The sequence below is a fragment of the Acomys minous genome, assembly GCF_964271855.1.
Source record: "Acomys minous genome assembly, chromosome: 18".
NCBI lineage: Eukaryota > Metazoa > Chordata > Mammalia > Rodentia > Muridae > Acomys > Acomys minous.
In genome coordinates, this window is record NC_140501.1 from 43,829,247 (window position 1) to 44,117,604 (window position 288,358).

General features: G+C 44.1%; 4 protein-coding genes and 2 long non-coding RNA genes across 8 annotated transcripts; 4 read left to right on the top strand and 2 right to left on the bottom strand.

The window, feature by feature from the left end:
• The first annotated feature begins 63,908 nt into the window (after positions 1 to 63,908).
• Positions 63,909 to 179,306, top strand: GTF2F2 (general transcription factor IIF subunit 2). The gene is made up of 8 exons (XM_084767111.1): positions 63,909 to 64,185; positions 66,301 to 66,374; positions 78,609 to 78,627; positions 79,786 to 79,930; positions 127,685 to 127,766; positions 156,956 to 157,055; positions 166,671 to 166,814; positions 178,444 to 179,306. Exons 1-8 carry the CDS (start codon positions 64,120 to 64,122, stop codon positions 178,561 to 178,563), a joined length of 750 nt encoding a protein of 249 aa, XP_084623237.1. The 5' UTR covers positions 63,909 to 64,119; the 3' UTR covers positions 178,564 to 179,306.
• Positions 79,947 to 86,718, top strand: LOC311588959. 2 transcript variants are annotated; one of them, XR_014776379.1, is made up of 2 exons: positions 79,947 to 82,821; positions 83,241 to 86,718. It is a non-coding gene; the product is annotated as an uncharacterized lncRNA (long non-coding RNA). The 2 variants fall into 2 exon arrangements; XR_014776380.1 differs by having other exon boundaries at positions 82,765 to 82,778.
• On the bottom strand, positions 111,310 to 123,209 carry KCTD4 (potassium channel tetramerization domain containing 4). Its single transcript, XM_084767110.1, has 2 exons — positions 122,609 to 123,209; positions 111,310 to 115,232 (listed from the first exon to the last, which is right to left on the bottom strand). Exon 2 carries the CDS (start codon positions 115,037 to 115,039, stop codon positions 114,260 to 114,262), a length of 780 nt encoding a protein of 259 aa, XP_084623236.1. The 5' UTR covers positions 115,040 to 115,232; positions 122,609 to 123,209; the 3' UTR covers positions 111,310 to 114,259.
• A 38,459-nt stretch (positions 179,307 to 217,765) lies between the features above and the next one.
• On the bottom strand, positions 217,766 to 221,139 carry TPT1 (tumor protein, translationally-controlled 1). The gene is made up of 6 exons (XM_084767440.1): positions 221,004 to 221,139; positions 220,771 to 220,844; positions 220,126 to 220,316; positions 219,378 to 219,483; positions 218,789 to 218,905; positions 217,766 to 217,958 (listed from the first exon to the last, which is right to left on the bottom strand). Exons 1-6 carry the CDS (start codon positions 221,029 to 221,031, stop codon positions 217,956 to 217,958), a joined length of 519 nt encoding a protein of 172 aa, XP_084623566.1. The 5' UTR covers positions 221,032 to 221,139; the 3' UTR covers positions 217,766 to 217,955.
• On the top strand, positions 221,024 to 221,881 carry LOC311589158 (uncharacterized protein; the record flags this gene model as incomplete). Of its 2 annotated transcripts, none has more annotated exons than XM_084767438.1 (2): positions 221,024 to 221,658; positions 221,779 to 221,881. In XM_084767438.1, 2 exons carry the CDS (start codon positions 221,024 to 221,026, stop codon positions 221,864 to 221,866), a joined length of 723 nt encoding a protein of 240 aa, XP_084623564.1. In that variant the 3' UTR covers positions 221,867 to 221,881. The 2 variants fall into 2 exon arrangements, with proteins under 2 accessions (XP_084623564.1, XP_084623565.1); XM_084767439.1 differs by having other exon boundaries at positions 221,024 to 221,632; positions 221,779 to 221,799.
• A 53,465-nt stretch (positions 221,882 to 275,346) lies between these two features.
• On the top strand, positions 275,347 to 285,462 carry LOC311589407. Its single transcript, XR_014776532.1, has 3 exons — positions 275,347 to 275,803; positions 276,226 to 276,368; positions 284,966 to 285,462. It is a non-coding gene; the product is annotated as an uncharacterized lncRNA (long non-coding RNA).
• Positions 285,463 to 288,358: the final 2,896 nt, after the last annotated feature.

Below are 288,358 nucleotides of genomic sequence, written 5' to 3' on the forward strand. Positions count from 1 at the left end.
GCTTCAGGGCATTTTTAAAAAAAAAAAAATCTATACTTCACTGGTATACATTGTCCCAGGTCCTGTTTCCTGAGCATGTTAGAGATGCTCACATGCAGAGCCTGCATCCCTGACAGCAGCTAGAGATGCTCACGTGCAGAGCCTGCATCCCTGACAGAGGCATGGCTGCCTGATCCTGGATTTGAACGGCCCCAACCTGGAGCTTATCTGGCCTTTCTGCTTTCTCCCACCCCAAATTTCCATCTCCACCAGCCAGGTGCATGCTTAGAGCCATCCAAGGTACAGGTTGTGTCCTTGAAGAAGCAAAGGAGAGGAGCACATTAAAATTTAAAACCGATTACCCAGATGCGGTGGGAAAGGGAGCGTGAGTGGGATAAAAAGACTTGATGAATTTTTCACACTCGGCTCTCCCAATTCTAGGACCTCAAGTGTGCTATGACTCACACACCAAGGCTCTCATGGGAGGTGAAATGATAAAGGAATGAGAATAGTTTTCATGTGTGTTACATGGGAACCAGGCTCCATAACTCAACAGTGACTGAGGCTCTCAGCTTCCACACTCCAGGGCAGGCCTATTACCTGATTGATTTTACTGGTCCGTCCTTTCAATGCAAAACAGCAAGCAGTTTTCAGAGCACCCATCTCAGTGTGCATGCAATGTAGGAAGCAACTATCAAAGTCACCCGTCTCAATATATTACAGGCAAAAAAAAAAAAAAAAAAAAAAAAAAAAAAAAAAAAAAAAAGTAACAGGGCTGTTTCCTCAAGTTTCTCTTACAATCATAAATGACACAAAGGGAACGCTCGGCGTTGCCAAATTCTCATTATGTGACACACACACACAAAGACTTATTCACCCAAGTCTTAGGCGAGGAATAATTAGGCCTTCCCAAACCAGGCTCAGCTTTCTCTGGGCTGCTAGATAAACCACAGTGGGATATTTCCAAGCTGTGAAAAATAATTGGTGTCTTTTAGAGTTAGTGCACACGGCGGAATGGATTTCATTAGCCAGCCCCAAGTCTTTGGAAAGATTATTGGCTTACATTTCTAACTTTTAAGAAGATTCCTCAGATCTGTCTTTGTTTCTCCCCTCTTGGGTACTTTGTGCATCGTTTATCTCCCTTTCAGATCTCTTGCCTTTGCTGCAGCTTGTCAGTTCCTTCTATTAAAAAACGGTCCCCTCAAGAAAAAGTTAATTCCGTGAACCTTGACTCCCACCCACCATAACCAGATTCTTGGTCCTTCCTTCATGCTCTGAGGGTTCATTCCATCATGCTTAGATTTAAAAGGACGTGGTTGTGGGCTTTGGTGACTAATGCCTACCTTTTCTCTTTTCTAACAAGGGATGTTGGAGCTGGGTACATGACCAATCAGAGATCACACTTCCCAGTGTCTCTTGCAGCTATGTGATCCAGTCGAGCCCCGACCCCATACCCGAAGGAAGATTCACCCTCCTAAAGTGGCCTTTTACCTTCTCTGACATTTTCTGTAACCTGTAGTGGTAGCTAAGGCTCACAGCGTTGAACAGCCATGGCTATGGTGGTTCAGAGCTGGGTACTGAAGAGATCCTGGGGTCTGATCTGCAGTCCTTTAACACTGGCTCCTTTGCTCAGGACAGATTCAGTGCGGCAGCTTAAACAAAAGTAGTATAATTCATTTTGTTTGTTTGTTTTTAAATTTTGTTTTATTTTATTTTTTAAAATTATATTAATTTACTCAGATTACAACTCAATTGTTATGTATAGTTCATTTTGAAATTCATAATCTGCATAATGAATGAGGGCTAGTTTGGTGGCTGGATGGTGTGGACACCTAAGCTCCCCAGGCCCCACGCGCCACCCCCGTTCAGCACCCCCCCCCCCCCCCCCGTTTCGGCACTGCCATTCCTTCCAGAGTTTCAACTTTACATTCACTTTCCCATATGGTGTGTGAGGGGTAGAAAGGGAGATTATTTTGTGTTCTTCTAAGGACAACCCTCAGGGGTTAAACGTACCCCATTGGCCAGATCCCATATGACATCATTTAGCTGCTAGGAAGGCTGGGAAGTGTGGTCTCTGATTGTCATGCACACATCTAAAAACTGTATTGTTAAGAAAAGAAAGACAGACTGGGAGGTGGTGGCACACGCCTTTAGTTCCAACACTCAGGAGGCAGGTGGATCTCTGAGTTTGAGGCCAGCCTGGTCTACAGAGCAAGTTCCAGGACATCCAAGGCTACACAGAGAAACCCTGTCTCAAACAACCAAAGGGGTGTGTGTCGGGGTGAGGGGGAGGCAGATAGACATTGATAGACCAAGAGACTTTATCCTTTTTGGAGATCAATATTGGTCAAAATTGTTCTAACCCACTCCTCTGCCAGGAATATGTCCAAGACAGTGCAAACAACAGAGCCTTGGTCTGAAGAAGCAAGCTGGGTTGTTTTGTTTTGTTTTGTTTTGTTTTTATTTTTAAAAGGCTTTTATTTTTATTTTAAGTTGTGAGTACGTGTACATGCATGTGGAATGTCTGTGCCAGTGGAGGCGAGACAAGGTCATTGAATGTTCTGGAGCTAATGCTACCTGACATCGGGTACAAGGAAACAAACTCTGGTCCTCTCTAAGAGCAGTATGCACTCTCAACTACAGAGCCATCTCTCCAGCCATTGGTTTTGTTTTTAACATTGTTTTCGGGGCTGTGTTGTAGTCCATTAGTAGATTTACATCTTTGTGCAAAGGTGGGGACAGAACCCAGGTCTTCAGGCGTGCTAGGCAATCACTCTACCAGCTGAGCCAACCCAGCCCTGGGGACATATCATTTTACACGGATGCATGCTATATTCACTTGCTGTCTGAGTGCAAGGCTTTCTTTCCTCTTCTTCTGCCAAAAGAAGCCATCTCCTCACTAACATCCAATGAATGGCACCACACTCACAAAATTATGTATGGAGGTATGAAAGGTTGTTTAGCAATTTTGGTTTTGGTGCGTTTTGGCCTTTACAAAAGTGGAACATCATACACATTTACACACACGTTCTCAAGTCTTGCTTTCCCCACTTAACAATACCTCCTGGAATTCTCTCCAAGTCAATTGGCTTCGATTTAATCTTTTCTTTTTAATGGATAGGTAATAATTCATGATGTTGCTATATCACAAAGTATTCGGCCAGGGGCTTTGTTTCATGGTGAACACTGCCTTAATAACCTCTATGCACATGTGCCTGTGAGAGCTAATGGCTTTATTTCCTTGGGACAGATTCCCAGGAGTGAGCTCGCTGGGACAAAAGCCACATGAATTTTTAATTTTAATAAATACTATCCCTGGAGCCATCCTTTTTTTTCTCTTTCTACTACATCTTTTCCCTATTCCATAATTAAAAGGCTAAAATGTCTTAGATCAAATTTTACAAGCTTGTGTTGATGTAAAAGTAGGATAAATTATTATATAAAGGCTCGACTGGAAGAAGCCCCCTTCTCCAAGTGACGAAAAGAAGTCTGTGACTGCAGGTGAGGCAGAGGATATCAACTTCTCCTGTTTCCGCATTTAATCAAGATGTGCACTCAAAAACGCCACAGCTCTATGGCAACTGAATATTATCAGCAACAAATTACATAACCTTCTGCTGATGTTTCCCAGGCAATCCATTACATGAGATCCTGTATTCTTCAGGCATGCTTTGTCCCAGTATCCCACTCAGAGGGCTTGGCATTCATTCTACACTGTCTAGAAAGACACTGCCATTGGTTGATCCTGGACTGGATGGAGGGCAAAAGGGCAGTGAGAAAGACCTACAAGGCCCAAGAGCTGGCCGCCTGGGCGAAGGGGAAAATATTAAACAGTTAATTTCACATGTGTTTGCATAATATTTGTTTGCTGTGTTGGAAATTCAACTCAGGGCTTTGGGCACATGTTCTTCCATTAAGGTGCACCTCCATCCACTAATCATATGTTTTTATTGGGCCAAACTATATGTAACATAACAGTTGCTTTCTTTGCTATTTTATGTAAGTAACACTGGTGAATCCTGTGAACATCATGCTAAGCCAAATAAGCTATTCATAACAGCAAATGCTGTAAAGTTCCATTTATATGTTACCAAGAGGTGTTGAATTCACAAAGATAGAAAGCAAAATGGCAGTTGCCAAGAGGTGATGGGGGAAAGCAGTGGAAAGCTGTATTAATGGGCACAGAAGTTCAGTTTTGAAGACAAGAAAAGTCTGAAGATGGAAAAATAGATGATGGTGATCATTTTACAATGTGCTAGGTTTTTACATCAACTTGGCATGAGCTAAAGTCATCAGAGAGGAGGGAACCTTAACTGAGAAAATGTCTCCATAAGATTAGACTGTAGCAGCTGGGCATGGTGGCACATGCCTTTAATCCCAGCACTTGGGAGGCAGAGGCAGGTGGATCTCTGTGAGTTCTAGGCCAGCCTGGTCTGCAAATCGAGTCTAGGACAGCCAGGGCTATTACACACAAAAACCCTGTCTCAAAAAAAAAAAAAAAGAAAAAGAAAAAGAAAAAGAAAAAAAAAAAAGGTTATACTGTAGGCAAACCTATAGGAGATTTTCTTAATTAACGAGTGACATGAGAGGGCCCAGCCTATTGTGGTGAGGTTCATCCATGGGCTGGTGTCCTGGATTCTATAAGGAAGCAGGCTGAGCAAGCCATGAGGAACAAGCCAGTTAGCAACACCCCTCTATGGCCTCCGCCTCAGCTTCTGCCTCCGGATTCCAGCCCTGCTTGAATTCCTGTCCACACTTCCTTTGATGATGAACAGTGATGTAGACGTGTTAGCCAAATAAACCCTTTCCTCCCCAGGTTGCTTTTGATTATGGTGTTTCGTCACAGCAATAGTGACCCTAAGACAATTTGGTACTAGGATCATGGGGACTTGCTGTGATGGAGCTGGCCATATTGTTTTGGGGAGGAAATGTGGAATGACTTTGGAACTTTGGTCTAGAAGAACCACTGAGTGGTCAAGGCTTAGTGAGCTTTTCTGTGACAGCTAGCAAGAGAAGAATGTTGAAACAACGCAGACAGGAGGCCTGGCCTGTAAAGTTCCAGATGGGAGTTGGCAAGACTTAAAGACGATCATGGATCTTTGCCGCTTTGAGTTGAGAATCTGTGGTTCTGGTTAGCCGGGCCTGAAGAATCAGCTGTGATTAACAAGAGACCAGAACCACTGAAGGAAAACCTTTGCCTTACTGGGACAATTGACGCTGGTCAACTGGAGCTAAGAAATTAACGGTGATTAACAAGAGACCAGCATGAGTGCGGTGAAATCTTCCGAGAAGTGTTTTCTGAGAGCATGCAGGAGCTGTGTTGCAGAGGTGGCCAACGTTGTGTGCATCATGTTGGCAGGCAGACTTGATAGTGTAAGGATTACCCATGTGGTACTGGATTTTGAAGGCTGGAAGAGGTCATGAAGAGCAGCTGAGGCTTGGCACTGTGAGAGGCCAGGAGAGACCATTGGTGAACTGCAGCCTCAGTGGCAGCTAAAGGCCCAGGACCAAAGGGGTCATGCAGAGAAAGAGGTTTGGCACTATGAAGAGAGGCTATGAGAGGCTAGGGGTGAAAGTGTAGCCCAGTTTCAGTAGAGACCTTAGAGTTTTGGAGAGGCCAGTACCATGGGGGTCCACCAAGGACAGTAGCCGTGGTGCAGTGGAGCCTTCCAGAACTTAGAAGACAAGCTGTGTGTGATGCAGAGGGAAGAGCCAGAGAAGTGACCCAAGCCCTTTGGAAGAGCCCAGAAGACCACGAGTGGATCCCAGACAGTGGACATCAAGTTAGTTATACAGTTTGGTTTTGCTTTGATTTTATTGTGACTGTGCCCAGGCCCTTCCTTCTTGAAGTGGGGACATACTTTAACTTATTTCTTATTTTACAAGAGCCCACAGTGGAGAGACTGAATTTTAAAAGAGATTTTTAGATTTTGTAAGAGATTTTGGATTCTTTTTTTTTCCCCAAAATTATTTATTTTATGTATACTAGTGCTCTATCTGTATGTGCACCTGCATGCCAGAAGGGGGCATCAGATCTCATTATAGATGGCTGTGAGCCATCATGTGGTTGCTGGGAAATGAGAGATTTTGGATTCTTAAAGAGACTGAATTTTAAAGTGTTTGAATTTGCAAAGACTTTGGGATTTCTTAAATTCACAAAATGATTTTCATCCTGATGTTGATATTAATGTATGATCTTGGGGATGAACAAGAAATAAAATGTTGTGGCTTAATAATGATGTTTGTATGTCAACTTGACAAGAGGTCAATTGTGCTGACATTAAAAATGTTTCCATGTCAACTTGACACAAGCTAAAGCCATCTAAGAGGAGACAACCTTAATTGAGAAAATGCATCCGTAAGATCGGGCTGTAGGCAAGCCTGTAGGGCATTTTCTTAAGTAGTGACTAATGTGGGAGGGCCTAGCCCATTGTGGTACCCCTGGGCTGGTGGCCCTGAGTTCTGTAAGAAAGCAGGCTGAGCAAGCCATGAGGAGCAAGCCAGTGGGCCGCACCCCTCCATGGCCTCTGCATCAGCTCCTGCCTCCAGGTTCCTGCCCTGTTTGAATTCCCGTCCTGACTTCCTTCAGTGATGAACAGTGATGCAGAAGTGTAAGACATAAACCCTTTCCTCCCCAACTTGCTTTTGGTCATGGTGTTTCATCACAGCAAATAGTAACTCTAAGTAAGGCACACAAAAACGTGAACATCCTGAATGCCACTGAACTATACACGTAAAAGTGGTACAGAAGAGGCTGGAGAGATGGCTCAGTGGTTAGAGCATGTGTTGCTCTTTCAGAGGATCTGGGTTCAATTCCTAGCACCCAAACAGCAGCTCACAACCATCTGTATGTAATTGCAGTTCCAGGATGTCTGACACCCTTTTTTGGCCTCCATGAGGACTTCCCAGATATACATGCATGCAGAACACTCACACATGTAAAATAAACATGAATACATCTTTTTAAAAATCTTATAAAAGCCATAAAGGAATGCAACAGCCACATCTCAGGTCAGCTCCTGACACTTTCTTGCCGTCTCCTTCCCAGAATGTTCTCACAATTGCTTCACCACTTGAAACACTTGCCCGTCCCCTTGCCAGAACCCTGCGGTCCCAATTATTGGCATTGCTCAGATGCCCAGGGGTCCTTGTGGACATCATTTTTTCTTGGTGTTTTTGTAGCGAGAGCTCTTGGAGTGCTTTGAGATGTCATGCTGACGTCTGCAGTGTGTCCGCTGATCCTCCGAACAGTTTTCATAGACGAGTCAACTCAGAAGCCTTTATCTTCGTAATGATCATGACCAGCCCTAACAGCCCATCTTTCTCCATAAAAATATATTGCGTTTTAGAGACAATACAGGGAAAATGTTCTCCCACATCACTGATTACCCCCATTTTTAAGGAGAATAAGCACTTTTCCTAGGTTTCCTTTGGGCCAGCAACTCTGGCTTCCAGATGGGGCTCCTAGTGGATTTAAGAGCATCTGTCACCAGAAGAGGCTTTGTTCTTTTACAAGAAAAATAAGTCTCCATTTAAGGCACACATTTCCCTTGGTTACAACAGGCAAGAACTTTAGTGACTAATTTTTCAATTTCCACTAATGGTGTTTTTTTCAGTTGTAAATATAGTAAATTTTTATTGAAGTATGAGTAAATTCTAATTTAGCTCTTTATTTGGCATCTGGTTTCTGAGTCTCAGATTCATGCTTCTGATTACCTACAGATCTTGCCTGAAAAATACAGCTTGCTGTGAGTGTTTCATAGTCGCCCAAAACTGAATTCTTGGTGTGTTTCTTCCAGGGAACTGACTCTCCTGGATTTGGAAGTTCTGGACCCAACCTGAATTCTATAGTTGCAGTTTGAGACAGGATCTCACTCTGTATCTCACAAGAACCTCAAATTCCCGGCAATCCTCTTGGTTCAGCCTCCCAAATACTGGGGTTATAGATGTGAGGCATCTTACCCGGCTCCAAAATGAAATTCATGATCTTTACCACCTCCAATATGCATAAATACCCACCCAAACACACACACACACACACACACACACACACACACACACACACACACATACACACACACACACATACACACACACATACACACACACATACACACACACACATACACACATACACACACACACATACACACACACACATACACACACACACATACACACACACACATACACACACACATACACACACACATACACACACACACACACACACACACACACACATACACACACACCACAGAAGAGGCAACCCCTGACCCTCTCATTTTCTTGGGTTGGCATTTGCAGGTAGTTGACTGCTCACCATCTCTCTCGTCATCATGGACAGAAAAATGAATAATTATTTAACATTGTCAAATACTCAATGTTCAGATTTTTATTGACAGAATCATAAAAGTTTAGGTTTAAAAGTGTTTAAAAAGATAGAGTCCCCATCACTCTCCTTTTTACTTAGTACCATTTATTTATTTAAAAACTGAATTATCTATCCTTTAAATTTTCCCACGTTATGGTTTGGGATGACTGTATTCCTTTCTTAAGAAGATGGCTTGCCCTGTTGAAATAGACAACATGATCCTCACAGTGTGGTTATTTACATGTTATTTTGAGACCTTGTGTCCGCAGATAACAAGAGCAAACTTAGACCAGCTGTCTTAGTCTGAGTTTCTATAAAAACAAATTACTATAGTCTAGATAGCTTAAATAAGACACATCTATTGTGGCAGTGTTTGGAGTCTTGGAAGTCCAGAATCATGAAGCTGGAAGATTATATCTAGTGAGGATACTTTTTGCCCTCACGATAACCCCCTAACACACACACTCACACACACACACACACACACACACACACACACGCACACGCACACGCACACAATCCTGCTAATACTGTCACATCTGCAATACCATCAACATGTGAATTGAAGGCACTGAAGTGCTCCCTGCACAGCATTAGCCTCCACAGGAAGATGGTCATTTTGAAGGTAGCCTGCTGGAAAGGAGTCACAGTAACATACACGGTAGAGTTTAGTCACCGGCAGTGCTCTCTCCATACTGAGAGTGTATAAAATTGAGATGTGTGAGACTGTAGCTGGCTGAATCATCTTACAGTAAACATTTTTATATGTAAGTGAAAGCGTGAACTCTGAAATAATGAGAAAAAATGTGACAGTGCAATGCTTAATATTCCCGACAACTTAACTGAATTTAGAAGTGCCATGAGGACACATCTCTGTGAGAAAGCGTTTCCAGAACTGTTTAATTAAGAGTGAAGACCTACCCTGAGTGTGACCAGCAGCATCCAGTAGAGCCCTGTGCTGAAAGAAAAGGAAGAAGCAAACTGAGTGCCATGATCCATCCCTCTCTGCTTTGTGATCCGTCTCTTGATCCACACCACACTGGACTGTCCGTGCCAATGTTCCCACAGACACATTCATAGTACAATGACACTTAAGGTGTGACTTGGTTATTAATTCTATTAGGACAGTTAAAATGTCACAAGGTTTTCCAGTTCCACTATACTTTTTATTCTTTGTTTTCTGAGACCGAGTCTTATGGAGCCCAGGCTGGCCTTGAACTCTCTATATAGCCAAAGATGACTTTGAGCTCCTGTCCTGCCTCCATCTTGTAACTGCTGGGGTGCAGGCACATGCCACCATATCTACTTTCAGTTTCAGTTTAGTCTAATGGAGCCATGGTATAGGCAGCCCTTGTGCAAAGGACAGAATTGCAGAAATATATGAGTCAACAAACACTTCTGGTGTGTGTGTGTGTGTGTGTGTGTGTGTGTGTGCGCGCGCGTGCGCGCATGCATGCACACACGCGCAGTAATTCAACCCAACGGCCCATGTGTGTCAAATGAGCACACTACCACTGAATGCCACTCTCGTTCCTATTTTTGGATATTTCAAAGACCTCTCTAGAAACTGAAACATCATATAAGCAAGAAATGAAAGAAAAGAGAAGAAAAGAAAAAGCGGAGGGCCTTATTTTCTGACTGTGTAGAGACAGAAGCAGATCTGTGTTTGCGTAAGATTGGAATATAACAGAAGTTAACTGTAACGAGGCATAGGAGATGTCTTGAGGGTGGTGAACATGTTCTAAACGTGATCCAAGTAGAACAACCCTACTCCTTTGCCAAAATTAAAAGAACGTTCACCTTAGTGTGTGTGGGGAGATAACAGGCAGTAAACATTGAAATGTATCCTGTGTTTGATGGCAGTAAATAGTGCTACAGAGGACACAGGTCAGGATGGAGACACAGAAGACAGCAGGACAGGCTTTAGTGTAGCCATCAAGGGGCGCTGGACAGAGTACGTGCCATATAAGAGACATCAGAAACTTCACAGTGACTCTTGTGAAGCTGTCATGAGGAGCCTGTTCCAAGCAGAAAAATAACAAAACAAACAAATAGGCTAACACCAAGCGCTGAAAACAAATGAGCATAGGAAATCTCAAAACAAACAGGCCACCCTCAGAGGACCCAGAAGAAAAAAGCCAATAAAAATAAAGGCAGAAATTAAACAGAACACTGACAATAATTACACATCGGGGACTATAAATGAAACCACAGCTTTTCTTTTTTTAATTTTCATTTTAAGGATCTAGCAAAACAAATCAAGAACACAACAGACCGAAAGGGACAAGGGGCAAGGAGCAAGGAAACTGCAGAAAAGGAAAGCAAAGGGACAGCCCACAGCAGGGCTGCAAATAATGAGCTAAGCAATGGTTTGACAACCTGCACACACACACACACACACACACACACACACACACACACACACACACACACACACTGGGAAAGTATAAAATAAAAAACAACACCCCCAAATAAAAACAAAGCTACTATAGGAAAGAAAAAACTTAAAACTGACAATCATTTTGTAACTAACAGGACTAGCAACTTTGACCCCAACAAAAATGGCTCTGATGGTCTTACTGTTCAGTTTCAACCATTTTCAGAGAATAACAAATAAGCAGTCATTCCAGAAAAAAAAGACAACATGTAGAATAGCCTCATTTTTTAAATCTTAATTTTTATGTTATGTATGTGTCTGTGCACCACATAAGTACAGCATCTGCTGAGGACAGAAGGGTGTTGGATTCCCTGGACCTGGCATTACAGATGGTTGTGAACCACCGTGTAGGTGCTGGGAGTTGACTCTGGGTCCTCTGGAAGAGCAGCCAGTACTCTTAAACATGGAGCCATCTCTCCAATTACACACACACACACACACACACACACACACACACACACACCTTTTTTTTTTTAAAGCTGGTACACCTTTGTTTTCAAATTCAGTATAAGGATATAGAAAGAAATTCATGGGCCCTTTGCACTTATGAGCATGGAAGCATAACCACCCCCCCCCCCAAATCAACCATCTGTTAATGTCTGGTTATGAAATGCACCCCACAAGCTCACTTGTTGGGGACTTGGTTGCCAGCTGATGGGCTGTCAGAAAGAGAATGGATCCTAAGGGTTCTGGCTTAACAAACAGATTAATCCCTTGCTGGATTCATAATATGATGGTCTCACTGGGAAGGGTGGGAAGTAGGAGCTTGGGGCCTAGTTGGAGAAGCAGGATGCTGGGGGCATCCTCAGGAGCTGTGTCTTGTCTTGGTTCCTTCCCGTATTGTCTTTAATCTGATTCCTGCCATCATGAAGTAACCTGTGCCACATGCCATGACGCTTTGCCCCGATGAAGGCTCAGAACCATAGAGTTATCATAGAGCCACAGACTGTGGACAAAGACCTCTGAAATCATGAGCTAACTAGCACCCACCCTTCCTCACTTTAACTTGGTTTTCTCAGATGTTTTTACGCACAGAAATGACACCAATACTCATCTGACTCCAAAAACACATTACAAATAAATAGCATCTCGATCAAGTAGTGTTCTCCTTAGAAATCCAAGGAACTGCCTACATAAAGACTCTACCAGTGGGTAACTGTCTGGCTTGTGGAAGGTGCTCAATAAACACTGATTCTTATCATTGATTACTAATGATGGTAAAACACTGACAACTTTCACAAATAATTTCACAATAATTTGATCCTATCTCATTGATTGAGCTGTAACTTGCATGACCTCGAAATCATCTCTTCTCCTACAGATGTGCCCTAAAATTATTCACTTATATGTAATAATTATAGACATGGACAAAGATGTCTACAGCAGCTTTCTTTGAAAGATTAAAACAAAGGAATACGTCCAAGCATCCACCCACAACAATGTGGATGGATGACTTGTGTTAGAGCCATGTGATCAGATGCTATGCAGTAGGGTTACAGGTAAGAAAACTAAGGTCAAAGAGCAAAGAAGAAAAACCATTAAGACCAAGAGGTAATTTGTATGACCATGTGAACACAGTGCTCTTTATACTGCAAACAAAGTAGAAGGCAAAGACTTGTCGAAAGGGTGCATTATTGTGTAGGCTCCAGGGATAGAAATGTAACCTAGGAGTTGAAGTGAAGGCCTGGAAACCCCATCTCCCACCTTGGTTCTGCAGGGCATTTCTCACTTGTCTTCTCTTCTCTGAATCTCCTAAAGGTTCACAATGAAAGTGGATGCTTCACAGTTTTGTTTGGTTGTTTGGTTGGTTAGTTGGTTGGGTTTTATTCCTTTTCTTTTCTTTTTTTTCTTCCAAGTCAGGGTTTATCTGTGTAGCCCTTGCTGTCCTAGACTCACTTTGTAGACCAGGCTGGCCTCGGAACTCACAAAGATCCACCTGCCTCTGCCTCTGCCTCCCAAGTACTGGGGGATTAAAGGTGTGCGCCACCACACCCAGCTGCTTTGGAAGTGTCACATATTTAAATTTGAGTTCTAGCCATTTAATGAGTATGAACCTCGTCTTTTCCTAATTCCTAATAAAATGCTCAAAAGGGGACAACCCAGCCAAGTGACAGCCTCCAGAACTGCATGTCATCTGATGGAAAGACGGCAGGCAAACGGCTAACCTTCGGACCGAAATCCCGCATGGAAAGGGCATCCCTGTAGTTGGGCAGGTGTTGAGCTTCGTGTGACCAATGAAAGTGTCAGGCTGACACGCATGGAGAGGCACCACAATCCTCTCATAATCTATGTTTCTAAGAACAGTCGTTTTGTTACACCTCCAACAAACTACTGGAAAGAGACTCTTCAAAGATTCTGCACTGGTCAGGGAGGATAGCTGCTCAAGAGTGAGGAACTGAGTTCCGTCCTGCAGAACGTGCACACACACACACACACACACACACACACACACACACACACACACCATAATATGTGCACTATACTATATATTAATAGCTATCCCTGGGAAAGCAGAGACTGTAGGATCCAGCCTCGTCCAATGAGGTCAATAAAGACCCGGTCTCAAAACGCAAAATGGATGACATCTAAGCTAAGTCGTCTAAACAATGACAGCTGAGGCTGCCCTACAGCCTCCACACACATTTGCAGACACATCCACACACACATATTGTGCCTGCACACATACACAGGAACACACACACGTTCACACACAAAGACTCCCTGGTTATCCAGGTGCGTTGACAGGGAAGTCTAGATGGGAGAAGCGACAGAGCTAGAACAAGGAATAAAAATAGGCATCATGAACAAGGAGGCGGCTGTGGCCTTGGGGGTAGCCACTGCACTCACTGTGTGTGAATACTGAGATCCCAAATGGAGGACAGAAAAGGCATATGAGGGGGCCTGGAGAGATGGCTCAGTGGTTAAGAGCATTGGCTGCTCTTCCAGAGGTCCTGAGTTCAATTCCCAGCAACCACATGGTGGCTCACAGCCATCTATAACGGGGTTTGGTGCCCTCTTCTGTCAAATATGCAAATAGAACACTCAAATAAATAAAAATCAATTAATATTTAAAAGAAAGAAAAGGCATATGAGGTTGACAGGGTCAGAGTGAGGGAAAGCTTTGTATGCCAGGCTTGTGAATGGACTTCATTTTTAAAATAAGGTTTGAAAACTGAGCATTCTGGAGCCAGGAAATGTCACGAAACCATGTCCAATTTAGAAAACTCAACCCTGTAGCACTGTGGAGAAAGCTTCGGTGCCATCATCAAGTTAAACACCCCAACCAGTGGCCGTCGGTGACGGAGACTGCTTTTGAGTTTATTGTGGTCTCCAGCTTCGTTTGCATTTCTTGGCAGACATCTCTTGGAAAAAACGAGAGAACCTGGTGAGCAGCCGTTGCCCTTGGCTGGCACATGTGCCATTGACTCACAGGCTCCTCACCACCTGCAGTACGGAAGGCAGATATTGCCCTGCACAATGCCCAGCACACTGAGGGCATCATAAACGGGGTGTACAGAGAGAGCTCACTGCACGTTTCTGAGGAAGCATGCACATCGCCAGACCAATGCAATGGGTGTGAACAAGCCAAGCCAAGCTCTAAGCAAGAAGGTCTAAGTAAGCTGTACTCACCTGTAAATGCCAGGCTTTCATGCTGGTCGGCTTATTGAAGTTTCTCACTAACTCATCTCTGCGCTCTTACGTAACCCACCAACACCCACTTTCAGGGTCTGACTTTTGATTGGCCAATAACACGCACTGAGGTGAGAGGACTTACTGTGCTTTTATGAACGCCTCTTCTACCCTGCTTCTACCTCAGCTAATGCAGCAGTTCACTGCAGACCTTTGTTGGACCAGACTTTTATTTAAGCAAAGGAAGCACAGTGAAATGAAGCTCATGAAGGGAGAGATAGCCAGAGCAAGAATAGCACGTTTGTGGTAGGTATTAAGAATTAAGGAATTCAGGGGGAAAGTCACAAGGCCTCAACCCTAGACGAAGGGCTGCAGGCAACTAAGGAATGCTGAGATCAGGAGAAACAGTCTTCCCTAGGCAAGAGCACACTGGTTATCCAACACAAATTGGTCAGACCGCAAAACATGCACACAAGTAACATTACAAAGACTGAGCAGGTTGTATTTAGGAATACACACACACAAATACATATATATAATTATATTATATTCCTATATATCTATTATTTATTAATTTATATAATATTTACGTAAAGTTATCATTACACCTATATATAATATATAGGAATTATATATGTGTGTGTATATGCATATATATGCATGTAACAACAATAATGAAAAAGGAAGCCACTTAAAGAGAGGTACATTGAAGATTTTGAGGGAGGAAAGGAAAGAGGTGAAAAAAAACCATTATTTTTAAAAAGAATTAGTGAAGATGTAGCTCACCAGCGCAATGCTTCCTAATGTGCAAGACTTCGGTCCCCAGTATCATCCTCCTCCCCAGATGATAATTAGCCAATTAAGATGCTGCCTGTTTGGCTCCGTCCTCCCGCACATGGAAGAAAGACCAGAGCACACCTCTTCTGTTCTCTGTCCTGTTTGTGTCCCTGTAGATAGTGAGAAAAGTAGAAGATTGAACAGTAGAATAACTTGTGGCTCCTCTGCTTTCTTTTTCAAGTTGCGGAGATCCAATGAGAAGCAATCGCCATCTACTTCCAAATTGTAAAGAGAGGGCGGAGTCTGCCACAGCCTTGCCTAAAGCCCCGCTGCTCTCCCTAGGGTCTCAGGATGGAGGCCAGAGTTTGTGTGCGCCTTACAGATGCTTCCTGCTGCAGCCCACCCTGCAGCTGTCTGTCTCTCAGCCACCTTTCCTTGGCCTTCAGCCTCCAGTGTTGTGGACTGTCCCCCGTGGCCAGCTTTCATACCTTCCTGCCTGTCCCTCTGCTTGCCCCTGCTCTTCCTGTCATCCTTCCCTGATACCTCCTCCTTGATGTGCCCCTCACCCCCTCGGCAGTTCACGCTTCACCTAGATCACTCTCTCTCTATAAGCGACATCATGGGCATTCTGGGAAGGGCAGCCAGCCTGTGATGAGTTGTTGGCGTCTGCGTCACCGGCCAAAATAACTTGAGAAGCTTTGACTTGGGCTGAGATTCTCAGAGGGACTTCCATCCATCTCGTCAGGACAGGCAGGCAGAGAAATTCCATCTGAGGCAGCAGGAAGTAAGGACTTGATGTGGCGGAGGGCCAGGACCAGGGCATGAGTACATTAACCTTAAAGCTTGCTCCTAGGGATCCAGTTCCGTTAACCAGGCCATACCTTCAAAATATGTGCCTTTGAAATAGTGCCACAACCTGAGCTCTCAACTTAAAGCAAGCCTGTGGGACATCTCTAAATAAAATCATAGGCAGTGCCCTGTACATTGTGTAGAGTCTACTGGGCATTAGTGGCCACTGAACACCAGATACCAGTAGACAGCATTAAGGTACCACTCAACAGTCAAAAATGTCATCAGCCATTATCCGATGTTCCCCTGGAATCGAAACTGCACCTTTTTTTTTTCCCTCTCGACACAGGGTTTCTCTGTGTAGCCCTGGCTGTCCTGGTCTCATTTTGTAGACCAGGATGGTCTTCAACTCATGGAAATACGCCTTCCTCTGCCTCCCTGAGCGCTGGGATTACAGGTGTGTGCCACCGCACCCAGCAGAACCGCACCATCTGAGAAGCACTATTGTAAGGTACCACTTACAGTGGGGCCAGTTGCAATTCCATCTGTGGTCAGGCGCTCACAAACCATAGACTAAAGCAAGGCACAGCTTTATTTGCTAATATTAGGGCTGATCTTGCCTTCAGCCTACCAATCACGTCACAAGGGAAAACTCTTCACCTAATTCCTTAGATGAGTTCCCCCCCACCCTCTGCCCCCAGCCCCACGCCCTCCACCCCTTCACTCCTGCCACTCCCTCCCCCACCCCACTTTCAAATCTTTCACTGTGTGAAATCTGAAGAATTGCCTCTCAGATTTGATGTCCTGCCCCTTCCTCACACCGGCTCTCGAATGTTCTCTCCTTTTGAGTAAGTACGGGCTTGCTTCTGAGCACATACCCATCCATGAGGCCTATTCTGCTTTGTGTCTCAGGGGAAACAGGGACCTAATAAGCTCTATGTTTATTAAGTTACCGATCCAAAGCCTGGGCAGTGGGCCAAGAGGAGGATATATTTCTTCTGCCAGCTCAACTCTTTTGCAGCTCACTGTCCAAGTAGGTTCAACCGCTGTGGGTGTTGTCTGTGTCTTGTTTTCCATTCAATACCTTTCAAAGAACACTTGAAAATTTCCCTGATATGTATCCAAAGAACCCGGGAACAATAACACTGGACAAGAGCTTCCCAAAACTTTTTCTGGCTTTCCTTTTGTATGTTTATTTGTTTAATTTTTTTGTTTTGTTTTGTTTTTAAGACAGGGTTTCTTTGGGTATCTTGGAACTAACTCTCTAGACCAGGTTGACCTTGAACTCACAGAGATCTGCTTGCCTTAAAGACGTGCACCACGGGCACCTGGCTCTTTTCTGGGTTTTCAAATCTCCTCTCTTTGCCCATATTTGGAGCTAAAAAGAGTTGGGGACACAAGCCCAGATGGGTTTCCCCCGACTTCCTTCTCTACCTGTTGTTAGACACTGCCCCCCCCCCCCACCACCACCATGGGCTTGGTTTCCTTGTTCTTGCTTTCCTGGCAGGCACTCCTTTGTACATGACCTCCAACGCCTCCAGAGGGCAGTCTCTGTTCCCCTTCCCAGCCGACAATGGAGCAGGCTTCAGGGAAGGAGCTAGGCTTGCTGATCCGATGTCATTTCTATCAGACAACATTTAGTCATTTGTGTCCCTTGTTTGTGTCCCTAGGACAGGACTGTGCTTGCCTTTTCGGTCCTCACATTCCCAGCACTTGGCATACTGAGGCATCCTAATTTAGCAGGAATGTGCCAGAATAACAATGAGGTTCTTTTCATGTTGTTGTTCTCATGGCTCTAGAGTCCAGGCATGACAACACAGGAGTCTCTGCTCAGGCCCCACTGGTCTGTAACCAAGGTGACAACCACCATGGAATGGGGGCTCATTTGAGGCCCAAGTTGCTAACATAGCTGTTGACAGAATTCTTTTTTTTTTTTTTACCTTCTCCAAATAAAAGGGCTTGCTCCAAGAGCAGCAGGAAAACTGATGTTTTCAAAACATGCATTGGACAGCCCTGTCCAACCCGCACTCCAGCATAGCTGTGATAATACATTTGTAGACCACAACAACACGTCACAATGTCAAAAGGCTGGACTCCTCTGAATTTCAACTCAGGCTTATGATTTCTTTGATTCACCCAAATTCAACTATTTAAAGATGCTGAGCCTTTGCTGTAATGTCCAACCTCATCACAGAAATGATGCCCACTATTTTATAGATCCTTCCTACAGCCAAAGGGTGGTAGGTGAGCATGTGAAGGTCAAGTCACACAGACACACACACATACACACACACACTCACACACACCACAGACACACACTCACATACACACACACTCACACACACATACTCACACTCACACACACTCACATACACACACTCACACACACATACTCACACACACTCACATACACACATTCTCTATCTCTCACTATCTCTTGCACACGCACACACGTGCACACACACACACACAATCTGTGACATCTATGTTATACTCTCTACTCCCAGACTCAGGAAACATTACAGAAAAGAGTGTACAAAAAAATGTCAGTGCCTGAGCTCAGGGAGGGTTGGATGGATCAGCATCTCCTGGACATGACAGGACATTGCCCTCATGAACTCATGGCAGCCGTAGTTGCCTGCACAGACCTGTACGAGTCCAAGCCAGGCAACATTCCAGCATGGGTTTGGAAGGAGCACATAAGCCTAAACCTGTAGTTAAGGAGCTATTAACAGTTGATGGTTCCTAGAGAAAGGACCATGGATTTTTCTCTAGGTATATGGTTTTTGGCTAGGTTGGCTATACCCAACACCCATGAGTATATGGTAGCACTGAATGGACTTGGTAGCTTACAAAAAAAAAAAAAAAGACACAAGATTGGGAAGAGATAGGATAGAATAGGGAGAAGTGGGGACTGAATATGATCAAAACAATACACTGTGTGTATATATAACATTATCAAAGAATAAATAAAAATATGAAATAATGTTTTCCAATGACTAAGTGGGAACCAGAACGGAGGTATGCATTTCATCTGTCTCCACCGGGTCTCTGAGGCAATGGTGGTATCACTTTAATTAACAGCGAAAGGCAGAACAGAAAATAATTTGCTATTGTTCAAAGATAGCAGGGTGGTGCTCCAGAGGAAACCTTAGCCCTTTAGCTGAGAGCATACTCCCTCTTAAAACTCAGTCGGCCACGCTGCCTGTGAGCGCCCTGATAGACAGCTTTAGTTCTGTTTCTCACAGCAGGCAAGTGTGAGATGGACAGGGAGCCCACAGCCTGCTCACTTGCCAGCCTTCCTCAGTAGAACCCCGGGGCGCTAGGACTCCGGGACCCATCCTGGATACATACCCCAGGCTCCTGAGCCCTGAGCGCTGAAGGAGAGCAAGGATCAGTGTGCTCCTGGCCTGGAGCTTTGCCTAAAGAGCAGGTCTCTCCAGGGATGGAGAACCAGAAACCATTCAACTGTTCCTTTCCTGTCTTGTAAGCTGGGCCTCCTGCTATGATTGGACTGTGCAGTAACAGTAATCCACAGATGTTGAAAAGTAAAAGCCCTGGCAATTCTTACATGAGGTTTCAGGGCCTGTTTAGACAGCAGTTTTACTTAGACCCCACACTGTCCGGAAGTCATTCTCCATTTTCAATGTGTCTGGCATGCAATGGTTGCATTGGCCTCTCTGCCTCTAAATCTCTCCTAGTCACTCCTAATCTTTAAAAAGCAACATTCTTATCATCTGCCTTTGTGTTGACACTTAGATTTTTATCACTCCAAATTACCTGTTAAAGTCCTCCCATTATAGCGTAGTATACATAATGACAGTCATATCCCCTACAACATCACAGCATGCCAGGCATAAATTCAAGGTGGGAGATATTTGTTTGTGTATGTTCATAATCTACTTTGGGCCTTAATTGCAATGAGGCAATAAGAGAAAAATATGAGTGCATTATTCTTGCATCTTTGTCATCTGCTCCACGTTGACTTTCCCCATTGAAGTGAAGGCATTTATCCTCATCCTCTGCTGCTCCTCTGTTTTCTGAGAGAATCCAAAACAAGTTATCTGGACCCTTATGAATAGGCAGCTCATTCTGTCCCAATTCCTTCTCCTGAGCCACGGGACAACAAAATAACAAAATCATTGGGCCAGTTTTGTGCCAAGAGACACAATTTATCATTTGCTTAGGATCAAGAGCAATTTCATAAGTAAAAATGACGTTAAATTTTTAGAGGAACTTTGGATACATGCTACAAAGAACGCTAACTGCTTCTAGCATAAAATCAGGTAGAATAGCAGAGTTCTCTAGGGTTATCTAAATTGCCCAAAAAAAGCCTTCACTAACTGGGAACATTTGGCCCACACAGCATGTTCTTTCAGACACCACCCTCCCCTCAGCAATCCAGGCATCCTAGGGAACCTCTCTTCCAGGACCTAACTTGATTGACACCAAAGTGGGGAGGAGCCAGCGAAATGACTCACTTTAAAGGTGCTTTCTGCCAGGCCAAAAATCTGAGTTAAATTCCTGGGACATACACGGTAGAAGGAGAGAACCAATCCCACAAGTTGGCCTCTGACCTCCACACTTGAGCCATTGTATGCATGTGTTCCATCTCTACATGAATAAATAAAATATGATAAAAAAATTGAAAAGATAACAAAACAAGAAGTATGACTAAAATCATAGAATTGGCCCTCACATTCAAGTCTCCTCCTGCCTCCTGGACACTTGCTTACATGGTTGTGATGCGAAGTAAAGACAGACTGACGTTTGTCCCCTGCAGAGGACGCAGAGCAGGACTTCCCATGTGCCTTCTTACTCACCGGGGCCAGCCCCTCCCTGCTTCCTCAGGCTCTCCTGGCGCATCCTCACCCTGTTGAAACAACTCACGGCTGCTGTACAGCTGCCTTCCTGGGAGGAAGGCCAGCATTCATAATCTCACTGAATCTCTAATAAGAGGGTGAATCAAATGCACACGTGAGGCGTTGGCTGAGGCAAGGAGAATTCAACCAGCCTTAGAAAATGGGGCATTCCCTTCCAGACCCTTTTCCTTCCACAGTGACTAGGGTCCCCTTAGGCTCAGTGGCATCAGCCCCTGGGAACTTGCCTCCCAGAGTCCCCACACCACCCTCCAGCTCCTACTCTGCTTTTCTGTCATTCTGTGCCAGGACTTACTCAGAAGTGTAAGCTCAGCGAAACACGGATCCTATCCTAGCTGGTTTGGTTATCATTGATCTCCCAAAAACCTGTGTGCTAAAGGTTTATCCCAACGTTTGCACTGTTAGGAGGTGTTGGGTCCTTTAGGAAATGAGGGCTGCTGCATGGAAAGTTCCTGAATCATTGGAAGGCAAGTTCTTGAAGGGAATAGTATGACTCTGGCCACTCCTTCCTCTTCATTTCCCGGGTAATATGAAGTGAGCATCTTCCTTCACCTCATGTCACACTGCTTCTGCCAAGAATAGGACAATGTTGATTCACTAGAGGCCCCAAGACAACAGACCAAACTGTCCAAAGACTGAAGCTTCTCAACTGTGACATGTCCTCCCCTGAGACCTTAGCACAACTGACTCCATGATGGAAGTACCATTCAGGCCGTAGAACTCAGCACATAGATAGCACCACCTGCCAAAACAAGAACAAAGACCTAGCCCATCAAAGCCCACAGTTCTGGAACAATCTCTAAATGTACTAGCCTTGCTTTTTGGCTCCTGTAGTTTCTCTTCTGGGTAACTGTTCTTGCTAACTGAGGTATGTCAACCCAGGATATGGTCTTTGTGCTTAAAAGCTCACCTCGAGAAAGGCTTGGGTTTACACTGGAATCTCTAACACCCAGTGTATTTGGAGGCTGGCTAATAAGGACTTGCTATTGATTCAAACCCACATCTGAATAGTTTTCTCTGGTGTATACTCCACAACAAAACTATAAACCAAAAGAAACCTTTCCTATTTTTATTTATGTATTTATATTTATTTTTTGGTTCTTTGAGACAGGGTTTCTCTGTGTAATAGCCCCGGCTGTCCTAGAACCTATTTTGTAGACCAGATTGGCCTTGGACTCATAGAGATCTGCCTATATCTGCCTCCAGAGTGCTGGGATTAAAGGCGTGCACCACTATGCCAAGCTTCTTTCCTGTTTTTAAGTTGGTTGGCTCAAGTACTTTGTTGCAGTAATGAAAGGCTAGCATCTCTAACCCTTTCCAGTTGGTAAATCACCTTTTATCCTAAGCAGTTCACCCATGCATTTCACCAAAACATGTTTTTTTGCCTTGTTAAGCTAAGGGAAAGCACTTTTGTCCATCACCTGAAATAAAATTTAAAAAGGTATTAGAATAAAAAAAATTTAGATAGGGTATTTTTATGTAGTTCTGGCTTGTCTGGGACTCACTATGTAGACCAGGCTGTCTTGTAACTCAGCAATCTGCCAGCTTCTGCCTCCCAAACGCTGGGACTAAACCTGTGTACCACCTTAACCCAATATAAACACTTTTTTAATCACAGAGAATTACATGAGACTGAGGTATTGCCTAACTGTTGATAGATATAGGTATCAGAACAATCTTTTAGGAAGGTGGTTTAAGAGGCTCTGTCAGCACTAATTGTTTCCTTTTAGATCTGGAAATCAGTCTAAGAAGACTGTTCCTAGAAAGATCTCTCCAAAATGCTCACAGATGCACATACAAGGTACTGGAGTGGTAGTAAAATACCAAGAGGACTGGCAATAAATCAGCAAATGGTTAGATTATAACACACACCGAGCGTTGCAAGCACTGCAAGGCACGCTCAGAGAACGCACCTCATGGCCAGACAAACACTTATAACAGGCTCCCGAGTGTCACCTGTGTCTGTTTATAAGTTCTGTCACTCTACATTCATATATGTAAGGAGCACGATGTTCTACTGGAAGCCACTGTAGACCCAACCTGATAGACTCCCATAACTTGAAATGCTAAGGGCAGAACTTTACCCCCCAAAACCACAATCCTGACAGAATCCAGCAATCTCAGGAACCATTTTAGTTACCAAGGTAGAATAAAAGAGCAAAGACCAATTATTAGATACTGATCTATTGATTTACTTAAAGCATGGACTGTACTGCTTGTTGCAAGCATGACTTCACCTTGCCACCTGGAACACAATGATCTGGAGAAATAGCTGAAACAATAAGTCGTTGCCCATAGCAACCTGACCACAAAAGCTTATACCTGTCAACTGTAACATATACCTTTGAAAAACAAAAGCCTCCAAGCTAACTGCCATGGATGCTTCTGGAAAAAGTCCCTCTTGTTTGCTTGTTGACCTTTAACAGCACGGTCCAGTGCTTTGTGTTTGATTGTTGACTATGTTGCTCCCCCGAGGTTGGCTTGCAGTCTTCTTACGTGCACATAATCCTGTACCCCTGTACCTCAAATATTGCTGTGTAACCTTGCCTCCCTGATTGGCTGACTAAAAGGCCTATGCCTGGGCAGGGCAGGCGTGAGGGGCGGAGCTAAGGTCTGTGAGCTTTGGGGATAGAAGGATCATGGGAAGGAGAACAGGTAGAGGAGAGGAGGGAGAAGGAAGCAGAGCCGCCAGGGGTTAGCGTGGAGAGAAGCATGTGGCCAGATCAGCATGGATGGAGGGAAGCAGCCCAGATGAGAAACATGAGCAAGTACTTATGGAGTATAAACAGGAAGCAGTAGCCAGGTAGGAGTGATTATAGCAACTGGCTTAGGATGTAAGAGGTTAATATCTGTCCAGCCCCAAGGAAAATAAGGCTTATTGCCAAATCCATCAGGTGTCTGTGTCTTTTGTTGACTAAGTAAAACTAGCACATAATTTATAGGCCTTTAATAATAAAAATTAATAAGCCTATATATTTTTTATGCAACATTCACCCCACTGTATGGTTTAAAGTGTAAACGTAGAATGAAAACTGGACCAGTCTTTTAGGAGTTGTCCTGGCTTCGGTCACCAGTGATGTTTCCTCTCTTCCACTCTCATTGGTGTCACATTCAGACCCAGAGGCACTACAGAGTCCCTGAGTGGAGCTCTGCAAGAGCTGTCACATCGATGCCCCCCTCCCTTTCCCTCCTGAGCCTGTGCCACCATAATGTACCTCCACAGGAGCTATCAAAATGGCAGCCTCTGTCAAAACAGTGACAACTCCTCAGCCTGCTACTGTCTCACCATACCACCGTGGGAGCTGTCCATGGTCACGGCGCCCTCTCTCCAGACTCCCCTAGCAGCGCTACAGAAATGGCACCTCAGGCAAAGCAGTCTGTAACGGAGAAGGTCCTCCCACCCTTACCCGTGGATTAGATGCAGGGAAAAGGGGTGCGAAAAAAGCCACCAATCCCTGAGCAGGAAAACCCACCAATCACTGAGCTCCCTGAGCTCAGGACTTGAAATCCCACCAATCCTCACTTTGGAAATCTCTGCCCTGAAAAGCCCCGCCCCCCCACACCCCCCTAAGAAATTCTATATAAGCCCTGTCCTTTGCTCAATTTCTTGCTGTCCTCTCCAAGAGCTGAGACAGCCAACCCTGGATTCATTTGTCCCTTCACATCCTGGACCCTCCCAATAAATCTCTTTTATTCTCTTTTATGAGATTTGCTGCCTGGTGTGACTCTCTCATCCGAAGAAGTCAAGAAGCAATGAAGAGAAGAAGCGAAAAAGTGGAGTAAGGCTGAGGCTTTTGAGCTCCTCAGCTTGGCTGGGGACACCCTCCCCTGGGCGCCGCAATGCCTCTGCTGAGAAGGCTTCCTCTCAGAGTCATGTGGCTCCTGGGCTTCCAAGCCCCAGGACACACTTCCATCAGAGCAGGAAGGCCAGCAATCCCCACAGTATTACTCTCAGGTTGGTAACTTGGGCAAATATTTTAATTTTTCTCCAAAGACGGGACTAAATTTATTTATGGGAAGGTATATGGTTTGGTGGTCTGGAGAAGAGCAGTTTGGCCTCTTGACTGGACCCTGTGTGCAGGCTAGGGTGTTCTAGAGTGTGGGGTGTACAGTCTGAATCTCTGAGCGCCTCTGTTGTTACCAAGCCCTAACCCACCTCATAAATGCTGTGTCTGAATGCAGCCCAGGTGATCTTTCCAGACTCTCTCCCCTGCCACACCCCGTACAGCTGCACTGCAGCCAGTGTGCGGTCCTTCTGAGTTCCTTGAGTGGTAAGGCTTTTAGACCTGACATATGCTGTGTGCTCTTCCCTTTATTAATGTCAACCTCCAGGGTTTTATCTCCTTGATGTTCCCAGTTCTTCCAGATGTGTGCCACAATACATGTCCCTGTAAAGCCCTTACTCAGGGCTGACAAGATGGCTCAGTAGGTAAGGATGTTTGATACCAAGTCTGACAACCTCAATATGAGCCTCAGGACTCACATGGTAGGAGAGAACCCATTCCTTTGTGTTATCCTTAGACATATGTGTTTCAGGGCACATATATGTGGGCGCACACACACATACTAAAAATAAATAAATGCATGTAAAAATAAAGCCATTGGAGCTTGAAAGATGACTCAGTAATTAAAAACACTTATTGGTATTGCAGAGAGCCCATATATACACAAAATAAGTAAATAATTTAAAAATACAGTTCTTATACAATCGTAGGTTTAAGCGTCTTTGTCACATGTACGATGGTGAAATAGATACTTGGAAAATATTAGTTTCTATCCTCCTTTTTTGCTTATTTAGGTTTATATATCAGGCTAGTGGCCCCTGAAGGAAAGCTTGTTGTCTTAACAGCTATTTCCCAAAATGCAGTAATAATTTTAAATTAAAGTTGATAAAGTAGTTGGAACACGTTGGCTAAAATGAGTCAGTTCCCCAAAGCCTAGTTGCGTGAGATTGCAGTGTTGTATTGGTTTCTGAAGGCTGCTAGAACAAATTGCCATAAACTTAGACGGCCAAAATAAATTATTCTCTTATGGCCACAGAGGCCAGAAACCCTAAATCAGTGTGGCAGCTGGGCCCACTTCCTTTGAAGTTTTAAAGAGAGGGTCCTTCTCTACCTCTTTCTAATATCTAAAGGGCTACTGAGCGTGTTTGGTGTTCCTCAGCTTGAAGACACAGTGTTACAGCCTACCTGGTCTCTATAGCTAAAGTTTTCTCTTCCAAAGACGTCAGTTTTGGGGCTAGAGAGGTGACTCAGCAGTTAAAAGCACTCGCTGTCTTCCAGCAGACCCAGGTTCAAATCCAAGCACCCACACAGCAACTCACCACCATCCATAAACCCAATTTGAGGGGATCCAATGCCTTCCTCCGGCCTCCTCAGGCAACAGACGCTACGTGTGGTACACAGACAGACAAGTAGGCAAAACACTCATGCACATACAATTTTTTAAAAATAATAATAAAAGACATTAGTCCTTGGCTGAGGGTCCATCTTATCCAGCACAACATTACTTTAGCCTAGCTAAAAGCTATTTCCAAAATCAGGCAATATTCTGAGGTTTCAAAGTGATAGGAATTCTTGAGGGACACTACCACACAGTCCAGCTATCCATTACTCACTATGAAATGGCTTCATTTCTAGGCTTTTAAAGATATCCATGCCCAAAGAAGAGACAAAGGGTTGAGGTAGGAAGCGATGGTAGTCATGGGGAGCAACCCCAAAACCATACAGAAGCACATGCATGTAACATGCACATGCATACACAATGCACACGCACATGCGCGCACACACAAACTCACACAGACACTACAACATAAGTAGAAAGAGCAACGCTGAAAGCATCTTAATATCTGACCTCAAATTATACTGTAGAGTCGTAGGAACTAATTGTAATTGACAACTTGAACTGGCACAAAAACAGATGTGTGGATCAATGGAATAGAATAGAAGTCCCAGATACAGCCACAGTCACCTATTTTTTTTCTGTGTTAATTTTCTTTTCTTTTCTTTTTATTTTATTACACATGTATAAGACAAACTACATATAGCAGGGAGAACCATGTGACAATCATGAGAATAATGAGTTCTATCCATGTTACATTCATAGTGGCTTGGCCATCTGCATTCGTCTCGTTTGAAGTAAGTGTCTTTCCTGTCTTGTTGGGTCTAAATTTCCGAATGAGATTCAATATCTATCCTATCTCAACTCTAATAGCTTAACTTCTTTATCTTGATCTAAAACGATCTGGTCCCCTAACCAAGCTTGGTTGTAAAACTATACTATCTTGTCTTCAATGCCCCTCGGAGACTTGAGAAGGAATAAAACTTAAATTCCTGAGTGAACCAGCAGTGTAGATTAGCAGATTCCAAAATGTACAAATTCAGTGGCCTAATTTTTGGCAAAGGTAAAAAGCATACACTGGAGAACAGACCCCCTTTCAGCAAATGGTGCCAGGGAAGCTGAATGTCCAAATGTGGTAGAATGAAGCTGGGTCCCATTGTTCACCAAATAGTAATTCAAAATGGATCAAAGACCTTAAAGTGAGACCTGGCACCCTGATAGTGTTTGAGGAAAACATGATATAGACAGAGGCAAGAACTTTCTGGAAAGGGAGGCAAGAACTTTCTGGAAAAGACTCCAAAGGCCTAAGAAATAATGCAAAGATTGACAAATGGATTATAGGAAATTACCAAGCGTCTGCACAGCACATGTATGTTGCACATGCACACACACACACACACACACACACACACACACACACACACACACACGATAAGACAGAAGAGGAACCTTTCTGGAACAGGCACCAGGAGCAGGAGGGAGGAGAAAGGGACAAATGAGAGTGGCGGGGAGTGAATATGGTCCAAGTGCATGCTATATTGATAAAGAAAATGTCATTATGAAGCCCACCACTTTGTACATTGAATAGAAAAGAAGAAAAAAGATTTAACATTTTCAAACTGAAGACTCCTTCTGTGACTAGAATATCCATCACCAGATTCCCTACACTTCAGTATTTCTCCTTGCAGCCTTGAATGTAATTTTTAAAATATTTGTATTCAACATTTCATATCCCATCAGTAAAGAAGTTTCACTTTTAACAAATTCCAGTAGTTAGGGACAGTCCTACTTGCGGCACAAAAGAGAAAGCTCTGATTTAGAGGCAGTGCTGAGGATGTGAGTCAATTAAACAGGCCCCTAGAGCCTCGCCCACACAGCATGATTGTGAGTCACCTCCAGTTCTGCCCTGTGCTGAGGGCTCTGGCTCCTGCCATGAGAATGACCTCTGACCCATTGGAATCTCCAGCAAATGTTTCTTCTTGACAGAATGTCAATGTCAGTGTCAGGCTGGTGGTACTAGTAGACCAATACACTGTTCCTTTCCATTCGTGACAATGACTCTTGGCAAGAAACAAGGTTTGCGGCACACAATGACCAGTTGCAAATTTCAGATTCCACATTAAGCCCTGGTTTGGAAAAATTAATTGTAAAAGAAAATATCTGGAGCAGTTAGGGAAACTGACTGTGAACAGAGTTTGAATCTGGTATGTCTTCTGAGGTCCATGTGTTAAAGGCTGGGTCTCTGTGAGATGGCTGGTCTTGGTTGTCAAGTTGACTGCGCCTGGAATGAACTGAACCCATTAGCTAAAATCATTTGAAGTGTGAAGACCCACTTTTGTTTTGTTTTGTTTTGTTTGTGACAGGGTTTTTCTGTGTAGCCCGTGCAGCCTTGGCTGTCCTAGACTCACTTTGTAGACCTGGCTGGCCTCGAACTCACAGAGATCCACCTGCCTCTGCCTCCCAAACTCTGGGACTAAAGGCGTGGGCCACCATGCCTGGCTTGTGAAGATCCATTTTTTAAAAATTTTATGTTATTAATTTATTCAGATTACATCTCAATTGTTATCCCATTACTTGTATCCTCCTGTTCCTCCCTCCCTCCTGCTTTCACCCTATTCCCCTCCCCTAGGTCTAAGACCGAGGGGGACCTCCTACCCCACTATATGGTCATAGGCTATCAAGTCTCATCTTGGTAGCCTGCTTATTCTTTCTCTGAGTGCCATCAGGGCTCCCCACCAAGGGGAAGTGGTCAAATAGTGGGCACCAGAGTTTATGTCAGAGTCAGTCCCCATGCTCCACATAACTGTGGAGAATGTCCTGTCTATTGGCCAGATCAGAGTAAGGGTTCGATGTTTATTGCTTGTATCGTCCTTGGTTAGTGCAGCAGTTTGAGCAGGCCCCCCTGGGCCCAGATCCACCTGTCACGATGTTCTTCTTGTAGGTTTCTAGGACCCTCTGGATCCTTCTATTTCCCCATTCTCCTATATTTCTCTTGCCTAAAGTCCCAATCTCCTGGTAAGTGAACTTTCATGGGACATGTCTTTTGGGCTAATGTCCAATTGTAAGTGAGTATATATCATGTGAGTCTTTCTGCTTCTGGGTTAACTCACTCAGTATGATCCTTTCTAGTTCCATCCATTTGTCCACAAATTTCAGGATTTCTTTGTTTTTAATAGCTGAGTAGTATTCCATAATGTAAATGTACCACTGTTTCTTTATCCATTCTTCAACTGAAGGACATTTAGGCTGTTTCCAGGTTCTGGCTATTATGAATAAGGCTGCTATGAATATAGTTGAGCATATGTCCTTGTTGTGTGCTGGAGCATCTTCTGTGTATAGTCCAAGGAGTGGAATAGCTGGGGGGCAGGGGATGACCCACTTTTAATCCATATCTTTTGAGATGGGAAGATCCACCTTTACTCTAGGCCACACCTTCTGGTGACAGGGTATATAAGGGGCATGGAAGAAGGAAGCTTTCTCTCTTTGCCTGTGTGCTCTCACTCTTGTTGGCAAGTCCATTCCTTCACTGGCATTAGAGCCTACTTCTTTGGAATTCTGGCTTGTAGTGAAGACCAGCTGAGACATCCAGCTTCATAAGTCGAACAACTACTGGGGTCTTGGTAGATAGCTATTGTCAGACTGCCTGGCCCATAGCCTGTAAGCCATCCTAATAAATGTCTATATCTATATACAGATTTGTTCTGCCAGTTCTGTTCTCCTAGAGACCCCGACCACTGCCAGTCCTTAAGGGTGGGCACTACTGTGAGGTGGAAAGACCTTTAGGAGATGGTGTTTACTGGGTGGTGTTCAGGTGCCTGGGGATGTGCACTTTACAGGGTTGTGAAACCCTGATCCTCTCCTGGCCTTGCAGAGAGTGACTTCGCTCCATCATGCACATCCACCACTGGCTCAAAGCAACACAACCAGCAACCACAGGCTGAAATATCTAAAACAATACACATAAATAAACCTTTTCTCTTTATAAATTGACTATCTGAGGTTATTTGTTATAGTGCCAGAAAACTAATGAATATAGCATTAGAGAATTATTAACTTTAAGGGGATTATTTTAACCATGTAGAAAAAAGTTTATAAATTTAACAGGCAAACTGAAGTAGGAACATTATTTTTGAACAGTTTTTTTGCAGTTTTAAAAATTCAATTTTTTTTGTTTTTGTTTTTGTGTTTCTCGAGACAGGGTTTCTCTGTTTAGCCTTGGCTATCCTGGAGTCGCATTGTAGACCAGGCTGGCCTCGAACTCACACAGAGATCCACCTGCCTTTGCCTCCCGAGTGCTGGGATTAAAGGCATGCACCACCACGCCTGGCTAAAAATTCAATTTTTTGATAACTGTTTATAGTGATGGAGTTAGAAGACACAATGGTTTACCTTTCAGTATGCCCTCTTCTCTATTGTTGGGACTCTGCAAAAGATGTGAAAGACAAGTATTTCTGTCTTTAATTTACCTTGATTTTACTTATGTGTATATGTGTGCACATGTGTATATATATGGATGTGTATACAGGTACCAATGGAGGCTAGAAGAGGGTGTCAGGTCTCCAAGAGCTGGAGTAATAGGCAGTTGTAAGCCACATGACATAGACACTGGAAATGAAACCTGGGTCCTCTGCAAGAGCTGGAAGTGCTTTCAAACCCATGCCATCCCTAGCTTGAAATATGTTTCTTTGGTAGTACCTGATCACTATTTGATTATCTATCAACCTATAAACATACTGCATATATGTATGATTAAATTACATATGCATATAGGCATATGTGTATGTATATTTACATAGGTGCTTAAATAGACTATTGTTAGATAGATTATAGATAGATGATAGATACAGAGGGAGATAATAGAGGAATAGATAAATAATATTTAGATAATAAAGCAAATGTGCTAAGATGTTAGTATTTGGAAGCTACTAGCGAATAGCACATAATAATAGCTTCTTGTATTTTCCATCTAAGAAGGAGTTTCCTCTGATCCCAAAGCCCTTCTCCATCTTCTGAAGAGAATATGAAATGGCTTCCTCAGTCTGTAAAATGGAAATGAGTAAAATGCTCGTTTCTGGGCCTCGTTGTGATTGAGCCAGAAAACTCAGGTAAAGGACTCACCATGTTACAAGATAAAACTATATTGCTCAGGTTGTAAACTATTGAAAGCAGAGTCTAGTAAAGTAGAAAGACATCTGTTAACGACCATCAAGATCTCACAGACATACAGAAAGTGTCAAAGGCAACAATGTTGGCTCTGTTTCTTAACGATTAAACTTTATTATACAACACAACTATCTTACACAAGAGGGAGAAAAAGTTAAAGGGAAACAAGAGTGAGCCTTCCGGTATCCGTTCCATGGGACGGGTCCCTAGGTGTCTCTGGCCTGCGCGATGTTCCGGCTTGTTCGCTCATCCTTTTCCCGATCCATGTGCGCTCCAGCTCACGCGCAAGGGCCAGTCTCCTCCTCACATCGAGGGTCCATTAGAAACACAATAATCCAGGTGGAGTCCCCCCACCCCACCCCACCCATAGTCCCCTTCCTGAATTCCAGGCCCAGGATGGCTCCACCCAGTCTATCTCAAGGTTAATCTCAGGGAGTATCCATGGTGTGTCCAAGGGCAAAGCCCACCAAGATTGCTTTCACCCGTGACAAAGCTTACAATCCTTCCCACATAACAAAATCTATGCTCCCAAAAAGCAAACCGCAGCAACTAAAGAAGTGGCCTGCAAAACAGCAAGCTGTCTCTGCCTCGGGCTGCTGTGGCCCCGCTGCCTGACCCTTTCTCTGCATCCTCTTTCCAGGGTCTTTCCAGGGTCAAATCAAAGATCGTCTGAGAAAGGGGGATGCTTAACGTGCCTCTCACCTCCAAGCAGAGTAGGCTTTGGCGAGGGGAAGCTGTGCCATTAGGTGCTTGGATGCGCATGGAGGGACTCTCTAGCCTCAACAGTCATCGCTCAGTCTCTAAGCTGCTCCAAACAGCAAAATCCCTACTTGATATAAGACAAACATCTTCCGTAGAAACAAAACCTGTCTCTCTATGTCCCAAAAAATGGAAAGCCAAAGCCATAGGAGTCCCCCTGCCCGTGCCTGTGGCTGGTGGATTTATTCCTCTTCTAGGTTAGTCATAGTTTATCTTGACATCTTGCAACCTTGTAGCTTAAATTAAAATCTAATCAAAACCACCACATAAAAAAGTGTGGGGGTGGAAGTGGGAGGAAAGGAGGGTTAAAGAGATGGGAGAAATATATACCCAACAGATGGAAGCCACAGATGAAGAGGCCGGTAGAATGTTTGTTGGCCAAGAGTTAAAACAAGACTTTGACAGAGGCGAGGCCAAAGCTAAACATTAGCAGCATAGATTTTTCTAGGCTATAACAACCTAGCACCAGAAACATTAGGTAAGGCTTCAGTAATCACCAGCTCTAGCTGTGTATTTAGCAATTACAGTTCTGAACAGCATTGGCCCCCGAAGTCACCCCTGTGGTCACCTTAACTGCATGTTGATTTTACTAGATTACTCAGTTGTCACGGTCCAATGCAAAAGAGCACCAGGGCTTTTTGGGTGGAGGGGCTGTCACCCCTGAGGCCCCGGGAGTCCCTTTTCCAGCTATAGCAGGCAGAAGTAAAGGCTTGCTTTCAGCTCCTGGTCTTGAAAGGCTCTAGATCGTGCTAATGCAGTTTCACCAGAGCAATCTCGCAAACGGAAGCATCGTGGACTGCTTGTGACTGCTCTCTGCATATTTCCAGAAGCCAACTCAAGGCTGTTACGGTGATTTGCGCTTCTCCATTCCTAACGCCTTCCTGTGAACTTGCAGCTTCACGTACTGCGTTGAATTTGGTCTTTAAATCTTGGAACCATAAATCCTGGGGCAGTACAATCAGTCCATTTGATTAGTAAGAGGGAAACATTTGGGGCATTTTTGGTTTTCCCTACCATGTTCTGTTCTTTGTATATTTCCTGTCCTTGACAACATGTGGGTCGTAAATGATGGCCATGTTCCATGTGGCTCGGGAGGGCTGCTTTTCTCCCTTTCATAAAGCTTTGAATATCCATGTGGGAAGCACACAGCCTTCTATGGGGGCCTGCTGTGGCTGGGCAAGGTGACCTTGTAGCAAAGACTGGAGAGAGAGAGCGAGAGCACCTGGTGAACTGGAGCTTGGTGGAGATGGGAAAGTCTTCATACAATAAACAGAAACAGAAGTCAGACCAAAGCTCCCCCAAACACCACATGCTCTTGGATTCTCCTCCCTAGCTGCCTTTCATCCTATCCCAAAATAAACCATTCTCTACAGACTCCAATGCCGTCATCATTCTCAGGCCTTCTTTCTTGTGTATGTTGGGGGAAAGGGGGCGCCTTGTTTCTTGATCTCATGTTTTCCCTTTGTCTGTGACTAGGCAATTTTGGAGCAAATGCTCCAAGACCTTCCTGAGGAAATGTGCATCTGAGGTCGATTCTGAGGACCCTATGTGGCTGAAACATAATTCAATCACTCAATCATTGATAATTCATCTGGGTCTAGATCTCCAGGTTGGAGCTTGTGCCTATAGAATGTTGAAAGCAGTGGTCCTTCCATCTCCTGCCTCCAACATGGTCGTTACGAACTGAAACAACAGTTTTTATTTCTCATCCTTTACTTGTAGCCTGTCCCTCAGCCCTAGCCCTTCCCCAGAGTCTTAGCATTTACTTATGGTAGATTTTTTTTCTGTATTTATTGTGCTATGTAAACTGAAAATAGTAATAAAGATGCCTGAAGACAGCTCTCTCTTGGCTCCCCACTGTTCTGTTTGTTTAGGTCTCTGTCTTCATGCTGGAAGCGTGAGTAAACTGCACAGCCATCCCTAGCTGTCCACGCAAATTACAGAGAGCATCACTAAAAGCCTCAGTGGCTTCTTCCACTGGCAAGACAGTGGTCAGATTTTTCCTTCTGCCGAAACAAACACAAGTCAAAGAAACAGAAAAGCAGATGCGACTAGGAAAGAGTGGTGTTCAGACCTTCAGCACAGGGCTCCAGGCCACAATCTCCGAGCACAGGGACAAATGAGAGCCGTACTAGCAACAGTCCAGCTTGCTGGGGTAAGCAGTGCGTGCTCAACGCTAAAATAAAACCATTTTATTCACATCAACCATAGTCAGACGAAGAAGAAAGTGTCAAAGTGTGTTCAAGACCCTTATATCAAAAACGGAAAGAGAAAGACAGAAATATGTGAAAGGATATATTCTGTTTACCGATTGGAAGGGTTAGTATTATCAGGAAAGCAACTCCTTAAGTATTATTTTGTAGAGTCAATGAAACTCTAATTTAGAATCTAAGCAGAGTGGGCCTTTTTGTTGTTGTTGTTTCTTTGTTTGTTTGTTTGCAGAAACTAACAAGCTGTTTCTAAAAGTCATATGAACTACAAAGAAGCTAATGCCACAGAACCAACAGAGGCTTCAGTGTGTGTGGCTTTGCTTCTGCTTGCAATAGAACACGTGCTGGCAGGAATTCAGATATGCACAAGTTCTGTTTTTCTACCTTCTTACACTTCATTAGTGCAGTAGCTCTCAGCCTGTGGGTCGCAATCCCTTTGGGGATCAAAAAAAAAAACCCCTTTCACAGGGGTTGCAGATCAGATATTTACCTTATGATTCATAACTAACAAAGTTATAGTTATGAAGTAGCCATGAAATAATGTTAAGGTCGACGGGGTCTGCACAACATGAGGAACTGTATTTAAAGGGTCGCAGCATCACGAAGGTTGAGAACTGCTGCAAAAGTGACTTCTGTTTGTCTTATGGTGCTGTGTGTGTGTGTGTGTGTGTGTGTGTGTGTGTGTGTATTGTATATTGCATCTGCATTGAAAAAGCAGCAGTACAAGGGGCACTGTCTGGCAGTCCTCTTTTTTGAGACAGGGTCTAATGTACTCTAAGCCAGGCATGAACTTGCTATTTAGCCAAGCAGAAGCTCGTCCTTAGCCATGTGATCCTCCTGTCTCCACTTCTCCCTTTTTTTTTTTCCTGGTTTTTCAAGACAGGGTTTCTCTGTGTATCCTTGGTTGTCCTGGACTCATTTTGTAGACCAGGCTGGCCTCGAACTCACAGCGATCTGCCTACCTCTGCCTCCCGACTGCTGGGATTAAAGGTGTGCCCCACCATGCCCAGCCCTGTCTCCACTTCCTAAGAACAAGGATTTCAAGCATGCACTACCGTGTCCAGTTCATGCAGCACTGGAGACCAAACCCTGCCCTGAGCATGCTAGGCAAGTATTCTACCAAGTGAGCTATGTCTCAGCTCACTACGTATATTCTTATTGGGGAAGTAAGCATGTGTCCAGGTGTCTCCAGCAGACTTCTGCTCACAAGTCAGGGGACTGGAGTAGCTATGTGATTTTTTGTGGCTGCGATGGTAGGTACTGTACTATCTTAAAGATACCAGCTTTCAGTGAACACGAAACAGAGCAGTTGATGTATGGGCATCTGACAGTGGTGGCCACAGAGCTCCCCAGAAGGTAAGGGATTTGCTAGAAAGGTATAAGTTACAGAAGAAGGTGGGGTGCAGAGGTAAGCAGTCTTAAATCTCTTGCAATTATGTGGGGGGGGGGCGAGTGTTTGCATGTTTGCGGAGTATGTATGTATGTACATGTGTTAACATGTATGTGGAGGCCAGTGGACAACCTTGTGTATCCCTTCTCTATATGCTGTCCATTCGACCCTTGTTCTTTTCTTTCTTTTCTTTTCTTTTCTTTTCTTTTTTTTTTTAAGACAGGGCTTTGCATTGAACCTGGAGCTTTCCAAGTAGGACACACTGGCTGGTCAGTGGGCCCGCAGCCCACCTGTGTCTGCCTTTACAAGCACACAACATTAGTCCTGTTTTCATTTTTGTTCTTTTTTAACATGGATTCTGGAAACTGAATTTTGATCCTTATGCTTTCAAAGTAAACACTTTACCAACACAGCCATTGCCACCGGCCTTCAATTAAAACAAAAACAACAAACCTGTCACCAAACCGCTGAGTGTCTCCCAATCCACCCTACCATCTCAGCCTTGTCTCCCTCGCTCCCTTAGTGGAGGAGGAGCTCTTCATCTGGGACATCAGATTCCACAAAAGACAGCAGTGAATATCCAGGTTGGAGTGAGGGGGGCGCTGTATATGAGACAGTGGTACCCCTGTGTAGATTGCTCTGTTCCCAGCACACCAGTAGTCATGAATACCATCCAGACAGGAGACTAACTCATGTCAGTCATTGTCACGTCTCCTTCTGCACACACTGAAACTGTCACAACCCTCCCCCACCACCACCTCACACCCATTTCCCACCCACCATGACAGCCGCTGTCACAGCCTCTTGTTGACATGGGGTATGGCTTCATCGTGGGCTCAGAGACTGTGAAACCACAGCACTGGACTCTGGGCTGAGACTTCTGAAACCATGAGCCAAGATAAACAACCCCTCTAAGCTGGCTATGTCAGGTATCCTGTTATGGCGATGAGAAAAGTCAGATAATACCCCAGGCAATCCAGTGAGACCGTGTTTCAAAAAAAAAGGCAACTCCAGAGAGAAAGCAGAAGGCATGCAAGTGGACTCTACCATTTCTGGTGCAAATTCAAAGGCCAGTAACCTTGGCCTTGACCCCAGTGACCTACCTCTAGTCAAGCCTCCTTTCCTGAAGTTGCCACCCCCCACCCCCCATGGCAACACCAATAGCCAGGGAGCACAGGTTCAACATGGTGCCTGTGGAGGACACCTTGTGTTCAAACCATAACACCAAGGGTGACCTCAGACTCACAGGCAAGACTCAGAGTCAGACACCCAAGTTCTGAGCACTCTGGACATGTGCCTCTCCCTGCAGCCAGGCTTGTCTTCCTCTGTTACCAGCTTGTAAAATGGCGCTGGACTTTTCCTTCACAGGCCGTTTCCTCTGCTATTGTCTTTGTGTTTATCTATGTGTGTGGAATCCTCCCAGTGGAAATTTGGAAGAAGAGGAAGTAAATATGCAACCAATCTGCCATGTTTAACTGGCAATCCTTTGATTGATGCCCTGTTTCCAGTCTTGGCTACTTAACCTAATTCCTATTTAAGTGTAGTGAGTGTTCACAAAACCCACATCCCACCATGATGCTCCTCTTCTTAAGTGTGATTTTTGTTGCATGAGGGGAGCAGTGAGGGCTCCTGAGGACTTGAAAGAGATCAACTTTCCATGGGATGGATGTGATCAAGAAAGGAGGCCATTACCTCACTACTCACCATTTCCCTGGGAACCCTCAGGGCTAATGCATATGTACCGTAGCTCTGTGTGTCTTGCATTGTTTGCAGCTGGAGAGATGGTCCCGTAGGACCCGAGTTCAGATCTCTAGCATCCATGTAAAAGCCATGGAGGCAGGATCTATGTCCCCAGAATTAGGCAGAGGGGCAGGGGCTATCCAGAGACAGAGGGATCCGAGGAGCTTGCTGGCGAGGCAGCTTAGACCAAAGGGGTTCAGTGAGAGGCTCTGTCTCAAAAAAAAAAAAAAAAAAAAAAGATGGTGAAGTTAATGATGTCCTGATGTCAACTCTGGCCTCTCATGCATCTGTACAAACACACACACACACACACACACACACAGAGAGAGAGAGAGAGAGAGAGAGAGAGAGAGACGGACGGACGGACGGACGGACAGACAGACAGACAGAGACAGAGAGGTTTGTGTAAAGAAGAGGGAAGAGTGGTGAAATAAGTCAATACTGAGTGGGTTACACAAGATGGAGAGTTTTGTTTATTTTGTTTTGGCTAGGAAGGATTCTGATCTACGCTGTGGTGTTACCCACCTATCGCCTTCAGTTTATCAGGACTTTCTAAGCTAAAGTTCATGCCCCTTCCTAGAGCAATGTACACCTGTTGTTGATGGGGGCGTATCTTAGATCAGGTGCTGTAATAAAATACCATTAGGCCAGATCTTTATACAATAGACACTTACTTTCTCACAATTCTGGAGCTGAATTCAGAGGTCAGCATGCCAATGTGCTCAGCTTCCTTTTTTCCCTCAATGTATATGAGTGTTTTTGCCTTCTTTTTTAAAATAATATTTATTAATTAATTATTATTACATTTTATTTATTATTTATACAGTGTTCTGCCCGCATGTATGTCTGCCCGCCAAATCTCATTACACATGGTTATGAGCCACCATGTAGTTAATGGGAGTTAAACTTGGGACCTTTGGAAGAGCAAACAGTGCTCTGAGCCATCCCTCCAGCCCCATTTCTGCCTTCTTGTATGTCTGTTCATCATGCATATGCCATGGAGAAGCCAGAAGAGGGCAATGGATATCCTAGAAGTGGAGTTAAAGATGTTTGTGAGCCACCATGTGGGTCCTGGGAACAAAAGCCAGGACCTCTGGAAGAGCAACTAGTGCCCTTAACCACGGAGCCATCGCTTCAGCTGATGGTCAGATTCTTGGCTCGGTCCTCTTCCTCACTTGCAGATAGCTGCCTTCTCAGCGTGTCTTCTTAGGAAAGACCTAAAGCAAGGCTCCTTCCTCTCCTGGCAGGATCACAAGTCTCGTCTCTCATCATGGCCTCACCGTCATGACCTCATCTAAATCTGCTTTCCAAAGTATCATCGCCAAACATACTCTGCCGGCATGGTGTATAGAGCCCCAACATATGAATTATGGGGTTGGTTGGACACTAACATTCAGTCAGAGAAAGTTCTGTATCACTCAAGAAAACAGAAGGGACACTCTTATTTCAGAGTTCACCAGGAGGCTGGCTGAGGCTCTTGTGTCCACTCATGGCTCCTTTTTGCCCCTTATTCACCCACCTTCCTTGGCTGTTCTTCCAGGAGGGCTGATTCTCGGTGACCAGTGTATGGGTTGCTGGGTTCTTCAAATCTGTCTGGCAGAGGGGCCATATCAGAAACAATGTAGAGCACCACCTTGCAATTTACAAGTTGCCCTTGACAGCTGTTTTCATTATCTTCTTTAATCCTCATGAACATCTGGGAGAGGTTGCTAGTTTTCTGCACTCGGGATAAGAAAAAACGAGGATTAGAGAGACTGTTTGCCCAGGGGCCATACAGCTTGTTAGATGTTGTGATGCATGAATACGAAAGGATCTCTTGCATCCAAAGAGGCTGGAACTTTTGCTGAACCTTACAGCCAGAGCTAATAAGACCTTGAGGTCTCTTGAGACTGTTAGCCTACTGTGTACTGTGCCTGTTTGTCTAATCTGCCTTTAAGCAAGCAATGTAACAGCTAACGATAACTTTCCTGGGTTTTCCCATGCAATCAACCTTTACAACCTAAGCTAGTGCACGTTGTGGGGTATCCTCCCGAGAAGACTACTCAGACGTGGGTTTAAGCCAACAGAAAATCCTTATTAGCCGGCCTCCAATTACACTAGGTGTTAGGGATCCCAATGTAAACCCAAGCCTTTCTCGGGGTGAGCTTTTAAGCACAAAGACCATTTCCTGGGGCGACATACCTCAGTTAGCAAAAACAGTTATCCAGAAGAGGAACTGCAGGAGCCAAAAAGCAAGGCTAGTACATTTAGAGACTGTTCCAGAACTGTGGGCTTTGATGGGCTAGGTCTTTGTTCTTGTTTTGGCAGGTGGTGCTATCTATGTGCTGAGTTCTACGGCCTGAATGGTACTTCCATCATGGAGTCGGTTGTGCTAAGGTCTGGGGGCCTGTTACAATGCGTTAATGTATTAAAGTCGCATACTATTCTATGCTCCTGATCCATGAGTAATGCATGTGTGTTTGTTTGTATGTTGTGATCATCATTTGCCAGAAACAGGAAATAGGGTAAAAGCAACCTTATGAGTAGCCTCTAGCTGGGAATGGTGGCACATGCCTTTAACCGCAGCACTCAGGAGGCAGAGGCAGGCAGATTTCTGAGTAAAGAAAGGGCCAGCCTGATCTACAGAGTTGTGTTCCAGGGCAGCCATGCATGCACATAGAAACCCTGTCTCAAAAAACCAAGAGAAAAGAAAAGAAAACGAAAAGAAGGAATATCTTTTATAAATGTTGGGTACAACACATGGATATTCTGGATAGCGTTATATTGTTTGTTATATTGGGGTCAGTTGGGGTTCAGGTGGAGTCAGTGATTTCATCCCTTGTAAAACTCTATGCTTGCCATTCCTTCCACCCTGTGATGCTTCCATGCTATTGAACAAAAGAGAGGCCAGAGCCCTTTGTTAGAGACAAACATGAACACAGAGAGACACAAACAGAGTTCCGGCAGCCACAGATTTAGACTCAAACAATAGGCACAGAAGACACAGCGAAGCAGAAGCAAAGAACTCAAACCCGAGATCGCTCCTGGTTAACAACACCAAGGGGAAGTGCTTTTTAATTTACTTTCCTTAGTGTGGCACGGGTCCGTTACTGATACTTCTGTCAGAAACAAGGTTGAGTCTTGGTCTGGATTCTGAATGTTGGAAGGCGGGGTTCTCTGCACAAAACAAAAGAGGGAAGCGAATGATACAACAGACCTGTGCTGAGCTCCAGGTCAGAGAAGCTGGTCCCCAGAGCTTGATCCCCTATGTTTTTCCCTTCCCTAACAAAGCTACGCTGTCAGTCCTGAAAGCATCCCCACTTGGATGTCAATATGCTCACAAGTTGCGCTCTAAGGCCAGCAGCACTCAGAACAATAAAGAGACCAGTGGAATCTCAAAACGCTGGCTGCCCTAACGAGTTTTCAGGTTTTTCTCTCTGGGAGAGTAACAGGCAAAGCTGCTGTAATTCTTTCCAAGCAATAGGGCACGCAGGACACAGAGATGCCAATAGTCTCCTTAGCAACCACCCGAAATCGAGTTGCTCTAAGATGAAATCCTGATCTCTATTCATGCAGCAGATCACATGGGGTCAGGTACTGTTTATCTCTCTGGCAGAAACCACCAGGCACTGGGATTTTAATTGCATCCTCGTGATCCGAAGGAAAAGAGAGAGAGGGAGGGAAGAAAAAAAAAGATATAAACAGGAGAAATGAGAGCAAATTACTAATGAGCATGTAGGGAACATGAAACATTTAGCTGGCTTCTTTGAAGCCTGTACTTTCATATTTGCATGCTCCAGAAACCATGCGTGCACGCACACACACACAAACACACACACCGGCTTCAGACGCTGCCTGCTCTTCATTATACTTCGAAACTCACTAACCGAGCTCATTATGTGAACTTTGATTTGGTTTGGGAAGACTTTTTTTCAGCCACACAGTCATTTGACAAATAAGGTTTCATGCCCTTAGCGTTGCTTGTGAATAGTCTTGACTGTAAGACTGTTCAATCCTGGAAGCAAACTGAAGCTAAGGGCTGTAAATCAATGCTCACCCTTTTTATTGAAAAAGCCTTGCTGAGAGAGCAGGTGGTGCCTGGTCACACAACCAACTGCTGAGTCCTCAGCAGATGGGGAAGGGGGGGTGTCTAGATGATGTTTTCTGAACGTTATTTCATTTATTAATTTGAAAAATATTTATTGATATGTTTGTGATATTTATTCCTGTCAGGAACTCATTAGGGCTTAAAAGCACTGATACACAGTGGTATAATTCAATAATAAGATGTCTCTACGAGCAAATAGTCTGACTGTATTGTTGAACCACATTTATATGTATTTATAACATTAGAGAGGTTACTGACAGAATAGTACCCCCCCTTTCTAAATGCATGAAGAGTAATACTGTTCTCAGTGGTCAGCAAAGGAACCATTTTTAAAAGTCAACAATGTATCTTGTCTTACAAACCAATTTGTCTTCCAGCCTTTGAAAAGAGTTGTTTAGGAAATCTGCCCTCTAAGAGTGAAAACATTTTGACATTTTTAAGTAATAGGTTGGGATGGGGAGAGATGACTCAGTGGGGGAAAAGTGCTTTCTGGGTAAGCATGAGTTTGAATCTTCAGCAACCAAATAAGAATAGACCATGCCCATGTGTGCCTGTAAGCCCAGCATTAGGAGGGTGCGGATCTCGCACTCCCCAGAGAGTCACCACCCGGCCAGCCAGCCTAGCCAAAATGGTGAGCTTCTGGTTCAGTGAGAAACCCTGTCTCAAGGGAATAAGGTCAAAAGCAATACAGGAACTCTGGATATCCTCTGCCGTTATCTCCACATTTACATGCACACACACTGGCATGCATACCTGCGCACTCATGGTCATGCATCGAACATGTACACCACACACACACACACAAACACAGACACACACTAATGAAAGCCTTAGCTTTCCTTTAGTGCTTGCTAAATGAGGCTCTCAACAGAGACAGGCATCCAGAGATAACTAGCCTCACCAACAAAGAGTGCGGTTAGTCATAATGGTGATGCCCTGTGCTCTCCCTGCCCTCTCGCCTTAGCCTCCTTCTGTTGTCGTTGTTGGGGTTTTTTTTTCCCGCCCTTTCTTTTCATTTTCTCTCTTCCTGCCCACTGGGCCTATTAGTGGAACTTAAAAGATTAAAAGATTCTAGCTCCATAGCTGGTGGCGAACGGCAGTGAGTTTTGACTTAATCATAACTGGTCCTCTGGCACTTTCCCCAGTGTGCCCCAAGGGTTACTGTCGGAGACATAACTGGAAAGATGCACAGTGGATGCTTGACATGCTGGCATGAGAGCTCGCTGTTTCTAAAACGATGTGAAATTTCCCAGTGATTCGCGGAGCAGCTCTGAAAGTCAAGTCAGGGAGCCGCAGAGCAGTGTGAAGCGGATGTGCAGCAGGCTGTCAGCGGCAGCAGTGGCTGTCTGAGTGTTTGATAAATGTGAACATCCTTTTACTTCAGTTTTAAGTATATAGGCTCCTGATCATGAGAGAATGTTTTCTCCGCTCTCTCTGGCATCCTTTGTATAGTCGCATGCCATGATGCAATGCCTGTGGTTGTGGGGAAGTAGGGACGTGGCCATGGGAAACAGGTCTATCTGTTGAGAAAGAAGATTAAAGAAATGTAAGCTGTTAGAGCAGAGGACTAAAAACATGGTTTGTTCGCTTCCCTAACCTACCATCTGTTCGATTAAAATGTAATAAAAGTTAACCAGGCAGGTGAATGTATGAACAGACTGTCCCACTCCCTCCCATGTCATAGATGGGAAAATGAACCTGCAGCTTCACAGGAAGTTGAGTGAGTTAGGAAAGAGACGGGGCTCCTCAGGCATCCACAGCCTTAGGATCCCACTGGTGATGTTGCTTAGATGCAGATTCTGACTCAGAAGCCAGGCTCGGCTCTAAACTCCTTGTTTTGAGCAAATCCCCAAGGTAACCTGGTATTCTTAGTCTAGGACTGTGCTTTGCTCTGGTTCAGTTTTGGCTTCTCTTATTAGTGCCATCCTTTGCTTCCTATCCCTGTGATAAACACCGTGACCAAATGCAGCTTGGGAGGAAAGGGTTTCTTTGGCTTCTATGTCTCAACGACAGTTACGCATTGAAAGAACTCAGAGCAGGAACTCAAGCAGGAACAGAGGCAGGACCCCCAGGAGAATGCTGCTTAGTGGCTTGCTCCCCATGACTTAAAAAAAAAAAAAGGATATATTTATTTATTATGTAACAGTGTTCTGCCTGCGTGCACACTTGCACAACAGAAGAGAGCGCCAGATCTCATTATAGATGGTTGTGAGCCACCATATGGTTGTTGGGAATTGAACTCAGGACCTTTGGAAGAGCAGCCAGTGGTCTTAAACGTTGAACCATCTCTCCAGTACTCCTCCCCCCTCCCCCCCACCCCCACCCCATGACTTTTAAAACACAAGTCTAGATCACCTGTCTATGGATGACACTGCCCAGTGTGCTGGGTGCTCCTGTTGTGGGTGGTGTAGCCTGCCTTCTGGTACTTGGGTGGAGGGATGTCCACAACTCTGTGGGTAAGTATCCCAGCCCTGAGGTGAGACAGTATCCCAAGGCTATCCTGAGGCAAAGGAGCCTCCTTCTCCGCTTCTTCTTTCTTCTCTTCGTCATTATTTCTTCCTGACAAGAGAGTCACAGCAGGCAGTAAATCTCTTCAAAGAAAGTTATTGGAGGACAAAGCCAGGAGTGGCTACCTCTGCTCCTGGGAGAAGACAGCAGGGAATTGGGCAGACACAGCCTTTATATAGGGTTTTCTAGGCACATTCCCCCCACCCCCGCAGCTTTCTGGGGCAATGTTGGCTCAGTTTATTAACAATTAAACTTTATTATACAACCCAACTAGCATATACAAGAAGGAAAAAAAGGTTAAAGGGACAGAAGATTAAAACCTCCTGGAATCCGTTCAGCAGGACGGGTCCTTTGGTGTCTCAGTCCCACAAGCTGGTCCGGTCCTTTCCTCTCTCACCGCGCCTTCTCCTTCTCTCCTCCTACCTCTTGTTTTTCTCTTCCCCCACCTTCCCAGTCATATGCAAAGGGCGGTCCCTTCTCCCTTCGAGGGTCAATTAGGAAAACAATAGCCAAGGTGGGGTTCCTAGGTAGGCTTCCTGAATTCCAAGCCCAGGAAGGCTCCAAACAGTCTCTCACAAGGTATTCATGGTGTGCCCCAAGGGTAAAGCCCGCCAAGACTGCTTCCACCTGCGACAAAGCTTAATCTATCCCACAGGGCAAGGATTCCCAGAGTATGGATTGGTGGGATTTCAAGTCCTGAGCTCAGGGATTGATGGGCTTTCTTGTTCAGTGATTGATTGGTGCTCCTGCTGAGGGATTGGTGGAGTTTTGTCTAGACTTTTCATCCCAAATTAGCATAATCTGGGATGAGTCCAGCTGAGGAGCTGGAGATGGCAATTACAGAGGTCTGGGGCAGAGGATCTGGGCCGCTGGAGCTTTCTCAGGCAGAGGTCTGTAGGCTCAATTTCCTTACAATCATACTTTATTATGAACTTGTTAAATGAGCCTACCTCCCTTACAACCCAACTAGCCTAAACAAGAGGGAAAGGAGATTAAGGAAAACAAGGATGAAATCTGAGTTTCAGATCCTAGGAATGATTCTCCTGGCATAGGCAGCAGGATTTTAGCAGACCAACAATTCCACCAAAGTTGCTGCTGGAACCTGGAGCCAACTGGAACCAGGATCCTCAGCCAGAGCCCAAAGCCTTGCAGCCTTCCCTGGAGTGGTTCTTTCTAGGAGAGTCTTGAAGTGGAGTGATAAACAGCCAAACAATACCAAGTCCCAAAAAAGCCCAGCCTCCTGTTTTATGCATATATATCTCCTCTCAGAGTCTGTCCTATGATGTTTTTCAGCTGGCAACAACCAAGCTCCCCCACGAAGTGCTTCTACTTCTAAGTGGATAAACATCACCTGCTCTCTCACGAGTCTCTTCCCCATCCCACACTTGGGATCAAAACAAAAACGTGTTTATTTCCCCTACAGAGGCCTGGACACTTTTCCCAGCCTTAAGGGGTAATAAAGTTTACAAGGTGTCCAAAATTTACAAAGTCCACTGGGAAGGCAGTAGGCTGAGGCAGGAAAGGCTGTCGTCACCATGGACACCTCCCACGGCAGGATGGGGGAGGAGGCAGAAGGCATTCTGAGGCAGGAAATATGTGCTGTTTTCATAGCAGTCAGCTGAGGCAGGAATAGTCACCATCGACAGCTCCCGCTGAAGTGCTGACAGGGGTAGCCATTTTGTTTTTTATCTCCATAGCCCCAGGGCAGGAAGGAGGTGCTGATTGCCCTGGGGTAGAAAGGAGAACTGGCAGGGAGCCATTTGAAATTTTAGTGGCCCGCTGCTCAAGGGCTAGTCATAGACATAGTAGGGGGCTCCCCCTGGACTTGGGGAAGGTAGCGTGTGTCGTGGGGCTGGTGTGTGTGTGTGTGTGTGTGTGTGAGAGAGAGAGAGAGAGAGAGAGAGAGAGAGAGAGAGAGAGAGAGAGAGAGAGAGAGAGAGAGAGAGAAGTGCCCCCAATGGCCAGTAGAGGGCATTAGATGGTTGTGAGCATCTAAACTCTGGACTTCATAGAGCATAGCAAGCACTGTTTACCAGCTCTCCAGCCATGTATGTTTTCATATGAAAACCTATGAAGAGTTTAGAACCTTGGAATTGAAAGTGTGGTCCCTGAAGAAGGAGCCCTTATTATACAGTTAATGGGAATGTAAATTATTCCAGCTACTATGGAAATCAGCACAAAGGCTCCTCAAAAACTGAAGCTATCAAGCATCTCTCTCCCCTGTACACACCTAGGAGAGTCTAGGAAGGCACGTAACAGAGACGCCTGCTCAGTGTGTTTGTCATGGCACTTTCCACAACGGCCGATTTCTAACATAGGCGTCTGATAGAAGATGTGGCTAATGTAGAGATTTACACAGCCGTAAAGATGAATGAAATTATATCATTTTCAGGAAATAGATGAAACGGGAGGTCATCAGATAAAATCTTGTACAGTATGTTTTCCTTCATGTATGGACTTTTGATTTAAGAAGAAGGCATCTAAGCGGTTAAAAGCATGTTCTTGTTCTTTCTCTTGCAGAGAACCCAAGTTCAGGTCCCACCACCACGTAACAAGCTGGGCGCTCTGCACGTGCACCCCTGTAACTTTAGCTTTGGGGTGGTGGGAGATAGGACAATCGCTGGCGATTATTGGCTCCTATCTTAAGGAGGAAAAACCTAGAAGGTCTAGGTTCAGGGAGAGAGCCTGTCATACAGGAGTAAGTGGGGTGGGGCAGAGGACACCTGATGTCCTTCTCTGGCCTCCACACAGATGTGTGCACCTGCTCATACATGAGCACATTGCCACACACACAAACAAGTTCTCAAACATCAGACACAGCTGAGGGCTCCTGTGGCAGTAACTATTTTGTTTTATTATAGTAGGGATTATTGCATTACAATGATTGAGGACTTTATACTAAACGATTTGGCTTATTTAGCTACTAAAAGGCATTGTTAAGAGGAGACTTAATCTGCTATTTATCAATGTGTCATTTTTTTTTTCCATGCTCAACCACGCTTTGGCTGATTCAGATCCCTCTGGCCAGATAGTCCTGGAGTGAGAACATTTATTTTCTTAGATGCAGCTGTTTTGTTTTATAGGGGCCCAGAATTTGAGAAGGAGGGGTGAATTTGTGGTGTTATATTTTAATAACAATAATAAATATACAACTTTTTAAAATAAATAATAAATTAAAACTTTTTAAAAATAGTTTATTCTTTGTGAATTTCACATCATGTACCCAAAACCCACTCATTTCCCAGTCCTTCCATGCCCACCCTTTACCCTTGTACCACCACCACCCACCCTGGAAAAAAAAATCTCGCTATGGAAGCTGTGCTGTGTTATGGTGTGTAAAAGTAAAACCTTTGTCCAAATAGCTCACTTGCAAATGTTCAGTGTAATGACTCATTGGTCTGGTTTGAGGCCTCCGGCTTCTGCTACACTATCCATACTGGGTCCTCACTGGGACTCCATGGATATCCTGTTGTTCTCCTGTGTCATGGAGAGCCTGCAGCTTTGGATCTGTAGGGCCCGGCCCCCTTCACACTCTCTAGCAGTTCATGGATGGGGTGGATGTTGGAATGCGCCAACTCAAAACCCTAAATCTGGGCCTGGGTGGTAGGTAAGTTGGTCAGCCTGCCAGTTCTCCCCAGCCCTGGCCACCAGGGCCAGCTCTCCTGCTCTCAGCCCCAGCAAAAGAAAACCATTTAAAAAGGAGACTTTCACAGTCAGCAGTGGCTAGGCAGAGGCAGGCTGATTTCTGAGCTGGAAGCCAGCCTGGTCTACAGTGTGAGAAGGAATCTAAGAGGCCGAGGAAGGTGCTGGAGGAGTGGGCTCCGTGAAAGGCTGGCTTCTCGGTGGGCGTATGTGGATGCTGTATTTCTGAGCTTACGTACCTAAGACTACCTGCACAAGATCTCCACAAGGTTGGGCTTGTCGAAACTCTGTTACAGATGTGGAAGGGGCTTCTAGGGCCCTCCCCTCCCCTCAGGCTTTATTTACAGTTAATGGCTGATGGAAGAGATGAGGGTGCAAATCAATTCAGAGTGACTTGGGGAGTCTGATGCCGGGTAGTTCGTTGCCTGCATATTTAAAACACAGGACAATTTAGGGAAAAGTTTCCAGGCAACAGTCATTCCCATTCCAGGTTTCCAGGCAACAAGCATTCCAGTTCCAGGTGCACAATAAAGCTTAATGATGAATTAGAAACCCCTTTACAAGCCAGACATGGTGGTATACGCCTGTAATCCCAGCAGACACAGGCAGATCACACTGTGAATGTGAGGCCAGCCTGGTCTACAAAGTGAGTCTAGGACAGCCAAGGCTATGCAGAGAAACCCTGTCTTGGGGGTGGGGAGGGGCGGAGAAAAAGAAGAAGAAGAAGAAAAGAAACTCCTTTACAAATGACATGTGACCATGGGGGTGGGTTCTATAGCTAAAAGGCTTAGAATCTAGTGTGGTCTCTGACTGGTAGCACAGAGGTCAACAAGCTATAAAGTATATGTGACACCACCCCCCCCCTCAAAAAAACACGTAGACTTCCATTAACTGGGAGCTAGAAATAATGGTCTAGGGAGGAAGAGTCTAGGACAAACATTCTGGGGAGTTAGGGTGACATCTGCCCCTACAGATAGCAAAAAGGTCACCCAGTCATCAACACTATCCCCTTCCAGCCTTCTGTGTGGAAAACATGGGCAGATTCCCGCACCAACATTCAAAGTCAACGCGTCCCTGTAAGCCTCAACCTGCTGCTTGGATCTGACCAATCTGAGCTGCCATCTGTAGTCATATCCAAATATCAACCACGCAGGGACCCGCATGACTGTATCTCACATTTGTGCAGGAGACAGATGGTAGGAACAGTCTCTATTACAGCTTTTAAAACTGTGGGCCATGATCCCATATGGGATCGTATAACTCAATGTTCAGGTCACAAAAAATTGGCAATAACAAAAGGTTTCTGCCAGGTGGTGGTGGTGGCGCACACCTTTAATCCTAGCACTTCGGTGGCAGAGGCAGGCGGATGTCTAAGAATTAGTTTAAGGCCAGACTACAGATGTAGTTCCAGGATAGCCAAGGTTACACAGAAAAACCATGTCTCAAAAAAAAAAAAAAGTTCTGAACTTGCAACTAAACATCAAAAATTCAAAAAAATATTGTTCTTAGCAAGGCTCAGCAGGGTTCAAGTTCGCTGAGCACACAATGTACACACACAGTGCAACTTTCATACCATACAATGCCGACAAATGCTGCTGAAACACTTTGGTTCAAACTCAAGACTTTTGCATGTTAAGAATTCCAGTGTCGGGCTAGAGAGAGGGCTCAAAGGTTAAGAGCACCATCTGCTCTTCCAAATGTCCTGAGTTCAATTCCTTGCAGCCACCTGGTGGCTCACAACCATCTATGGTGAGATGTGGTGCCCTCTGCTGGTGTATAGGTATACATTCAGGCAGAGCATTGTATACATAATAAATAAATCTCTAAAAGGGGGAGGGGAACTGGAAATGGCTCAGAGGTTAAGAGCACAGACTGCTCTTCCAGAGGTCCTGAGGTCAATTCCCAGCAACCACATGGTGGTTCATACCATAATGGGATCTGCTGCCCCCTTCTAGCCTGAAGTTGTACATGCAGGCAGAGTGCTGTAGACATAATAAAACTTTTTTTTTTTAATTCCAGTCTCTTTTACTGTCCATACAAAATTCTGTTCTTAGAGAAACATAATGGTTTAATTGCAAAAAACTAAAGTCTTAATATTTCTCTACCATTATTCCTCATGATGTAAATATCAAAATAGGGTTTCTTTGGATTGGATTGTGTTAGACTATCTGGTGAGAAATTTTCTGTTTGGATTGCTGACTTGAGTTTTATTTAAATCAATCATTTAATGAACTTTTTGAGGGATTGGGACAGCATTTCCATAAGCTTTGGAGGCGGCCCTCAACAGATACATGCCATTTCACATGATATACTTATATGAAGCTGTGTGTCCCCTGCATTGATGGTCATAAAGATCAAATATTGATCAACTCCAAAAAAAAAAAATTCAAGATACTCTACATCTTGCAGGATCAACTACTCTTGGAAGGTGTAATTCTTCATGTAAAACCAGGTTCACCTATCTCATTAGTTTGCGATTTCCCTTTCCTCTTTGGCACGTGGTAAAATCATTTGTATACCAAAGAGTTTTCTTAAAATTAATTTCCTTACAATTTATTACCAGTGAATGTTTGCTCTGTGTACCTGTCTTACATATCTATATATCTGGGATCACAGGGAAATTTCTTGGACCTAAGAAGGGCTGAGGAGATGGCTTGGCAGTGAAGAACACGCACTGCTCTTCTAATGGACCTCAGTCTGGTTCCCAGCAACCTTGTGAGTTGCTCACGATGGCCTGTAACTCCAGCTCCAGAGGATCCGACACCCTGTTCTAGCCTCCACAGGTCCCCAAACACAACACACGCTACACTTAGTACAAATAAAAACTCATCAAAACAAAAATATTGAGAGTGAGAAAAATTTAAAAAGTCATGTCTTAAGGAAAGAATAGCTCATACTTAAATTCTTGCACTTGGAGGGGTTTGGGGATGAGGTGGGGGTGTTGCTATGAATTCAAGGTCAGCCTGGTGTACATGGTCTAGGCTGCTCTGGGCTATAGAGTAAAACCCCGTTGGTGCACATTTTTAAAACCTACTTTTGTTTTGGGTTAACTTATATCTCTTTCTCCCTTTTCCACCCCAATCCCTGCCAACACCCCCGCAGCAGGTAGGGGAGAAAGGTTAGTGCGAAGAGGGTGCGTACTTTCCCTTTGCTTCTTCCTGTTCTTTAGGGTTTTCGGGTTCCATGGGGCAAGTCAAATCTTCGTTTCAGGATATTTCCAATTTCTTTTTCGTCAAACTGCATCAGCAGCAACCAGGAGCAGCAGCAGCAGGAGGAAGCACCAGCAGCCTTCTTCTTTCTCGGAGCCCCCAGTGTCTCTTTGGGTCTGGCTTTTATCCCCACTGACAAAGACCATGCCCCCGCACGAGGTCACAGCTGACAAACATCATGTACCCTCTCGGGAGGCAACTAGCAGCTGTGGACAAATTGGTGCAGCCCCCCTCCCCCTTAGGCCACACCTGGGATTAAAACAAAAGTATGTTGGCATATAAACCCAACCCAAAACTTCCACATGAAACCAAACCAAATCTCACAAAGCCTTGCATTAGCTTGAGCTAGCATTTCCCTTTGCTCCTGCAAAAGGCTATGCTTTCATTTAGTACCGAAGGCCGTGCCTGTGTCTTAAATAAAGGCTCTCTCTGCCAAACGTTTGTTGACGGTTGTGGATTGCTGCTGGTTTCTGCTCTGCCCCTCACCGGGAGGATCCCAAGGCTGACTGAAGATACAAGGGGCTCCTTGTTCGTAGGGCTGAGTCCTGAGAGGGGAGTAATAAGCAGGCTCCTTTTCACGGGGCGTTCGTTCACAAGAGTTTCACTGTGTGGCCCTGGCCATCCTGGAACTCAATCTGTAGACCAGGCTGGCCTCCACCTCAGAGATCGCCTGCTGAGATTAGAGGTATGCACCACCACAGCCCAGCTTTCCACTGGGTTTCTTAAACAAGTGTATCTCTGGTAAGGATGTGTCAGGCCTCCGTGAGTGGCACGTGTGTGTTTGAGGATAAACAGACCTTTCCCTTAGCTGAAGCTGCTACCGAGGCCGACCTCGCTGCCAAAGCCCTCCAACTCCTTAATTTTCATCCTGTGACTGATGTGTTACAAATCAGTCCTGTTTGTCCTCTTGGGATAAGCCAATCACAGCTCAGAGCCGACAAACACACTGCTTGAAAAAGCAAACCAACGCATAACCTCAACCTCTAGAACTGTAAACTTTGCCATCTGTAATTTGTTGATTCACCAAGTCCAAGGTCAGACCCACCCCACTGAGACACTCTTGTCTTCAGAGCTGGGGTCTTTTCCCGTTGCAACAGCCTGCAGGAAATGGCCTGAAGAGAATCTGATAGAAACCCACCCTCTTAGGAGCTACTCATGGAAGAAGTGACATGACATCCTTTTCGCTACGCTCTGTTTGAAGCGAATCACTAGGCCTGCTTCCCAGCCAGGTAGAGGGAACATTTCAAAGAAAGGGCTTGCGACATATTTAAAAATTACCGATAGGCTGCTGCTGAGGTGACTTAGTTGGCAAAAGGCTTGCCCGATTTAGCTCTCCAGCACCATGTGAAGCAGACGTCAGGGAGCATGCCCATAATTACACATCCTCAGCTACATACTAAGTTGGAGGCCAATTTGGGCTACGTAAGAAACTCTCTCAGCTAGGCGGTGGTGGCGCACACCTTTAATCCCAGCACGTGGGAGGCAGAAGCAGGTGGATCGCTGTGAGTTCGAGACCAGCCTGGTCTACAAAGTGAGTCCAGGACAGCCAAGATAACATAGAGAAACCCTGTTTCAAAAAAGAGAGAGAGAGAGAGAGAGAGAGAGAGAGAGAGAGAGAGAGAGAGAGAGAGAGAGAAATAGATACTCTCTCTCAAAAAGCAAAACTTCTATGACAATCAAGCTACCCAGAGCATCCGGAGTCCTCTAGAAAATGCATGGTAGAGCATCTAATTACGTATGTCTTCTCATTCTCCCAGCATACATAAACTTTAGTAGTCTTCAGTTTTTCTTGCTTGGTGGAATTAAAAGCAACGTCTAGGGAAATCCATCTCAATTCCAACAATGCGATAGCAACCTACGTAGTTGCTCCGTGTGCCCCCTCCCCCAAGAGGATCCTGTGTAAATCTGTCCGGATAGGGCAGGGAATTTTAATCTTCCCAGTGGTCTCTCCAGCACATGCCAACCTCAGCAGAGAAGTCAGGATCGTCAAGCTGCCCTGTAAAATCCTCAGGGTTTCACCCTTTAAGTTAAAAGGAGGGAGCGAGATGTGTTTTAGCTTCAGAGAGATCCTGGGAAGGGGAAGCTTCCAGGCCACAGTGATAATGAACAAGCTGAGCCTAAATGTTCACAGCAATTATTTCTTTCAGGACATGTTATGAGAAGAGGGAGAAAAATCGATTGAAAACAAATTTGCATTAGAGTTTAAATGTTTAAAAAGCTCAATTATACCTCTTGTAGGACTAACAGTCAATTAATTCTTCCTCTGGGTTTTGAGTGGCTACTGGATCAGTGATTTACAAAAAGGATGCTTGACCCCAGGGAAAGCAATTAGCATCACTTTCGCAGCTCTTGGTTGCTCAAGGTCTGGCAGGGCTGGGAAGAATTGTAATAGACGCACCAAAACAAAATCAATTTTCAACTGTGATGTGCGTGTGTGTGCTCTCCAGACTTATGAAACAGGCAACATCTGTGGCTTGTTAGGGAGGAGAACAGAGGAAAGAAAGAGTATAATGTGGTAACTGCTAAGGGGTTTTGGTCCTGCTGTAGTTGACTCTAAGCCTGGAAACCAGAAAAATTAATTGCAGCGAGGCAGAAATGTTACTAACTGCTGCCTCTTCTCAGGGGTCCTTGCATCCTGATCACGCTGGTCTCCCAAGAGCCTTGTCAATGTCCTGGTTCTAGGAGGTCACAGGGATGCGACCAGATGGGCAACACGTTACAGAGAAAGGCTTTAAACCCAGCCCAGTTCGTTACCGGTCCCCAGTGAGCTGTCTCTTGTCCACAGAATTAAATGTATTTTGTGGCTGCAAGGTTCTGGCACCTGATTGTCTCATTTTAACAATCCCTGAAGAAAGCTAATCCCTCTCCATCCAGAGGCTTGTCAGGCGAATGCCGCAGAAACCCATTGTCACTTGGCATCAAAACAATTTGGCAATCAACCAAATGAGGTTCCTGTGGCTACGACTTCACTGGGTTTTGGAGGCTTTTCCTGGTGGATGATCAAGGGGTGTTGTGGGGAAGAATAAAACAAAAAGACTCTCTGGTCTTGCGATGGAGGGATGAGAAAGTCCTAGGAGGTTGAGACAGGACGTCCTGTGGCACTCTCTGGCACTCAGCACGATGTGTGTATGTGTGTATGTGGTGTGGTGTGGTGTGGTGGTGGTATGTGGTTGGTGTATGCGGTGTGTGTGTTTGTGGTGTGGTGTGTGATGTGTGTATGTGTGCATATGTATGTGGTGTGGTGGTGGTGTGCATGGTGTAGTGTGTAGTTTGTGTGTCTGTGTGTTGTGATATATAGTTTGTATATGGTGTGTGTGTGTGTGTGTGTGTGTGTGTATGTGTGTGTGTGGTGCATTTTCTTTTCAAAGTGCTTAGCAGGCTGGAGAGATGGCTCATCCATTAAAGGCTAGGCTTACAACCAAAAGTATAAAAGCGTTTAGCATATATTAATCACTTATATTAATAGTTTTCATTATGCTATACTCAAAGGTATTTCAATCATATTTCCCTACCCTAATTCCCTCTCCTGTCCCTTTCCACTGACCAAGATGCAATTTTATAAAACTTTATTTAAAGATGGTTTATTTTCTATGTGTATAGATGCTTGCTTTATATGCACACATGGACCACATGTGCGCCTGGGTCTTGCAGGGGCCAGGGGCTTGGGACACTTTGGCTCTAGAATTACAAGTGGTTGTTAGCTGTTGTATGGGTGCTGGGTATTTAACCTGGGTCCTCAAGGTGTGTGTGTGTGTGTGTGTGTGTGTGTGTGTGTGTGTGTGTGTGTGTGTACATGAGGATACAACTTTCAAATCTAAGTGTCTACTGGCCAACCACCCCACTTTATGATCAAAAGGCTCTCATTGCCTCTACTCAGGTCCTTGTGCAGCATCTCACAAGAATGAGATGAAAATTTCTCCACAGAAATAATGACAAAATTAGGATACAGCACCTTGGCCATCTGTGGTGAGTTACTGGGTCTAGCCAATGCTCCTCAGTGGCTCTGATATTACTAATGGTTACTTTTGTGTTGCTGTGATCAAAACGCTTGACAGAAACAGATGGAGGAAAGATTTGTTTTTGCTCGTAGTTTCAGAGGTCTCAGCCCATCACAGTAAGGAAGGGATGCTGGAGTCACTGTGTCGGAAGTGTGTGGGAAGGCTGCTCATGTCACAACGGGCTGGGAAGCACAAAGAGTATTGGAATCAGTGGCCTCCCTCCACCAGCCAACTCCTAGTCCCAAGAGGTACCACAACCTCCCAAACAGCATCCAGAACATGAGCCTGTGGAGGGCATTTCTGACTCAAGCCATTACAACTGCCGACACTTAGGTCCGTCATGCTGGAAGTGCAGCAGACTACACGTGAAGCACATCGCCTTCCCCCTCCCAGCCTGGCAAAGTCAGAGCTGCACGCCCTCATGCTTGGAGAGTCTAATGATCATTTCAGAGAGTACAAAACACAGGACACACTAGAGACACAGCTGAAAAATCCACAAGACAGGTAAACCAGATAAGAGCAAGGGGTATGAAAAAGAGGGGGGATGGGGCAGAAAGAGGAAGAGAAAAAGAAAGAAATGAGGACGATGAGAAAAGAAGAGAGCCAACACCTGGACTCTGTTTAGATCACAGTCAAGCAGACTGTTACAGTAACTGGTTTCAGAGGTGGAGCTCAGTGGTTAGGCGCATTTGCTGCCCAATCATGAAGGCTGGAGTTCAGACCCTGGTGTCCCATAAACCTGATTTATCACACAAACCTGTGGCTCGAGTCCCCAGGAGCAGAAGGGAGGATTGCTGGGAGCATGCTAGCCTCCAGCCCAGCACAAGAAAACTACAGTCCAAGTTTAGGGAGAGATGCTGCCTCAAAGAACTAACCGAGAGTGTGGGAGAGGACACCTGATTCCCTCTTCTGGCTTCCCCATGCACATAGGCACGCACACGTGTGCTCATGTGAGGTGAGCAGGCATGCACACACACACACACACACACACACACACACACACACACACACACACACCCCAATATACAAATAGGTAAACATTTATTACACTATTAATTTCATATTTATTGCTTAATTTAATATAACTTTATTAAATATTAATAAAATGATTTAAAAGCTTTGATCAAAGTGATGAATGATATTTTTCTCCTTTACCTTTTCCTACTGGCTGGAAAATGCAGACATGGTGATCTAACCACGCAGCCACGTGGCACACTGGGACTGGTGTAGTGAGAAGCTGGAAGTTCCACAGGCCTTCCACAGCCTGTGGAGCAGAGTCACATGGCAGCTCAGTTGTTTGTAGCAGAGAGGTGTGAGCGTTATGCCTGGAGAGAGGCGCCCCAAGGGCTCTTCTGCAAAGAAGGGGCCAGGAACTGAACTGACGTCACTCACTGATCCCTGCCCAACACCTTCACTGGATGTGATGCTCTCCTGGCCCTGATGCTTGTGCATTTGGTAGGAATTTGTGTAGAAAGTCTGGGCTTTTGGGCACGGGGGGAAGACCTAGTTTTGCTTTTAGAGAAATATGGACATGATTCCTCATTGATATTCAGCCCGCGTGGCTTCCCTGGCTTGGAAAGCTGAACGCCACTCAGGATCCATCTGTCTAATATGGTATTTTAGGACTTACTGTTATTTGTAATTTTTATCTGGGCACTTTGATCAAGTGTTTCGGTACTGTCCCCTAGCCCTGATTTCGTTTTATATAGAAGGTATGATTTAAATGTTTTGATAAATTATATATAGAAATAAATCGTATTTTATTACAGCGATGACAAATTAAGTTTTCTCATGCTTTATTTAACACTGCATTCCCACAGTAATCCCTAACGGGCAATTAAACCGACTTGCTGAGAAAGAAGGCGTCTTGCAGGCCGCTGGTAGCCAGATGTTACATCAGAGGCAAAGCACTTACCAGGATTAATTCAACAGACTCTTCTCTCATTCATCAGGCAAAGTACATGCAGAGAGAGTCCTGCGTGAGCTTCCAGGAGGAGCATGGTTCAGTTTGTTTCCATACACTGAGTTGTCACTTGGTAGCCGGTCCTGTTGTGCTATGCAGCTAAGCGTCACAAAGGCTTAATCCGTTCACCCGCAGGTCTACCTCGGCTTTGTTTTGGGGTCATCTATTTCTCTCATTCTCCAACATTACTTTTCTTAATCCAAGTAATTCCCACTTATACCAGTACAGCGGTGTCCCTCGGGCTGGTCTGCTAGCGTAGTGGGTAAAGGCATTGGCTGTCAACCCTGACCTCAGTTCAGTTCCCAGAATCTGTGTGGCAGAAGGACAGAACCCTCCTACACGTTATCTTCTGACTTCCGCACACTTCTATGGCAAGAGTAATTAACACCCTCCCACCCCCTGCCCGGCCTCACCCCACCCACCCCACAAACACATCTATGGAACATAAACCCAGAACTAGGCATGATGGCTCATTCCTGTAATGCCAACACTGTGGAGGCTGAGGCAGGAAATCATGAGTTTGAGGTCAGCTTGGGCCACTACAGGAAGACCTTGTTCAAAAACTAAAACCAAAAGAAAAACAATAGTCTCATTTTTTTCCCCACAAGACAGGGTTTCTCTGTGTAGCCTTGGCTGTCCTGGACTCGCTTCATAGACCAGGCTGGCCTTGAACTCACAGCGATCCACCTGCCTCTGCCTCCTGAGTGCTGGGATTAAAGGCGTGCACCACCACACCTGGCCCTCATTATTTTATACTCAAGCTTTAAATTCCTCTTCTAGCTTACCTGTTCTTTGACCTCCAACAGTTTGCCTGTTTCGGCTTCCCCTTCTTCTCCTGCCAGTGGTCTGGCCTCCAGCTAATCACTCTCTGACAGCGGCATCTCCTGTGGACCAAAAACACTGACACCCCAAGGTTTGCATGATTCTCCTTTCCCCCCAGAACATTCACCGTCAATACGTTATGCTAAACACAAACTCAACACTTTAGCCCCTCGTTATTGGTCTCTATTTTACTATCACCCATGCTCTGGATATCTAAAAACATCTATGTATAAGAATACTATACTGTGTATTCCAATGTTGTGTAAAAGTATACAGTGTCTACACTGTATCATGCGCTGCACATCTGTCCCATCACTGCTCTTACCAATCTCTTCTGGGAGCCTGACGTCAAGTGTGCTAGAAGTATTAGCCTCATGAATATTTGCAAGCACTGCAAGTCAGTCTTCTGTTCTGGAGGGGATGAGGAAGAGCCATTTGCCTCACCAAAAACAAAAACCAAAACAAAACAAAACAAAAAAACAAACCAAAAACCAAATGTATTAAATACCAAAACACATCTGCCTATAATAATTAATATATCATTAATTAATTAAGTATCAATTAATATTTTCTCATTTAATCATGCAACCATAATAATGCCATTTTCTAAGCAAGGAATCAGATGCAAAGGAGGATGCAGCAAAGCCATCACTTGTGTGGTGGTTTGAATAAAAATGGCTGCCGAAGACCCACAGGGAGCAGCACTCTAAGTGTGGCCCTGTTGGAGTAGGTGTGGCTTTGTTAGAGGATGTGTGTCACTAGGGGGGTGGGCACTGAGGTCCCAGACGCTGAAGCCAGGCCTGGTGGCTCACTGTCTTTTCCTGCTGCCCGCTGATATAGAACTCTCAGCTCCTTCTCCAGCACCATGTCTGCCTGCATGCCGCCTTGTTTCCCACCATGATGGTAATGGACTAAACTTCTAAACCGTAAGCCAGGCCCAGTTAAATGCTTTCCCTTATAAGAGTTGCTGTGGCCATGGTGTCTCTTCACAGCGATGAGACAGCTTGAAAGTGTGCTTGCTCCTAAGTTGGTGCTGCATACTCAGCGATACAGAGCTGATGAAGAGAGTAGGCTCTTGTCAGTGCGCAACCGTAGAAACCAGGAACATGACTTCCAGGAAGGTGATCATTCTGTGAAAACAAACAAAACAAATAAACAAACAAACAAACAGGTAGACTTTGAGTGTGGCTAAGGGGCAGAGCCCTGGTCTAGTATCTGTAAATCTCTAGGCTTCATATAGGAGGGGGTGGGGAGGAGAGATGGGGGCACACTAGGCACACTAAGAGATGTTATGTGATATGGAAGCAAAATTATCTATGACTTCACTAATATTTGGAAAATAGAATATTATTATTATTATTATTATTATTATCATTATTATTATTATTATGACAGGGTCTTCAGCCAGGCTGGCCAGAACTTCCTATGCAGCTGAGGAGGGTTTTCAATTTCTGATCCTCTTGTCTCGACCTCCCAAATGCTGAGATAATAGGCGTGTGGCATATCCAGTTTTATGCAGAACTGGAGATCAAAACCAAGGCTCTGTGTATGCTGGGCCAGCCCTTCACCAGCTGAACTATATCCATACATTCATATTCATTTATAGTTTTTATTTTGAGACGCAATCTTGTTATATAGCCCTGGCTGGTCTAGTACTAGCTTTGTAGCCCAGGCTGGCCTTGAACTCAAGGAGATCCTCCTGTCTCAGATTCATAAATGAGGAGATTAGAAGTGTGTACCATGGGGGCTGGAGATGGCTCAGAGGTTAAGAGCACTGACTGCTCTTCCAGAGGTCATGAGTTCAATTCCCAGCAACCACATGGTGGCTCACAACCATCTATAATGTGATCTAATGCCCTCTACTTTCATGCAGGCAGAGCACTGTATATATAATAAATAAATACATAAATAAATCTTTAAAAAAAAAAAAAAGAAGTGTGTACCATGATAGCCAATTCTTTTTTCTTTTTTTCCTTTGAGACAGTGTTTCTCTGTGTAGCTTTAGCTGTCCTGGAACTTTCTTTGTAGACCAGGCTGGCCTCGAACTCACAGCAATCTACCTGCCTCTGCTTCCCTGAGTGCTGAGATTATACGTGCGTGCCACCGCACCCATTGATAGCCAGTTTTTAGTTGTAATTCTTGAATAGTATTTCTACTACTGGCTAATGAATAATCGATGTGCCTGTAAAAAATGATTTAGTAGGGTACGCCTTCAATCCCGGAATTCAGGAGGTAGAGGCGGCCAGATCTCTGCGAGTTCCAAGCAAACCTGAATTAGATAATAAGTTTCAGGCCAGCCAAGACCCTGTCTTTAAAATGTCTAAATTTTAAAGCACTTATAGAGGACTTTTGAAAGGAGGGAGGGAGGGAGGGGGAGAGAGGGAGGCAGAGATGCGAATTTTCCTCAAAGTGATGGTCCCTCTAGCTAGAATGTGCTTGATTGAGCGAGACCAAAGAACATTCCCTGCCTGGAGAGGCATCAGGACTGTGGGTGATAGTCAAGGACATAGTTTGAGAGTGGGCTCAGCCACCTGCTCATGCCATGCTGAGCCATTCTGACTCCCTCAACTCACTCGTAACATCTTTATTAGAGGCTTTGCCACATACGCTGTCCCGGCTACCTGACAAAGCTGTACTGCTCTGAATTTACAAGGCACAGGGGAATTCTAGCTGTACAGTCAAGCAAAAATGAGAAAAAGCCCTGGTAGCTTTCTGTCACGCCTCAGACCTTGCACCCTGCCCCAGCTCTAACGAATTCCTACAATGTAGGATTAGAAGAATTAATCTCAGTATTGCAAGCTTGCTAAACTTGTCAGTTTCCAGACTCTTGCCTGGAAATTCTGGCCTTTGCTCGCCTCAATTGTGGTCCAGCTGTCGTAATATTTAGAATGTTTATTGGGAGATCCTGCTGCAGTGTGTCCGGGCACTGGACATTGAGAGCCCTCATCTAGAATAAAGCATGCTCGGTAGTGGCTGTGATGGTTGGGACGTTCCCGCTCCAGCCACTCTAGAAGCACTGGGAAGATTATAATTCTCCTTTTTAAGCAGGTGGGATTGCCATAAGGTCTGAACCAGAATCTAAGCCCTATCAGATATGCTCAACACTTGGGCCTCATTCACCTTAGAAGCTATGAATCTGCTTCTAAGTATGATGAGGAGTGTGTGCATGTGTGCGTGCGTGCGTGTGTGTGTGTGTGTGTGTGTGTGTGTGTGTATGTGTGTGTTTATGAGACAGAGAGACAGAGAGACAGAGACAGAGACACAGAGACACAGAGACACAGAGACACAGAGAGACAGAGACAGAGAGATTTCTGTAAATTGGTTGTGAAATCCTGAAGTGTGAACTTTGTAGATGACAGTGTCATGTTGCAATGTCAAAGACTGGACATGCTTGACCGGAGGTCACAGTTTAGTCTCAACACATTCAGATTTCTCTCAAGAACTGCATGCAGGGTGAGTCATGAACCTTCCGTCCTGTGACCATATTTTCATCTTAAAATTTTTGATAGGAATTTCACTGCTCAGTTATGTGGAGAAATAAAAAATTTTAGAGCTACCCGTTTTTAATCACTGACTTTTGTATTCAAATAGAACCATTCCAAGCCGTTGTTTATTTCTTTCTTCTGTAGCCTTTTTCCTTAGCCATTTATTATCTCCTAGAATCTGTAAACCACACGAAATTTATCTTCCATGACCTACAAATCGAAGCTAAGTTCCTAATCTTTTTCTCCCCCCAAGTTTTAATTGCATCTATTCTATGATGAATTCATTCCCATGACGTAAGTGTTCGTTTCCTCGGCTTCTTTTTGGGGATGCCCTTTCCTTCTGTGCAGGCTTCTCTTCTGGCTTAGGAACGATTTGTTCCTTCACAGCCAGGATCATGTCAGTGTGACAGGGGTCTCCCACATACAGGTTGATCCAGGTTACTTTTCTGTTGCTGTGACAAACACCGTGGCCAAGGTGATTTGTAGAAGGAAGGGTTTATTTGGGGCTCCCAGAGGGATAAGACTCCATTACCATCACAGCGAAGAAGAGCGTGGTAATAGTCAGGCACCATAGCAGGAATGGCTGAGCGCTCACAACCTCAAGCAGGAAACAGAGAGAGGGTGACCCAGAAACAGCTGCTGTCTTTAAACTGTCTTCCAAGCTCATGTTCAGACAGTCCACTCAGCTCTGCTTATAGCATCCAACTGCTTTGCTAGTCCACAGTCCCAAAGCCTTCCACATGCCTCCAAAACCCAACATGCTGAGGGTTTTCAGAGTGACAACCCATTCCCTGGTGCCAACTCTGTGTTAGTTACTTTCCCATTGCTGTAATAAAACACCACGACCAGGGAAACTTATTGAAGAGAGAGTTTATTTTGGGCTTACTGTTCCCGAGGGTTAGATTCCATATTGGTGATGTCAGCGACAGCAGGTGGCAGAGCATGGTGAAAGGGACTGGAAGTTGAGAGCTGAGGGCTCGCACCTTAAACTGCAGGCAGGAGGTTGAAAGAGAGCACTTAAAAATGGTGTGAGTCGGGCTGGAGAGATGGCTCAGCGGTTAAGAGCACTGACTGTTCTTCCAGAGGTCATGGGTTCAATTCCCAGCAAGCACATGGTGGCTCACAACCATCTACTACGTGATCTGATGCCCTCCTCTGGCCTGCAGGTGTACATGTAGGCAGAGCTCTGTATACATAATAAATAAATAAATACTTTAAAAAAATGGTGTGAGTCCTTTGAAACCTCGAAGCCTGACCCAAGTGACATACTTACTATAACAATGCCAAATTTTCTAAGCTTCTCCGATCAGCCACCAAATGGGGACCAGGTATTCCAATGCATGGTCTACAAGGGGACATGCCATTCAAACCATCAAATAATTAATCATGAACTCTATAAGTTGGACAGTGCACCATAGGTGCTTTGCTCACCCGGATATGCTCAATGCAAATATCTCATTTTAAAATCCCACTCCTGGGGCATTCCGGGCTTCTTTGCTTTCCTTCTCTTACAGTCTCCTATTTTAATTTATTCCTTCTGCTTGAACCAAGCCCAAAGCAGCTCTCATTTGCTTGCCTTTTATACACTCTAAGCCCATTTCCTAGCCTTTATAGGAGAATGCAGCCTTCATGTTCAATGCGTGCCTGGCCTTTCCCATCACACTCGTTTTGCCAGCAGATCTCAAGAGACCTGACAGTTTTTACCAGATCTTATGCGGCACACATATAGACTTTCTGCAGTTTTGCGCATAGCTCTGGTGTGTGATTCAGTAAATCACTTGCCATTCTTCCAACACCTTACTGTTTGTTTCTCTTCGGCAAATGTTCATTCAACCAAAGCCTACTGACATCCCACAGTATGTCAGACACTGGGCTAGATGTTGTGCAAATAGAATGAATAAAGCATGATTTCGTATTCATCCATTATGTCTCAGTAAATCTGGGGCAAAAGCAGTATTATTGTCTAGGAGGAGTTCAGTTAGAAAGCAAAGGTAGCTATGTAAACGTGCATCTCATTGTACAGTGTTAAGTGTCACCCACTCTGATATGGAGAAGCAGAAGTTCCTCTGACAGAGTGGGAAAGTCTCTCTTCCCTGTAGTCTTTGTTGTTGTTATTGTTGTTGTTGTTATTATTATTATTATTATTATTATTATTATTATTATTATTTTGTTTTTCGAGACAGGGTTTCTCTGTGTAGCCTTGGCCATCCTGGACTCACTTTGTAGACTAGACTGGCCTTGAACTCACAGTGATCCACCTGCCTCCGCCACCCAAAGTGTTTGGATTAAAGGTGTGCACCACCACGCCTGGCTCAGATTTGTTTCTTACAAGTTAGGTCTTACTGACCCAATTAGATGGCTTTCTGGTTTTGGCATCCGAAAAAGTGCATTCTGCTTGTGCAATGTGAAGTTCTTGGTTTTCAGGTCTTGAAAAGGCATGTGTCCAGTATACTCTCTACTCTAGTGCCCACTTGTGTCAATGATGTTGGGCCAAGAATGTGATTTTTTTTTTTTAATCCCTGATTCTGCCCTTAAAATGCCTTATCTCTTCAAATAGGATCGGGTAAATCCACACAGGTTTTTTTTTCTGTCTAAACCCTTTTCCATTTTGGTACATTTTCTTTTAACTCGGTGCTTGGTTGCTTGAGATGTAGCTCTTTCTTTCCCTGCACACTTACCAAAGTCACACCCACCTAAGAAGTTGGCGAAGCAGGAAATTTGACCCTTACGGCGCACCGTTCTGACGTACTTGCGCAGGCGCAGTTCCCGACTGAGCGGCGTGTTCTTTCCTCAAGTTCCTGGTATCCCGGCCGCTGTACGACGCCGGCTTTTCTCGGACTTCTTACCCTAGCGGCTGGCTCTGGACCGTCGCTCTCTGTCTTTCAGCTCGGAGCCACTGCTTGTGCGCGCCTCACGCCGCCTCAACGGGACAAACTCATGGCGGAGCGCGGGGAACTCGATCTGACGGGCGCCAAACAGAACACCGGCGTGTGGCTGGTCAAGGTGAGACGCGAGCCCCCGCGGGGTACTTCCGAAAGTTCTGGGTCCGTCTGCCCCGGGCCACCGCTGTTCTTAGAAGCGGGTCGCTCTTGCGTCTGTTTACAGGTTAGAGAACTTACTTTAGGGACGCAGGCGGTCTCTCCACTCCCTCCGCCCAGCACTGAGCTCTCTTTACCACCAAGAAAGACCTGGCCTTACTGGGAGCCTGGGCTGATGTTCCCTGAGTCCGTTTTACCCCAGGCCTGAGAAGTTTTTGCGTTGTTGTTGTTGTTGTTGTTGTTTTTGTTTTTGGTAAAGTTGACTTCAGTCATCAATCTGTATAAGTTAGTTGAATAGCTATTTCGTACAGTTTTCTGGGCCACAAAGTGGAGCTGGTCCCTGTGTTCTTTATGCGGGGGCGGTGGTGGTGGGGGGCGGGGTTGGGGTGGAGGTTAGAATCTCTCTTTGTGACCCCCCATGGCCTGGAATTCGCGCTGTAGACTCCCGCCTCTGTACACTGCTAAAGTGTTCTTCCCTGGGTTGGTTATCCTGGTGGAGTTCTCAAAAGACCTGGAGCTTTTGGACTTAGTGTTTTTAAAGAGCAAGTTTAGGTCGTATGAAACTAGCCAGTAAATATTTTATAAGGTCATGGCAGGCTTTATTTACCCTAGTGGGCACCGTTTATCTGGATTACTTTTTCATCTTAAGGGGAGGCTGTTAGTCTTTGGGGACTTTTGTTTTTAAAAGCCATATTTAAATGGGGTCATGAAAGTTTCCCAAACTCAAAGGAACCTTTGGTTTATGAAGGCTCTATCTTTATGATGCATGTCAGCGTTTTACATACATGGCTGAGTTCTTATTAAGACACAGTGTTTCTTTCTGTTCATTTCTCTAAAACAGCTCTCATTTGCCAGGATACCAGGGTGTGTTAAGTTCTTCAAAGCACTTAAGACAGCTTCTTTCTTTCTTTCTTTCTTTCTTTCTTTCTTTCTTTCTTTCTTTTTGTTTATTTTTGTTGAGACAGGGTTTCTTTGTGTGTAGCCCCAGGTGTCCTGGAACTCACTTTGCAGAGCAGGCTGGCCTTGAACTCACAGAAATCTGCCTGCCTCTGTCTCCCAAGGGATTAAAGGCACGAGTCACCATGCCCTCCTTAACATAGTTTCTAGTGATTGTTTGTCCGATGTTGAGCTACCATTAGCAGCAGCAGCAGCAGCAGCCGCCGCCACTTTCTTTGCACTCTGATTAGTGTTTGGAACAAAACTACTTTTCCAGTATGTGATAAATATAAAAAATTTAAAAGGCTGTATGTCAGAAAAACACAAAGTGAGCAGGACTTAAGTCTTATCAGTGTCATTGGATTAAGAGCCTAAGACATTAGTGGAGCGCACTTCTAGGCGAGTTTGTGGTGCTGTTTCTGGAGACAAGGAGGTCATGATCTAATTAGTGGGTTAGTTACGCCTTGGGAGGATTTATAATTTGGCTTCTCTGGGAAGTGGAGGAAGGCAGTGGGTGGAGGCCTAGTTAGAAGAAGATCCTGTCTCTGTGTTCTTAGGGCTGTGTCTTGTCTTGGCCCCTGTCTCTATGTATCTTGGCTACCATGGTGGGAACTGCAGTGTTCTTCTTGCTCTTCCCACCATGACGGACAGAAACTTGATACCTGGTGCAAAATAAACCTTAAATTGTTTCTTTCAGGTATTTGGTCACAGTGACAAATATACAGCAAAGAGTTGTATTAGAAGGCAGAGTTTCTCTGGGTAGCCCTGGCTGCCCTAGACTTTGTTTGTAGACCAGGCTGGCCTCATACTCATGAAGATTGCCTGCCTCTGCCTCCCTAGTGCTGGGATTACAGGCATGTGCCACTGCACCCAGCCTAAACTACTTCTTTGAAGAACAGAGCCAAATTACCTATTAAAAATTAGTATATTATTCCATTTTTCCTTAGAATTTAACCCCTGGTGACTTCTGTATCTGGTTTTAGACACAATGTTTGTATGGTTAAGAGCAAAGTCCCTGGAGGTAGCTTGTCATTGAATCCTGGCTTTATCACTTTATCATTTACAAAATGTATAATCTTGGGGAAGCTATATGATCCTTGAGTACCCATATTCATAATCTCTGAAATGTTTTGCTTCATTTTAGGTTCCTAAATATTTGTCCCAACAATGGGCAAAAGCCCCCGGAAGAGGTGAAGTTGGGAAACTGAGGATTGCCAAGTAAGTTGTTTATATATGAATATAGTACATAAACTATAAACTTAAAAGCTGTTGTCTGAAAATGCTTATAATGGCTTCTGAATGTGATTAAATTCTTAGAGGATTAGTTTAGAGGGTGAAAGTTCCTGGGCATGTTACCAGGCCATGGGATATTTATTCTGTGAGGAGATAGGCTTGTGCATGTGTGACAGGTGGTATGAACATAAGCTTACTCACACAGTGAGGGAGCAGATGACACGGTCTCCCCATCCCTCCATGTCTTCTGGTGTGCAGAGGTGTGTGCTTAGGTTAGGCGTACCTAGAAAGTACTTTGATAGGAGGACTTTGCTACTGTCATTGCTTCTGGCTGCAGGCCATGGAAAGAGATAGGGGGCGTCTAGAAAAGACGCACAGAGAATCCTCAGAAGCGCAGTTGGTGTCCCCTGAGACTTTGTGCTCCATTCTTTCCATCCAGTCATATTTGTCGCCCTTCTTCTGTAAGGCGGGCTGAACCCAGGTCCTCCATGCTAGAAAACATTCTGTCACTGAGCTTCATCCCCAGCCTTATCCACTCGCTTTATTTATTTATTTGTTAGTTTGGGGTTTTTCTATGTAGCTCTGGATGTCCTGAAACTTGCTCTGTAAACCAGGCTGCCCCTGAACTCAGAGATCGGCCTGCCTCTGCCTCCTGATTACTGGGAATAAAGCTGTGCACCACCATGCCTGGCTTCATCCATTCATTTTAAAAAGATTTTATGTGTGTTTGCCTGTATGTATATCTATGTGCTTGCCTGGTACTTGAAGAGACCAGAAGAAGGCATCTCATCCCTTGGAATTGGAGTTATAGAGAGTTGTAACCCACTGTGAGGATGCTGAAAGTTGAGCTCAGGTCCTCTGGAAGAGCAGCCAGTGCTCTTGACTACTGAGGTGTCTCTCCAGCCCCTTGTCTGTTCACTTTTAATCTAATTCCAGTGAGTTCCCATGTTTGCGACTTCATTGAAATAGCTATCAATTGTTACTACTGTCCCCATCTTCATCAGTTAGCTTTTGTTTCATAACAACACTTTAAAATTTTTAGTGCCTTAGAACAGAAACCATTTTATTTGCTCACAATTCTCCCGGTGTGCTGTTTGGGGCTAACCTGGCAGGCCTTCCTGACTGGACCAGCCCTGTTAATATTGGGTGGCTTGGTATCAGGTAGGCAGTGGCCATCTTTTTCATCTCCAATGTATTCTTTCATGTGGTGGTGAGATTTCACAGTAGCAAAAGAAAAGGGGGCCTGTAAGTACAAGCAATTTGTAAGCCTGAGCTTGTGTCTGTTTGCCCAAGTCCTGTTGGTCAAAACCAAATCCAAGAGTTAGCAACAGATTCCAACACGAAAGAATTTATTGCTGTGAAAACTTATGTCCTTCATCTACATTCCCAACTCTGCAGAATCAAGTAGCAGCAGTCTTGATTGACCCTCATCAGAGTTTGATGTGGCTGATCATTTCTTCTTTCCTTAAAACTGCTACTCTACTGCATCAGGACAGCATTCTGCTGCCTTCTCCCTTCATGATGATCATCTTTATATCTTTTGCTAGGCTCCCCACTCCTCATCTCAGCATCTTACTTTACATGACTCCTCCTCTCAGCCTTCAGTGCTGTTCTCCTCTTTCCTTTCTTCTTCTTTTTTTTTTTTTTTTAAGTGGCCTCGTCTCTCTGCCCAGCTTTAAATGTCAAACACTCAAGTGTGGTCCTCCCCCAAACTCTAGGCTGGGTGACTCTGGCCATCTCTTCCATATTCCCACTTGGGTGTCTTGAGTGTATCTCAGGCTTAGTAATTGCTGCCTGCTTCTGTCCGGAGCAGCTTCCTTGAGCAGTGGGCCCCCACATTTCAGGTCCCTGTTGACATCAGCTCACTGAGGGCTTCCTGAGCACCCATTGAAACAGCATACGACATTCTCTGCTTCCTCCCTCTTTTCTTGTGTCTGTTCTTTCCCGTAGTTGATTGCTTTTCACTCTCTGCTCTACCCATCTGGCCTACTATATGTTTGTGTATTGCTCATCTTGTCTGGTATGTACACGCTACAAAGTCAGGGTTTTGTTGACTCAGTGAAACCTTCTAAAGCAAGTTTAGTAAAAATAGCTGTTTTACTCTATATATTTCTTTATACAGTAGTTCCAAAAATGACACCTAGTAAACAAGAGTGTGAACATTTTAGGGCTTAAAATGTTCCTGCTTGCTGAGTGGTAGTGGTGCATGCCTTTAATCCCAGTACTGGAGGCAGAGGCTGGTGGAGCTCTGTGAGTTCAAGGCCCACCTGGTCTATAAAGTGAGCCTAGGATAGCCAGGGCTGCACAGAGAAACCCTGTCTCAAAAAAACAAGACAAAACAAATTATTGCTTGCTCTCTAAAGTATGGAGTTTATGTCCCCTATCCCGAAATACCCAGTGTCTGTGAGAACTCAACTTTTCAGGGGCCATTTTAAAGCTGCCTAAAGAAAGACACCTCACTCTGGGATTAGACTTGTTAACTTTCTTCTGGGCTTTGCTCTTTGATACAAAACTTGAGACTTTGCTTTTTTTTTTTTTTTTAATTCCCTAAGTATTTAGATCTTTGTCTTACTTGTTTTATAGTTTAGTTCCTTGTTTCTTGTATGTGCTTGTGTGCACATGTGTATATATGCATGTTTAAGTGTTCCCCAGCAGCTGTCTACTTTGTTTTGTTTGTTTGTTGAGACAGGGTCTGTTACTAAGGCTCAGGGGTCACCAGTTCTTCTAGATTGGCTGGCCAGGGAACCCCAGGTATCCACCTGTGGCCCCCCACACTGGAATTATAAGCAAGCCACCATGCCTGGCTCTTTATGCAGTTGCTGGGGTCAGGTTCTCATGCTGCGGTGGCAGCACTTAACTGGTGTGCTAGTGCCGCAGGCCCAAGTTCCTCAAACCATAATCTAATTGGTTAAAAGTAGGGCAGCGGTCTAAAGCCAGGTAGGAGCCACACCTTTCTCAGGGAATGATCACATCAGGATATCACACATGCTAACAAGCTTTACCACCAACTCCCTTGCCACACGTATTTAAACAGTGAACCAGGCTTGAATTCAGGCCATTTGAGTGGTAAGAAAACTGTAGCTGGTTGCAGTTCCGTTTGGATTTCTAGGCTCTGTGCAGGCCACTGAATCTTCCTGAGTTTAGATCTCTTCTCTTTCTTTCTTTCTTTCTTTCTTTCTTTCTTTTTGTTTGGTTTTGTTTGTTTCTTTTTCAAGACTGTGTAGTCGTGACTCTCTGGAACTCACTCTGCAGACCAGGCTAGCCTCAAACTTGGAAATCCGCCTGCCTCTGCCTCCCTGGCAGTGTTGGGATTAAAGGTGTGCACCGCCCTGGCTCACTACCTGTAGTTCTTTTTGAAGGTCAAAGCTTTGTGAGATTTCCCATCCCTGTTTAACATGTCTGTTGGTTTCATTGTGGAAAGAGCCTGAGGGACTGGGGGTTTATTCTGAGATTGTGTTTCTTAGAAATGTCAGAAGGACTTAATAGTTTTTTCTTGGAGCCCACTACTAAGATAAGAGCTGGGACACGTATTTCACTGAAGAAGGCAAGGCAAAGGCTTCATTTATACACTGAAGCCCTTGTCATGTGGGGTGAGTGCTTGAGACCTGGCTTCTGGTGTGTAGTTGTTGGCTTTGGGACTTAGCTTTGTAAGCCGTCACTTCCTTGCTTGTGAAGTGTGGGTGTTAATATGAATGCCTCCCCAGCCCATAGGGCAGCTCTAAGACAATAAAAGCTTTGGGCTTGTTAAATGTAAACTCAGATGTGTCCTCATCTTGAATATTACATTCCTGTAAACCTATACAAAGACCATGCCTATTAGAGGAATGTCAGATCTCAGCATGACAGCCTGAGACTTACGGGAGTAAGGTTCAGGGAAGTCATGTGAGCTCCAAGTTCTGCATTGATCACTGAAGTGTGATATTAAAGGGGATCTTCAAATAAGCAGTGATGGCTGTGCTTCCATTCTTCATTTGTGTAAATGCCAGTGCTTGCTTACCCTCCAGGGTTACCTGATTTTAGTCAGAGAGGATGTCAATCAGGCCAGGACAGAGGGGTCTCAGCAAGACTGAGGCTGAGACAAGTTTATTTCAAGCAATCAGACTTCTTATACACTTAACAAAACAAAATATAATGGTGGTTGCCAGGATACAATGAGGGTTGCAAGCTAGACTGGGTACACAAGATTACTGTCTAAGACTAAAATCATTCAGCCATGCTTCTATATTAGCAGTTCGACCCTTTGTCGCCTAAGACCATCAGAAAACACAGATACTTACAATTCATAACAGTAGCAAAATCAATGAAAATAATTTTATGATCACAACATGTAGAACTTATTAAAAGGTCATAGCGTTAGGGAGGGTGAGAACCACTGGTTTATATGCTTCACTGACTTCTAGAAAGTGCAGAGATACATAGGTAGCGTGGAGGACTGCCTCAGTTTCTCAGGCACTGAGGCACACAGTGCCCCAGGAGCCACGAACCCTTAACTTGAAACACCCATGATGCATGCCTTTCAAGTCACCTAGACCAGGCCAGCTCCATGATTCCCTGCACATTGGTAGGGCATTTCAAGCTCTCTGTCCCCCTTATTTTAAAGCAGATGGCTTACATAGTGCGCCTGGTATTCATAGGGTGGCCATACCTATAGGTTGCTTGGATCAGTCGCAATTGATAAGTTTCCCTGGGTAGTTATTGAAATGTCCAGTTTCATTCCCCTGAGTATCCTAGTATTGATAATAAACTGTGGTTACTTAAATGCTACTGTATGTTTGTGTGTGTGTGTTTGTGTGTGTGTGAGAGATGTGATGTGTTACCAGGCCATGTTTTTGTTTTTTGAAAAAATTTTAAAAGATTTGTTTGTTTGCTTATTTATTTATGTACGATGTATGCAGTATTCTGGCTGCATGTATGCCTGCACACCAGAAGAGGGCACCAGCTCTCATTATAGATGGTTGTGAGCCACCATGTGGTTACTGGGAATTGAATTCAGGACCCCTGGAAGAACAACCAGTGCTCTTAACCTCTGAGCCATCGCTCCAGCCCCCAGGCCATATTTTTTGTATAAAATAGTATTGTTGGCCTTTGGACACCCAAAGTCCTATAGAAGTGCTGTGTATATGTGTTTTCTTACATTAAGAATATATCCCCTTCTTATATTAAAAAAAAATTACCTTAGTACAAAATACAAAGTCATCTGTATTTCCCATTCCCACTCCTTGGAGGTGGTGACAGTTGGGTGTGGAAGCCTCTCTATTGCATCCTGGTTATTGTGAATGTGTAGCATATGGATGTGGTTTTAAAGCATCTTTGTTTATCCCACTGATTCTCAGACTCCTTTAGACTCAGCGTTGCTAATTTCAGAAAACAGCACAGAACTGATTGTGTTCTCGCTGTCACTCACTGTTACAGTATGGAGGCTTAAGGCTTTGGTTTAGTATTGCTCCGTTTTCCTCTCTAGGGTACTCGGCTAGTACTCTGTCTACCCAAAATGACAGGTAGTCTTGCCTTACACAGCATCTGGCCTCTTTACTACTAGCACGCCTATAGTAAGGAGTTCCTGGGATTGCTGGAGAGAGGCTTGAAAACAGCTTGCTCCCAGCAGGTCTCTGGCTGCCTTCTGTGTGTCTTGTTGACATTGCTAGGTGACTGAGTTTTCACTGCTGTTGCTACAGGACTAAGTTTATAGTTGCCTGTGTGTGTGTGTTGGAGGATGTGTGGCATTGAGTTTTTAAAAAGAGTAAATGGTTTAGCAAGGCAGCGTGGTACACTAGTTAGATGTAAGGACCCAGAAGGCAGGTTGGAGGTTCAGTCCTAACCTTGTCACCAACTAGCTGTGCTTTTGGGATAAATTGCTTAAGGGAATGTATTAATTCCTCAAGTTCACCCTGTGACTTGGTAAGTCATAGCATACATCACATACAGACCGGACAGCAGGCACCATGAGGTGCAGGGGAACCTTTCTCTGTATAGCAGATCTCCCAAGGTCAAGGAGTGTGTGCTGAGCAGCATAGGCCAGAAGCTAGAAAGATCTGCACAATATCCTGGTTCATCTCTGCAGACAGGGCTGTGGGGTGGAGAGACAGAGAAGCAGAGGGAGGGAGAAATTTCGCCTTCCTTAAATTTAGTTCCTATTTAATACCTGAGAAACGAGAGCTCGGCTGTGCTTATGCTGAGAGTGACACCTTATTTAGACAGCTGGACATAGGGCCATTTACGTAAATCAGTTATGAGATACTCTGATCCTCTGTACTTGGGTTGTTTTGTGCTTTGGGGCATCCAACATCTTACTGAGCTTATAGTCTGCCTTAGCTTCTTTAATTTTACATTACCATCCTGCCTTAGAGCACTACAGTTTTCTATGTTTGTGCTGCATTTTACCTACAGTTTTGACTACTATACTTGCATGTCTTTTCAGAGACACTTGATTTCTAGCTTTATTTCTTATTAGATTTAACATCTCAGATTGTTTGGGGCCCATCAATAATAAATAAGAAATCAATGAGATAAAAATTGAATGAATTCTGAACGAATTCATACTTCTGATGAGCATTTAAATTGGTACAAACTGTTTTAAAGACACTGCTTATGTGTATCAACGCATAGAGCAACATATGCAGCACACGCCCTTCACAGTGTTGCTGCTCACAACAAAGCGGCGTGTAAATCACTATTCCCTGGTAGGTACTTTACAGCTCAGCATTGTTATTAGTTCTTATTGCTGCCATCACAGACACACACAGACAGACATTGGGACTCAGCTGAGAATTGGGATGATGAAAATGAAATCTTAGATTGCATTGTATATTTTTCAAATTTCCTTCATTCACTTTAGAACATCTTGAACTCTTTCCTGGACCTTTCTAATGTATAAACGTCAATATTGTTGATATTTACAAAGCAGTAATTTTACAGATGGCTCTTCGTGACTAGATTTAAGTCATGTATCCTTGGCAAGAGTATTAAAAAAGTACAGTCGGATATTTTCTGGCATCCCAGAGAGATTTGCATGTTTGTCGTTTGTCCTTTTTTGGGTGGTATTAACTTGATCACTTGCTTAAGGGGTATCTCCAAAGTTTCTTTGTTCTAAAGTTACTTTTTACTTTTTTCTAATTATATTTTTTGTGGGGTGATGCTGTATAAGTATGCTGTACTTCATCAACATTTTTGTTGATTCATTTATTTTAGTGTGAACTTAGAAATTCTGGCTTGTTTACTGAATCAGATGGTGTTCCAGAGGGATGCTTTCTTTAGCTGCTAGGAATCTTTTACTAGTATGTTTCAGAGGCCTTCCTCTGTAGATGCCAGTAAGCCGTTCCTTTATGGAGATAGCCTTTCTTTGCCCTTTCGCTTTGACAACTTGCCCAGACTGTCCCTCAACCTTCAGTGCATCATCTTTACTCCATTCTGACTATGACTTTACTATCCAGCCTACATCTCTTGCTCAGTTGTACCTCTAGTGTAGTTGACGATTTCATATTATTTGGTTGGTTTTCTTAACTAGGAAAAGATGGAACTTTATTGTGTATCAATGGTAGTAAGAACTTATGGCCTTTTTGGTGTCAGATCCAAGTAATACTTAAAAGTGAAGAACAAAGACATGGGTTTTGTTCTTTTTTTTTTTAAGCAAGAGGAATGAGTGGAGCTTGAAGTGTTGAGAAATGACTCAGAATGGTGAAGGAGGAAGAGGAAATACATAGAAATTTGATAAACATCTGAAGGATGGCCAGATGTTTACCTCATTGCTTTCTTTCATTGTTATTTGTACAACTAGTTGGTGTTGTGCATTTTGGCCACAGATCATTAGATAAAAGATATGTGGTAATTTTAATGTGGAACAATAAAATCTTGGGTACTTCATACACTGACACACCAAGGTAAAAAAGGCATATGTATCTACTTTTTTAAAAAGTTATAGTTTTTTCAAAGATGAGCTTTGTTTCCTATGAAGTTATCCTGTCAGAGCTCATTAATCTGTCCTCATTCCAGCTAAGTTGCTGCTATAATTATGTAAAAAGGAAATTACCCTCCCCTCCTGTGTTCCCTAATTGCATCTGGGTGATTTTCTAGTTATTCCGACTGAAAATGTCAGTGTGATCTTTAATTCATCCCTTCTCATTTGCTGCCCACTTCCAGCTGTTTCTTCTTGTGTCCGTTCTGACAGCTTAACCCTGTGAACTTCCTCCATTTAACCACCACCTGGTTCAAACCTTTGGGACTTTGTGTTCACCCCCATTCAGTCCAGTAGACATTATAGAGTGGTTGTTCTAGGGTTTTATTGCTGTGAGGAGACTCCATGACCACGACAACTCTTGTAATTGAGGCCAGCTTAAAGTTCAGAGGCTTAGTCGACTATTGTTATTGTGGGAAGCGTGGCTGCACACAGGCAGACATGGTGTTTGAGTGAGTGGTAGCTGGGAGCTCTACATCTGGATTAGCAGGCAGCAGGAAGAGCAGGGAGCCACTATGCCTTGCTTATGCTTTTGAGACCTTAAAGGCTGTCTCTGCGCCCCGTGCCCCGCGCCCCACTCCCGTGACACACTTTTTCCAACAAAGCCACACTTAACTCTAACAAGGCCATATCTTCTAATAGTATCACTCCCTATAGGCCTATCTATGCGGGCCATTTTTCAAACCACCACATTCCACTCCCTGACCCCTATAGCTTATAGCCATATCATAATGCAAAATGCATTTAGTGCAACTTTAAAGGTTCCTATAGTCTCAACCCTGTTGAAAATCCAAAGACTCTGAGACTCATAGCAATCTCTTAACTGGAATCCTCTATAAAATAAAAATAAAAATAAAAAAGCAGATCACATACTTCCAACATATAACGGGACAGGATATACATTACCATTCTAACTCCAAACTCTGCATCTGCATGTCTGATGTCAAAGTACTCTTCAAATCTCCGACTCCTTTTAGCTTTGTTGATGGCAGCACACCTCTTTCTCTTGGTCTGGTTCCACTACCCTTTTAGCAGCTTTCCTTGGCATGTATCCCATGGCTCTGGCATCTCCACATCTTGGGGTCTCCAACACAATCCAGGCTTCATCTTCACAGCTTCACCGCACGGTCTCTCAAGGCCTCCATGCAAAAACATTCCCACATATGCCTGGTGTCAGCACCTTTCCTTATTCCTTCATGCTAAAGCCACAACCACATGACTGAAGCTGCCAAGTTCTGCTGCTTGCTGGGGCTGAGACATGGCCCTCTTGTTCAAATACATTTTCAACCAACTTTCTGTTTTCAGTAGGTTTTTCCTTCACTGCCTAAGCTTGGTTGTCCTGGAACTTGCTTTGTAGACCAGGCTGGCCTTGAACTCTAAAATCTGCCTACCTCTGCCTCCCCAGTGCTGGGATTAGAGGTGTGCGCCACCTTCCTGGCCCTAAACTTTTCCATTGCTTAGCTGGGTAGGCTCTTTTCCTGAGCTCACCACTCCCTTTATTTCATTTAGTATCTTTAATCTCTCTATCTCCTTGAACACAGGATTTAGCCTCATTCTGCTTACTGGTACCCCTTTCCTCAAATTGTACATTTTTTAGCTTTCCTTGCTCAGCTTGCTCCTTTTCATTATAGACCTGCATAAGGGCGACCACTAATAACCACATGACACAGTCCACACTCGGCTGCTTTGAAATCTATGCAAAAGCAATTAATCCAAAACTCTCCAGTTTAGCCTTAGGCAGATTTCTTGGACAATGCAGAAAGCAGTCACACTCTTCTTTAAAATATCAAGAGCAGAACAAGCGCAGGCTCTAGGCCCCAGACTGACGTTCTTCTCCTCTGCTAGCTCCTGACTCAGGCCCCACAGTTTAAGTCACCCTCAGCACCATTGTCTCACGTGCTCCTATGGCATTAAGCCTCACTTAAAGTAGTCCACATTGCTCCAAACAAAAGCATGGCCAGGCCTCTCACAGCAATACTCCAGTCCTGGGACCAACTTCTGTCCTAGTTAGGGTTTCTAGTGCTCTAAAGAGACACCATCACCACAGCAGCTCTTATAAAGGGAAGCATCTAACTGGAGCTTACTTATAGCCTTCAGAGGATTAGTCCATTGTCATCATGGTTGGGAGCATGGCGGTTGGAGAAGTAGCTGAGAGTTCTACAGCCTAGAGGGACATACAGGCAGCTGGAGAGAGACTCTGGACTTGGAATGGGCTTTTTAAAACCTCAAAGCCTATCCCCAGTGACACACTTCCTCCAACAAGGCCACACCTACTAATCCTTTCAAATACTGCCACTCCCTGGCGACACAAGCATTCAATGTGCGAACCTACGAACCTATGTGGGGCATTCTCATTTAGACCACCAGGGAGGCTCTGTTGACCAAGAAGCATTATACCTCTCCTCTCTTGAAGGGACAGCCCTGGGTGTTCAACACTCCTGGGTTCCCAATGCTTATCTGTGAGCACAAGTATCCTGTGCCCCCTACACTGTGTGTACTTCTGTTGAATCAGTTTGACAAGATGCTTGTTTGTAAGTTTTTATGGATTTAACTATTTTCCTTAGCCTGTGTCTTTATACTTTTACTAAGTTAGTTCCCTTGATAACTTTACATATGTATAACATGCATTCTGGTTAAGAGAACCCACCTCTCTAATCTCCCACCCATAGGATTCCTCCCTTCCCCCAGTCATGATCTTGCTGTTTTGTGTTTTGTTCTTTGAGAGCTTCTGAGTGTAACCAAGACCATCTGTGTGACCATGTGTATAGAACTATCTGCTGGAGCCTGGTAGCTCTAGCAGTGAATACATAACTCGAGACCGCCCCTCCGCTTGAATGCATCAGTGGCCAGTAGTTCAGCGGGGGTGGGAGGTGGGGGGGAAGAGCCCCATAAACTTCCCCTTGATCCATGATTGACAAGTGATAGTCCAAGTCTTGTGTAGCTCACCACAGACAGCACAGCTGCTCTGAGGTCATGGCTGCTTTGGGCACAGACTTTGTGACATTTAAGGTCTTCTACAGTTGAGCCTTAACTTATTTATTTCCTTTTTATTTCTTTCCTCTCTTCCTCTTTCCCTCTTTTCCACCTCCCTCCCTCTTTTCTTTACTTCCCCTTTCCTTTTCTGGAGGGGGAGGTCCTAGGATTGAACTCAAGTGGCTTTACACTGAGCTATACCCTAGCCCGACTCTGCTTTACACTGAGCTGTACCCTAGCCCAATTCTGCTTTACACTGAGCTGTACCCTAGCCCGACTCTGCTTTACACTGAGCTGTACCCTAGCCCAATTCTGCTTTACACTGAGCTGTACCCTAGCCCGACTCTGCTTTACACTGAGCTGTACCCTAGCCCGACTCTGCTTTACACTGAGCTGTACCCTAGCCCGACTCTGCTTTACACTGAGCTGTACCCTAGCCCGACTCTGCTTTACACTGAGCTGTACCCTAGCCCGACTCTGCTTTACACTGAGCTGTACCCTAGCCCGACTCTGCTTTACACTGAGCTGTACCCTAGCCCGACTCTGCTTTACACTGAGCTGTACCCTAGCCCGACTCTGCTTTACACTGAGCTGTACCCTAGCCCAATTCTGCTTTACACTGAGCTGTACCCTAGCCCAATTCTGCTTTACACTGAGCTGTACCCTAGCCCGACTCTGCTTTACACTGAGCTGTACCCTAGCCCGACTCTGCTTTGCTTCATTCTTCCAGCCAGATCTGATCATTCATTTGTGATGACTTTAAATTTTTCTTAGGTAGGTGCTAGAGAGATGACTCAGTTCAGAGCACTTGACCCAAGTGCTTTTCAGCACTCATGGTGGTTCACAGTGTCTTTAATTCCATTTCTGAGGGATTTGACACCCTCTTCTGGCCTCTTTGGGTGCTAGGCATGTACGTAGTGCACATACATGCAAACAAGACACTCAACTATATAAATCTTCAAAAACCAAGACTTTTGTTAGGTAAATGAAATCTTTTCAGACAAAAGTAGTAGTAAGATATGCATTCATTTGCTGCTGAAGGCAAAAATTCCAAGAAATAATAAGAATTAGAAGATCATTAGTTAATATAATTAGGAGGGGTTTATAATAAGGTTATGATAAAGTTCATAAACTAAACATGTGGGGTTACTCTAGTAGGATTTCAAATAGGAGCAAAAGATAAACATTAGAATAAGTTTAATGTTTTATGCAACAAGAATGAGCATGTGTTTAAATTTTTACTTATATTTGAAAGAAATATGCAATCTAATTTTAAATACTCTTTTCTCTTTCAGGAATCAAGGAAGGACTGAGGTGAGATTATTTTTATGAAAAATATACTGAGATCATGAGCAGGGCCTGGTGGTGCATTCCTGTAATTCCAGCACTTGGGAGGAAGAGGTGGGCAGATCAGGAGTTCAAGAACATCCTTTGCTGCATGCATAGCAAGTTCCAGGCTAGCCGGGGCCACTTCAGGTCCTGCTTCACAAAGATCAACAACAACAGACCACTGAGAGAATATTCAGTCATTTGCATTCTGGACAACTCCAGTTGAAGTGAATGTCTGGTGGTCCAGAACACATAAAGGTGGAAATGGTACTTGGATGTGCAAGTGGACTCTTCTAAGTTCATTGTGAACACTTTTTCCTCTTTGACCTAAGCACTGTGAAACAGAATGTGGTTTTAGTAATATTTTAGCACTATTTCTGTGGGACAGAGACATTGATATAGAATTTTGAGGATGTTAGATTTTCTGCCATTGCGTCTAGTTCATACCATGTATGTGGTACCTTTCAGAGTGGTAGCCATATAGTTAATCTTTCTGTCTAGTTGGAAAACCAGCGATTTTATAAATATTTTTAATATAACATTTATCCTTTAGGGGAAAGATGACATATGGTATAGACCATTTGGAAAGAATGCTTTTTATTCTACACCATATTATTGAAGTTATCCTTCAAAATGGCATGTTTTAAAGTATTTAAAAATAAAATAGCACCCTATATTCATGCAATAGTTATTAAGCCTAAAAATGGATTTATTCTGTGCATAGAGGTTTTTAAACCTTTAAAGCTTTTTAGGCCTAGTTTGCTCCTTACCTCTTTCAAGTCAGTTGATTTCTCAGTATTAAAATCCTTACGCAGTGAGTGCTGCTTTTCTCCTGTGTGCTAAGCACATGTTGCATTTAGGGATGTCAGGGAAACGGTGACATCAGTGTTGTTCTGGAAAGACTTCTTCAGCCACAGACCAGAGACAAGCTTCATTGGTACACAAGCGTCATCGTTCTGACACATGAGCATAAATCTTCTGTTCATAACTGAGCATTAAGGATTTCATGGTGACGTCTAAGAAATAAATGTTTATGAGACTCACATCTTTAAAAAGATTTTTAAAATTCATAATCAAGATGTCTGTATAGATGCTTTGAATATAAATGTCTGTTTTAATAAGCTTTGCATAATTTGGCTTTAGGTATCATTTACTTTGAATGAGGATCTTGCAAATATTCATGATATCGGTGGGAAACCAGCTTCAGTCAGCGCTCCTAGAGAGCATCCGTTTGTCTTGCAGAGTGTTGGAGGACAGACATTAACAGTGTTTACTGAGAGCGCCTCAGGTAAGGGGGGCAGAACTGTGTGCTGTGGCTCCACTCTCTCAGCCCGCACACCTGTTCTCTTTGTTTACGGTTGTTACCGCCCACCATTTTGTCTACCTATATGTCTCATATCACGCAGTTCTTCTGCTCTTGTATTTTCCTTGTGATGGAGAATGAAATTTTGACCGTTACCTAGAAGAGCTTAATTCCACTTGCGTATGAACTTTACCAAGTGGAAGAGATGGAACGGCTGCTCTCTAAGAAGCCGAGTCTTGCCAACTAAGGCCGCCCTAACTGGCTTTGCTGAATTGATACAGGGCAAATATAAGTTATGCTTTGAAAAGTGCTTAGTCAGGATGTAAAGTGAATAGATTAATTAAGGGGGAAAAACAGTGCTCAGTGTTAGGGAATGGGTTAGTTTGTAATCTGTGCATGTGTGCTTTGTGTTTTGAAGGCCTTTGTAGTGTATAAAGATTAACTTCTATTTACATTAGCTTCTAAAAAGTTCCATGACATTTGAACAGTTCAATAAGCCAGGAACAACTGGTTCAGTTTGTGAATCAATTGTGGAGGAAAACTTTTGTTGGCTTGTTTTTGTTAGTTTTTTTTTTTTTAATCTTTCACTGAATTTTCGAAATTAAAGCAGCACCCCCCCTCCATTCATTAGAATTAATTTTCTCCTATCTAATTAAAAAAAGTTACTGGTTATGTAAAAGAAAAAAATTAATTTTATTGGGTCAAGCATTTTAAAGCAAGCTATAAGATATTATGTATGCTAAGAATGTTGTTTTTAAGAAGTCTCACATAGCATTTTTGTCATAGATTGAGTTTAGCTTTCCAGTAGTTACATAAACTGATCTAGTTCTTTTCTTTCTCCTCCCCTGAATAGAGACTCTAAAACAACGAGTATAACTTTAGGGATGTGAAGCCAGAGACAAAGGATTGATTTTACCCTTATTATTTTGATGTTATATTAATTCATTGTGTGAGATAGAAAATATACTTTTATGTTGGGGAAGGTTCGGCCAGTCAGTAGCTGTTTATTATATGTTGCATTGTTCAGGGCCCAGTGCATGTATACACAGGAAGTCTGAAGTCAGCCTTTGGAAGGGTGGGAGTGAAGATTGTTGATCCTCTGAGGCTTCTCTACTTGCACGGCTAAGCACAACAGAGGCAGAGTCCTGGGCAAGGCTCACACTTGCCTTGCACAAAAAGCATCCTGTTTCTATATTTTATAAGTATGTGACTTATTTTTCCATTGCATGCTTTAGCTCTGGTTATGATTTAGAAAACTAACGTGTTGTTCTGAAAAATTGTTCTTTAGTTTTCATCTTTTAAATTCTTCAGTGTACTTTTTGCAAACATGTCGCGTTCTGTTTCTGGTAACAAGCATGCTCCCAGGGATATGGTTTCAGGATTATCTTGGCACAGGCTATGGAAAAAGATGCACTTGTTTTCCTATTGTTTTGTCTACCTGTGTGTTTAATATAAGGCAGTCTTTCTGCTTTGTAGTTTCCTTGTGTTGAATGAAAATTTGACCATTTCCTGAGAAGGGCTTGATTTCCATTTGGGTGTAAACTTAGAGAGCAGAGCGGATGGAAGAGTGGTGGGACTAGCGTTTGCACAGGATGTTCTCGCTCTCTAGAACTCAGGGCACTTTTTGTAGAGCGGAAGCTTACTTTGTAGATGGGAATTTTTTGCTGGTTCTTTTGTAAGTCATTGTCCATGACTTTCTTTGTCCCTTTCTTGGTGAAATCAGGATAATTATTGACAATTAAATTATAAATATATTCAAAATGCTTAAAACAGTGCTTAGTATATAGCGAGTTCTCAGTACATGTGTCATTACAACTACTATTAATATTATTTCCTATTTTTGAGTATTTCCAAGTTATTTTCTAGGTATGTACATTCATTCAGCCCAGTGTAATCAAAATCATTTAATAGAGCCCAGTGAGGAAGTGGTCTTACATTTAGTGTTTCTCATTTGCATGGATGACCAAGAAACAAGGCTTTAGAGTTAGCAGCAGTTCATCCCCCTGGAGTCCTGCCCACTAGCTGTTGCTCACCATTAAGACAGCCCTCGAGAAATGACTTGTTTGTGTCTCTAGGGAGTTCCACTGTGACAAATGCAGAGGAACAGGTTTGTGTTCCACATATACCTTTGTTTGTTTGTTGTGTTTGCTTCTCATTTTTGTTTTGTTTTTTAAATAGTGCAGCACAATAACATTCAGTAGAGTCTCAGGTCTATGATTAAGAAAAACTACAGAGCTATGACATAGCAGTACCTTGATTGATCATTAATTTTGCCAAAGTATGAGTCCCTGATCCATTTTATACAGAGATTTTATATTGAAATGTATTAAATGAGGTAGGCATTATTTTGAATTATTTTGCATTTCCCCTCATGCATAGAACTGTACTTGCTTCTTTTAAAAATAGTTATTTTGGGAGCAGGGGCTAGCTCAGGCATGAAAACCTCAGATCCAGCAGATCCTCAGAACCAATACAGAAGTCAGCTTTGGCTGTGAGCCTGTAATCTCACGACTGGAAAGGCAGACACAGGTGGGTCTGTGGAGCTTGCTGGCAAGCTCTCTCAAAAAATAAGGTGAATAAGGAAGATGTCTCCATACATGCATGCATATACATGCCTGTGCATCTCCACATGGAACCACACACCATACAGACAAAAAGGTGGAAAGGTAATTGAGGGAAATAGCCCAGGTTGATCTCTGCCCTCCAAACACACACCTCCATATATGTATGCAAACACATACATAGATAATTTTTGAAAAATAAGTATTTTTAGCCACTATTTTAAGTAGTGTACTGGTCTATAAAATGTAGGCTTAACAAAAGACTTATTTAAGCTGGGCGTGGTGGCGCATGCCTTTAATCCCAGCACTCGGGAGGCAGAGGCAGGTAGATCACTGTGAGTTCAAGGCCAGCCTGGTCTGCAAAGTGACTCTAGGACAGCCAAGGCTGCACAGAGAAACCTTGTCTCGAAAGACCAAAAAAAAAAGGACTTATTTATTTATTTTATGTATGAGTGCTCTATCTGCATGTACACCGGCATGCCAGAAGAGGGCATCAGATTCCAGTATAAATGGTTGTGAGTCACCATGTGGTTGCTGGGAATTGAACTCAGGACCTCTGGAAGAGCAAACAGTGCTCTCAACTGCTGAGCGATCTCTCCAGCTTTAAATATAAACTTTTTTTTTTAAGCTTTAAATGTAAACTTTTTTGTTTTGTTTTGTTTTGTTTTTTTGTTTTTTCAAGACAGGGTCTCTCTGTGTAGCCTTGGCTGTCCTAGACTCACTTTGTAGACCAGGCTGGCTTCAAACTCACAGCAATCCACCTGCCTCTGCCAACTGCTAGGATTAAAGGTGTGCACCACCATGCACAGCCCAAATGTGAACTTTTATGAGAAAATGAAAATGAAAGTGTTAAGTTCAGTATGTTTAGAGTTTTAGTTGTAATAACCTTTTCCTTCTGTTACATAATTTTGCTGGCTTTTGAGAGACTTTCTTTAAGCCATGTTTGAGTTTTACATATTTGAGTGACTGAGGGATGGAATTTGAGGGGATTAATAGTGTACTTTATAATGCTTCCCCTTAGCAAAACTATCCTCATAGTATTAGCATTTTATTAAGCAAATTAATTTGTTCTTGATTGGATGTTCAGCTTGTCTTGGGTTGGTTCTTCTTCCACCTCTGCATTTCTGTGTAAACGTCTAAAAGGTTCATTTCAATATTTTGTGGGCATATCTAATGTCTTATTTATCTCTGAAAATGCCTTGTGTACTTTCCATTTATAGTGCCTCAGTTTGGGTGTTCTATTTAGTACTTTCCCCTAAATTTTAAATTATATTTGTTTTGTGTGTTTATGTGTGTAGGCATGCAACAATGTCTGTACCATAGTGTGTGTGTGTGGAGATCAGAGGACTGTTTATAGAAGTTGGTTCTCTGTTTCCACTGTGTGAATCCCAGATTTAGGCTCAGGTTGCCATGGTTAAGGCAAGCACCCTCACCCACTGAGCCATCTTTTTTTGCCCAAGTTTTCTCTTATAACTGCCAGTTTTTCTTTATAACTGCCAATTCTGGACAAGTCTTCATTTATCTGTTGCACAAATTTTCTAGTGCCAGGTTCTGTGCTATAACAGGACCAGATTTCTGTCCACTGAGGCAGCTAATCTTTAGAAACAATTGCTACAGTGAGTCCTTGAATGTGGCTCATACAAAAAGAAAGAGTGTGGCATGGTCTTTGCCTGAAGGTCCTGGAAAAGACTTTCAGAAATGCTGAGATTTGGGCCGGACTTTGAAGTATATGAGTACTTACATGAGTAGGAAAAAAAAGAAAGTATTCATTTTTTGAACGTTGAGTTATTGCTGACTGTTCTTTTGCTTGTTTACCGGTTTGCTCTGCCTGATCTATCCAAAAGAAAGTCCCAGCTGAAGTAAAGCAGAACTCAGTTGTAGACTTCAGAGATGAGGAAATAGTGAGCTGATGTTGTGGGACTAGAAAGGGGTCCGTGTTCTAGAGTTAGCAGAGGTCATCTGACAGCCTCCCGTGATGTGAGGGGTTGGAGGCTACGAGTTTGGAGTGGTTTCTAGAGGGTTGAGACATGAGCATCTGGATGGATAAGGCTGGCTTAGGAAATACTTAAAGTGACGGACATGGCTTCTCTGCTCGGATTTAATTTTTTTAAATCTCTTGGTAGCAGCTCATTAATTCAGGAGGTTGATGTTGCTGCCTACTTTGTCCTCTTTTAGGCTTATGGAACTTAAGTGAGCAAAGTCTCAACCTCTGTAGTGCTTGAGGAGAGGAGACAGCAGGGAATGGTAACAGGTAAACTGTATGTCTGACTACAGGTCATCTGGGGAAACAGGATGAGGGGTATACACCATGTGGTTTCTGTCATCTTGAGACAAACTGAGTCACCTGGCAAGAGGGAGCTTCGGTTGTGGAATTGTCTTCATAAGTTGGCCTCGGGGGCATGCTCGTGGGGCGTTTTCTTCATTAATGTTTGGTGCTTGTGGGCCCAGACTACTGGGGCAGTGCCCCGCTGGGCAAGTGGTCCTTGGTTGCAGAAAGAAGCAAGCTGAGCAGAACCAGGAAGAAATGCAGTAAGGAGTATGTCTCCATGGTTCCTTCCCTGACTTCTCCTTGTGATGGACTGGGGTTGTGAAGTCTAAGTCAAGTAAACCCTTCCTTCTCTAACTTAGTTTGGGGTCATTCTGTTTATCACAGAAACAGAAAGCAAACTAGAACCAGAGAGTGGGATATTGCTGTGATGCACAAGAGCATCCTTTTCTTTTTGGAGAATTGTGGAGGTGTTAGGAACTTTGGGAAAGCTGTTGAGTAGTTATAGAGTTTCATGAGCTACAAGGGGCCTTTGAAGGTAAGAAGATTGAGAGAAGTACACAAGATGGAGGCCTGGCTTGTGAGGGTTCAGATTATGTGATAGTTTGCATTAAGAATCTGCAAGTGTTCAGCTCAAGATAGAGAACTCTTGACTCCTTCTCTAGCACCGTGCTTAACTGCCTGCCACTACACTTCCTGACATGATGGTAAGGAACTGAACCTTGGAAACCGTAAGCCAGCCCCAATGACATGATTTTTGGTTTTGTTTTGTGTAAGATTTCTGTGGACATAGTGCCCCTTCTCAGCAGTAAAAACCTAACGAAGACAGAAGTTGGTACCAAGGACTGGGGACTGCAGTCATCGGCCTGACCGTGCTTTTGTTTGATGGAAGATGGACTTTGGATCAGAAAAGCAGTTGAAGGCTTTAGAAGGGGCTTAATGAGTATGGAAGACATTGGTTCTGAGGGTGATTTGAACAGAGGGGCCCTGGCTCAAGAGGTTTTAAAGAAGAATATTGGCCTAGAGACTATTCGGATATTTTGGTGAAGAGTGCAGCTGCTTGAGAATAGAGTGAAGAGTTTTAAATTAAAAAGAATCTGGAAGTGAAACCTTTGCTTCACTGGGGCTGAGGAATCAGCTGTGATTAAAGAGAGCCTAACGTCATTGTGTGAAATCTCCTGGGAAGTGTGTCCTCTGGGTCAGCACAGAGAAGCTGCCGTTTAGAACAGGCCGACGGTGCAGACCAAGCTGCCAGGTAAACTTGGTAGTGGGTGAGAGTCTCCCATGTGGTACTGGGTTTAGTGGTATGAATGCTGCTTGATGATATCTTGAGAGAAGCTGAAGGCAGCAACACCAGCCAGCTTGCTGTTAGCCAGCCCGATACTTTCAGGACAGACAGGGAACATGTCATCACAGAGGTACTAGGGTGAGAGCCAGTCTGTCGTGTTCAAGGAATAGCAGGAAGGTCAGCACTGGATGAGCCTAAGTAGATTCTTAGGCTGTCGAGCAGGAGTTAGTAGTACAGATGTGAAGGAATGTAGAAGCCCTTGTGAAGATTTTGGTATATACTTAGGGAAGCCATAAACAGGGGGTGCATCAAGAAAGTCAGTTTACATTGTAAAGGCTCATCCTGACTAATGGCCTGAGAAGAGACCTATGCGGACAAGGCTAGACTCAGGAGGCAATGACAGTGTGGCAGCAGTGACAGAGGTCTAGTCTTATACTCAATGACCATCATGCACTTGATATTTATTTATTTATTTATTTATTTATTTATTTATTTGGGCTTTTCGAGACAAGGTTTCTCTCTGTCACCCTGGCTGTCCTGGACGCACTTTGTAGACCAGGCTGGCCTCAATCTCACAGCAATCCACCTGTCTTTGTTCCACCTTCATGGACTCTAATCCTCTGAAACTGTAAGCCAAATTAAACACTTTCTTTTATAAGTTGTCTTGGTCACACTGTTTTGTCAGGACAGTAGAAAAGTAACGAAGACACTTACCTTACTTAGATTCTCTCGGCAGGAAGATTTCTATGACTTATTTTGTCCCTTATTAAACTTGCTGAGCTGAGGATGGATCTCAGGACTATTCCGATGGTGCCCAGTAGAGCAGAATTGAGCAGAGCGAATGGGGTGAAATCTTTGTTACCTGCTAAGACTTACATGCACTCTAGAGATACTTTTCAGTACTTTAAAAATGAAGTAGCTTATTAGTGACTTGCATGGACTGCCTTTCTCCTTTGGAAAGTTACAGCTTGTTTTAAGATACTGGAGGTTCAGGACTGAGTATGAAGTTCTCTTGTTCCACACTCTGCTTTTGCTTATTATATTTTTTGGATAGACGCCCGCCCCCCCTTCTCTTTGTTAATTAACCCAGTTCAGCATTGTGTGCAGTGAGGCTTGGTTAGCTCCTCTACACATCTTAAAAACCTAATCCCCAGATGAAAGTAGCAGCCAAGATAATTGGCCCTGACGTGCCTTGCATACTCTGAAACACTTTCTTTGGTACTGTGTTGCAGCCCAGGGTGCTGTAGACTATAGTATGCTTCAGAATGCCTAAGTTTGAAGAAAATGTTTAGCGTAGAGATTCTCCTTGAGGATGCTGAGTTATTAGTCTTGTGAAATCTGAGCTGGCACTGAGGAATTTTCAATCTGCTGCATATGGTTTGCCCTGCAAGGTGGTGAGTGAAGCTTGAAGTAAGGCTGGGCCTCCATTTTCAGCTGAAGTTTGGAGTGGCTATGGAGAGTGTAACTGCTGCATCTTACCACGTGTGTATGGAATGGAGTATATGGTATTTGATTTTTGAGAGATTGGAATTCCAGCTCTCAGTGTATGCATGTGAGCCTGTTAGCATTCAAAATACATTCTCATTAGATTTTTTCCCACTAGTTTGAAACGTGGCCTCCTCCACTGTTTCCTAAAGTTATCATAGATTTGTATTACTAATTGCCATAGGATGGGGCTCCTAGAGATTTTTACTTCGCCTTCCTAAAATGTTAGCAGAAGCGGGGTAACATGTTAAAATCCTTATTAAAGGACAGATGTGATGGTGCATGCCTATAGTCCCAGCAAAGGCAGGAGGAGCTCTGTGAGTTCAAGACCAGTCTGGTCTTCATAGCCAGTTTCAGGACAGCAAGGGCTACATAGAGAGACCATGTTGTGGCCCCCCACCCCAAAAAAACCCACCCACAAACCCACAAACCCCTGGAGTGATCTTTCACTCCAGACTAGGTTCTGGAACAGTGTATGTCCCTACACTTCAGCCATGACTTGAACAGTTCTTTGCACTGCCACCTGTTTCATTACGCTTATGAAGATGTTTGTGTTCACTAGTAGCTCCGTTGATTTTCTCAGAAAAGAATTTTAGTATTAGAAAGCTGCTGAGCTTAAAGCATTGGACACAAATTTTCAAAACTAAAATTCTACAAAAACTATACTTGTTAAGTATGATTGAGGTGTTTTCTTTGAAAAGATGAGTGTTTCTCATTCAAGTTTGAAAAAAATATTGTTCAGATACTTGAGTCCGAATAACTGGTTTATCTGCCAGTTGGTTTTTTTTTTTTTCAAGTTAGCAATGATTTTCACTGAAAAAAAGTAGTGAGACTGGCAGCTCACTCACCTTGGTCTGTCTGCTAAGGCAGCCACATTACCCAGTAGGAGCAGAAATGCTTCGTGTGTGCCTTGCATTTGACATGACAGAATGTTAAAGATTTATTTACTTGAGGGAAGAAGAGAGACGTGAAATGAAACTAACTTAAAAAACAAACCAGAAGCCAGTAGTAAGAGGTCCTGAAGAGCACCCTGGTGAGGTCTGTTGCCACTGCCTTGATTTGTAGTGACACCATCAGTTTTATCCACTGTGGCTTTCGTACCGTCATTGCAAGAATCAGAGCATCAAAAGGCAATTACATAATTTAATAAGAGCCATTCGGGCCTTGTGGATACCCAGTAGATGTTGAGGATTCCCTAGGGCTCTTTAGACCCAGTTCTGGGGAATGCTAATTTAGTGCGCTTTAACAATCAGGCCTTATGCGCTTATGAATAAACTGGACTTGATCCACAGTCAGTCAGTTTTCTTAAGAATTTGTTATACTTCTCTTACAAATGACTTATCTTTCCATGTACTGTCAGTTTAATTCTCCCCAAAACCCTGGGGCAAGGACCTCTGAGGGCTGCGCCATGCAGTTGAAAAGTTAAAGCTCTTGGTCACTCTCTGATTCGCCCCTCTTGTTTGCTTCTGCTGAAATATTGTTTTTAAAAGTCTCCCTGTGATGAAGAGATGGCTCTTTTGTAAAGTGCTTCCCGACCACGAGGGCCTGAGTTCAGGTCCCCAGTGCCCTTGGGAAAAACATGTCAGGCGTGATGTGTCTGTAACCCCAGCACTGGGGCGGCAGAGCCACATGGATGGCTCCCTGGAGCTTGATGGCTAACCAGCTTAGTCAGTTAGGTGAGCTCCTGGTGTGGTGAAAGACCCTAACAGAAAGTAAGGTGGATTCTTTTTCTAACAAATTAGGCAGTCTCCTTTTGAAGTAAAAGTAAGTAACAGAAACACTACAGTGGCCTGTGTCCATGCTTCTGGGCCTTGTTATGTGATCTAGTTTGTCTCTCTTTGCTCTGTCTTTGGACAGCCTAGGGAGGGACCTGACTAGGGCAATGAGAGAATGAAGAGAAGGTCCCACAGGAAAGCTGGGCTTGAGTAGTCTGGGCGTTTTGACAAAGAAACCCCAGCACCTAGGAAGCTCAGCATGCTTATTCTGCACACTTGGATAGAGACACAGGCTATTGCACGTAGCTATGTCAAGGAGACGGGGTTTATGGTGTACAGCTGAATGAGGGGTAGGCTTAGCTGATCTGGGATCGAGCAGTCTCCATAGAGAAGCAGCCCTCTGGCCGTAAGTATTGGGGGCACAGGGGGCTGTAGTGGACATTTTATGCACACAATAACAACATCTATGCATGAACCAGAGGAAGGCTTTGTCATCTCTCTGAATGTTTTCCTGGTGAAGGTGGGGGGCGGGGTTGGCGTTTTTCTGTGGCTGTGAGGGTATGGTCCTTAACGTGGCTGTGCCCACGTCAACAGCACACACCCTTCAGGCCTTCCTCCACTCCCCACATCCCTTCTTCCTGTGTGTCACTTCTCAGTCATCTCCACACCCTGTCTACCTTAGCAACTGTTTTGGGCTTTCTTGTTTCCCGGGTGATTTTAGAGGCTCCCATAGGAGGAGAGAAGCGCTGTTTCCCTACTTTCTTCTTCGTCTGCTGACTCCTTCCCGGTCACAACACTTAGGAGGAGAGCAGAGATGGAAATCACAGTTTAGTGTGGTGTAGAGTTCTCTGAGCTGCCTCCAAGGTTTGTGGTTGGCCTCAGTGTCTGCTGTGGATTCACTGCCAACTGCCTGAACTGTGTCTCTGGAACACTAGGTGGAATAGTAGAAATGTTCCTTTATTCAGTGGTTGGAAGAGAGTAAAAAGAGTGTTTGTGCAGTTCATATTCAAGTATGTGTGCAGAAACAGGGAGCTGGTTTATGTGGTAGCCTTAAACTGAGGACAGGGTGAGGGGGATTCAAAGAAAGGGAATGACAAAAATCACTGAAATTAAATGATTTACTCCTATTTTTATTTATTTATTGAAAATAGATTTTTTTTCATGTTGTATAATTTTAGGGATCCCCTCTCTCGTCTCCTCCCAGATCACACCTCCTTAACCATCAGCTCCATGCCGTCTTTCTCTTTTTTTTCTTTTAGCTTTTTGAGACAGGGTTTCTCTGTGTAACCTTGGCTGTCCTGGACTCATTTTGTAGACCAGTCTGGCCTGGAACTCACAGCGATCCACCTGCCTCTGCCTCCCTAGTACTGGGATTAAAGGCAGGCACCACCACCAGGCTTTTCTCTCTCACTTTTTAGAAAATAAACAGGCAAATAAGACAAACCAGAGTAGAACAAAGCAAACAGAAAAGGAAAATGACAAGAAGCACATACACAGGCACAGGGAAAACCCATAAAAACACAGATTGAAAAGCATCACACATACGCCAAAGACTGAGAAAGTTAAAAACAATGCCTAACAAAGCATGAAAAAACAAAAATATCTCCAAAAATACCATTGAGTTTGTTTTGCACTGGCCATCTATTACCAGCATGCGTATACAAAAGTCCTTGAGTAAGGTTTGTATACGTTTTCCTTTGTTGACCGATTGCCAATTGGAGATAGCTTCTGCGTTAGGGATGTGGACTTTGTGTCCACTTCCACTCAGCACTGGGACCTACGCATGCTGCCACTGTCTCTGAGAATTCATACATTTGTCAGTCTTGCTGTATCTGAAGACCTTGCTTCCTTGGTGCCCTCCATCTCCACTCAGGTTTCCTGAGGCCTGAGATGTGAGATTTGATGGAGGCATCCCCTGTAGGAATGGGTTTCCATGGTCTCTCCCTCTGCGTGTTGTCCAGTTGTGAGTCTCTATTTGTTGCCATTCACGGCAGGAGGAAGCTTCTCTGATGATGGCTGAGCAAACACTGATCTGCTTCCCAGGCCAACATAGCCAGCCCTCAGTTTTTATGACGCAATAGTTGAAATCTTTAGGAAAGTATAGAGACCAGTTTAGAACCTCTTCCAGTTGTCAGTTTTGTAAGTACTACAATTTCTGTTTTCAAGACTAGAGATGATTTTCGGTACAGCGATTCCCAGCCCACACCTGCCTCTCCAGAGGGAGCATGTGCTCTGGAGCTGCTGTGCGAGCGAGCGAGCGGGACTCACTGCACTTCTCTCCATGTCTTCACAGCTAGGGGAGAACCAGTACAGGCTTCAGAGCCGAATTAAGCAATGGCCTCTGTATTTCTGCAGCGATGGAAGCTCAATACGTAGATAATAGAGCTGTTTTTGAAAGTGAGAGTATATGGTCACAAGATTAGTTTTTTTCTTTTAGAGTTAAAAAAAATCCTGTAATTTTGGTAGACATTTGTGGTACAAGCTGCGCCAGTAAGAAGCTGAACAGGCCAGTGTTCCAGTGGAAGCATGAATACTCTGTAGAGTAGGATGGAAGATGCTTGCTTGCATTCTGCTCAGCTGTGACACTTAGGCGGTTTTGTAATTTCGTAACGTAGCCTCCTCTTCATCATCTGTGTTGTTGTAATCACACTGACAATGTTTTCCTCCTGAATCAGCTAACATTTTGGAGTATTGTTCCTCAGGAGGCTGTGTCTATCATTTTTGATCCATTTTTGTCTTCCTAGTTAGGTAAGAAGACTGGTTTATTTGTATTTTTATGTGATTGGATGTTTTGCCTTCATGTATGTCTTTACACCATATGTATGTGTGTTGCTGGAGGAAGCCAGAAGAGGACATTGGATCCTCTGGAACTAGAGTTAGCTGGGAACTTAAAACCTGGGTCTTCTGGAGAGCAGCCCATGCTCCTAATGACGGATCTGTCTTTCCAGCCCAGTTTTTCCTATTTCTCATCATTGCTGTACATTTTCTAGTGGACCTGACTGTCCAGTTCAAATAAAGTCAAAAAACATTAAAAAGTTTTACTTTAGTTTTATGTCATACTTACTTACTTACCTTTTTAAAAAAGATTTATTTTAGTATGTATAGGTGTGTGTTTGCATGCATGTGTACATGCATGCGTACTGGTGTTCATGGAGGCCAGAAACATTGAGTTCCCTAGAGCTGGAGTTAGATAGTTGTGAGCCCACCAACAGGGGTGTTGGGATTGGAGCTTGGGTCCTCTGTAAGACCAGCAGGTGCTCTTAACTGCCGAGTCATCTCTCCAGCCCCAAATTAACCTATTCTTGAGGTGCTTTGATACCTACCTTTGACCAAACCTGCCTGTTTCCAGGTTGGTAAAACAACTATGGAGAACTTAGAAGACTTGTCGTGCCTAGAGAGAGTGGCAGAGGATATGAAGCTGCTTTTGGGTTTGCTGTAGCTTCCAGTTCATGAAGTTGCTTCTTTGTTTAGTTAGACTCCTGTAGACCCAAGTTCTTAGGGAGAACTTAGCATCTTTACAAACTAAGTCAGTGCAGAAAAACTAGTTTCAATATGTAAGTTATATCTTTGAAGTTTGCCATTGACACAGTTTAATTTTAATATTAGTGTTTTTACAGTTCTCTTTTTACCATTTAGTTTTAATTTTCCTTTTGTGTTTAGGTGTTTTGCCTACTTGTATGTTTGTGTACAATGTATGTGCCCTGCTGAATGAGGAGACTTCAGATCCCCTGAGACTGGAATTACAGATGTTTGTGAGCTGCCATGTGGGTGCTGGGAATTAAACCCAGGCCTCTGGAAGAACGGCCAGTGCTTTAAGTGCTGAGCGTCTTTCCAGCCCCGGTCTCGCATTTCTGAAGCCTCCCTAAGAGCAGTCATGTCTTCATTTCCATCTAAGGAGACCAGGTGTAGCTAGTGTTGTTCAGGCGTAGCACAGCCTCTGCCCTTTCGCCTGTCACAGTTATGCTAATGATTTCAGCATATCATTCCACCCTTAAATTTCTCAGTACACAACTCTGTATGGTGTCCTTCTTCCAACACACACACACACACACACACACAATCACAAACCACTGTGATAGCCATAAAACTAACATAAATCCTTAAATGTCTCCATAGGTATAGTGAGAGCTGTTAATGCTCAGATGGCTTCTTTAATTTTTAATTTTCTCTTCTTTAAATACATTTTGTTTTCTGTATTTCATTTTTCCAAAGTAAGAAAGCGTGGTTTGTATTGCAGAGCATCACTGGGGAGATGCAGTCTGTCAGGGCATTCTCACTGCTGTGGGGGCATGCATGGGCATTCTGTGTGTGATGAAGATGTGTCCAAGTAGAAGATCACTTCTAGGGCATTTCCAAGCACTGGGGTCACATTGGAGGCCATCTGGGGGGATATGTTATTTTTAGTTTCTTAGTAAAATTAACAACGGACATGTTTGGAAATATGAAGTTTTGCCAATCCAACATGACCAAAAGCCAAGAAGCAGAAGACTTTAAAACTAAATCTTAACAAGATAAAGGCAAGCATCTGTGAGAATTTATACAATGAGTGGGATAAAAAATGTTACTGAAGTGCTTCAAAGGTGTCTCTCCCAGGAGCGACGTTACTTATAACTTGTGTGCAAACTTCAGGTTACAGAGTCAGTTTCTTACTTGGAATATGAACGATATTGATCAGAAGAGAAAGACCAGTTTCACTAAGTTTAACATAAAAATTTTCTTTCACTTTATATTCCATTATACAAAGTCACTCAATAAGCAAGTTAAGGTTCTGAAATGAAACCACAGTCTTGTATTTTCCTACCAACTGGTAGAAGTTAGGAGCTGTGGCTTGGCCAGGGAGAGGGGTGTTGCTGCTGAGCCAGCGTATTCTGAAAGACTGCTGTGTTTGAAGAGAACAGCAGCTGAGCTCCATCCTGGTTGGTGTTTTAAAAGCACTCTGTGTGTGTCAGTGCTCAGATTCTTTCATAGATGCATTATCACTAGCTGCTTCCGCAGATGCACGCTGCTTTGCTTCTCCTTACCCTTCCTTCTGAAGAGCCTTTCTTAAGAATAGTTGAGGGATGAAAGTATGGTTATATCCCTTAATAGAGAAAAAAAAAAATCCCCCACCAGGGTTGTTTACAGCTTCAGTATCTTACATACGACTGTAAATTTTTATGCCTGTGGTGATGTAATAGATTTTCTCCTTACTGTGTAACTTGTTACATACTATAATTTGGCCGGTTTAGAGCAGTTTCCATAGCTTTCTGTGCTGTGTCTTGTTGAACACTGATGTTTCTTGTATGCACAAATGGATAGGCTCCTGTGGCTTTGGACTGGCATAAAGGATGCCTGTGCCCACCCATGAATGCCCTTTGGTTCTAATATTTCTGTGTACCTGGACTAACTTCTACATTGTGGCGTCTCTGTGTCTGCCTGGCAGCTGTTTCTTCTGCTAGCTAGCCTGCTCACAGGGTGGCATGAACAGAGTGCCAGACTACTAATAACTCTTGACCCTATGGACAGCCTGCCAATCTAACCTGAGATTTAGTGGGAGTAAATGGTTATTTCCATTAATCAGTAGTTGGGAGGGACACTCTGAGCAAGTGTCCTGTGCTGCCTGTGGAGTTCTGTAGCTGGGTCAAGCAGCAGTCTACAAGGAGGGTTAGCTAGCACTGGTTTTCTAGTCTCCTCATTGACTTCTTTTGGTTCCTCTTCCCCAGTCCTCTCTCAGTGTGTCCTGACAGTTACCTCCCTTTCACACTGTGTCTCGCAGTTGGTTTCTGGAGGGATCAAGATAAAGATGAATGTAACCTTACCTCTTTATTCAGGAAGGTGAAGGGATGCTTTCAGTGATAGTCTTGGAGCATATGTATATGCATTGGCTAGTTCTCTTTCCTATCCCTCTCCTTCTCCCTTCCCTCCCTCTTGCTCTTCCGCTCTCTCCTTTCGTCCTTTCGTGTGTGTGTGTGTGTGTGTGTGTGTGTGTGTGTGTGTGTGTGTGTGTGTGTGTATGTATATTGGGGTGATCAGAAGACAATTTGTAAGACACATGTGGGTCCTTGGGAATGGAGCTTAGGGCGCAGGTGTTAAGTGCCTTCCGACTAAGCCATCTCACCAGCACTACTTTGATGATTTGTTTGTTTTCTCGAGACAGAATCGCATTATGTAGTCTTAATTGGCCTGGTACTTAGTATGGAGACTAGGTTTCAACCCCACAGGGATCTGCCTGCCTCTGCCTCCCAAGTGCTGGGATTAAAGGTGTGTGCCACCACACCCAACTCTTACTTTGATTTTTAATTCTTAGATCTGGATTAATACTCTCCCTTGTAATGCACATTCCTTTTGTACATGTTCCAGCATAGATTCTACATAGATAAGGTGTTGTTTAGTAATAGTACATTAATAAAACACCAAACTTGAGAGTTGTGCTAGCAACATATATTTTCCTTTTCTTTTTAAATAAAGAAGAGATGAGTTAGCTCATTGAGACACATGGGCTGGTAAATTTATCACTTAATTTGGGTCTCCAATTAATTTTTCTTTCTCTGACTTAACAGCTTTTTAATATTTTTCATCTGACATGACTTAGAAGCACGTTAAAGTATGTGTGGAAAGTGAATGTCAGTTGAATCAGTGATGCAGGTAATTTATTTGAATTACTTTTCATGGGTTTTTTTATTCTTGAAATAAAATCATTTCCACTAAGTGACATTTTTTTCTAAGCTAATGAGCTGCTTTGTACATGGAATGTCTCCCCCGGAAACCGCCTTTATGAGTGAATAAAACTCTAGTAGATTCTGTAGCTTTGAAGTTGATACTTCTGAAAGCTGGAGAATGTAGAGATGAAGTGCAGGAGAGCCCGGCACTTGGTATCTGGAACTCATCCAAGACGGCTTCGCAGAGACTCATTTTGACAGCTTAGGGGAGAAGAGTAAAAAGGGGTGAGGATAGAGATGTGGCTAGTCTGAAAACTGGGCATTTTGAGGAATCTTGGGTTCTGCTTTCCAAAGGATTCAGTGCAGACTGTGGATGGGAAGAGAAGGGCTTCAGTGGAAGCAAAAGAGGAAAAAACAAAACAAAACCCAAAACAAACAAAAACCCAGCAAAATTATATTGGAAGAGTAAGAAAAGTGTCCCTGAGCATCCAGAACCTCAGCTAGGTGCTTCACACCAGCAGGTAAAGCCTCTTGCACCCTGAAGTGGCATTTATAAGGGGGAGAACCCACTTAGAGGGCTCCAACCTTGACTTCCAGATGGAACAGTACATCTACAAAAGGAAGAGTGATGGCATCTACACCATAAATCTGAAGAGGACCTAGGAGAGGCTGTTGCCTGCAACCTAGGCTATGGTTTCCATGGAAAACCCTACTGATGTGCCATCTCCTCCAGGAGCACTAGCCAATGAGCTGTGCTGAAATTTGCTGCTGCCACTGGAGCCACTCCCATTGCTGCTTGCTTCTGCCTGGGACTTTCACTAACCAGATCCAAGCAGCCTTCAGGGAGCCATGGCTTCCAGTGGTGGCTGACCCCAGGGTGGAGCACCAGCCCCGAACAGAGGCCTCTTACGTCAACCCGCCCACCATCACTCTGTTCAACATGGATTCTCCTCTGCACTATGTGGACATTGCCATCCCATGCAACAACAGGGAGCGCACTCAGTGGGTCTAATGTGTTGGATGCTGGCCCAGAGAGTACTTCCCATGCGTGGCAATATCTCCCATGAGCAACCATGGGACATTTGGCCTGATCCCTACTTCTACAGAGACCCAAAGGAGGTTGAGGAAGAGGAGAAGGCTGCTGCTAAGAAGGCTGTGACCAAGGAGGAATTCCAGGACGAATGGACTGCGCTACTTCCTGAGTTCACCGCCGTTCAGCTGAGGCGGCAGACTGGTGTGTGGGTGTACAGGTGCCCTCCGTGCCCACCCAGCAGTTCCCTACTGAGGACTGGAGTGCCCAGCCAGCCACTGAGGACTGGACAGCAGCTTCCACAGCGCAGGCCACCGAGTGGGTTGGAGCCACCACTGAGTGGTCCTGAGCTGCTCTGCACAGACCTGAGCAAAGGGCAAAGGTGGAAGGAAAAAAAGGAAAAATGGTGCTCATGAAAAGACTGAATTCCCTGGAAATGTGTGGGGAGTGTAGAAGGTTGGTAGTCCTTCCAGATGTTTGCGCCATGGTGCTAACATCTCCAAATACTGAGAAGTAAAGGTTTGGGGAAAAGAGAGACGTTACATTTAGCACTTGATTCCACAGGTGCTCAGCGTGATTTAGGCCTACCACGTTCTTATGAAAGGCCAACCGGTGTTAGCTTCTGAAGGTAACTGTCATACAGCTACAGATATCATCCTGAAGAATGTACTCATCTTGTGTCTTCTGAAGATTGAAGAATGGTTGTGACATTTGTGGGCAAAGTGTACAAAAATCAACCATTGTCTGTTCATTCTAACGTATAGTCTGTTTTACAGGATTTTATCTTGCCTTTAATTCAGACAGTGCACAGTACCTCAGTTACACTAGCTGTACAATATTTGTGATTATAAAATTGCCTTAAATACCTCTGGAAAAATGTTTACATTTACAGTTATTATTCATAGTTACTCTTCAGTGGAAATAATAGCTTTAATTATTTATGATTCTTGCCAAATACAAATAGCCAAAACATTATGAATGTAACATATAATTTCTGATTGTTTCATGGTTCTTCTTGCTGCAGGTAATTTATCGTACATATGTATAATAATATAAATACATATGTAAAAAATTTTAAATTAAAAAAAAGAGAGAAAGTATTTATAATTCAGGTTAGGGTCTTACAGTTGTGGTACTTGCTTGCCTTCATTGGAACTAACTAATCAATTGGTATATTGATATATTGTCTGATTGACTAATGTTTAGTGTTACCTGTCTATAGTGACATTTTATAAGTAGTAAGAATCGCATTCTGTCAGCTATAAACTGAATTAGATCATATGTAAAATGAAATAACTTTGATTTTAAAGAGCTCTGCTTTGTTTTGGTGACTACTGCAGTGCTATGTAAAATGTTTAGCCAACCAGACTTATTTGAAAATAATTGGCTATATCATTTTTGTAGAAAGGCAAGTAACTTTGTAAAACTGATTTCATAATACTGTTAATATTTTGTAAGCTTGCTATGTATGGTTGTATTTTTCTTTTTACAGAGACTATTTATAAACTCTCCATATTCAGCCACTATCCAGCCTTCACACACTAATAATAAATGGCTAGTTGTTAATGATTTACCTCTGTCATATCTGCCTGATCTGGATTATGTGGAAGCAAATCTAGGTTTGCTCACCTCATAGTAATTACTTTAGTCTGGGTCCTTCTCCCTCTGGGATTTCTCCTCCCTGAGCTATCCCAAAGAGTAATATAAAGAGATAATTAGTTCTGGAGTGAAAGCTTCCTGGTTTTGAATTTCTCCAATTTTTATAACCTAATCTCATCTATAAATGAGTCTGACATTACTTGATAGTCTTTATAAAGAAAAAGTGTATTTGCATTTGGTCACTTTTTATATTGTAGGGTTTTTTGTTTGGTTTGTTTGTTTTTTCCGTTTTTCGAGGCAGGATTTTTCTGTGTAGCCTTGGCTGTCCTGGACTCACTTTGTAGACCAGGCTGGCCTCGAACTCACAGCTATCCGCCTGCCTCTGTCTCCCGAGTGCTGGGATTAAAGGCGTGCGCCACCACACCTGCCTATATTGTAGTTTTATTGAGGTATAATTCACATTTCACTGTATGACAGGCACAGTTTGCTAGTTGTATGTCTACAGTGCAGTGCTCCTATCACAACATTCATTTTGAACTGTTTTTATCAAGTAGCAGTCATCTATTGGTCCCACTCCAACCATTTTGGAAGCTTTGTATAGTAGATAGAGCATAAAGTATTTAGTATTTTGTGATTGACATTTGTATTAGTTACTCTTCCGTTGCTGTGATAAAATATGACCAAAAGCCACTTAAGAGTTTTCTTTTGGCATATAGTTCCAGAGGGATGGAGTCCTTCAGCAGCTCTCACCCATGGATGCTTCTTGACATAGGATGCATATTTTAAAAATATTTATTTATTGTGTATACAGTGCTCTGCCTGCATGTACACCTGCACACCAGAAGGGGCACCAGATCTCATTTTAGAGATCTGGGAATTGAATTCAGGACTTTTGGAAGCACAGCCTCTTAACCCCTGAGCCATCTCTCCAGCCCAGGATGCATTTTTTTTTTTTAATTTAAAGAAAGCGTTTGGGATTTCTTTTTGATACTTTACAGTCTCAGTAGGTTTTCTGTGAGGTTACTCCTTTAAACTGCCTAGGATTCATTGAGCTTCGTGCCTAGTGACTACAATTTCTTCAATTGTAGGACATTTTCACATATCCCTTTAAGTGTTGTCTCTGCTCTGTCCTTTTCTTCCTTCCTCTGAAATGCTGATGGAACAAATGCCTTGAACACATGCCTGGCTGCTTCATTATATGTCCTGCATCTCTACTCTTGCCTTGCCTTGCCTTTGGCTTTCCCTTCCATGCTATATACTCTGCATGTTCTAGCTCACTGAGGGATGTCTTGTGTCTACTGTGGTTTTTGAGTTTCTAGATGTCCTAGCTGGTTGTTGCTGTGTTCCTTACTGCACAGGTATTGCATAGTCTGTATTGAAGAATTCCCATCGCTGACATCAAAGTTCTTTCCTCCAGAGAGCACTTGCCTTGCTTCAGCCAGGCACTTAGGATCATTAGCAGTTCTCAGCACTGTTTAGCAGTTTATTTCTGGGTAAGAAAATACCCCAAAATGGAGCTTAAAATAGTGAGGCAACATTCCCATGGATGTGTGGGCATCAGTTAGGCTGGAAGGCCTTTTGCACAGCTGATGCCGGTGAGTGGTTCTCGCATCTGCACTTGGCTGGGAGTTGGCTCTGGCGCTGCTTCTGACTCGCTTCACTTAGAGTCGGCTTCCCTGGTCTCCATCGTGTGCTGCAGCACGTATCTAGCTACATCTAGTCACGGGGCAGGCAACTCAAGAAGGAAGAAATACCTACCCCCTGCTCCCCTTTTCTGTTTTCCCTCCCATTTTTATTATTCAAAACTCTGGGGAACTTAGCAACAAATTAGCCTATTTTCTTACTGCCTATGAATTTGGGAAGTTGAACCTAGCAGTGTACTTTGAGTTAGTAGGCATCTTCCTGGAAAGTTGTATCATTATGAGTAGAATGTGTTAAATTTAGTGCAGGTTTGGGACATATAAGTATTCATTATATTATTCTCAGTGTTTTTCTGAAGTTAAAAATGTTAAAGCTAAAAGGGGGAAATGTTCTAAGAGGACTCATTAAACTATTTTGTTTAGCAAATAATTATTTTCTAAATTCATACCAAATTGATTAAAAAAGTCTAGGCCCTTTAAGAAGCCAGGGATCCAGCAAGATGAGATTTATTGTGCAGAGATTTCTCATGAAAATGAGAAACATAAATGTCTTGCTTTATGTTTGGTTGTTTGTGGTGTGTGTGTATGTGTGTGTGTGTCCTCAAGGATAGCTTGCACAGTTTGAATTCTTTCACTGTGTGGCTTCCTGGGGCCACACTTGGGTCACATGCTTGGTGGCAAGTGCCTTTACCTGCTGGGCTGTCTTACCAACCTGACTTCTTGAGACCAGCATGTGCAAGGCCAGAGGCAAAGGGGATTCGTGTGTGTGTGTGTGTGTGTGTGTGTGTGTGTGTGTGTGTGTGTGTGTGTGTGTTTGTGCGCGAAGGCGCGCCATGGGGATGGAGCAGTGTATGTGTGCATGTAGAAAACAGAGATCAGCCCTGGGTATCTTCCTTATATCTGTCCTTAGATTGGGAAGAAGACAAGGCCTCTAAGTGCATCAGGAGCTAGTCAGTTCCACAGGAGGGCCTCTGCCTGCCATCCCTAGCTGTACAGATTTGTGCCTGTTCACGTGTATCTTGCAGTTTTGAACTTGGCTTCTAATGCTTTCTGTGCCTACTGAACTGTCTCTCCAGCCCTACAAGGGACTGTTATTATTGACCATAGTATTTAGAAACTGCCTACCACAGTTTATACGTTTCTTTGATAAGAACCATAACATTGAAGCTAGGTAGTCATTCATATTACTGTTTAACTTGACATCCAGTCTGGAGCACTGCAGTCTATACCTAGACCTGTTTCCACTTTGTGCCTGTATTAGATAAATAATTAGACAGACACACACACACACACACACACACACACACACACACACACACCTTTTGTTCTGCATGCAGAATTATAGCTGCTTGTCAGTGTTTACCCTCCAAGCTGTTTAGACATATTGAAGAGTTGATGGCTTACTGAGCCATTCTGATCTGTCTGTCCTCACACTTATTTTTTTACTTTCTTCAATGTTAAAATCCAGTTTTTAATATGTATATTTTTCTTAATTTTGAGCTCTGATCTAATTTGGTCTGTATTATTTAGAGCATGGAAAATTATTGTTTTTATTTTCTCAATTTTTGTTTCAGCATGAATTGTGCTGTTAATTATTTCTACAGGTTTGTTATACTTGGTAGCTGTCATAAAATTACCTTAATCTGTTGCACTAATTAATTTTGTCTTGGTGCTATCTTTAGGAGGTGATCTGAAGACATTACCATTTCTTTCTGTATATGAGAGAGAGAGAGAGAGAGAGAGAGAGAGAGAGAGAGAGAGAGAGGGAGAGATTGAGAGAAGAGAGAAGAGAGAGGGAGTGGATTAATGAGTGAGTGAATGAATAGATAAATTGCCAGACTCTTATCCTTGTCACAAGTAGCCATCAAAGTGAGAGTCATAGTCTGTGACATCAGTTCTTTTCACGCATCTCCTTCCCTTCTCACTGACTGCCCTAATACGGGAAGAGTTACTTATTTTAGCTAGAGGCAGCTTGAAATGTATTGGCCTATTCACAGTAGCTTTCTTAGTTTCTTTTCCTATTGATGTGACAAGATACTCTTAACAAGAAATCAACTTACAGGAGAAAGGGCTTGTGGTCATAGTTCACTGTGCATAGGCCATCATGGCGAGGAAGACAAGCCATCAAAAGCCTGAAGCAGCTGGTCACATGGAATCCACAGTCAGGAAGCAGAGAGGCTAAATGCATGCTGCTGCTCCATTACCTTTGTCCATTCACAGGGTCCCTGCCAGGGAATGGTGCCACCACAGAGGGCAGTGCTTCCCACCTCAATAGCAGGTGCAGCCAGAGGCCCATCCCCCAAGTTGACAATTAACACTAAGCATCAGACAATAAATCAAGAGTGAAAAAACTTAGTTAAGAATGACCCTTTGAGCCAGACTTAGTAGCGCACGCCTTTAATCCCAGCACTCAGGAAGCAGAGGCAGGAGGATCGCTGTGAGTTTGAGGCCAGCCTGGTCTGCAAAGTGAGTCCAGGACAGCCAGGACTACACAGAGAAACCTTGTCTCAAAAACAAACAAATAAACAAAAACAACAACAACAAGAAAGAAAGACCCTTTGGGGATTCTTTGAATGAATAATAAATGCTTCAAATGTATCCGTTACTCAGACATGGTCATTTTTTCCTAATGTTCTTAAAAACAATTTTCAGGTGGACTGCTTTTACTCTGAATTGTATTGCTGATAAACACTGTTTCAAAAATGGAGTTGGGGTGAGAAACTGCGTTCTGATTTTTAAAGGGAGGGAGACTATATTGTAGTAGAGAGGGGGCTTTGATCTGCAGTGGCTTACTCTTTGCTAAACTTCAGTGTCTCCATTTGTAAACTGAAGGTAGAATTAGCAAGCAGTTGTAAAGTGCATGGGGGTAGTTTGTGAAGAGTAGTTGTCAGTGGCATTTTCTTCTGCTTAAAAACATTTTTTTTTCAATCAGGCAGTGGTAGTGCACACCTTTAATCCCAGCACTCTGGGGACAGAGGCAGGTTACTCTCTGAGTTCAAGGCCAGCCTGGTCCACAGATTGAGTTCCTGGGCAGCCAGGGCTACACCAAACCAAAAAAAATGTTTTGTTTTCATCTTTATCACCTTATAGCCTTACATTACTCTTCTACATATGTAATAGTAGCCCATGGTGATATGAGCTAGAATTTTGGACAGGCAAGAGAATATTTCTAAATAAATGCCTATTGTAGGTAGGTGTCTTAAAAACATTCCCAGCACTCAGGAGTCAGAGGCAGACAGATCTCTGTGTGTTTCAGGACAGCCCGATCTACAAAGAGAGTCCAGGACAGCCAGAGCTGTTACACAGAGAAACCCTGTCTCAAAAAATCAACAAAACACCATGAGTCTAGAAAATGAATTTTTTTGGAATGTACTAAAGTCTGTCATTTTCTAGATTCCCTGATTTCAAGATGTTTTTGTTTCTGGTCGTCTCTGCATAGGTACTTGTCTTTTGGGTGGCTTTAAAATAACGCTTTTTAAAAATAATAGTAGTTTATATTTTATTTTATAAATAATTGTATATATTTAAGTAACTTAAAAGAGAATCTAGTAACCTGGAGATGAGTGAGTGCCTTTAGGTGCTCATCGTTTTGTAGCTAAGTCCTAAACACATTCTGACCATCATTTGTTTCAGACACTCATCCTCTGCCTTCCCCTTTGTCCCCCACCCTCTTAGCCTGCAGTCAAGTCAAATTCAGTTTCCATCCTTTCAATGGTGGGAGCTGGCCCAGATGGCTGCCACAGCAAGCTCTGCTGTTCATGGGCCCTGTGTCCCCTACATTGGGACTTAGGGATAAGTTTGGCTGCAGACAGTACAAACCAAACCAAACCCAAAACCAAACCATTGGCTGGAGCCAGCAAAATAGCTTAGTGGGTAAATGCACGAGCTGCCAAGGCTGAGGACCTGAGTTTAATCCCCAGGACCCACATGATAGGAGGCGAAAACTCTCTCTCTCTCTCTCTCTCTCTCTCTCTCTCTCTCTCTCTCTCTCTCTCTCTCTCTCCCCTCCCCCCACATGATAGGAGGCGAAAACTCTCTCTCTCTCTCTCTCTCTCTCTCACACACACACACACACACACACACACATAAATATAAATAAGTAAAATGTAATAATTAATTAGCTTATGTAGATTTTAGCATCAGTTTCCTTGTATTTTTTTATGTACAAAGTCTAAATGTCTCTGTTCTTGATGTTTCTGTTGACATGTTATTAGAAGGAAATTCTTAATTGCTTGAATCATTTACTATAGTTTACTGGTTTGTGAAACCTAGAGATAACCTGTGGGACTAGGAAACACATGGTGACCTGCTGACCAGGGTGTGTCCCTTCTCTTTCTCTGTGGAGGTGACCCTTAATGTAGCTTTCCTCCTCTAGCTCTGGCTTGTTCAGTTTCTTTTCTGGCTTTCTGTATTCTTTACCACGAGTTGTGAAACAGTACTTGAAGTGCTTTGTGGGTTTTGTTTTGTTTTTAATTCTTGATACTGTAAGGATGCAAAATTGTATCCCCTTCTCTTCACCTCAATGATCGTCTTCTACCACAAAATGGAGGCATTACATGAAATTTACTGTATCTCTAATCTGTGGCATTATTCCTCTGTTTACTTGACACAAATACCTTTCTTCCCCTTGTTTGCTTAAATACTCTACTCATGTTCCCTGAAAGACCTTTTAATTGGGTTTTGGAGGTGGGTTTCCTAATTATTCCCAGCTGTGGTTGTTTCTTCTCCACTCAATCCAGAGATCTGTGTATCAGTGGAAATCTTTGCTTGCCTTGCAATAGTTTTTTTCTGGCTAGATTTTTAAAAATTTATTATTTTGAAAGAGTTTTTTTGTTTGATTGTTTGTTTAGATGTATTTATTTTATGTGGGTTTTGTTTGTTTGTGTTTTGGTTTTTGTTTTTGCCTGCAAGTATGTCTGTCTGTCTGCATGTATCCATGGTGCCTGCAGAGTTCAGAAGAGGACATCAGATCCCTTGGAACTAGAATTAGAAATGATTGTGTGCTGCCATGTGGGTGCTGGGAATTGAACCCATATCCTCTGTAAGAGCAGTAAGTGCTCTTAACCACTTAGCCATCTCTTCTATCCCCTTAAGGTTATGTACGCACCATTGAGGTTAGAAGACAGGGTCAGATTCCCTGGAGCTGGAGTTACAGGTGGTTGTAAAATACCTGACATGGGTACTGGTCTATGCAAGAGTAGCAAGCACCCTTTATACTGCTGAACCATCTCTGCAGCCCCCAGACTAGACTTCTTAGCCCTGCCTATTCTCTTTTGTCTTCTGTAGTTGTGCCCCAGTAGGAAATGGATTCCTTGCCCTCTCATACTTATCAAGGCAAGCAGAATTTAGTTATGGTTAACTGTGGCTAAGGCCTGACCTAATCTAGTGAACGGAGGTCCTGACCTTCCTCCAGTGTTGTCTTGACATTTGCAAGCCTCATGTTGTTGGTCAGGTTTCCCACTGAGTTCTTTAGGTCTAATCTGGAGGCAGTATCTCTGAGTGACTAGGGGCTTTGGTACTTGAAGATTGCTTGCCAGCTGTGGCATTGGACACATTGTTCTTACTGTGAATCTCTGTTTCTTCTGTAAAATACGAGTGCTGAGACTCTGCAGCTGCTTCAGATTGACTATACTAGCCAGCATCTTGAGGCATCAGTGACTTGGATACATCCCCAGTCTGATGGGAGTTCTCAGATGACACATCCTCACTACTCTGATTCTGTGGTCATCAGCAACCCTCTGCTACTGTTAGCCTGTAGCTTCTGTTCATGGTCATCTAGCATGAGTGCTGTACTAGCCATCATGTCTACGTTTTGTTAGGGAAATAGAGGAAGAAGAAGAGGCAAAGGACTCAGGCAGCCATTCTGTTCTTCAAGGAGCATGTTACAAGTTACGTATATGTATATGCCATTGGCAACACAAGCGTCTGATTACACCCACCAACCCTAGAACACCAGGAAATATGGGTCTAACTGGTGCATGCCTCCTGCCCCCCCCCCCATAAATTAAAGGTTTTTAGCAAAGGAAGAGAGCTTATTCTGAGAAGTGATGAGCAGTCTGTTCCTTAGATGGTCACGTTCAGTGCTTTGAAAAAGACAATGCTTATATGGAAAAATGGAAAAGGGAAGTCTACTTATTTGTGCAATGTGATTCTTTGGGAAGTTGTTTTAATTTTTGACATTAGTATGCAATTTTAGGAAGAATGTTAACACATATTTTCATATTTGTCAGGCTTTCTTTTCTTTTCTTTCTTTTTAGTTTATTTTGCTTTTTGAGACAGGGTTTCTCTGTCCTAGAACTCACTTTGTAGGCCAGACTGGCCTCTAACTCAGAGATGCATTTCCTTCTGCCTCCCAAGTACTAGGATTAAAGATGTGAGCCACTATGACCAGCATATTGGTCAGTTTCTAAGGAATAAAAAGTTATGCTATTAAGTGATTATAAATATTTTGTCAAACTATTAAAGAAAAGTTACTATTTGCTATCTTGCTTTTATAAAGAATCAAATTATGATGACATGTTGCAAAAGGGTATATGAAAATTTTGATTTGAATATAATTGTGTTCCTTTGAATTAAAATTACTTTTATTATATATTTTAAATCAAAACATAAGCATAAATATTAACAATTTTGTGACATTAGAAGCTAAATATTTTCTGAAGTTGTTTTGTCTGCAAAATGGCTCTTCAGTGTCTTTGTTTTCTTTCTTTCATCTATCTTATTTCTTTTCTTTCTTTCTAAAAAGTTATTAAGTGCTGGCAAAAGTATAATTTAGCATATTACCCACTTGGCCAAAAAAAAAAAAAAAAAGCTTGGCTGGGGTTAAAGGCAGTGCTAATAAATATTTCCTGCTATGCCTAATGCTGCACCTCAGCACTTCAGTGCCCCTCTCTTAGGGAATCATATTCCCAGCACTTCTGCTTTTTCTACTTCCTTTAGATTAATTCATATGCTTTTCCCAGAAGAATGATCTTCTACAATGTAATATGCTTGGTACAATGTACTCTCAAAACTTGAAACAACCAGACATGACCCTCATGCAGGAGAAAGAAGTGATGAAGGTTCTCTTGTTGGGAAACCATTAGTTTCTGAGGGTTTTTAGCTTTTTACATTATTGGTACTTTCTACTTAGATTTTGAAATCCTCAACTCCGTTTCTACTACGTTAACTTGTCAACAGGGGGTGGGGGGGAGACTAGTTTGATATACCTACTCAAAAAAAAAAAAAAAGAAGAGGCTGGAGAAGTGATTTGAGAGTTGAGAACCCTTCCTAGGCCCAACACTCAAGGCAGAGGCAGGTGGATCTCTGAGAGTTCAAGGCCAGCCTGGTCTACAAAGGGAGTCCAGGACAGCCAGGGCTACAGAGAGAAGTTGTCTCCAAAAACCAAAACAAAACAGAAAGCTTCTTGCTCTTCCAGAGGATCCAAGTCAACTAACTGCCTATGACTGCAGCTCCAGAGGATTTGACATCCTCTTCTGCCTCTGTGGGCGTGTCCACACAATACACACCCACATAAGCCTTTTGGAGGCCCACAGAGAATGGCGAGTGAAATGTCAGCGACTGGTCCTGATCTGCTGTACACAGTGTTAATCTACTAGGGGCTCTTAGCACACTAATGAAGTCTCAAAATGGATCCAGGACTAGGGCAGTGACTGCTTCCCCCTTCTTTATGGAAGTCTCCTGAGGTGACCCTGCCACCACATTTCCTTATAGCTACACCAACCTGATTGATTGCTATTGGTACTTGAGGCTAGCTGGTATAGTCTGATTGGCACCTTTTAATATTTTAAAGGATTATACACTGAACAATAAAGTAAGATCTGCACCTTTGACTCTGGTCTCCCGAGTCTGGAGTCTGATTCCCTGGATTCTGTGTGGGCTCTGTCACCATTCATCCCCATGCCCCGGTTACACACACACGCGCACACACACACACACACACACACAGCATATACTCACTCTCACAGACACACATAAGTAAAAATATAATACAACTTTTAAAAATAAAGTAAATTAAAAGTAATTGAGCTTGAATTTTTAGTTAAGGGGACAGCCTTGGAGTGGTACCAAACAATTAGTTGGCATTGGTGTTATAGAAATGAACATGCCTTTCAGAATGAACATTAGGCATGGCTTTATTTAATACATAGATTGCTTCTGAATTCTCCAAACATCTCATTGTCAACTGCCAAAGTTGTACATAGAACAGTTTGCTATTTCAATATCCACTGTTAGTGACTTTCATTTTTCATATACACAGAAATGCTTCTACTAAACAAGAGATATAGTAGATCCCGTTTCCTTGCTCATTAAATACATTCTGCCAACACTTAGATCATCTTAGATTCCAAAACTTTCACTGAGACTCAAAAGGAGAAGGAAATACAACTGGGGACCAAAATAACATTTTGATGTGTCCCTCTAGTTTTCAATGTAACTGAATTTTATATGCTGATCTCGGTGTGGTGTTTTCTAGTTGCATTGTAACAGATACACATATGTCACGAGTTCCTATGATTGTGAGTTTGTTTGTTTGTTTTGCTGTTTGCTAAGCTGGCCCTACTACCTTTTAACTATTTTGAAAACTATTTTATAACATGTTAACTGTAACTAATAGTGTACACCTTAAAGCTGTTTTCATAACACAACGATATGTGATAATACATACATTAATTAGTTCTTTCAGCCATTCCACAGTGCTTACATCCTTTAAAACATCATGCCATATACCGTATACATTTTTGATTAACTAAACTATAAGACTGTTTTAAAATACTCACATGTATATGGAAAAATACACAAAAATAAGTGGCTTATCAAAGTGTAAAATCACAGTATCTTCAGTCATACTTAATTTTTAAAGACTTGTTAAATATATACCTAAAGTAAATGTGAAATCATTTGGTTATTTGTAAAGCTAAATTAAATGATGAAAGACTCAAACTCATGAAAGTATTCAAATTATAATTAGTTATTCGGCATTTTTTAAGAATTCTAAAAAAAGTTAATGAACATGTTACAAGGAAGCAAAATCAATGAGTGTAATTAAGACTAAATCAATAGGCTAGCTCAATTTCACACTCTAATGTAGAAGAATTTGTGCTTAGCGTCCTAAAAGATATTAATCAGAATTACTTGTATAAAGTTGAGCCTAGCCTCAAAAAGGCATTTCTAAAAATTAAGTAGATTTTTGTAGATCATTATTAAAAATTGTTTTGAGAAGTGAGTAGATGTACTGGGGTCCTGCAGTTGGAAAATCCTGCCGTGGTATTGTAAAGGAATGTGTTAGAGTTGCTTCATTTTTTGATACCTGATAGACTTTCTTTTTTGTTTTTATTAATTTTTAATGTCTAATTCAGTATTCCACATACATAATGGCCAAGTTATAGACACACACACACACACACACACACACACACACACTCTCTCTCTCTCTCTCTCTCTCTCTCTCTCTCTCTCTCTCTCTCTCTGCCACCAGTGCTGAAGATCAACCCCTGGAAGGCCTTGTTTGTGCTAGGCAAGCCCTCTTCCAGAGTCATCCTCAGACCAAGATGAGCACATTTAACAATGGTAGAGGATTTTGTTAAATGTAGAACTTAAATTAGCATGCAAGATACAGTTCAATGACTTGTTTTAACCAATTATGTGGGTTTTTTTTTCCCAAGAAAAGGTGAATATTGTCACTTCTTCACAAATTATTTCAGGTGAATTTAAATTTCATTTTAGATAGATCTCTGTGCCTAGCAAGTTCTTATTTAACACTTCCCTTTTTTTGTTGACAGAGCAAATGAGTTGTAATAGTAGCTTAAACAAACTACGACTAGGCAGCTGGCTTGTATGGTGTGTTGTGGAGGAGCTGTGCACACAGTTACAAGCTGTGTTGGATGGATGATTGATTGTGTCCCATCTCTACTTGCGAGCAGTGATCGTTGTGACTCATACACTAACTTTAAGCTCAGCCAACACCTTTGCATTGTGAGGTGTTTACTCATAACTCATTAATAAGCATAGCTTTTAGATTGCTCTACCATCTGCATTGTTCCCATTGATTTTAAAGTTGCTAATAAAATAATGCTAATTTATCTTGTACATTTTTACATAGGGCTAGAAAGTCAGTCTGAAGAAAATTGTGTTTTTTAAATAATACAGTGAAGTCTATTTTCCCTATGTTTTTGTCTATTTAAAAGTTTGGCTGTGTTTATGTCTAAATAGGAAGCCTGACTTATAGCCATGCATTTCACGTAGCCAATACTTGTGACTAGGAAGACAGATGCCCTTGGACTGGGGAGCATTGTTAATGCTTCTCCTGAAGGTCTGAGGTAGTTAGTGGCACTTTACACACAATTCAGTTTAAACTGCCCTCTGGGGAAGTTAACAGTTTGTGAGGATTAAGGAATGACTTAACTATCCTCTTAAACTAGTTTGTGGAAGTTAATAGACTCATTCCAAAACTCAGGAGACTTTCATTTGAGCATATTTTGCTCATAGCCTAACAAAAATATTTTTCATGATACAGTTAATTCAGGCTCTAAAAGACTAACCTTTTCAGCAAACTTGATATGTAAAAAAATGCAGATTCATAAATAGACACATTTTGGATATTCTTTAGTCTTATGAGAAGGATGATTCACCTCATGTTCTTGAAATGACATGACATGACATTAAAAATGTTATTTGCTAGTCCAAAATTCAGTTTTTCATTTAACATTTTTAGAATACTTGCATTGTATCAGGTGTTTTGTATTCACGTGAAGTTTGTCGGTGTCTGTTTTGTGCCAGGTTCTATGTTAAGCACTGGGGACCCAAGTGACCTAGTTCCCAGGAGTGTTCTTTGCTGCATCTGGAACTACTAAAGTCGGCTGTGGACCTTGGCCCTTGTTCATTGTGTGAAGTAGGGTGGGACTCTTAACCCTTCATTCTCTGTCATCTGTAGGAAGAAAGGAATGGCTGTCCATTTGCATGAGGATTAGCTGGCTAAGTAGTGTGATACTTGCATACAGTGAAGTACTTCAAGGCAGCCCTGGTCACTCACGCCTCTAACCCACTCTAGGAAGCTCGGGGCAGGAGGTCATGAGGAGTCTGCGGCCAGCCTAGGCTACAGAAAGAAGCCCTGCCACAGAACAAAAACCAGACAACAAGAACTTGATGAATGTTACCTTTTATTAGTAGTGCCTGAAAAGTAGCATTTAAACTACACGAGAAACACCAGAACAGGTTTATTTGGTATTTTCATCTTTAGACTGGGACAGAGTCATTTGCTTTGTATTACTTGAGGTCTTGTGTTTCATACATTCTTCATGCTGCACAGACACATTTTACAATGAGGCAGAAAGCCATAAGTACATTTTTGGTTTTTGTATTTTAAAGGTGGATGCAAGAATTACTGTGTGGCCAGTTGCAGATACAGGGGAATATATGTTTAGGTCCTGGCAAGTGTAGTGAATAAATAACCTTTATCACCTTTCTTTAAAAAGATAAAGAGCCACTGATGAGTTTTTTGTAACGTTTGCTTATGAGAAAGAATTACACACTCATTGAAACAAAACTGTCAGGGAAGGTTTGCTCTTGGAATCGTCATTTTGTTAGGTATCTTAAGTGGAAGAAGATCCATGTAAATATTTTTAGAAAACTATAAATTTTAAAACTAGATAGTTTCTGTATACCTACAGCACAACATTTAGGCACTTAAATCTGTAAATGCAGTTAATTTTGATTTTGCAAAGATGGATTTCTAAAGAAGTATAAAGTAAGTAGTGTAGTCATGTTTCCTGGAGACTATTACTAATGGTTGTAATAAGTATGCTGCCTTAAAGTTTTAGGACTTAACTTTAGGTGTGAGTATTCATTTAAAGAGCTACATAAACATGTGCCTGATTCCTTTAATGGTTCATAACAACAGCAATAACTTCATTATGAAAACTGAATTCCCTTGTGAAGTCATGGGAATTGCAGCTCTAAGATTTGTTCAGCTGCATGTCCTGTAACCGATTATGTCAGTGCGTCTTCATTGTCTAGAGTGAAATCTTGATAGAGAAAAAACTCGACTCTGACATTAAATCACTAGCAGTAAACTTCATTACCAAGTCCAAATGCCAAGAACAGTCAGCTCATAGTCTAGGAGGGGTATAAACAGTTGACTAGCAGCCACTGACATTGTACAAGTGTTTTAGTAGTCCCTTTAAGTCCTGGTTAAACTGTTTATAGTTTATTAAGAAAATTTAATACTTTAAGAAAGCATTTTTTTAATGTAACATCAGAAAATTGTGTAGTTGAGCATTGTTTTAGTGTGAATTTTTGAAGGACTTTGTTTGCTATTACCTTGTGAAGGGTTTTTTTTACCTTAGATCCTCTAAGAGAAAGTCAGCTGTAGTTAATAATTAATATTGAGCTTTATTGTAAATTTTACATGTAATCAAAATGTTGTAATATATGATTAGAACTATTTAAACTCAACTAAGATAATCAAGTTTTTGTTGGTTTATTATTATTAAACTTGGATTATAGTTATCAGTTTCAGTAATTGCTTCCCTGCCACTTTCTTTCTTTCTTTCCTTCCTTCCTTCCTTCCTTCCTTCCTTCCTTCCTTCCTCCTCCTCCTCCTCCTCCTCCTCCTCCTCCTCCTCCTCCTCCTCTTCTTCTTCTTCTTCTTCTTCTTCTTCTTCTTTTTTCCCCTTTGTCTTTTTTGAGATAAGCACTTCACCTAGTAACCCTAGGTGGCCTCAAACTTGTTGTAATCTTCCTGCCTCAGCTGGAGGGATTCAGCTACTGGTATTCACGCATAAATCACCACTTACAGCTGGTTTATTTTAAATTTAAGACAGTTTGTTCTTAGAAACCATAGGAGTGATGTAGATGCTCTTTGCAGAGTAAGTGGGCAAAGTATGCACTCACATTTAGAGTTTAGCTGGGAACTTAGTCCTTAAACAGTCATTCATAAAATTAGGTTTACATTTTCTGTAAATGTTAGCATGAAATAGAAAACAATCAGTACAATTCTGTGACTTTGAGATTTAGCATCATGATCAAGTATTTTTAGTATAGCATAACAAGGAAATTGAGTAGTTGGTGTTGACTTTGTTGGTTTTTAGTATGAATTTTTGAAATATTTTTTTAGATAATAGATTTTTAAAGGAACAGTAATGTTCTTTTCGTAAGAGTATTGTTGAATAATGTTCATTTAATACTTTGAGCTTGAAAAATGAGCAGATAGAGTGATTGTGAAAATAGACTCTTCCATCCTAACACCATGTACTCAGCTGGGACCAAGCTACCCAAGCCGTGCTAGAGCACAGTGTGCTGGGAAGTGCAGTTGTTCATTTCTGTCCCTTTAGGACCAGCCAGGTGCTGGAGTCCAACAATTGTTTGCATCAGTGCAGAATATCATGCACAATCATCAAGTGGCACTATTTGTTTTTAAAGTGACACATGTAACTTTTATTACAATCATTAATACAAACAAAGAAGCTAGCCGTGCTTTTTATTATCATCAAGCAGTTTCCTAGGAATTTTCAGCAAAATATCAATTTAGCCATAATTCTAGTATGTAATACATGAGCTGTAATAAAGCTTTTGGTGCCTGCTGTTTTAAAAGTCAAGTCAGTAGCTCGAATGTGTTTTACAATCCCATTTTGATTCATTGTCGCCCCTGTTTTAGGTAGCTCTGTACATTTATTTTGCTCTCCATGTTTGTTTATTTTACCAGTTCAGCTTTTTTAAAGATTTTTGCTCTAAGCAGAAAGGATTTTTGAACCATTTGTTGTTAGCATTTGCTACAGTGAATGATAGATGCAAGTACCCAAGACATTCTTGTTGAAAGACAGCTTAAGGGAAAAAAATAATAATTAGCAAAAGCATTGTCTTTATTTACCATGTAGAAGACCACAGCTTCACTGTGGGTGGAAGTGTGCTGGCAGAACACCCCAGAGAAGGACATCTCTAGCGACAGATTTACATACCGTCAGCTCACAGTACTGGATTAGCCGCCGGACTCTGAGACAAGCTAGCTGGGCACGTTGTTTGGGATGCCTTTGATTCTGTGGCTTCTGAAGCTTGCAGGCTGCATGCTTGTTGCCTTTGTTCACGAGACAGGTAATTACTTGATAAAATGAAGTGCATCGCTGTGAACAATTGACCCTTTGGAACAGTCCAGGCTTGTCAGCAGTCTAAAACCACACTTTAAAGCCATCATTATGGCCTCAAACTTAAGAGTTTCCAATGTGCAGACAAAGGTGTTGTCTTCCTTTAGGACGAGCCGAGTGCCATTCTCAGACTTGATGAAGTATTTAAATTGAATGATATTTGACGACACAGAAAACTCCTCCGGAAACCCATCCAGCCTGCTTTTGGACACCAGAACAATGCGAGATTTGATCTTTGATATGAAATCAGGAGCATTACAGAAGATTCTCAGTCCTTGTGAACGATCGTGATTATCTGTTATTTCCAAGAAAGTAGTCTCTCGGGGTGTTAGCTGTTCTTTTTCCCACCTGGATTTCACTTCCTCTGCCAGTCCCTTGAGCTGGAAGAATTCTGCTTCTTGAGCAAGAAGCTGATTTTCTCGAAACCCTTCGGGCAATAGAAGTTCACCATTTCGTAGGAAGTTTAGGACATGCCTGAAGAGGAGCCCGTCCCTGTCTATGAAGTAATGGCCATCGGCATCAAATGGACAGAGGATTTTCCCATTCACGATACCTTCAAGGAAAGTGTCTGGGTACTTGGTCAGTGTTTGCTTTTGAGTAATGTATAAATATCCACCAACGTTGAGGGTCATCAGTGTGGATTTGCAGTTCTTGCCTTGCTCAGCATCTTCCAGGCTGTTGTGCCTCCCTTCATACTCCCTTTCTTTTTCTCTTCTGATTATTTTACGCTCCATTTTCTGGATGCTATTTCAGCTTGTTCTTCTTGGCTTGGAGATTTTTTTTTTCTTTTAAAAAAGAAACACTACCACACAAGCACGCCTTTATTCCGTCCCAGCCTGGCGATGCAATGAAATGCTGGCAGCACCGCCTGCGCTGGCAGCTGGGTTTTGCAGTAGGTGGCGTGTCAGCTATGCATGCAGGAGCTTTCTGGAGTAAGACGGAAAAGAGAATTTGCATTTAACTGTATCAGGGAAGGGAATTGTTGCAAAAGGATTTCTGTGTCTGTTTTTGTTTTTTGAGGAAATGAGACTTACTCAGAGTAAATTGACTTTCCTTTATCAGATAAACTGCCACTCTGGTTTAATTTCCAGGTCAATGAGAATTTCTGTCCATTTCTAAAGGTCTGAGTTATTGCTTAATCAGGCAAGGCTAATACTGAGTTACACTGTCACCTTTTAAAAAGTAACATGTTGCACTGGTATTGTTTAAAAGTAAATCATAATAAGAAACCTAAAGTGAAAGAAACTAGCACATGGAATTTTCTCCTATATAAGTCCAGTGTTTGCAGTGATGTAAACCAAGACAAAAATATTTAGGCTTGCTGTTGTGACATTGCATTTGAATTTAGTTGAATTTGTGTGTGTGTTGGATTGGCCTGTTTAAATAAGAAGAAATTTGCATAACTTCACAACAGGTTGTTTATTTACATATTTTTTACTTCATCCTTTTAAAAAAAGAAGTCATGTAGGCTGCCTTAGTATTCGTTCACATTTTATTGGTTACAATTTCCTATGGGAAATCCATGAGCTTGTTTTACCCTGTTTCAGTACTGAACAGTCTTGAGCTACTATAGAGAACACTGTAGCCATGTTCATGCACATATGTTGGGGAGACAGAGAAAGGTAATTCTAAATGCGTGCTTGCTAGGAGTGCCCTGGACAAGTGAGGTTTTGTTTGTTGTTTTACAGAGAGTAATAGAACAGTGTGCTTGGAATGCTTCCCTGTTCCTTCATCCTTAAAATTATCTTCCAAAGCATCTTAGGATTCTGAACTTATACTTCTCCATTCAAGGGCCTGGTGATAAGAAATCAGAATGCGTTTGTCTGTACGTATCCCTTGAGCAGCCTGTCTACTCAGTGACTCGGAGGAACTCTGTTGTTCTTAGATTAAGATTTTGGCTTTTATGTGAAAGTCACTTGTATTTCTGTTGTGTTGTTATTTTTAAGTTATCTTTATGTTGTTTAAGGTATTAGAATAGGCTGTCCTTTTTATTTTTCTATAAATAGGATTGAATTTTCATTATATATTTTATACTATATATTCTTATAGTAGATAATGAATTTAACATTTAACACCAAGGTGATCAAAAACTAATTGAAATTGGACTGGAAACCTAAGGCATATACGTTTTTAGTGGAATGATGAAATCCAGCTTCTTTGCCCTGCCAAGGATGTCATCCCAGTGAGCCTTTAGTATTTTACCTGGAGCTTGGCAACTTGCTTTGGCAAAGCCATAAACTAATGAATGCATCCCTCTCAGTCAGCCCTGAAGCATTTAAGGAGAGTGTGTTCTTGTATTCAGAGAGGGGCGGGGGAGAGGGGGGAGGGAGGGAGAAAGAGAGAGAAGAGGGAATGTTTTCCTATGGGTGTGACTTAAGAATTGAAGAGTTGGGTGGAGGGTACCAGTTTAGAAATCATGGAGTTTTATTTCCTACAAGTGATTAACACGAGCAAGAACACAATAGTTTATAGATACATGCAGTACACATATGTATGTATGTATGTGTATATATATGTATGTATGTATATATAAATTAACAGGACGCCTGAGTCAATGCAGTTTGATCATAGTTTAGATCTGGATAGGTTTTGGTATGTCTGCTTCCTTGGCCTGTCCTTGATGTTGTTGCTAGAAAGCAGACTTCTGTGGAGGTGGTGAGCAGGTAAGAGCATAGACAACTCTGCTGTCTCTGCCTGAAGCCACTTACGGTCTCTGTTGCCAGAATTTTAGCACCATAATGAACACTCTTTCTTCAGTCTTGCCTTCTGTGTTGTGTTTTATCTGTTTGTTTTTCACAGGCTCTCACTCCAGCTTAGGCTGTCCTCAAAGTCTCAATAGTCTCCCTTCTACAGCCTCTGCAGTGCTGTGACTGCAGGTGTGAGACACCTACCTAGTTTCCCAGGGTTATTGTGATACAGTCTGAGGACTCATCCACCACTCACCTCTTAACCCCGAACCCTTTGTCACTCTCAACTTATCTCTGGTGTGCCATGCACAATTTGTTTGCCAGCTGTGGCTGCCACTAGCATTGTCACCAAAGCCGTCACGCAGTACCTTACAGAGGGTGTGAATCCACAGGATTTCCCTTTTGTGTCTTGTCTGCCATCTTGCATCTTTAAAAAAGGAAACTGACATCCATATTGCTGCTCTTTCAGCCAGATGATTGCATTCATGGAATTACAGGCTTCCTTTAACTATTGCTGCCTCTTGTGATACACTTGCCAGCTTGGCTTCAGGTAGACTCCTTTAGCTGTATTGATTTGTGATAGGTGCTTGTGATAGGTAGTCCAGTTAGCTCTAAAACTATAATGCAGTACTTGTATAACAATACCAGAGATGGTCCCTATTTATGTGACTGTGTTTCTCTGCCTCACTACAGGTATAAAGTAGAATTAGGCCGTCCAGGAATTCTATAACAAGAGCCTAAACCACACTAGAGTGCGGCTCCTAGGTGCCTTTGCCCACCAGTTTAGAGTATTTTATCTAACTTTGTAAACAGTAAAACATCAAGACATCACTGTCAAGAGTAGAGGCCCTGCTTTCCTTAACCTTAATCGAGTTGGACCACACTCCATATGGGTAGTACATGCCCTTATCCCCAGCTTTCAGAAGTTGAGGCTAGAAGATCCTGAGTTCAAGGCCAGCCTGGGCTACATAGTAATGTCCTATCTCAAAATATTTTTTAAGAGGAAGAAGAAAAGCACAGAGAGATAACCTCTTAAATACCTGAATCATGAATCTTACAAAAGAACCCTTCAGCAACTTTTAGAATTTTAAGTGGCACACACCTGTAATCCCAGCACTTGGGAGGCAGAGGCAGGCGGATCTCTGTGAGTTCGAGGCCAGCCTGGTTTACAAAGAAGGTCCAGGACATCCAGGCCTACACCCAGAAACCCTGTCTCAAAAAAGCCAAACTAAACAATAGAATTTAAGTGGGTCCCTAGTTTGAGCATTTCCTGTAATTAAATAGACCCAATGCCTAACCAGCTCTGACTTACCATTATGAGGTAATGTTCATGTGCTTTCAGTATAAGGGAGAATTCATTCCAGGCTAATAATAGAAGGGTTTCCCATCTTTTCTACCAACTCTAAATGGGAAGTAATTGACATAGGACATGACTATAATGTGTGCACACTCAATTTGTATGTTGTACTATGAGAGGAAGCTCCTTCCTGATTGACAGATACAAGGAGGGACCCCACACTCAGCAGCTCCCTCCTCTATGAGGTCCAGACACTGCATTTCAGGAAGCAGCAGTGGTCTAGGGAGCGTCCATTAATAGAAAGACGCCCTGTCTTCACACTGTGCGCTCCTGCCAGATATTTTGGGTTATTTTCACATGTTAGCTTGTATTTCTTATCCTTTGAAATGGTGACTTCCATGACCTTAGGAAGGAGAATGAAAACAACTCTAGCTGTCAGTTTGTACTTGATCTTCTCTGTTCCTCTCTACTGTGCTCCCGCTCTGGTTCCAGTTTATTGATCTGTGCTCTGACTTTACTGTGTGTTCACAAACCTTCTCTTTTTGACATGTGGCTTGTTTCTTCATAGCCTCCTGCTAAAACATTGGCTGTGAGAGGCATTCATACTGCCTATGAATATTTTATGTTAGCCTTTTTGTGTATTAAAAAGTAAAACACCATTGAATTAAGGTTTTTTCCATGTGAGTCTAGTTCCGTTTTCATGTCAAAGTTTAGTTGCATTGTGTGTTTCCCGGGACCAGACACGTACTGACACAAGTGCACAAGTGCAGTGTCAGCTAACTGGCCACCGCGTTGCACAAGCTGTGCAGAGGCCCTGAGCCTTCCTCAGACACACTGACACGGTCTCTGTCATTCCTGCCTCCTGAGCACTAACTTTGCATGGTTTTGCAGTGCTTCTCCACAGAAGCTGAGGGCATGTGGCTGTGCTGGCAATTTTTTAAGCTTCATTTTAAGAGTACAGAAAGCAGGAGTGTTCTGTCAAAAGAACAAATAAAAATGACAGACTAGCCGAGAAGTTCAGGTAAAATTCCATTCTACATTCTTGCTTTTTGCAACAGAGGCAATCTTGACAACTTGAAATTTTACTTATTCCTATTCTGTGTATAGTTTGTAGATGAATTGTTCAGTAATACTTGTAAGTAAAAGTTAAACTTTAAATTTGTTTTTTAATGAAGAGTTTGTTTTGTTCTATTTTGCATTTAGCTTTATTTATTTATTTAGTATGTGACGTGTGTAAGCATACAAGCTGTAGCCCACACATCACATACCAAATAAATAAATAGGACAACTGTGGGAATCATTCTTTCGTTCCATCTGTGGATGCTGGGAATTGAACCCAACTCATCAAACTTAGTGGCAAGCACCTTTACCTGCTGAGCCATCTCTCCAGCCCTTTGTTTGTTTGTTTCTTTGAAGTGTAGCTACTTGAAACTTTAATTTTACCCAGATTAGCAAAGCATCTGTCAACCATTGGGTCAGCTCTAGAGTTATAATATTGTACAAAACTCATTTTTTGGCTCTGTGTGGCAAAGCATAATTTGCTCTTTCTTTGGGAAGTAGACATTTTATGTTAATAGCCATGTCTACAATCTCTGAGTGAATGAATGATTGAATGAATGAATGAATACATGATGCGATTTTTGAGAACTTTCATAAGACTTGTGTGTAGTAGATTAGGGATGAAGAAGTCTCACTACCATTTTTTTTTCACATTTAACATTTCTAAAATTGTCTTACAGTCATTGGCTTGCCAGAGATTAATGCCGGCATTTGTTTCCTTAGTGGTAGGTTGTGTAATGATGACTATTGGAGTTGATGACATTTTCACGCAGCTTGGAGACACTCCTTTTCTATCTCAGGAAAATAAAGACAGAGGAGAATGCTTGGGGACTAGGAATGAGAAAGACAGAGAGGGGAGTGGTGCTGAAAGAAGGAAAGATAGCTGCTGAATGAGTAAGTGCTGTGGAAGTACCGCCTCCCCTCCACTCCTTGGGAGTGAGTCCAGCGTGTTTTCAAGGCTCTCCAGGGATGCTGATAGTCAGGTGTTCTCTGAGGAGGGGTCTTATCTTTGTTTTGTTTTCAGGTGGGGATTCTCTTTGTGGTCCTAGTTGTCCTTAGAACCAGGCTGCCTTGAACTCAGCAATTTTCTAGGATTGCAGGCATTTGTTGCCATGCCCTGTTAAGAAGGGGTCTTGACTTAAAGGAGCTTGGGTGCTATTACTTGTAGTTTGGTTGGTTGGTCGGTCAGAAAAGGAGAGTTCTTTTTGCTCACGGTTGCAGGGGTTTCAGTCTGTGCTTGGCCAGCTCTGCTGCTTTGGGCCAAGGTGAAGTGGAAAGCTTGTGCTGGCATGGTGCTTACTCATGGTAGCCAAGACTCAAGGCCAGGGCTCAAATTTGGTTTTTGGTTTTGATTTTGTTTTTTTGTTGGTTGGTTGGTTTTGTTTTGTTTTACTTTGTTTTGTTGAGACAGAATTTCTTTGTATATATAGCCCTGGTTGTTTTAGAACTCACTCTGTAGACCAGGCTGGCCTAAAAATTAGAAATCAGCCTGCCTCTGACTCCAGATTACAGGCATGTGCCACCACTGCCTGACTAGAAGAGCTCTCAGTAGTATCTTGAAAATCATAAAGAACTAACTCAACTACTGTTGCCAAATGCACATGGTAAGAAGAACAAGAGTTACTTGGGGATATCAAGATGGCCCAGCAGTTAAGAGCACTGGCTTCTCCAGTCCTGGGGGATCCAGTGCCTGCTTTCATCTGCTGAGGGGACTGTTTGCATGTGGTGCACATATCTAGGTACAGACAAAGCACTCATACATTTATAACCAAATACAGTTTTTAAAAAGAACAAGAATTATTAAAGGTGAGCTTAACAGAACATGAATCAGATTCACCTGAGGTAAAGTGTTTCATTTCTAAATTTCATTTGCCTTGTTCTGTATATGTGTCGAATGTGCACACAGTTATATGTATTTATATGTGTGGGTACACACATATGAATGAAGACCAGAGATTGGTGCTGGGTCTTTCTGTTGCTCTACTTTGTTTACTGAGGCACTGAACCTGCACTTACCAGTGGGCTAGGGAGCTAGATAGCTTGCCCTGCTTTCCCCTCTCTGTGATGATATTACAGACAGGTTGCTGTGCACATCTGACTTGGATATTCTCTCTCTCTCTCTCTCTCTCTCTCTCTCTCTCTCTCTCTCTCTCTCTCTGTGTGTGTGTGTGTGTGTGTGTCTGTCTGTCTGTCTGTCTGTCTGTCTGTCTGTCTGTCTGTCTGCGTATATGTACACATACACATTGGTGTATGTGTTTGGGCTCACATACCATACATCATGTGTGGAGCCCAGAGGACTACATCAGATGTCAGTCCTTGCTTCCTGCATTGCTCTAAACAGTCTCTTTTTGTTTTGGCTGCTCTGTACAGCAGTCTAGCTGGCCCCATGAGCTCCTGGGGATTCTCCTGTCGCTGCTCTGATCTTGCCTAGGATCGTTAGGATTGCAGGCATGCACTACTTCATCTAGCTCTACATGGGCTCTGGGGGTTTAAACTCAGCTCTTTATGCTCTCATGATAAGTGCTTTCACCGCTGAGCCATCTCCCCAGCCCCCATTTTATCTTCTTGAAAGCAGCTTTGGGAGTGAGAATTGTCCACATGTGTGTGACTTAATCATTTGTTGTCTGAGTCTAGTGAGACAGTGATTTGTGAATTTAACTTTCTAGAAGAAATTAAAACAATGCAAACGTGATAGTTTTACAACATTGGTTCACTATGTTATTCTTTGACAAAAAAAAAAAAATCTGCTTAATATCTATAGGATGACAGGACTGTCCAAACTTCTTCAGGCATTTGAGTTCTTCTTTCACACCCTTAACCAACCATTTTCCTTTCTGTTCCTAGATGCAACCTGTCAGCAGCACATACTCTTAGGCAGAGCCCCCGCCTCTGTGTGATTATCTGCACCTCCCATCCCCCTTTCTCCCCATCCACAAAGAGCAGTATGTATGAGGGTAGAAGCTGGCTTCTCCAGATCCTGAGCCTAGTTATCAGTTACAGTTGTAAGTTTTTATGTTGAATTGGTATTATAAGAAAGCATGTATTTTCGCAAATTCCTGAGGGTCACGTAAGATCAAAATATCAACTCACAAATTAATGATAATTACCTTTCACCTCTTATAGTGGGGGACACTGAATTCACTTAACCAGTTTATTAAAGTGCCAAGTGGCCCCACCCAGATATACAAAAACAAACAAGAAAACAAACTGCTAGGAAAATATATGAAATGAGATTACTGGGAATATTAGAAATTGTTTACCTTTAGATGCACGTGATTAGTAGACGTACTCTCTTCTCTTCAAAGGTCAAAGGTGCAGGGGTGATTGGTGAATAAGAGTCACTTCAAAACTTAGAAGATCAAAGTCTTAGAAACCAGCCTCCTGGTCTGTGCTGTAGCTGGAGTTGGAGGTGTCCTTATAGGTGTTTACACACAAATGGGTCCTGAGTAGTCTTGTGGGAATGAATGCCCAACTTCTGGATGCCTGAGCACTTCCTAGCCAGCTGATGTCATTGCTCACATGCCAACCTAGCACGCACCCTTCCTGCTTGCTTCTGATGTAACTAACACGCTGGAGTGAGAGCTCTCTCTTCTTCCTTCTCTTCTATTCCTCAGCAGAGTCGCTAGGAGCCTACTAATCTGTTTTTAGGGTATATTTTGTTTATTTACTCTTTTTCTCTCTGCTCCCATTATACCTTTTAAGAGACTTCTGGCTATAAAACAAGAGTAGAAATTCATAAAACAATCTGACCAAAGAGTTGAGCAAGTTAGAAAAGATCAAAGTGCTTGTTTGTTTGTTTTTTAAACCCCATCATTCACAGAAGAGTTGAACAAATCTCCAGGCCTAGTGAAAGAAAGGTAAAAATGGAGGCTCAAGGCCCTCAGTAAAATGAGCTTGTGTGTCCTCTTTGCTGATTGTAGACATGACCATGTGGTCCTTGGCGCTGGTGGTTTGAGTCTCTGAGCTGAAAATCCCAAGTACAAGAAAGTGGAGCCCTTCAAAAGCTCCTGCCAAGGCTGTTCCAGCCACCTTCAGTTCCCTCATCACCCCTAACCCCGCCTTCTCGAAATCCTTCCCAGTTGTCAGGGTTTCAAGCAAAGCTCTCTTTGATCCCCAGCTGGACCTAATTTCTCTCTGTGTTTAACTCAACACTCTTGTGTGTCAGCTTTGTAGCACTTACAGTCTTAGTATAAGTCACTTTGTCCAATAGAACCCATGGGTGATAGTGGAGGGCCAACTGTTCAGTTAAATTAGATGGTAGGAAATCATTTCATTAGCAAGTTTCAGGGCTACATAGTGAGTCCTTTCTCAAAGAAAAGAGAAGAAAACATCATTAATAAGTATTCTTTGTTTTACTTTAGGACTTTAAAATGTGTAGGCTCTTCTTTAGTAATGTAAGATAAAGCTTTGGTTTGAGTATAGGATGGGTGCTAATTGCCCATCTGCTTTCTATTTCTCATGGAAATTAAACCTGTAATTTAAAGAATCTATTTTGGTTTCTTCAAACACTGCAGTAACAGTAATCAAATCTTTATAGATGTGAGCTTGCCTTCGTTTCCAGGTTCATAAGAAGTCTGAAAGTATGTTTTAAAAGCAATTTACCTTTACAAGTGTTTAACAAAAGACTTTCATAGAAACAGACCCAAGCGCCACACCCCTTCTCTTAATTTAATAAGGTTATCTGATTGGCAATCAAATTACATAATTACTTAAGCTAGTATCAACAAGTTTGAGCAGAAGTATGTGGGAGTACGTGAGATTAACCTACTACCCACTAGTGGATGGCGAGCCACGGGCATCTGTCACTGTATTTAATAGTGGAGAAATGAGTGCCTGTGTTATCTGGAAATAGTTTAGTGAGCTATGTCCAGTGCTTCCATTGTATTGCGTTTGCTGGTGTACCTTTTCCCATCCTGCTAGACCTGAATATGGTCTGGGGAGCTGCTTGGAGAGAGTCCTGGTAGCTCAGCTCTTTTACCTTACACTCTTCAAAAACGTCACATTGGGGCCTGGAGTGATGGCCTGACCGGAAAGAGCACTTGCTGTTCTTCTAGAGGACCCGAGTTTGTATCCTGGCATCCACTTCTTGTGGTCACCTGGAGCTCCAACTTCAGGGAATTAAACTCCCTCTTTGGCCTCTGTGGGCACTTGCCACTTGTGGCATTTACATGCACAAACACATTTTTCAAGGTACATAGGCCTAAGGATGGCTCAGTGGTTAAGATCACTTGGTATTCTCTAAGAGAACCGACATTCTGTTCCTAGTACCAGTACTAGGTGGCCTACAATGACTTGTAGCTCCTGGCCCGGATGATCTAAGGTCCCTGACCTCCGTAGCTATCCATACACACAATCTCATGGTCACACAGGCCTGCACAGATGTACATCAATATGAATTAAGTTACGTTACATAATGGAAAATTATTTGGAGATTTCTGTATTTCTTTTTCACTTAAAACAAAGCATTGGTGTGGTGGTGCTGGCCTTTAATCCCAATTCTTGGGAGGCAGAAGCAAGAGGATCTCTGCAAAGTTCTAGGTCAGCCCTGTCTAGCTACCAAGAGAGAGACCTTGTCTCAAAAACAAAACAGCAGGGCATGGCAGTACATGCCTTTAATCCCAGCACTCTGGAGGCAGAGAGAAGCGGATCACTGTGAGTTCGAGACCAGCCTGGTCTACAAAACAAGTCCAGGACAGCTAAGGCAACACAGAAAAACCCTGTCTTGGGACAAAAAAAGAAAAAGAAAAGAAAAGAAAGAAAGAAACAAACAAACAAACTCCTTTACAAAAGACATGTGACCATGAGGGTGGGGTCTATATCTAAAAGGCTTAGAACAAAACAAAAGGCAATGTAAATATTGAATTTTGAGTTTTTTTGGTAAATTCACTGATTTGTTTGGGGTATGTTACGTGTTGTTTTGATACATGTATGTATCGTGGAATGGCAAAATCATTCTTCATCTATACATTCTGAGACTATATGGTACAGAACAAACATTGAGAATGGCTGCTCTCCCCTCTTCATTTCCTGACCACAGGAGGCACACTTCCTTTAGCTCTGCTCTTGCTCATCTGCTGACGGCCTCTCACACAATAGGCGCTTGATAAGTACACAGTAAGTGTACAAGAGTAAAAAGGGTTATTTTTCAAATATTCACATTCTTTCAAATTGGTCCAAAAGGTAGTTAGTCCCAAGTAAAGATTTCTATATCACTGTGTACAGTTTGTGATTATCAGCAATGGTGTGAATGCTTTAAACTAGAACTTCATGTTTTATACCTTTCCCTTGAACTATAAGCACTGGGCTGAAGAAAAGATGCATGGTTCAGTGGGGAAAATGCAAGAACGTGTCCCCACAAGGCTTTAAGAAGTGTTAGTTTAAGCAAAGAGCAAGCAAGTCATGTTTAGGGGGCCATGCCCAAAGTACATTGGCCTTTTACATTTAAGAGAGGAAATAAGGGAAGCAAACAGAGCTAACTAACACCAGCCAGTTCTTAGGGAAAATGTGTTGCTAATAATTAAAACGTTCTCTTTAACTTGAGTAGCATTTGAAAGCAAGTTTAGATTTGAAAAGATGATACAGTAAACAGATAAGTATGGTGTGGAGGAGTGGAGGCTACTGCTCTGTGTGAGGAGCCTTGACTGAAGAATAGAAAGTAGTAGTCAAGTTGAAGTGAGCAGGGGCCTTGGACTTGCTTTCCACCCTTGCAGGTGTCCTATGTGGAGAAAAGTGAAGGCAGAGCCCTTTAAGAATTAAACCCGGGGTGTCCTCTTGCACTGGGTACTACTAAATAGGTGGGGAACATTAACATATGGTATGGTAGGTAGCCATTTTAGCACTCAGCTTGGATTTGTGATTGAATTACTATCAGGGATGCTATCCTAGACTTACTTTGTTTTAGAAAAGATTCAATTTCCTGTCTGGCATTGGGCTTTTCCTCATTTACTTAGGATGTATGATCTGTCAGAATTTCTGAGACTTAGCTGTTATTGTGAGACTGAAGCATGTTCTTGTTTAAGGTTTTCGGTTTCATCAGAGACAGACTGGGACATAAGATTTGGGTTTGCTTTGAGAAAATTCAAAGTCCAGTCTTACTGTCTTCACTCATAGCAGGGACTTGTTTTTGGCTTGTGTCATATTTCTTTCCTGGCACAGTGTAGTGGGAAGTGGGCGTGGGTCCTGCCATTGTGTTTTCCAGGTCCTTCTTTCCAGGTGCCTCTGCTCTAGAGGTTTTGTATTGAGGTACTCTGAGAATATTTAATTCAGATGCTGTGTTTCATAATTAGTATTTAGGAACACAGGATGTAACTCCTTGAATTTTGGAGACAAAATCTAGGAAGGTCACTAGAGGATTTTCTAGTGAGTTACGCAGCTGTGGTTCCATATGAGTCTGCATTTTATTTGGTGTGTCACTGTTCGTATAGCAAGTGTGTGCTGCTTGATGATGATGCTGTATCGTAATCATCTTTGATTCTGCAGTGTTCACCTGGTGCCTTTGCATAGTAGTCATTTACAGTGAGTGGAATGAATGAAGTAAGTCACCCTGAAGAGATGAATCAAGTGCATTCCTGGTTAGATTTTCTTAGTCTCTTCTCAGAGTGCAGGTGAATTCTTACGGAAATGTGACCAGTAGCTGTTTCTAAGCAATCTTATGTTTTCAGGTTGTCAGAAAGCTGCTGGCTGTGAGAGGCACTCATGAGCCTCATATTCATAGTAGGCTCGCTGTTTGCTTAAGTCTTGCTATGTAGCCCAGGCTGGCCCAAATGTGTGAGCTTCCTTATCTTCCTCCCCAGTGCTAGGACTTCTGACACGTGTCATCCTCAGCTTGCAGATTCACGTTGACACACTCAGATTCATCATTTGTGATTCAGAGTACTCAGAGCAACCTAGATAATGACTGCCCAGTTTCATGGCTCCTAGTCAGCCATTTTTCCCACAGGGTGTTCTAGAACCTCATTTGTGTATGTGTGTGTGCGCGCGCCTTTGATTTGGCACTTTAGACTTTCTGTATTTCCAGAAGTTTCTTGTGTTACAGTTGGATTCCACCACTTTTTTATTATATTGAAATCCCTTTTAGATCTCTTTAGTCTTGCATGTGTAAGAGCTATTGTTGGCAAGGGGCATTGCGGCTCAAGGAACAATCTAGAAAGGCCCCAGTTTGCAGCTCGCTAAGAATGAGGCTCCTCTACTTAGATAAGTGATGTTGCTGTCAGCTTACTTCTGGTCTTTTTGTTTCCTTGAACTCTATGCATTATGTTTTAGTTTTGTATCAAAATGCCATCTTGGAAATGACGAATGTTATCTCTGAATGTATTTTTTTTCCCTTTCCATTCAAGATAAACTGTCGTTGGAAGGAATAGTGGTACAGAGAGCAGAATGCCGACCTGCTGCCAGTGAAAACTACATGAGATTAAAGAGGTTGGTGTTTTGTGACTTTAAACTGATAGTTGATGTTTTTCATGGGACTTACGTCACCTGTAGATTCCTTATTGGCTGCGTACAAGCCACAGTTTCTGTCTTAACTGTTTGCTTCCAACACTTTGGTTTCAAACCCAAGTGCTCAGCATAATGGCACTCACTTTTAATCCTACCAGTTCTCTGAGTGAGGCCAACCTTGCCTACATAGTGAGTTCCAGGCCGTCCAGGACTACACGGTGAGACCTGTCTCAAAACAAAACAGAAGCAAACAGTAAGAGTGACTTCGTTAGAGGACGTTCAGAACCAGCTGCTGGATTTACTTAACCTGCTGTATTGCATTCTGAAATCAGAGTAGATAGGCTGTTTCCCTAGCTGTACTTATGTGAGCTGTGTGCGTGCACTCCTGCTTCTGTGTGCACATTTGTTTATATGAGTATGATGTGTAGATCAGAGGTCATCCTTGAATGATGTTCTCAGGTGCCTTCCACCTGTCATTTTTGTTTGTTTGTTTGTTTGTTTGTGGGGTTTAGTTTGGTTTTGGAGTCCTTGTCTTTTGAGAAGGGGCTCTCACTTGGCATGGAGCTTACTGCTTTAAGTGGCCTGGCCGGCCAGCAGTTCAGGGATTTATGTACCTGGCTCCAGCTCCCAAGCACGGGCATAGTATTGCACCCTTGCATGGGCTCTGAAAAGCAAACTCAAGTCTTCATCCTTGGCAGATGCTTTCCAACGAAGCCACCTTCCCCACCATAAATCTTGATTCTCTGATGACACGTTTCAGAGGCCTTTGTACTATTTTATTTTCAAAGGCTGTAATTTTCCTATACTGAATATGTATCAAACTACTGTCTGAAGAAGCAAGTATGGTTGCCAGAGTATCATCTTGTTCTTTGTCTATTGAGGATTCTATAAAATTGTGTATTTTTAATGAGATTTCTGCTTCAGCCCTTCACCAACGTTTATATGTTATTAACATTTGGAATCTGCTTAAAGACAATGATTTGAATCAGCATTTTTTTAAATCCTGAAAGAATTTTATAACAGTCTCATGACTGATATCTGATAGATTTTAGCACCACAAGATTAGAATCACCCATCCATCCATCCATCCCTCTACTCATCCATTCATTCTGTACTATCTGCCAAGTGCATTTTAGGCACTAGAGAAACAGTTGAGCATGGGATAGACACTGTTGCTAAGCAACTTCCCCTATGGGCTGGTTGTAGCCATGCAGGGCTGCTCCTGGAAAAAGGGCTGCTTAGGCTTCCTGGCTTCCCAGCATTCTTACCTGGGAGACAGGTAGCTGAACTCTATATCTCTAAGGTCACATTATATTGTAAATTTCCCCTCTTTTCTTGTGTTAGATACTGTTTCCTGCAAGTGGCACAAAAAGGCTAGCTGTGGTTTTGTTCATTTGTCTAAGCTTTCCCCTAACTTAAATGCCTCCCTGGGGCACGTAAAAGAATGACAGTCAAAATGAAAATTAGTTTTGTAAAACTGTCAAAAGAATTTCATTCTTTGTTTGCAGCCTATAAAATTTATGCTATAATACAAGCCTTTTTAAAAATGATCTTCAAATAACAGCAAATGTTTTTTTTAAAAAGTACAAATTTGGGCTACTTTTCAGTCTCTTTTTGTTGTTTTGATTTTCCTTAAAAGACTTATGTGAGGATGAGAGCAGGCAGGCCACCTGCTGTGTTTGCAGAATGTCTACCTTCTACCAAAATGAAAATGAGAATTACATAGCTTTAAATATATGCTATATGGCCAAGAATTCATATTTTAGTCTTTAAGAGACTGAAGCAAAAAAAAAAACAAAACAAAACAAAACAAAAAACCGAAGTGATTCAGGAAGTGCTGATCATGTGTTTCATAGAGTAGATGACATCAGTCTTGAAGGCAGAGATTATTCTGACTTAAGTAGAAAAAGATGAGGGTGGGAAGAGCCTTCAGAATAGATGGGCTGTCGGACAGCCAAGGCTACACAGAGAAACCCTGTCTCGAAAAACAAAACAAAAACAAAAACAAAAACAGAATAGATGGGCTGTCATAAAGACATAAGGAGAACTGTAAGATTTATAAGCCTAATTGTGAAAGATGACAGGCGCCACTTCCATTATGAACTCTATGAACATGCATACATTACATATTATTTGTGTCTGCTTGAATATTCACTGCATTTCCAGTATGTCAGAAACAACTCCAGATCTTGCCCTCAGCACCCAGTCCCAGCAGTCTGTCAGCCCAGGTAACCCACACCCACCTCCTTGGCCCAAGAACCTTTCAACCCATAGCCAATATGTCAGGAAATCTTGCAGATTGTACCTCAAAATCCTTGTTTCTGTAGTCCGACCTTGCCTAAAACAAGCCACAGAAGCGGCCATGCACTTTTTATCTGAGTCCTGCTTCCCACCCTAGTCTCCTCAGCACAGTAGCTAGCAAAGTAGTAGATCCTTTAAACTCTGGTTAGGCCATTCGTTTCCTTCCAGCGTTTCCAGTATTTCCTGTCTTGCTCAGAATAAAATTCAAGTCTTTGTAATGGTCTATGGAGGCCTCCACCATTACCCTATACCCTATGTGCCTTTTCTGCATCCTTGTCTCTTCTCTCCCTCCCTACTCATCCTGCACCAACTACCCCAATCTCCCAGTCTCACAGCTAGAGTCTGAGAACTCCAGCCTTGCTCTCATCCTGGGCCCTCTGGGCTGGTTGTGGCTTTCAGCCTGCACCAGCCTTTTCTTTATTCAAGTGTCTTCTCAAATACACCTTTTCATTAAGGCCCACCGTGACCATCCTCCTCACTCTCTACTCTTACTTTCTTCACTGCATGTACCCCTCCTAAACTGAGCCATTTATGTAGCTTTGCTTCCAGCTTCTCCACCTGCACTTAAAGCTCTAATAAGAACAGAGGTTTTACTACTTTTGGCTTTAGTCTTGGTGTGTATCGGCTTAGTTCTTTCATGATGCACAATAAGCAGCCAGTAAATACTGATAAGTGAAAGAATGAGGAAAAGCAGGCTTGAAAGTTAAGAATATCACATGCCATTTAGGGAGGTACTGAATAATTTTTTTACTGGGTAGAATATGAAGAGATTTGTGTCATAACTGGATCATTCTGAGCATAGGCTACAGATTTGAAATAGGGAAGGAATCAAGAGGCTCAAGAGATAGCTCAGACATAGAGCACCTGAAAACCTCAGGAGCTGCTTCAGAAGGGGGATGAGAAGCTGTGTTTGGGGGATGTTCTGAGGAAGAGTCTGGATCCCGTGAACTCAGACTTGTGTGGTTATTAGATGACAGATCTCTCTAGCTGCAGCATGGGCCTTGTGGCCTGTGTGTGTGTTGCACTGTGACTATCAATTTAGCTCTATTCTGTCCTGTATATCACACAGGAAGGGTTATACTGATGAGAGAGGAAGGCCTGGAGGGTTTTTGTAATTTCCATGTCCATCTTAATGTAAATCTTAGTTGACAGTTTACCAAAAAGACTTAAAACAGGAAGTACTTAGAGTTGCAGGGCCATCCCAGTGATTAAACTATCAAAGTAGCAAAGGCGTATAAGTGGTAGGATGTGCCTCTTACACTTTGCTTATACTTACTTAGTGTTGGGTGCATGCTTTGACCGCTGAGGCAAAGCTCAGTATGTTCTTAAATCAGAGGGTGCAGTTCTTGCTCCAGAGAGCTTACAGCCTTTGAACCTGAAAACACACACATGCACTGCTATTAACATTGTAGCAGTGAGAGTAGAAGTGTGCTAGTGCCATTGAATGCAGAACAGAAAGGCAGAATTCTAGATGGAGGTGACATTATAGCAGAGTGTTGGGAGCTAACTCGGCAAGAGGACTATCCCACACCTCAGCGTTACACATGTGATTGATTTCTTCAGGCACTCTTATGAGTGCCATCTCCTTAGTGACATTCACATGTCTTGATAATCTGGTTCTTGTCTCACTTTCTGGCTTCATTTTCAGCTGCTCCTCTTTATATGCACATGGTTAGATCACACTTGAAGGCGACATTCCAGATATGCCTGCAGCTTTCCCCCTGTGTGCCTTTGTTCTCCATGCTGCACTATTCCACCTGCAGTGGCTTTGCCTTCCGCACCTTCAGCAAAGTCACTTCACAGTTCCGTTCCTCACCTGGCTAGGGATCTGCTGTTCTTACGGCTGTTGCCACATATCGATTCCTTAGTGGTGTGTGTGTCATGCTTTGTTTTCTATTGTCCTCAGGACAGTTATCTTTCATAACATTCTGATCACGACAGCAAGGACTGCATTATCTTTCCTTTTCTTCCTCTCTCTATTTTCTTTCCTATTTTTGTATTCTTGGTTTGTTTAATGGTAAATTATGACTAACAAATAGCCAAATGTATGTTGGAGTGAAGTAGATTAAAGTGGAAAAGAACTGTTGCCAAATGACATGCAGAAACATGGGACGCATTGACACCCAGTTTCTGTATTTCTTTTACTCAGTGGTAAATCCTGGACCTTTTCAGTTTTATACATTTGTATGTATACGTGTGTGCAAACATATATACACACATGTCCTTGTTTTTTAATTAACTAATTAAAGACAGAATTTATAAAGACAGTGTTAGAACACTTAGCATATGAGACCTTGTGTTCACTCCCTAGCCCTACAGTGTGCACACACATACACACACAGTAGAAAGTGACTAGTTTTCTGTAAGAAGACACCTGCGCCCCCACCCCCACCCCCACTCACATACCGGTGGTCTTTTGAGGCAGGATGTTGCTGTGTTTCTCAGGCCATCTTGGTTCTTTTACCTCCACCAGTGATGGGATTACAGGTATGTGTCAACACTATGGCTAGTGACTAGGCCTTTTTATAAAGACTTTACTAGGCCTTTTTATCAGAGCCCTTTCTTTCCTTGATGTAAGTCAGTAGTTTTACAATTTAATCAGTGAGTTTTTACGGTATTATATTTTAGTAAATGGCAGTTGAGCTACATGCTCTTTTACTAACTTAAGTGGCTATATTACAAATTGTAATGTTATAAATAATGTATTTATAAACAGTGTTCTTTAAGAATAATCAGTTGTATTTTAGGAGAATTTGATTTTAGTAATCAATTCTTATTATAGCTCTCTGTTATTGAATTTTGGATGATAAATTGTTCAGTTAGGAAAATTATATATTCATTAAGTGTAAGTTTGTAAGATCCTGTCATTTATTTAGATAAAGATAGAAGTTGAACATGGCACTAGTATTATAGTAAACCTCAGGAATATTGAAACCCTTTAACAAATGAAAGTCAGGCCAACAGAGAAAGGGTTCTGCTGCCCTTCCTTTCCTTTCATTGCAGCCCGACATGTTATGGTAGACTCGTGCATGAGTCCAGACTAGGCAGTGTAGAAAACAAACAGCAGACCTGTTAGTAAACCATTGGTTGCTGCTCTCAAAGTCTTAGACTCAGCTTGACAGAGGCTAGGGGGAGCCACGGTGTTTTCAGTGCTCTCCTTGTGGTGTTAATTTGGGTTGACCTCCATTTCTTTCGAAGAGACTTATTTTGAGTTGGTAAGTATATTTAACATCATTTCATAGTGATGCATTACTTAACGTTGACTTAATTTTGCTTCGTGGGGTGTAATTTTTATTTTTACCTGTTGAATTCCTCCGTCATCTTTGATCCAGTTAAAGAATTTGATCAGCATATTTGTAGTTCCTGTTTCACCTTGTTAGCTGCAGGTGATACCTGCCGTCCTAATGTGTATTCTTACAGGAAACTCATTGTAGGGCCTTTTACATGCTTATGTCACCAACTCATCTAAAAGTACTTGCCCCAAAAGTTTTTGCTTCAGAGGCTGACAAGATGTCTCAGCGAGTATAGGTACTGGCTGTAGACCCTGAGCTCAGTTCCCAAGAATCACATGGTCAAAGAAGAGAACAGACTTTTTAAAGTTTATTTATAATTCTGTGGATGTTTGAGGGTTTTCTTCAAAAAACCTAGAAAATCTTTCTATGGGGGAACCTGTGAAGGATGGAGAAGAAAAGAAATCTAAGCCTCTTCGTGTATTAAGACCCTAGATGGGAAAGTAAGTCGTGCTTTGCAGTGATTCTTGGGAGAGGTTTCCATGCTGTGCCCGCCCACATTCCTCTTAGTGCATATAAGATCCATCTTGCTGTAAAATAAATGTTAATATTTTATGTGTTACATTCTTTGGATTTTTTTTTTTACTAGAATGCTGATCATACATACTTACGTACAAGGTAGTTTAAAATAAGTTTGCCATATAATTTCTTATTCAAAACAATCCATGTATATGGATTAAAATGTATATCGTATGTGTGTGTGCAGTTGTCTCCATGTGTGGCACAGCACATGTGTGAAGGTCAGAACAGTGTGCAGTAGTCAGTTCTCTCCTACACTTGGTCTCAGGAATTGAACTCAGGTCATCAGGTTTCTTAGTAGGCATTCACTACAGAGTAATATCCTTGTCTCTCAAAACAAGATACCTTGGCTGTTTAGTTGTCTAGTGGCTAAGAGGACTTGCTGCTTGCAGAGGACCCAGGTTCCAGGCGCCCACATCAATCAGGTGGCTGAAACCGTATGCTACTCCACTTCTAGAGGATTTGATATTCTCCTTTGGCCTACAGAAGTGCCTACATGTATATACACTCAGGTATACACTTAAATAAAATAAACCTTAAGCTATTGATATACTTCTGATTTGATTTATGATAGCTTGTTTGTTTAGATTCCTTGAAGATGGGTCTCACATAGCCCAAGCTTTCCTTAAACTCCTGAGCTTCCTGTCTTTCTCCTAAATGCTAACAGTATAGGCATATTCTGCACGTCTAGGCTTATGTGGACTGGAGATTGAACTTAGACCTAGGCAAGAATTTTATCCACTGAGCAACTTCCAGGTCCCCTTTGCTTTTTGAAACAGTCTTGCTCTGTAGCCCAGCCTAGCCTCAAATAAGTATATTGACTGGCATAACAAATACAGAGTTATGGAGGACATCTGCATTGGCTCCAATTGCAGGCTCAGAGTATCATTAGCATGCCAGCTTCAGTTCTAATCTCATCTCAAAAGCCTTCCTCCAGGGAGAACTTTGGATCTGTCCTCACACTGTCTTTTCTTCCATAGTAAGATTGCTGCCAGTGTTCCTGCCTCTTTGTTCTTATAGGGCGCCTGGAGTTGAAATGATGTGTTTTATGTATAGCCGTGCATGTGTGGTGTCATGTGGCTGTGGAGGCTTAAAGTTGGCGCCCAGTGCATCCAAGAATCTTTACTTTATGTAAAGTAAATGAGACACAGGGTTTCATAGTAAACCCACAGCTCAATTGTTTAGCTCTGGGAATTCCTGTCTCAGCCTTCTGAGTGCTGCTGGAATCACAGGGAGTTATCACAGCTGCCTGGCATTTACTTGGGTTCTAGGGATCCAAACTCTGGTCCTCATGTTTACCCAGTAAATATTTTATCCACTGATTCATTTTCCTAGCCCTCTAAATGATATTATCTTTAGTTGGCTTTGAAACAAACTCATTTCCTTCAGTGGGCCAACTTAAATCCTGAGTTTGTCTTAACCAGTCAGTGACTGTGTCAAGGAAAGTGGGATTGCATGGAGTCCTTGGAGCCCACCTGTAGTGTAGGCTGTAAGCTCAGTCCTGTCCAAAGTGGGCATCAGCTGCAGCTGCTCTAGGGAAGAATGGAGTGGATGCTAAGGAGGTGGTCTGGTCAGAAGATCCAAGCTATGCCTGTGCACCTAAATGATAGGGAGCTGTTACTCTACTCTTGATTACTTCCCTTGAGGAAGGACCATTTATTCTAAATGTGATCAAGACTTTCATTAAAAAACAATTCTGGGGCTGGAGAAATAGTTTAGTGGTTAAGAACACTGGCTGCTCTTCCAGAGGTGCCAGGTTTGACTCCCAGCACCCACATGGTGGCTCACAGCCATCTCTAATTCCAGTCCCATGGAACCCAACACCCTCTTTTGGTCTCTGTGGGCACCGTATATGCACATGAAGCATATACATGCATACAGGCAAGAATGTTAAGAGGTCAAGCTCTAGAGTCAGACTGCATGGCCAGAGACCAGCTCTCCACCTACTGATCTCAGCACTGCACATGTCCTCTTTCCTTGTTTTTTTCATCTATAAAACGGGACAATGGCATTTTTCTCAGTGTGAATACTCAACAATTGCAAATGTTCCCTGTTAATCTTAACCATGCAAGAATGGCAGTCCTGGCTCTGAAAGTGTCCCTGACTCTGTCCAGTTTGTCTCATGATAGAGGATGCAGAGGGATGCTTTTTAAGCACTACCTTTTACATTTGTTTTATATGTATGGGTGTTTTCATGCATAAATATGTGTTCACTACATACATGTGTGCCTGGTGCCCATAAAGACCAGAAGAGGGCATCAGATCCCCTGGAATTTGGAGTTACAGAGGGTTGTGAACAACCATGTGGCTGCTGGGAATTGAACCCAGGTGTTTTGAAAAAGCAGACAGTGCTCTTAGCCACTGAGCTATCTCCCCAGCCCCAGCTTTCTAAATATTAAGTACACTAACGTGATCAAGTAGATAAGAGAGGAACTCTGAGGATTCAAAAGAGAGATTCTGCAGGGACAGAACTGCCTGGCTATTAGGCAGGGAGCTGAGTTAACTGTCATCTCATCGTCCTGCTCTCCCGGGACCACCTTGATGCTGTTACTGCTAGCTACATATGGGTGGGTAGCAGACAGCATGGATTTCCTGCAGTCCTGCTGATTGGTGCTTACGACCTCTCCTGAAAGGCTAAAGAAGCCTTAAGGTTTTTGCTGAGTCATGTTTGGAAATGGTCTTTGCATTCTCCAAGCAGTGATAAAGTGCCCGAATATGTAACTTTTTAATGTTGAGCTGTAAATCTCTATGATTAAATTTTTTTGAGGCTAGGAATTTGTGTTCTTCTGAAGCACCAACACTGTTCCTTCTTCCGGAAGACTGCCTCTGTTCCTGCATGCTCTTTCTCTAACTGCTGCGTTTTAACTGTCTGTGTGCAAGTGGAGAATGGTCAGCTTTTTAATTGTATTTTTTTATTTTTGAGATTATAATATAATTATAAAATATAATATAATTATAAAATAATTACATCATTTAGCCTGTTTAAAACACCAGAGCAGCCTGGTATAGGGGCACTCACTTTTAATCCAAGCATGAATAGCAGAGACAGGCTGATCTCTATGAGGTCCAGGACAGCCTGTCCGCATGGTCAGTTCCGGGCCAGCCAAGGCTACAGAGAAACCCTGCCTCATCTACCCCACCCCCCAGAAAAGACTAAAACAGATCCTCTCATGGCATGCTATTTAGGGCAAGGAAAACACCTTAGAGAGCCTTGGGCGGCAACTGCCCCTTCACACCTCAGAGAGCACACCATGGTGGTGTCCACCGACACACTACTGCACACTGCCCGAGGAGGTTTGCTTCTGCCCGGGAGGTGATGATTTCCAGGTGGGTGTAGATGCTATTGAAAAAATTTACTTAAAGTGAAGTCACACACACACACAACAGACCTGACCATCCCTGGTCTTTCAAGCTCCCATGCTCAGTTTGTTGTTGTTGTTATCGTCATCGCCCTCCTCCTCCTCCTCCTCTTCTTCTTCTTCTTTTCTTCTTCTTTGCTCTTAACCGCTGAGCCATCTCTCCAGGCCCCCAGCTTGTTCTTGTTCCTCTACTGGTACCAAATGTGACTCCTCTTTCTCTGGAAGCCAAATGGGTGGGATTTTATTGTTCTTTAATGTGAGAGTATGGGTTTTTTAAGTGCCTCTGTGTTTTGGCCCCTTCTTGCTGCCATTCTGGCTCAAGGGTGCGCTGGGTCAAGGCCAGTCACTTTCTGTCCCAAGTGCATCATGTGCTTTCTTGACTTACTCTCCGAGGTCTTGATTTGTTTTCTGCTTACCAGTCTTCATTCCTTTACATGCAGTACAGATGTCAAAGCTCCTTGACGGCTGCCCCACAGAGGAAACACTACCTCCCCAATTCTTGCTGCCTGTCTCCTAAGAAGCTGTTAACCACACTTTGCTTTTCATTTTACTTCTGTTACTGCTGTCTCTCTCTTAGATTGTGAGCTCCGTGAGTTCAGGGACTGTATCTCATTCATCCAGTGAACACTAGCAACGGTCAATATTTGAAAATGAAAGGCTTAGAGTTCTACATTGACCGACAAATAGACAGAATGATACGTTTTTATCTGCATTTATGGGTGAAAGTGTTGGGTCCTGAGCAGCAGTATTGGCATGTGGTGATGGTTTCCCAGAGCCTCACAGCTTTGCAGACTGGAAATAGCTCAGTATAAGTCTGTCTTTGTTCACTCACACCTGAGGCAAAACTGCATAGAATGGTATCCTTATTTTCTGGCCATCTCCTTTTTCACCTTCCTTCTTAGCAATGTCTATATTTAGACATTGATTTTTTTTTTTTTTAAATCTCATTCTGATCTTTTTATTCTGTCAATTCTGAATACATCCAGTCAAGCGGAGCACTTGATTTCTAACCCTCCTGTTAGTGAGTGTGAAATCCCTGCTTAAGATATTTGAGTGGGCAGTTTCACATGGAAGCAAGAGAAGTCACTGGAGTTAGGCCATTTTTAGTTTGGCCCTGGACAAACTGAATTGGTTTTAGTTTGCGGGAAGGTTTGTCACCAGGACAACCATCTCTGTCTCTGGGCCCATGAGCAGTGCTGGCCCTGATACATTTGTTGCAAATCTGTCTCTAAAACCTTCAGCCTGACTGTTGATGGTGGCAAGGACCACGTTCCCTTGGGTGGAACCAAGAACGTTTCTGACTAGTCCATCTGGAGACTTTACAAACCAGAGTAAGGAACTTAACCCTTAAATGTCTTTATTTTTATGTTTAAAAAAAAACCGTGTTAATTTACAGGTGTAGTTAAAGAAGACCTTATTATGATAAGCTAGGAAATAGTCACAGTAATTAGTGTGAGTCATTGCTGTCTTGGATGTAAATGTGGCTTCTGTGCACTGTCCACTGCAAAATGGACAAAGTTGGGAGGAGCTGCCCTCCCCAGAGCTCCAGACCTAAGTGTGTGTCCTGCTTTCTATATGGATTGCATAAAGTCTAGTGTGCTTTCCCTGATCCTCACAGGCACTAGGGCTTTCATCCTTTTGACTATGGTTTCTTGAAGCCTTTTAGACTAAGAAAAGATGTCATATGCTCCTTCGTTACTGAGTGAGGCTCCTATTCATTTCGTTGCATCATTAAGCTACTCAGTGCCTGGGACCACCTCATGCTGTCAGTCATGTCTATAACTTACTGGTGGGATGGCCGTAATTTATATACTCTGAGATGATCAGAACTCAGTCTTTGCACTTTGTTATCCCCAACATTCAAGCTGTGGTTCTTAAACATCATTGTCTGCATGTTGCTGGAGACTCGAATGTAGTTATCATGAGGTACTGTGAAAAAAATGTTAAGGCAATCAATAAGTTACGCGTATAGAGAAAAAGATTGTTTTTAAAAAAAAATGACTGGTTAGTGAAATGACTTTCTTGGAGAAGGTCAGCCTGCATGGCACATCACTCTTTTTTGTTGTTGTTGTTGTTGTTGTTGTTGGTGGTGGTGGTGGTGGTGGTGGTGGTGGTGGTGGTGGTGGTGGTTTTTCGAGACAGGGTTTCTCTGTGTAACAGCCCTGACTGTCCTGGACTCGCTTTGTAAACCAGGCTGGCCTCGAATTTAAATGGATTTTCTTAGCCTCAAAGCTGGAATTTGAACCAATATCAGGTGGAATCCAGGACACTGTTGACAGGTTACCTCTTTCAGGCCTACTGGTTTCAAAATAATGTCTAGTAGGTTAGAAAAAAAGAAGGAAGCTTGCTCTTCTCTTGCATAGTTCTTGCTCTAAAGTCCCCAGAACTTAAACCAGTGTTATTAGTACCATGATTCTGTCAGATTAACAAGTAAATATAGTAATATAAGATATATTATTTCCATTTGGAATTTTTACCTAGTTTCTGATCTTGCAACTTCAACTGAAGTTTAATATCAAATTAAATTAGAGCTACATATGTTGACAGGAGAAGAGTAAAAGAGCAAATCATTTTATCTATGTGATTGTTCTACTTTTATTAGTATCTGTAAACTCAGGAATGCTTCAGTAACTTTGAAATAGTAGTTCTGTCATTTTAAGATGTCATTGATGCATTTCTACTAAAGATAGTCAATAGAAACATGTCTGGCAGCTAATAGATAATAAAGTATTTGCTGAATAAATGAAGGAATAAAAGTTGTGTTGCTCGGGCTTAACGCAGTCTCAGGCTTCCCAGAGCTTTGGTTACTTCGAGTCCGAGTCGTTGCTTTTTCTGCTATTGCAGGTCACACTGACGTACGTGCTTCTCTGACTCCCCGTGGTTCAGGGCTCCCAAGCATCATTTATTACTCATTGGCCGACAGGTATCTGCTCAGTATCTTAGCATTAAAAAATAGCTAGAGACACTGCTTTTGGAAAATAGATTAAACTGGTGTAGGACGTTGGCATAGGCAGTGGAAAATTGTAGAGTTCATAAATCCACCAATACAGTGGGGGAGCTGGGGAGTCCAGGCAGGAGCAGCACACTGCAGTAGGTAGTAAATTATAGAGTTCATAAATCTACTGATACAGTTGGGGGCGGAGTCCAGGCAGGAGCAGCACAGTGCAGTGGTAAGGCAGTAGGAATGTGACTTACTCACTGTCCTGAGCAGATGAAGGAACACAGGGTTAGCCTCTGAGTACAGCTGGCTGTAGAGTGTATCAGTGCCAGGCTGAAGGCTAGACTCCATCTCATGGTTCATGTGTCCTTCACTGTACAGGAATTTCCTAGGTCTCCTCCAGGCTTTGTCCTTGACATACTTGCCTCGTTCAGTTACTAACTTGGGTCTTTTAAAATATATATTTGTGATGAGTGTTTGCCTGCATTATATATCATATATGTATGTGCACCATGTTTGTGCCTGATACCTGTGGAGACCAGCAAAGAGCATCGGATCTCCTGGAACCAGAGGTGGTTGTGAGCTACCATGGGTGCTGGGAGTTGAAACCAGGTCCTCTGAAAGAGCAACAACTGCTCTTAATCAAAACATTTTCTTTTTTTAATATTATTTTTATTTAATATGTGTGGGTGTTTGCCTGCATCTATATCACATGTGTGCAGTGTCCTTGGAGGCCAGAAGAAGGCATCAGATCCCTGGAACTGTAGTTACAGTTGTGACTTAGCATGTGGGTGCTGAGAATAGGACTCCAAGCCTCTAGAACAGCCAGTGCTCTTAAACAGTGAGCTGTTTCTCTAACCCTTTAAACTTCATTTAGGTGCCTACTTATATTTTAGTTCTTTGCACCCTACCTTTTATGCATTTAAAATACATGTGTGTAGTGTGTACATATGTGCAAGCTCCAACATTTGTGTGTCCTCCTGAGACTAGTCTTCTGAGTTTAATATTCGTACATGTAGCATTCCCCTTGACCACTGGTTCTCAGCCTGTAGGTTATGACCTCCGCAAGGGTCACATAGCAGATATCCTTCATAGCAGATATTTACATTACAATTTGTAACAGTAGCAAATTACAGTTACAGAGTAGCAACAAAATAATTTTATGTTTGGGGGTCACAACAACATGAATAACTGCATTTAAGTGTCATGGCCTTAGAAAGGTTGAGAGCCACAGCCCTTGACAGCCCCACGTTGATGCCTGTCATTTTAGCACACCTAAGCCCACTCTAGAATCCTACTGTAACACTAGCTAAACTACAGTCTACTTCTGAATATAGATTCAGGAACAGCTATGTAATTTATAGGGCTAGTTGTACAGTGGTAATATGTGAGCATTTGTTTATAAATTCACAATCTCAAAACTGGGATAATAGTGTATCAAATCAAGCACTGTGCTGTTGTATATAGAAGCTGATGTCGTACCCTGGAGGAGTGCCATGTTTATAAAGTCTGCCTGTGCTACATGGTGAGTTTGAGGCTAGCCTGCCTTACATATTAGTTTTTAAATTTTGCAAGGTCATATAATCTGGCCTTCAAAACTCTGGTCGATCATGAAGTTTCTACAAGCTCCTCTCATGCATTGGCAGCAGCCCAGGAGACCACCTTGTCTACCAAACAGAACAAGGGCATCTCCAGCTCCTTCTGTATGTGAGCAAGCCTTTTGCCAGGTCTTCAAGTGGCAGGCTCCTTCCTGTCATGCAGTTCTCAGTTCATATAGCCGTCCCTGGCGCCCTTGGGTAAAATAATACAGCCTTCCTCCCAGTGCAGCTTCCTAGTCACTACTGTCTTAGTCACTGTTCTACTGCTGTGAAGAGACATCATGGCCAAGGCAACTCCCTAGTAAAACAAAACAAAACAAAAAAAAATTAATTGGGGACTTTTTTTTACAGTGTAGAGGTTAATCCATTGTCAGCACGGAGGGAAATATGGCATTAAAACAGTAGCTGAGGGCTATATCCTGAGCCACCAGTACAGAGAGAAAAAGAGATGTTGGGGCTGGTGTGGATTTTTGAAAGCTCAAAGCCCACCCTAGTAACAGACTTCCTCTGACAAAGCCACACCTCCCAATCCTTCTCAAATAATGCTACTCCCATATGACTGCGGGGCCATCCTCATTCAGAGCACCATACTTGCCATGATATTACTCGTTTTATTCTTAAACACTTAAAACTACCTGCATTGATTGTAACTAATGCTTTGCACGTGTGCTTGCCTTGTATGAAGTATAACACCTGACTGCATACGGAATACTTGTTATATAAGTAAATATACTTATAATCTTTTTAAAATTATCAGTCTGTCTGTCTGTTTAGTATTATGTGCATATATATATACAGGTGCCCATTGGAGGCCAAAGGAATTCAATTCCTCAGAGCTGGAGTTACGTGTTTGTGAGCTACCTGAGGTGGGTGCTGGCAAGGGAACTCTAGTCCTCTGGAAGAGCAATGGGTGCTCTTAACCACTGACCCTCCACTGCAGCCCTTTAACTGATTTCTCTTAAGACTTTTTGTTGTTGTTGTTGTTGTTGTGTGTTGCGGGGTGTATGGTACATGGGTGCAAGCACTTGTGGAGGGTTAGATCCCCTCAAAGCTGGAGTTGGAGGTGGTTGTGAGCTGCCCATTGTAGAACTCAGACCCTCTAGAAGGGCAGCAAGCTCTGAGCGTGAGCTTTCTCTGCAGCCCTATATAAAAGTTTTCAGTCTTTGCTTTGCTTTTTAAGGTCTCTGCATGTCCCAGCCTGACTTAAACTCCAGATCCTCCTTCCTTGGCCACTTGCTCAGATTACAGGTGTGCACCAGTGTACCACCATGTCTAACTTAATCTTTGATTTGATGATCGAGTTAATAGGGCTTTCTTCATTATTAAACTCTAACAGTTTTACCTTGCCATCTCTCCATCCCCTCCCCTAAAGTTAATTTTTCAATCTCAATAAAAATATTTTATAGTAACATTTGGGAAAATATTACATGATGTATACATGTGCCCTCATGTTGTTTGTTCCCCCAATGGTCCAAATGTTTAAGGTTTCATTTCTCCAGAGTAATATATTTTAATGTAGTAGAAACTTAAGAAGTGCAGCCTAGCAAAAGGTAGGTAGTCTCTTGCCAAGGAAGGTGTGGCCTCAAAGGAGACAGTGGGATGGCAGCTGTTCTCCTCGTTTGTGCATTATAGCCATGAAGTGAGTGATTCTGCCCTCCACTCAGTCATTAGATGATATACAAGCTGAACTTGGGCTGAAACCTCTAGAATTATGACTCAGACCTTTGCTCTTTGTAGTAATGGAAAACTAGCACAGTTTGAAAAGAAAGTAAAGATATTTATACCTGTTAAAACTAAAGTTAGTACTATACAGAGCAGAATTTCTCCCTTAGTCAGTATTTTATGCTGTTAATAATATGGAGCAGAATTCCCTTACTAGTATCAGTATACCATAAAATCATTGGCTTTCACAGCCAAGCTCCACAAGTTTATGGAATGACCCTTTACGTAAACTTCAAACATCTATGTGTAGCAACAGTCAGAGATGTAAAGATGAGTAACACACTGATATAGTGGAGGTTTTTGTTTTAATCCCAAGTGTGGGATATGGGAATGCTTTTAGTGTGGCCACAGCTAATAACAGCAGCTCAGAGAGGGCCATGGTCTTTGCCAGCTGCAGTTGGTTTCATTTTGAGGACTCTGAGAGGATATAAATATCAGAGCCCAGAGAGAGAAGGGGGCTTGGGGAATATGCTCACAGAGAGAAAGACAAGGACCCTTCAAGGGAGCGCTTCAGAGAACACTGGGGATAGGGATGGGGTGGGGTGGGGTGGGAGGGCTTCAGGGAAATGATCAGAGGAAGAAGGCTGCTGGTTGACTGGACACTGGATATCCTGATGACTGAGATTGATAGTGCCCAAAGAACCCAATGACCCTAATCAGCCAGAAGTAGCTAAAGAGAACTCTACCCCTTTACCCTTCTATCCTTCTTTTTCTCCTACCTGGGGGAGGAGAACGGGGAGGGGGGCACTGAGGGGTTGGAAGGGAGGTAGAGGCTTTAGCACCTACGTCACAGGGCATGGTGGTTCATGCCTTTAATCCCACGACTTGGGAGGCAGAGGCAAGCAGATTGCTGTGAGTTCGAGGCCAGCCTAGTGTACAAAGCAAGTCCAGCACAGCCAAGACTACACAGAGAAACCCTGTCTTGGGGGCAGGGGTGGGGGGAGTAGCACCTACACACCCAGCTTTGAGTTGCTCACTGTAGATAATTATTTTGATATTCAGTATTCTATATGATAAAAAAAATACATTTGTGTATTCCATCTACTTCAGCTTAGTATACAGCTAAACCATTATACTTTAAGACTCCAGTTCATAGTCCATAATGATGCAGGTATATAGAGAAAGCGTACACATGTGTGCACACATACACGCCTCAGGAGGATAGCATGAGCAAGAAATACTTTCATTTGTGGGTCTGTTATTTTCTAGTATTGTCTGCTACACACATCAGTTTTGGAGGAGGTGGGTGTGGTACAGACAAATGCTATTGTTCACAGAATTTTCACTTCTTGTTATATAATTATATTGAGTGCCATATGGCGTTTTTCTGTAGCACGTTAATTACTAGTGGTTCTTCTGTTTCTGTTATTAGTGCACTTTGGCTTAACTGCCTTTTACATATAAAACTTTAGATGTTTGTTTTTTTACAAAATGTTATTCTTTGGAGTGAAAAACCATGGAATCCAGCCCATGTGCACTCTAAATAATGAATAAATGGAAGTGCAATTTCCTTAATCAGATACATGTAAAATAACTACTGGTGATCATGTTAAAGAAATCATTGACTTCGTGAATATTTTGTTTTGAAATTTATATTTTGGTTATTCTCTACTATATTTTCCTCCCCAAAATTTTTTAAAAGATTTATTTATTTATTATTTATACAGTATTCTGCCTGCATATGTGCCTGAAGGCCTGACGACGGTACCAGATTTCATTTTGGATGGTTGTAAGCCACCATATGGTTGCTGAGAATTGAACTCAGGACCTTTGGAAGAGCAGACAGTGCTCTTAACCTTTGAGCCATCTCTCCAGCCCCTCCTTCCTAAAATTTTAAAGGAATAAGTTGTTTATATTAGTTGATGTATGTTTTTTATTTAAACTTTGGAAGATTGAAGGTATTTGTGCATTTATGATATACAATCAAGTAAGCTCAAAGAGCTGGCAGGAAAAACACAAATAAGGATAATTTTGATTCTTTTGGGGTTTTTAAGAAAAGGTCTCATTGTAGACCTATTTGGCCTGAAACTTACTCTGTAGCCCATGCTGGCATCAAGTTCATGGCAATTCTCCTGCCAGCTGTTAGTTTTTTAAAGTGTCCAAACAAACCTGTGTAATTCTTAAGTTACTTAATGAGAATAGCTGTAATGGTACTTTCTAAACAGTGTCACATAGCTCACCTGTGCCCACTCCTTATATACTGACTTCACTGAGGAGAACCAAGCTTCGTGCACGTGGGTTTGAATTGTGCTCTGGGTATTTTCAAGTGCAGTCAAGAACAGGATATGGACTTTGCTGAGTATGACAGTAGGCGGGTTCTTTTCTTTGTCCTGTTTTTCTCTTGGAGTAGCTATTTTGTCATGCTGATGGTGTCTGTTGCAGCCCTCTCCTTTTCTGGTTGACAGTTTTTAATTCCTGTGAGCTAGGAATCCAGTGTATAGTAAAGAGGATGGCATAGGCTCTGGTTGAGTGCTCACAGCTGCCATACTTGCCCTTGTGGCATCTGTTTTGGTTGCTGAGATGGTTTCTGAAATTCTTTCTGGTTCTAGTGAATGCACATGCCATTCATAATATCTAATAAGTCACAAAATAAAAGGTTATCTCAGCTTCAGATCCTCCGTAGACTAACTTGGTCGTCTTTGTGAGAATACACTTGTGTTACCTTTCTGAAACTCCACTATATAATAAAGTTTTGCTAATTAAATTCCCTGATATATTTCCAAGTGCTTGCTGGGAAGCTGAACCATGCAAGCAAATGAGCTCTTAATATTAAGCTGCTGATTTCCAGAGTTGATTTTCTGCTGATCATTATCAAGGCCAAAGTAGGCAGCTTCAAAATCGGTTTTTGTTTTGTTTTGTCCTGGGTGCTGGTGCTCCAACCCTGTGTCTCCTTTATGGTATATGCAAATGCTCCACTGTTGCATCACTGCCTTCCCCATAACAGGGTCTTTTCTAGTCAGTCCAGGGCACTTTCTTATCCCTCCGCCTGCATTATGAGCCACCTTCTTTTGCAGGGACTGTCAGTGATTATATGTACAAAGCGTAAGAAAGATAAGCTTTCTCTTTTAGATGCTTTCATAGTACAGGCTTTTCAAGCTTTTGTGTGAGTATGCAAATCAGTTCAGGTCTTCACAGGAAAATGTAGATTCCAGAACTTGTGGCAGAGGCTGGAAGTACACAGAGTAGTTCACAGACAGTCTGAAGAGTTTGATTAAGAGTTACTGACAGATAATGTCTAAAATGTAAAGAACTCGTAACAAGGAGGTATGCTTTAAATAATATGCAGACAGGAATAAAACATTATTCTGTGTAACCCAAATTTCATTTGTAAGCTAAACTATAGTCATATGCTACAGTTTTGGGTTTTTGTTTTGTTTTGTTTTGTTTGTTTCCAACAGGAGACCATATCTGCAATGGTCATCCCTTAAAAGACAGGTATTAGACACTGAACATATTAGTGAAGTGTGACCCCATAACATGGTGGATCGTTAACATTTATGCTCACTTTCTAAGTAGCTGAGGACACTGGGTCCTCCAGTGGCTACTGCTACAGTAGAGAGGTGAGTAAAGTAGAGCAAGTAGGACATTGGGGCTCAATGGAACGCTTCCCTGAGGAGATGTGACCCAAGAAGGCATTGCCATGAAAGAGGAACACAAAGGACTAACAAAAGTTACCCAAGTGGACATCCTTACAAGCTCCCAAGGGTTTCCTTGGGGTGCTAATCTGCCTTGCCTTCCCTTCTGTGTTATATCAGTGCCTTTTTTGTTTGGTTTTTTGTGTTGTTTGTTTGTTTGTTTGTTCCTTTTTTGGTTTTTCAAGACAGGGTTTCTCTGTATAGCCTTGGCTATCCTGGACTCGTTTTGTATACCAGGCTCGCCTCGAACTCACAGTGATCCACCTGCCTCTGTCTCCCAAGCGCTGGGATTAAAGGCATGTGCCACCACCGCCCAGCCAAGGCCTTTTGTTGTTGCCTCCTTACAGTGGTTTCACCTGACAGTGCCCAGGGAATATTAGACCCAGCCCTCTTGAAATTAGTGTCACATGTCTGCTCACTGCACTCACGTCCCATTCTTCCCATAGCTTGCTTTTTTGTGTCTGTTGCTTGTTCTGCTTGTTCTAGCTCATTCTCCCTACTGCTTCCTGCTGGACATGACCTTCATTGGAAAACAAGCCCTTTGCTACAGATCTGCAATTTTAACAGCTGCCTCCCAGTCGCTAAGCTTGGCATTCAGTCCTTCTTCAGTCTCAATTCTATCCTTCTATCTGTCCCTCTGTTCGGCTTTTTCTTTCTTTGCCCTACTTTCTTGTTCTCTTTTTTCTTCCTTCTTTCTCTTTCTCACTTTCTCTTAAAACTTGTGAAATTTCCTCACCGTTCATGGAACTGGCCTCCTTCTCCTGTATCTATTCTCCCTCTCCCTTTTGCCCAGTAAATGCCTACTGAGGACACCCTCCTCTTCCTCCTCCTCCTCCCTCCTTCCTCCTCCTCCTCCCTCCTTCCTCCTCCCTCCTTCCTCCTCCTCCTCTCCTTCTCCTTCTCTTCCTCCTAAAACAAGCCTTTCCTTAGTCCTCCAGGCAAACACTCCACTTTCTATATGGGCTTTGTTCACGTCCTACTGCAGCTCTCCTACATGGTCTCGGCTGGCTCTCTGGACTTGCCTCTGATAAGTTTGTTGAGAGATGGTAGGTATGTAGAGTTAGTTTGGAAATAGGAGCTGTGGTGGTTTTAAAAAAAAATGGCCCCATGGGCTCATAGGGCGTGGCACTACTAGGCCTTGTTGGAGTAGGTGTGGAGGGAGTGTGTCACTGTTTCTTCCTGTTGCCTGCAGCTCAAGATACAGAACTCTCAGCCCCTGCCCAGCACCACGCCTGCCTCCACTCCACCGTGCTTCCCACCATGATGATAATGGACAAAACCTCTGAAACTCTAAGCCAGCCCCAATTAAATGTTTTCATTTGTAAGGGTTGCCACGGTCAATTTCATAGCAATAGAACAGTAACTAAGACAAGTTTTTGTTGGAAGAAAATGTGACTGATAAGAATAAAGCATAAATACCCATTTAAGAGAAGCTGTAGAGAGTATTAGAGAATCCATTGTGGCTCACCGGCTTGTGGACAGTGGGACAGCAGCCCCAGGTGTATGTCGTGCGCAGCGTGGATGGTTGATGACAGCCCTGCTCTGGAAAAGCGAGAGGTGGAGGGCAAGAGGAGAATTTCTCATGGGGGCAATGTGCACCACTCTGGGAAAAGTAGAAATAGGATTTAGAAGGTCCAGTAAGAGAAATTTAGAAGGATAAACTGAAGAACTAAATAAACAAAAGAGGGAGGGAAGGGCAACAGGAAGATACAAGTGAGGGGATAACAAGTGAGATGTAATCTGAATAAATTATTTAAATAAAAAAAAATTTAAAGAACTAAATAAACAAATTTTTATAGGCTGACACACTTACAAAAACAAGAATAACATTACCTTATGTTTGTGACATCAGAAAGCTTTCTTTATTTCCATTCTTCATAGTCCAAGTGGTTTGGGGGGGGGAATCCAACTAAAGCAAGTACTCAGGTGTGTCTGTCTGGTGTGAGGTGCTGTAATTGTTCTTAGCAATGTGTAATTAAGGGAACATCTCACTTTGAACTAGGACTTCGTGTTTGTGGTGTTATCAAAAGATGATAATACAACACTGGGTGAAGTAGAAGCTTTGTGGCTTATAAGGGGTCTGTGAAGAATGGCAATATAAAAATCATAAAGAAAAAGATAAGAAGGCTTGGGTTTTCTTAGTTTGAAGCTTTTATTTGTGATGAATTTCTCCTGGAAGTTGTTGAACAGTAGATAATGAATTTAACTACTTCAAGTTAAGTCCAAATCTAGCATTTGCCTTTAGAAATTGTTTATCGGGTGTTTATCTCCAGCCTTTACTTTCATTCTTTAAAGTTTACTTTCTTCTAATTTAAAAAAAACAAAAAAACCGAAAGTCCCCATTTTGCTTTCTGTGTGCCCCTTGATGAAGAGAGCACCAGAGACCATATGGCTGCAGCTCTAGCCGCGCAGCAGGGCGGGGGGGTGGGGAGGGGGAGCCTTTGCCTCTTTGCAGTCCTATTTGGCAGTCTTGGAGATTTTCCCTGTGTAATATCAGTATCAGTGCTTCAGCAGCTGGTCCTTAATGGAGCTCTCTCCCTTGAAAGCTCGGCTACCTCCTTCTCTCTAATTTTTTCTCCCTGACTTGATTAGGCTTTAGTTAGCACAAAAATCTCTTTTAATTTTTTAAACAGCATACTAAAATTGATATTTTCTTTTAGAAATTCTTTCTGAATCTTAGCCCCCATTAATGGCCATATACTGCTAGATATTTCCCATCTATTCCAGCATTAATATTTTCTTGGAGTCACTAATGAATTAGCCTCTTGCTATATTTGCTTAGTCACCATAGCAACAGTGTCTTGGTTAGTATACACCTGGGTAGCTCCCTGCAGTTTGACATGATGCACAGCCAATAATTCTGACTGCTACTTATAGGCAAATGGAATTTTGTAGATGGTGCATTTTAGTTTACTGACGAGAAGGTGTTTGATCCTACTGCTGTATTGTGTTGGTACCCATCACATAGTCATGGGGCTGTAGGAATTTTAATTTAGAAAAATGATTCAGACTTGTGGTTTGTATATATCTCAGTAGCTGCCTAGAGAAACACTATTTACTTCACTGTAAACACCTTATTTGACCTCTAGACCTAATACATTTAGGAGTCAAAGAAATTGGGGGTTACAAATTGAGACTGCTTAATAACCATAGGTACTTAAAATAATTCAACCTTCAGTGCCCTTGTGGTGTTTTTTGAGACAAAACCTCACTCTATAGCTCTGACAGTCCTCTCACACTACCATGTAATCCAGGCTAGCCTCGAACTCTCAGTCCTCTGCCTGAAGTGTATACCACCACACACAAAAATCCTTCAGGTTTTGTTTTATGTGTATGAGTATTTTTCCTGTGTGTGTGTGTGTGTGTGTGTGTGTGTGTGTGTGTGTGTGGTATTTTTTTAATACAAGTATGTACATGAATTGTAATTCCACATCATAAGCTATCAAATTTTATGTCTTTTGGAGCAAAGATAAATTATAATCAGTTCTACTTAACACTTAAATGAATATTACATACTTTATGTAAGTGGCATTTTAAAAGAATTTATGCCGAGCAGTGGTCACGCACACCTTTAATCCCAGCACTTGGGAGTCAGAGACAGGTGGATCTCTGTGAGTTTAAGGCCAGCCTGGTCTACAAAGTGACTTCAGGACAGCCAGGGCTACACAGAGAAACATTGTCTCTCGGAAAACCAAAAAAGAACCTCCTCTCGTGTGACCTGACCGAGGACACTGCGCTCTTGGCCACAGGCAGGCCCGGTGCTCTGCTGTTCTCCTGCTTCTCTCTACCAGGGGCCTCTCTCTCCTTGTGAACGCCAGCCTCCTTCTACCCCTTTCAAGTATTACATTGAAGTCTTAAGAAAATCCACAGGTTTTTTGGTGAAGCATGTCATTTTAAGAATAACATGAATTGGAATCAAATATATCTGTAGCACAAAAGATACTTGACCACTTCAATGGTATAAATTGATTCCTACATTGGCGGTTGTTGCTCTAAACACTTGTATTTGTTCAACTCTCATTGGTAGCCAGACTGAGACGGCAGCATTGCTTAGTCATGAAGACCATCTGCATGTACAGAATCATGTCTTATTGTGGTATTTGCTAGTGTGCATTTCTGCTGTTTCCTTTGTAACTTAATTGTCCAACAAATGTGTTATTTTAGCTAGGCACTGTGGCACATGCCTGTAATTCTAACAGAGGCAGGCAGAATACAGATCTCCGGAAATTTGAGGCCAGCCTGGTCTACAAAGGGAGTCCAGGACAGCCAAGGCTACACAGAGAAACCCTGTCTTAAAAAAACCAACAAAAAATAAAAAAAAAATTAAAAATCTATTTTCTCACTGCTTAACAAACATTTGTTGAGTTGCTGTTGTATAAAAAACACTGTATACTAACCAGTGAGTAATGGGGCAGGGGTTACCAGCTAAAATTTGTAGACAACAGCTTAAGTCAAGGTTGACATTTTGAATAGGTTTTAAAATGCTCACCCTTTAATTTGAAGAAGGTATATATTATTATTTTTAATGTGAACTTTACATTTTTAAAGTATAATTAGTAATTTAACCTGGAAATTTAATTTCTACCAAATAACTCTTAGTAAAAGCATAATAATGAGGTCTTTAAGTGATTTTAGTAAGAATAATTATGTCATGATTGAGACCTAATGACTAGTGATGCTGGCTTAATGGAAGTGATTTTGTGTTTTGGGGTCAGGGGTGTTATACAGAAGCCTGTACGCTACTCTGTGATGACACAGACCTGGATGAGCTATAGGTAGGCTGACAACTATCAAAAAGAAATTGCTGGAGTAGAGATGGCCCCGTTAGATCTGCAACACTGCAAAAACTGGTCATACCAGTCATCCTCAGCTTCAGAACAAGTTTAAGGCCAGTCGAGGCTGAATGAGACCTATGCCATTTTTTCACAGAGTTCTGTGGGGTTTTTTAATAGGCTCTGTTCTAATACATGACTTTGTGTTAGCCTTGTAGTGGGATGGTCTGAGTTACAGCTATAGTTTTACATATAAAAGTTTCCAGCATAGAGTAAGAACTCTTTAAATGTCTGTCATGTTGTTGTTTTTAGGTTTTATAAGCCCTTGAGAGTTTTCTTTATAGTCAGAAACATAGGAACTCATTAATATTAAGGACTCCTAATTTAGCAAGCTGATGGTTACTATGGCCATAAAGTAGTAGCAAGGTGAAATCATGACATGTATCCACAGCTTTGTGATGGTAGTAGTGTTAGCTACTGACCAGAGAAATAGGTCATTCCTGACAGTAGTTGCTCATTTTCTAAGAATTCACAAGTTTTGTTTGGTCTTTAAATTATTTTTCATTTTATGTGCATTGGTATTTTGTTTGTATGTATGTCTGTATAAGGACATCCAAACCTCTGGAACAGGAGTTACTGACAGTTGTGAGCTGGCATTTGGGTGCTAGGAATTAAGCCCAGGTCCCCTGGAAAAGCAGCCAGTGCTCCTAACTGCTGAGCCAACTCTCCAGCCCAAATTCACACAGATATTTACATTATGACTCATAACACTAGCAAACTCACAGTTATGCAGTAACAACAGAAAATTTATGGTTGGGGTCACCACAACATGAGGAACTGTATTAAAGGGTCACAGCATTAGGAAAGTTGAGAACCACTGTCACAATACAAACAATACTAGTACAGTAGCCTCCCAGTACCCCCCCACGCACACGCCCACTAACAGGGATCTTGGGTTTCAGGTTCCTTTAGGAAACTAAAGGGATTGAGGGTGGGCCGTGCACAGGGTCCCCATTTAGTCCCACCTGCCTACTCCTGACTTTTGTTTCATCTGCTCTATAAATTGGAATACTACTACAGGCAAAACAGACTGGCTGAGAATTTTTCTCTTCTTGCTTTGGCCAAAACTATGGCTAAAACGATTTTTCCATTTCAGCATGCATGAGTGAGGTTTTGAAACCAGAGAGCTAGGCCACAATGGGCCACAAGCTGGAGTGAAAACACTGTTGTGTAATGTGAATAGCATTCAGAGAAGCAGAGTGTGTGGTGGGGGTGGGGGTGGGGGATTGTTTTGAATTAGGGGTGTGTGTCTGTGGCCAGTGGTGGCTAGAGGGCTTCAGATTCCCTAGAGTTGGTGTTACAGGTGCTAATAACCAAAAATGGTTTCTCTGCAAGCTCAGTATGTGCTAAGCCAGATCTTCAGCCCCCCAGGGCACTGGCTTTTTTTTTTTTTTAATGTACATTAGAGTTCTGCCTGTGCGTATGTCTGTGTCAGGGTATTTGGTCCCTGGAACTGAAGTTACAGACAGTAGTGAGCTGGCATGTGTATGCTGGAAATTGAACCCAGTCCTCTGGAAGAGCAGTTGGTGCTCTTGACTGCTGAGCCATCTCTCAAGACACAAGAGTACTGTTTTCAAAGCACACATTTGTTTACTGCTTTGCTTTAAATTTCTGCTTTTTTGGGCTGGAGAGCTGGCTCAGCTTTAACAGCACATAATACTCTTCAAAAGACCAGAGGTCATTTCCCAGCATCCACTTGGGCAGCCCAGAATTGCCTATAACATCAGCTCCAGGGGATCTGACACCCTTCTCTGGCATCCATCAGGAACTGACCTCATATGCACATACCCACACAGATACACACATTACACAGATATAAATTTTAAAAATAAAATTAAAATATTTGACTGTATAAAAGTCATATACTTTGACAAACAAGTATAATTCGTGACTACCATAGCATTTATAAATATGTTTCCAAGCACTTTCTTTGTTATTAAATATTTTAAAAACAAAAACCAACTACGGTTTCTCCCTATCCTTCTATTGTACAGGACTTTTTTCTATATTATTTATTAGGAATTCATGCCAAGTATCTGTTAGCAGTTTATAAAACAAAGGTGATCAGCAATACTCTACTTCTTATGCCAAGCATAGTGACACACACTTTGAATCCCAGCTCTGGGGAGGCAGAATCAGGTGGATCTTGTGAGTTGAGTTCGAGGCCAGGCAGCTCTACATAAAAGACCTTGTCTCAAGAAACAAACAGGCAAGCAAAAGAATATTGTATTTCTGATTACAGTTTCTTGGAAACAACATTGTACTTTTTAATGTTCTAAAAAAGATAAGCGCTAGTCCTAGACATAGTCAAGACACACAGCATTTAACTTCTCATTCAGCCCCACTGCTCTGTGTGTAGCTGGCTGCTCTGCTTTGTGAACTGAGTATTTTCAAATTCTTTTATATTGGAAAACCCAGATAATCCTTGTGTTGATGTTGAAAGTGTGTTGAAGCCAGCAGTGTTTAATTTAGAGCATTGTTAATAATAAAATAGGGTTGCAAATTGTTCCAGCACATCATGAGATAATGTTAAATGAATTATTTAGTGTTAAATAAAAAGCCTGTTAAACTATTTTAAACTGTTCATGGGTAAGGAAAATATTTTAAAATTAAGTTCTTTTGAAATGTATTGTGTTTTCAGTCCATAGATTAACCTTTTGAATTTTGAGTCATAGGATGTCCTCTTTTAATTAAAACAAAACTCTAGGGTTGACTTTTAAAATGTATAATAGAAAGGTTAAGGTTTTGCATGGTTTGTTTAAAAGAAAACAACAACATTCCTTTATTTAAAAGAGTTGATGCCTTGAGAATAAACGTGGCACAGCTCTCTGGTGATGACATTGGCTTTTCCAATTGAAGGGCAGCATGCCCCATGAGTGTGAGTCGGGGTGTGGGCGCTGCAGATATGGCATGGCAAGAGTAAGCTGCTGTTTATAAAGAGAGCTTGCCTGCTGGGGACTTAGGGTGTGGAAGGAAGGAGCTGCTGCTGCCTCCTCCCTGATGTCTATGAAGAATGGGGGGGTGGGTGCTTGAAGCAGAGAAGGTAATCAATCGCTGGCATAGGGATTGCCATCTGGAGAGGGCTACGGTGAGAACACACCAGGTGTGTTCAGAAAATTAATTGTGTCTGTTTTATTTCACCAAGGAGTCACGTGTGCCTAGTTCCTACACTTGTGAGCATTTCTCATGGGTCTCTGCCATTCTTCTCTCCTGAGAGGTCTTTCCCTTAATCCCTTCAAGACTGCTTTGCTTTGCTTAGAAGGATGGCTTTATCTTCTTTGCCTTGCCCTGTGAGCCTGGCTGCGTTGTATCAGCTCACCATCAAAGCACACCTTGTGGTCTCCTTCCCCAGACTGCATGCTACCTCCCTTGTGCGCAAGACTGCTGTTAGCCGGCTACAGCGTTGGTTAGTGTGTGGATCAAGCCTTTGCCATTGTGTCCTCAACCCCTAACCAAATGGTGGTATGTTCTTTTAAGTATAATTTTTCTTTTGATTATAAAAATCGTAGGTGTTTATTGCACAAACTTTAGAAAACTCAGCAAAGATCTTAAAATGTGCTAATTCTCATTACTTCCTGTCTTTGATGTAGTTCCACGTTTTTAAAAATGCATAACAGGCTGGAGAAATGGTGCAGTGCTTATGAGCACAAACCGCTCTTCCGTAGCACCTGAGCTCAGTCCCCATCTTACCACCACTTAAAACTCCAGCCACGAGAGGCCCAGCTCCCTCTTTTGGCTGCCTTTGGCACCCACATACATGTTATATATATATATACACACACAGACAACATGCATAAACATAAATAAAAATAAGCATTTTTTTAAAACTACAGTGCATAAGCTGTTTTCTTTCTTTTTGCTTTCTTGGTTTTTTTGTTTTGTTTTGTTTTGTTTTTTCCGAGACAGGGTCTCTCTGTCTCCCTTGGCTGTCCTGGACTCACTTTGTAGACCAGGCTGGCCTTGAACTCACAGTGATCCACCTGCCTCTGCCTCCCAAGTGCCGGAATTAAAGGCGTATGCCACCACACCCATCTCACATAAGCCTGGGTTTTGGTCTTTGGCTGTATCCACGGCATCCATTAATTCCTTAGAGGCCTTACTGCCTTACATTCTTGAGTGGATCTCTCAGGGAGATTCATAAAGCATAAGCCCGGGTAGTTTTCCAAAAATACTTTTATTTCATGCTTATTCTTCAATTATAAGCTAGCCGCATATGATAGGCAATTTTCTTAAGTATGTTAAATTTTGTATTCTAATATCCTGCTGGTGGAAAGTCTAAAAGTACAATGATACCTTTTGTATCTTTAAAAATAGTCACCTTTGAGAGTTGCATTTTTCTCTCCCTCTTAAAGCAGATTTTTTTTTTTTTGGACTTACCTTGCTTATAAACCAAATGAATTAATTTTAAGGAGCAATTTTAGTTTACAAATTAGAACATAATAAAAATCCTAAAATCACTGCAAAAGTTATAGACGTTCCTGCAGCGGTGTCTTCATGGTATACATGGGATCATGTGTTTATGGTTTGTTTTTTTCTGAGACAGTATTTTGAGTTATGTTTAGCTCAGACAGTTCTGCGGTGTTTAGATCAGTAGAGCTTTCTGTGGTGACAAGAGTGTTTTGAGTGCCAATGTCTGATCAAGGAGCCACTAGTCACTGCACACTGAGTGTTCCCATGGTCTTTTCATTCACCTTAGTCTCTTGTCAGGATAGTGGTAGCTTTGCTCTGATGAACCGTAGACGGTAATCATTTAAGGCAGTTTGTTTATCTAAGCAACACAGTTTCAGAACTAACTGTTTAGGGCTGTAAAGACATAACTTGGACATTTAGCTTATGGGGCTAGCTTTTACATTCTTTTGTTTGTTTTTCAGTGTTCGATAAAGGACTGAGCTGGCTTGCTTGTGTGTGATTAGTAATTAGCATAACTACGGGGCCTACTCTACTAAGCAGTGTGTTAACAATGCCTCTGTTTTTCAGATTGCAAATAGAAGAATCTTCCAAACCCGTGAGGCTCTCCCAGCAGCTGGACAAAGTTGTAACAACCAATTACAAGCCTGTCGCTAACCATCAATACAATGTGAGTCTTCTGCTTGTCTTTCACCAGTGTCTGTCCCTTCCAGCATCACAGATCCTTAGACGCGGCATCTTAGCAACCCTGCAGTTTGCTATGCCTGTACCGGGAGCTGTTGTTTAGATGGCTCTTGGTTAGGATTTACAGAGAGATAATAGCAGTGTTCTCAATGTTTCTGATCACAACGTACTTCCTAAATACAAAGTTACTAATTTGTTTTCTGTATCTGTTTTAATATGCTGGAAATTTTCTGAAGATCATACATAAATATGTACAGTGTACAGCTATGTGTCACTTTTTAAAAACTTATTAGAAAGTTTTAAGGGTTCTGGAATAGTGGTAGTTGCCCTCACTGATTACTAAGGTCACTTTGCTTCATTCAGGCATCACAGGCATCTTTATGATCCTTCACTACTATGCAAAGTTAGGCACACCTGTGCTCTTAAAGCTTTCTGTTACGTATATGTATAGAGCAACACACGGTAGAGTGTACATTGTCTTCTTGTGTGTGTTAGCACATTGGATGTCGGTTACTTTTGTGAGTTCATCATAAACAATGATTGTCACCGTCATTCCTGCCTTTTGAAGTGTAATTACTGCTATTACACACATGAATAAAACTGACCGATGCAAATGTTTAACCCAAGCAGGCTGTCTTACTATGTGTGCTAACTAGTTTTATGTCAGCTTGATACAATCTAGAGGCAGTTGGGAAGCAGGAGCCTCATGTGAGAAAATGCCCCTACTAGATTGGCCTGTGACTGACTCTGCAGTGCATTTTTTTTTTTTTTTTGATTGATGATGAAGTGGGAGGGCTCAGCTCACTGTAGGTGGTGCTGTTCCTATGTTGGAGCTCCCAAGTGCTAGAAGGCATGAGGAGCAAGCCAGGAAGTACCATTCCTTCATGGTCTCCTCTGAATTCCTGCCTCGAGTTCCGAGCCTGAGTTCCTTGGATGATGCACTGCAAGCTTTAAAATGAATTAAACCCTTTCCTTCCCAAGTTGCTTAGGGCCATGGTGTTTTATCACAGCAGTAGAAACCCCAACTAAGGGAGGAGTCAATGCCTGACTACTGTGTGTGTTGCTGTAGAATGAGGCTAACCATGCTAAAGGAACCCAGGGAAGTGTGATGAATTCCTGTAAGCAAAAGGAATCTAATAACACTTAATAGGCATAATCTTGTTCTGTGCTGTTGGCTGATTTCCTTTTGGTCTAAGTTTAGGAAAAAATAAAACTTCTATAAGATGGGCCTTAAGCACTCAGACTTGAGTGCCACAGAATGGTATCTGAGTTCCTTGTGCTTAATAAGATATAAGATAACAAACGCCTCGAAGGTAAAACAAGCATCTTCAGTGGGCAGAAGACTGAAATCCATTCACATGTCAAAATTCACCACACTGATTGCATTAAAGGAAGCAGGTGGTGCTTCAGCTGGGTAGCCCCTGGTTGTGCTTTAGGCATGTAAACCAAAGAAGAGCAGGAAGCCAAGTGGAGTCAACCGTGTTAGGTAATCTAAGAGAGCCATCTTTCTGTTGTCGGTTGATTGAGACAAGTAGATGAAAGGCAATTTCTTTGTCCTCTTTTCTCCTTTTCTGTTTGTTTCTATTCTTAGCTCAGAATACTGTCATGTGTGGTATTAGAGTGAAATAAATTCTAAAAATATGTAAGTCAGTGGTTTTGTGCTAGCACCATAAAATATGCTTAAGAGTCCAAGATAATATGATGTGTACTGTCTATACATGTCCAAAACATGCTGTACAGGACTCCACACAACATTATGGGGCTCTGTGAGAAAGGGAAGTAACGTGACAGCATTGTGTTGGGTTTGCCTCTCTTTCTTCATTGGCATGATCTTTCTGTAGTTCCAGAATCTGCCCTTGTCCTCCTCTTAGGGACCAGGTATATATGTTGAGTTTCTACTCTGGTGTGTTTTTAATCACAATAAAGGTAAGATACTTCCTGGCACTCTTATGTCTAAAATTATAATAGTAAGACAAGATATATACAGTACACAGTAATTGTTCTCTCTGTTGCTTAAGACAGAAAAACACTGGATATGATTTTCAGAATTCAAGAGTTTAAGTTATTAATTTTAAACAGTAGGATCTAATATGAATTTACCTCAATTTTTCTTGACAAATCCTTTGGATTATTGGAATTGTGACAGTGAGGGTGTGTTATCTGAAATGCTATTGGGCGGTCAAGTTCTCCCTTTGAGGTAGGAAGGGGAGGAGAGCTAGCTAGGGAAGAATGTTCATAACCAGCCCATGTCAGAGATGTCTACTCTGAGTAGCAGATGTTTGCCTGTGCCTGAGAGTGTCCCCTGGTGACCTGCCTTCCTGAGCTGCCACCTCTTCCTGCTCTCTGCTTGTGCCTTCCTTAGATCCCAAGTTGGGGTGTAGTGAACATTTCCTTTGAAGTATCGAGCACAGCTTTATGTAGTATTAACACCATTTCCCCCTTAATTCCATCGCAAACACCCCCTGTGCTGCCACAGACCATTAGTCCCAAGATGAAAGGCAGATCGCCTCTAGGAAGATGGAAGTTGTGCTGCTTTGGAAGCAGGGTAGCTCAGACCTCTGCCTAGGTCATTTTCTTAGTGACATTAGCACTCAGCCTGGCGTGTAGAGCTGTGTGCTTAGAACACTTTGATTTTTGTGTTCTTTTTACTTCTAAAATTAGTACACACTCATTATATTCTTATTAAGGTATAAAGCTGTAAGACACCTGCTTTAGCAGTCTCTTGGCATCAAGTGACATTTCAGTTCAAGCCCCGTGCCTTTGTTAGGATTGTTACCATATAAATCAGTATAATGTGTTATCTAGTAATTTTTTAGTAAGACTTTGTTTATATAGAAGCAAAGCACTTGAGTGCCTAGTGATTGTTTTCTATGGGAACGAATCAGAATTGGCAGAGGAGCCTGCATAGCTTTAAAACCATGTGGTATCCTGGTATAATAGCAATTTTTATATGTGCTATTTATAATATACATTTATAATTTAATGAACCATTAATTTTAGGATATTGAGAGATCAACATGGTTTAAAATGAACAATTTAGAGGTCATAGTAAAACTTTAATAAAATTTAAATCAATAAAGTATGAAATACTTTCAAAGATTTGCAGAGTAGTGTGTCATGTAACTTGGTGATTCATTTTAATAGTTGAAGAAAGTGCACTTTTTTTCTTTGGTAGGCAAGGTAGTTACAACTGAGAACACCCCATCCCTGACACTGCTTAGCCTTTTGTATTTGCCACCAGAATTGTCTGCTGTATGCATGAGTTGTGTGCCTTCATGCCTTCCTTATGCTAGTCAAACTGGGTGTTGTTGCTATTGTTGTTAGCAAAAGAGTGGAAGTTGTAACCATGGAGCAGTTCACTATGGTCTCACAGTATCAGACTTTACTAGATTCACATAGTAGATATATATGAATAAGACAGTAGAAAAGCTGACAGTATTGCTGCTAAGATGATTTATCAGTCACTCTCTCAGGTAGCAATGATGATAAAGTAATCAAGTCTGACAAGAACGTGGCTCTTTTCAGAATAGAAATTATCAGTATCACTTTAAGTATCAAGAATCACTTTTGTCATTCTCCATCTTTATTGATGACTCAGTTGTATCTATTTTGAGACTTGAAACAACTCCAGATACTTAAAGCAAAATAAATAAGTAGAGAATTGGCTTTCAGATATTTTATGAATACAAAATGGAAGGCCATGGTCATGAAAGGGAAGGAGGTTGGCTGCCAGAGATCTGCTGATAGCTTTTCTTTTGGCAAAAGGGCAGCTGGAAATGAGCTAACAAATCTTGGTAATGTAACCAGTAGGTCCTGCCGCTGCCACCACCACAAAGACATAGAGCTAATGGCTTTGACTGAACTAACTGTCCCTTAACTTTTGTGGAGTCTGTGCCTTATTCTATTAGCTATTGCCAGTCTAAGCTTTCTAAGTTTGCAATGCTGTTGAAAACTAAGCGTCCTGAACATGAAGATAGGTCGCTGTTTTTTTTGTTTGTTTGTTTGTTTGTTTGTTGCTTTTCAGATCGTTGTATTTTGAAAGCAAAAAATAAGGTGGTTTGTTTGTTTTTCTGGTGGAGAGAAGTCATGTATGTGTACACATGTCAAAGCCAGAGGCCAGCACTGAGTGTCTCCCTGCCTCAGCCCCTCCCCCCACCCCCCCCCCTCTCTCTCTCCATTTATTTATCTTATGTGGGTCAGTGTTTTGCCTGTATGCATGTCTGTGTGTGGGTGTCAGATCCCCTGGGACTGGAGTTACAGACAGTTGTGAGCTGTCCTGTAGGTGCTAAGAATTGAGCCCAGGTCCCATGAAGAACAGCCAGTGCTCTTAACTGCTGGCCCAGCTCTCCAGCCCTGAGACAGGCTTTCTAGACTTGCAGGTCACTGATTCAGCTAGACTGGCTGGTGAATAAGCCCCAGACTTCTGAATTCAGTTCCTCATTTTCTAAAACAATACATGATTTTATTTCGTCTATTTTAATTTTTTTTATTTTATGGGTACCTCATAATACCAATATATTAATATAGGATAATTTATAACTTGTTAAGATATGCATGTATAATTTATTCATTAAATTTTTTGCTTGTAGAGATGTTCATTGAAAAGGTGTAATCAGGCCAGATAGGATGTCAACCCTTTTAATCCCAGAACTCACTTTTAAGGCAGATGAATCTCTGTGAGTTCAAGCCCAGCCAGTTATAATCAGTGAGTTCCAGGGCAGCCAATGTTAGGATTGTGCCTCAGTCTGCCTAGCAACCTATGATGTCATTGCCTACCTGCCCAGGACTATATAAAAGGACAAATTCGTCTACTACCGCTCTCTCGTTCTTCTCTTTTTCTCCTCCTCCTCCCTTTCTGTCTCTATCTCCCTATCTCTCTGGGGTACTCCTCTCACTTCCCTGCTCTCTCACAATCATGTAATAAACCTCTCCATATGATAGTATATTGAATATTTCATCTTATTTTTCATATTTAAAAGCCAGTATGTAAGATTCCTGCCAACCCTTCATCTCTGAGTCAGTCAAAAGTGCCACTGTCTGGTGGACTTGGATTGTCTCGCCATCCACATGTCCTCTGCCATCTGAATGGGTGGTCCTCAGTGTAGCTTGTATGCTAGAATCACCCAGAAGGATGCATTCCTGAAGAGAGGGAAATGCCTTCAGAAGTTAACTCAGTTGATCGAGTGTGGATTGTGTTTTAAGCTCCTGGGTTATTCTGGTTGCAGCCACCAATCCAAAGACAGGAACTTTTTATAGTTGTCTGCCATCTGTTGAGAAGGGAACAGGGTTCTGTAATGGCACCAGGAGACAGAATCTTGTAAGGTTACGATGTATCTAATTCTATTTGCTACCATCCCTGCCCTCTTGTTTTGAGTTTAACAAAAGACTTCTTCTCTAGCCTTTGGTGGTAGAGAAACTAAGAAAAGCTAACTGGAAAGCACTCATTGAAATCATAGGGTTGTTACATAAAACCTTCAGGTGACACCCTCCTCCCAGGAACTAGGAGGAGATGTTATGTTTATGCACAGCCCTTTCCCTTCTGGGAATCAACTGATGCTAGTCTCAAGAACTAAGGTTGTTGAGCTTTGGGTTTTTCAAAGTTAGGTGCATACATTTTTAACTTTGCTCATTAAAATAGATGCCCACAGAACTACATCATAAGGCCTTTTCAGCAATATTTTCCTGCTGTACTTTAATACAAGCATAATACTACATGCCTTGTCCTTTTGAATTTGCACACCGAGGACTGACCTGCTCTAAAGAATTAGTTTTCTCCCAAGAGATGATGACACACTAATCAGAAATAGAAGCATTGACAGAGGGTAGGGAGAAGTTATCTTTCAAAAGGATTTAAAATACAAAGCCGTGCTAGTCAAGGCTGTCACCGTCACTTCAGAAGCTGGAATAAAAGCCTCACAAAGACTGCCTTGACAAAGCAATCAGAGTATTTCTGCAAACAACCGCCTAGGAATTTACAGACATCTGAGTTACAATATTTTAATTGGTAGTGGGTGGCATTTATAATTTAAGTCAGTGATTAAGGTTTCAGTAATAACGATTGAGCATGTCTGTACTACATCCACAGTGGATTTTCAACATGCAGTTACATTTTAATCTTAAATAACTTGTTTTCTTGAGAAAATAAAATTAATTTTATCTGATAAATTTGGAGAATATAAACATTGTAACTGGAGACTAAGCTTAAAGTGCTTTCTGAGTTGACATTTATCTCTAAGAGTTGTTTGCTCTGCAGTGATCTGGTCAGTGGAGACAGATAAAAGATCAGTAAGTAAAATTCCCATGACATAAGAATTACTTCTGTTCTGGTAACTATCGTAGTAATGTATACATTATCCTGGCTGCTAATGAGCTGGCTGGTTGCTCTGCATAGCATTCCCTACAGTTCTCAAGTTCATCAATGAGAAGTCCAAAAGAAGAGAAGCAACACTACCTCTCAAAACAGTCTTCTCCTGGTACAGTGGCTCATAGTATTAATTAATAGTTTGTATAGCCTTATTTGTGATGTTAAATTGAGTAAAATACCAAGGGTACCATTCTTATACACTGTAGATTAAAAAGGAGCAATTACTTCAAGGCCTAAGTTTTGTCCTAACTTCAGCTCAAGGCATTAGTTACCCAGAGATCTTTGGGACTGACGTTTCTCCAGCAAATCACTCTGCCTTCCCATGAAAAGTTAAGCTTAACCAACTGAAATTTTAAAAAAAAACAAAACAAAACAGAAGGGACTGGAGAGATGGCTCAGCCGTTAAGAGCACTAACTGCTCTTCCAAAGGTCCTTAGTTCAACTCCGAGCAACCACATGGTAGCTCACAACCATATATGATCTAATGCTCACTGTATACATAATAAATCTTTTTTTTTTTCAATAGAAGCTGTATACTCTCTCTCCTTTTTCTTAAGTATACGTATGCATGCCTGCCCAGCACTGGAATTACAAGAACTTACAATTACGCCTAGCTTTTTACCTGGATTTTAGGAATGGGACGCATGCATTTACTAACTGAACTATCTTCCCTATTTTCAGTGCAAAGATAACTTTCTACAAAGATTAGTTGCCAGGATGGGACTAATGAGAGAGGATGACTTTTTTTTTAAGATTTATTTATTTATTATGTATACAATGTTCTGCCTGTACATGTGCTTGCACTCCAGAAGAAGGCACCAGATCTCATTACAGATGGTTGGGAGCTACTGTGTGGCTGCTGGGAATTGAACTCAGGACCTCTGGATGAGCAGCCAATGATCTTAACCTCTGAGACACCTCTCCAGGCCAAGAGAGGACGACTTTTAATAGTTCTACTAAATACAACTACTTTTAGTAGGTACACCCATAGTACCAGTGGGAGAGAACTACTTTTCAAATTGTATTGACATTTGTTAACGGTATAAAATGCTGAGTTTCATTACATTTCATATATGTCTATAATACACATTAATCATGTCAAGCCCCTGTTATCATAGCCTATTCTACCTCTGTAGTGAGATAGGTAGAAATTTGGTTTCTTAAAAAACACAGAAATAGAGCCAGGCATGGTGGCACATGCCTTTAATCCCAGCACTTGGGAGGCAGAAGCAGGCAGATCTCTGTGAGTTCAAGGCCAGCCTGGTCTACAAAGCAAGTCCAGGACAGCCAAGGGTACACTGAGAAACCCTGTTTCAAAAACAAAAAACAAAACAAAACAAAAAACCAGAAATACTATATGTTTTTGTTTTAATCCCAGACATGGAGATATGGGGCTGCTTCACAGCAGCTGACTGTGATTTGCCTGGTGCTCTAGCAGAGGTATGATTTTTGCCAGCTGCAGTTAGTTTCTGCAGTTGGGTGACGTTTTGAATTCTGGGGACTTTTAAAGGAGTATTTAAATGCTGGGACCCTGAGAGATGGATTGTTGGTTGGTTGTTAGCTGCTGTTGGTCATGGTTTGTTAACTAGTCATATGCAAAGAAGTTAGACATCCTGACAGCGAAGATCAGACTTGCACCGAGGAGCTCGATGCCTAGTCAGCAGGAAGTAGTCTGATACAGCACAGCTCCCTTTCCAGCCCTGACTTTATTCAGGGATCTCTTCCTTTCCTCTCTTTTCTTTTTTCTCTCATATCTAATGTTGAGAGATTAGAATGGTGGAAGCAAAAAGAACCCACAAAGTAACAAATGCCGGCTACACCCCTCTCTCTGCTCCCCCTCCTCTCTCTTCAGGCTCTCCTACTTTCATGTATTAGCACTAGTCTTTTTTTTCCTTTTTTTGTAGTTATTACTACATGTTGTCTTACTTAGGGTTTATATTGCTGTGATGAAACACCATGACCAAAGCAACTTTGGGAGGAAAGGGTTTATTTCTGTATCACTGCTCAGGACAGTCAAGACAGGAACCTGGAGGCAGGAGATAATGTAGAGGCCGCCTACTTGCTTTGCTCAGCCTCCTTCCTTTTAGAACTCAGCCACCAGCTCTGGGTTGGCCTCCCTGATGAGTGTCTAATTAAGAAAATGCCTTATAGCCAGATCTTATGGAGACATTTTCTCAATCTGAGTTCCCTTTCAGATAACTTTAGCTTATGTCAAGTTGACATAAACTAACCTCTGTGTGTCTGTGTGTGTCTCTGTGTGTGTCTGTGTCTGTGTGTGTGTACATACGTTCAGCCTGTTGGGTTAATTTAGTGCTGCTCATGTATATACACTGACCGCTTGGTATTGGGTAACCAGTTAGGAGATCATCCTTGGGGAAGGCTTGATTGTCCTTCTCTCAGCAGTCATCAGTTGCCTGTGGCTCTTCACTTAGAGGTAGAACTTTCTGAGATTTCCTCCATTCAAATTGGATGTCAACTGGTGTCACTATTCAGGTCTTGTTTAGGTGACCATAGAGTTGCAACTTCATGGGTGCAACTTCTCTGTCGCACACAGAAGATTCTTTCCCACATCAGATGTCTTGATCCTCTCTCTGACTTGTAACTATCTTTCTGCTCCTTCTTCTACCATGTTCCCTGGCATGTATCGTAAGTGTATGGGTGGTGAGCACTCCAAGGTCAGTTTTCTCTGCTTTTTACCATTTGTAGCTTCTGGGTATGGTCTCCATCTGCCTGAAAGAGAAGCTTCTTTGATGAGGGGTGAGAGCTGCTTCCAATGTTAGTGTGTGTGAAGAGGTGTAACTCTGTGAGATGCACAAACAAACAAGGCCCCAGTGTCTTTGTTTTTGTTTAGACAAGAGGTATTTTACTTTTATGTTAAAAATTGGCGTATAGTATAAATGTAAATTTCAAGGACACCTAATGTAAGATAAAATAAAAATTCAGAAAAATCGTTAACTGGTGTCAGCACTGAGTGTATGTACCTTTCTTGTTGTCAGACCTATGTCAGTGTGTAGCTGTAAAGCAGCAGCACAAAGTGAGCAGGGAGACTGGCACGACCACGCCTTTCTTCTTCACCAGCGCTTCCCAAATCTCTCAGTTGCTAGAGAACCTGCCCTGTGGCAAGTCTCTCCAGAGGCCTGATACCGTAGAACTTTAAATGTAGTTTTCAGGTAACTAAGACAGAAATGCCTGTTTCCAAATGTTGAGTTGATACCTTTCTTCCATTTTTGCCTGTAGATTGAATATGAAAGGAAGAAGAAAGAAGATGGAAAGCGAGCTCGGGCAGACAAGCAACATGTCCTAGACATGCTCTTTTCAGCCTTTGAGAAACATCAGTACTATAATCTTAAGGACTTGGTCGACATCACAAAGCAGCCTGTGGTACGTATGCAGTTATACTGACCCTTAAGTGTGCCCTGCTTAGCATGGTATTGGGGAGGAGAAGCCTGATTAAATTGCATCCACTCTTCTAATGACAGGGTTTATGTCAACACTCAGAAAACAAGACTTAATTAAAGCTGCTTTGTCTTTCAAACATCCACTTCATTACTTTAGATTGAAAATACATGTAAGAGCCATGGAAATGGCTCACTTTTTAAAGGTGCTCATTGCGAATGCCTGATGGTCCCCAGAACCCACTGTGAAAGGAGAGAACTCACTCCTGAAAGTTGTCTTCTGGCTGCCACACACAGCAAGGCACTGGTGTGTGCACATGTGTACACACAATAATGCAATGTTAGGACCTGGAGAGATGGCTTAGTGGTTAAGAGACTGGCTGCTGTTCTAGAAGACTCAGGTATGATTCCTTGGACCCACATGGTGGCTAGCAACCATCTATAACTTCAGACCAAGGAGCTCTGACACCATCTCTGGCCTCTGCAGGCACTAAGCATGCACATGGTGCACAGATAGATATACATGCAGGCAAAACACCCATCGCATAAAATTAATAATAAAACTATAGATACACTTAACAGAAGTAATTTTATATGAAGAAAAGGAATCAGCTCTCTTGCCAGACTCCAGTCCCATAAAAAAAAAAAAAAAAGAAAAAAAGAAAAGGAATCGGTATTCTTAATATTAGTCTGAGATGTTAGGCATTTCCTACTCTTTAATCTTTGTTCAAGCATTCCTGCTGTAGTGTCAGCGACTCAGCTAATGACTTCATTGTTTTTGCCATCACAGCCTGAAAAACACATTCACGCTAGATTAAAATATTTTTTAAAAAAATAATTTATTAGCAGGCCGTATTTCTTCTGGTTTTAATGCAGTTTATCTTTGTTACTTTTAGATGTAAATATGCCTGTATGCAAAGGCTATCCCAAACACTGATAGCAGATTAGGTATTCCTACAGAATAAACCATACACATTAGACATGGAAATAAGCCAAGTAGAAGGACATTACAATAATGCAGCGAAGGAAGTTCTTGTTCTTAATGTGCAGTGTTAGGGTTATTTGTTTTGCATCTAAGGAAAGGGATTATTAGAATGTCTATCTGGGGTAGACGTGGTGACATATCTCTATAATCTAGGTATTCAGAGGCTCCAATGGGAAGATGCCACGCTCAAGGCCAGTGTGGACTATATAATACATATGTACTCTGCCTCCAAAAACTCTGTTCTGTTCACTTTTTTATTTTTATTTTTGTGTTTTGTTTTCATTTCACTCTTTGTGTATGGGTGTTTTGCTTGCCATTGGATGCTGGGGATTGAACCCAGATCTTCTGAAATAGCATCCAGTATGCTTAACCACTGAGCCAGCTCTCCAGCCCATTCTTGTGGTAGTCCACTGTTGTGGAAGGGAAGTCGGCTGAACAGCTGAGTCATTGAGAGGCTGTACCACCTCAGCAGCCAGTTCCTTTTTTACAGAGGCAGTCTTGCCATGTACGTTACTTACCTTCTTCTCCAGCTAGCCTCAGCTCCTATTCTCCTCTGTTAGCCTCCTGAGGGCAGGCTTGTGCCGTCTCTGTCTCTTAACCTTCGAGTAATATCTAAGTCTCCAACCCAACACCAAAAAAAAAAAAAAAAAAATCATCAATACCAAGTCTGGCCTACAATAAAATCCTCTGCAGTATTGGCAGTACTGATGCTATTTGCACGCTGGCCTTTATAATGCCATTGTTTTCACACATATCTCCTGCCTTCCCCTCCCCCCTCTGCCTTCCCGCTCCATCTCTGACATCCCATCTTTTGGTGGTTTGAATAGGAATGTTCCCCATAGACGTGTGTGTGTGTGTGTGTGTGTGTGTGTGTGTGTGTGTGTGTGTGTGTGTGTACACTTGGCCCATAGGGAGCAACACTATTAAGGGTGGCCTTGTTAGAGGAAGTGTGTCACTGTGTGGGTAGGCTTTGAGATCTCCTATGCTCAAGCTAAGCTAGGCCCAGTGTGGTTCATAGTCTCCTGCTGCCTGTGGATCAGGGTACAGAGCTTGAGCTCTCCAGCTCCTTCTCCTTTCTGCCTGCATGATGCCAGGCTTCTTGCCATGACGATAATGGACTCGAGCTAGGAAACAGTAAGCCAGCCTCAGTTAAATGTCTTCCTACTTCTACTATTTTTATCTTCCAAAAAACGTTCATTTCTAAAAGCAAACTTACTCATCACAGAAACTACCCGAGGGTATCTTTCTGTCATACACTAATATTTAGCTTTTGTAGGCTGCCAGAACAGTAGAGGTTTCTCAAAGACAAGCCAGTTTGGAAAGGCTAAGCTTTGGTACCTGATACAAAGTCAAGATTATGGTATCTATATAAAGGAATGTTTGTATGTGCTTCAGCTTTTAACTCTCTCTGTGTGTCTTTCTCTCTATCTATCTATCTATCTATCTATCTATCTATATCTATTTCTATCTCTCTTTCTCTCTTGAGGCAGCAGCATTTAGCTTTTCTACTTTCTTTAAAACATAAAACATTGGGGGCTAGAGAGATAGCTTAGTGGTGAGAGTGCTGGCTGCTCTTCCATAGTGCTAGTATTTGAGCCCCAGCACCATATGACAACACATAACCGTCTAGCATCTAGTGCCCTTGTCTGGCTTTCATGCGCACCAGGGGTACATGCAGTGCACAGACATACAGACATACAGGCACAACATTCATACACATGAAATAAAATCAAAATAATTTAAAAGTAATCAAAACAAAATATGAAACATCAGGGGAAACCTGCTATTTCTCCCCAGCATTTGGTGATCTTTAATGTCTACTGCGTTTTGTTTAGTCTTCCTCCATATCTATAAAATAGAAGCACACATTACATTTTCTTTAGCAATATAAACCTATAGCTGGGTGTAGTGACATACGCCTTTAATCCCAGCACTCTGGAGGCAAAGGCATATGGATCTCTGTGAGTTCAAGGCTGGCCTGCTGTTCTACTAAGCTAGTCAAGGGCAACTAGGACTACAAGAGAAATTCTGTCTCCAAAACAAAAAACAAAAAAACAAGCCATTGAAAAATGTATAGATGCTGGGCAGTAGTGGCACACACCTTTAATCCCAGCACTTGGGAGGCAGAGGCAGGCAGATCTCTGTAAATTCAAGACCAGCCTGGTCTACAAAGTGAGTCCAGGACAGCCAATGCTACACAGAGAAACCCTGTCTCGAAAAACCAAAAAGAAAAGTTTATAGTACCCTTTGAAAAATGAAACTGCCAGCCAGGTGGTGGTGGCACATGCCTTTAATCCCAGCACTCGGGAGGCAGAGGCAGGGGGATCTCTGTGAGTTTGAGGCCAGCCTGGACTACAAAGCCAGTTCCAGGACAGCCAGAGCTGTTAAGACAGAGAAACCCTGTCTCGAAAAATGAAAAAAGAAAAAGAAAAATGAAATTGCCAAGGGAACTCTGAGACCTGACATACACTGTTCTAGCATCTCCCTTTTACCAATATACATTTGTATTAGTGTCATAGAAAGCCAGCTCTGGTTATAATTGAGCCCCGTCATTTCCTTGAACTTTATCCTCCCAGGTGTATTATTATTTTGTATGTGTGGGTGCACATGTAGAAGTTAAAAGATAGCTTGGGAGAATTAGTTCTGGCCACTGTGTAGGTTCCATGGGTCAAACTCAAGTCATCAGGCTTGGCTACAGAACCTCTCCTACTGCACCACCTCACTGGCCTCCAAGTGTGCCATCTTTTAATTCACAGTAGATGGTTGGATAATTGCCAGATATGCTTTTAATAGAGAGGTTTCAGACATAGGAAGACTAAGTGCAACCTAGTGCCCATACTTGCACAGTCCTGCCCAACAAAGAGTGTTTCTTTGCAAGGTAGGTGTTCCATCAACAAAGCAGTTACGGAGCTGTATTTGCCTAGGTAGAGTTAGCCAAGGACTCACAAGTTATTTCCAGAGAGGCTTGAGTAAAAATTTGAATAAATAATAAAGATCTTCATAAGTGGCTCAGCAGTTAAGAGCACTAGTTGTTTTTCCAGAGGACCCAGGTTCAGTTCCCAACACCTACCTGGCAGCTCACAACTTTAGATCTAGGGGATTCAACGCTCTCACCTAGCTTCCAAGGGCACCAGACATACATATGATGCGCATACATATATGCAGGCAAATACATGCCTAAAATGAAAATAAACAAAATTTGGGGCTGGAGAGATTGCCCCATGCTACGAGCACACGTGTTCTTCCAGGGGACCTAAATTTGATTCCTAGTATCCATATGGTAGTTCACAATGTCTGTCACTCCAATTCTAGAGTATCTGATGGGCACACATATAGGTCAAGTACCCATACACATAAAGTAAAAGAATCTTTTTTCCCCTCTTCTTTTTGGTTTTTCAAGACAGGGTTTCTCTGTGTAGCCTTGGTTTGCCTGGACTTACTTTGTAGATCAGGCTGGCCTCGAACTTACAGAGGTCCACCTGCCTCTGCCTCCCAAGTGCTGGGATTACAGGCGACTGCACCTGGCCAAAAGAATCTTTTCTTTCTAAGCATTTGAATAAAAGTAATTTATGTAAAATCTGGAATCAAAGACTATATACTATTTCTCCAAGGATAAAATAGCTAAAGGTCTGAAAATAATGTTCACCTTTACCACTAAACCTAAGAATTTTTCAGCTATCCTATTAGGAGTCAGTGAATTGGTGGTGATTTTCAATTACAAAAGACAAAAACAAACTAAAATTCACATTACCACCCCTCCCAAAAAAGGATGTATTGCCCCACATTGCTATAAAGTTCTATACCATGGCTTTCGAGCTAGCTTGAAGTAGCTACTAGTATTGTCTAGTTAGAACCATTCCTTCCCCTCACCTCTATCCTGGCCCTGTTTGGACAGTTGTTTTGAGGCTGGGTCATACTTGGCTGCCCAGACTGGCTTTGACCTGGAACTGTAGCTCAGACACCCTTGACCTTGATGCCGTCTTGTCTGCCCTCCCTGAGGTCAGGGCTTAAGAGCGTGCCCCAGCAGGCCCAGCTTATTATTTCTGGTTTTCAGTAATTTTTTGGTTCTTTTTTTTTTTTCTTCACCTCATCTATGAATGAGGTCATATTTTAAGATAAATTTAGTAACATTCCCAAACAACTCAAGCTGATATAGAAGATGCTACAGGGTGATAGTATAGGGGACAGATGTTCAGGAGACAAAAGTGGGTGTTATTTGTGTGCAAAATGTAGACAGAATTTTTCTGTGAGTGGTAACCCAGAAACTTTGAATTTAATGTTGATAAAGAACAAATGAGTAATGTGTGTGTGCCCATACCTGCAGAGGCCAGAAGAGAAGGTGTCTGACCCCTTGGGCCTGAAGTTCAGGTGCTTGTGAGCTGCCTGCAGTAGGTGCTGGGGACTGAACTTGGGTGCTTTGCCAGTGCTCTGACTACTGAGCCGCCTCTCCACTCAGTTTTTTTTTTTTTTAATATTTATTGATTACATATACAGTATTCTGCCTGAGAGCCAGAAGAGGTCACTATATCTCATTATAGATGGTTGTGAGCCATCATATGGTTGCTGGGAATTGAACTCAGGACCTTTGGAAGAGCAGGCAGTGCTCTTAACCTCTGAGCCATCTCTCCAGCCCTCTCCACTCAGTTTTAAGGAGAGGTAATGTAAAACTGAGATTACTAACTGCCCCTAACTAACTAAAACTGTTGTTTTAGTTCCTCAGCAAGCTGGAGAGGCATGATTTCAGGCTTGCCATCCATATGGAAAGGATTTTCTTCAACAGAGTATCTTGTTTATGTTGGACTCTCTGTTCAAGAAGCATTCCTAGCAAAAAGAAAAAGCAACTAGTACCTCTGCATCTGGGACCTCCCAGCCTCACGTTAGCTGCCTGAGCTGTCTTTTACAGCATCAGTCAATCAGTCAGCCCTATTCCCAGAATGCAACTCTCAGTAGTTGTAGTGTGAATAACATGCAGAGCCACACACTTCCTTTAACTGTTTGGCCAGAAAATTAATACTTTTCCGTGTGTAGCCCAGGCCAGCCTTGAACTCAGTGAGTAGTAGCTGGCCTCCTGCGCGCTGGGACTGTAGGTATTTGCCAGCACATGCAGTTTCATCTTAAGTCATTCTTCTTAGTTTAAGGTCTTTGTTTGCAGAATCAACTATATTGAACTGTCCAGCTCAGTAGACTTAAGTTTACTGAAAATCAAAAACTACCACAGGCAGCTTTAGAAAGCTTCGCATATACCCCAGAGCAGTCGCCCACCCCCAGTCCTAGACTAGTGCAGGTCTGCTTTCTGTCTCCACCGTACCCTGGGTAAGAAGTCATACTCAGTGATTTTGCAAAATAAGTGGTGTTTTCTCTTTTACTGAGACTTGGATATCTGTTTTCCAGTAGCTAATAATTTGTTCTTTTACTCCCAGTTTTAAACCATTATAGCCTAGTTTATAATAGCCAAAGTTCCACCAGTTCCATATAGAAATAACTGGCCCGGTATGGAAGCCTGCCTGCAACCAGAGTTAAAGGAGCCTGGCCTGGGGCGCACTTCTAATCCCAGCATGCGGGAGGCAGAGGCAGGCAGTGAGTTTGAGGCCAGCACAAACCAGTCAAGGCTACACACTGATTGATACATTGTTTTACAATTAACAGGAAAGTGAACTTCATCTGAGCCCTTCAGACCTATAAGAAGATACTTAACCACTGCCAGACAGATGAGGCTTTTTCAGCACAAAAAATATTAATGCAATAATTAGCTAGTTTTTCAAGGTTTGAATAAAATGTAGAGACAGGCGAGGTTTTTTACCCTTTGACAATTTTATTATCACCCATCTGTTGGCTGTTTTTCAAAGGAAGAAATACAAGCGGTGGGAACCAAGAAAAGATGCAGGATGGGGTGGGCAACTAGTGAGGAGCAGCGGAGAAGAATGCAGGCCCCTGCTCCACAGAAGCCCCCAGCACCACCTTCCCTCTCCTGTTCACAGTTTATTCTGTCTGAAGTAGTGGGAGCATCTGGTCCTTTCTTCACTGTTTACTCCTAATGTGTAGTTTGTTTCTTAATGAGCAATCTTGTGCCTTAGAGTCACTAACTGCCTCATCAGTAAGTCCTTTGTTCTGCTGACAACTTTGAAAGGAGTCACTTACTCACACAGAAAACCCTGTTTATGACCCCTTCCTCCTGTGGTACCCCATAATATGACACACATTCTGGAACATACAGACCTGCATATTGGGCACTTGGTCTAAACTTCTAGAGCCAGTTTTGTGACAGACCCAAGCAGGGTCTATGATTAACTTAGTGAATCTGCTTCCTGTCAGAGCTGTTCTTAATCAAGTTCCCTTGATTTATTATTATGTAAATAAAGCTTATTACTGAAATGTCTGATGAAATGAAATGCAGATTAGTTTTCTTATGTTGACAGGGCTGGAGAAGAAAAGAAGTAGGTAGGGTGGGGTGTTAGTAAACAGAGGAGGCTAAGTCACATGCTGCTTGCACCTTGTCCTAGGCTTGGGGGGCGGGGAGGACAGGAAGTCCACTGGCCAATTCTGACTTCTTAGTCACCACAGTTTTATTAAATACAAAACCTGACCCGATGCCCTGGCCCCTGTGTTCAGGTGTTTGCTGCCGCCTTCACAGTAGCTATGCCACTTCATCCCCCTCTGCTCAGCCTTCACTTGCCATCAGTTCCCTCCCACACACCCTTTTGATGAAGCCCTGAGGCTGAGCAAGTGTTTGAGTGATGTGCCCACACTAATGAGAAACATCCCAGTCCCGTGCGACACTAAGCTCTACCTGCGTCTGGCATCTTTCTGAAATACAGGCATTAAGGTAGGGAGAGTAAGATGGAAAGTCAAGGCTCTGTACCCATCCTCAGAGAACACCTATGCAGGCAGAGGCAGGAGCCCTTCCCAGAGCTCCTAGCACACACTGCGTATGTGGCTCACACTGTGCTTGCCTGTGTATATGTGTGTCTCTACCTGGTCCATTCTGCAGGAAGACTGAGGTTCTGTCCCACTTCAACGGCACGTGGTCAGTGTTGCAGTAACATTATTATGCGATTGGGTATGCTTTACTGCATACAGCTGCAACAAAATTCCCAAAGTACGAAGAAGTGGAGTTCATGACGCTCATGTCTGCACCTCTTAGCACCTCCCTGGCTCCCTGCTGCCTAATAAGCATCCTACTCACCTGAGTAGTGCACTTGGTGTCGGTGGTTACGGGGGGAGGCCTGGGGAGGCCTGCAGGAGCATGTGGCTTAAGATGAGAGACACGTAAACAAATAAGGCCTGAAGTCAGTTTAAGCACAGAAGGAACCAAAACTGGGTATTGCAGAAACTTTAGGGGGGCAGTGCTGTCTTGGAATGGTGGAGAGGCACTGTGGAATGAGATGACTGCTAAGAAAAATTGCAGAAGTGCCATTGAAGCCTAAACGTAAAGGATAAAAGGTTCAGATATGAGGAGTGGGGTAAGCATTACCGAGCAGGCAGCACCCAAAAGCACAGAGAGAGAGAATGGTGGGGTCGGGGTGGGAGGCATAGCCAGAATGAAGCCCCTGAAGGGATTTGAGATGAGACTTGCAGGCCAGGAGGGACATCTTTGAAACAGCTCACTATTGTCTATTGTGCTGGCTAATTTTTATGTCAACTTGACATAGGCTAGAGTCATCTGAAAGGAGAGGACCTCAATTGAGAATGTCTCCATAAAATCTGGCTGTAGGTCATTTTCTTAATTAATGATTGATAGGGAGGGTCTAACCCATGATGGGTAGTACCATCCCTAGGCTGATAGTGCTAGGTCTATTAAAAAAAAAAAAAAGGCTGAGCAAACCTTGGAGAACAAGCCAGCAGCATCCCTCCATGGTCTCTGTATCAGCTCCTGCCCTGTGGAGGTGTAAGCCGAATAAACCGCTTCCTCCCAGCTTGCCTTGTGGCTGTGCATTTCATCCCAGCAACAATAACTCCAGCTAGAATCTCTATACGTGCCTTTCTGAGCATGTTTTTCCCTCTTGCTACTTCCTGTCTAAACACTTTGCCTACTCCTTGCCAAATTGTTTCATTGGTTGGGTTAAAATGCCCTTCACTTATGGTTTGAAACATCCTAAAAATGAAGGAAGTTTGAAGACACCACCCTACAAAGTTGTGGCAGTTAAGTGTTGTGGCTCTGATTCTGTTTTGTTACTTGCCCAGGTCAGTAGGCTGTGACTCTCATCTCCATCTTACTGTTAAAACAAGTCTGTGCACGGCACTGCCGGATGAAGGGGAGTGTGTGGGAAAGAGCCAGCTGCAGAGTGAAGGCTGTCTTGGGTTGTGAGCCTAGCCCCTCACAGCTGAGTCCCGTTTCATGTTTAACACTTTCTTGTCTTCCCCTTTTCTTTTGGCCTGAATTATAGTTGTGAAGTCAAGAGAGCTGCTTTTCCCTGGGCTGCTGCAATGCTCCTGGTGATTGTTGTTTGCATGTGGACCCACTGCAGTGCATCCACAACTGTGTGGTTGTTTGTGCAACAGGATTTTAGCAGCCTCACAATAAACCATTCTTTGGAATTTTACAAAGATGTCATTCTTGGCACCTAAACTAAGAATCATTTCTGCCTAACCCATCATTTTCCATTTATGAATCCAGTTTAATTAGAAAGTAGTTTATGAACAGTGTCCCATTTTTCAAGTGCAATTTGAAATAGCAGATGGTAGACGTACATATTACCTGCATGCCCAAGCCTTTATGCTTACTCATTCACACTCATTCCCTCAGCAGAGCCAGCTATAGAAGGTGTGGGAGGCAGGCAAGCCGCCTGGGGAACCTAGGCCTCCCTTGGTTCGTTGCTGCCATCTGCTGGGGCCTGTGTGCTGTAAGGCTGTCCAGGAGACAGAGACACTAAGCCTTCCAAGGACCTCACAGAGCTGTTAAATTTCTAGATATTGGCTTGGCGGTGGCGGTACACGCCTTTAATCCCAGCAGTTAGGATATAGAGGCAAGCGGATCTCTCTGAGTTCAAGGCCAGCCTGGTCTACAAAGGGAGTCCATTATTCCAAATCAGCAAAGGTAGGAAGTGGACTATTTGGTAACATGCAGTGCCCTGCTCTGGTGAGGTTCAGAGAACAAAGGATATCAAGGGCTCAAAGGTCCTGGAGTGTCAGAGCTACACCAACCTCAGAGCAGATATGGTGGAACATCAGAGTAGTTGGTGGAAGCAGCTAGAGACTTGGACACAGGAACGAAGATCACAAATTTTAGATCAGCCTGAACAGCATAATGAGACCATGTCTCAAAAGCAAGTACAACTCTGAGTCTGGTGGCACTCTGGAGGCAGAGCCAGGGAGAGCTCAACTAGCTTAGGGCCAGCCTGGCCTACATAGAGAGTTGCAGGCCAGCCCAGACTATATAGTATGACCCTGTTTGAAAAGGGCCATTGTGGCAAACACCTTTAATCCCAGTGCTCTGAAAGCAGAGACAGGTAGATTTCTGAGTTCAAAACTAGCTGGTCTACATAAGAGAGTTCCTGGCCAGCCAGGGCTGCATGGTAAAACTGACTGCACGTGCACGCATACACGCATGCACACGCACACAGTGTGGTTTGGGTAGTAGTGCATGCAGTGCGTATATTACCTGCTCACTCTCCATGCCTCTCTTCTCAGTGAATTAGAGCCTCTGGCAGTCAGTGGAGCCATGTGAACACTGGTTCTTTGAAGCATATGTTCAGAAGTTAGCTTGGTTGAACACATAGCTTGTGACTAATTGGCTTTCCTTTCTCCTCTGGGGGCTACTGTCATTTGTATTTGTATCCGTTTATAGTGGGTGCTCCAGTGGCTTTGGCAAACAATGACCACAATTTCTATGACTCCAGTAGTCATTTTCTAAGCAGGTTCTCAGGGACAGAAGCTAGTGTGAGCCGAGCACAGGAAGCCTGCTCCTCCTACTTCCAATGCGTCTCATTAGTTCTTAGTTCTCTGCTTTGGCAGGCCCAGGGACCACAAAGACAATGCCTTTCCCTATTCCACAGGAAAGGGGTCTTCTGAAACCTGTCTTAGAGGTGGAATTTCTAGATATTTGTCACGTGGTTGCCTTGTGACTGTTACTTCCCATCCTACAGTGCGTGCTGTCTGTGTGTATGCTTCTGAAACTGCTGGTTGCAGTCTCTGGACTGAGTCTGTTACGACTAAAGTCAAGAGCAGATTGCCCTCCATGTAATTCAGTGAACATGGAGCCACCATTACTTAAAGTGTTTTTTCCTCTAAGCATTGTTTTTATTCAGGACTTTAAGACCTTTGCACGGGGGCTGGAGAGATGGCTCAGAGGTTAAGGGCACTGACTGTGCTTCCAGAGGTCCTGAGTTCAATTCCCAGCAACCATATGGTGGCTTATAACCATCTATAATGTGATCTGATGCATACTGTATACATAATAAATAAGTCTTTAAAAAAAAATAGACCTTTGCACACAGTTGTGTGTTTAGTGAGGTGTGCACTGTAGAATTTTAAAAAAAAAATAGTTTGCTGAGCCCCTTCATGGAAAGCCCCACTTGGGTTTTAAGAATGATAGTTTTTGTTATTTCTGAGTATTTGGTGTATTTCATTTTAAGTGTTATTTCCTGCCTTGATAATCTAATCTGTGGAGCTTTTTTTTGGTCTTGATTTTTAGGGATACCTGAAAGAAATCTTGAAAGAAATCGGCATTCAGAATGTGAAAGGGATTCACAAGAACACTTGGGAGCTGAAGCCAGAGTACAGGCATTACCAAGCAGATGAGAAGAGCGACTGAGACAGCCGTGTGCTCCAGCAGTTACAGGTGGCCTAGGCCAGCCCAGCGGCTCGCACCACATGCTGACAGCTAACAGGGCAGACAGCTAACGGGCTCTGCGTTCCTGTCAGTAAACTGTTAAAGCTGGGGTTCCATAAAGTTCCTTAAGTGTTTTTTGAAGAGAGAGATGTTATTTATAGACTAAACTTCTGTTAAGCCATAGCATTCAGCCGGGCATTCTGGCACGTGCGTGTGTCCTACAGTCAGGAGGCTGGAGCAGGAAGGCATGCGTGAGTTTGAGGCCAGCCTGGAATACACAGCAGGACCCTCCTCCATAAAAGAAAAAAGGTTCATGGTATGGGCAGGGGCCCGGGAATTAAAACTGCCTTTGTCTTAACTTTTTGACTGTAAATGGGATATTTCCTAAATGAAAATTGTATTAGCCAGGCATGGTGGCACACACCTGTAATCCAACACTTGGGGAGGCAGAGACAGGCAGATCGATGTGAATTCAAGGCCACCCTGGTCTACAAAACATGTCCAGGACAGCCAAGGCTACACAGAGGAACCTTTTCTTGAAAAAAAAAAAATTCTATCTCTGAGGAATTAAGATCCAAAGGGAGGGGCATCAGCTACAGAAACTATAAAGGGACATGGGGGCGACATCCCATTTTCTGAAACTGAGGAGAGAAGTTGTCTATTTCTATAGAGGTAATGTTTCACCTCCAAACACATTAATAAAGGAACCTGTTTGCTTTGTTCTACATGGCAACTTTTATCACTGTCTTATTTTACCTATGTGATATTAGTAAGAGAAACAGTCAAGACTGTGGACAGTTAATGCTCATTTTGTTTACTTTTAAAATAAGAAACGGGCTAGAGAGCTGACTCAGAGGTTATGGGCACACACTGTTGTTGCAGAGAATGTGGGTTTGCTTCCCGGCATCCAAGCGGCTGGCTCTCAACTTTCTGTAGCTCCAGCTTGAAGGGGTTCACGGCCTCCTCAGGTCTACACGGGCACCTACCTACACATATGTGTCCATACAGTTACACAGACACAGATGAAAAGAGTTTTAAGTTTTTCTTATAATAATTGAAAACTGAATGCCTTTTTAATTTCAAGATAAATCTCTCTAGCCAGCTCTTTGGAGGCTGGCTTTGCCTGAGAATTTACTTCCCATTCTGCGGGCAAGGGCTGACCCTTCACTGTCCGATTTCATTGCCACTAACTTAGGGCTCTTGGGTTGGTGCAGCTGAGGTAGAAAAGCATAGTGCTGTTTCCTGGAGCATCGACATGCCCTCGTCTCGCCCTCTTTAGTGACTGGATGGAAGCAGTGCATGAGCACCATGTGTTTCTTCAAGACAAAATGCCATGTGTTACGGCAGTCCAGAACCATGCCTGCGGAGCAAACGACGCTTCAAGTAAGCACAAGGGAAGATGCTTAGAGTATGCGCACATTTCATCCTCTGCCTCTGGATGTCTGCAACCAAGAGTTCAAATGCCGAAAATGTTGTACAGTTAAAGCAAGGAAATAATTTTTCATTAAGAGAAGGATCTTGCCACATTATTTGCTTTTAGTGGCATGTCACCAGATTTCTGAAATACAGGTCTGCCTAAGGAAGGTCATGTTGGTCCCCAGTCACCCTTGGCTGTCTCACCTCATTCTTGTGCAGGAGCCCGATGTGGTCCACCCCTGGTCTCTGCTTTTTAAAATTTTTTCTCACCTGACAATTTCATATGTTTATTCACTGGTTACATCCACTCCAGCTTTTGCTCCTCTCCACTTCTGCATGAGTGGAAGCCTCGTGTCCAGAAGCCTATGGTGATAGCAATGGTAACTGTAGAGCTGAGCGTGTAGTGCCTGCCTTGTCCTTGATAACCTACACAGATCTTGCTGGGTCTGTTCTGTGGCACTTTCCTGAAACACAAGGATACCTCCTCTGCTCAGAGTCTGCGCTGCAGGTGTCGGTTGTTATCATTTATCACCATCCCATCAGTGGAGCACCAAGCTGGGGGCCACACTGGGCTGCTCTCTTGACATTAGGTCTTACCTCTGCTTACCATTTGGTCTCTCTGTATCAGCCACAGCCTGTTAGCTACTCTGCCTTTCATCTAGTCAGTGAAAATATTGGAAGCCTCACTTGACTTCCCATGAGTACTCTAGAGCAGCTGGACTTCCCAAAGACAGCACAGCCTTTGTAGGGAACAGAGTCAGGATCACAGCAGACAGGAACAGGATGCGGAGAGCCCTTCCTTCTAGCACTGCTAAAGAGCCTCTGTTAACTGGGCAAGAAGAGGAAAGGCGGATTCAAGAGGACACGTACAGTGCAACAGCAGCAGGCTACCATACAGGTCCTTTAAGATGGTCTGCTGCCCACCTAGACATCCTCTAGGCCACCGTGCCCAGGACGCAGATGTGGCATTAGTATGCACTCACTCAGCTCAGTGTTGAAAGGCATCTGTCAGATGTGGACCTCCAAAGAGACAGCACTGTGGCACAAACTTCAAAAGTAAAGGCTGCTCTTTCCACAGTGATGCTGAAGAAAAGGCTGTGTTGGTGAAGTGTGCTTTACCAAAATGTTCTTCATACAAAAGGTTTGCATCAAAACTATAAAAGATCTCTCAGAACCAATAACAAAACAAACTACCTGGTTTAAAATGGGTTGGATCTGCACTTGAAAAGCTGTCCATTAGTGATAACTAGAGAAAAAATTAAGACCAAAAAATGCTACGTGCCTATTGGGATAGGTTAAAACCTTTCTATGGAAACTTAACTGTGTTGGATACTAGTGAGCAAGGAGGCCAACCAAAGCTCACAGATACTGTCCATGGTCCTGCAGAAGGACACAGCTCTTGAGCAAAATTTAGAAGATTCTTACAGAGCTAAATAGGCAACCCAGCAATCCTGCTACTAGGAGATGAAGATTCACACACTAAAAACCTATAGTTTTGCTAGGCATGATTATGCACTCCCAAGTAACAGACTGAGAACACTGAGCCACTGAACTAGGATTGGAGGGTTGAGAACACTGAGCCCCTAGCATGTAGAATAAAGGGAAGGGCTGGTTCTAAGCAGTAGACAGTAAAATAGTGTCTTGCCATGCATGGTGACATATGCCCTTAATCATAGCACCCAGGAGGCACAAGACGATGGATCTCTGAGTTGGAGGCCAACCTGGTCTGTGTAGCAAATTTCAGGCTAGCCAGAACTGCGTATTAAGATTTTGTCTGACACTCGGGAGGCAGAGGCAGGAGGATCACTGTGAGTTCGAGGCCAGCCTGGTCTACAAGGCGAGTCCAGGACAGCCAGGGATACACAGAGAAACCCTGTCTCAAAACAACAACAACAACAACAAAAAGATCTTGTCTGAAAATGGGTGGAGATGGGCAGCAAAGTCTTAATCATGAAACTGGAAGGCTACAGGTTGAACTCTAGTCAAAGCTTTAACTATTGCTGGCCCACATCATACCCACTCCTGGTTCTGGCCTGTGGAACCCAACAGTGTGAGGCTGATTCATACCCATTGGGTGCCATTGGTTTTGCCAGCAAAAACTCCATTATAGGACAGTGTGGTGGCTGTTCCCACACCGAAAGGCCCCAGAGTGGCTACAAGAGGGCTTTCCTGGTCCAGGGTAGCTGTGGAAGGAGGGAAGTCATTACTCACTAGGCTTTCTATCCTGTTTAAAGGAAAGCTTCCATACTCTCAGACAGCGTTGGCAGGTGGAGCCTTAGCGGCGTCAAACAGCCAGCTCTGAGATCACATTCTGTTACCACCTACGCAGATCCGTCGGAAAGCTGAGCAAGCCTTGGCTTGCAAGCTTAATAAGTTGAAATGAAACACTCCCACGTGTGAGTTCAAGTTGCACATGCTTGTCTTGCAAATGGATGCCAGGGAGTCCGGCTGGGCAAAGGACAGCCAAGGAAACCAGGATGTCTTTGCTTTCTGTGTGAGACAAAGTCTTTCTGTACTGCTCACGTAGCCCTAAACTCCCAGGCTCGTGCCTAACTCAGCCTCCCGAGTGGCCAGGACTACAAGGCACATGGCCGCCAAACTACAGGTAGGGGCTCTCGGGATTGAATCCAGGCCTTCACACATGGAAAGCGTGCACTCTACCACTGCCTACAGGATCGCTTTAATAGCTCTTCCCAGTTGCTTTCGGTTGAATCCTCCTGAGAGAAAGTGCGTGTGTTGATCACAAAGAGCAGCATGTACACCAGAAAAGAAGCCAAGACATTACAGCCAATGTTTCAAGTTGTTCTCCGTCTGCACCACAGGGATAAGGTGCCACTGCTGTCCGTCACGGGAAGGGGACAGGCTCTGGCTTGAGGGAAGTGGTCCGTGGAGGTTACATTTGTGCTCTGGGAGAGTGTCTTAGTCACTTCTATTGTTGGGAAGAGACTCCGTGACCAAGGCAACTCTTAGAGAAGAAAACATTTATTTGGGGGCTTGCTTACAGTTTGGGGGGCTTAGTCCATTGCCATGGCAACACTCATTGCGCTGGAGCAGTAACTGAGCCCCATTCTGATGTGATGGCCAACTGAGAGAGAACTGGGTCTAGTATAAGCTTTTGAAATCTCAATACTTCCTCCAACAAGGCTACACTTCCTAACCATTTTGCTCTTCTGGTGACTAAACATTCAAATATATGAGCCTATGGGGACCATTCTTACTCAAACCACCGCAGGGAGGTTGGTGAAGCTAATTTCTAATGCCCTCCTGTCTTTAGAAGGCTTTGCCCTGTGGTCTCACCCAAAGACGGCACATGGCAGGTGCTCTGCACTAACAATGGTGTCACCTGTCTGCACCCCACTGAGATCAGGAGGCAGAAACTGGACAGGCACATGAGTTGTAGAGAATGGCTGTCTCCTGTGTGACTTGGTAGCATCACTTGTGTCCTGCAAGTCCACCTGCTTCCACAATATTTTCTTGGTCCCATTTTGCTCCAGGCTCTTTCAGTGATTTTTTTTAATGGTCAGAGAAGAGAAAGAAAAATAATTTAAGTTGGCTTAAAAGTATTAAAATTGGACATGGTGGCACACACACCATTTAATTCCAGCATTTGGAAGGCAGATCTCTGAGTTCAAGGCTAACCTGGTCTACAAAGCAAGTTCCAGGACAGCCAGAAAAGCCCTGTCTCAAAAAACAAAACACCCACCACAACAACAAAACAAACAAAAACAAGACCCTTAAGTTACAGTTGAAACTGCAGTGACACAGTTGTTTAGAAGTTCCTGACCCCATTTCTGGCAGGTGACCCTTATACTCTCATAATGCTAGTGTGTACTAAGAAAGCATTGTCAGCATGTCAGAAATGTGACAACTCTTTGTGTCCCATTCCGCAAACACAGGAGTGGCAAAAGCATTTCATACCACATGTCTTTTTAGTAGTGGAATGCAGGCCTCCCGGCACCATGGCCCCTTTCACTCCATAGATTCGCTAATCCACTTGGACAACAGAATCTTGGTGCTTTTAACCCCTACTGAGGCTCATCCCTCTGTATTCCCACAAAATTCCATAATTACAGCTGGTGACAGTCAAGACTCAAAAACAACGGACTTTGCCATGCATTGTCAACTAGACAACTAAAAGTGTCATTTGGTGGAGGTCTTGCTGGTCGTGGGCAGCTTATAGGAAACATCAAGGCTTTCCTGAAGAAACTCAGTGACACTCCCCCTACTCCACGTGCCTGCACCCCCTGCCCGGGGATCCCACACTGTCTGAACCTTGACACCTTAGCAGGCCTTCCTACTCTCACCTGGAACCTAAGATGAAAGGACTTGCCTGTAGTCCCAGCTGTAGAGAGGAACAGGCAGGCAGATCTCTGAGTTCACAGCCAACATCTTCTACAACTTGAGTTCCAGGACAGCAAGAGCTACACAGAAAAGCCCTGTCTTTAGATCCAGAAAAAAAAGAAAAGGATGGACAAATGTTTCAGGGCTTCACCACAGAGTTGTGTCCTATGAGCGTGTCACAAATTGAAAATAGCTCCGATTCAGCCTAGCAACACTGTGTTCGCTACGGAGTATGTTGCTTGCTGTGTGCTGGCGTCACTGCCTGGATACCTCTAGTCCATATCAAATTGCATGCCGCTGGCCAGGGAAAAGATCCAAATTCAAAACAGTTTCCACAGAGTGTGAACCACTTTCACACCCTCCTAACATCAAAACATTTGAGTCGAGCCTGTTCTGAACAGTGCCAGAAGGCGAGAGAAGGATCTGGAGCTTGGCTCAGTGCTTGCTGCAAGGTGGACAGTCAGTAGATGTTCAGTATAGAGCCTGCTCCCCAAGTTGGGGCTGTTAACATTGTTAACCTGCAGGTCACAGTTCACTTTTAGCCACTTCACAGGAAATGGTTGAAAATCATTAACAGATGAAAAGCAAGACCAAGGAAGCCTGGTACTGGCTTACAGTGTTTATCTTTATCAGACAGACCAAATGGTAACTCCAGTTTGAGATGAAACAACTCCAAGGGTTCAAAGCCCCAGCTCACCGTTCTTGACCCCTGTGAGTTTAGGTGCCTCTGTGTTTGGGTCCCCCCACCCCCACATCCAAGGCCACATTTGTCAGACTCTACTAGCCAGCACTGATGTTCCCCTTTTAACTATCACTGAACCAGATTGTAGCTGTCTTTGAGGTGATCTCCCATGGAGAGAAAAAAAATGGGAGTGTTCCCCATTGTGTGTCACTGTAGGTGACTGCCACCTCTTGGGTGACAGATCTCAGGGTTCTTTCTCTGCCTGCTTGACTGCATCTACTCCAGTCAGCTCAACCTCAAAGGTCTAATGTCCATCTCTGAGGAGACGAAGAGCGCTGGAAGTAGATGACACAAGGGCCCCTTCTCACTCCTGAGAAGGCAAGAACTTCAGTCGTGGCCAGGCCTCCTGTGTAGAAGAGTGGGGCCAGTGAGATGGCTCAGTGGGTAAAAGAGCTTGCCTGGTGCCTGAGTTTCAACCTCAGGAGCCACATGGTGGAGGTAAAGAACGTAGGTGGTTCTGTGACTCAGGTATGAACACAACCACACACACACACTGCAATTTTTTAAAAAAATTAACTAGATGGGTGTTTAATACAGAGTCCTTACCAAGAATGTAATTTAGTATCACTGACAAACAAGGAGATGTCTCTGAACTGGTGAGACCCACAAGGAATTTGGGGACATTTTGTTTAGCTGCAACAGTTGGCATTCTGGTCCACACAACCTTTATGATAAAACACCATAGAATGAATGAACTATATGCAAGTGAAATCTGGGCTGGGAGCATGGCACAGCAGGTAAAGGTGCTAGCCACCATGCCTAAAAGCTTGAGTTCCATCTCAGATTCCCACATGGTAAAAGGAGAGAACCAACTCCCACCTCCTTGGCTTTTGACCTCCACATGTGCGTGCACACACACAGAGAGAGACAAAGACAGACACACACAGAGAGAGAGAGAGAGAGAGAGAGAGAGAGAGAGAGAGAGAGAGAGAAATGGACATAGAAAAAACAGAAATCTAGCCAGGCACAGTGGCCCATGCCTATAATCCCAGCACTTGGGAGGCAGAGGCAGGAAGATCTACATGAGTTCCAGGCCAGCCTGGTCTACAAAATGAATCCAGGACAGCCAAGGCTACACAGAGAAACCCTGTCTCAAAAAAACAAAAACAAAAACAAACAAACAAAAAAAAAAAGGCTTGGGTTCTGGAGGCCTAAAGTCCATGGCCAGGGTGCTCCTGTTGTAGTAGGTCCTGGTGAGGGACTTCAGGTCTGCAACTTGACCATCGCTATTGTTACTTAGTGGGGAGAGGGCAAGAACATTAGCCGCAGCTCAGGTGTCCCCTGGAGGGGGAGACCTGGTGGCACTCAGAGGAAGGACAGCAGGTTACCAAGAAGAGACTTGATACCCTATGAGCATATACAGGGGGAGGTAATCCCCCTCAGGAACAGTCATAGGGGAGGGGAATAAAGGGAAAATGGGAGGGAGGGAAGAATGGGAGGATACAAGGGATGGGATAACCATTGAGATGTAACAAGACTAAATTAATAAAAATAATAAAAAAAAGGACACCAATCCTGGTCCTGAGGGCCCCAGGCCATGACCTCACCTTCCAGAGCCCCTTGTCATGTCATCACTGTGCGGGAGAGAATGTGGATATGAATTCCAGGGTGCGTAGACACTTAGACGTTCACCCCATCAGCTGGTTGTTCACACCATGTAAGAGGCTTGACCTGTGACTCCATAAGTAGTTCTTGAAAGATGAATAAACCTTATTTTGAAAACAACTGTTTGCTGCCTCCCGTCCCTCAGCTGAAATGACTGCGAAGTAGAGGCTCCACCTACACAGGATCTACTTTTGGGAAGAGGGTGGTTAATGCCACAGCTCATGAAGGCTGACTTGCCAATCCAGTTTAAATTGGGTAGAATAGCAATTCTAGCATGAGAGCTAAAGTCACTTATGCTGACCTTGAGCTTAGGTGGTAAAATAATAGTGCCATGCAGGTGAGCAAGATGTAGGGTAAGCTGGGGTGGGGTGGGGCTCCTTTCTGAGGACCCCTGGAGGCTGGGTCTGCCTGGCCCATGCATGGCGGCTTCCTCTGCTTTTTCTGGCCCTTGACACTGCCCCTCACTTGGATTCAAGGAAGACTAGATGTGCAAAGACGGGGAAGGAGAGTATGCTGGCCCAGCCAAAGCCAATTTGAAACAGGCCAGTCCCCATTTAAGAGAAATTCAAAATACATCAAGCCAGGAATAACCAATTTAATGATTATTATTCCCCTAACTGGTATACTTCCGTATATCATATATAACTAATGCATTCTCGTATATAAATAAATAATGGCTCTGGGGCTGGAGAGATGGCTCATCAGTTAAGAACATATACTGCTCTTCCTGAGGACCAGAGCTTGGTTCCCAGCACCCACACCAGGTGACTCAATCTGCCTGTAACTTGACCTCCAGGAGCCCCAATGCCCTCTGAGAGTGCCTACACATGTGTATGCACACATACACATAAATTTAAGAGTAAAAATACAAATTTTTTTTTTAATGAATGCATTGAGGCTGGAGAGAGATCTCGGTGGTTAGGAGTGCCAGCCGTTCCTGTAGAGAACCTCGGTTCAGTTCCCAGAGAACACATGCTGTCTCACAACCATTTGTTACTCCAGCTGCATGGGATGTAGTGCTCCGGGGCAGCAGGCATGCAAGGGGTACACATACATTCGTGCATATGGACAAGTCACTAATACACAAAAACAAGTAATAAAAGTAGTATTTTTAAAACGCGTATCTGTGTGGGGCATGAATGGTGGCCCACACCTTTAAAACCAGCACTTGGGAGGCAGAAGCAGGTGGATCTCTGTGAGCTCATAGTCAGCCTTGTCGAGTTAAGTGAGTTCCAGGACAGCCAGCATTATAGAGCGAGGCCATCTCTCAAAGAGAGGGGAAAATAAAGAATGCACGTCTTGAAAATAGAAGGGATACTTTTGTGTGGAGAGACCACTGAGAGGAGAGAATTGATAGTGGGGGAGGGTAGCAGTGGACAAATATGTACAATGATGTGCATACCTTAAAATGCCATTGAAAGTGGTTTGAAAAAAGTAAGTTTTTAATCTCCCCCCTTCAGGAAGCTGAGTCTGAAAAGCCATGAGTTCAAACCGTTGTCTTGGGGGAGAAAGGGAGGACAGGGCTGGGGATGTGGTGCAGCTGATAGAGTGCTTGCCTAACATGTAAGAATTCAGCGTTTGATTCTCAGTACCACACAAAGCATGGTGATGCATGCCTGTAATCCTAGCACTTGGGAGGTGGGAGCTGGGGGGTCAGAAGTCCAAAGCCATCCTCTATAGAAGAAAGTTCAATAATAATACCAGTGGATCGCTGTGAGTTCGAGGCCAGCCTGGTCTACAAAGTGAGTCCAGGACAGCCGAGGCTACAGATAGAGACAGACAGAGAGAGAGAGAGAGATCAAGGTCAGGTTACACAGGACTCTCTCAAAGGAAGAGGGAGGGGATGTGTGTCTATTCCAGCCTGCTTTTATTTCCTTAACAAAGTACCTAGTGCCTAGTAAATTGTGAACAATAGAAATTTGCTTCTCGGGGTTGGAGGCTTGATGCCCAAGATCAAGCTGAGAGCCTTGCTCTCGCCTCAAGATGGCTCCTTGTTAGTGTCCTCACATGGGGCCAGACTAAACTGTCAGGAATAGTCTAAACTAGTTCCCTTCTGCCCTCTTCCCTTACAACAGTCACTCCCACAAGGCCCCACTTCTTCAGACACCAAAGTGGGAGCATGAATGGAAGAGCATGTTCAAACCAGAGCAGGGCTCATCGCAGGAAGCCAGGGAAGCAGAAAAGAGGCAGCAAAAATCACCCACTGCATCTTCTCATAGGAATGAGATGGCTCAGCAGTTAAGAGCACTAGATGCTCTTCCAGAGGACCCAGACTCCATTCTCAGCACCTACACAGTAACTAACCACCATCTATAACCCAGGAACCCTGACTCCCTCTTCTGGCCTGTGTGGGCACCCAAACTCACCAAGTGCACATACGAGCCCCATATACACGCATAACACAAACTGATAAAAACAAATACTAAAAAAAAAAAAAAAGAAAGAAAGAAAGAAAAAAGAAACCCAGTTTCTCCCAGAATTTCACAGCAGGCTTGTAAGCTGCTGAAAATAAAAAACAAAACAAGACCATAAAAAATGAGTACAATCAGGCTGGAGAGATGGCTCAGAGGGTAAGAGCACTGACTGCTCTTCCAAAGGTCATGAGTTCAATTCCCAGCAACCACATGTTAGCTCACAACCATCTATAACAAAATCTGTATACATAATAAATAAATAAATCTTTTTTAAAAAAATGAGTACAGTCAAGGTGGTATTTAGATCCACAAGCACTGTGATTGCAGCTATCACTGCAACACTGGCTGCTAATGTTGTGAAGGTTTCGGTTTATGTGTAAGCATGGTTTTGTTTTAATCCCAGGTGTGGGATGTGGGGGCTGCTCCAGTTTGCCCACAGCTGATAAACTGCCTCCTGAGAGGGCACGTGATGTTTGTCACTGGGAAGCACCTCATGCGGGGGAGGGGAGGGAAACTTTAATAGCACTTGCTGTTCTTGCAGAGGACTGGGTTCAATTCCCAGCAGCCACAAAGTGGCTCACAACCATTGATGACTTCAGTTCTGGGATATCTCATGCCTTATTCTGACCTCTGAGGGTACCAGGCACATGTGGTGTACAACATATATGCAGGCAAAACACATATACACATAAAATGAAATGAAAAAAATTTAAAGGACATGCTCCCAGCACATACCTCTTCAGGGAATTGCTTTCTAACCCACAGTCGGAGGCTTTGTCCTCATAAGAACTAAATCTCTGCTGTGTGTTTTTCTCTTTGTTTTGTTTGAGAATTCGCCATGTAGCCCAGGATGACCTCAGCTATTCTGCCTCGGTTTCCCAAATGCTGGGATTATCCCAGAAGTGGCTGCTCCAGCCAAGCCAGTCAGTGAAGTTGTCACTTCACCAAAACCTCCTGTAAGGGACATCGACATCCAAGCTGACACAAAGCTGACACCACCTTGGACCTATGAAAGTTTGAGATGATGTTTGTCGTTTTGAAACACTACGGTTAAGGGTTATTTTCTAACAGCAATGTATAATTAATACAGTGAGTCATGGTAAATAAGATGCAAGCAATTAGCATACATTTCAAAATAAAAGCTACCCACTTTGAATTCTTTTTACTTTATTGCTCATACAGATGTGTGTGTGTGTGTGTGTGTGTGTGTGTGCGTGTGTGCATGTGTGTGTGTGTGTGTGTCCATTGGGGGTGCAGGTGCCATGCATGGTCTATGTGTGTAGGTCAGAGACGACTTTCAGCTGTCTGAATCAGTTTTCTCCCTTTGGTTTCAGGATGTCGAATTAAAGCTGTCAGGCTTGGTGGCAAATATTTTTGCCTAAAGAGTGAGCTCACCAACCCCAGAGTTCTCCCGTTCTTTCTTTCTTGTGTGCACAGGCCCACAGGACATGGCACAGCTACGGAGGACAGCCCTCTAGAGTTAGTTCCCTCCTGTCATCCCCTGGGTCCAAGGAGAGAACTCAGGTAGTTGGATCTGTATGCTAGCCTCCACCCACTGGCGCTCTCTCTGCCTCCTTGCAGAATATTGTAGCTTGTAGCACATGGTTAGTTCACTCCCTGCTCTCCTCTGTAGATTTACACCCCACCCTCGTATTGCTCTGTTCAGTCATGACTCCACAGATTGTAACTGGCAATTGTTTAAGAACCCCCCCCCACCTCCCCCCACCCCCCACCCCCGCCCCAAGGATCAGGACAAAGAGGGTGGGCTGAGCTCTTCACAGCAAACTACAGCTAAAAACAAAGTAACTTGAACTCCAACAATGAGCACTGGGTCTGCCTTTCTCTGGCTCCTATCAGCAAGCCTCAGGTTCTCAGTCCCTTGTCTCAGATTCTTTTCAACCACCAGACCCCCAAGCCCTGAGAGCCACCAGTCCAAGCCCCTTTGTTCTTCAATTTTCCTTGAATTCTTCGGGCAGCAAACTCGAGCTCCCTCTGCCGGCCTTTCAAGGAAGCACATCGCCCAAACTGATGGCCCCGCCCTTTCAAAAAGGTGATGCATGTACAGAGTTCATTTGATGAAATGGTTTTCCTTACATACACAGTACATGCAGCAGCTGGAAGCATCGTATATCCAAAAAGGGAAAAACAGTCACCTATGCAATATTTTGCTCAGTTACATTTTTTCATTCCTTGCCACGTTTATCTAGATGTAGATCGAGTGCAAACAATAGATTACTATTATAAGATGTTCTAATTTTAACAAGATTACAGTCTCGTTGCCCAGTTTAATTCTCCTGGGAAGCCTCTGTAAAGAGACTGCGAGGTTTGTTGAATTTTGTGTGAGGGCTAGAGTACCAGAAACGACTCATCTCTTACATCGCTGTGTTTGCTCTTGGCAGAACCCCTGGGATGTGATTTCAGGTGATAAGTATGAATTTGTTCTCTCTCTCTCATCTAGAAACCCCACCACTTCATCGTGGCTGCCTTACCCCCTTCCTGTGGGGTAGGAAGGAAAAGTAATAGAAACAGTAAGACAGCCACAGGAGACACTATAGGGTGATTGCGGATGTGTATACAGGAGTTTTAGACAAAGGGGTTCTGGGGTGGTGCCTATATGGTTCACACATTGGGCTCTTATACACTCGTGAGAACCCGGTACTAACCACATTGACTATCTTGAATACCTCCACAATAAATTAGTAACAGGCTTGGACCAAACGGAAATGCCCCAACAGATCGCCTCTCTTTCCAGGGGAATGGTTGGTATCTTTCTGCTTATAGAGGCGAGACTTCCTTCCCTTCCACTTAGCAACCAAGCATTTCAATGAGATGCTGCAGAATCCATTCACTTTGTACGACCAACTGTGATTTTACGTTTTCACCTGGATGGCTTTTAGCAACATCGAATTACACTCCTAAACAACGGGCCAGGCCTGGCCTCCCCTAGAAGGAGTGGGTCAGGCTCCTGATTTACAAAGGAACGTCCCTGTACCGAGAAGAGGCTCTTCCCTACAGTCCCTTTCCCTCCTTCTCCAGGCCGCTCCCATTATGGACAATCGACACCTTCATCCTTCTCAGATACACATAGTGCAGCAGGCGCCCCCTGCAGGCGACTCTCCATCACTGAAGTCAGGGGATGCCAGAGGAAGGCTGAGCGCAGCCTGAGTGCTACGAACCAAGAACAGTCTTTTAGGATCCATTTCTCTCCAACAGGCTAAAGCCAGTTTGTTTATGAAATAGCTGCTCCCGCAATGGCCCACACTCTGTCATCAGACAGCACCGCTTCTTGTCGTCTCCGGAAAGACGGGGGTGGAGGAGGAGGAGATGGATAATGTCATGCTTGCCTCATCCGCCCACCCCTGGCTCCTGTGAGAGCCTCTTAGAGAAAGAAAGCTAGAAGGATGGAGGGGGCTCCGGGCGGCGTTGGCTTTTCAACTTTGTCTCTAGGACCAGGCAGGGCATCTGGGCCACCTGGGATGTGTCCCAGCCGCGGACCTGCCCCTCCGCTGTCCATGGCTGGGCAGAGTTCCTCAGAACCAGACACTTCCAGCCTGGGGCAGGGACCCCAAAACAATACCCTCCCTTCCTCCTTAGCCCTCTGGGCGTGACGCTCTATAGTGATCCACAAGTCACTTCCCAGCCCATGGTGTTCAGCGTGTTTCCCAGCAGATGTGACACAGGACTAAAAAGCAGACTGGGGACGTCTTAAGAATTGTCCCTACTCTGGTCCATTCCAAATATCTTTAACAATGCCAGATGTGGTGGCGCACACCTTTAACCCCAGCATGAGGGAGCCAGAGGCAGGAGGAACGCTGTGAGTTCAAGGCTAGCCTGGTCTACAAAGTGAGTCCAGAACAGCCAAGGCTACACAGAGAAACCCTGTCTCGGAAAAAAAAGGAAAAAAGAAAAGAAAAGAAAGAAAATTATCTTTAACAAATATTAAAACCAAAAGCAACTTGTGGGGAGAGGGTTTATGCCATGTATAACACTCAGGTGACACCATCACTTAAGGGAGCACCCACAGTGGGATGACCCTCATTAATCAAGAAAATGCCCCCCACGGACCAGCTTACAGGCCAGTCTGATGGAGGCATTTTTTTCAGTTGAGGTTCCCTCTTCCCAGATGACCCTAGCTTGGGTCACGATGACAAAAATGCTAATCAGCGTGGGACGTTAGAGGTGGACCTGTAGGAGGGCTGGACTAACCAGAGTGTCAATACTTGAGTAGGTGTCCTCGAAGGGGATGTTGGCACCCTAACTCCTCCTCTTCCCCCTTTTGCTCCCTGGCCACCATGAAATGGGCATCTTCTTCTGCCACATTGTCTGGCTAAAAGCCCCACAAACAGGCATGAACTAAAACCTCCAGCGTTGCGAGCCAAAATTAAACCTTTCTCCTTTATAAGGTGGTGCTTTCAGGTGTTTTGTCACAGTGACGGGAAACCAAGCAACACACGTTTCCTCTCGGTCTTTTTCTGTCCGACGACCCCTGTCCTGCTGCTGAGCTACCATCGTCGGCTCTATGTCTTGTCTGTGGAATTGGTACAATCCCTGCTCCACTGATGCAGCACCCGACTGTCGCAGTCGCTAGCTCAAGCCTGCCTTACTGTTTCAAGAAAGCGAGAAGGGTAAGCTTTTCCTGAGCACATCTCCCACACATTTCCTCCCTCCCTGTTGGCATCGAATGTTCAGCTTTCTCCCCCTCCCCCTGCCGGTCCCTCCCAGACTCTGTGCTTTCATTTGCTCTGCCCCTGGGTGTCTATGTGGCCACCTCCTCCCTTCCTTCTCAGTTCTGTTTGGACTTGAACACACAACACTTTGCTGCTGAGCCGCATGCCCTGTTTCTTATGAGAGGTCTTTCCCAACCACAGAAAATTGCAGCTCTCTTCTCTGCCTGACACTCAAGCCCCTGTGGAGAGTGTCGCTACCAACCTGTGGTTGCAATCCACAGTCTCTGTGCACACAAGTTGGGGGTGGAGCTTAGTGGTGAGGCGCTTGCTCATCACCTAAGAGATCCTGGCCTTGATCTCCAGCTCCCCAAACCAAAGCCGAAGCAAACAAAGGGTACAGGTAAGTTTCCGGCCAGTGTTAGCTTCTGCGCCTAGAATACAGTGGAAGGCATCTCCTTATAGGTACCTCATAAATAGCTGCTGAACACAACAAGAAAAGGCCCATGCTGCTAAGTTAACGGCTGCTGCGGTATCTCATTATTGACATGCCCAGTGGCTAAATTTGTCTCTGTAAAAAAGACACTGAACATCACAAATGTACACACTGTACACAGCAGTGACAGCAAGTCACTGCCTGTCACTTGGTCACTCAAGGATGTTCAGCTGCTTGGATACCTCTGGATTTAAAAAGCAATCTTCAGCCCTTCAATGTCTCGGTGGTTATTGGACATGCCACAGACCTTACTATTCAACACAACACACATTTGTATCTTTAATAATATAATTTTTTGTAAATCCTATTACCTCACTTTACACATCGTTGTTTGGGTGCTTATTTATTTGAGACAGTGTCTCTCTATGTAGTTCTAGCTGACCTGGAGCTTGCTATAGACCAGGCTGTCCTGGAACTCACAGAGATCCTCCTGCCTCTGCCTCCTGAGTGCCAGGATTAAGGCTTGCCCTGCCATGCCTGGCTATTACATAAATCTTAAAGAATCTCCTTGGGACTGGAGAGATGGTTCAGCAGTTTAAAACGCCAGTTGCAGAGTTCATGTCCAAACACCCGCATTGGGCATCTCATAACCACCTATATATAACTCTGGCTCCAGAGAGCCTGACCTCCTCCTCCTCTCCAGCCTCTGTGGGCACCAGCACTCATATAGTTCATAAACACTAAAAAGAAAATAGGGGATGTTCATGACTAAAAAAAAAAAAAAAAAAAAAAAAATGCCAGGCATGGTGATGCATGCTTGTAATCCCAGCACTCAAGGAGGCAGAGGCAGGTGGATCTCTGTGAGTTCAAGACCAGCCTGGTCTACAAATCGGGTCCAGAACAGCCAAGGATACACAGAGAAACCTTGTCTTTTTTTTTTTTTTTTTTTTTTTTTTATGTATACAGTGCCCTGCCTGCAGGCCAGAAGAGGGCACCAGATCACATTATAGATGGTTGTGACAACCATGTGGTTGCTGGGAATTGAACTCAGGACCTCTGGAAGAGCAGTCTTAACCTCGGAGCCATCTCTCCAGCTCAAAAACCTGTCTTTAAAAACAAAAACAAACAAAAAGCCTTAAAGCCAGTTGTTTTGTATCACACCTGTAATCCCAGCATTTGGGAGATTAAGGCAGGAGGATTGCCACAAATTCAAGTCCGGCCAATGTTTCAATGTGACATTCTGTCTTAGAAAACTAGACCATGGGCAGAGAGCAGAGTCAGCCAGGGACTAACCGTATGGGCGGCGGCCGGCAACATTTGCCCCAGATCCTAGCCGTGGAACTACAGGATCTAATGTTTGCCTTGCGGGGCATTTGTCATTTGTACTGGTTAGTTTTTTCTGTCAACTTGACACAGACCAGGATCATCTGGGAAGAGGAGCCACATGAGCTGCTTCTTCTTCTTCTTCTTCTTCTTCTTCTTCTTCTTCTTCTTCTTCTTCTTCTTCTTCCTTTTTTTTTTTTTTTTTTTTTGGTTTTTGGTTTTTGGTTTTTGGTTTTTTGAGACAGGGTCTCTCTGTGTAGTCTTGGCTGTCCTGGACTCACTTTGTAGACCAGGCTGGCCTTGAACTCACAGCGATCCTCCTGCCTCTGCCTCCTGAGTGCTGGGATTAAAGGCCTGCGCCACCACACCCAGCTGCCACATGAGCTTTAATTTGTCTTCTCACCACCATTTGTATGTGTCCTTCCCTGGGCACTGGAAGTCTGACCTTAAGTTACAAGTCAACAGTTCTAGCTGAATTCTTTTTGTTTGTTTTGCTTTTGTTTTTGTTTGTTTGTTTGTTTTTCGGGACAAGGTTTCTCTGTGTATCCTTGGCTGTCCTGGACTCTCCCTTTATAGACCAGACTGGCCTCGAACTCACAGCGATCTGCCTGCCTCTGCCTCTGCCTCCCGAGTGCTGAGACCACAGGCGTGGGCCACCATGCCCGGCTCTAGGTGAATTCTTAGAGTGGACAGGAGAATTTCTGGGAGTCATTCAACCAGTCATGCAAATACCTGCAAACAATGGCACTGAGTTCCATTAGACACACGCGCGCACGCGCGCGCGCGCACACACACACACACACACAAACAAAACACTGGGGAAATGGCGCAGCAGCTGAGAGGGCTTTTGAGAGGGAGCTGGGTTTCCAGCACCCATGTGGGGTGACTTGCGGCTCAGGCGACTTCTTTTGGCCTCCGAGGGCCCCTGCACACATGTGCACATACACACAGAGATACATAAATAAAAACGAAGTTAAACACAAACAAAATGTACCCCAACTCAACTGCCCTTTATGTGGATTGAAAGAGACGCCTGTAGCTACTTGGTGCCGCCCACTCCCAGATGGAGAGTGTCACTCTGTCAAGGAGGAAATCAAAGTAAAAGGATACAGCAATCACCGATGACAGATATAATGGTCTTTCTTCTGTAAAACACAAACATTTGGCCTAGGGATCACTGGGGAAGCTTCTTGGCTTTTCTGGAAAAGCCAGAAGAGCTGATGGTTTGGGGCCTCACTGTCGTGTGGACACAGTGCTGCAGGCTGCTGGCTTCTCTGGCCTACGGACAGAATTTGCCAGTGCTTTCAAATGACAGCTGTCCATCTCTTGTGGAGACTAGAGTGGAAAGAACTGTATCGAGACAATTAGTCCATCTGCCAGAATAGTCTGTCTTAATTGAAGCTGCAGAAGCCCCCAGATTACTCATTAAAATCCGACCCATCCAAGCGGAAGAACAGCTCACTATGCTTGCTTCAGGTCGGAGAGGGGAGGAGCGGCGCGGGAGGGGGAGGGCGGCGCTGGGGTGTTGACTGAGGAGGATGAGGGCGCCCTCTAGTGGGAGCTGCTATTTTTTCCGGCCCTTTCAAGACGAGCAGGTTTGGAGAGGGGCTGTGGCTCAAAGGTAAACCATCTATCTACCTGTCACTCAGAGGTAAAATAGCCAAGGGAGGGAGAAAGGAAAATATTCAGGAAAGCGTTGTGTGTGCTGGTGGCTGCATGGGGTTCATTGAAGGCATCTGCTGGTGCGATGAGGTGGTGAGAGGCTTCTCTCACGCTCCTGAAAACCAGCAAGAGTGGAAAGAAGTGTGCTAACAACGTGTAGTAACTCACTGGGAGTGCTAACAGGTTTTTTTTTAAAGGCTTCTTGGCACCTAGACGTGGGCCCAAAGGCAGTTGTCTTTATTTTATAATTATGGAGATTTTCAATACATAATGTGCCCCCCGCCTACTCAGCCTTCAGCTTTAACAGCTATGAGCACAAAGTCAGTCGTCCACCCACCAGCCACCTCTCTTTTCATACTGTTGGGAAATGATTCCCAGAGAAAACATTTTCTGAAAGACTGGCCCAAAACACCTCCTCTGATACTGTCTGGACCAGGAGTTTATTTTGTATAGTTTGCTTCCATCAGGAACGTGTATGTTTGCGTTCTTTTCTTTCTTTCTCTCCTCTTCTTTTTTTCCCCCCCCCAAAACAGAGTTTCTCTGTGTAGCCTTGGCTGTCCTGGACTTGCTTTGTAGACGAGGCTGGCCTTGAAGTCACAAAGATCTGCCTGCTTCTGCCTCCCGAGTGCTGGGACTAAAGGTGTGCACCACCACACCTGGCTTTTTTGTTTTGCTTTGTTTTTCAAGACAGTTTCTCTATGGAGCTCTGGCTGTCCTGGACTCACTTTGTAGACCAGGCTGGCCTTGAACTCACGAAGATCTGCTTGCCTCTGTCTCCCGAGTGCTGGGATTACAGGCATGCACCACCATGCCTGGCCCTTTTTAAAAATATTTATTTACTTAATGTATATGGGTGATTCGTCTACATACAAGAAGAAGACACTGGATCTCATTATAGATGGTTGTGAGCTGCCATGTAGATGCTGGGAATTAAACTCGAGATCCGTAGAAGACTGGCCAGTGCTCTTAGCCACTGAGCATGTCACCAGCCCCTGTCTCTTATGTTTCTTAGGATGTAGTTTTCCCTGCATCTTCCCCCCTCCCCCCCAAGTTTTCTTTTCAAATTCTCTAGCTCTTTAGTGATTGATTGGAGATTAGGTGACCCATCCTCCCTCAGGAGTTGCTGTAATCTGATACCTGGATGTTGCCTGGATTCCAGTTCCATTTTTTCTCTAGGTGACTCCACAATATGTCTGGAATTAAAGGCCACGTGGAATGTTTTGTGTGGAAATAACAAGAGAAGCTATAGCTTAATGCTCATGTTTTTTACATGTGTTAACTTGCAAACCTTCAAATCCAGTTCCTCTTATGAATTTCCTTTTGTTTGTTTTTTTCTTTTCTTTTCTTTTCTTTTCTGAGATAGAGTTTCTCCCTATGTACCCCTAGGCAGCCTGGAACTAACAAAAATCTGCCTGTCTCTGCCTCCCCAATGCCGAGATTAAAGTTGCCCCTAACACACACACACACACACACACACATACACACACACACACACACACAAACACACGACCTTCATCATTCCTAAATTGTCAGATCTGGTGCAGCATTTCGTTGCTAGTCAGAGACTGCTGTGGTGAGCAGTCTTTAGAATTGGTTGCCAGGGGGACTGAGGGAGGAATTTGGTGTCTTTGGTTCTATGTGTTCTTAAACCCAGGGGACTATGGTGGGGCCCAAGTCCCAGTGTGAATCCTGAGTTTGCTCAAAGCACAGTGTGCTCATGTGCAGTGTCCCCCAAACTATTCTTTAAAAAGCAAGTGGAACAGAAGGATTATAAAAACCAAGGAAACATTTTGCAAGGAAACCAAGGACAATTTTGAAGAGGGAGGTGAAATATTTGGGTCCAAGAGTCGAAAGTCAAAACAGAGTAAAGGTCAGGCCGGCGCTGACCTGCCAGTTCACGACTTCACATGTAGTCAGTCCACAGTCCCGGGCGGAGATGTAAACAGTGCTGAGAGCCTTGGAAGGCCATTTGACAGGCCTTGATTGAATTACCAAATACTGAATATTTCAAACTGTTTATTGTATGTTTTCACTTGCAAATAACATTTCCAAGGGTTTATGATGTAGGCCAACTGGTAGAGGGCTTGTCTGGAGGGCACAAAACTGTAAGTTTGATCCCCTGTGGGGCACAAACCTGGCATGGTGGCACATGCCTGAAATCCCAGCACCTGATGGCAGGTGAAGGCGGGAAAGTCAAAAGCTCCATGTCATCCAGGCGGTGGTGGTGCACGCCTTTAATCCCAGCACTCGGGAGACAGAGGCAGGTGGATCACTGTGAGTTCAAGGCCAGCCTGGTCTACAAGCGAGTCCAGGACAGCCAAGGCTACACAGAGAAACCCTGTCTCGAAAAACAAACAAACAAAAACAAACAACAACAGAAAGCTCCATGTCCTTCTTGGCCACGGTTAGAGGTAAGCCTGGAATACATGGAGCTGCTGCCTAAAAAACAAGCGGAATAAGTGCAACACTTGTAGGGCTGGAGAGATGGCTCAGAGGTTCAGAGCACTGCCTGCTCATCTCGAGGTCCTGAGTTCAGTTCCCAGCAACCATATGATGGCTCACAACCATCTATAATGAGATCTGGTGCCCTCTTCTGGCCTGCAAGTGTACATGAAGGCAGAATACTGTATACATAATAAATAAATTTTTTTTTTTTAAAGAACAACACTTGTAATAATGCATGCTTATTATAGTCACAGACGTCACTAGTCTGGGGCTGTGGAAATGGTCCAGTGTGTAAGAGAACTGCCGTGCAAGCACCAGGATGTGACTTTGAACCCCCAGCACTCAGGTAAAAAGCTAGGGGTGGCTACAGCCATGCCTGCCACCCCGGCAGGCTCCGTGAGGGGCAGGGATGCCTCCAGAGCTGCTGGCTGCCAGCCTAGCCCCAAATTCGGCAAGAGACTCTGTGTCAAGGGAACAGCAGTGACACCTGATGTGCTCTGCTTCTGCAGGCCGGTGTAAGGGACTGGGAGCCAGACAGATTCCCTGATAGGACAGATAGATGCAGAGAGAGAGGCTCTGACTAGGGAACCAAGGGGGTGAATTTCCAAGATGGCCGGCTTCTTCCTCGCCCTCCTGCCCTGAGACAAATGCCTGGCAGCTTCAACCGAAGGCCTTCCTGGGCCTTTTCTCCTGACAGTGGGGCTCCTGCTGATGGACTGGTTCAACAAGTTCAAGGCCAGATCAGGACAGCATTGCACAACAGATATGGGCCAGGCAGCCATTGAAGGAGAGAGACACATGTTTTAGCTTAAATCGCAGTGTGGAATGAGAAAAAGACTTGTGAGAGAGCAGGTGATGTTTACCCCCTTAGAAGTCGAACCACTGTGTGGGGGAGATTGGTTGTTAACCAGCGGGAAAACATCCTTGAACAAATTCTGAGAGGAGACATAAATGTGAGCCAAAACCAGGAGGTGGGGCCTTTGGAGGCTTGGGGTAGTTTTGGCTGTTCATCGCTCCGCTACAGGAAGCTCCTAGAGAGAACCGCTCTAGGGAAGGCTTTAGGGCTCCGGGCTCTGGCTGAGGCTCCAGGTTCTGCCCGCTGAGCGGGAATGTGGAGAGAGGGTCAGCAGCAGTCTAAGTGGCTTCACGTGCCAGCAGAATGACAGCCCAGCTGGCTTTGGACTCCTGCAGGGCTCCCAGAAGCTCGCCGCTGTTAGACAATGAGGAACAAGCGCTGCACGATGCACAGGGAGTGAAACTTTCCTCTTTCTGTAGAACCTGAAAGAAGAGCCACTTGCAGATCTTTTAACAGGAGCTATTTACCCGAGAAAGAAATACTCGGCATGTAAAAAGCAAGTCAAATGTCACAAACCAATTTGAGGAAATGTCACTGTGTGGGTGACAGGTGTTGTTGGGCTTGGTGCCTGATAAAGCATCATGTTGTTATATAACAACGAAAACCCATCCTGCGCCTCCTCGACACTTTACACAGCTCTTAAGATGGTGGAGCAGACACTGAGAAAAAGGGATGCAGGCAGATTCTCAAGGCGAAAAGATAGCTGGGAAGAAAACAGTGGCCGGGTGTGGTGGTGCACGCCTGTGATCCCAGCACTTGGGAGGCAGAGGCAGGTGGGTCGCTGTGAGTTTGAGGGTCTAACAAAGAGAGTCCAGGACAGCCAAGGCTACACTAAGAAATCTTGTCTCAAAAAACAAACAAAAGAAAAGAAAGAGGGAAGGAAGGAAGGACACAGTCTGTCAGTGTATCTTTTCTCAGCAGCTTGGGATGCTGTCTCTCTGGTTGCCTGGTCTAGACTCCCTGCTCTGTGATGCAACCATGGGTGCCATTTAGAGATTTTGACTGAAATGAAATGAACGATGCCAAGGCGTGGTTCAGTCTATGAGACATGGTACAACCATGAGGAACATTTTCTCGGTTTCTTTCATCCCAGAAGCTTTTCAGGGGTGAAAAGGTACAGTGAGTGGTGGGACTTCAGTATTTTTTTTTTAACATTTAAAAAAATATTATGTATATGTGTGCCTGCAAGAATATAAGTGCATCTGCTGCATGCAGGGGCCCCAGGATGCTCTAAGCCAACATGCAGGTTCTGGGAGCTGCACTGAGTGCTCTTAAATGGAGAGCCATCTCTCCGGCCCTGAGTGGTAGGGCTTTAACCAGAACCCAGACCCTGAAACCTCACCACTGCCTGGTACCTATTCCTCGTGTCTTCTTCCACAATCTGAAATTATAACTTTTTTTTTATTTTCTGAGACAGAGTTTCTCTGTGTAGCCTTGGCTGTTCTGAACTCGCTTTGTAGACCAGGCTGGCTTCAAACTTACAGATATCCGGCTGCCTCTGCTTCCCTGAGTGCTGGGATTACAGATGTGCATCACCATGTCTGACAAAATTGTGACTTCTTAAAAACCCTTGGGCTAGTGACACGGCTCACTAAGCTTACTGTCTTCTTCGATCTCTTGTTCCTGTATTGGTGGAAGGAGAGCAGCACCACCCGAAAGTTGTCCTATGACCTCCACACATATGTCACACCATGTCCAACTCAAATGAATGAATGAATGAATGAATGAATGAATGAAAGAGAAATTTAAAAAGTGGTATGTATGTGTGTGTGTATGTGCACATGTGTGTGTGTGTGTGTGTGTGTGTGTATGTGTGTGTGTTAAACGTGCTTGCTGCTCTTGCAGTGAACCAGAATTTGGTTCCCAGCACTCACATCACTTGGCTCACTACTGCCTGTAACTCCAGCTTTAGGAGATCTACCCGCTTCTAGCTTCTGGGACATGACATACACGCAACACACAGAGGTACACACACACGTGCACACACACACAGCAATAAGAATAAATCTTTAAAGAAACCTCCATGAATGTAACGCAAGAAGGTGTTCTCTTTTATTTTAGTGAATCTAAAATGGAATTTTTTTTTTAATGGAAGTGAATTTGAAAGGGAAATACCTATAGGGCAAATCTGATGCTGAACATCTGGTGTGCGAAGTGGGCAGGACACATCACAGCGTGAGTTCCCGAGTGAGCCCCCAAATCCAAGAGCCTCAGTGTGTGTACAGGGAAGACTACACACACACACACACCTACATTGCAGTCCCAGAAACGGGGAGAGCGAAGTGTGGGTAGAAAGCTCAATAACCTCAAAAAGTAAATCTATGCTTAGGCTGCTTGAAGCTAGGATTGCATTAAACTGGGTGTGTGGTCCTGTGCTGGGATCCTGGGACTTGCGGCCTGAGGCAGAAGGATTCATGGTCAGCCTGGGCTACAAAGTCAATTTGAGGATAGCCTGGACCTCATAACAAGATCTTGTCTCAAAACACCAGAGAAATTCAAATGAAAAATGAATATTGCTTTAAGACAACCTGTGTAGACCACTGCCAAGCCACACCTAGAGAAGTGACAGGCGTTCAAGGCTCCTTGGTCGGGAGGCTGTGTGGGTCAAGGGCGTGCGCATCAGTTGGGGGGGGTCACCGGTCCAGTTCATTGCTTTCCTGCTAATGGTCACGTTGTTTTCGGCATGAGGGAGGAAGTGGGAGGCCAGAATGTTGGCTGCTTTTCATAGGATGATTTGACAGTTCACTTCCTTCCCCCGCCAATATTGTGATTTCTTTAATCCTCACTGCAGCGCAGGCCTCAGAGGAGCTTTTAGGACACTGAGCACTCTGACTGACCCTGGTGTGATGATTGACATGGGTGGTCCAGCTGCCCTGGAGGCTGAGGCAGGAGGAGCCCCAGAGTTAGGGCCAGGCTGGGCATCATTACCAGACCTCTTTAAAAAGTACTGGCTATTTTGATTCAGGGTGCTTGTTAGTTAGGTTGGTTGGTTGGTTGGTTGGTTGGTTTTGGAGACAAGGTTTCTCTCTGTAGTCCTGGACTCTCTTTGTAAATCAGGATGGCTTTGAACTCACAGAGATCTGCCTGCCTCCTCCTCTCAAATGCTGGGATTAGTGTTTGTTACATTTTGTGTCATTATTGTTCCTGTGACCAAAATACATGATAAAAATTATTTAAAAAAAAAAAAAAAACAGGGTCTAGCTGGGCTGGAATTCACTCAGAACAGGCTGACACTGATTTTGAACTCAAAGTGATTTTATTATTTTTTAAAAATATTTATTTATTTATTTATTTATTTATTTATTTATTATGTACACAGTGCTCTGCCTGCATGTACACCTGCAGGCCAGAAGAGGACATCAGATCACATTATAGATGGTTGTGAGCCACCATGTGGGTGCTGGGAATTGAACTCAGGATCTCTGTATGAGTAGTCAGTGCTCTTAACATCTGAGCCATCTCTCCAGCCCTATTTTATTATATATATATGTATGAGTGTTTTCCTGCATATGTTCACCACAGGTGTGCCTGGTACCTTCGGAGGCCAGGAAAGGGTGCCCAGCCTCCTGGAACTGGAGTTAAAGACACTTGCAAGGCACCATGTGGGTGCTGGGGATCAAAGGCCGGCCCTCTGTAAGAGCAGCCAGTGCTCTCAAGCACTAAGATGCCTCTCCTTCTGCCAGGGGCTCAGCAGTTTTCTAATGAAGTTTATTTGACAAATTGTGATTAACAATTATACAAGGTTCAGAAGAGGGCCATCAGGCTGGCTCGGTTGGTACAAGGGCCAACTAGCAAGCCTGCCAGATGGAGCTCAATCCTCAGGACCCACATGGTCGGAGGAGAGAACCAGTTCCTGCAAGTTGTCCTCTGACCTCCACATACATGCAGTGGCAGGCATGGGGACATACACACACCTAAACATGATGATAGATAGATAGATTGATAGATTGATAGATAGATAGATAGATAGATAGATAGATAGATAGATAGACAGACAGATAGATAGATTTCTGGGACTCCCAGGTCTTTCCTGGAATTAACCTGTCCTGATGGGTCTTTCTATACACAGTGCATGCACAGTCTTGTGAGTGAGGTAGTGCTGGAAATCTATTTGGCTTTTAAAAAATATACCACTTTGCTCCTTGGTTTTTTTTTTCACAAAAGACATGTTTTGGTGACTATTTCATTAGGCACAAAGGAGTTGTTTATGCTATGGCCACATGTTTTAACATATAAAATATCTTACTATCATAATTTATTCATATAGCTCTCTGTTAATGAAAACTTACCCTCTAATCTTATGAATCATATATGTACACATATGTACAACATATACACATATACACACATAACCATGTATGTGCATATATATGGTACATCCAAGCATACATTTCTATACATCAAACCAACCACAGTGACTGCTGCAGTACAGACCACCAGGAGCAGGGGGCCGAAGGCTGTTTGCTTTTGTGATAGTTTTGTCTCCTGCAGGGACCCCTCTTCTCACAGCCTCGTGCTGTTCTCTGCAGCCTCTACAGCAGAAGGGGGTTTCGGGTTTCTCGGTTTGGTTGTTTATAACTTAGACTGGCCCTCAAACCAGTGCTTCTCTGCCTCAACCTTCCACACACGTACCTGGCATGCTACACTGTGATCAGGCTGGGTTCAGTGATCAACTTGACAGTCTAGGATCAACTGGGAAGTGGGTCTCAATGAGCAATTGTCTAGCCCAGGTTGTCCTTTGGGCATTGATTACTGTGAGTGTGAAGGCCTGCCCCCTGCAGGCGGCACCATCCCCTAGGCATGGGATCCTGAACTGGGTACGAATGGAGAAAACAGAAGGTGAGCATGCATGATGCATCCAATGCTCTTTGCTTCTTAAATACGACTGCAATGTCATCAGCCGTTCTGAGTTCCCACCTCTATGACTTCCCCCAAACGATGAACTCTACTGTGGAACTGTGAGGTAACAAGCCTCTCTGGAGCTCCGACTCTGTGGTTAACAGGGACACTGCTCTTGCAGAGAGTTCCCAGCACCCACCTTGAGTCACCCACAACACCCATCTGCTGCAAAATATATTATGATCTCTGCAATTTTATTTTGTGTCTTTTACTTTCTTTGGGCTTTTTTTCCCCCTCCTCCTCCCTCCTCCTTCCTCTCTGGCCTGTAGTGTTGGGTACTATTCTCTATTAATTTCTCATATCCCTGTTTCTCCTGTTGTGGTGACCCCCAACCATAAAATTATTGCTACAGGAGGCTTTTCTTCCTGTCCCTTAGCTTCTGGAATAACGACCCATGAGACTCACTAAATAGTATACAAATACCTAGACCATATAGCTATGCTCTTCTCCGACCAGTTCATAACTTAAAATAACCCATTTATTCTGAGCTACACTCTGCCATGTGGCCAATTACCTGAGCTCAGGCACCATGTGTCCATCTTCCTCATTTTGCCTTCTGAATCCCTCCTGCCTGCCGGATGTCCTTCCTGTTTCCTGCCCCAGCCATGGGTTTTTCTTTTTCTTTCTTTTTCTTTTTTCTTTTTTTAGACTTATTTTATTAATTTATTATTTATACAATGTTCTGCCTGCATGTATGCCTGCATTCCAAAAGAGGGCGTCAGGTCTCATTATAGATGGTTGTGAGCCACCATGTGGTTGCTGGGAATTGAACTCAGGACCTTTGGAAGAGCAGATGGTGCTCTTAACCTCTGTGCCATCTCTCCAGCCCAGCCATGGGTTTTTCAATTGACAGGTGCTACATCCATACAACACACAAGAGAGTCCATCTACAAATTATTTTCATTGCTACTTCATAACTGTGATCTTGCTACTGTTATGGATCATAATATAAATATCTGATATAGACGCCCCCCCCCAAAAAAAGAGTTGTGACCTTTAGGTTGAGAATCACTGTCGTGGAGTAACTAACAGTCCTGGAAGCTAGTGCATCCTCCTGACTAAGTCACCGTCCCCTTCCCCTCTCTCTTAGAGATAAGTCCCCCTTCATTCCAGAGTGATGAGTGATGTCTCTGTTGGGAGGAGGAGACGGGGTGCCAAGTGCCTTATAAATCTGTCTCCAGATTCGGGGGGATCTTCACTGTAATGCACCCCTTTGCATATACAGTAGCATCTGGCCTTCACAGCACCCTTGGGGCACAGGGTGTGGGAACTGCTGCAAGTTGCTGCTCCAGCTGCTATTTCTGCAACAGTGATAAGCTATATTTTTGACACATGACTTTGGTGTATCCTGTCAAAATATGTACGTGAGACCGTAGCTTGCAAACGGTGAAATCTCAGGCCGTTTACAGTCTGTGACAGAAACAGGCCAAGGGATTAGAATAGACAAATATTCAGCAAAATTATCAAAGAACTTGATGGGAAAGCGAAGCAATAATCTGACAGGTGTTTTGTACAGTTCACAAGTCCCGCAGAACTGACCTCCTCCGTGCTCTGGGGACATTAATGATGGGGTAAATGTCTGATAGCCTAAAAGATGCTACCTTGGCATTTAAGAAAAAGAGGTATCGCCGGGCGTGGTGGCGAACGCCTTTAATCCCAGCACTAAAGAGGCAGAGGCAAGTGGATCTCTGTGAGTTCAAGGCCAGCCTGGTCTACAAAGGGAGTCCAGAACAGACAAGGCTACAGAGAAACCCTGTCTCAAAAGAAGGAGGAGGAGGAGGAGGAGGAAGAGGAGGAGGAAAGAAAGAAAGAAAGAAAGAAAGAAAGAAAGAAAGAAAGAAAGAAAGAAAGAAAGAAAGAAAGAAAGAAAGAAAAAGAGGTAGCAAGGCCACTCATTTTCTCCTCACACACTTCCCCTGAAGCATATCACAGAGCTTTTATTTGAGAAGACCCCTCCCCCCAGCCCCCAAGCACAGAGGAAGGGAGCCTCTTCACCATTAGGACAGAGAAGAATCTGAATGAACTTGGCTTTGTAAGTTTCTCGTAGTTTGTTACCATTCTATCAAGACTCTTTGTGCAGACTAGTTTTATGTCAACTTCCCTGAAAGAAGAGAACCTTAATTGAGAAAATGCCTCAGTAGAATCAGGCTGTAGGCTGATGAGCCGGTAGAGCATTTTCTTAATTGGTGATCGGTGAGGGAGGGCCCAGCCCATTGTGGGTGATGCTATCCCTAAGAACCCAGTGGTCTTGGGTTCTATAAGAAAGCCGACTGAGCGAGCCACCGAGCGCGAGCCACCGAGCGCGAGCCACCGAGCGCGAGCCACCGAGCGCGAGCCACCGAGCGCGAGCCACCGAGCGCGAGCCACCGAGCGCGAGCCACCGAGCGCGAGCCACGAAGCAGTGTTCTTCCATGGCCTCTCCTTCAGCTCCTGCTCCCAGGTTCCTGCCTAATTTGAGTCCCTGCCCTGCCTCCCTCAAACCTTTCTCTCCCCAAGTTGCTTTGGTAATGTTGCTTTATCAAAGCAATAGGTCACCCCGACTAAGACACTTTTCATCATACTGTGTGCCTGTCCTCACTTCACCAAACCTAAGTATAAAAAGATTTACTTCTTTACCTGTTTCTTTGGGTCTTCACTTCCTTAGGAAAGTTCCTGTGTCCTGTAAGTTTTATATTAAGATATTTACACAGTGGGCTGGAGATATGGCTCAGTAGTTAAGAGTACTGGCTGCATTTCTAGAGGCCTGGGTTCAATTCCTTGCACTCACATGGTGGATAACACTTGTCTGTAACTCTAGTCCCAAGAGATCCCACACCCTCTTCCGGCCTCCGTGGGCACTGAGCACATTCTAAAATAAAATCCTCCAGTCTTTGCCTAGAGGATTAAGAATTTGAAACTGGGCTGGAGAGATGGCTCAGTGGTTAAGAGCGCCACCTGCTCCTCCAAAGGTCCTGAGTTCAATTCCCAGCACCCACATGGTGGCTCACAACCATCTATAATGTGATCTGATGCCCTCTTCTGCAGATAAAGCATTTATATACAATTTAAAAAAAAAAAAAAGATTTTGAGGCTGAGCCCAGTGTGGTGGCATACCACCTGTAATCCCAGCACTCAGGGAGGCAGAGGCCAGCAGATCTCTCTGAGTTCAAGGCCATCCTGGTCTACAGAGAAACCCTGTCTCAAGAAACAAAACAGCAACAAAAGAGTTTGAAGTTAGCCTGAGCTTCAGCATGAGGCCATGGGAAAGAGAAAGAGAAAGAAAATGGAAAAGAAGAAACAATGGAGGCACGGACACACACACATTTCTCTGGTGAACACATCTTTGCCAGCAGGGCCTCAGCAAGAAGCCTGTGACAGGGAGGAAAGCCATCTCTCCTCCAGAAAGCCCCGCTGCTCCCACGCTTACCCACGCTCCTCCCTGTCCGTGGAGCAGAGGGGAGCAGGCTGCACATTGCTTAGCCAGATTTCAGTGGCTTAGTCAGTTCTACTTTTAATAGACAGTGACTGTTGGCGTCACCATTGTGCTCGTATTACAGCAGGGCAGTCACCCAACACATGTCCCACCTGACTAAATCCATCACTTCCAATTCCCTTCAGTTTATACAGTGGGGGAGGAACTGAGAGGGTTGGTACACTGAGACGTAATGGAGCAAGATTAAACTGCGCCCACACCAAGGTTTGAACTGACTTGGCTTCTAACTTACGCCCATTAGCTACCACCACATGTTTCCCTCTCAGGGAGGTAAGAAAAAAAATATTCAATTCTTCTTTTTAATTTTATGTGCAGCAATTTTCCTCTTTAACAGGCCAGTTTTCACCTTAGGTAGAAAATTAGGTTAGATATTTTATTTACATGATAGACTGGGAGTTCTTAGGGGAAAACACTGAATTAATGTACTCAAATTAAGTGAAAGTACATGTGTAGCTGTTTTGAGTGGAGGTCCAGCAAATACTTGCTTTTTCTATGACTTTGCAGGTCCCCGATGGTTTACTGGAAGTTATGTCGACAGTTTTGTTCATTGCTGTATCCAAATAACTAAGAAAAATAATTTCAAAGGAGGAAAGATTTTGTTGTTATTGTTGTGTTGTTTGTTTGTTTGTTTTGTTTTTTCGAGACAGGGTTTCTCTGTGTAGCCTTGGCTGTCCTGGACTCGCTTTGTAGATCAGGCTGGCCTCGAACCCACAGAGATCCTCCTGCATCTGCCATCTGCGTGCTGGCATTAAAGGTATGTGCCATCATGCCCAGCCTGTTGTTATTCCTTTTTTAATTTTTTTTCTTTTTTTCTTTTATATAGACGAGTGTTTTATCTGCATGTATACCTGCATGCCAAAGGAGGGCACCATCTCATTATAGATGGTTGTGAGCCATCATGTGATTGCTGGGAATTGAACTCAGGATCTCTGGATGAGGAGACAGTGCTCTTATCCTCTGAGCCATCTCTCCAGGCCCTGTTCTTTCTTTCAAAAGATTTTATTTTATGTATGTGTGCTCTGTCTGCATATGCACTTGCAGGCCAGAAGAGGTCATCAGATCCCAGTATAGACGGTGGTGAGCCACCATGTGGTTGCTGGAAATTGAACTCAGGACCTCTGGAAGAATAGCCAATGCTCTTATCCACTGAGCCATCTCTCCAGGTCCCCTCTAGGTCTTTCTTAAGTCAGGGTTTCTCTGTGTAGCCCTTGCTGTCCTGGAACTCACTCTGTAGATCAGGCTGGCAGGAAGTCTGAGACCTGCCTGCCTCTGCCTCCCAGTGATGCGATTAAAGGCACTTGCCACTGCCCTGGTGGGGAAAGATTTCCTTTTGCTCAGTTCAGTCTTTGGTTCCTGGGCCTAATGAGAGGCTGAACATACATGTTTCTATCCTATTTTGTTAAGAATATGTTTTTATGCCAGGTGGTAGTGGCCCACGTCTTTAATCCCAGACTTGGGAGGCAGTGGCAGGTGGATTTCTGTGAGTTGGAGGCCAGCTTTGTCTACAAAGTGAGTTCCAGGACAGCCAAGGCTACACACAGAGAAACCTTGTCTCAAAAAACAAACAACAACAAACAAAAAAAAAAGAAAGAAAGAAAGAAAGAAAGAAAAAGAAACAAAAACCAAGAAAAGCAAAAAGCAAAACATGTTTGTGCAAATATATACACACACTGATATTTGTGTTTTATCTCTTCATCATGTAATATAACATCAATTGAAATATTATCAGTGGTTATTATAACACTTAAGTTATGAGACACTGAAGGACTAAGCCAATTCCTCAAGGAACATTGCCTATACCTATATGTCCTAAGACATAGAATGCATTTGGTGTTGTACACGTGGCAGTTATACCATGACAAGGGGAGTTGTGACCCAGCTGCTGTTTTCATTAATCGTGATTGATTAATTAGGGTGTGGTGTGTGTCAGGTTGACAAGCAGAGGACGTCTTGATGGCTAAACCTCCATTGTCAAGCTGGCTGAATCTGGAATCAACCAACATGCAAGTAGCTGGGTACACCTGTGGACTTTACTTGACTGTATCGTTTGAGGAAGGAAGACCCAACCTACATCTAGACCATCTGAGGTCAGAAGGCCCACCCTAAAGCTAGTGGCATGCTGGAAGGGACTTGGGACCAGGTATAACATCCAAAGGCACTTATCTCAGTAACCTGCTTCCTCCAGCTAGGCCCCAGATGCAAAATCTTGCACCACTCCTGAAATGGCACAGCCAACTGGAGACCATACCTTCAACACCTGAGCCTGTGGGAGCCACATCAGATTCAGATAACAGAATGCAGATAAACAGATAGTTTAATATCTTGGTTTTTTTATAATTATACCATGACTATGAAGTAAACTATTTTTGCTTTAAGAAGAACATACTAAGCCAGGTGTGGTGGCGCACGCCTATGATCCCAGCACTCTGGGAGGCAGAGGCAGGTGGATCTCTGTGAGTTCGAAGGCCAGCCTGATCTACAAAGTGAGTCCTGGACAGGGTCTCACAGGGACCAAATATCTTAGTTTTTATTTCACTCTGCCTCTTATGACTCATGAGCCAAAATTCTGCAGAGGACTCTCCTGTGCTCGCTGCTGTCTGTCCAGGATAACACAGAGAAACCCTGTCTGAGAAAACAAAAAATACAAAAACAAAAACCCCAACTGAATAAAACTGTCCTGGCTAGTTTTGTGTCAAGTTGACATAAGATAGAGTGACTGGAGAGGAGAAAGCCTCAAGAGAGAACGCCTCCACAAGACTGGGCTGTAGGGAAGCCTGCAGGTAATTTTCTTAATTAGTGACTGATGGGTGAGGGCCCCACCCATTGTGGTGGTTCCATCCCTAGCCTGGTGGTCCTGGGTTCTGTAAGAAAGCAGGCTGAACAAGCCATGGGGAGCAAGCTAGTAAGTAGCACCCCTCCATGGCCTCTGCATCACCTTCTGCCTCCAATTTCTGACCTGCCTGAGTTCCTGTCCTGACTTCCTTTAGTGATGGATTGTGATCTGGAAGTGTAAGCCAAATAAAAAATAAACCCTTTCCTCCCCAACTTGCTTTTGGCCACGGTGTTTCACCATGGCAATGAAACCCCTAAGACAGAAACTCAGAAGCCAGGCAGCGGTGGTATACCCCTTTAACCCAGCACTCAGGAGGCAGAGATAGGGGGATCTCTGAGTTTGAGTTCACTCTGGTCTACAGAGTGAGTTCCAGGACAGGCACGGCTACACAGAGGAGCTCTGCTTGTGAAACAATACGAAACAAAACAGCAACCCTACCCCTCATGCCCCCCCCCCCAAAAAAAGAAAAGACAGAAACTCAGGACTGAATGCCTAGTAGCTCAACAGTGTTACTAAAAATATTCCCAGAAAAGAACCCTTTCGCTTTAACCGGTGACTAACAGTTGTGCCTTCAGGGTCCCCTCTGGGCTGTGCCCTCCAGTGAGTCACCGAATATCTCAGTTTTCATTTCACTCTGCGTCTTGTGACTCATGAGCCAAAATTCTGCAGAGGACTCTCCTGTGCTCGCTGCTGTCTGTCCACTCAGAGAAGCACAACACACACAGAGAGAGGTCTCTCGAGCTTGAGAGGGTAATTGAGGAACCGTCAAGCCACTTGGAAAGAATTTTCCTCTAAGCCTCATAGTTGATGGTTTTTCTAACTGAAGCGTATTGATGCCCGGGCCCCTCCAACCCACATCTGCTCCAGAGGTTCTCATGGCCCAGCGAATAAGATTGTTAAATGTCACTCTCCCTTATTTGAAACCATGTGTAACAGCAGAAACCCACAATCTATACACTCTCTAAACAAATAAACAAGATGGAATATTCTAGAAGTTCAAAACATGCCCCGCCCCACCCTGAAAGGTGAAGGTGTGTTTTGAACTGCTGACAGGCACAGGGTTGCTGCTTATCACCGCTGCTGTGATGCTGTGATGTGACTAGAGGTGGGTTGGAGGGGTTCCGTGGATAAACTGCTAACATTAGGACACTACAAGCTGACGGAGATCAAAGGTGCCTGCAGCCACCAACGCCTGACGTCAGATTCTAAAGGATCTAGAATTACATACATTACAATGTTAACACTTCTCTGGGGGAGATAAAGCTGTTAGCTTTTACCCTAAGATGCAGGCTTAGACACATCTGCTAATCATAAGCTGCCAACCACTGCCGTGTGGTGGTCTTGTTAATCCAAATCCTCTGTGATTAGATCTGTTTCACTGGGAGTGTTCCGCCTGCCAGGCAGGGCCTCTCATTCCGTGTGCGCATGCGCGCAAGCACACATCCTCTTCAAGTTGCCTGAGATTCGTGGTTACCCTCCTTACAATGTTACCATCCTCCAGAGCGCCAGCTTAGTTTGAGATGTTACTGTCCAACTCTCGAGTTCAGAATTAGTTCCAACAACATAAATCAAGTTGGCTTGCCTAAACCTTCAGAATTCCTGATGGGCGGTGTTGTCCCGTGCCTTTAAACCCAGCGCTCAGGAGGCTGAGGCAGGAGGATCTCTTGAGTTTGAGGCTACCCTGGTCTACAGAGTGAGTTCCAGGACACTCAGGACTACATAGAGGAACCTTATCTCAGCGCGGGGGTGGGGGTGGGGGGGGTGGGAGTGGGGGTTGGGGGTTGGGGGTGGGTGGGTGTAATCTTATGAAACCAAAGGAAACATGCCACCTACAGGTAATGCCTGCACAAGACTGCTACGAGCTAGGAAAATGGAACGGCGGAATCCGAAGGAACACATCCCAGGACACCTCAATTTCTAACTCCCGGGACTCCAGAGCCTTGAATAACACATTTTTCTTCAGGGTGTGGTACTTGGCTTACAGCGTTTTAAAAACACTGAGCAACTGGCTTCTATGGACAGTACTCCAGTCCCCTGGATAAAAATGTCATCTCTAAAATGGTACAAAATACGAACCAATGGGAGTCATCCATAGAAACAGGACTGCAAGGTGTGGCTCGGAATGGGGCTCAAAATACTTAAGGGGGTTTTCTGTGCATTTTCCACTTGGAAAACTGAGTACCGAAAAGTTTAAAAAGAAAATATTTTTTCTTAGTATGACCCTGCATAGAAGTAAGTGGGCCGAGCTGGAGAGATGGCTCAGAGGTTAAGCATACTGCCTGCTCCTCTGGAGGTCCTGAGTTCAATTCCCAGCAACCACATGGTGGCTCACAACAATACTGGGATCTGATGCCCTCTTCTGGCCTGCAGGTGTGCATGCAGGCAGAGCACTGTATACATACTAATAAATAAATATATATATTTTTAAAAAAAGCAAAACTTAAAATTAAGAAGGAAGTGGGGCTGAAGAGAACCCGTCAACTCAAGAAGGACTACTCTACTCTGGAGGAGACATTTGAGCGGGAGAGGACACACACCTTTGATTGGGATCTTGAAGTGGGAAGACTCGACTTTGATGTGGGCCACACATGGAAGAAGGAAGCTTTTGTTGCTTGCCCACCTCGCCTTGCTAGCACATCCATTCCTTCACCGGCACTGGAGCCTACTTCTGCAGCATTCCAGCACAGACAGAAGACCAGCTGAGGCATCCAGCCTCGTGGACTGAGCAACATGCTGGGTTCTTGGACTTTCTGTTCACAGCTGGCCATTGCTGGATTAGCTGGACTACAGGCTGTAAGTCATTCCAATAAATCACACACACACACACACACACACACACACACACACGGAAGGGGGAGGGGAGAGAGATTCTGTAAGTTCTATGACTCCAAGAACCCTGACTGACTATTACACTGTGATGAACCACCATGGCTAAGAGTCACCCGGGGAGGAAAGGGTTACTTAGCTCACACCTCCACATCACAGTTTATCGAGGAGAGGAGAGGAGTTAGAGCTGCTGTGACTCAACACAGGAACCTGGTGTGAGTTAGGAGCTGAAGCAGACGCCATGGAGGAGTGCTTGCTCACTGCCTTGCTTGCTCCCCATGGTTTGCTCAGTTTGCTCGCTCTCTCTCTCTCTCTCTCTCACACACACACACACACCCCGGGACCACCTGCCCACAGGCAACACCACTCACAATGGGCTAGGCCTCCCACTCCAATTATTAATTAAGAAAATGCCCTAGAGGCTTGTTTACAGGCCAATCTTCCGGTGACATTTTCTCAACTGTGGTTGCCTCTTCCCAGATAACTCTAGGGTGTGTCAAGTTGGCACATGAGAAAAACCAACACGATGAGGCTGCCTATCTTGGCTACCAGCTGAGGGGAGGTAAAAGGAGCCTGTCTCATCCTTCAGGTCCTAACTCCAAAGACTAAGAGACAGGTTCAAGAGCTCCTGGGTGCAGCTGGAAATTGCTGCCTCTGGATGCCAAAGTTTTTGGAAATACAAAGGCCTCTGTACACCAGCACAAAGGGGGCACTGAGGCCCTCATCTGAACTGAGACTACACAAAAGGCTCTTGAGGCCTTTAAAAACAGCTGACTCAGCTCCAGCCTAGAACTTCCAGGTGTTTCAAAACCTTTTCATCCATTTGTCCAATGAAACAAAAGACAAAGGGTGTTTTAAGCCAAATTTTGGGGGCTTGGAAATGTCGGCGCTGTGATGTACCCGTCCAAAGCACTGGACCCTGGGTCTCTTTCGATGCTTTCCAAACTAACTTAGTCTGTTTAGGACCTAGTGGTATTAAATGTTTATTTCTGATTTAAAAGAAGTTAGATTCCCTTGGAGAAATGGTTCTACAAAACTGGAAAGGCTTAGCTTTACCTCTTATGAGATAGCCTTTAATTCTATTCTCATTCTGATTAAATTATCAGCAGGGCCCTGGATTTTAAACTCTATGGCCAATTATGCATCAGTTCAGTAAAATGTACTACCCCTCTTTAAAGCAGAGTGAGTCCATGATTTGCCTCATTCACTGAGACCAGTGGGCAATGTAACAGTGCATCAAACCCTAGAAGGCCTCAGACCTCAGAACTGCTGACTCCATTATACAAGGACCATTCAGGCCGCAGGCAGCGCCACGTGCCAAAACTAGAAAGATCTAACGCATCAAAGTCCACAGAGCTGGGAAAGCCTCTAACCTTGCCCTTTAGTTTCTGCAGTTCTGCTTGTGACACTGACCACCCTGCTTCTGCCTCCCTGAGTGCTGGGAGTACAAGCATGTGCCACCCCGCCTGGCATGGCCGTTCTTGTTAACTGAAGTTATGCCAGCTTAGACATTGTTTTTGTGGTTACAAGCTCACCCAGAGAAAGGCTCCGTGCTACACTAGTAGCATTGGTAGCACCCAGTGTAGTCGCCAGCTGGCTAATAAAGACTTTCTGTTGGCTTAAACCCATGTCCAAGCAGTCTTCTCGGGTGAATACCCAACACATTTTAGATGAAGGTATTTACTCTCTTGGCCTGAACGCTCTGCCCCACATGGCAAAGGCTTTCACAGATAACATTTAAGTCCTTTCTCCATCCCATTGTCCCACACATGCCCCCAATCCCAGGGCCACAGGTACCAAACTCAACATCAGAAAGATGGAACAGTACACACCCCTGATCGATACAGGAAGCATGGGTGCTTGTCTCAGTGGCTCTAGAAGTAACCAGAACATAAACAATAGTGAGCAGCCTGAAGCCAACTATCAGGACTGAATCCATGAAATAAATTACTAGCCTTCTGAAATAAAGCCACACCACCTAGAGCCGGGCGTGGTGGTGCACGTCTTTAATCCCAGTACTCAGAAGGCAGAGGCAGGTGGATCTCTGAGAGTTTGAGGCCAGCCTGGTCTACAAAGGGAGTCCAGGACAGCCAGGGCTACACAGAAAGACCCTGTCTTGAAAAACAAAGACCACACACTAGAACACCAGGCAAAAAGCAGGGCTGGACAATGATAAAGAATACTGTAGAGACATTTAGTAAAACATGACTTGAGAAAAGTTCTCTTCAAAAGTCAGGAGCCTTATTCTAGCACTAAAAGGTTGAGGAGTTCAAGGTCAATTCCTATAAAGGCTCAAGAAAAAAAAAAAAGCCCCAGGGTTTGATAGAGCAACGTTGGCAGGCAGGTGCCCTACATTCATCTCCAGGGTATCAACTACACAGAGGCACAGGCCTATATTCAGTGGCAATGGCAAGGTGTTTGAGGCCAGCCTCAATGTAAAAACAAACCTTGCCAGGCAGTTGTCTCAGGCTTAAATCCCAGCTCCTGGGAACCAGCCATTGCTGAGCACTTTGGGTTTTGTTTTATTACTCTTTCAAAACAGGCTTTCTCTGTATAGCTTTGGCTATCCCAGAACTTGCTGTGAAGACCAAGCTGACATCGAACTCAGATGACCCTGCTTCTGCCTCCCAAGTGCTGGAATTAAATATAAAGCCTTGGGACAACTGCCTGGCAGTTTGTTTTGCTTTTGAGGCAGCTAGTATGCTGCTGTAAGTCTGTCAAGCTCCATTTCACCCAGCTTTGCTTGTCATCTAATCACACGGGCTGCCGGCATTCCTCATGAAGTTACCATGTAGTTGCTTGGCTTCTGCAGTGGGAAGCCAACCAGCCATACTGAGCAGGCAGCACTCAAAACATGTACTCTACATGGCTTTTCTCTATTTAAAGAATGACCACTGCTTACAGTCTCTGCCACCACATTTGCACAACTCTAAAGAGTACAAGCCAGTTTGCCAAACGGTTCTGGTTCCCAAGGAACCTGGCATTCATTCCTGAGACTTGGATCTACTTCTGAAATAAAGTTGGTTGTTTGCAACCTGGTCTTTTTTTCCTTCAATACTTTGGTAAGCTCTTCCACTGGAGGAGTTGAAGTTAGGGGTCCCCTTCCCTTCTTTCCCTTCACTGTCCTGTAGTTGCCACTGCAGCCATTACTTTCGAGGCTTAGCTTTCCAGTGGTGCTCAGCCAGGCTCCAGCTCTCACCACCACCACAGGACTGAGGGGCACAGTCACATTAAAGAGACATTCATTAAGTCAATTTAAATGCACTTTATTTTTAGACAACCTACAAGACATGTTTTTTTTTCCTTATAAAAACAATGCCTCCACTCCGAATAAATCACGGTCAAAATAAAAGCTCAAGATGCCATCAGTCCCATTTGTCCCAGTCCTGGTATGGTACAGATGGTAAGCAGCAGCCAGTCATGGTGACGGGTCCAGTTTGTTACTGCAAAACAAGGAGACGGCATTACCAGCTGCCCCAGTGAGTGTGCAACCTTCCTAGGATACAAATAGGTGTACGCCCCAATTCAATCTGGTCTGCCACAGAGACAGGCAGGAAGCGCAGGGAGGTTTTCTTTTGCATCCTAGTGCAAACCAGAAGAACAACCACAAGTGTTCCAGGTCTATCAGTGGATGCAGACTACCCTCATCATGTCAGCAGCACCTGCCAAGCTCTGCAGACTCCATTTAGGACTCTAGCAAGTATCAAACACGGTCTGAACACCCCCACTTTCCCAACTGTCCTGGAATGCTCAGCCATTTTCTTCAGTATAGCTTCAGCTAGTTTACATGAAAGCCTCCAAAAGACCCCTTATAAAAGAGACATGCTTGTATTCCACGTATTAAAGTTAGTGAACTCTGAAAAGAAATCCTGCAGTGCGGCATGATCCGCAATGACTGGGACCACTGCGAGGCAGAGGCCATTACTTGCAGTGTCAAACTATTTACACAGATGACGTCCAGATCTTCCTGCTCTCCGTCTGAGCTCTCTATCAAGCAAGCTAATCTTATCTCCAGTTAAGATCTCCCACAAGATCTAAAGGAGCCTGAGCTAGGTGTGGTGGTACACACCTTTAATCCCAGCACTCAAAGAGGCAGGAGGATCTGAGGCCAGCCTGGTCTATACAGAGTCCCTGTCTCAAAAAACAAAAGGATAAAGGAGCCTAGCTCTCATCATGTACAAGACCAGCAGACGCAGCCCACCCTTTGCAGATGGCCAAGAACCACACTGTTGTTCTTCCTAGTCTCACAGTACCAATTTCAAAGTATACTTACACATTTTTCCATCTCTAAGCCATCCTTAAAGAAAATCATGTAGGGAGTCACACCATCTTCACGGTAGTCCAAGAGAGCAACCATGCCATCTGGGTTCATGTTCTCACCAATAAAAAACTGAAGAAACAAACACCTATAGTTAGACTGTTATACACACACAAATGTAAGGCAAAGTGTGCCTGTAATCCCAGCACTTGGGGAGGCAGGCAGATCTCTGAGTGTGAGGCCAGCCTGGTCTAAGTGATTCCAGGACAGCCAAAGACTGCATCAAGAAACCCTGTCTCTAAAACCAGAAGCAAACTATCAAAGGGAAATCCAGAACAAGTCAACATTTTGTCAAGAAAAAGCTCTGATACTCAAAAGCAATACATATGCTCGTCAAGTGTGGTTAAAAAAAACCCTTTAATCCCAGCACTTAGGAGGCAGAGGCAGGAGGATCTCTGGTTCAAGGCCTATCACTTTCCATACCAGCTCCTTGTGGGAAAGAGGTGGGTGGATCTTAGTGTGAGAGAGTTCCAGGACAGCCAGGGCCATGTACAGACAGAAAAAACAACCCAATCCCTTCTGTCCAGCCCTTTGATTTATTTACCTGGTAGTTATTGAAATTAGCAAGGATGTGCTTAATTTGCTCTGCAGCCCCAGTCATAAAAGGCTTTACTCTTTCTGGTTTCTGTTCTTCAAGTTTACCTTTGAGTCTAAAACAGTACATTTTAACAAGTTATTAAATATTGAAGCTTGAGCAAAATCAATTTCCTCCAGTAAGTAAAAGAATACAAGTCCCAACCTAAAAACCAAAAAGGGCTACTAGCTATAAGCAAAATGACATAGGTCACTACTAGGTGACAGAAACTGTCCAAACATACTTTTTTCTTAAAATTAATTTTTTACATATACATTTATTACACAGATATAATAAACTACATATAGCAAGAACCATTAAACAATCATGATTTATATTCATGTTATATACAATCATGTTATATTCATAGTGTTTTAGCTATTTGTATTTGACAACTTTGAAGGAAACATCTTTCCTATCTTGATGAGTCTAAAATTATGAATGTAAATCAATATCTATCATATCTCATCTCTATCAATGTAAAACATCTATCTAGACCTAAAAACATCTGGACATTTTAATTTTTAAAGCAATTTTCTATTTTCCAAAGTTAAATCTAGACTGCTCACTCCACTAGGTTCCACCTTACTGAAAAGCACCCTTCATTGTATAATAAAAGTCCTCCTTTCTCAAGGCCTCTACTACTAAGGAACCAACTATGCACCAGTTAAGTCTTCTAGGACCCTGGCCACCAAAACAGGGTGTTCACATCACTTACGATTTCATGTAATCTTTGATGTACTTCTTGTAGGCCTCTTTTGTGAAGCTGGTTTCTTGTAAATGATGGTTCATGACAATATCAACACCGGTGACTACTGTGCTTTCGGTACCTTCGCCCTCCGGGCCTTCGGCGGAAGCGTTTCCACCAATGAGCGCGTCATCGATGTTACCCTCTGTTCTACTGACCATCTACATTAAGAAAAAAAAATATCTGATCGAAAAACCCCACTCCCTACTTACCTTCTACACTCTGGCAACGATCTGTCAGTTCCCTGGAACACCTTAACCCATCCAGGGCGAAAAAATTAATCGTTGCCCTGATCAGAAACGGTGGCCATTCTAACCAAGCGGAAGCAAGAAGTTGTGGGCTTTCTCGGATCGCCAAGGGTTAAGCGCAGACGGCGCCAACACATCTTAAACAGAGACAATGTGTCCCCGGTCGCCCGGAAGGAGGATGGGCGCTGAGTTCGCGGACCTATTTCCAGGCTCGGCTCCGCCTCCACTTTTCTAGAAAAACCCAAGGCCGGAAAGAGCGTCTCCTCCGCCTGGAGGCGGCTGGGAGGATTGCACAAGCCCGGGCGGCCTCTCCGCAACCCCAGCCCGCCGCCCCGCACGCCCGGCTTCCCCGCGGCGCCCCGCTCACCTTGCCCTCCACCTCCAGGCACAGCCCGTCCGCGATCTCCCGGATCTTGTAGATGTCGGAGAACAGCTCGTCATCTAAAGGGGGACACGGAGCCGCCCGTCAGCGGGCGAAGGCCCGCCATTTCCCGCGCCCGCTGGGCGGCACGCGGCGGCTCCCGGCCCCAAGCTCCGCGCTCGCGCCCCGGCCTCCCGGAACCCACCCGCACCCAGACCCGCGGGGCGACCCGGACTCACGGCTGATGAGGTCCCGGTAGATGATCATGGTGGCGGCTGGGGACAGCGGCGCTAGCCTGACAGCGCGGAGCGAGCGCGGTGCAGCCGGAGCGGCGCTCGGGGGGAGGGGGGAGCGGGCGGAAAAGGCCGACTCCGGCTCTCCCCAACCTCATATAGAGGGCACGTTCCTCTACGTCATCGCCCGCTGCGCCCCCGGAACTGCCGCAAGCGGTGACGTGGCACGCAGAGCAGCGCGGGGGCGTGGCCGCGTCACGGCCGGACCAGGGAGGGCGGCGGGCCATCCGGGGACTTGGCGGGGGACACAATGCGGCGTTCCCATGGGTGCGCGCGGCCGGCGGGGGCGGGACGGGGCGGGGCGGGGAGCGGGCGCCCAGGGCATGCTGGGACGGGCAGGACTCCCGGCTGACCGTCGACCACTGCCTCCGCCTCCCGCCGCGCCCGGCAGCTCAAGTTCTCACTCCCTTTCTCGGAAAGAAAATGTCAGCAGAATTGGATTCCTGCTGCGGGGCGCGCGGCCTGGACTGCGGGACTGCGCCGGGCTGTCGTCCCGGATATCCGGCATCTACCCCACCGCTGCCCACGGACTTCGTGGGGCTTGCGTGGGGAAGGGAGGTGTCGCGGGTCCCCTGGTTAGTCTGTCCAGTGGGTTACGGATGTCAGTGTCTGTGTTGGGTCTGGCCCGACATCTTCGCTTGTCTGTTCTTACGTTTTGTCAGATGATGCCCTTTGTTAGAACGAAGTTCTGTATTGTCACTTTTTGTCCCTGGTGCTGCAGGACTAGACAGGACCAAAGTGAGCGTCCCGGGTCACCAGAGGGCATTTACATCCATTATGAAGTACAACAAACAACATACAACTTTTGAGTCCCGTCGTTCAGGTAAACATGTATGGCATGATAAAACCACAAATCTTCTTCCGTTCCAGATTTGGTTATAGTCAGTTGTATCTCTAGTGTTGTGCTTGAGAAAGACATAGCCAGTCCTGCCTGACCTAGAAAACTTCATACAAGTTAGTATGTCAAAGGAGCAGGCGCAATTATACATTAACAAATTATAAACACAGGAATAACACATTCAGAAATAAAACCCTTGCGCAAGATCAGGACTCAAGATAATACTGGAACTATGAAATCAAAGGGGTCACTTAAGAAATGGGATCCCCTCAAGAAGATGGGGTGATTAGCACTTTCCTTAGACACACTAAAGGACGAAGGATAATGAAGTTAAAAAAAAAATGGTGAAGGGCGTCGGAAAACATGGACACATAACCGACAGTCAATGAGTTTGTACTCTCAAAACACCCCCTTTGGTGTTTTCGAGACCCGGTTTCTCCGTGTAGCTTTGGATGTCCTGGACTCACTTTGTAGACCAGGCTGGCCTTGAACTCCCAGCCTCTGCCTCCCCAAGGGCTGGGATTAAAGTCGTGCACCACTAGACGCTGCTTGTGAATTTCTATATTAATTTGACATTATCCCAGGTATTCAACATTTTTCAAATTATTAAAAAAGCACTCATTTATATAGAACCTCAATCTCTATTGCTTTCTGTTATTTTCTCTAGTTTTATGCTCAAATGAAAGGTTTTTTTTTTTTCACATCATTAAAGAAACAAAAAAATCCAGGCATGGTGGCTCACCCTTTTAGTCCCAGGAGGATTGTTGTGAGTTCAAGGTCAGCCTGGTATACAAAGTGAGTCCAGGATAGCCAAGACTGCACAGAGAAACCCTGTTTCCAAAAAACAAAACAAAACAACAAACAAAAAAGTAGCCATGGTGGAAGAGAGCTGAAGGCTGGAAACTAAGCTGGAATCTTGTCTATATGTTAACAGTCCCTGTGATTTCTGGAAAGTTGCCCTCTGAGCTTCAGTATAAAATGGAATTTCTGTGAGTTAATCAGATGAGACCCCCCAGCTGGCATGCTTAACAGGTGATAAATACATGTGGGACATGTGTGTGTGGTTCCCAAAATTCATTTTTTCCAAAATATCCCTGAAGTTGTTACTGCCAGGCCTGAAAGCCATCTGTCCCGAGTTTCTTTGGCACCTGACAGTTAGCTCGACTGTCACTCATCTGCTTGTGTAGCGCAAGCTGCTCTTGAGCTGCCTTTGGAGCCAGACAGCCCTGGAAATCAGGATTCTCCTGCCTCAGCCTCAGTCAGCTAGGAGTCCAGGTGTGAGCCCATGGTTCTCACCTCAGTATCCCATTCGTGATGAGAAACGCCCACAGGCTGGAGGAGAAAGTAGTCGCTCAGGGTGCGCTCTAATGATTTGGAATGCTCCTTGCTAATTGGGTCAGAAAATGGATAAGGAACCAGCCAAGGTGGACTAGTCCTAGAAGTTTGAAAACATTTGCAATAATGTGAATAGGTTTTGTGTGTGTGTGTGTGTGTGTGTGTTTTGTTGTTTTGTTATTTTGTTATTTTGTTTTGTTTTTTTGGCAAGGTCTTACCACATACCCTGGCTGGCCTGGAGCTTGCTTCACAGACAAGGTTCACCTTGAATTAACAGAGATCTGCCTCTTGGGTCATGGGATTAAAGGCCATGGTACCCACCAGGCAGCACCTGGCACTTTTTATATTAAGGATTGGGAAAAGAAGTTTAGTGACTAGTGAATAATTCTTACTTGAACTAAATGAAATGGAGGACTCGGTGTAGAGGTGCCGTAACTTGGAAACCTGAGCAACTGAGCTGTGAAGATGATCAGGTGCTTGAGGTCATCTTCAGTTGCACAAGTTCTGGACCACAGGAGAACTGTGTCAAAACATCAAAAACAAGAAAATAGAATTCTGTGATCCCTTCCTCATTCTGAAAGGTGCCTGATGACTCTTCATTCAAAAAACCTCTTAAGGAAAAAAAAAAAAAGAATATAAAACACAGTGAATCAAGCTGGGCATAGTGGCACACGCCTTTAATCTCAGCACCGAACTCAGGAGGCAGAGGCCGGCAGAGTTTAAGACCAGCCTGGTCTACAAAAGTTTTAAAATAGCCCAAACTAACTTTTATTCACAGAGAAACCCTGTCCTGAAAATAGAAAAAGAAAATACAATGCATCATAGTAAAAGTGGAAGTGTAGGTAACTGTAGTCTAAAGGTCAGTGGAACTATAGTCTAGTGGCCAGTGGAATTTTAGTCTAATGGTCCGTGGAACTGTAGTCTAGTGGTCAGTGGAACTGTATAGTCTAATGATCAATGGAACTGTAGTCTAATTGCCAGTGGAATTTTAGTCTAATGGTCAATGGAACTGTAGTCTAGTGGCCAGTGAACTGTATAATCTAATGATCAGTGGAACTATAGTCTAGTGGTAAGTGGAACTGTAGTCTGGTGGTCAGTGGAACTGTAGTCTAGTGGTCAGTGGAACTGCAGTCTAGTGGTCAGTGGAACTGCAGTCTAGTGGTCAGTGGAACTGCAGTCTAGTGGTCAGTGGAACTGCAGTCTAGTGGTCAGTGGAACTGCAGTCTAGTGGTCAGTGGAACTGCAGTCTAGTGGTCAGTGGAACTGCAGTCTAGTGGTCAGTGGAACTGCAGTCTAGTGGTCAGTGGAACTGCAGTCTAGTGGTCAGTGGAACTGCAGTCTAGTGGTCAGTGGAACTGCAGTCTAGTGGTCAGTGGAACTGCAGTCTAGTGGTCAGTGGAACTGCAGTCTAGTGGTCAGTGGAACTGCAGTCTAGTGGTCAGTGGAACTGCAGTCTAGTGGTCAGTGGAACTGCAGTCTAGTGGTCAGTGAAACTGTATAGTCTAATGGTCAGCTGAGTCCTAACTTATTATTGAGGGCTGTTGAAGTACATGAACAGTGGTGAGTTGTAAAAGGAACTTTTATTCACCTGTTTTGATTGTTGTCTGAGACTTACTGCCTCTGTCTGCTAACCTAGGCCTAGACCTGGAAGCGGCTAGCCTCCATACAATCTAACCTAGGCCTAGAGTGTTTCCAGCCTCTGAGACTTGCTATTTAATAAGCTCACCCTTCTTGTCCTTACTGAGCTTTGTCTGCTGGCTGGTTCAACTCAGCTGTTCTGGCTCAGACTCCTCTCCCAGCTGACTTATTTAGCCTGGCTTCTCTCTGGGCCTCTGCGTTGCTCTGCTTGGCCTCAAACTAACTCCAGCAATCTGCTCTAATCTTCTGGTTCCTCCTCATTCTCTGGCTCGTTCTGTCTTCACCTGTGTCTCGCTTGTTCTCTCATTCAACCTCTGTAAAGCTGTCCCTGGAAAACGGCCTCCTCCATCCTCGTTCTCTGTATTGCCCGGGGAAGAAGTTTCCCTTCTCAATTAGACATCACTTTCAACCATGGGTGCTTCCTTCTACAAACTAATTTTACCTTTGACATTTGGGATTAAAGACATGTACAACCACACCTGTACCTAAACTTTTCTTTACCTGAAACTTGCTCTAGACCAGGCTGGCCTTGAACTTAGATCTGTTTCCCTCTGTCTCTTGGATTAAAGGTGTGCCTGCATTCTAGCCAGATCACACAGACTTAGACGATCTTTGGATGTGATCTCTTGCCAGAGCAGCCATGTTCTGAATTAACATTCCTCTACAGTGAGTAGTCTAGGGGTAAGTAGTCCTATAGCCTTCATGTCTGGCTGTAGGTACTTGAGGTGTAAAACATGCCAAGCCTGCACACAATATCAATATAAATTGCAATTCTAGGAGCCAGACCCAGGTATCTGAATTATTTAATCTTTGGACAATGCCAATGTGCAGCCAAGTCAAGAGACCACTAGAAAGAGGACTTTTCAAAATAGTCACCAAGAGAAGGAATGTGATACCTTTCCAAAGTGCAGGTCATACTGCCAAAGAAGTCATCAAGCCGGTATCTGCTCTTGTGTGTGGGGCTGCCGAATGTCCTGGTTTTCCCTGAGCAGGAAGTTGCTCCGTGGCCAGCTTTTGGCAAGTGAACCAGCTGAGAGAGTGTTTCCTGAGTCAGGAAGACCTGGCTGAAAATATCTTACTTTTCTCTCCCTTTAAGAAAGAAGTTTCTAGAGCCAGGCATGGTGGTGCATGCCTGTAATCCCAGCACTCAGGATTCAGAGGCAGGTGGATTGTTGTGAGTTCGAGGCCAGCCTGGTCTACAAAGCAAGTCCAGGACAGCCAAGGCTACACAGAGAACCCCTGTCTTAAAAAAAACCAAAAAAAAAAAGTTTTTAAACTGGATGTAGTGGTGCACACCTTTATCCCAGCACTTGAGATTTAGAGGCAGGAGGGTCTCTATGAGTTTAAGGTTAGCCTGATCTACATAGCAAGCCTCAGAACAACCAGCACTACACTGAGAAAAGGAGAAAAAAATTAAAAGCTTCTAATTGTCTATGAAAATAAACAGCAAAAAAAAAAAAAATGTGGGGTCCCTGCAAGTGCTGGCAGGTAATGACTCCTGTGAGGCAAGAAGGAAGTCTGGTTCGAGACAACTTAAATTAGATGGTGTTGGTGCATGCTTCAAATCTGCTGAGGAGCTGGGGGAGGGGTTGTGTGTTTGTTTGGGGGTTTTTGTTTTTGACATATTTATAGTACAACTTTGGAAAAAAGCTTCTCAAGACAATTATCACAATAAAGCTTAAGGTATGACTTCATTAAACATAGCACTGAGGCAGAGGCAGGGAGATCTCTGAGTTGAGGCCAGCCTGGTCTACAGAGGGAGTTGTGGGACAGCCAGAGCGACACAGAGAAACCCTTCTTGGATTTTAAAAGAAAAAGAAAAGTAAAAGAAATAAGGGCAGGCACAGTGGCACATGCCTGTAATTCCAACACTCAGGAAGCAGAGGCAGGCGTGTGGAGGAGTGCTAATTCTGAATTTGGCTGTTCTGGCAAGAGATCATATCTAAAGGTCATCTAGGTCTGTGTGATCCAGCTGGAATGCAAACACACCTTTAATCCTGGAGACAGAGGCAAATGGATCTGAGTTCAAGGCCAGCCTGGTTTAGAGCACATATCAGGTAAAGAAAAGCTTAGGTCCAGGAGTGGTGGTACACGCCTTTAATCCCAAACAAAGGTAAAGTCAGTTTGTAGAAGGAAGCACCCATGTTGGAAAATGATGTCTAATTGAGTGCCAGAAAAGGTGACGAATCAGAGATTTGACAGAATAGGATCTGCCCAACTCTCACGAGAAGAGACAGGAAAGGGAAGCTATTTCAGAGGCAGTTTTACCAGGACAGTAATGGAGAGATTGGATTGCAGAGAGAGAGCCAAGCTGAGAAGAAGCCAGAAGATTAAAGCAGACTGCTGAGTTAGTTTGAGGCCAAGCAGAGCAATTCCGGGCTGAGAGAGAGGCCAGACTGAGTAAATCAGCTGGGAGAACAGTTTGAGCCAGAACAGCTGAGTCAAATGAGCCAGCCCAGAGCTCAGCAGGAACGGACTAAGGGGGGCGTGTGAAGCAGTGAGTCTCATAGGCTCAAACATTCTAGGCCTAGGTTAGATGTACAGAGGCTAGAAGCTTCCAGGACCAGGCCTAGGTTAGCAGAAGGAGGCAGTTAGCCTCCCAGACAACAACTGAGCCAGGAGAATAAAAGTTACTTTTACACAGGCAGATCTCTGTGAGTTTGAGGCCAGCCTGGTCTACAAGATAGTTCCAGGACAGCCAAGGCTATACAGAGAACCCCTGTCTCCAAAAAAAAAAAATGCTCCTTTTCTCTCTCTCTCTCTCTCTCTCTCTCTCTCTCTCTCTCTCTCTCTCTCTCTCTCTCTCTCTCTCTCTCTCTCTCTCTCTCTCTCTGTCCCATTCTCTACCCATGCTTCTACAGTTAATCTTATACCATGTTTAAAAAAAAAAAAAAGAGAATCTCTTTTGCGAAGTACATAGGTTTTGTTTGTTTTGATTCCTCCCCCCCCCCCCCCACAAAGTACCTATGGCCTCTTCTATAAGGATGGGTTCTCCTGATTGAGAAACTGCTCAGGATAAAGGTATAAGGAGGAAGATGTTGACCTCTGGCCTCTACAACCATGTGCACCAGGGAGTGCATCCCAACACCACACCACACACATCTATCAATGAAAGATAAACTTGGACTTAAATTGTTATCTTCCCCACAGTCTATTTTTTAAATTTTATTAAATGTATTATTTATTCATTTTACATCTCATACATTTTACAGCCCTGTCCTCCTCTCTTCCTGTTCCCATCCTCTTCCCCATTTCCCCCTCCCCTTCTCAGAAAAGGGGAGCCCCCTTACAAACCTACCCCTGCACATTCAGTTGCGTCAGGACTAAGCTCATCCTCTTCCACTGAGGCCAGACAATGCATCTCAGCTGGGGGAAAGTGATCCAAAAGCAGGCAGCAGAGTCCATGTCAGATACAATGCCTGTTCCTCTTGCTGGGGGACCCACATGAAGACCAAGCTGCCTATCAGCTACATCTGTGTAGGGGGCCTAGGTCCAGTCCGTGCACGCTCTTTAGTTGACTCTGTTGGTCTTGAACTCTTGTTCCGGGTGGGCCCTTCTATCCCCCTTCCCACCCCCCCACCCCACCCCCCACCCCCCGCCACTTTTCCACAAGACTCCCTGCACTCTGCCTAATGTTTGGCCTCATTTGTTTTGATCTGCTGCTGAGTGGAGCCTCTCAGAGGACAGCAGAGTAGCCTTAGTAATGTCAGAGGACAGCAGAGTATCCTTAGTAATGTCAGGGGTTGGCTCCCTCCAAGGTCTATTTCTAAAATTTCATCCTCTGGTAAAAAACAAAACAAACTTAGGACCTCTGGCCTCTTCTCTTTGTCCTTTTTTCCTCTGTCCTCTTCTTGAGATCTCCTATTCAGGAGTCCCTAACTTTCCCTTGGAGCACGTCATCTGTTAACATCCTATTGTTTTATCTTGTTCCCCTTCAAGGCAGCATACAAGCCAGGGAGGGAGAGGTTGTCTGTTTTGCTCACAGCCCGTCCCCAGTGTACCTAGTTAGGTAGACAATAAGTGACCTGAAAGAACTTGCAACCCAAACTTAGAATAGCAAACTCCAGCCGGGTTCTAGCCCGGCATCCTGCGAGGTGATCCTACTGGCTGCAGGCTGTGTGTCCTAGTGGAGAATCAGATTTTTTTCTGGGTTCCTGTACAGTCAGAAACTTAGGTTTTGTAGTGCATAGTTACAGTGTAACTGGTACTAGAGAAGCCTATATGTGCATCCCTTCACTTAACACAGTTGTACCTAATGAAAGGCGACATGGTGGCTCACACATGTGATTCCAGCACTAAGGAAGCAGAGTCAGGCAGATCTGAGTCCCAGGCCAGCCTGGTCTACAACAGAGAGTTCTAGGCCAGCCAGGGCTACATGAGACCTTGTCCCAAAAGCAAGCACATGGCTACAAACATCAGTATATCTTTGCAGAAGTACACCCAAGAGTCTGGAAGTACCTGCATCAAGAAGGTAATAGTGGCTGGACTGAGGGAGGATGAAAGCAGGAACTTCAGTGCTGATTGTATTGTCCCAGGGCTGCTTCCGTACTCTGCACATTTATATTCTTTTCCCACGGATACCAAACAGTGATGCAAACAAAGAAGTGGGCACTGTGTCTATTGTGTGTAGACAATTTATTTTTAAAAACTCATTAAATAAGGGGCATATACCTGGGAGGGGTGAAAGGAGTTTCCTATCTGAACTGTGCATCTGTAGTGGGTTTTATGATGCCTTCCTAAGTGTGTGTATGTGTGTGTGTGTGTGTGTGAGAGAGAGAGAGACAGAGAGAGAGAGAATATGAGTGTGTTATAAGTATATGTACAAGTGAGAGAATGTGTGAGTGTATGTATGTATTGGTGTGTGCACATGTACCCACATATGGGAATAATCCAATGCTATTTTGATCTGGAGAATTAACTTATAAACTATTGTGTTAAAAATGTCAGCACATCTTTCTTGGGGAGTGGTGAAGAAGGGAAAGCTGAGTGTTGTCGCCTCACTGCAGGACAGAGATAAGTTATCTTCTGTGTTCCAGTATCCAATAGAGTGTACCAGGTGGGAATTAGAGGGCACATGATTTGGAGAGCTTATGGATGGCCTGCTTGGTCACAGCTCTTGTTTGTATACATCATAAGTTCCTTGAAAATGTATTGAGGTGGCTGAGCAGGCAGAAGCAGGTGGATCTTCTGAGTTGAAGGCCAGCCTCATCAACATAGTGAGATCCAGGACATCCAAGGCTAAACAGGGAAACCCTGTCTTGAGAAACCCTAGATAAAGTAAAATAATAATAATAATAATAATAATAATAATAATAATAATAATAATAATAATAATAATAATAATAATAATAATAAAGTAGGGGCTGGAGAGATGGCTCAGCAGTTAAGAGCAATGGCTGCTCATTCTCAGCAACCACATGGTGGCTCGCAAACACCTATAATGAGATTTACTGCCCTCTTTTGTTGGGCAAACACATATGCAGGCAGAATGTTGTATACATAACAAATAAATAAATCTTTTTTTTTTTTTGAGACAGGGTTTTCTCTGTGTATCCTTGACTGTCCTGGACTCACTCTGTAGACCAGGCTGGCTTCCAACTCACCATGCACCACCACTGCCTGGCATAAATCGTTAAAAAATAAAATAAACAGGAGCTGGAGAGGTGGCTCAGAGGTTAAGAGCACTGACTTGCTCTTCCAGATCCTGAGTTCAACTCCTAGCAACCGAATTGTGGCACACAACCATCTATAACATGATCATCTGATGCCCTTTTCTGGTATGCAGATGTACATGCAGGTAGAACACTATATATATATATAAAGAAATCTTTAAAAATAAAATAAATTAGGATCCTCAAGATGGTAGCGCCCAGCAAGCACTGTATCTGATCTACTGCACGGAGACCTGGGACTTGAATGGAGCCATAGAGTGTTAAATCCAGAGAACATTAGGTGAGTGGGGCCCCACACAGCACAGACTACCGGTGGGCCTGGCCATGGGTCAAGTATCACTCCACGGAGGTCCTGAACCCACTCTCTGGATGCTCGTATGGAACCCACCTGTGGGCTGCAGCTGGTAGATAAAGCCCGAATTCAGTGTGCAAGGCGGTACTGGAGCCCCTAGCCTGTGGAAGTTACAGGGAAACGGGAAGCTGCCCTTGGTCCCATCTACCTACCCCACACAAATCTGCCGAGGACCCCACACCTAGACACACAGGCAACTGGGTCCACCTAGCTCGGAGAGAGCAGTGCACAACCCGTGGCACCAGACCATGCCCACATTGGAACAGAGTGAAGGACACTGAGCTGCTTGGGTCCACCTAGCTCAGAGAGCAGTGCGCAGCCTGCTGGTCCCATTGAAACAGAGCGCGGAGGCAGAGCCTGCAGATCCCAGCAGTTTAGAACCCAGCGTGAGGCCAGGTGTGGTGGCGCACGCCTTTAATCCCAGCACTTGGGAGGCCAAGGCAGGCGGATCGCTGTGAGTTTGAGGCTAGCCTGGTCTACAGAGGGAGTCCAGGACAGCCAAGGCTACACAGAGAAACCCTGTCTCAAAAAACAAAAAACAAACAAAAAAACCTAGCATACACACAGCCCTGGCAGGATCTCCCACCCTCTCAGGAAAGGCTAGACACCCCAGAGGTGTCTATACACTAGTCTAAAAGGCGCATATAGCTCAGTGGGTCGGAGCCGGGCGAGATCTGGACTACAGAGAACATCTTGCCCAGCCAGAGCTGAGACCCCATAATACCTGGCCTGAATCACAACACTAACGTGAAAGGGACCAGTCAGAAGCCTACTTCTGCTGACCCAGCCCAGAGCCTAAGGTGTAGAGCAAAGTCTCCAGGAGTGGAAACTAGGTTACCTATCTGTGTCAGGGGAAAAACTCCCTGATCCCCACAGGCAAGAGGACACGAATGAAATCTGTGAATGAAATCTGTAAACAACTGCAGGAGGATGCAACCAAGCAGGTGGAGGACATAAAAGAGTCATATAGAAAGGCACTGGAAGAATTTCAGGAAAATACAAACAGACAGATGAAGGAAATCAATAAAACACTTCAAGATCTGAGGACAAATATGGAATCTATGATAAAGGAATACACAGAAGAAAAACTTGACTGAGAGACCATAGAGAAGAAAGCAACCAACAAAGAGATGGCCTTCTCAAACAGAATCCAGGAAATGGAGGAACAAATTTTGGGACTTGAAGATACAATTGTAGAACTTAAAACAACCATCAAAGAAAATGCTAAATCAGAAAGGTTCCTGACACAGAACATCCAAGAAATCAAGGACACCATGAAAAGAAGAACCCTGAGAATAACTGGCATTGAGGAAAGAGAAGATGCCCAACACCATGGCCAAGAAAATCTTCAACCAAATCATAGAAGAAAATTTTCCCAATCTGAAGAAGGAGATGCATATGAACATACAAGAGGCCTACAGAACACCAAATAGAATAGACCAGAAAAGAAAATCCTCCTGCCACATAGTAATAAAAACAAAGAAAAATATTAAAAGCTGCAAGGGAAAAAGGCAGAGTAACATACAATGGCAAACCTATCAGAATTACACCTGACTTCTCAGCTAAGACCATGAAAGCCAGAAGGGCCTGGACAGAGGTCCTGCAAACCCTAAGAGACCACAGATGCCAGGCTAGACTACTTTACCCAGCAAAACTATCAATAACCATTGATGGAGAAAACAAAATATTCTATGACAGGAACAAATTCAAATAGTACCTATCTAGAAATCCAGCATTACAGAAGGAAAACTCCACCACATTGGAATGAGGTACAACCAAAACTACACAGGAAATTGATAACTACTCCATCGCAAAATCACAACCTCACAAACTCTCGACTGTAACAAACATCAAAATGAAGGGACTTAACAGTCACTGGTCATTAATATCTCTCAACATCAATGGTCTCAATTCTCCAATAAAAAGACATAGACTAACAGAATGAATGCATAAACAAGACCCAACATTCTTCTGCATCCAAGAAACACGTCTCACCCACAAGGACAGACATTACTTCAGGGTAAAAGGGTGGGAAAAAATATTCCAAGCTAATGGTCACAAGAAGCAAGCTGGTGTAGCCATCCTAATATCTAATAAAATAGACTTTCAACCAAAATTAATCAAAAGGGACGAGGAAGGACACTTCATACTCATCAAGGGTAAGATCAACAAAGATGACATCACAATTCTGAACATCTATGCTCCAAATACAAGGGCACATACATTTGTAAAAGAACTATTAACAAAGCTTAAACCACTCATCAATCCCAACACATTAATAGTGGGAGACTTCAACACTCCACTTTCACTGAAGGATAGGTCATTGAAACAGAAACTAAGCTGAGAAATAACATCATTAACCAATGCCATGAATCAAATGGATCTAACAGATGTGTACAGAACTTTCCACTCAAACACAAAAGACTATACTTTCTTCTTAGCACCCCATGGAACCTTCTCCAAAATTGATCACATAGTAGGTCATAAAGCAAACCTCAATAGATACAAGAAGATTGAAATAATACCTTGTATCTTATCAGACCACCATGGTCTAAGGCTGGATTTCAACAACAACAGAAATAACAAAAAGCCTACTCACACATGGAAATTAAACAACTTTCTACTTAATGACACATGGGTCATGGAAGAAATAAAGGAAGAAATAAAAAACTTCCTGAAATCCAATGAAAATGATGAAACAACATACCAAATTTGTGGGACACATTGAAAGCAGTGCTAAAAGGAAAATTCATAGCACTAAGTGCCTTTAAAAAGAAATTGGAAACATCCCACACAAGCAACTTAACAACACATCTGGAAGCCCTAGAAAAAAAGAAGCAGAAACACCCAAGAGTAGATGTCTGGAAATAATCAAACTCAGGGCTGAAATCAATAAATTAGAAACAAAAAGAACAATTCAAAGAATCAACAAAATCAGGAGCTGGTTTTTTGAGAAAATCAACAAGATAGACAAACCGTTAGTCAAACTAACTAAAAGGCAGAGGTACACTATCCAAATCAACAAAATCAGAAATGAAAAGGGAGACATAACAACAGATACGGAAGAAATACAAAGAATCATAAGATCCTACTTCAAAGGCATATATGCCACAAAATTTGAAAATCTAAGGGAAATGGACAATTTTCTTGATCGATTCCACTTGCCAAAATTGAATCAAGATCAGATAAACAAATTAAATAGATCTATTTCTCCTATAGAAATAGAAGCAATCATTTATAGTCTCCCAACCAAAAAAAGCCCACGGCCAGCTGGTTTCAGTGCAGAATTCTATCAGACCTTCAAAGAGGAGCTAATACCGATACACTTCAAGCTACTCCGAAAGATAGAAATGGATAGAACATTACCTAATTCTTTCTCTGAGGCCACAGTCATGTTGATACCTAAACCTCACAAAAACCCAACAAAAAAAGAGAACTTCAGATCAATTTCTCTTATGAACATAGACGCAAAGATACTCAATAAAATACTTACAAAATGAATACAAGAACATATCAAAGATACCATTCTTCATGACCAGGCAGGCTTCATTCCAGGCATGCAGGGATAGTTTAATATACAGAAATCCATCAATGTAATCTACCATATAAACAAAAAAACCACATGATCATCTCCTTAGATGCAGAATAAACATTTGACAAAATCTAACACCCATTCATGTTTAAAGTGTTGGAGAGATCGGGGATACAAGGCACATTCCTAAACATAATAAAGGCTGTATACAGCAAGCCAATAGCCAACATCAAATTAAATGGAGAGATACTCAAGGAAATTCCTCTAAAATTGGGGACCAGACAAGGCTGCCCACTCTCTCTATATCTCTTCAATATAGTTTTTGAAGTTCTAGCCAGAGCAATAAGACAACACAAGGAGATCAAGGGGATCCAAATGGGGAAGGAAGAAGTCAAATTATCCCTATTTGCAGATGATATGATAGTGTACATAAGTGACCCCCCAAATTCCACCAGAGAACTCCTTCAGCTGATAAACATGTTCAGCAAACTGGCTGGATACAAAATTAACTCAAAAAAATCAGTAGCCTTCCTATATACAAATGACAATCATACAGAGGAAGAAATTAGGACATGTACACCCTTCATGTTAGCCACAAGCAATTTAAAATATCTAGGAGTAACTCTAACCAAGCAAGTGAAGGACTTGTTTGAAAAAAACTTTAAGTCCCTGAGGAAAGAGATTGAAGGTGACTTGAAAAGATGGAGGGATCTCCCTTGTTCGTGAATTGGGAGAATTAACATAGTAAAAATGGCTGTCTTACCAAAAGCAATTACAGATTCAATGCAATCCCTATGAAAATACCTACACAATTTTTTAAAGACATTGAAAGGTCAATGCTCAACTTTATATGGAAAGACAAAACACCCAGAATAGCTTAAGCAATCTTATACAATAAAAGATCCTCAGGATGAATCTCCATACCTGATCTCAAGCTGTACTATAGAGCAATAGTAATTAAAACAGCATGGTACTGGCACAGCAATAGGCTGGTGGATCAATGGAATTGAATTGAAGACCCAGATATGAATCCACACACATATAGTCACCTGGCTTCTGACAAAGAAGCCAAATCTATTCAATGGAAAAAGGATAGCATCTTCAAGAAATGGTGCTGGTCTAACTGGATTTCTACATGTAGAAAAATGCATTTAGACCCATACTTGTCACCATGCACAAAACTCAAGTCCAAGTGGATTAAAGACCTCAACATAAAACCAGAGACACTAAATCAGTTAGAAGAAAAAGTCGGGGGAAAGCCTGGAACACATTGGCACAGGAGACAACTTCCTGAACAGAACACCAATAGCCCAGGCCTTATGGTCAACAATTAATAAATGGGACCTCATGAGGCTGAGAAGCTTCTGTAAGGCAGGAGACACTGTCAAAAGAACAAAGCGACAGCCTACAGACTGGGAAATGATCTTCACCAACCCTGCATCTGACAAAGGTCTAATATCCAAACTTTATAAAGAACTCAAGAAATTAAACACCACCAAACCAAATAACCCAATTGAGAAATGGGGCTCAGAATTAAAAAGAGAATTCTCAACAGAGGAATATCAAATGGCTGAGAAACACTTAAAGAAATGCTCAACGTCTTTAGTCATCAGAGAAATACAAATCAAAACAGCTCTGAGATTCCATCTTACACCTATCAGATTGGCTAAGATAAAAAATTCAAGTGACACTACATGCTGGCGAGGATGTGGAAAAAGAGGAACACTCCTTCATTGCAGACTAGTGCAGCCACTTTGGAAATCTGTCTGGTGCTATCTCAGAAAACTGGGTATAAAGCTTCCTCAAGACCCAGCTATTCCACTCCTTGGAATATACCCAGAAGATGCTCCAGCATACAACAGGGGCATAAGTTCAACCATGTTCATAGCAGCCTTATTCATAATAGCCAGAACATGGAAACAGCCTAAGTGTCGCCCAGTAGAAGAATGGATAAAGAAACTGTGGTACATTTACACTATGGAATACTACTCAGCTATTAAAAACAAGGAATTTCCAAAATTTGTGGACAAATGGATTGAACTAGAAATGATCATAATGAGTGAGCTAACCCAGAAGCAGAGAGAGTCAAATGGTGTATACTCACTTATATCTGGACACTAGCCCAAGGGGCATGTCCCATGAAAGTCTTCACTTACCAGGAAAGTGGGATAGAGGTGAGGATATCCAATGGGACTGTAGGTAAGAAAAATATAGGAGATAGGGAAATAGATGGGTCCAGAGGGTCCTAGAAACCTACAAGAAGAACACCATGAAGGGCAGATCAGGGCCCAGGGGCTCTGCTCTATCTAAGGCACCAACCAAGGACAATACATGCAGTCATCATCAAACCCCTACCCAGATCTAGCCAAGGGACAGAACATTCTCCACAGTTAAGTGGAGACTGGGGACTGACTTTCACACGAACTCTGGTGCCCCTTATTTGACCATGTCCCCTTGATGGGGAGGCCCGATGGCACTCAGAGGAAGACAGCAGACTACCAAGCAGAGACTTGATACCCTAGCATCATATTCAGGGGGTAGGAGGGAGGAGGTCCCCCTCAGTCACAGTCATAGGGAAGGGGGATGGGGTGAAAGTGGGAGGGAGGGAGGAATGGGAGGATGCATGGGATGGGATAGCAAATGAGATGTAATATGAATTATTTTGTTTTTCAATAAAAAGGTAAAAAATAAAATAAATTAAAACAAATTAGGCAATTAGTGCAAATCAAAAATGCAAATAAGAGAAAGCCAGAAAAAAGCAAATTAGGTGACAGTCTTTTTAAAAATTTATTACTATGTTTATAGTACTCTGCTTGCATGTACACCTGCACACCAGGACACCAGATCTCATTATAGATGGTTGTGAGGCACCATGTGGTTGCTGGGAATTGAATTCAGGACCTCTGGAAGAGCAGCCAGTGCTCTTAACCTCTGAGCCATCTCTCCAGCCTCCAAAACAGTTCTTTCTAAAAGGAAAAAAAAAATGACCAATCCCGGAGCTTTTGAAAAGTATTGGATAAAATTGTGGCTGAAGGTGTAGTTCAGTACTTTAACCTACAATGTGCTGAGTTCAACCCCACCATCAAAAATTAATACATATTTCCATATTCTCTACCTACATGCTTATATCACAGGTAAGATTTTTTTTTATTAAATGACTTAGAAAGCATGAAGCCATGTTCTCTGTAACTTGCTGAATGTACAGCATGATCAAGATGACCTCTGCCAGCCAGGCGTGGGGGCGCACGCTTCTAATCCCAGCACTCGGGAGGCAGAGGCAGGTGGATCGCTGTGAGTTTGAGACCAGCCTGGTCTACAAAGCCAGTCTAGGACAGCCAAGGCTACACAGGGAAACCCTGTCTCAAAGGAAAAAAAAATGAGAGAGAGGGAGGGAGGGAGAGAGAGAGATGGCCTCTGCCTGAAGGAGAAGTGAAAAGGACATTGTTAAATATGCAATATAAGCCACACAACATATATGATATGTGGAAGTTTATTTATAGAAGTGTGGGAGAGCTGGAAGTGGGGAGCCCACCCCCCAAGGGGAAAGAGAGAGAGAATGAGAGAAACAGATGAGAGAGATAGAGAGGGAGGTAAGAGAGAGGGACAAGGTGGGTTTGTCCTTTTATATACTGGGCAGGGGGCACGCCTAATGGCAGGTAGGTAATGACATCATAGGTTGCTAGGCAGACTGGGACAGTATGCTAACAGACATGATGGCCCAGGATAAGTTGTGTGACAGAAGAAAGCGAGGATCCTGTCGACTGACCTCACCCAGACAAAAGCCAATTAGAACAGGATTTTGTTCATCCTCTAACGACCCCAGAAATGAGGGAGAGCCGTAAGATACCACTTCCTGAACTTTTTACCCTCCCAGATTATCTTATCTTCCAGCATCTTGTGTTCCGGAGCTCTTCGCTGAGGTCTCCTAACCTCCGCCCCCACCGCTGTGAACCTATGGTCTGCAGCCCTGACTTGGGCATGCAGGATATGGTGGTCGTCATAGACTGTCTTAAAGTCCTGCTCATAGGCCTGTTGTTGTTCTGCGTCGTGCATGGCTCTGCTCATAGGCCTGTCAGTGGTGCTGAACGTTTCTTGTCCAGGATTTTCTGGCTGCCAGGGGAAAGTCCTGATGGCATGTGTGCTCTCTCTTGCTCTCTCTCTCCCTCCCTCTCCCTCTGCCTCCTCCTCTCCTCTCTCTCACCTGCCCTTCCTCTCCTCTTTCCTCTCGCTTCCCTCCTTCTGCCTCCCCAAGTGCTGGCATCACAGGCGCATGCCACCATACCTGGCTCAGGGTCTCTCTTCTTTGCTCTTTTTCAGGTCAATGGCCAAGGTTTTCAGAAGACCTCCCTTGCTAAACTCTGAGCTTTATTAGTTTTGATGGTATTCCCAGCTTTTCATTGCCCATGGAAATATAAACACATCCACATCCCCAAAGCAAAACACTCACTGATTTTCATTCTAATAGTATTTTGGATGATTTAATCCCACAGTTTTTTCTATAACTCAGTGTCTCTCAAAACAAACATACAAGCCGGGCGTGGTAGCCCACACCTTTAACCCCAGCACTTGGGAGGCAGAGGCAGGCAGATTGCTGTGAGTTCGAGGCCAGCCTGATCTACAAAGTGAGTCCAGGACAGCCAAGGCTACATAGAGAAACTCTGTCTTGAAAAACAAAAACAAAAACAAAACAAAACAAACAAAAGTGAAATCACAGAATCAGCGTTTTCAGAGCTTAAAGCAGTTGCCCACTGAAACCCTGAGTATATATGAGCGTAAGCATGGTTTACAAACTTTGTTTTGTTTGAGACAGGGTTTCTTTGTGTATCCTTGGCTGTCCTGGACTCCCTTTGTGAACCAGGCTGGTCTTGAACTCAGAAAGATCCTCCTGCCTCTGCCTCCAGAGGGCTGGGGTTAAAGGCCTGTGCCACCACGCCCAGCACAAACTGTATTTCCAAAATCTTCTATTTCATTGTTATTCACTTACAACTTTAATTTTGGCCTCTGATCATTAACAATTGTTTGCAAAAATACACATTTAAAAAATTTTTATTTCCAAGCCCTCTTGGTCTTTCTATTGGAATGGTTTTGCCTTTGGTATAGGCAAACAGTCACAGCTGAACAATTTTTTTTAAACATAAAGCCATTATTTTAATTTCTCTTTTGAAATCTTCCTCTGTAAATCCTGGATGCACAGCGAATCCTTAGCAAGTCAACTGCTCCTTCCCAAGACCATCCCTACTGTCCCTGAGGGCAAAGGACCGCAATCTCCAGTAGTCATTTTATAACCCTGAATTTTGGGGGATAGTGTCAGATGTTTATCTATGGCCAAGTCTAGAGCAGCACTGCCTGCAGTAGCATGTATTAGATCTGCAGTATTTAGTTGAGATTTTTTCTCTGTGATAGTTATTTCAAGAGACAGATAGTTCATACGTTTTTCTGAGGCCTTGAGCTAGATCCCCTTATTTCATTTTCTCAAAGCAAGGAATTGCCTTGGCTATCTGTATTGGACCTATACGCACTGGTGCTGGGCTTGAGTCCCGCTTTGTCCAGGTACGGTCAGACGGCTGCACACTAGCCCAGTGCAGGGATGAGTGTGGCCTGAGCCGAAGGAGGATCCTGAGCAGTGGTGAGTGCGCGGGGAAAGAAGACTGGGGAGACTGTCAGAGGAGAACAGCTCATTTTTCAGGAGCGGGCAAGGGATATGTATACCATAGGGAGAATGGCTTCTTGGATCCATGTGATGATATGTTATTGTTGGCGTAAGAACATTGGGGTGCTTCATTTGCATACTTGGGAGCAGCAGGTCCCAGGGGGAAGGAACCTTATTTGGTCATATAGAAAAGAAAGGAAGTCCAGCCTGGGTTATTTCAGGGTTCAGCTAAACAGCACCCAGCCCTTGTAGCCTTGGAGACTTGGAGCTTAAAAGTTGCTACATACACCAGAGCACCTGGGGAAGCCAGTCTGCTGGGGCCTCTCTCTCTCTCTCTCTCTCTCTCTCTCTCTCTCTCTCTCTCTCTCTCTCTCTCAACATTTATTTATTTTTATTTTAAGTGCATTGGTGTTTTGCCTGCATGTATGCCTGTATGAGGGTGTTGGGTCTTGGAGTTATAGACAGTTGTGAGCTGCCATGTGGGTGCTGGGAATTGAATCCGGACCCTTTGGAGGAGCAGTCAGTGCTCTCAACCGCTGAGCCATCTCTCCAGCCTCCCTGCCACTCTCAATGTGAGAAAATCTGGGGTTTTAGGCATGCTTTTATCCCTTCTCAGCTTCGGGCCAGCCCTGAAAGAGGTCCAGTGGCAACACTTGCCTCACCTGCAGAGGATCCTTTAAAGGTCCAGACACATAAAATCAATCACAACTCATTACTTACTCTTTTACCTTGGCTTACTGTATACTTAAACCTCAATCACTCAAACCTGATACTGTGGATAATTGTAGATCATTCTCAGATGATACAAAACAGTGTCTGCCTGTATAGCCCAGACTGGCCTCGACTTGCAGCAATCCTCCTGTCTCTACAACATAACTGCTGACATTTCAGACATGTGTCACCATGCCAAACTGCTTTCTTAGTAGTGATCTCAAACTGCTAATACTTAACCAAATGGCCATATTGGGGTCTTTGAGGAGCATAGTACCTGTACCCCTCAATTGTCATATGGGTTCCAAAGCAATCAAGTGAGAAGAGCAAGTTGTCAACAGGTAGAGACTGAGATGTCACTTTTATTAAGAGCAGAGGTTCTGCCGGGCATGGTGGCAGATGCCTGTAATCCTAGCAATTGGGAGGCAGAGGCAGGTGGATCACTGTGAGTTTGAGGCCAGACTGGTCTGCAAGTAAGACCAGGACAGCCAAGGCTACACAGAGAGACCCTGTCTTGAAAAACCAAACCAAACAAACAAACAAAGAGCAGAGGTTCTTTCTAGTGCAGTGACATCCTAATACTTCTTTGTTTTGTTTTGTTCTCTGTATAATAGCCCTGGCTGTCATGGAACTTCCTTTGTAGGCCAGGTTAGACTCGAACTCACAGCGATCTGCTTGCCTCTGCCCCCAGAGTGCTGGGATTAAAGGCTTGCACCACCACACCTGGCTAGTAAGAACTTCTTGTTTTATTTCCTAATATATTCCCTAATATATGTTAATACTTATTAACATATGTTAACCCCTGAAACAAGGCGGATGTGCCTACAAACTTTTCTACACAGAATAGAACGAGGAGAGGCCGGATGCAGCTTACAGGTGTCTGCTTTGTCTTTACGAATTCAGCAAATGGGGGAGACAAAGAGCCCCTGTGAAAAGAAGGCCTTCACGTTTTGATCCCTTACAGAACCTAGCACAAGGCATGTGAGAGGCTTTGGGTTCAGTTTTTAGCACCAACAAACAAAAAGAATAGAAATGAAAAAAGAAATTCATATATGTATGTTTGTAAAATGGTTGGAGCTTGCTCGTTGAAACTTTGCTCTATCCACCCAGTGTGTGAATGTGTATATATCTGTCTGTCTGTCTGTCTGTCTGTCTGTTTTTCTGTCTGTCTATATGTGTATGTGTGAAGTTGTTGAAGATTGTTGGAACTTCCCCATTGGAGCTTATGTTGATTCATCGTGTGTGTGTGTGTGTGTGTGTGTGTGTGTGTGTGTGTGTGTGTGTGTGTTTGCTCTTTTTCTCCTCCTTTCCTTTTTCTAGTCTCTGGCTACTCTTAGTAGCAGCCCTCGTCACTTACAATCAGTTCCGGCCTGGAGAATCAAGCTTTTCACCTTCAGAAAAAGCATGCTGGGTAATCAGTTGCCAGTTACAAGGAGTCCTGGCACCCAGTCGCCAACTCTGTGTCCTGCCTCAGTTTACCCCTGTGATGTCACTGAAGCTGGCCTTCAGAAATCATTAGCAAGATTCCCACCTGCTGTCATGGATGTGCTCACTGGGGTCAGACTCACTCAGCAGCCATGGTGCTAGTCTTGATTTCCACACACTGGAACACCACAGGGACTAAGGTGTTAAAGTCCCTTCCAAGCCAACACACATGGGATGGCGTCACCATGGTGGCATCACTCATCCAATTAAGAGCATGCAAGCCAGTGAGTCAAGTTTAATTACAGTTCATGGGATTAATGCATGAAATTCTAGTTTGATGTGTCAGTGTGCATCCGTTTTCCCTAGCAAGCATTAGACAATCCTCTAAAGTACAATCCGGACAGAAAGATTTTTTTTTTAAATTTTAAAAAATGAAACTTTTGTTTGTTTGTTTTTTGAGACAGGGTTTCTGCATAGCCCTGGCTGTCCTGTATCTCACTCTGTAGACTAGGCTGACCTTGAACTCAAGAGATACATTTGCCTTGGCTCTCATGTGCTAGGATTAAAGGCTTGTGCCACCTTTAATCCTAGCAGAGGGAGGAGGTTCTTTGTTAGTTTGAGGCCAGCCTGGTCTACAAGTTCCAGGATGACCAGGGCTGGGCTGCTACACAGAGAAACCCTGTCTCAGAAAAACAAAACAACCCCCAAACCCCTTTTAAACAAAACTGAACTGCAATATACATATGGGAAGTGCACATATTTTTTGTTTTTGTGTTTGTGTGTTTGGTTTTTGAGACAGGATTTCTCTGTGTAGCCTTGACTGTCCTGGGCTCACTTTGTGGACCAGGCTGGCCTCGAACTCATAGATATCTGCCTGCTTCTTCCCCCTGAGTGCTGGGATTAAAGGTGTGTGCCACCACGCCCACTGAAAGTATACATATTTGAAGTATAAAGACAGTAACTTTAAAAACACGACACATGCAGCCAGCACCTAGATCTGTAGGTAATTACACGCACCCCAGAGCCTCCCTTTTGCTTCTAGAACAGCATTAAAGAATACATCATATGCATTTATCTGTTAAGTAGGCTATGCCTAAATCCACTTACATAGCCCAACGGATACTTTCTGTTATGGGTTTACAAGTAGCCACACATTGACAGCTTGAACACCGGACTCAGACCGATGGAAGTTTATTGAGCTCTGAACAAAAATTGGTCAGGGACATAATTTGGGCATGGGAGCCAGACTCTGATGTTGGTTTCTTTCTTTCTTTGTTTTGTTTTTCAAGACAGGGTTTCTCTGTGTAGCCTTGGCTGTCCCACACTCACTTTGTAGACCAGTCTGGCCTCAAACTCACAGAGATCTCCCTGTCTCTGCCTCCCAGAGTGCTGGGATTAAAGGGGTATTCCACCTCACCTGGCTTTGCTGCAGGCTTTTTATAAAAAAAAAATAAAATAACCAGGTAACAACCAGGAGTATGAAGTGGGGGTGGGCAGCATTACATCATTTTGACTTGCTAAACATGATCAATTTTGTTCCAAGTGTATTGTATCTAGATAGCTAGACAAAGCATATTGTTTGGTTTGGTTTTTCGAGACAGGGTTTCTCTGTGTTAGCCCTGGACTCCTTTTGTAGACCAGGCTGGCCTTGAACTCAGAGCAATCCACCTGCCTCTGCCTCCCCAGTGCTGGGATTAAAGGCATGAGCCACCACGCCCGGCCCTAGACAAAGCATTTTAAGCTGCTTGGCTAGGATATAGGCTTAGGGACTTTGCAGTTCCCCACCGCTCTGGGAGAAAGGAACATAGCAGGATGTTGTGGTCTTAACTCTAATAGAACATACATGTATCTTTAATTCAAGCAGAACATGCATTTATCATCTGTTGTTTTATTCTAAGCAATAAGTATTGAACTATCTTGGTCTCAGGCATGTAGGGCCTGAGAATTTGAATTTAATTTCACCTTATGAGACTTATAGGCAAAATGGCTTCTGATAGGCTAAAAGTGACAGCAGATGTTAACAGAGGAGCCACAGTTATGCTAGGAACTAAAGTAGGGCTCAACAAAAGGGCTATAGAGTTTAAGTTAGCTAAGCAGGTTACAACACTCTCCATTCTAATTTAATTCATTGATTATTTTTTAAGTTAGCATTCAAAGTATCGGGTTTGGTTATGGCCTTTTTGTACGCAGTAGGTCATTTTACTTTGTTCTCCTCACTGCCCTCATCCCTCTATGCCCCTGTGAAAAAATGGAGAAGCACTAAATGGATGATGATGATAATGATAGTGATAACAATAATAATAATAATAATAATAATAATAATAATAATAATAATAATAATAATAATAGCCAGATGGTGGTGGCACACATCATTAATCCTAGCACTCGGGAGGTGGAGACCGGTGGTTCTCTGAGTTCAAGGTCCACAATGCGAATTCCAGGACATCCAGGACTATACAGAGAAACCCTGTTTCAAAAAACAAAAAACATCACAACAACCCCCCCCCCAAAAAAAAACAAAAACAAAAAAAGAAAGAGAAGGAAAGACGGTAGGAAGGAGGGAAAGGAAACGATGAACAGAGCGTCTTATTTCCGGTTCTCAGAAACTAGGATGGTTGGTCCTGGCCAGAGGGCCAGCAGGCAGCAGGTGAGTTGAATTATAGACCTGAGCTGAGCACTTTGGTAATTCCTTCTTAGCTCACTGGGGACCTCTACTGGCCACATTTGACTTTGCAGTTCTTTGCTGGGGCTGCCTTCTAAGCCTGAGACGACTATGGTAGCCGGCAGGGCACCTAGCTGCCTTGGGGATGAAGTAAGAAACCACAGCAGATAGAGTGGCTTCTAAGCGCAGCTCAGGCTGTTGAGGGACGCAGCTGTGGATAGCAAGGGGCTCGCTGAAGCTTCAATTATAGCAGGGATACCAGGCAGGTGGCTGTAGACTCTAGGCTAGAGGGTGTCTTCACCCCTCTGCTGACCTCTGGCTCAGGGCTGTCAGATTCCAGGTTCGTTCTCAGCTGATCAGATCAGCTCCCAGCAACCCAGGGCAGAGTTCATTTTCGGCTATGTGCTCACTTCCTGGTTCCTGCCAACCTGCGCTTTTGGCTTTTTAGTAGGCCACCGTCCCACTCCCCACGGCTGTCTCCCGGAGCTGATTCCCACCCCAGGGTCATGGCAGGTTAACCCGGGGCTCCTGGTCTTACGCCTGGGTTGTTTTCCAGGCCCTCGGTGTGGCTCAGTTACAGACCTTAGTCCTCTCTGTGGATGGCACCGGGGCTCTGAGTCACACAAAGGGGTTCTTACCCACTGCTGCCCTGTCACCGAGCAGTCATTGTTCCACCAAGCCACACAACTAGTTTTGAGGCTTGTGAGTGTGATGGCCTTGCCACGAGGGAGGCCTGTCTTCAACAAAGCCGTCTGGCTTGCCTTTAGAAGCAATCCTCCTGCCTTCCTGCTTTCCTGGGGAGCTGTGTTCACCTTGGCTTCTCTGTGTGTCATGGGTCCTTGCTTAGCCTCAGGTACCCCCTCTCTCCCCATCACTGCCTCCGTGAATGTTTTTAACTCACAGATCTCCTTCCTTCCTTTTCCACTAACGCACAAGTGAAAAAATGTAGATCACGTGACCTGTCTCAGTCCAGTCCGGATGTGCGTGTCTCATGTCCCTGTGTTTTGTGTGGATTTCCGACAAGTGTTTCCTGCTAGATTCAGAAGTTCAAGAAGACTCAGATTTGGCTCTTGTGTGGCTTGAATTTTTCCATCAGGAGGCCTGTCATGTCCGGCTTTGGCTCTTCCTTGCTTTCTAAAGTTTTCACAGCATCAAGTTAGGCTGCACTGGGTTACCTCAAGTCTCATGTCTCTACGTTATCGGCTAACGGGACAGTTTCCTGAAAGTTTAGCTGGAGCTGTGCTTGAGGGCAGCTTCTCTGATGTCCAAGCTCCGCCTCGCACTGTCTCTATGGCAGCATCTGCCCTTGGATTTCCGGGCTCTGCCTCTCTCCCCCTTACCCAGACCTTCTCTGTAGCGTTCATGTGGAGGTCAGAGGACAACTTGTAGGAGGAGCCAGTTTTCTTTTCCCATCACGTGGGACCCCTGGGATGGGACTCAGGTCATCAGGCTTGGCCAAAACCCTTTTGCCTTCTACCTTCTATTGCCTGAGCCCTCATTTCTACAGCTCACCCCACTTAGCGGCCCCAGCATCTTCAATGCCACTGCGGACTCCTTGCATCGCACACCTCTGCAGTGGGCTTCTGGCTTCACTCAGCCACCCTGGGTTACTTGCGAGTTTTCTTATGTAAGGACCAGACAAACTCTATTTTGAAAAAGAAGCTCCATTTTGTGTTAAACCTAGCCAAGGGCTGAACCCAGATTCCAGAAAAACCACAAATGAGTCTAAACAGAAAAATATTCCCTAGCAACACAATCAGCTCGCCTTGGAAAAGTTCAAATACACTCTCTGCTGGTCAAGCTGACCAGCAGGTGGTCTGGCACATGGTAACAACCAATTAGGTGAAGCCAGGCCAAATGTTCCTAATGCCCCATGACTGCCTCAACCAATCTTTTCTATAGGCCAACTTGCTCCTACACCTGTTACCCAACCGCGAAACGCCAAGGCTTCTAACTCTCTGCTTGCAGCTTTTCTGCCCAAATGCCATCCAATCATATACTGTAAAACCCATTTCTTTGTCTAAAACCTATAAAAACCCCTCTCAGTTGAGACTTGAGGCCACTTCCCTGCCTCTGCTGAGTCAGTGCATAGGAGGTGTGTCCCAGGTTCGAACCTGCAATAAAGACTTCCTTGCCATTGCATTTGTTTGGACTCGGCTCTTGAGTGGTCTGTTCGGGGAGTCTCTCAAAATGTGGGCATACCACTGTTCTCAGGTTCACAAGTGCTATGATTTGAACATGCTTTCTCGCCTGGGTTCGTGTTGAATGCCCCAGTGTGTTAGCATTGAGAAGTCATGGGACCTTTACGAAATGTTTAAATCGAGATGCACCCATGTCATGAAGGTCATAATTCCACCTCAGGGGACTGGAACATCTGTTTCCGAAGAACTCTTCTGGTTACAGGGGTGGGGGCGGTCATCATTTTATGTTGACTCTCTTTTGCAGCTGGCTGTTTGTCTTTCTGGCCTCTGTGTGAGTCAAAGCAGCAAGCCCTTGCCAGATACAGCTGCTGGATCTTGGACTTCCATGGGTCCAGACGACCTTTTTATTTTGTATTTCTTTAGAGTGCCTGTGGTGGTTTGAGGAAGAATGGCCCCTCAGGCTCATGTATTTTACTGCTTAGGGAGTGGCACTAGGACCTGTGGCCTTGTTGGAGTAGATGTTGGAGAAAGTGTGTTACTCGGGGTGGGCTTTGGGGTTTCAAGTGCTCAGGCCGGCCCAGTGTCTCTCTCCTTAAGCCTGCTGATCTGGATGTAGAACTCTCAGTCCTTCTCCGGCGCCATTTCTGTCTTCGTGCCACCATGCGCCCCTCCTTGATGATAATGGACTAAACCTCTGAAATTGTAAACAAGCCCCAATTAAATGTCTTCCTTTATAAGAGGTGCTTTTGTCATGATGTCTCTTCACTCAAGAGAATATTGCCTAAGGCTGGCAGTGGTTGGCGCACACCTTTAATCCCTCTGCCTCCCACATACAAGGACCAAAACACAGAACACACTAAGATGGAAGTCTTCTTTAGATTGCCTCTGATAACTTTCATTAGGACCCAGAAGACTTGAGCCAAGGTGTTTTGATGGTAGGACATATCACAAGAGTCACTGGTAGAGAAAACCAAAGAGATCTCCGTGCTGGGATTAAAGGTGTATGCCACCACCACATGCCAGGGTCTACTTTCTTTTCTCTAACAATGTCTCAGATGGGGAGGTGGGGGAGATGGGGCGATGGCTCAGTTGGTAAAATGCTTTCTGTGTGAGCATGCCTACTTGAGTTTGGATGCCAAGCACCCATTTAAAAAAAAAAGCCGGATGCACACTCACGCTTGTAATCCTAGCACTGGAGAGGCAGTGCCGGCCAGTCCCTGGAACTCACTAGCCAACCAGTTGAGTTGAGTTGGTGAGCCTTAGATTCAGTAAGAGACCTTGTCTCAAAAAATAAGGTGGGGCCAGGTTGCTGTGACGCATGCTTTTAATCTCAGCATTCAGGAGGCAGAGGCAGGAGGCTCTCTGAGTTCGAGGCCAACCTGGTCTATAGATCGAGTTCCGGGACAGCCAGGGCTACAGAAAGAAACCCTGTCTGGGAAAAAAAAGAAAGGTGGGTAACAACCAAGGAAGACATCTGGTATCAATCTCTGCCTTCCACATGCATGCACACACTTGCAAATGAGCACCCCTGACACAAAATTTGCACATGAATGTGTACACACACCTATGACACACAGTTTCTCACTGATATGGTTATTTCAATATCTCTAATTCTATTATTTATTTATTTATTTATTTTTGTTTGTTTGTTTGTTTGGTCTTTTGAGACAAGGTCTCATTCTTTTTTTTTGTTTGTTTTTTGTTTTTGTTTTGTTTTGTTTTTCCAGACAGGGACTCTCTGTGTTAACCTTGGCTGTCCTGGACTCACTTTGTAGACCAGGCTGGCCTCGAACTCATAGCGACCCACCTGCACTGAGGTGCAGTGCTGGGATTAAAGGCGTGTGCCACCATGTCTGGCTGAGACAAGGTCTCTTTACATGACCCTGGGTGCCTTGGAGCTCACTCTGCATACCAGGCTGGCCTCAAACTCAAAGTGCTTTAACTGCCCCTGCCTCCTGAGTGCTGGGACTGAAAGGCATACGCCGCCTAGCTCAGCTTTTCTAATTCTTTTTAAAATATTTATTAATTGAAAAATTTATAGATATAAGTTTGTGTTTGTACAGTGTCTAAGGAGGCTAGCAGAGTCTCCTGAGGTGAAATTTCTGGCAGTTTTGTGCTGTCTGATGCGGGTAGTGGGAACTAAACTCTGGTCTGCTGGAGGAGCAGTGTGCACTCTTAACTGCTGAGCCGTCTCTCCAGACCCTCTTCTAAGGTCTCACTACACGGTCTAGGCTGGTCCACAACTCGCCTCTTGCCCGCATCTTGACTATTGCGTCCTAGGCTTGTGCTACAGTGACCAGCTCTTGCTCATTTCTATCTTGGCTGTATTAACTTATCCCCTTTATTTCATTCTCTATTTCAATATTGTAGTTTTTGTCCTCATCTCCCCCTCAGCTCTGCTGTGTGCTCTCCTCTTTCTATAGCCTAGCTGTGGTGAGTCGGGGTGGGACAGAATGGGAGCAAAGTAGAAATAGCCTATCGTAGAAAGTCCCCTGGCGGCCAGATGCTGTGGCTCGCACCTCTAGTCCCAGAGCGGGGGAGGCAGAGGCAGGAGGAGTCTGTGAGTTCAAGGCTAGGATCTTCATAGTGGGTTCTAGAACAGCCAGGAATACATAGACCCTGCCTCAAACAAAACAAAACAAAACAACAAAACCAACCAACCAACAATAAAAAAAAAAAGCCCATAATACTCCAAGAACTCACCTCTAAACAAGGATTTCCTTTTCCTCCTGGGCAGAACATAGAGGAATAGGGAGGGTGTGTGGTCCTCTATGATGGTCCTCTAGACTTGGAGGTTGGAGGGATGTGTGACTCAGCCCAGGCTCTAGTCAGTTCAGCCCGTTCTCCCAGCATTCCCTTCACTCCAGGCCAGGCTCTGAAATGATGCTTCTCCTGGCCTAGAGGACCCCAGTTGCAGCATCCCCAGACATCAGTTCCAGCCCCTTTAGACAGCTCTGCCTTTCCCCTCCCCAGTGGATTCTTTCCCTCCTACCTAGTCAAACAGCTCCCAGTTTCCAGTGAGCCCCCACCCTCATCACCCTCATCTACAGTCATTTCCTCCCCAACTATTATAGGTGATGTTGGGAGGAAAAGATGGTTTTAAGGAGGAGGAAGGAGAAAGGGTGAGGGAGGGGGAGAGACTATGTAGCCCAGGCTGTCCTCAAAGTCACATAGATCCTCCTGCCTCAGTCTCCCGAGTGCCAGAATTACAAACATGCTCCACCAACCCCAGTGGCAGGGAGAAACAGGAGGCAGAATGTCCCATTTGAAGAGACACAGATGACTTTGGTAACCTTAGGTGCTTTTGTTATTCTCACACCCCTGCTGTTCAGGAGACTCTGGTTAGTGACCTCTGAAGCTGCAACGCCCCCCTCACTCCTTAGCCACTCCAGCCTGCACTGTGATGTCCCTGAGACTCCTGGGCATTCAACTCTGCCAGACTTGCTTCCATTTTTGGGGGGCCGATAAGATAAGGGTTTGTTGTTTTTCGAGGACTCAGCCGAGGACTGTAAGGCTGGTCTGTGAGGCTGGAATCTGGAGGTGTGTCTCTGTAGACCTGCTCTTCCTTGAAGATGGTTGCTGGGCTTTGGGGTGGGGCTCAGCTTTTCTTTCCTCCTACCATGGAGACAAAACCATCTTAGCTGTTGATGTCAGAAGTGCCCAAGGGGGGGGGGGGGAAACTAAGTCAGCGTATTAAAGATGTATTTATTTACTTGTTTTATATATAGTGTCTTGCCTGCATGTACACATGCGTGCCAGAAGAGGGCACCAGATCTCACTATAGATCTGGTGGTGAGCCACCATGTGGTTGCTGGGAATTGAACTCAGCATTTTTGGAAGAGCAGCCAGAGTGCTCTTAACTGCTGAGCCATCTCTCCAGCCCCTAAGTCAGCATATTAATTAATGCTGATGTTTTTGTTACCTTGGGATTATGAGGACAAGGTGATTGCTAAAATAACAATGCTTTTTAGGGAAATACAGTAAAATAGGAAGAGAAGTGGGTGAAATCAGAGGCAGAGAGAGATATGTTTCTTTTAACTTTTAAAGACTTATTTATTTTGTGTCACCTTCGTGTATGTCTGTGTACATGCATGCATATACCAGCTGAGGCCAGGAGAGGGCGCTGGCTCCACTGGGAGTGGAGTTACAGACAGGTGTGAGCCACCTTGTGAGTGCTGGGAATTGAACCTGAGTTCTCTAAAAGCGCTCTTAACTGCTGAGCCACCTCCCCACCCCTCCCCTCTGATGAGAGATCTTAAAAAGGAAAGCAGGGCTGGTAAGAATTGGCCGGCTGCCAAGCCTGGTGACCTGAATGACGGCCAGGATCCACGTGGTGGGAAGGGAGAAGCTCTGACTTCTGCAAGCATGCTGTGGCTCTCGTGCATGTGTAAGGAAATCAACGTAATTTAAAAGGGGCTGGAGCTGGTGTGGTGGTGCCCGCCTTTAATCCCAGCACTCAGGAGGCAGAGGCAGGTGGATCACTGTGAGTTCGAGGCCAGCCTGGTCTACAAAGCAAGTCCAGGATAGCCAGGGCAACACAGAGAAGCCCTGTCTGGAAAAACCAAAAAAATAAAAATAAATAAAAATAAAAGGAGGCTGGAGAGACAGCTCAGCAGCTAAGGGCACTGGATGTTCTTTCAGAGGACCTAGGCCTGACCATACCCACATGGCAGCTCACAACCGTCTGGAACTCCAGCTCCAGGCGATTCAACAGCCTCTCGTGTGCCTTCTTGGGCACTAAGCATGCCAGTGGTGCATAGACATATATGCAGGCAAAACACCCATACACATAAAATTTAATATATATATATATATTTAAAATTATTTTTTTTAGACAAAGTGTCTCCTTGTAGCCATGGCTGTCCTAGAACGCTCTAATGTAGAGGAGGCTGGCCTTGAACTCACAGAGATCCACCTGTCTCTGCCTCCTAAGTCCTGGTTTTAAAGGTGTGAGTCACTATGCCTGGCTGAAGATGAATAAAAAGTAAAAATAAATAAGTAGAGGAATTTAAAAGAAAGGATGTATTGGTACATGCCTGTAACCCAGCACTGCGGAGGCAGAGGCACGTGGATGGATTTGAGTTCGAGGCCAGCCTGATCTACAAAGTGAGTCCAGGACAGCCAAGGCTACACAGAGAAACCCTGTCTCAAAAAACCAAAAACCAAAACCAACCAACCAAACAAACAAACAAAAAAGAAAGAAAGACAGACAGAAAGTAGACAAGGAATGGCCGGAGGATGGGTAATAAAGCCGTGTCCCTACTCCTGTCTACTCAGATTCCTTCTCCCAAAGATCTGTGGGCTGACTCCAGCCTGCTCACCCTGTGGAATTAATAGTAAGTGTTGACATTTAGTTCACCTTTGACCTTCTAGTATAGCCATAGAAGAACTTTGAGGAGTGATCGGCCTCCCTTGAAGCTAGCTAGAGCTGGACCTGAGACTCAGTCGGGGCCGGTTCCTCCCACAGTCAGGAGGCTGGAAGGAGGTGGCTTGTTCTTTGGCAGACATCAGTGTGTACACAGTCCTAGGCCGCTCTTGTGAGCTCTTCCTTATTGCCTCAGCTCAGACACTGACCTCTTTCTCTCCCCATCTCTCTCCTAGACTCAACCTTCCTATGGAGTTCCTTAGAGTTTGGTCCTTGAAACTAGACAGAGGGTCATATACTTCTGTGACTTTTTTCCTTTCTTTCTCTTCTTTTCTTCACTTTTCTCCTTCCCCCCCTTCCTTTTCAAGACAGGATCTCACTCTATATGCATTCCAGGCTGGCTTTGAACTCATGACCTTCCTGCCGTTGTCTCCTGAGTGCTGGGATTATGAAAGTGAGCTCCCTCCCCTTATCTGGCTTACTTCTGTGGCTTGTTAAACACAGTGTGGTGCCATTTGGAGCTCCATGTCCCCGAACTTCAGGGTGAGGTTTAAAAAGGAGTTAAGTTGGTGATGGTAGTCGTTTTTCCAACAATGTGTTCCATTTAGATAAAACTCAAACTTAGTACAAAGTTGAATTCCACACACTCCTCTAACCTTGATCCCCAAACATCTCAGCTAGTAGCCCCACCAGAACTCAGGGTCCTGAATATGGGTGACAGGCTCTGGGTCCCCCTCAAGGTGTCCCACTTGTAAACTAAAGCTCAAACTTCTTAGCAAAGCCTAGAAAGTATCCCAAGGAACAGGGGACTGTTGTTTGTTTGTTTGCAGGGTGGGGAGTGGTGGGCATGCTGCTAGTTTTGTTAGCTGCTCTGTTGGAGTGATTTTTTTTTAAACGTTTATTTATTATGCATACAATGTTTTGCCTGCATGTACACCTGCAGGCCAGAAGAGGGCACCAGATCTCATTACAGATCCCATGTGGTTGCTGGGAATTGAACTCAGGACCTTTAGAAGAACAGACAGTGCTCTTAACCTCTGAGCCATCTCTCCAGCCCCGTGGAGTGATCTTTTTTGTGCACCGTGTAAAGGTTGCCTTTGTATTACTCAAATGCTGTTTTCTGTACCTGCAAAGACTAGAGAACAGGCCAGACTTTGATACTGTTATTTTTATGAGACCTCATCTGTCTCAGGGTTTTGTAAATATCCCCATCACCTTCTGATTGGTTTAATAAAGAGCTGACCTGCCTATAGCAATAGGAACACTGGGAAAGAATCCGGTGTGGGAGATTCGCCTGTCAGAGGAGAAGGAAGAAACGGGTACCAGTGCTGAGGAGAAGTGATGAACCATGTGGCAAACTTAAGTTACATAAGCAACTTGGGTAGAGGCATTAGCTAAGGTCATGCTTTCATATATAAATAAAAAGTCTCAACCAGGCCTTTAATCCCAGCATTGGAGAGGCAGAGGTAGGTAGATATCTGTGAGTTCTAGGCCAGCCTGGTCTACAAAGCAAGTCCAGGATAGTCAAGGCTACACAGAGAAACCCTGTCTCGAAAAAACAAAACAAACACACACACACACACACACACACACACACACACACACACACACACGGGATGATGGTGCATGCCTGTAATCCCAGCACTTGGGAGGCAGAGGCTGTGACTTCCAGGCAGCCTGGTCTACAGAGTAGAGTACAGCCAAGGCTACACAGAGAAACCCTGTTTCGAAAAACAAACAAGAACAAGAAAGTCTCTGTGTCCTTACTTGGGCGCCTGGCGGGTCCAGATGGTCCAGCTATATACTACTCTATACATCTCTGGACAGAATACTTAGTTCTTTCTGTGCCTCACTTTAAGACGTCTAGAAAATTCATAGTACGACTCGATTATCTACTTGTTAAGGTGAGTCGCGCCTGCCGTGCTGTAGGTACTTGTAAACCACTACCTCCTTAGCGTCTCTTGGGCTTTTACTCCTTCATGATGCTGCAGCCACACTGGCTTCCTCTTAGAGCCTCAAATGAGCCTTCATCAGGTCATCTGGAACTTGCCCGCTGCGATTCGTGGAGAGTTACTTAGTCTCAAGCCAGCTCCTGAAACAAGTCGTCCTTGACCATCCTCCTGAAACAGACACTTCAAAAATTAGTTCATTCGTTTGTGTGTTCCTGTGTTAATAGATTAGATCGCTAAGCACTCTCTCATCGTATCTGCAGAACGCTCCCGAGATTGCTCTGGGAAACTGTTGGCAGAGAGGAAAGCGCTGCAATTACGATTTCGCTGGGTGTCCAGAAGATGGCGATGTTAAGACGCGGCTGCCGCAGGCGCAGTGCAGGGTGGGGCTGGCATAGCCGAATGCAGTCCTCTAAGTTGAAGGTAGGATGGGTGAGCCCTTGGGCCGGACGCTTTCCAACTGCTGGATGGAAAAGCCCAGCAAAACTCCAAAAAAGTCAGAAAGATTTAGAGATGTTTTGAAGATGGGTCTAGGGGACGGGACGGATTTCTGGCCGGCACACCCTAGTCCGGCAGGAATACAGCGATCCCTGGACCTTCCTCTGTCAGATTCAGAGGCCCGGGACCAGAAGTAGAGGCAGACAGATCACTGTGGGTGCGAGGCCAGCCTGGGTTACAAAGCAAGTCCAGGACAGTCAAGACTACACATTTCAAAAAACAAAACAAACAAAGATCCAGGACGGTGTGAGGAAGGAACACGCATCTGGTTCCACTCTGAGCCTGTTATTTATCTGTGTGACCTTTCCGTGTGTTCCTGCCCCCCCCCGCCCCCCCACCGCTTGCAGAGCACAGGAGACAAAGATGATGCCGTCACTTCTGCGGCCCCAGTTTGCTTTAAAGCTGAAAGGATATCAGGCTGTTGGCAGCGAGAGTTTAAGGCTAGTCTACTCTGAATCCTTGTCAGATTTCTCTGTATTCCGGTGGAGCAGAACACTGTCCAGTCTTGTGATTTGAAAAGAGGCAAAGATAGAAGTTGACACAGGGGCAGGGCGGGGCTATCTGCTTCCGCCGTGTTCTGCCTTCCCCACCCCAACCCCCAACTCCCGCACCTTCGCCCTCCCCCTCGCTCCCGCCTCTTTTTTTCTAGGAGGCAGGCATGAACTGTGCAGAAAGACTGGAGCCTCTAATTGAAGAGCTCTTACAACATTTAATGAACCTAAAGTAGTCCCTTAAAAATTTTAAATTATTATTTTTCGTTCCTGTGTAGGTGTTTTGCATGTATGTATGTATGTATGTATGTATGTATGTATGTATGTATATCTGTGTGCCTCTTAAGCGCCTGGTGTTGGAGTCTTCCGGAACTGGAGTTAAAGTTGCTGACAGGAGTGCTGGCAATCAAACTCAGATCCTCTAAAAGAGCAGGCAATATTCTTAACTGGCCCCTACTGTACTTCTTAAATAAAGGAGATTGCGTTCAGGAAGATTGACAGCCTTGCTTGGCCTGAAGCTGTTTCGAGGGTCTTGCCAGCACTCGCTACAGCCTTTAAAAATTTTGGTGGTGAGCTGGGCGTGGTGACACATGCCTTTAATCCCAGCACTCGGGAGGCAGAGGCAGGTGGATCACTGTGAGTTCGAGGCCAGCCTGGTCTACAAAGCGAGTCCAGGATAGCTAAGGCTACACAGAGAAACCCTGTCTCAAAAAAACCCAAAAGAAAGAAAGAAAGTTTTGGTGGTGAATGTATTTATATCTTGTTTTTGTAACCTAGAGGAAAATAAAGTGACTTTCTTGGTGTGCACTGGGGAGGCGGGGTGGGATAGGTGGTGCCCGCTCATTACCATTTTATCCAATAGATAAGGCTTAAAAGAAGGAAAAATAAATTTAGAGTAATAGTGACTAATGCTGTCGTTGCATTGCCTGGGATGCTGCACGTGTCGTGCAAGCCTTCTACCTTATTGAAGGATTGTTCAAAGGGTTTAAGGACTAGAGATGCTGCAGTGAGCAAAGATGCATTCTAGTGAGAGGCCGCTGAACGCCATCACACAAATAGGATGATTTTGTCCTATTTATTGCTGTGTTGTAGAAGGTCTCTCCAAGCAAGTGACGTTGAGCAGAGAGAGACTTAGCTGGTGGTGAAAGGAGAGGTGCCACCATACTGAGACCTGAGACCTGGGAGGAGACCTTCACCCAAAGGCCAGGGAGTGCGTTTAGTGCCCTGGGAAGAACTGGACAGAGGCTGGTACTGCAGGGACTGAGTGAGAGTGCCAACCTGGCAATGCGCTGGGCGGGCAGGGAGCGAGAACCGAGATCCGAGTCCCAGACAGCTGGAGGGGAGAGGTCAGCGGGCGGACCTCACATAGGACTGGTCAAGCCTGCTTCTCCAGCTCTATGCTGGCCTCACCCTGGCACAGGAGCTATTTGCCTTTCCCCTGGGAAAACGTCACCAGGCCAGATGGCACTCTGAAGCGGTGATGGAAAGTTTTGGTTAACAGATGTACCCGGCTAAGGCCAGGCATTATGTAACTCTGCTTTTGTGCACTGGCCACCCGAGGCGAGGCAGACTGAGTGGTGGCCTCCGTCTGGTCCCCTTCCACACAGACCCCTTTCCTTCCTGCATCTGTGTCCCCACTCCCATCCCATAGCCCACCTGGGACATTCCGTCCTGCCCAGTTCTGCCCTTTCCTGGTCTTCCTCAACCCACGTCCTCCCAGCAGCCTCCTGGCTCAGCAGGGAAGTCTCAGAGGCACTGGGCAGCAGCTCTTGGCCTGTGAGTTCTCAAGTTTCTAGTGCCAGTGAAATTAGAGCCCAGTTTCCTTTTGTGTAGAGGGCTATCTGGTTCACACCCTGTGCCTCCTGCTTCATGTATTTACTGATGCCAACTAAGCTCTCCAGTCACATCTGAGCCAAAGTTTCCCCCCTTGAAAGACGTCCCCAGGGCCAGGGAGGTATCCTGAGCAGAGACACTCAGTGACACACATAAATCAAGACAATATTTTATTCTGGGGAATTACAAAGGAATGTCTTTGCCCCCGGTTCTAGAAAGAGCAGACTTTCTTCCCTTTGGGACTCAGTTGAACGACTCTTGCCCATACACGTCTCCCTAGATGCTGCCTGCACGAGAATCTCACCCAGTTCCCTCCTTTTATTCCTGTGCTGGCATAAGCCCTGCGCTGGCTAGTTTTATGTCAACTGGACACAAGCTAAAGTCATCTGAAGAGGAGGGACCCTCAATTAAGAAAATGCCTCCTCCAGAAGATGGGGCTACAGGCAAGCCTGTAAGGCATTTTCTTAATTACTGATTCGTAGGGGAGAGCCAAGCCCATTGTGGGTGGTGCCATCCCCACGGCTGGTGGTCCTAAAGCCTATAAGAAAGCAGGCTGAGCAAGCCAGTAAGCAGCACTCCTCCATGGCTTCTGCATCAGCTCCTGCCATTGGGTTCCTGCCCTGTTTGAGTTCCTGCCCTAACTTCCTTTGATGATGAACAGTGATGTGATGTGAATAAACCCACCCTCCCCCCACCCCCCCCACACCCCTGCCACACAAGTTACTTTGGTTGTGGTGTTTCATCATAATAACAGAAACCCTGGATGCTGCCTGGAAGAGAATCTGGCTCAATTTGTTTCTTTCATTCATGGGGTTGCATGAGCCCCTACTGTGAGCCAAGCATGAGGCCTTTATTTTATTTTTTTATTTTTTGGTTTTTCGAGACAGGGTTTCCCTGTGTAGCCTTGGCTGTCCTGGACTCGCTTTGTAGACCAGGCTAGCCTTGAACTCACATCAATCTACCTGCCTCTGCCTTCCGAGTGCTGGGATTAAAGGCGTGCACCACCATGCCCGGCTGTAAGCATGAGACCTTTACGTCTTTGAGCTTTAGGGAGTCACAACGGAAACATGGGGCCAGATGCTCTACAACCCTTCTACACATGCTACCTGTTTGCTCCCCATCACTACCCAGGGAAGCAGATGGAATGGGTCAGGAGGTTAGGTCAGAAAAAGGAGGCAATGTGTTCAGGGTCACACTCTGGTTCCAGGGAGAACTGGGTCTAATCCAAACCTTTTGACTCTGATTTTTTTTCCTCTGGAATTTTAACTGGAATATGGAGCTTGGGCCATCACTCCAAAGGCCAGTGAGCAGACAAGGATTGAATCTTTTAAGTTGTGCTTTATTCAGAGAGCCAGGAATTTGGAGATTTCCTTCTTTCTTTCTTTCTTTTTTTTTTTTTAGATTTCCTTCTCTCTCTCTCTCTCTCTCTCTCTCTCTCTCTCTCTCTCTCTCTCTCTCTCTCTCGTGTGTGTACATGTAGATCTCAGAAGTCTTCTTGACTTGCTTTCTACCTTATTGTTTAGGCTTATTTTTGTTTTATGTATGCATGTTTTTCCTGCATGTATGTGCAGTGTGTGCATGCCTGGTAGCCATGGAGATGAGAAGACTCCATAGTTGGATGTCCTGAAACTGGAGGTACAGGGAACTAAATCCAAGTTCCCTAAAAAAAAAAAAAAAAAAAAAAGGCAGGCATGGTGGTGCACACCTGTAATCCCAGCACCCAGGAGGCAGAGGCAGGCAGATCGCTGGTGTACAAAGTGAGGAGTCTAGGAGAGCCAAGGCTACACAGAGAAACCCTGTCTCTTAAAAAATAAAAAAAAATAAAAAAAATTAAAAAAAAAGGGAAGAAAGAAAAAGTGAACTTGGAACACATAAACCATTAAAACAATATTGAGCTGCTAAGGGAAGTTTCCACTTTAAACAATTGTGTGTGTGTGTGTGTGTGTGTGTGTGTGTGTGTGTGTAATATATGTCCATAGGTATTTTGTCTGTATATACATCTGTGTATCAATGCATGTCTGGTTCCTGTGAAGGCCAGAAGAGGGTGCTGGATCTCCTGGGACTGAAGTTACACGTAACTGAACTATCATGTGAGTACCAGGTCCTTTGGAAGAGCAGCAGAGTTTAGTCTTGTCTGTCTGAGAGTGATGTCTTGGCATTTTTTTCCCCGCCGCACAAGACAGGGTTTCTCTGCGTCACGTTGGCTTTCCTTTGACTAGGCTGGCTTCACAGAGAGATCCTTCTGCCTCTGCCGCCTTAGTTCTGGGATTAAAGGATGCTCCACCACCGTCCACCTTGTCCTGGCATCTTAAAAGGAATGGCCGAGGAGGAGTTTTGTTGTTAATATTTATGCTTCTGCAGAGTGTGAACAGACAACAGTCGCAAATGTTTCACAAGGAGGCTATAAAACAGCTGTGATGATGGATTTTGTCAACCTGACACAATCTGAGAATCACCTGGTAAGAGAGTCCCAGCGAGGAGCCGTCAGGTCCGCCTGGGCCGTGAGGGCTTGGCTGTGTAATTGATAGGGAAGACCCAGCATAAAGGCAGGCAGCATTGTTCCCTAGGCGTGGGCCCTGAATTGGGTAGCAGTAGAGAAATGAGGCGAGCAGGAAGCATTTGTGCATTCCTTCTTGCTCCCCTCTCTTGACTGTGGCATGACTTCCCTTCAGTTGTGAACTGTAGCAGGTATTGTGAGCTTCATGAAGTGAGCCTGTGATCCCCAGGTTGCTTTTGTCGCTGCATTTTTTTTAACATGGCAGAAGAAACAAAAGTAGCCCAGTTACCAACAAGGTCATGAACTAACTGTCCTTAACTGCTGAGCCGCTCTCCAGACCCTTCGAACAAATTCTTTCCTTTGGTTCTTGAGACAGGGTTTCTCTGTGTAGCCCTGGATGTCCTGGATTTGCTTTGTAGACCAGGCTGGCCTCGAACTCAGAGATCTGCCTGCCTCCCCAGTGCTGGAATTAAATGTGTGTGCCACCCCCCCCCCTCGCCACCCACCCCCTCAGATAAGTTCCTGTTGTTGTGACAGAATACCATGACCAGCTGGGTGTGGTGGCACATGCCTTTGATTCCAGCACTGGGGAACCAGAGGCAGGCAGAGCTCTGTGAGTTCAAGGCCAGTCTGGTCTACAGAGTGAGTTCCAGGACAGCCAAGGAGGCTACCCACACGGAGAAAGCCTGTCTTGGAAAAACAAAAACATCATGACCAAAGCAGTTTACAGAAGAAAGGGTTTATTGGGCTTATGGTTCCAGAGGCATCATCCATAATGGTGGAGCAGAGGCAGCAGGCGGCAGGAGGTAGGAGCTCACACCTCAAAATGCAAACGGGAAGCAGAGAAAGTGCACCGGAAATGGTGCATGACCTTTGAAACCTCAGAATCCACCCACAATGACATATTCCTTCCAGCAGGGCCACACCCCCTCCACCCACCCACACAGTATCACCAACTGGCACTGAGTACTCAGATGCCTGAGAATATGGGGGCGTCTCACTCAACCCACCACCATGGTGGATGGAGGTGGTGGTGGTAGAAAAAGGACCCGAAGGGCACGGGGAGTGAAAAAACAAAAACAAAACCAAAACAACCTGGAAATATTCCAGAAGAGAGGGGATATTTGGAGAAAGCATGAGCTTCCTGGTTTGTTTTTACTCATTTTTATTTATTTGTTTGATTTTTTTTTTTCCGAGACAGGGTTTCTCTGTGTAGCCTTGGCTCTCCTAGACTCACTTTGTACACCAGGCTGACCTCGAACTCACAGAGATCCACCTGCCTCTGCCTCCCGAGTGCTAGGATTACAGGCGTATGCCACCACGCCCGGCACTTTATTTATAATTATTTATTTATTTATTTTCTTTCTTTCTTTCTTTCTTTCTTTCTTTCTTTTTTTTTTTTTCCTGGTTTTTTGAGACAGAGTTTCTCTGTGTAGCCTTGGCTGTCCTGGGCTCTGCTTTGTAGACCAGGCTGGCCTGGAACTCAGGCTGCCTCCTGAGTGCTGGGATTAAAGGCCTGCACCACCATGCCCGGAGAGCGTCCTGCTTTTAGGGCTTCTATCAGAAGGGCAGATGACCAACATAGTTATTAAGAGTGTTGAAAATATGAAAAGACAGTTGAAAATAAGATCCTCAGTTTGATGAAAGACGATTATAGCTACAAGAAGCCGAGCGACACGGAACAAGGTGCAACATGCTGTGGTTTGGCATAGCAAGGGTTTGGAGGGCTTGTCTGCAAGGGTCCACCTACTGCAAGTTCATTTCTTGGTGAGTCTGTGTTAGGAAGTGGCAGGTACTGTAGGAGGTGGGACAGAAGAGAATCCATTAAGTCACAGAGCATCACCCTCAGAGGGGATTAAGGCCACTTCTGTGGGACTGAGTTAGTTCTTGGAAGTGGACTCTTTTTTTTTTTTCCGAGACAGGGTTTCTCTGTGTATCCTAGGCTGTCCTGGACTCACTTTCTAGACCAGGCTGGCCTCGAACTCACAGAGATCCGCCTGCCTCTGTGTCCTGGGATTACAGGTGTGTGCCAACGCACCCAGATCAGACTTTTTTTTTCCCAATTGCATTTCCCCAAGCCTGTCCATGCTTCATCATCTAAACATAACATGAGACAGTGCACCTTGGTTGTCCCACTTCATATAAAACTATGAACAAATAAATGTGTTATGCCTTTTCCCTGATAAACCGACTTGTACTATAGTAGTGATGACTGCCACTCTTAGGGTGGCAGAGGAAAGATCCCCTAGTGACTCCAGGGAATGACACAAAGAGGCAGTGAGGGGTTTGTTTGTTTGTTTGTTTGTTTTTTGTAGTTCATAGGCTCTGAAGTGGTGCACTGGCAGGGTGGCATGTTAGCTGGTTGGAAATTTCTAGTAGGGGAGGAATATTCCAAGCCAGGGGACAGTATGAGTGGGGTATGAAGCAACATGCTTGGAAAACCACAAGTAATCCACAGAATTGCACGGCTCTGCCTGCCCTGTGTATCCCTATTAATCAGCAGACAGTGATCATTCATGGTGTGCTGGCCAGCACCAGGCTGTGTTCATGATCTCAGAGCAAACTTAGCTCATGAGTACTGTTCCTCCCATTTTAGAGGTGCAGGGAGTGAGTCTTACAGATCAAAGTAATTTGCCTATATTAGTGGGCTAGGCAGATAGAGTAGGCAGAAGCAGTCACTAGGCATTAGGCTAACTTGTCTCCTGAAGCAAACAAACAGAAGGGGTTGTGAGGCAGGAAGCAACCCTCTCAGGCTCTTGCCTGTCCTGTTTGCTGGGATCACTGACTTAGAATATTGAAATATCAGATGCCTCGTGTTCTAAAGGGACCCTGCATTTCAGGGAGGACTTAAGGGCTCCTTTTCTTCTAGGGTCCCCTAGCTGTGGTTTCCCATGAGAGCCCAGGTCCTGAGGCTCTCTACTGTTGGCACCATGGTGCTTGATTCTGATTTCCAACTGGGTCCTTTGCTGGAGCGCCTTCTGAAGAGACTTCTGCAAACCCTGTTCTCCCCTGACCTAGGCTTCCCTGATGGGAGAACTGGGTTGTGCTTTGCCCTCAGGCCACAAGACCCAGAGAAACTGCCGAGGCCTTTCTGTGCTACTGCTTAATTCATGGAGACCCCAGCTGGGAGAACTTCATCATGCTATGTGACCCTGGTAGTGTCAACTTTATAGGGCATTGCTGCAGTGGTCCTGGCACCAGGGGCTGAGGGGCAGCAGTGGTCCTGGCACCAGGGGCTGAGGGGCTGCAGTGGTCCTGGTGCCAGGGGCTGAGGGGCTGCAGTGGTCCTGGTGCTGGTGGAAGGAGCTCACAGTGTAAGTACCACAGAGGTGACATACACCCCATAACTCCATGCATAAACTATAACATGAAGCAAGAAACACATGTAGACGATACGGTGATTAGCTACCACTGCTGTTGAAGCTGTAGATTTTGATAAAAAGAATCCTGGACATGGGCCAGACATGGTAGCACACGCCTTTAATTCCAGCACTTGAGAGGAATGACAGGCAGATCTCTATGAGTTCCAGGCCAGCCTGGTCTACAAAGTGAGTCCAAGGCTAACACAGAAAGACCCTGTCTCGAAAAACCAAAAAAAAAAAAAAAAAAAGGAATCATGGGCACACCATATGGTTAAAGCCTAAGCTCATGGGATACTATCAGCCATGAGACCCAAGTACTCAGGAACTTTCCTTGGCTTCTTGCCCATTACTACAGTTTCAGCCCTAATGCTCCCCCTCCTGATCCTTAGACAACCCAAGCAAGCATCCTTACTTCAAGGCCATAGCATTATGTAGCCTCAATGCCTCCATTCTTAGATATTTGTCCCTTCTGCTCTTCTCCCAGATGTGTGAATGCTTGTACATCCATGTCACTTCTTCTCTCAGATGCCAGCTCCCGCCACCCAATGCAGCATAGCACCCTACACACACACACACACACACACACACACACACACACACACACACACTCACATTTTTCTCCTTTTCACTGCAACCTTTTTGTTCCTCATTGAACTCCTGGGCTCACATGGTCTTTCACGTCCCTCTCCTAAGTAGTTGGGATTACAGGCATGCACCACACATCCAACTTCCTGGTCTCTCCTTTCCTGTCTTTCTTTTCTTGAGATAAGGTCTTTCTGTTTAGTTTTAGATGTCTTGGAACTTGATATGTAGACCAGGCTGGCCCTGAACTCACAGAGCTCCTTCTGCCTTTACCTCCTGAGTGTCAGGCTAAAGGTGTGCGCCACCATGCCCAGCAAGCTTTGTTTTCTTTATAGCACGTCTCAGGTGGCAGCATTTACTGTATGTTTATCATCTGCCTCCTCCTAATGTAAAATAAAATCTAAATGGACAAGGACTTTGATATATTCATTGTTTCACACACTGTGCCTGCTACAGTAGCTAGTGTGTGTGTATGTATGTATTTTTGCATGTATGTATGTATGTATGCATGCGTGTATGTATGTGTTTTAGTTATGGTTTTATTGCTGTGAAGAGACACCATGGCCAAGGCAACGCTTTTGTTGTTTTGTTTTGTTTTGTTTTGTTTTTCGAGACAGGGTTTTTCTGTGTAACAGCTCTGGCTGTCCTGGAACTCACTGTGTAGACCAGGCAGGTCTTGAACTCACAGAGATACACCTGCCTCTTCCTTCTAAGAGCTGGGATTAAAGACATGCACCATCACCACCTGGCTCCAAGGCAGCTCTTATAAACACAAGCATTTAAATTGGGGCTGGCTTAAATTTCAGAGGTTTAGTCATGGCAGGAAGCATGGCAGCGTGGAGGCAGCCATGGTGCTGGAGGAGCCGAGAGCTCTACATCTTCACCCACAGGCAGCAAGGAGGGACGCTGTGTCACACTGGCCAGACCTGAGCGTAGATATGAGACTCCAAAGTCCCACCTCCACCATGACACACTTCCTCTAACAAGGTCACACCTTCTCTAATAAGGCCACACCTCCTAATAGTGCCACTTCCCATGGGCCATGGGCTGATATTTTCAAATATCAGCACTACATACATATTATGTACGTGTGTGTGTGTGTGTGTGTGTGTGTGTGTGTGTGTGTGTGTGTGTGTGTGACATTGAGAGGGCACACTTGTCACAGCATGCGAGTGAAGATCAGAGGACAACTGAGTGGAGCCGGTCTTCTCCCTCCACCTTCATGTGTGCTCAAGGGAATCAGAGGCGGGTTGTCAGGCTTGCACAGCAAGCGCGTTATCAGCCAAGCCTGTGTGTGTCTGGGATCAGAATATGACCACTTAAGATAGAGGAAGGAGCCCCATGCTAAGGACCAAAGATAACTCTACTGGCAGGCCCAAGGGGGAATCCAAAAGGCAGTCCCAACATCCAGACATGAGCTCAGCTAGGACCATAGGAGGATTTCTGGCAGTCAGATATAAGCCAGCATCCCTCCGGAGCTCCTGAAGCCACGCCCCATCTGTCAAGGGGAGCCATATCCCTTATCTTTTGCAAAAGAGACATACAGTGCTTTAATCAGCATATACCGCCTGGCAGTGGTGGCGCACGCCTTTAATCCCAGCACTCGGGAGGCAGAGGCAGGCGGATCGCTGTGAGTTCGAGGCCAGCCTGGTCTACAAAGTGAGTCCAGGACAGTCAAGGCTACACAGAGAAACCGTGTCTCCAAACAACAACAACAACAACAACAACAACATACACCAGTGGTGCCTATCAACATAGCAAGATCCACACTAGCCTCCAGGCTCCCTCAGTTCCTACCCACAGGTTCCTGTTATAGATTTCAAAGTCCATGTTAACATCCTGGCCCTTCTTCCCTCCTCCCCTACCCTAGACTCCCTCCAGCTCCTTGCCCCTCCCTCCCCCAGCAGCTCACCCTCCTTATGAGCCGCTTACTCTCACTGCACTCTCTGTGCTCCTGCGCTTACCCTTCCCAGTACAGGCTCTCTATTCTCTCCCTCTTCCCACTTTCCTAGCCCTGACCACATCTAATCTGCTGGGCGTGTTCAGTCTACTTCCCCCCCCTCTTGTATCTACAATAAAAAACTTCCCCTTAACCACATCATGGGCGGTCATGTCATCAGTTTATACAACTATAAGCTGAAAACAGCAAGAGGTGGATTCTTTTCCCGGAGCCTTTAGAATGAACCAGACTTGCCAGCATCTTCACTGTGGTTCAGAATTCAGATTTCTGATGTACAGAACTAGAGGAGATTATCTTTCCTAGGTTTGTACTAAACAACCATGTCTACAAACATGTGTCACACTGGCAGCGGGAAATTGGTACATGTCCTTTCTGCAAAGTCTGATCCTGAGGAGCGGGTACCAGAGCATCATCATCATCATCATCATCATCATCGAGACACAGCCTCACTGCCTTGCCCAGGCTAGCTTTAAACTTATCGTCCTCCTGGATGAGCCTTCTGAGCAGCTGGGTATCATCCACCACACCATGCTGGGATCCTGTGAATCAAGAGGTTTCCGACTGTTGCTCTGTACATATTGATTTGGTGCCTTTGCCTTGTCTTCCAAACACCATGCATGACTGGAAGCAGAGGTTAAGTTGTTCACACTGATTTGGGTGTGCAAGACTGGCACAGTGAGGGGAGGAGGGAAAACAGAGTAGGAGCAGATGTCTGACTGGCTCTAAGGTATGTCACTGTCACATCAGGTCTGCTCAGTGGGCGTATCCATTCAGACAGGGGTTACAGAGAGCAGCCATATATAACAAGAGCCCGAGGTGGGGTGGGGTGGGGTGGGGTCAGGTGGGGTGACTGCCTGGCTCCCTCCAGTTTCCCGTTTCCATCAGACCAGGGCTCGTCAATGCTGCTCAACTTGAATGTTATTACATTCACCCTCTGCTCTGAAGCTGACTAGTAAATCACATCCCAAGCTTTAGTTTATTTCATTGATATCCACAAATGAAGTCCAGGTTCCTCAAGTGAGGGTTAAGATTTCAGAGCAAGCTATGGCTGCTGCCTCATTGAGATGTAGCTTAGGACTCTACTGGCCTGGCCAAGGCAAGACACTTTGGTTTTTTTGTTGTTGTTGTTTGGTTTCTTGGGTTTTGTTTTGTTTTGTTTTGTTTGTTTGTTTGTTTTTTGTTTTTTTCGAGACAGAGTTTCTCTGTGTAGCCTTGGCTATCCTGGTCTCATTTTGTAGACCAGGCTGGCCTTGAGCTCACAGAGATCTTCCTGTCTCTGCCTCCCAAGTGCTGGGATCACTTTGTTTTCTAAATCCTTGGGAAGATGTTAAAATTGCTTCTTCTGACAAATTCCACCGAAGCTTTTTGTATTTCGTGGTGCCATCTCTGACTACTTCTGTCAAGGTCACCTTCCAATGAACAGAGCCTCAGATGCAGTTTGCAGTAGAAAGTCATTTAGCCCCAGGACTGGTTTGGTTCCGATGAATTCTCAATGTGTTTTCTTCAGTTGCTCAGAATGTTTCCCAAGGGCACCTACATTTCATTTAACTGCCTCTTCTGGAACTTGATATTTTCTCTGCATTGTTCTGCATAAGTTGGAGAAGTTTTAGTAGAGGGCAGTGTTTAAAACCAGAGGAAAGGGGCTGGAGAGATGGCTCAGCAGTTAAGAACACTGACTCCTCCTCCAAAGGACCCGGGTTTAATTCCCAGCACCCACCTGGCAGCTCACAAGTATCTGTAACTCCAAGATATGACACCCTCACACAGACATACATGCAGGCAAAACACCAATGCACATACAATAAAACTAATTTCAACTTTAAAAAAATCAAAGGAAAAATAGGCTAGATCTAGAAGAAAGCCTTTGGCAAAATTCTAGCTTCTTTGTTAAGCAAACATTACTGGGTGGCTATTTTGTGCTCACTGATGCTACAGTAAGGCATGAGGACCTGGTGCAAGGACCCAGGTGATGGGTTGAGCTCTTAGGTAGAGCTAAACAGCCTGAGGAGATAAGATGACATAGGTTGATCACTGGCGATGTTCACTACTGAAATGACAACCAAACCTTTTATGACGTCACTGTGCTGGCTAGTTTTATGTCAACTTGACACAAGCTATTGTGTCACAAGAGTTATCTGAAAACAGGAGGCTTCAATTGATTGTTTGGGGTTTTTTGTTTGTTTGTTTGTTTTCCGAGACAGGGTTTCTCTGTGTAACAGTCCTGGCTGTCCTGGACTCACTTTGTAGACAATACTGGCCTCAAATTCACAGAGATCCATCTGCCTCTGCCTCCAGAGTGCTGGAATTAAAGTCTTGCGCCACCTGGCCCAGCAAAGACATTTTAAAATTAGTGATTGATGGATGTCTTAGTTAGTTTTGCTAATGCTGCAATGAAATACTGTGACCAAAGGAACTTGGAGAGGGAAGGGTTTATTTGGCTTATACTTCTACCTCACTGTTCATCATCAAAGGAAGTCATGACAGGAACTCAAGCAGGGCAGGAACCTGGAGGCAGGAACTGGTGCAGAGGCCATTGAGGGGTGCTGCTTACTGGCTTGCTCCCCATGACTTGCTCAGACTGCTTCCTTATAGAACCCAGGACCACAAGCCCCAGGGGTGGTGCAACCCATAACGGGCTGGATCCTCATTCATTAATCACTAATTAAGGAAATGACCTACAGGCTTGCCTACAGCCTGACCTTATGGAAGCGTTTTCTCATTTGAGGCTCCTTCCTCTCAGATGATCCCAGCTTGTGTCAAGTGGAAACACAAGTAGACAGCACAATTGAGTTCCTCATCTGCCCTCACTGATTTGGATGAGGAACTGTTATATGGAACTAGGAGTGGAATTAACCCTTTCCTCCCCAAGTTGCTTTTGGTCATGGTGGGTTTTGTTTTGTCTTGTGTTTTGTTGTTGTTGTTGTTGTTGTTGTTGTTGTTTTTGAGACAGGGTTTCTCTGTGGAGTGTTAGCCTTCCTGGACTCCCTTTGTAGACCAGGCTGGCCTCGAACTCACAGCGATCTGCCTGCCTCTCCCTCCCTAGTGCTGGGATTAAAGGCATGTGCCACCAGGCCCCATGGTCATGGTGTTTCATCACAGCAATAGTAACCCAAACTAAGGCAGATTTGCTAATTCATCATATACATAGTCTTAGGTAGACCTTACATTCATCTGTACTTCTTGGTGTACAAACCATTTGGTGAGGCTTTCTTGAGGAGGGGAGCTTGATCTAACCTTATAAAAGGAGGGGGAGGGGAAAAAAGGAGAAAATGGGGAAATGATGGTGTGGACAAGGCACAGAGCTCCCAAGTAGATTTATAGAATGGTGAGCAAATCATTTATTTGAATCTCTTCTAAGCAGGCCAACTGTATTTCTATCCTCTTCAATCTTTAAAAAATATATAATAGTACTGGGGACTGACCCCAGCATTTTATGAATGCTAGACAAGCGCCCTACTGCTGAACTCCACCCCTAAGCCCTAGACCTATAGCCTTTTTTCTTTTTTAATGGTTTATTTATTTATTTATTATTTATATGGTGTCCTGCCTGTATGTCTTCCTGCACACCAGAAGAGGGCACCAGATCTCATTGTAGATGGTTGCAACCTACCATGTGGTTGCTAGGCCAGAAGAGGGCATTAGATCACATTACAGATGGTTGTGAGCCACCATGTGGTTGCTGGGAATTGAACTCAGGACCTCTGGAAGAGCAGACAGTGCTCTTAACTTCTGAGCCATCTCTTCAGCCCCTTCTTTGTTTTGTTTTGTTTTGTTTTGTTTTGTTTTGCCTTGTTTTTGAGACTGGATTTCTCTGTGTAGCCCTGGATTTACTGGAACTTGCTCTGTAAACCAGACTGGCCTTGAACCCACAGAGATCTGCCTCCCTCTGCATCACAAATGCTGGGATTATAGGCGTGCGCCACGGCCAGCTAGACATGTAGACTTAAGTAGCCAAAGAGGAAGGAAATTGTTAAGGAACTTCATTATCATCATCATCACCATCACCATCATCATCATCATCATTTGTTTTTGATGCAGGGACTCAATCTGAACCTGGAACCCATTCGGTATCCCAGCCTGACCTCAAACTTACGGTGATCCTCCTGCCTCAGTTTTCCACTTGCTGTGACTATAGGGACGAGCCACCATGCGCTGCAAGAGGCATTCTTTTCCAGTAGAGCGAACAGTTCTGTGCTCTCCAAAGGACGGTTAGTTGCTTTCGCTTTCTGCTTAGATAAGGACTCTGCTGTGCTGGAGCCTGGCAGGAGGCTGGGAATAAAGGTCTGGGGCAAGCTTGGGGCACACATTAGGAAAGCTGAAAGCCACGTGGAAGGTAATTCCGGGTCCCTGGAGGCTTTGCAGAGGGATTACACAGGGCTTGTGCCAGAAATGACTCGCACTCCCAGGCACCTGGCGGGGCTTTTTCTATGACCGTTCTAGCTCCCAGAAAACGACCCAGACCTATTACAGTTTCTAATAAGCTTTAAAGCACTACATCTGGGCAGATGCTCAGCTATTCTAACATGTCTGTTTTAGTCTGGACTATTTCCCAGCCACATTCCCTGTTACCTACCATCTAGTCTCGGCCCAGCTCCTCCTGCTCCAGGTTTGTCCTCATGAGACTCTCTCACTGCCACCTTCTTCCTCATGGGTCCTTGTAACTTTCCTCCTCCTCCTCTTTTCCGCCTCCCTCCTTTCTCTTTCTGCTCCACCTGGGACCCCCTAACTAGGATTGGGAGTCCCACCTCAACTCTCCTCTCCTGCCCAGCTATTGGCTGTTCCGCTCTTGTTCTGTTTTGATTTGGTTTGGGTTTTTTTTTTAAATATTTATTTATTTATTACATATACAGTGCTTTGCCTGCAGGCCAGAAGAGGACATTAGATCACATTATGCATGATTGTGAGCCACCATGTGGTTGCTGAGAATTGAACTCAGGACCTTTGGAAAAGCAGACAGTGCTCTTATCCTCTGAGCCATCTCTCCAACCTGGGTTTTTTTTGTTGTTGTTGTTCTGTTTTTTTGTTTTTGTTTTTGTTTTTGTTTTTGAGACAAGGTTTCCCTGTGTAGCCCTGGCTGTCCTGGACTCCCTTTGTAGACCAGCTGGCCTTGAACTCAGTGATCCGCCTGCCTCTCCCTCCTGAGTACTGGGAATAAAGCTGTGCGCCACCATGCCTGGCAGCTGTTCAGCTCTTTATTAACAAATCAGAGGTGATGGAGAACAATTTTTACACAACACTGAGACAGTAGGTTCTTCATAGGAGTGACAATGCCCACGTCCAGATTGCAGCCAGCTCTCTGGGCACAGAAATCTGCATCTGAATACACAGTTCACAAAACCATAACCCAACAGGGCTCCATCTTTAAAACCCAACTACCACCTGTCTTAGTTCCTTATGGCTGCTGTAACAAAACCAGACAACTTAGAGACAACAGAAATATATTTCTTGTGGTTCTGGAGGTTAAAAGTTCAAGGTTGAGACATCAGCAGATGTCATCAGCTTCCTTTCTGCTGCACCGATCTTGCTGGGTGTGGTGGCGCACGCCTTTAATCCCAGCACTTGGGAGGCAGATCATTGTGAGTTCGAGGCCAGCCTGGTCTACAAAAGTGAGTCCAGGACAGCCAGGACTGTTACACAGAGAAGCCCTGTCTGGAAAAACAAACAACAGCAGCAACAACAAAACAAACAAACAAGCAAAAAAATCACCAATCTCCTCCTGAGGGCAGAGCATTCAGGACCTAATCACGTTCCCAAATGTCCCCCTTCTCCATACCAGCACACTGGGGCTGAGGATCTCAAGACAAGAACTTGACATTTGACGTGAACATTTAGCTCATAGCAGTCCTTTGGTCTGTGATGTCTTGGCCATCCTTTCGCAGCTGTGAGTACTCCCACCATACTGGCTCATGTCCTCCCTGTTGACTCTTCCTGAAGAGACTCCCCATTGCTTCACTAATTGCCCCTAGGGGCTTTAATCCAGAGCTACGGACTCCGTGACTGGCGCTATGATGTCATCATTTCTATATCCTCTTTCAGCTGGCGTCAGCACCTGACACTCTAGGCCCATATATCCTATTGACTACTGCACATTTCCCCCTGAGGCTTAGGCACCTGGAGCCAGTGTGTTCAGGAGCAGCACCTTCGTGTCTAAACTGTCCCTTTCCCTGACCTGCTGGGTGGGGGCTGGGAACATGGCTCAGTTAATAAAGTGCAAGCTGTGTAAGCACGAGAACCTGAGTCCACTCCCCAGCTTCTATGTAAAACAGTCAAGTGTGGCTGTGTGACCTGAAATCCCGGGACTGAGGTGGTGGGTACCGGAGGCCCCTGGGCACCTGCAATCCCGAGACTGAGGTGGTGGGTACCGGAGGCCCCTGGGCACCTGCAATCCCGAGACTGAGGTGGTGGGTACTGGAGGCCGCTGGGTCCACTGGCCAGTCAGAGAGCTGGATCTTCTGCTTCAGGTTCAGTGAGAGGCCTGGTCTCAAGAACCAAGGTGGAGAACAATTGGGAAAGACCCTCTCAGGTGACCTTTGGCCTTCACGTAGTGTAGTCATGTACACACGTGCACATACAAAATCTTTGACAACATTTGGCCCAGGTCAGAAGTCCAGATGTTTATTCCCATGGCCTCTCCCCTACCACAGCAGAGGGGTCAAATCCTCTAGAATCAACATGTCCTCTTCCATTATATTGTGGCTTTTTTATTTTTTTTGTCTCCTCTCCCCACTCCTCACCCCCCCACCCCCTCCAGACAGGGTTTCTCTTGTGTAGCCATGTCTGGCCTGGAATTTGCTCTGTAGACCCGATTGGCCTCGAATTCAGAGATCCACTTGCCTCTGCCTCCCAAGTGCCACCACCCCAGGCCCATTATCTGGTCTTTAATTTAGCCTCCCTCCCCTCCCTCCCCCCTCCCCCTCAGATAGCATCAGTGCCTCAAGGCTTGTTCTGCTGCAGGGGAACGCCCCCCTTCCCCAGAGCCTCTTCAGGTCTTTATATTATTAATTTTTTTTCCTCTTCCACAAGGTTATGCATCTATAGAGACAAAAGCAATTCTTCTCATTACCTAGTGTGCACTCAGTTGGTAACTGTTAAACTGTGTGAGTAAATAAGTGAACAAAGTGAAAAATAATTTGTTTTTTTTTTTACAGTGATATATAAGATTCATGGTTCTATGTGGACATCTCCTGGACTCACTTTATAGACCAGACTGTCCTTGAGTTTACAGCAATCCACCTGCCTCTGCCTCCCTGAGTGCTGGGATTAAAGGCATGCACCACCACACCCCACTAGATCTTTCTATTTTATGTGTCACTCACCTTAAGTTTATTCAGGACACATTTTTTCCTTTGTTTCTCTTTCATTTTCTACTAAACCCCAAAGTACACAAGTCTCAAGGCTGAGGATGTAGCATAGAGGTAGAGTGCCATCCTTGTGTGCACAAGGCCCTGCCAATCTAAGCATTGCACAAGACAAACAAAACCACACAATACCAGAAGACACATAACAGTAGCTAGAAGCCCTGGTCTAGTCTCCAGAACAAGAGGACTAAGTGACTGGAGATGCCCAAGGAAGCGGAGTGTGTAAAGCGAAGTCAGATAAAAATCAATTGGAAAGAAGAAAAAAAAAGAGAGAGAGAGAGAGAGAAAAAAATCAATTGGAAATACTGTTGTTCTGGGCTAGGGAAATAATTTAGCAATAGAGAGCATCCTTTCTTCTTCCTCCCTCCCTCCCTCCCTCCCTCTCTCCCTTCTTGCTTGTTTGTTTCTTTCTTTTGTCTGTGTGTGGGTTTTGTTGTTACTGTTTTCTTTTTCAAGACAAGATTTCTCTGTGGAACAGCTCTGGCTGTCTTGGAACTAGCACTGCAGACCAGTCTGGCTCTGAACTCACAGAGATCCACCTGCTTCCTGAGTGCTAAGATTAAAGGCGTGTGCCACCCCACTGCTCCCCTGGTAGAGGGCTTTCATAGCAGGGACAAAGCCTTGGGGTCAATCCCCAGCATCACAGAAAAGAAAAAAAAAGTGGAAATCTACTATTTTAGGAAAGAGAACACACTGTTCTAGGAAGAGAACACATGGCTGGCTCTGGAGCCACCACAGTGTCGTGTGTGTTGTGTTAATAAGGCTTCGTGCTTCCAAGTTCACTGAGAAGCTGGTGCTAGGAGTGGGGCGGTCCTTCGGCTCCATTTAGACCCATGTGTGTTTGTGTCAAGTATCCTTGAAGAACTCTTGTCTGGCATGCCCCTCCCCCGCAACTCTGTGACAGGGAAGAGAAAGTAGTCCAAGAATAAAACCGTAACATCTTTGATAATAACACTTGGCAGACCAACCAATTTCAACAGAAGTGATTGTCCGTCTTCTGATGTAAAAATGTCTACAGTGGGACAGAGAAGCCATGGAGAGCTCACACAGGGAGAGCACGCTCAATCAGGAACGCCAGCCGATGACTGCCTCAGCTTCCCCAGTCAGGAACTCCAGCCAACTGCCTCAGCCAACTGCTTCAACCTCCCCAGACAGTTTCTGCTGGACGTTGTGAGTGCCCGCTTTGATGATGTCATCTTTCTGCTGTTGCTCACGGGAGCCTCAGCGGCCCGGACACTGTTCTGTCCAGGACTCTCTCAATTGGAAACTTCAATTAGCTGCCTTAAATGTGGCTTCTCTAATCCATTTCTGCTGCATGTTTCAGGTGCCCGATTTGGTGATGTTTTTCTCTCTGTGTCTTTGCTGTTTATTATTTTACTTTCATTTGCTACACACAATAGATTCATTCATTCAAAACCCAAAGTATTACTATTGTGGGTACAGACAGGAAGCTGGGAATTAGTTCACCTTTTTTCATTGCTTTTTTTTTGGGGGGGAGTTGCTCTTATGAGTCATTTCCAGTGATGTGTTAGTTGGAACAATTAGGAAGGTCCGAAGTTGGGGACTTTCAGTGTGGCCATGACCTGGTGGTATTGTCACCCAAATCAAAAAGAACAGAAAATGGTTTTCAGCAGACCATGTTAATTACCTATTCATACTCTGAGTATCGTAGAGTCACAGCTCCTCATCCCTCACAATTTTTTTTAAAAACATAAATTTAAAAAGGGTCAACGGACACCATATACAGACCAGCTTGTCAAATCTTCTTCAGCCTGGAAGGTTCTGGCAGAGTTAGGAGGTGGCTCCAGGCACATAGAAAGCGACGGTGGATGTGCGTCTGTCCTTTGTTGGCTTTTAGCTTTCACTGAACTCTGGTTAAAGGAAATGTATTTAGGGAAAAGGTCATCCTGTTTATTTTTTTCATAGCCTTTTTTTTTTTAATTCTTGAGAAATAGACATGTGAAAGTGTAGAGCTGATCAACAGCCCCAGGCCAGGTCTTGTCTCTTGTAGGTAAACAGGTGAAAGAGTGACAACAGAATGTGGGCACACACAGGTCTTGCTGCAGAAGCTTTCCCAGGCTGTTGGAAAAGCCAAACTCAGGACAGGGAGCTTCCGGCCCTAGAGAGCCCTCCGCCAACTCAAAACCCCCTTGTGGTTGGTGTTGTGGGGACAAGTCTGGAGTTTATCTCCTCGAAGAGGGAATGCACTTCCATGTGACTTTGAGCCATAGAGTGAGCAACGACCTTGAGCTGTGGGGAAGGCCACAGTGAAGAGAAACACCCACCACAGGGCCGCTAGCAGCTCCACCAGGAGCATAGCTCGAATTCCACAGCGTGAGGCTGCACCTCTGCAGAGGAATGTGCCAGCTTACTGACCTACTCACAGCTCTTGCTACTTGGGCAGGCCCTAAATATAGTGAGCCTTTGGGATAGCCGTGGAATTTGTGGCTACGGATTTCTTGAAGATATCCACAGTGATTTTTGTTGTGGTTTTGGGTTTCCCCTCCCCCTCCTTTCTTGTTGATTTTAAATTTTAGATTTATTTTCATGTGTGTGAGTGTTTTGCCTGCATGTGTGCGTATGTACCACCCTCGTGCCTGGTGCCTGGGGAGGTCAGAAGGTGGCATTGGATTCCCCGGGAACTGTGGTTTCCGATGGTTGTGAGGCATCGAACCCAGGCCATCTGCAGGAACAAGTGTTCTTAACTGCTGAGCCATCTTCCAGCTCCTCTGGTAGATCCATGAGACTTTGTGCATAGTCCTTTCCCTCCCCCATGCCTGCAGTGTTCTGATGCCCTTACAGCTTTTTAGGGTATAATTAGTATATCCAAATTGTACATGCTTAGGGTATATAATACTTTGTCGTCAGGAGACAGAATCTCACCATTTTACCCAGGCTGGTCTTGAATTCACTGTCATCCTCTTTCAGCCTCCCAGGTGTGTTAGGGTCACAGGTGTATGACACCACACAGACTGGGTACAAGGTTCAAGGTCTGATGTGTCTGGACAAAATATGTGCCCCTGAATGTATGTATCAGTGCTGTGTGAGGTAACAGACCAGCTTCTCCACCGCTTCTCTTTTTGCTGTAATTATTTTGGTTTTGTGTTTTGTTTTATATTTTATTTTTAAAGGTCCTTTGACCCTCAAAGGGCTGTGACCCATAAGTTGAGAAACATGAAAATGTTGGCTCTGGCTCCTTAACAATTAAACTCTGTTATGAATTTAGTAAACAAAGGTATCTTTCTTATAACCCGACTATCCTAACCAGGAAGGGAAAAAGATTAAGGAGAGCGAAAATGAAACCTTCTGGGTATCAGTTCCGCAGGGTGAATCCCTTGGTGTAATTCTCCAGATTTCTCCTCTACCCAAGGACAGAAGAAGCCCGCACAGTCCTCGCCGGACTCCAGCCTCTTCTCCATGGTTAGGAACCTCTGATCTCTCCCATACCCTGCCAACTGAGGTAAATTCCGAGCTTCAGCCTCATTTGTTTGTTTGTTTTGTTTTTGAGAGTCTTAACATTACAGCCCTGGCTGGCTTGGGCCTGACTGTTCAGGCCTGGCTGGCCCCAGATCCATGGTACTTACACCTCCTGGTCCAGGCTCCTGTGTACTGATAGGAGTAAGAGGCACCAACTGTTACACAGCAGCAGCTTTGCCACCCCCACCCTCCCCCAGCTGTCCCTGCTTTTGTAAGTTTGGTTATTTTCGATGCCTCATGCAAATGGCCTCATCCACTATTGGTCTCTCTGGACTTGGTCATTTCGCTTAGCACCACGGCTCTCTGATCCACCTCTGTGGCTGTAAACCATCCCTGACACTTCCATGTGCAACCATACTGACTCTGTGACTGCTCACACGAGTAAGGATGGAGTGTGACTCACGGTGTGTGTGACTCAGGCCCTCACATTTTTACTGCGTGAGACAGTGTACACCCGGCCACTTGAGCAGGAGAGGAGGTGCATTCCGGAAGTCTTTCCCTTTCCTACCTGTCTCCCTAGCTTGGCTGTTGATAGATGCAAAGGCAGGCCCTCCTGTTGCTCCTCGTCAGACCTAAAGCGAATTTGTTAAATGTAGTTGTATTTATTTAGTTTTCTTCCTTTTTTAGTTTATTTTTGGATTGCAATTTAACTATAACATTTTGCCCTTCTCCTTCCTCCCTCTAAGCCCTCCCATATGCCCCTCCTTACTCTCCTTCAAATTTAAGTTGTTTTTTAAAAATTGTTACATGCAAAAAAAAATTGTTACATGCACATATGTACTTGTGTAGACCTGTGTATGTTCCTAAATATAACTTGATGAGACCATACAATGTTACTTGTGTGTATCCAGGACCGTCATTTGGCATTGGACAACCAATTGGTGTGCTCTTCCTTGGAGAGAAAGCCACTTCTCCTGCCCCAGGCTTTCTCCAGTTGCCTGTAGCTCTTGTGTAGGGTTGAGGCCTCATCGGTTTCTCCTCATCCAGTTTGGCATGTCCATCAGTGCCATCGTTGCTCAGCTCACATTTGGGCGGTCATGTTGGCGAGACTTTATGTGTGTGGCTTCTGATGTTACCAGGAGATGCAAGCTCACAGCAAACTCCCTGATCCTGATCCTGATCCTCTGCCTCTTACAATCTTTTTTTTTTTTTGGTTTTTCGAGACAGGGTTTCTCTGTGTAGCCTTGGCTGTCCTGGACTCACTTTGTAGACCAGGCTGGCCTCGAACTCACAGCGATCCGCCTGCCTCTGCCTCCCGAGTGCTGGGATTAAAGGCGTGCGCCACCACGCCCGGCTTCCTCTTACAATCTTTATGGCCCCTTCTTCACCAATGTTCTCTGAGCTTTAGGTGTGAGATTGTTCTGTAGGTGTACCCATTGGGCCTGGCCTCCACAACTCTGCACTTTGATTGGTCATGGTTTTCTGTAGCTGTCTCTGTCTGTTGCAAAGAGAAGTTTCTTGGATGAGGCGCGAGGACCACACTTTATCTGCAGTATTAGGACAAATGCTCATAGGTTTTTGTTGGGAATTATGCTACGTGAGTTGGTTAGTGGTGCTAAGTTCTCCAAGAGCTATGAGCTCACCAGCACGGAGTGGCTAGTCAGGTTTCCAGTACCAGGCACCATTGTTGAGCTAAAGTGATTTTTAAAGTTTTTGGCGATAGTTGGAATGAGAAGGGAACAAATGGCGTGAGCTTTGCTGCTAGTTGTACTTACAGAAGGGTAAATTTGTGAGGTTGTTTTATTAGCTCTATACCAGCATTGTTATCAGCAGGGAAAAGGCACATCTACAAATCTCTATTAAATGGTATTTTTCTCATGGAACAAGGATTCGGGAGGCTGGAAGTTGCTACCATTGATTTAGCTCGCCAGTGATGCTAAGGAGAATCTTGATGTTATTCTCTCTTGATTCTATCCTTGTTCCCCCCCCCCTTTTTTTTTTTGAGACAGGGTTTCTCTGTGTAGCCTTGGCTGTCCTGGACTCACTATGTAGAGCAGGCTGGCCTCGAACTCACAGTGATCCACCTGCCTCTGCTTCCCAAGTGCTGGGATTAAAGATGGGGGCCACCACACCCGGCTGGTTCTATCCCCTTAATTAGTAATACCTTCTTATACTTTGGGTTATGGGCCTAGCCTTTAACAGCTGAGCCATCTCTCTAACCTTAGTAATACCTTTTCTTGTTTGTTTTTGCTTTTTGAGACAGAGTTTCTCTGTAGCCTTGGCTGTTCTGGACTTGCTCTGTAGACCAGGCTGGCCTTGAATTTACAGAGATCCCTCTTGCCTCTGCCACCCGAGTGCTGAGATCAAAGGCGTGCACCACTGTGGCAGCCTCTAGTAATAAAGTCTTTCTTTCTTTCTTTCTTTTTCTTTCTTTCTTTCTTTCTTTCTTTCTTTTTCCGAGATAGTGTTTCTCTGTGTAGCCGTGGCTGTCCTGGATTTGCTTTGTAGACCAGGCTGGCCTCGAACTTACATCGATTCGTCTGCCTCTGCCTCCTGAATGCTGGGATTAAAGGTATGTGACACCATGCCTGGCCTAGTAATACATTCTTAACACGCTTGTTTGTGTGTGATTCTAAGCCCCTAGCTACTGCTGCAGATTTGTATTTAAAGCAGAGGGACAAGGAAGGGGACAGCCCGGAGTGTCCCTTAGCTCCTGTACATTGAGTACATCAAGATCTGCAGGTATGGGCTGGAGCGATGGCTCCGAGGTTAAGAGCACTCACTGTGTTCTTCCAAAGGTTCTGAGTTCAATTCCCAGGAACCACATGGTGGCTCACAACCGTCTACAATGAGATCTGGTGCCCTCTTCTGATGTACGGCCACACATGTGGGCAGAATACTAAATAAATGAATAAATAAATAATAAATCTTAAAAAGAAAAACAGATCTGGCTGGGTGTGGTGGCCACCCTGGTCTATAAAGGGAGACTAGGACAGCCAGAGCTGTCACAAAAATACAGCAGCAGCAACAACAAAAGATCTGCAGGTATTCGTGTCTCTTATATAAAATGTCACATGTCTGCATTTAACCTCCATATAAACACCTAACATTCTGATTCACCTCTAGCTCGTGTGTAACAGCTAAGATGGTGTAAGTGCTTGCCCACAGTTGCTGTGCTGCAGGGTTAGGAACGAGTGGGGGAAAGTCAGCACATTTTCAACACAAATGCAACCATTAGGCCAATTAATGGCAACAAATGAGACAGATGGACGAATGCCCAAGGACGTACAGGAAAATACCAGGTGTCAGCTTAGTGGAGGACACAATAGGAAAGTGGGCAGCCCTTCATTTGCCTGGCCTTGGCATAGCGCTCAGCACACAGCAAATACAGTCTTTTGGGGAGTTTTAGAATCTTATCCCAAACTGTTTGGTCCATGGATGGCTAATTCTACAGAACTGGAAGCCAAGGACAACGAAACCACGAATACTGAAGGGCGATTGTGGACCGAAAACCTTTCCCGCACACTCCCTCTGATGTCCCCAGGACCTTTGCATCATGTTGCAGAACTTGTCGCTCTCAGCTGCAAGAAGAGCAGAGAGAGAAGCACTTAGCATCTTCTGCTTCTGTAATGGAGACTGGCAGAGCAGAGGATGAGGAATAAATGAATTTACCCACAACATCTGGGGAGTGACCGCCCCTCCCCCAGTCAGTCCCAGGAAATGAAAGAACAGCTAGTTAGTTGCCTCTTTTTGTGGAATGTATATGCCAATTAGATTTTCTGGGCTTGAGGGGTGGTGGTTCCCCCTCAAATTATATCTACTAGGAAAGGCAAGTTTCCTAGTGGCTACAAAGGGAAGTACAGGAGACAGGACATTGTCTTTGGTCACACAGTCCTGCCATACAAGATAGATTTTTGGGGGGGGGGGTGTATATTTGGGCTTCAATGACTCCAATCACAGCCCAGGTGCTAGTGTCCTGTTGCTGTTGGCCCTTCTGAATCAGTGGACCACAAAGGCATGCTCTGGGCCCCCACAATGATGGTGGCTCAGTGTTTTGCCTCTTGGTCATTACTGTGTTTAGCAGAAGATTTTCTCTGTGTCTTTTATCGAATACCTGGAATTTCTGTGGGACTGCCTTTGCACTCTAGAAGAGGGATCCCCTCCGGGGTAGGGCCATCCTCAACCCTCCATGAGTGGTTCCCTTGGTCACTTTAAGCGACTGGTCTGGTAGATCATGTCTGAACATTCTTGGTCACTAGTAGAGAGGCCCATGGTGACATAGGCTTCCTGAGGTTTCCAGGGGAGGGAATGAAGCTGAGCGGAGCGAGCCCCAACCCCTGGTTCTCTGCCATCTGCTGATCAGTTAGTTTTAGCGGCTTCGGTATTTGTAGTTATTCATCTTTCCAACTTTATTCTTTTAAAGTCTTCGGCTTTCCAGAGTGCCAGAAACCAGAACAAATAAAAATCACTGCCGCCACCAAACCCCACGTGTTCATTGCTCTGATCATCTGTATTCCAATACTTTTTGTTGATGCTACCATTAAAAAAAAAAAAAACAAAATCGAGTTGAAGCCAAGCATGGTGGCACACACTTGTAACACCAGCATTCAGGAAGCTGAGATAGGAGGATTGCCATGAGTTTGAGGTCGTGCCTGTACTACATAATGAGACTATGCCATGATAGATAGATAGATAGATAGATGGATAGATAGAAATAAATCAATGTGAAATTCATATGCAATAAAAGTAACTTTGAAAATTGTACTAATTAGAGCAACCAGTGCTCTTAGCTGCTATCTTTCCTGTCCCCTAACGTTAACTTTTTCATTCTTTTATATACTTTTTAATGAGATAATATTCTTGCTTTTTAGCTGAAATTGGTTTCTACCTCAGTTTTCCAGCACTTAGAATACACATTATATGCCATGCCTAACTAAAACTTTAGCCATTTTGAGATAAACCCTTTGGTGGCATTTGGTGCATTCCTGTTGTGCAGCCAGCAACTTCTGCTGAGCAAATGTCAGTGAACAGTGGAGATTACCTTGTTTTCTAGTGGAAAAGATTATCTACAAGGCCTGCCAGGCTGAACACTGGAGGCAGAGGTTTGCGGAACTGACCTTCTTTATGGACTTAAGAGAAGCAAGCCTTTCTGGGTAACATGCTACTGGGTTGCTCTCCTCAGGACTCAGAACCTTCTTACACCCCTGAGCTTGCAGTGGGACGGTTGTGTTTGCTGAGTGTCCGTCTCCGGAGCCTCTTTCTCTTCCTCTCCCTTCTCCTCTTCCATCCGCAACTATGTAGCCCAGATTTAAGCAGAGTGCAGGAGCCAGGCTGTAGCTTTTGTTGTTTAACCATTTACGGCAGCTTAGAGAGCAGTTCCCCTTACAAAAAAGCAAATCAGAGTCACCCCAGGTCACAGGGGTGTTGGGACTGACATGACCATAGACGCTCTGTGTCTAGGCACTGGCTGGGGAAGGGATTCTCCAGTTTATAGCCTTAGGACCACAGGGATGCAACCATGACAACATTTCCTCTGTATCTCTTGCTGTCTTCTTCTTCTTCTTCTTCTTCTTCTTCTTCTTCTTCTTCTCCTCCTCCTCCTCCTCCTCCTCCTCCTCCTCTTCCTCCTCCTCCTTCTTCTTTGTCTTCTTCTTCTTTCATCTTCCTCTTCTCCTCCTTTTCCTCTTCCTATTCTTCTTCTAGATTATAATTACAACGCCTCTCTCTTACCTCTCTGCTCCCTTTAAGGCCTCCCACGTGCCCCTCCTCACCCTCTTTCAAATTTATGGCTTTTAAAAATTAATGGTTACTGCATGCACATATGTAGTTGTGTAGACCTATACATGTTCTTAAATATAATTTGATAAGCCCATATAATGTTACTTATGTGTATACAGGACTGTCCATTTGGCATTGGACAACCAATTGGTGTGCTCTTCCTCAGAGAGAAGTCCACTTCTCCTGCTCCCTGCTTTCTCCAGTTGCCTGTAGCCCTGGTGTAGAGTTGAGACCTCATCAGTTTTTCCCCATCCAGTTTGGCATGTCCATCAGTGCCATCCTTGCTCAGCTCACATTTGGGAGGTCGTGTTGGTGAGACTTTATGTATGTGGCTTCTGACGTTACCAGGAGATGCAAGCTCACAGCAAACTCCCTGATAGTCTGGCTCTTACAATCTTTTTTTTGTTTTGTTTTGTTTTTGTTGTTTTTGTTTCGTTTTCCGAGACACGGTTTCTCTGTAAATCCTTGGCTGTCCTGAACTTGCTTTGTAGACCAGGCTGGCCTCAAACTCACAGTGATTCACCTGCCTCTGCCTCCCGAGTGCTGGGATTAAAGGCATGCACCACTACCGCCCAACGGCTTTTACAATCTTTATGGTTCGTCTTCATCAATGTTCCCTGAGCCTTAGGTGTGGGAATGTTCCGTAGGTGTGTCCATCGGGACTGGGCTCCGCAGCTCTGCATTTTGATTGGTTGTGGTTTTCAGTGGAGAAAAGTTTCTGGTGAGGGGTGACTACTACATTTATCAGGCGAAAGACCCACGAGGAGAATGTGGGAAATATGAAGCGGGGTGGTGGAAGTGGTGCAAATTTTTTTCTGTGTTTTAAAAGACAGAATATACATGGGTGTCGTTCCACACACCTTTAATCCCAGCACTTGGGAGGCAGAGACAAATGGATCTCTGTGAGTTCGAGGCCAGCCTGGTCTGCATAGAGAGTTCCAGGACAGCCAGAACTACATTGAGAGAGATCCTGTCTCAAAATAACAGAAAGCAAAGTAAACCAACCAACCAGAAGGCAGGATATGTACGTAGCTCAGGTTGGCTCAGAGTTCACAACTCCTATCTCAGCTTTCTCAGTGCTGTGGTTACAGGCCTGCGCCATCACACCAGCCTCTTAGCAACTCTTATTTGCAAAGCACTATCCCTTGGTACTTTCACTGAGCACCTCAGAGGATCCCAGCAACAATCCCATGAAGCAGGCATGGCAGGTGTTGCTATTCTGTGAGAAACAGGCTCTGAGAGGTGTGGCCTAACAGCGATTGCTCTCTCTTTCCCCTCCCCATCCTGTAACGCTGTCATTGAATCCCTTGATATTCCCAATTCTTTTTCATGGAGAAAAGCCCTTTAACGTATTGGCTGGAGACTGCAATTTGCCTTTAAACTTTGTTCCTGGTAAACAAGCCTGGTGATTTGCTGTTGGCGGTACTTACACCCAGGCAATCCAGAAAGCTAGGGAATGGTATAGTTAGCCATGTAACTGTGTGCTTGCAGATATGCCTGTGTCTCATGTGCAAGCAGTGCCTGTGGGCGCCAGAAGAGGGCGCTGGGTCTCCCAGAGGCCTTATTGGATTACAGTCCACAAAGGTAGAGAGACTGGCTGTGTCTTCATCTGAGTTATTTCCTCTCATGAACACTTTGAAGCCCTGTCTTCCAGTGTCATGTCCTCAAGGCAGACCTTGGGACTAGTCCTTGCCAACAGATAGTGAGCAGAGGTCAGAAAATATGAACCATGCCTCTCCATGCTCTTTTTCTTTTTCTCCCCCCACCCCTTTTTCTTTTTCTTCCTGTAGGATTCCTGGGTGCCACGAATTACAGAGAGGTACAGCTTGTTGCTTGAGCAGCCCCACGGCTGCTCATGGGTGTGGTTGAGAGCCAGCAACAAACTTTGCTGTGCTAAACCACCGAGATTCTGAAGTCATCTGTTGCTGCAATTTTTATTTTTCGTTTTTTTAACATATATACAGTGTTCTGCCTGCATGTTAGCTTACATGCCAGTAGTGGGCACCAGATCTCAGTATAGATGGTTGTGAGCCACCATGTGGTTGCTGGGAATTGAACTCAGGACCTTTGGGAGAGCAATTTTTATTTTTAATCCTCTAAAGGTGATATTTCTTTGTGCTCTCTGTCTCATCATCTCTGTCTGTCTTTGTGCATGGATGTCTTTATCAAAGTTAAAATAACACTCAAACAAATTGGGTAAGGAGAGAGAAGCTGCGTTTGGCATGAAGGCAGGGAAACCTTCCAGCTTATAGGCTTAGACACTAGGTTCCCCCTGCTGTGACAGACACAGCCCTCCTGTGGAAAAGAGACACACAGCATTGCGTCGACCGTGTCCTGCCCAGGTGCTGCGTCTCTGGAAGGCAGTGGGCTCATCTCTGTCTCCATTTTCCCCACCACCCATTTACTCAGATGATTCTGCTGGCAAACCTGTTATATAACTGTATAAGTCCAGAAAATTTTCAGTTTAAATATAGAGGCGATGAGGTAAGTTAAACCCATAGCTAATATTTTTAGTAGTAGCCATCCAGTGTAAGACAATCAGCATGGGCTGTGTGATGTACAGTAGCAAAAGGCAGAACTTCTAATCTTTTTCTTTTCTTTTCTTTTTCTTTTTCTTTTTTTTTTTTTTTTTTTTTTGGATTTTCAAGACAGAATTTCTTTGTGTTAGCCCTGGCTGTCCTGGAGTTGCTTTGTAGACCAGGCTGGTCTCGAACTCACAGCAATCCACCTGCCTCTGCCTGCCTAGTGCTGGGATTAAAGGCGTGTGCCACCACACCCCACTGAACTACTCTTTAAAGAACCTGACACGTTACTGCTTTCCATCTGAAATGTATAATTTCCCATTTGTACTTGTGATTTTAGATGGAGATAATACGCAGAATTGAACTGTGCTGCACTGATCTTATGAAGAGAATCGTGTTACTGCTCTGTCCTGTAAGGCTGCCAGGAGCCTTGCTGAAAGTCCCGTGATACTCCCACGGTGCTGGCTGCCACTGGCTGTCACATGGCTGTGTTATCCCCTTTTAACGATGTGCCCCAATAGGCTAAGAAGGCCCTAGCCAACACATAGATGGGAACCCTTGGGAGCAAAATTTGCTGAAGGCTGGGTCAAATGTTTGCAGTAAAGGATAGCATTGCAAACACTGTGTTCCTTAAGGCCAGGAGGCAAACCCAGAGTATTATGTAGACACTTCCCATCTAAAGACTATTCTTAGGGCTAGAGAGATGGCTCAGAGGTTAAGAGCACTGACTGCTCTTCCAAAGGTCATGAGTTCAATTCCCAGCAACCACATGTTGGCTCATACCATCTATAACAAGATCTGTATCCATAATAAATAAATAAATCTTTTTTAAAAAAAGACTATTCTTAGCTCTGGGCTGTACAAGAACAAGGAACTGCATCTGGACCATCAAGTATGGTGTGCTGACCCCCGCCACAACATTAACATTATGTGTTATGGCAGGTGCCTTTAATTCCAGCACTCTGGAGGCAGAGAGAGATGGCTCTCTGTGAGTTCAAGGCCAGCCTGGCCTACATAGTGAGTTGCAAGATGGCCAGAGCTACATAATAAAGAGAATGTGTCTCAAACAAACAAACAAACATAAAGAAGAAAGTTGTGTGTATGGCTTGGGTCAGGTCTGAGGGTACCCCCAAGGCCCCATGCATTGACGTACAATCCTCACCCTGAGGAGAGGATGGGAACTGACTGAGTGATTTAGCATTGGGCATTTTAAATGTGATTAGATACAAAAATAAAATTTAACCCCCAGGACTCTGGAGCCAGAGGCAGGTGGATCTCTGTGAGTTTGAGGCTAGCCTGGTCTACAAAGTGAGTCCGTGGCAGCCAAGGCTACACAGAGAAACCTTGTCTCGAAAAAGCAAAAAATTAAAAATGAAAAGGGAACCAGAGATTGTTTACCTTGAAGAGATGTGGCACAGGGCCAAGGACATGGGATACACACTGTTGCGTGTCCCTTTTTCTATAAAGGACTTGGACACCAGCAGGGACCTTCTGTTCTAGATAAGGCCATAGGGAAGAGCCAGGCAATCAAATGCTGGCGGCTTTATAAAAAAGAGGGGGGGTTGGGTGGAGGAAGAACAAAAGACATCCGTACTCCCAGCCTCTTGTCACATGCTAGCCTGTGTAGCCTCAAGGCCCTGTCACCAAGTAGTTCGTGGGAAAGCACAGCTCTCATGCCAGAGGGAATAGGAGATAGTGGTTTCTTCAGAGCCAAATATAAGTGACGATGGCCTGGGAACACAGATTCAGATTCTTCTACTGTAATTTTCAGACCATAAGACCAAAAAGTCGGGGGAAATTAGGGTGGCCTTATGATCAGATTGCTGTTTTTACTGTTTTTCTTGTTTTACTGCTCTAAAAACTGGGTGTGTCTTACGGTCAGGTGTGACTTATAGTCCGAAAAATACACTGGGCTGGGCTGGGCGATAGCTCAGTTGGCAAAATGTTGGCCTTGCAATCATGAGAATCGAGTTCAGTCTTCAGCACACACATATGAAATGTTTGTCATAGTGGCACCTTCTTATAATCCCAGCACTGAGGAAGCAAAGACAGGAGGATCCGTGGGGCCCACTGGCTGGCCACTCTAGCCTAGTGTCATCAGTGAGCCTCAGGCCAATGAGAGATCTTGTCTCAAGGAGGTGGTCAGCATTCCCAAAAATGACATCTGAGGATGTGTCTAGCCTCCACACACATGTTCACACACATGAACATACACACACAAGTTCATGTGCACACATACACACATGCATTAAAAATTAAGATATATTGGTGGAAATAATCAAGTAAGCAGTTTTCACAGCAAAGGCTGTAGGCTTCAGGCACTGGTGATAGCCTTTGGGTTGGTGGAGGCTGGGAATTTATTTGCACATTCCAAAGGGTTTATTTCTTAGTCAAAAGAAGGAACGTTAGGTCAAACACAGAGGTGGGCACCAGATGGCTATTTAGGAGGCTAAAGGTAGCTCAAGATAATTTAACTTAGCCGGGCGTGGTGGCGCAGGCCTTTAATCCCAGCACTCGGGAGGCAGAGGCAGGCGGATCGCTGTGAGTTCGAGGCCAGCCTGGTCTACAAAGTGAGTCCAGGACAGCCAGGGCTACACAGAGAAGAGAGACCCTGTCTCAAAAAAACCAAAAAAAAAAAAAAAAAAAAAAGATAATTTAACTTTGGGTCTGCAACTTTCCAGTCCTCTGTAATCCCAGAAAGACTCTAATCAGTCGATCAGCCTTGTAGGATCATTAACGCAGATTTATTTTCTGTAAGGCCCTGCAACCTTACATCTCTAGAACCATGCACCAAAAAGAAACTTCCTTTCTTTATAACTCTCTTGGTCTGTGGTATTATGTTAGTGGCCAGCAATAAGGACAAGAGCATGCAGATAGTAACTAATGTTAAGTTTCCAGGCACAGATCACCAGACTTCACACAAGAACCCCTGTGTTATTGCCTTACTCATTTGCCCTATTAGGATATGCTGGGGCAGGGGGATGAGCAGGTGTGCTTTGAACAGGGCTCACATGGTGATGCCAATGGGGAAAGAACAGCAGACCAGTTTAAAAAAGCCTGCATCCCAGCCTTCCCTTCCCCACTGGCTCCCAAACTGTGGGCTTTTCCAATGTGATTATATTTACTAGGTGCAGACTACAACTGCTGAGCCTTTACCCGATGGAACTTACTGTGTTGTAGAAAGATGGGCAGGGACTATTCTTTCTACTAGAGCACAGAGACGTCTGATAGCAGTCTGGGTGCACAGTCTCCTGCTTCACCACATTTTAGGGATTAGGAGAGACTTCTTGGAGGAGGCAAAGCCCAAACTGAAGACTGGGAGGGAATTCGGAAGAGAAGGAACTCAGCAGATGCAGTGATGCGCCAGGTTGCAGAGCTGACAAGTAGCATTGGAGTGCTCTAGGAGCTGTGGTTATTTTATACAACCCATCTTAGTTAGCTTTCTATTTCTGTGACAACATAACTGAAAGCAACACAGGGAGGAAAGGAGTTATTTCAGCTTACAGTTTACAGACCAGCGTGAAGGGAAGTCAGGGCAGGAACTGAACACAGGAACTTGGAGGCAGAAACTGAGGCAGACGCTATGGAGGATGCTGCTTTCTAGCTTGCTTCTCTGTGGCTCACTTGCTTTCTTTGACAGCCCAGGACCACCTACCCACAGTGGCCCTGCCCACAGTGGGCCTGCACATCAATCACTAATCAAGAAAACACCTCACAGACAAGCCCACAGGGC

Coding starts and splice junctions, on each gene's coding strand:
- GTF2F2 (XM_084767111.1), top strand. CDS start 64,120: ATGGCGGAGCGCGGGGAACTCGATCTGACGGGCGCCAAACAGAACACC. Junction 79,931..127,684: donor GTTTACTGAGAGCGCCTCAG/GTAAGGGGGGCA, acceptor TTTCCATTCAAG/ATAAACTGTCGTTGGAAGGA. Junction 127,767..156,955: donor AACTACATGAGATTAAAGAG/GTTGGTGTTTTG, acceptor TCTGTTTTTCAG/ATTGCAAATAGAAGAATCTT.
- KCTD4 (XM_084767110.1), bottom strand. CDS start 115,039: ATGGAGCGTAAAATAATCAGAAGAGAAAAAGAAAGGGAGTATGAAGGG.
- TPT1 (XM_084767440.1), bottom strand. CDS start 221,031: ATGATCATCTACCGGGACCTCATCAGCC. Junction 220,317..220,770: donor GCCTGGAGGTGGAGGGCAAG/GTGAGCGGGGCG, acceptor TTCTTAATGTAG/ATGGTCAGTAGAACAGAGGG. Junction 219,484..220,125: donor ATCAAAGATTACATGAAATC/GTAAGTGATGTG, acceptor GTACTGTTTTAG/ACTCAAAGGTAAACTTGAAG.